This window comes from Microcebus murinus, chromosome 18 (genome assembly GCF_040939455.1).
Source record: "Microcebus murinus isolate Inina chromosome 18, M.murinus_Inina_mat1.0, whole genome shotgun sequence".
NCBI classification, from domain to species: Eukaryota; Metazoa; Chordata; class Mammalia; order Primates; family Cheirogaleidae; genus Microcebus; species Microcebus murinus.
In genome coordinates this window covers 9,265,034-9,553,391 of record NC_134121.1, presented here as the reverse complement: position 1 = coordinate 9,553,391, position 288,358 = coordinate 9,265,034, and the positions used below count along the sequence as shown (strand labels likewise).

Sequence of the window (288,358 nt, the reverse complement as noted above, 5' to 3'; positions counted from 1 at the left end):
AATTATGACCAATGAATAGTCTATGTTAAGGACGGCACAAATGCTATTGCTCTTTGCCCAGAACCAACCTGAACAGGCTCCAGATTTTAAGGTACATCTGTTATTAAGATGGTTATGCCATGGATCTGTTTCCTGTAATATTGTCTCAGCTAGACCAATCTAAAGTACTTGTGGCACCTTGAGAAAGGGCTTAGAGAATCCCTCTTCAGAGATAGTAAAACATCAAAACAAACTTTTACTTTCCCCTAAAATTATGACTAAAGCCATGAGTACTGCCGAAGCTGCCACCTTTATACTATACTCACTCCTCACACCCAAAATATCTCTAATTCCCATTCTTCATTATTTCTTGCATCCACAATAAATAATGCCCCTACCTTAAATTATCATCTAAACCCAACTACAGAGCCAAGTCTATGTTTGATACACATTTAGTGGTAGAGTATTAACAAGAAAATGTCTGGTGCTTCAGGAAAATACAGCCAATGTGATCATCACTTATACTGGAGCTTTCAGATTTTCTTTACCCATACAAATTTTCTTCAAAGGAAATATTTCATGGAAGAGTTGAGTATACAAAGTGGCAGTGTTCTGTTTACATGGGTATATGTGTGGTAAAATTGGGGAGGATGAAAGGCCCAACAAGCCCTAAGGATTGCAAAGCCCAGACTGAAACATACCAAGTTTATTACATTTTACCTTACTTACCATTTACAAATATATAAGAAAACAGTATTAAACGTCTATAATTTCTCTTTTGTAGACCGGGAGAATCAGTCGATCCTGATCACGTAAGTAGATTTTGTGCTTTCTTTCATGGCTATGATAGCTGCCAGCTCTGGGACCTCATCTGATTTCGTTTTCATTTGGCAGTGGAGAATCCGGGGCAGGGAAGACTGTGAACACCAAGCGTGTCATCCAGTACTTTGCAACAATTGCAGTTACTGGGGAGAAGAAGAAGGAGGAAGCTACTTCTGGCAAAATGCAGGTGAGTGAGATTGCCACGGTCAGGATCCGGGCTCTGCTGAGGCTCTCAGATAAGAAATTCCTGGGCCCCAGATATGAGGATTGCTCTCGCCTTTGCAGGGGACTCTGGAAGATCAAATCATCAGTGCCAACCCCCTACTGGAGGCCTTTGGCAATGCCAAGACCGTGAGGAATGACAACTCCTCTCGCTTCGTAAGTCTCTTAGACACTATGATACACACTATTCACTGGTCAAGATTTATGGGATGTTTGTAAATACCTTCCCTGAATATTTTCAGTCACATTACATTACATCATGGTTCTTTCCTTTTCCTAATAACATGGATCAAAGCCTTGTCTTAAAGGGCATATGACCCTTTCTCTGAATTCTTTGTTATCTGTCTTTATCTAGAAGTATTCAAAACTTTTAAATTTTATTTATTTTTAATTGACAAATCGTTGTATATATTTATGGGGTACAATATGATGTTTTGATAAATGTATATATTATGGAATGATTATATTAAGCTAATCAACATGTCCCTTACTTCACATACTTATCATATTCACAATTTTAAAATAAAAGAAAATTCTTTTTTTTTTTTTTTTTTTTGGACAGAGTCTCACTCTGTTGCCCAGGCGGAGTAGTGAGGACTACAGGCATGCGCCACCATGCCCGGTTAATTTTTCTCTATATTTTTGTTGGCCAATTAATTTCTTCCCATTTTTAGTAGAGACAGGGTCTCACTCTTGCTGGTCTCGAACTCCTGAGCTCAAACCATCTGCCCGCCTCGGCCTCCCAGAGTGCTAGGATTACAGGCGTGAGCCAGCGCGCCCGGCCAGATTCTTTTACTTATGAAGTAGGAGATACGACTTCTCCCACTGACACAAATAGTCTCTGAATTGATTTAATATTAAAGCATCAGCATCTCAAGTGTCTTGAGTTTCCCAAAGATTTGATATATGTAAAAACAAGGTAGTAATATTAGTTTTCCTTTCAAGGGAAAATTCATCAGAATCCACTTTGGCACGACAGGAAAACTGGCTTCTGCTGATATTGAAACATGTAAGTGATCAGATATCCTTTAAAACCATTTCTGTTTTTTATGACCCATAAAACTGACCAAAAATTAAATTTTCATGTCACATGAATTTTTACACTTTTCCTTCCAGATCTGTTAGAGAAGTCTAGAGTTACTTTCCAGCTTAAGGCTGAAAGAAGCTACCATATTTTTTATCAGATCACATCAAACAAGAAACCAGAACTAATTGGTAAGAAACATTATCATTATTTTTCAGAATTACTGCACCAACACCTATCAATGCATGGTCCAACATAGTATTCTATAACTAAACATTGTCAAGTTTATATGCTATTTTATCTTTAAAAATTGCTTTGTAAGTTTGGTAAAAATTTATATGTGCTCATTAGAAAAATTCAAAAGCAAGCAAAAAGAAAACTGAAAATAACATCTCCAATTGCTATCACTATGAAATAACAACTATGAACAACTGGAAGAATATCATTCTAGTCATTTCTATACACATATCTTTACATATAGATACATGCATATAATTTACACAACCAAAGTCATAGTTACATGCTCTTCTGTAACCTACTTTTTCACTGAGCAATAATATATCATAGCTTTTTCCATGTCACTAAATATAGTTCCATATTATATTTCTAATGGCTATATTGTGTTCCATTCTAGAGATAAGCATAATTTACTTATCTCTGGCAACCATATCCCCTTTAAGGATATTTTGATTGTTTCCAATTCTGGATTTTATATTGTCAACACTATAATGATTATCATTATAGATACAACTTTTCCCATTAAGTGATTATCTTCTTTGGAGTATAGTAGTTTTTCTAAAAATAGAGAATGATAAGAAACACCATGACACCAACTTCAAGGTGTCTGAGGTGAAGCCAGATATCCTTTAAATGGCCCTTCACTGCCCATCAATCACCTTTCAACTAAACATCATATAGTGCCTTAAAATTTGCCTAGAAATTTCTTGTTTTAATGAAGAGAATAATTATGCTTATCTTTGCTCTGGTCCATGTACTTAGAAATGCTTCTGATTACCACGAACCCATATGATTACCCATTTGTCAGTCAAGGGGAAATCAGTGTGCCCAGCATTGATGATCAGGAAGAACTGATGGCCACAGATGTAAGTAGAACACAAGAAAATGGAAATTATTATGGTGGGTTAGAGCGATGGTCATCCAGATAAACATTCAGTATCTCGTAGAAATAGCAAAGGAAGATGCAAGAATGAGCATGGATATGTCCCTTAGAGTCAAATGAAGAGTAGGACATGCCCCTACATTTTCCTTATCCTTAATAGCCTTCTAAAGATCTCTCATTTCTGAATGCACCTAATTTTTTTTGTAATCTACTTGCATTAGATCCATACCACCTCTCAAAACAACAAGTTCCTTAAGTTTATTATCTTTATTCTCTATTCTAAGTTTACTTTTCGAATCTTCAGAGGGTATGCACCTTTAATTCTAATGCTCTGTGATGGCCTTTGGTTGACCAAGTCTCTATACACCCAATCTAAGGAGGTCCCTGCCCGACATTAGTACTGGTAGTTTCCTCAGTTTGATCAAAAAGTCAGGAATGGAAGCATGAACTGTTAATAGTAAGTGTGTGGATCGCAACCTAACAACTATCCTATTGGTTATATTGACAGAGTGCTATTGATATATTGGGCTTTACTAATGACGAAAAGGTCTCCATTTACAAGCTCACGGGGGCCGTGATGCATTATGGGAACTTGAAATTTAAGCAAAAGCAGCGTGAGGAGCAAGCAGAGCCAGATGGCACTGAAGGTATCAACTGAATGATCCACATGATTTCATGTTTGTGTGAAAATTGCATTCTTAACTTGTAACCCATGAGTTTTCCTAAGGAAGATAAATTTGCTTTTAAGAATTGAATTTTAAAGTACCTGTATATCTAAATACCATGGGAAGCATGGGCATTAGATAGATGTTTCCTATAATTTCTGAAGTTCTTTAGGGCAAACTACCCATAATCAAGGGCTTGAATTTAGTGACAAAATGGACAAGAATACTCAAGAAGATACACTAAAATGCTGCACAAAATACTTGAGGCTTAAAAAATGTTTTTAAGTGAGTTTCTTTGGACCGTAATAATATTGTTCTATTCTTTCTTCCTTTTAGTTGCTGACAAGGCAGCCTATCTCCAGGGTCTGAACTCCGCTGACCTGCTCAAAGCCCTCTGCTACCCCAGGGTCAAGGTTGGCAATGAGTACGTCACCAAAGGCCAGACTGTAGAACAGGTAGGTGTATAATTCAAATTCACTGCCAGGGATGAAAGCATTTTGACAGTGCTCTAATAACTTAGATGTAACTCAAGAGTTACATCTTTGTCTTTCTAGGTGACCAACTCAGTGGGTGCTCTGGCCAAAGCCGTCTACGAGAAGATGTTCCTGTGGATGGTCACCCGCATCAACCAGCAGCTGGACACCAAGCAGCCCAGGCAGTACTTCATCGGGGTCTTGGATATTGCTGGTTTTGAGATCTTTGATGTGAGTTAGTAGCTGGTTGGTGAGAGGGTTTTATAATAAGGCAATGGAAATATCAATAAGAAGGAATTTGTGAACATTATGACCTTTTCTTACCACTGTCAAAATTATGTTAAGACTTAAAAGAGAATAACTGGGCAGCTACTAATTATTTATTGTAGTGCCAATCCCACTTCTATGAGAAACAATGCATATAATGAGGACTCTTCAATTTGGTATGTGATCCAAGGAGGGTTATGAATTAGTTTAGTGCAGTGGGGGTAGGGGAGGAGGCTCTAAAAATCCCACAAAATGAAGCTGATATAAAATATCAAGGCATATGCTTTGAATATATGGTGGATAAATCATTCAGAAATACTTAGAGATAATAAGAGCCAAGAGAAAGGTTCATAGTCTAGAGTCAGCATTATTAAATGCAATTAACTTTTAAGGCTCATTAGTGTGGTATCATGGAATAAAAATTCATATTTGATTAAGAAATACATTTTTCCTGCTCATAGTTTTTAAGAAGTTTATATTTTTCTTTATAATTATATAAGCAAAACTTGGGTATTGCAGAAGATATAGAAAAGCAAGAAAAAATTCCATTATTTAAACTTAGTTAATGTTAACATTTTGGTGGTTTTTTTAAAGCTATAAGCATGTATTATCATATTGTATGTAATATTTGGTGTCTTTTTATTTCATTTCACATTAAAGAATAACAAGGGTGGCAATTATTGCTCATTTGACATGCTATCCATGGTGACTTCCACGCAAGATAGACTGCTCCAAGCCAGTTTCTCATGGGTTGAAAGTTGGCTCCTGAATGAGTCAACAGAAAATTATCAACCATCTGGAAAATGTAGAAAATGGGAATTAAGACGGGATAATTAAGTAGGAAATCAGGAAAATACCTGAGTAAACTTAAGCAAATGCAGAAAAACAGTATTAATAATGACAGGATTTTTTGTAAAATAGCAGCATAAAAATAGTAGATTCAATGTTCTCTCAAACCTTCCATACTTTCCACTTTTTATTTCAAAGGAGTCTCTTCAGCACAATGACTTTGACATCTATAATCTAAAGGCTACTGGACATTTATTTATGTCTTTTTATGGCAAGCTTTAACAGCTGAAGGACACATATTTTTAAATTGAAAAGTCCTATAATTTAAAAATGCTCCATTTGCTAAACAGGGAAGTAAACACATCTATTTTTTTTAGTTCAACAGCCTGGAGCAGCTGTGCATCAACTTCACCAACGAGAAGCTGCAACAGTTTTTCAACCACCACATGTTCGTGCTGGAGCAGGAGGAGTACAAGAAGGAAGGCATCGAGTGGACATTCATCGACTTCGGGATGGACCTGGCTGCCTGCATCGAGCTCATCGAGAAGGTATCCTGTTCCATCCACTCAGTAAACACTTTTCATCTATTCTGCTGCTTGTCACCGCAGCTCATATTGACCTGTAAGGACTTTGTCTTGCCTTAAATCCAGCCGATGGGCATCTTCTCCATCCTGGAAGAGGAGTGCATGTTCCCCAAGGCAACGGACACCTCCTTCAAGAACAAGCTGTATGAACAGCATCTTGGAAAGTCTGCCAACTTCCAGAAGCCCAAGGTGGTCAAAGGGAAGACTGAGGCCCACTTTTCCCTGATTCACTACGCTGGGATTGTAGACTATAACATTAATGGCTGGCTTGACAAGAACAAGGACCCTCTGAATGAGACAGTGGTTGGGCTGTACCAGAAGTCTTCAGTGAAAACTCTGGCTCACCTCTTCTCTGGGGCTCAAACAGCTGAGGCAGGTAATGATCAAAAATCTAACGCTTTCTCTAGATATTACAAAATGTGATGTTAAATTGAGGCTGGTGATCTCATAGCCCTTGCAGAAGGGTTGCAGCCAAAACCCTGTTTTCTCCAAGTATAGAGTAGGTAGGCTGCCTTGTCATTATACACTTGTGGGTCACCCAACTACTGACAGAGACCCTACTTTAAAGGGTCAGAGAGGAACTACTAGGCTCTCATCTAAAGAAAAGCCTCAGCTTCTATGATTCTCTCTTCTTTCTTCCTCTACATCTGTGGGATATTGAATATCCAGGGATATTTAAGGCAACATAGTATCAATACTAGTTCTAGTGATGATTTTTGAAGTTAGCGTTTCCCCAAATGTCCTAATATTGGGGAATCCATCTCTACATAGTAGGATAAATACCCTTCACTTCATTTCCCAAAGGAGAAAGAATCCCAGAAAAGTGAATGTAAAGTTAGTTGAAAAATAACACGCATTCATGCTGAAACAGACAGACCAGTAGGGTGGACAAATGTCCCACTTGATGGGCACGGAAATCAGCAAATTCGCAAGAAGTAGCACTGTCATTTCAAAACTATATTTGAATGACATCTTTTCTTCTTTTTTCTCCAGAGGCGGGCGGTGCCAAGAAAGGTGGTAAGAAGAAGGGCTCCTCTTTCCAGACCGTGTCTGCCCTTTTCAGAGTAAGGAAGAAATTGTTTTTGACATTCTACGGTAGCTTTGGGAATTTGTTTTTAAACATACAAGATCTTTGCACAAGTCATTTAGTAAAGGACTGATATCAACTAATGACTCTGTCAATCTAACTTTGAAGAGAGGAATTTAAATTATTAAGAAGTTATTAGCTCACCTTTCATGCTAAGTCGAATAATGAACACTGTTTTAGAAGACATTTTGTAAAATGTAATTCTCTCCCACTTATAATAGCTGAGTCATGATAAAGAGCAATGACATGTACTCAGAGAGACTAAGAGACACCAGTTACACTGACGAACTCCAGCAGCTAGTCTGCAATGAGGCTAACATGGTACTCTTGCCCTTAATCCAGTCAATTCCTGATTATAACTGGTAGAACTGTTCCCTTATAGATAACTTTATGCCCTCAAGATTGATAGAACTAGAAAAGGTCAACTATATTTATGAGGAAAAAAAAGTTGAAGTATGGCAGAGGCATGTATTTCTTTATTAGAGAACTGTGGAGTTCAGTAGAAGAAAGAGTGACCATCTAGCATGGGAAGCCAATGGCCTAGTAAATGTATGTGTGTGGCCAGGGACCAGGGTAGGAAAAAGGATGGTGCTAGTATAAACTGAAAGGAAGTACATGTCAGGCTTCTTTCTGTGTGTAACTCTTGGCAACTCAAGTGCAGCAACATGTACTGAGGAGGAAACTGCGTCTCAGGAGAAACATTCAAGGTGTTACCTTAAATGAAAATGGTCATTTACTGCTCCATACTAGTCATTCAACTCAGCTATAGATATTGATTTTATAGACGTCACCAACTGCTCATAATAATGTCTAAAGTCTGAGATGATGGGGTTTTCCTGATTTTACAGGAGAATCTGAACAAGCTGATGACCAACCTCAGGAGTACCCATCCCCACTTTGTGAGGTGCATCATCCCCAATGAGACCAAAACCCCTGGTAAGAAGTTCTAAAACGAAGAGTGCAAAGCATAATTGCCACACCTCCTTTTTAAAACTCTGCGGTGAAATAAATATTTGTTTTAGGTGCCATGGAGCACGAACTTGTCCTGCACCAGCTGAGGTGTAACGGTGTGCTGGAAGGCATCCGCATCTGCAGGAAAGGATTCCCAAGCAGAATCCTTTACGCAGACTTCAAACAGAGGTCAGATTCTCCTAATTATGGCATATCTTGAAGTTTAATATGAACAAATTTAATGCAAACAAAACAATTTAGTGAAAAATGTGCCTCTACTTATTATTTTTAATGTCACAAAAAGGTGAAAATTTTAGGTCTCAAACACTTTTAAAAGTAGGTATAGTACACGTTAAGCACTGTACAGAATTTTCATTGGATTTACCAAGCTCCTGGCTTAGCTCATAGATATACACATTAACTTCAATAATTACAAGAACTATCTTTTTAAGTGCTTAATATGTTTGGATTACCTCATTTAATTCTCCCTAAAACCCAACAGAGGTAAGTATTATCAAGACCTCGTTTTATAGATGAGTAAGCTGAGACTCTGACAGATTAAGTTATTTGCCTAAAGTCACACAGTTAATAAGTGGCTGCGTTAGGACCTCTTCCATGCATGTATGGCTATAAGTCATTCTCTGTCTCTTCGTTTGGTACCATCTCTTGTCATCTTTTTCTCTCACATTAGTTTCCCAGTGTTTCTCAGAAACAGAGGGGACATGTCACAGTAGTAACAGTCCCTGAGATCCTTTTTCTTCTCCCTAGATAAGCCCATCTTGGGAATCAAAGAAGAGGGAGAGGGGACAAAGGGCTGGCTGAGTGTCAACTGCTGGGAGCTAGTCTCTCTCACTTCTGGGTCAGGTGGGGTTAACAGATAATTCCAGTGCTCAGGAACCAGAGCACCCCAAACTTTGATTTTAGATGATTAAGACGATTCCCCATAGCTAAAGTATATACCAGACTTCTCAATAAAAAGTAGCTTTCTTGGACTCACGATTTTAAAAAAGCAAATACCTCTAGTAAGGATAAGAACACATTACATTTTATTGGTTATCTACATCTTAGTGTGAACAAGATTATAGAGCCCTTTCCTGAGAATGGGGTCTGATGGGGCAAAAAGGAAAGTTGCAACCATGAGGGAAGGTAAAACAGTAAAAGTTGATAGCCAATAGTTTGACAATCCATGTAATCATTGTCCTCCCTATGAACAAAGAATAATACTATTTTTTTAAAAAACTTCATTTTTTAAATGGATCATTTAATGTTCAGCTACTATTTGTGTCATCAGTAAACCAAGTTTCCAAAAGCTGTACTTACTTTAACAGATACAAGGTATTAAATGCAAGTGCTATCCCTGAGGGACAATTCATCGATAGCAAGAAGGCTTCTGAGAAGCTCCTTGGGTCCATCGACATTGACCACACCCAGTATAAATTTGGTCACACCAAGGTAATATTCTCTAAATCTGACCTGAGGCTATTCCTGTCCCTTTGAACTTTATGTAAAGTTTCTGATCTACAACTCTGCCCATGCACAGGTGTTTTTCAAAGCTGGTCTTCTGGGGCTCCTAGAGGAGATGAGAGATGACAAGCTGGCCCAGCTGATGACTCGAACACAGGCCCGGTGCAGAGGGTTCTTGGCAAGAGTGGAGTACCAGAAGATGGTGGAGAGGAGGTATAAAAACATTATTTATTCACATCTTCCTTCTTCAAAAACACATTTGAGGTAGCTTACATTTAAGACTCAGCTATGATAAGAACATAAAAGTAAGAAGGAATGAATGAGAGTCTTATAATAAAGTGGAGATTTACATGTACCAGAAAACTTAAGGAAGGGATTGTCACCATGGAATACATTCTAAGCATATGGGTAAAAAAAGTGCATAAAGCATGCACAGTTTTCCTCTAACAAGAGAAAATACAACAGTTAGTAAGCAGAGACAAACTTTTACACTAGCACTTGGTTCTAATATGAATTTATTGGATAGGTCATTACATAAGGGACACTCAACTGCATGATGAACGGTATATGCAAGAGTGATTTTACACAGGATGTAGAAATAACTTCTTCCATTTGATCATTTCTATTATCAAACCACCATGATTTAAAATATTAAGGGCATTTATCTGTGAAAGATTTTTTGCAGCAAGTTAATACAGTGTCACGAAGGCATGTAGCTTTTGGATGATCTAATTTGATGCAGAGATAGTGTTTGAAAACTACAGAAAGAGGGGTCTCAAACTGCAGGATGCATATGACAAGGACCATTTCTCCACAGTGAGAAATGTATTTTATATTGCCCCTGTACATCTACACATACACATGTGTATGTAAATATATAAATAATTTACATGAAACAAATTTTACCATTTATAGTTGTGCTAATATCTTTATTATATTCTATTTCTTTAAAAATAATAAATTTTGGTCACGACCCACTATATATATTTGAGTGGTTGTCTATATATGAGGGTAATTAATGTTAAAAAACAATTTAAAGTACAGCAAATGCAATATTACAGAGTAGAATGAAAAATTCACACAATGTTAAAATACAAAGCCAGAGATTTTCAAAGAAATTCTGAGGCTTTTTAAACTCATGGTCCACATCTCCCTCAAGGGTCATGTTCCCCCTTTGCTGTTCCTACTAAAACACTTAATAGGAACATTTGAGAAGCACTAATATAGAGCAATTCTTATCAAGGGTGGCCCTTGGACTTACATCATCAGTGTTCTTGCAAACCTGTTAAAGATGCAAATTTTCAGGCTCCACCCCAGATCTGAATGTGACTCTCTGAAGGTGAGGTCCAGGAATCAGCATCTTAACAATCTCTCAGATGATTCTTTTGTCTGCCAAAGTTTGAGAAGAAATGAGTAGAGAAATGAGTGATTAGAAAGACCTTGACCATCATTTCCACATATAATTTCTTCCATCTACATGTCTGAAAGTGGGTGAGGAACAAGGTAGAACAGAACCTCTGACCCTCACTGCCAAGATTTCATCTCATTTCCTCATCCACACAATACCTAATTTGCATAAATTAAATTTCAGGGAGGCCATCTTCTGCATCCAGTACAACATCCGCTCTTTCATGAACGTCAAGCACTGGCCCTGGATGAAACTGTTCTTCAAGATCAAGCCTCTGCTGAAGAGTGCGGAAACTGAGAAGGAGATGGCCACCATGAAGGAAGAATTTGAGAAAACTAAAGAAGAACTTGCCAAGTCAGAGGCAAAAAGGAAGGAACTGGAAGAAAAGATGGTGTCACTGCTGAAAGAAAAAAATGACTTGCAGCTCCAGGTTCAGTCTGTAAGTTGGGTATCATCCTGGGATGACTAATCAGGATGCAAGTGCTAGAACTCTGGCCACTATCCATCAGCATGGGAGACACTCACTGGAAGGAGAAGGTTAAAGCACTCCAATGGTACTAATAAAGGTTCATATATTCCATCATTGTCCAACAAGCCCCTGCCCCCAAACCAACACAAGGGCAATGAAGAACTCTCATCTTCCATTCTACATAATTTCATCAAACTAAGGATTTATGACTTATTTTCCCTTTAAAATACAGTCCTTAAAAGTAATTTTAATGGGAAACAATCCCAGATAAAATATTAAGGGTAGGATAGCATGTAAAGAGTAATTTTTCTAAAACTTCCTTGAACTTCTTCTAGATGTCCATGGGTCTTACACAGCTGACAAATGCCAGTATTCTACATCAAATTTTATTGAGTTATGTTTTGTTATTAATCTCAAAAACTTAGATTCACTCTTTCCAACTCCACAGTCAGTGCTCCATCACACCACACCCCGACTGCTGTTGCTCTCCCTACCCTCAATTCTCTCTTCTTCTCTCAGCCTGCTCACTGCTCACTCCTGAACTAATCATTTTAAAACTGCTTCCATCAACTCAGAAATATAATTTATAAGACTGTGTTTCACTTGTGGTGAGTTGAAGTGCTCTGATATAATTTATTCTTCACAAAATCATATCTTCTTTTCTGTTAAGACTGGTCTCTGCTGTCAAGTTTGGGCAGTGTAGTAACTCCTTCTTCTAGATTACAGAAGGAAAAGGAGCCCTTTTCTACCCCACCACCTTCAAATCTATCCTGGAATCTCCCTCTTCTGTTGTCCGCAAAGATTCTGAGTAAATTTACTTAGAAATTACTTAATAGACTTACCCAGAATCTCTGGGGACAACAAAATATTGTGAATACCATAATATTCACTACATGGTTACATGCAGCACACTTTATTTTTTTATTTATTCAAAGGATGATATGAAGGATCACTGACAAATATATATTCCAATGTCTCTCTCATTTCCTGCCTGCCCTGACCCCCTTAATTTGAAACAGCAGGTTGCCAGGAATTTCTTGATTACCTTATGCCTCAACTTGAATTTAGGCCATCATAATCAGGATCATCCTGTAGTACTACAAAGAAAAATATTTCAGCAGGAGCTGTATCTTGAATTTGTCCTGCTGTAATGCTTTCCTACCCACCTCCTGCTCTTCTTCCCACTAGGATGTTCTGCAAAACCAAATCCTAGCCATCTCTTAAGCCCCAACTAAAATACCACTTCCTTCATGAAACCATGAAAGAACTGTTCCAACTTCTCTGATCTCTTGTGTCACTAATTGCCTTCTACATTAATGGTAGTTTTTGGAAGATAGGTGTTCTAATCTACTATAGAATACACTCTTCCAAAGGACCAGAACAACAACTGATATATTTTGTTTTCCCACATGTGAAAAATGTATAGCACACAGCAAATGGTTCGTGAAACAAAATTTTTTGAAAACACAAATAAATGAACATAGAAAATCCAAAGGACCATATGTAGAAATTTATACTCTTATCACTGTAAAAATATTTCATTCTTCCCGATTTTGATTTTGTTTCTAACTCAAGGAAGCCGAAGGCTTGGCTGATGCAGAGGAAAGGTGTGACCAGCTCATCAAAACCAAAATCCAACTTGAGGCCAAGATCAAGGAGGTGACTGAGAGAGCTGAGGATGAGGAAGAGATCAATGCTGAGCTGACGGCCAAGAAGAGGAAACTGGAGGATGAATGTTCAGAACTCAAGAAAGACATTGATGACCTTGAGCTGACACTGGCCAAGGTGGAAAAGGAGAAACATGCCACAGAGAACAAGGTATGAATCATATTTTACAATATTATATAGAGGTTTTGCCATGCAACTAAACTGCTGTACAGCAACTAAGCTGCCTATTAACCTTTGCAGGTGAAAAACCTCACAGAAGAGATGGCGGGCCTGGATGAAACCATTGCAAAGCTGACCAAGGAGAAGAAGGCCCTCCAAGAGGCCCACCAGCAGACCCTGGATGACCTGCAAGCAGAAGAGGACAAAGTCAACACCCTGACCAAAGCTAAAATCAAGCTTGAACAACAAGTGGATGATGTAAGTTTAGTATTATCAAGGAAATTCTTTTCTTCTAAAGGAAGCTAAGCATTCTTTCTGACCCAACATTATTCATATTTAGCTTGAAGGGTCCTTGGAGCAAGAAAAGAAACTTCGCATGGACCTAGAAAGGGCTAAGAGGAAACTTGAGGGTGACTTAAAGTTGGCCCAAGAGTCCATAATGGACATTGAAAATGAGAAACAGCAACTTGATGAAAAGCTCAAAAAGTAAGTACGAAAAATTGCTTATTAATTTGCTTCCAATGTTAGATATAGACTAAATTGTTGTCCTTTGCTACTTTTATAAAAGGAAAGAGTTTGAAATGAGCAATCTGCAAAGCAAGATTGAAGACGAACAGGCCCTTGGTATTCAATTGCAGAAGAAGATCAAGGAATTGCAAGTAAGTACATGATGTTCATCAGTCTGGCTCAAAGAGGCACAGTTATGACACAAAGAAGCTAAGTTTACATTTTTGACCATTTCCAGGCCCGCATCGAGGAGCTGGAGGAGGAAATTGAGGCAGAGCGGGCCTCCAGGGCCAAAGCAGAGAAGCAGCGCTCTGACCTCTCCCGGGAACTGGAGGAGATCAGTGAGCGGCTGGAAGAAGCTGGTGGAGCCACTTCAGCCCAGATTGAGATGAACAAGAAGCGAGAGGCCGAGTTCCAGAAAATGCGCAGGGACCTGGAGGAGGCCACCCTGCAGCATGAAGCCACGGCGGCCACCCTGAGGAAGAAGCACGCGGATAGTGTGGCCGAACTTGGGGAGCAGATCGACAACCTGCAGCGGGTCAAACAGAAACTGGAGAAGGAGAAGAGTGAGATGAAGATGGAGATCGATGACCTTGCTAGTAATGTAGAAACGGTCTCCAAAGCCAAGGTACGACAAATTCTGGGAAATTGTTATTAATTACAATAATCTGTGATGGACATTTCATAGCTTACACAGGGCACTTTATACACATTGTTATTTGCAGTAAACCAGGGAGGTAAGCAGGAAAAATGTTAGCAGTTTTATTATTTCCATTTAATATATAAAGAAACAAAAATTCAAAGAGGCTAAACTAAGCACATGAACTCCATCACGCCATTAATAAAAGACAGACAGTATCGGCTTTTGAACATAGGTCATCTGTGTTCTCCAGATCTCTGTTAGAGAACACAGGTCTCTAATATTTTCAATTATCCCATAAGGAATGTTTCATTATACATAAAGGCAATGCAGTATTTTTGGACATGCTTTTAGAAAATATACTGTATTAAATTTTACAAAATCTTAAGATTGGAACATAATCTTTACATTTTTATATTAAAATTGAAGAGGGCTTCATGATTAGCTTTCATAAAATATAAAGAAAAAAATTCTTACATATAACATTATATATTAGATAATTTGACTTCTTTTATATATCAAAATAAATATTGTACTTTTGGGGAGAAATTATAGCAACTGAAATGATTATTATTGTTAGCTTAAAAGGTATGTTTTCTTCTTTTACTTTTTCTCATGTAGGGAAACCTAGAGAAAATGTGTCGGACTCTAGAGGACCAGCTGAGTGAACTGAAATCAAAGGAAGAAGAGCAGCAGCGACAGATCAATGACCTAACAACCCAGAGGGGACGCCTGCAGACCGAGTCTGGTAATTCTCCCCTCTTCTACAGTGCCTCAAGTGCAGATGATGTGGCTAAGAACAAATGATTTGGTGATGTAGGAGCCTAATAAAAGCAACTGAGAACATGTGTGATTCACTGAGAGCTTAGATTCTCAACCTACTTGCAAGGTTATTTTGGGACAGTATTGGAGATAAAGATTTCAATAGGACTGGACCAAGCTTTGTTCCAGAAAGGCCTTGAATATTTGTTGAAAAAGGGGATGCTAGGATTGGGGGTCACTCCAGAATGAGTTTAGGGCTTCTGTTTCAGGCCAAGTTTCTTTTTATTTATATCAGCATAAACTAAATTCCTGAATGGGAAAATGGGCAGGCCAGTCTCCCAAAAGTCCTATGGAACTGGAAGTACGCGTACAGCCAGACATTTTAGCTCTGCTCTTTGACAGTCATCACCAGGTTTTGCACAATATCACATAACCTTGAAAGAATTTGTTATGGGAAGGACAACAAGAATTTAAGCTATATGTATTCATTCAAATTGAATGAAATTTGGCATTGAGTATGAAGGTGTCAATGGAAAATTAATTTGAGCACTCCATTTAGAAGCATAAGAGCTAAAGTTTATTTCTAACATGGGCTTGCAGATTTTTTTTTTCCACTTTAAAAACCAGTGCCACTTCTTTTGTCTGTCAGGTGAATTTTCACGCCAGCTTGATGAAAAAGAAGCTCTGGTGTCTCAGTTATCAAGGGGCAAACTAGCATTTACTCAACAGATTGAGGAATTAAAGAGGCAACTTGAAGAGGAGATAAAGGTACTATTATTCTAAATCTGATTTCTTTTTCCATGAGCTGATCCTAAATAGAGCTTGTGATACTAACTTTCATAGGGTTTTGAATATTTAAATATCCAGTAAAATGAAGGTGTAACTATCTCCATAGGCCAAGAACGCACTGGCCCACGCCCTGCAGTCCTCCCGCCACGACTGTGACCTGCTGCGGGAACAGTATGAGGAGGAGCAGGAATCCAAGGCTGAGCTGCAGAGGGCACTGTCCAAGGCCAATAGTGAGGTTGCGCAGTGGAGGACCAAATACGAGACGGACGCCATCCAGCGCACAGAGGAGCTGGAGGAGGCCAAGTATGTGCAGTGCTATGACAGAATGTGCAGAACACTTTGCACACCGAATGGGAAAGATACAACCTTTGACGATTCAGTGAATTAGTCCAAATTCATTAGTTGGCTTCTAATAGCCAGTCACCATCGGGCCCTGAGGATAAGATATGAATAAAGAAAACATAGTCCCTATCCTACTAACCTATAATCAAGTTAAGGAAACAAAGAAGAACAAATAGTTGTACAGATAATTAGAGGCCTTATTGCTGTTTGTCAAGCGTATCACACTCATCACTGCTTCAGGGGTTTGCATTTACTGTTCCCTCTTTCTAGAACACTCTCCTTCCAGAACTCCCTCTGGCTCACTCTCTTCTTTCAGATCTTGACTCAAATGTTACCTCTTCACGGAGGCCTTCACTGAATACCTAGAGTAGCTGCCCACCATTTGCCCTATTTTTTCTTCATTGCACTCACATCTGCAAGGTGTTATTATGCATTCTCTGACTTGCTTATTGTTTACCTCTCTCACTTGTTTGTAAACTTCATGAGGCAGGGACCTTTTTTGTCTTGTTCACTGCTGTGTACCCAGCATCTGGTTCATAAAAGGAGCTCATTGATATTTGTTGAATGAAAGAATGGAAGGATTGATGGATAGCATTAATATGAAGTTTCTCATACTCTTCAGTGTGGTGATAGTTCATAATTCTTATTATGGTTCACTTCTCCCTAACAACATATATAATCTTCAAGGAAGAAGCTGGCCCAGCGGCTGCAGGCTGCTGAGGAACACGTAGAAGCCGTGAATGCCAAATGTGCCTCCCTTGAGAAGACGAAGCAGCGGCTGCAGAATGAGGTCGAGGACCTCATGCTCGATGTGGAGAGAACAAATGCTGCCTGCGCAGCCCTGGACAAAAAGCAGAGGAACTTTGATAAGGTAATTCCTGCATCAGCCTCTGCTCTACATTATTTTCCTGTCTTTGCAGCAGGTAACCGCTCCTGGTTTTTCAGGTCCTGGCAGAATGGAAACAGAAATATGAGGAAACACATGCTGAGCTTGAGGCTTCGCAGAAGGAGTCCCGCTCCCTTGGCACTGAGCTGTTCAAGATGAAGAATGCCTATGAGGAATCCCTGGATCAGCTAGAAACCCTGAAGAGAGAGAACAAAAACTTACAGCGTAAGGCCCCTTCACTTTCAATAATATTCAAGACTTGGAGGAATCTTTCTCTTGTGTCATCTGTTTGACTAAATCCCTCCTTGTCTTTTACGCAAACAACAGAGGAGATTTCTGACCTTACGGAGCAGATTGCAGAAGGAGGAAAACGTATCCATGAACTGGAGAAAATAAAGAAACAAGTGGAACAAGAAAAGTCTGAACTTCAGGCTGCTTTAGAAGAAGCAGAGGTACTGGTCAAATTGTGCATTATAAACAAAAAAAAAAATCAGAAAATAATTAAGTCCATCTGTATAGGACTGAAAAATCAGAAAATAATTAAGTCCATCTGTATAGGACTGAATAAAAAGTTACATAGCACAAAATTATTGGTGTGCGTAAAAACCTCAGAATGCTTTCATTTCCCTGCTAATGTCACCTCCTGCTGTCATTAAGGCATCCCTTGAACATGAAGAGGGAAAGATCCTGCGCATCCAGCTTGAGTTGAACCAAGTCAAGTCTGAAATCGATAGGAAAATTGCTGAAAAGGATGAGGAAATCGACCAGCTGAAGAGAAACCACATCAGAGTCGTGGAGTCGATGCAGAGCACGCTGGATGCAGAGATCAGGAGCAGGAACGATGCCATCAGGCTCAAGAAGAAGATGGAGGGAGACCTCAATGAAATGGAAATCCAGCTGAACCACTCCAACCGCATGGCTGCCGAGGCCCTGAGGAACTACAGGAACACCCAAAGCATCCTCAAGGTAAATGGGTCCAAGAGATGGTCCCAGGACACTGGTCAGGGCTGCAGCCCTGAGAACACGGTGTCTCAATGATTGTTTGTTCCACAGGACACCCAGCTCCACCTGGACGACGCTCTGCGGGGCCAGGAGGACCTGAAGGAGCAGCTGGCCATGGTTGAGCGCAGAGCCAACCTGCTGCAGGCCGAGATCGAGGAGCTGCGGGCCACGCTGGAGCAGACGGAGAGGAGCAGGAAGATCGCAGAGCAGGAGCTCCTGGACGCCAGTGAGCGCGTCCAGCTCCTGCACACCCAGGTAGGATTCAGCACAAAGAACTCCCCTGCAGTAAATGTTTATGTGTCTCAGAATATAAGCCTGAATTTTTTATATGATAGCCAGGTTTTATGCTCCTACCAAATTTTCATTCTATTAAAAACTCTTTCACCGTTTTATTTTGAAAAATTACTGATTTACTTCCTACAATATTCTAAGGCTGCTCCATATTCCATTGTGTTACTGTTTTTATTGACCCTCATTATCAATATTGACATTTTTATTATGGAGAGATGATACAGCCACTATATTTTGTACCTCTGTGAATGGTCTTATTAGTAAATGGCAATTATGAAATTATAGAGAAATTTGGTCAACTAATGAACTATGCACTTGAAGATGCTGAATGCTGAATATTCTATAACATTTCAATTTTATTTAATTGTATCACATAACAAAATTCTTTAATATTAAAGGGCATATTTTTTTGACTTGCAAATTTTTATCTGAATTTTTTTTCAAAAAATGGCTACCACTAAGTACTTTGGTAAAACAATTTTAAAAAGTGTAACTTATTTTTAAACAGAACACCAGCCTGATCAACACCAAGAAGAAGCTGGAGACAGACATTTCCCAAATCCAGGGAGAGATGGAGGACATTGTCCAGGAAGCCCGCAATGCAGAAGAGAAGGCCAAGAAGGCCATCACTGATGTGAGTGACAGTCACATTTCTCCATTAATTTTGCAGTGAGATTTTCTGACATCTATAGCTTTCTTGATTTTCTTGATTTATTTGCTAATTAGGCCGCCATGATGGCCGAGGAGCTGAAGAAGGAGCAGGACACCAGCGCCCACCTGGAGCGGATGAAGAAGAACATGGAGCAGACGGTGAAGGACCTGCAGCACCGTCTGGACGAGGCCGAGCAGCTGGCGCTGAAGGGCGGGAAGAAGCAGATCCAGAAACTGGAGGCCAGGGTGGGTCTCCCAATATCTGCCTATTTTCATCAGCTTCCAATGCCTTATTGGATCAAAGTTCTTAAGAGCCCTCTTATTTGTAGGTGCGTGAGCTGGAAGGAGAGGTTGAGAGTGAGCAAAAGCGTAATGTTGAGGCTGTCAAAGGTCTGCGTAAACACGAGAGGCGAGTAAAGGAGCTCACTTACCAGGTACACTAGTTTTTAGCACCTAAACACTGTTTGAAATATACATTAAATAGTCTTATGCAATAATGCAGTAGTCATGTGCTTTAGTAAGTAAGGACCTGAAATTTTTATAATCTTTCAGACGGAAGAAGATCGAAAAAATATTCTCAGGCTTCAGGATTTGGTAGATAAACTGCAGGCTAAGGTGAAATCCTACAAGAGGCAAGCTGAGGAGGCTGTAAGTATTCTTTTTTTATTTTCTTTTTGTTCTTGCTTTGTTTTATAGCTGTATAATATTCCAGTGTTTACATAAACTATAGTTTCTTTACCCTGTTTCCTGTAGCTGGGTCTTTATGTGTTAAGCTAGAATGAAGCCATTGACATATCTTGGATCAAAAGTTAACTGCTTAATTATATATATTTGCATTGCAGTATTGTTTGTAACAGTAAAAACTGGAGGCTGTAAGTATTCTTAAGATAGAAGGACAGAGGGAAGCCCTCAGATTGAGAAAAGCTAACAAATAATTAGATTTACTACCCTTTATGGTAAACAAGCAGTTTGCCTTATAGAAGACTGTGTATTTAAAAAGTTTTATACATTTTTGTATTTATTATTTGTAATTTGTAATATCAATAGCTTGATTTTAAAAGTAAACTTTCAATCTACAAAGAAACCTCAAAAAATTTAAAAGCAGAAATAATACAGGCCATATTCTCTTGGCCACCAGTGTCATAAAATGGTAAAGTGATGACAAAATATAAACAAAAATTCCCAAGTATATACATATTAAAAAAACTAACTTTCCTAAATAATTCTTAGGTAATTGAAAATAAAAAGCATAATTACTGAATAATTATTAATTATAAATAAAATTTCAAAAAAGATGCTACTTTTATGAACATACAGAATGTAGTCAAAGCTGTGCTTGGAGGCTAATTCATTGCTTTAAATACTTACTTTATGAATCAAAAATAAAAATAAATGAATAAACTGACATTCCAATGAAGAAATTATAAATAATAATCATGAAACAATGGAAGTAAAAAGCACTTTTCAAATAAAGGTAGAAATTGATGAATTAGCATATATTCTTTTTTAATTTGATAATTTCCGTAATATTTGATAACTTCTGAAGGGTTAATAAAATATACTTATAACTAGTCTAATCAAGGAAAAAGAGAGAAAAAATACAAACAAAACTAGGAATGTGAAAGGTAATAAGCCATATATATAGATGATTTTTTAAAATACAAAGCATATCAATAAAGTTGAAAGTCTAAAGAAATTGATAATTTTTCTAGAAGAATATAAATTATCAAGTTAGCGAATAAGTTATTTCAGAATTACTTCTGTAAATGTACCCAGGTCCAGATAGATCTTTCAAAATTTCAAGGAACAGATAATCCCCCAGCTATGTAAGCTGTTCAAGAGCATGCAAAAGATGGAAAGCTGTCCAATTCATCTTAAGAAGCTCGTATAACCCTCATACCAAAACCTGTCCAAGAGAGAATGAAGGGGGGGCGAAGAGGGGGCAGAACCAAAGGCAGTTTTACTCATGAACACAGTTATAGCAGAGATAAATTACTAAACAGTAGACCCTTACTTTGTTAAAGGAATTGTCTGTCAGTGATTAAATAGTCTTAATTCTTACAACGTAAGGATTATTTCATATCAGGGAATCTGTCAATAAATTATTACATCCAATGTAGGAGGAAACAGTGATCATTTTGAAATGTGCCAAAATGATATCTGATAAAATTCAAATTTATTTCAATTTTTAAAAACTATTAATAAGTTCATCCTTAATATGATGAAGAATATCTGACTCAAATGAATGATCATCATCTTTCAGAGAGCATTAACAACCATGACTTTAATATTCTTGCTTTCTTCTCTGAGATTGTACTTTTTTTTCTTGTTCTATATGTGATACATATGTTTTAACATGTTTTGTTGCAAAAATAGAGAAGTGATTATTTATGAGATACCAAGCCCCCCAAAATCATAAAATTAATTTCAATGATAAGCAAAATCTAGGAGATGGTAAGATTTTGCTTATCTGTAGACACCAAGTCTATTTTTCCCTTTGGTCTAAAGAGTTTAGAAAGAGGCCCAGTATGGGTTCCTTACAATTCCATTTTTATTCTCAGGAGGAACAATCCAACACAAATCTATCTAAATTCCGCAAGCTCCAGCACGAGCTGGAGGAGGCCGAGGAGCGGGCCGACATCGCCGAGTCCCAGGTCAACAAACTGAGGGTGAAGAGCCGAGAGGTTCACACAAAAGTCATAAGTGAAGAGTGATCAAGTCCTGATGCCATGGAATGACAGAAGAGAGGCACAAAATGTGACATCTTTGGTCATTTCTCTCTGTATTTACTGTCTATTCTACCCTACTGCAAAGGAAATAAAAAGCATAGGGTACTTTGCAAAAAATATCCTTAGACTGTCTTGTCTTTTCTCTCTCCTGTCAATCACATTCAACCTACCACCAAAAAGTATTTATGTATTTGCTTTTATTTTAGGTCTATAGCAACACTTCAAGATCATAAAGGTGTCACTTATCAGGGAAGCTTGTTCTAGTGAACATAAATCTGGAAGTCATTTTTCTTTCTAACCTTTCCTGACATCTGGGAAATCTTAGAAAGATCCTGCTTCCCCTACCATGAACTTAATTGTCCAGTTTTATGCAAAGGATGGCACTAGCTATATTCTCACATACGGGATATAGACTGAACCATATCATTAAATCTTTTCGCTTAATAACTGTTACCAAGAATACAAATACAAAGTATTCTTAATTAGCCCATGAATATTTTCATTATTAATACCAATATATAACATGCCCATAGTATGTGTATTGGGTAATAGGTTTGACATAAGTGAGACGTGACTCTTCTCCCTGTAAAACTACAGGGTGGATATTGAGTCTGGAGACACAGAGAACATTATTTTATATATTATCAATAAGCTATTAGCCTATGTTTCTAGGCTTTGTGGCTTCCTGTATAATCGTATAAAGAGCCAAAATAAAAGACTAAAAGTATCAATAAAATACGTATCTCAAAGTAATTATTCAAATATATACTCAACACACATAATGATGGACATAAGTTTGGTACAAAAATTAGATGTAGCAGAAATCTGGATTATTCAGAGAAGTTTTGCTAGAAAATTAAGATTTTTAAAATGAGTACAGTTGAGATGCATAGCCAAAAATATAACCTTTCTGGACAGCGTAAAGGAAAAGCTAAATGGTAACTTCCCATGTGAACAGAAGGCAAGAGTATCTGGGTTTAAATGGCACCATGTGAGAATGATCTAAATTAGCCGTATGAAAGCAGTTTAAGAAGTAAGTTGGATTCACACTGTTGCACTGGCCTTAGGAAGCACGTGGAATCCCTCTTCTCCCTCACTGCCCCTCTTTCACTCTGTTCCCCTATCACTTGTTAATGCTTAAGTGCCTCATGACTTGGCAGTAATGATCAAAAACGATGTCTTACTTTCTACACATTGAAAAGTTTATCCAAAGTAGGAGAAAAGATTGTCTTAAAATTCCCATCAAATCCTACTGAGAGCATTATTAAAATGTTCTCTCTTCCTGAGAATCGTTACCCACATTTTGCTGATGCCTAATAAAGGAATGGGTGTGTAAGAAAGTGAAATGATGTACCTGTGGTAACACAGCGGGCTAACAGTGGACTAGGAAAGCCTGTCTCAGATGCAAATCCCCTGCAAGACCCTTCCTGATGGCGTTAATCTATTATAGGTAGAAGAGTGTCACCAGCAAGCACTCTGGACCGCAATTCAGGTGACCAGAGTCTAAGCCGCTGTGTGATTTGTGAAGATTCTCTTCTATTCTTTGGATCACAGTTGCTTTATTAGTAAAATGAGGAATATGGATTAGGTGATCCCTTAGGGTAATACAACCACATGACCATCACAAAAAGTATCTTCATATATCTGCTTTCCTAAAACAAGTTATTTCCATTAAATCAATTAAAATACACATACAATACTACAGAGGTGAGTGCAAAACAGGTTATGTTAAGGAAATTTCATCCCAGTTCCAGTCAGATAATGCTGACAGAGAGAGATGCAAGCTCACAGAGACAATAAATCAAACTTTTTAAAAGTTAAAAATTAGAACAGAAAACAATCTTCAGGTATTGTTGGTAAACAAAATGATAAATATATGCCATGGGTAGCTGATAGAGGAGAGGTCACACATGCTGAGTATTTTCTTATGTTGAGTTTCATAAGGAAACAGGATTTCACAAGCAACTTGCATTTTTTAAAAAATGAGAGAAGCAGGACATCTCCGCTTGGCAAGGCAATGCAATTTGGCAGCAAGTTTCAAGTGCAAGTGGAATGATTTGATAATGAATCAGAAGCAACTACTGAAGGAAACAAAAGAAGCTATCTTTAGCTGCTTGTCATGAAACAAGTTTCAAAATTAAATTTCCAAGCATCCTTGAAAAAGCACAATAAACCTCAAAAAAAGAAATCCTGCTTCCTTGGGAGGAACCAACAATCTTTTTATAATACTCTGCTAAAAAGCAGAAACTTTCCTCCCTAGTATACTGTCTGTAATTGTGCAGGCAACCGAAAAGACTTCACACAGGCGACTGAGTGAAACAGAAGAGCAGTAGGCAACAAAGTCCAGGGATTCCAGAACTTAGCTGTCTTTGAAACAACACCTTACATTATTCCACACACAGATCACTTTCACATTGCCAACAACTCAAATTATTTATAGGAGATTGATTCATATACTTAACCCAATGTGAGAGGAAATATTTCTAATTATATCCAAACATCTTTAATATGAAGGGAATTAGGCTTGGAGACCTTCAATGCCAAAAACATGTTTTGCCAAAAATGTTTTAAGAAAGAGGAGGAGGTTACGTGTTTTCCATATTTGATCCTATAAAAGTACCCTTGGAATGAGCATGACTTGTCTCTCCTCATAAAGGTTCAAGGTAAGTGTGTGTGAGGACAGGGCTCTGTCCGCAGGACGCTAAGGGATGCTGGCTGCCCGCGTGCATGCCACACATCCTGGCTCCCACTGCCCTGGCAGCCCTGCCTGTGAAGCACCAACCTACTCTGTGGCAATTGTAATTAGCTGTTGTAGTCTTCCCAGTCATTTCCTGGTTCTCAGTTAAGAATTATGCTGTAAGTGGTAAGTGTTAGAATTTGATCAGAAGAAATTTGCTCTTTTTCTTACAGTTCAGACCTTCTTCTTCAAAGTTGCATCTCTAAGGTAAGATCCTGATTTTTTTTTTTATCATTCCTCATAGAGTGCAAGGAATCTTCTGCAGTGGTTCAGAGAGTGGTCAGGGTGGTGGGAGTAAAAAAAATAAAAGCAGTTCAATTTCAAGACAAATCGTGCTTCTCTTAAAAAACTCTGTAGACAACTTTAGAAACTGGTTCTCATTAGCTCATATCCTTTGCAATATATGAAAATGACTTCTCAGAGTCTTCAGGAGTTTTATACACAATTTTTCTATGTCCAGCATTGTAGCTTGTTTTTTTAAATGATTGTATTACAATATGCAATACAACATTTCAAAGTGTCATTTAAAGAAAAAATACAAATTTTCTGAACTACAGCTTATTTATACTCAGCATTATACAATTTAAAAAACTTTGAGATGATGTCTAAATGGATATATACAATGGTATGAATCCTTGTCTTGGAAAACTTGCTTAAGTCTGCATGTTGTTTCAGAATCTGTAAAATGGAAATTAAATATATATATATATATGTGTGTGTGTGTGTGATGCAAAACATGATTGTGAGCATTTTCAGCAAGACAAAGCATCGTAATTGTTATCTGAGTCACTGTAGTTTAAATGGAAAAAAAGTGAAAAAGTTTACCCAAGTGAGCTTTCCTGGAAAAAGTATCTATTATCATAAAATAGATTATATATGATGATTATTGACAGCATTAAGGATGCTAGTTAAAGCAGCAAGAGATGGATCTTGAAAAGAAAAATTTTTGTAAAATTTTTATGAGAAAATAAAGCAAGAGAACATAGGTAATAATATGTTAAAATAAATCTTTGATAAATGCTAAAGACTGGTAAAGAAGCCAAGTTTATCAAAGTAATGATACAAGGACAAGAGAAATTGATACATAATAGAAAACAATGCAAAACAAAGCTCCCCACATTTCTGCTTTCCTTTATAGTTGGTAGTCTTTCTAACTCCCTAGTTTATAATGAGATTTTCACCATGTAAAAAATAGTTCCTAATACTGTAGCAACATATTCCTATTGTTCTTTTCATTCATCAAATCAGCTTTGAGCCCTTGCCTGTATCCAGCACGTGTTCTAAGAGGTGTGAAGGATACAAACCATCAGAAGAACAGTGCTCCCTGCCTGCAAGATGGTTATAATCCAGCTGGGAAGATAAAAACTAGAAGTGAAAGAACTAGAGAGCATCCTGCTATCATCTTAGCTCTGTGCTCTGTATAAGCCATTGATAGGCAGCTTTAAGTAAATAAAAATCAATATACATAACAAATGAAATGGAGAAAGCAGCCAAGAGATTGTAGTAGGTGAGCCAGAAACAACAGTCCCTTTCCAAATGCATGATTAAGTATCTGTCAGCACTGGCACAGAACAAGGAGACTGACATTTCATCCTCAACCAGCCGAGGGAGGGGGTCATACCAATGCAATGCTCAGTACTCAGTGAATTGAATTGAAAAAAACAATGTAATGTGAGTCTAATGGTCCAGTTTCTGAATTTCTGTAATTCCTTTTCTTCTTCTGCCAGGCAGGGTCCTTCACTGGGCTGCCATCAATAACCGGCAGTCATGAGTTCCGACGCTGAGATGGCCGTTTTTGGGGAGGCTGCTCCTTACCTCCGAAAGTCAGAAAAGGAGCGAATTGAAGCTCAGAACAAGCCTTTTGATGCCAAGACATCAGTCTTTGTGGCAGACCCTAAGGAGTCCTTTGTGAAAGCCACAGTGCAGAGCAGGGAAGGAGGGAAGGTGACAGCCAAGACTGAAGGCGGAACTGTGAGTAAAACATCTGCATCCGATTAGAGTGAGCCTCATTTTGGGTTTGTTAGCTGACACTCATGTTTTGACCTGGCCTCTATTGTTTGACTCACAGACAGTAACTGTGAAAGATGACCAAGTCTTCCCCATGAACCCTCCCAAATATGACAAGATCGAGGACATGGCCATGATGACTCACTTGCATGAGCCCGCTGTGCTGTACAACCTCAAAGAGCGTTATGCAGCCTGGATGATCTATGTGAGTTCTTACTTGTAGCCTTTCAACCCAAGGGACGAGTAAGTTAACATTTTTTTGAAAAATAGTAGGTGATTTAGGTCCCCATCAAATAATTATATTTCTTTTTGTATGTGTATGTAGACCTACTCAGGCCTGTTCTGTGTCACTGTCAACCCCTACAAGTGGTTGCCAGTGTACAATGCAGAGGTGGTGACGGCCTACCGAGGCAAAAAGCGCCAGGAGGCCCCGCCCCACATCTTCTCCATCTCTGACAACGCCTATCAGTTCATGCTGACTGGTGAGTGGTTCAACTGATTTTCACGTCGATTATTTTACCATCCATAACCCAAAATGTTAGAGCTAAAAAGACCTTTAGGAAAAATATAATTCAACTCCCTGGTTATTCAGAAGAGGTAATTAAAGCACAGAGAGGTTTATACTATAAAGCTGGGACTAAAACTCAGCTCTCCTGACCCCACTGCCTGGTCCCAGACCACACTGCTGCTCCATCCCATTATTTGTTCATAGTCTCCTTGCTTTCAAACACATGATTTATTTTATATATTTAAGTAATAAGAGTAAGATTAAGTAATAGCTAAATCATATATTGTCTAAATAGACATGAAAAATATATGTTCATTCCTTTTAGTGCCTCCGTTTCTTGTTGATTCTAAATTAGATGCGTTTAGAAGTAGTATTATCTCTTTAGAGTCATCAGACTACATCTCAGAGAGGATATCCTCTCCTTGAATGAAGGTGACGTTTTGGGGCTACATGCATATAAACAGAAATTGTTACTTTGCTCCCTTAAAGGATTTTATTTTGACTGAGGCACTCTCTCTCGTGTTATCTTTCTTTAACACATAGCACACTTTTGGGAAGGCTAATCATAGTTAGAGCTATAGTCTGTTGTCATAAGATCCAACTTTTTTTTCTTTGTGAAGCCGATCAACCCATTTAGAAACTAAATCTCAACCCTGGCTTGATCAACACTATTTAACCTACGAAACCACACCCCAAATCCTTATTATATCATGCATTTTTCAGTTATAAGCATTAATCAGCAGACAGCATGCCACTGAAATCTACAGGTCACAACTAGGGTATGTGTTAGGCTTTGGAGTATCCTGCTCTTTGTATTAAACCAAAAGGATTAATACAAGTATTAAACACTTTCTTTAATGACTTAAGGAATTTAAGACATGATATTTTGTCTCTTCTCCAATTTAAGAGGCTTAAGAATAGTTACCATGTACAACTTTCCACAAATATATTGAAAATATTATACTTATAGTCAAATACTCTATCTCCCTCTAGAAAGTTCTGCTTGTGTAACTGACACATATGCTAATCATCCACTGTTTTTCTTCTAGATCGGGAGAATCAGTCTATCTTGATCACGTATGTACTCCTATTCTGAGACTCACTGCTATTTTATTCTCACTGGGATAATGACAAACCAAAAGAAGACATTAGTTAATGCCTTCACACTAAAGCAATGGGATGATTCAGCCTGGAACTAAATATTGTTTCTGCTTTACTGTAGGGTTTAGATTGAGTCAGAATATAAAATAACAATGCTATAAACTACCTCATTTGCTAGTCCAGCCTTGAAAGTTCCACAGAACTATCCTTGGAGAAGGAAATGCAAAATGCCTTCTCTGAGCATGGCCAGACCCCAGCATAGGGTGGTGAGCAACACACAGTCTTCTGAAGGCAGAGCAGTTTGGGAATATCACAGTGGTTCCCTTTTAAGGCCTACTTAGGGAATGTCTATTCCTTCAAAGACCAAACTTCAGCCCTGTCTCTAGTCTAAGGAAGCTGAAGAACAAAAGTGCATTTTGTAGAGTTTCTTACTAAAAATGTTCCATTTACTACTTTATTTGTTATGTGGCTCACCTGGGGGCCCCTCAAGCCCATGCCTCTGCAGCTAAAGGAGAGCCTGACACATTTTAAGCACTCAGGAAATATGCGTTATATGAATAATGAATGAATTTCTCTACTTCTTGTCAATGCAAAGCAACAGAAGTAATATGAGCTATATGTAGGGTGAAGAGAAAGATCTAAAAGACTCTCTGACAGAAAGATATAAAGACAGATGCATGAGGTAGGAAATGCTGATGCAGAAGTAGTTTCCTTTGCCACAGAGCTTAATTTCTCATGGATGTTTGGTCTTTGGCAGTGGAGAATCCGGGGCAGGGAAGACTGTGAACACCAAGCGTGTCATCCAGTACTTTGCAACAATTGCAGTTACTGGGGAGAAGAAGAAGGAGGAATCTGGCAAAATGCAGGTGAGTGAGATTGCCACGGTCAGGATCCGGGCTCTGCTGAGGCTCTCAGATAAGAAATTCCTGGGCCCCAGATATGAGGATTGCTCTCGCCTTTGCAGGGGACTCTGGAAGATCAAATCATCAGTGCCAACCCCCTACTGGAGGCCTTTGGCAATGCCAAGACCGTGAGGAATGACAACTCCTCTCGCTTTGTAAGTCTCTTAGTCACAGATGCCAAAGAAAGCATGTCTGAAGTATTTCAACGCCATCTCTCTTGTGTGCTTCAAGTTTTGTATATCACATCTACTTTTTTACTTGCAAGGGTAAATTCATCAGGATCCACTTTGGTACCACAGGCAAACTGGCTTCTGCTGATATTGAAACATGTGAGTAATAAGACCTCCTAAATATAATCCATGAGTGACAAATGATGGCTTGGAGGAACACTCTGCAGCTCCTGCTGAATATGGAGCCAGTAAAGCACCAGTCTGCTGCCAAACAAGCCAATGGTTAATGCCAGCCTTATCCATAGCCCACAGTGTGCTTTACCCACTGTAGGCGTGGGCTAATGATTCTGTAGGAACTGCCAGGAACTGCTGGGCTTATCTGAAGTGTCTCATCTCAGAATGATTTTAAAGTTTTCTTAAAAAAAAAAACTAGAAGCAAATGAGTTGCCCATGGGTTGAGGATATGTGATTTCTTCCTGTCTAGCCCTTGATAACTGTTGCTTTTAGCAGCCCTCTGTTACAGGGTAACAGGAGACACTGGGGAGGGAGGAGTCTCAAGATTCAATTAAATTCCAAATGTTAAGGATCTTCTGTATGAGAAGTGAATATGTCTTGGACCAAGCATGTTTCACTTTTTTTCTAGAAGTGGTAAGAGGAACTGCAATGGTGTTTGTAGAGATGTAATACTGTGTTTCCCTGAAAATAAGACAGGGTCTTATATTTATTTTTCCTCAAGAAGACACCCTAGGGCTTATTTTAAGGGGATGTGGGTTTTTTTTAAGTATGGTACAACAATCTACATTTATTCAAATATAGTTAAGTCGTCTTCTTCTGGAACATCATGATAACTCTCCAAACCCCGAATTCCATCCTGAATTTCTTGCGACTCTATTTCCTTTAGAACCATTGGCCCCAATCTCTCATGTCCAGTAATAGAGCTCTCATGGGGCAGATGAGAAGGGCTGCTCATCTTATTTACTGCTCCAAGACAAAATGCATGGGTTGTGCAGATACGCGCATAGCCAACACCCATCACTAGGTTTTATTTTCGGGGTAGGGCTTCTATTGCGCAAATGCTTAGAAATCCTGCTAGGGCTTATTTTATGGGTAGGTCTTATTTTCAGGGAAACACGGTATGTGGTACCTCATGGGAATATTCAGCTGAAATCTCAAGGGGCCAATAACATTTAGCTAATGACCTCAAGTTCCAAAATCACTCCAGAGCACTTTGTACAATTTTTTTCTACCTAATTTGATGTCTACTGTCCATTGCAGATCTTCTGGAGAAGTCTAGAGTTACTTTCCAGCTAAAGGCTGAAAGAAGCTACCATATTTTTTATCAGATCATGTCTAACAAGAAGCCAGATCTAATTGGTAAGAAAGAACTTAAATTCACAGGCTAGAAGTTAATCACTCTTCTAACATCTTCTAATGTAAAACATATACCCTGAATTCTATGTTCCAGAAATGCTCCTGATCACCACCAACCCGTACGACTATGCCTTTGTCAGTCAGGGGGAGATCACAGTCCCCAGCATTGATGACCAAGAAGAGCTGATGGCCACAGATGTAAGTTACATATGTATTTTTCTGAAAAATCTATCATGTGTGGGAATGACAATAACATCCCACTGTAGATGTGGTTACAGGCATAGTATAAATTCTCCTAAATAAGCTAGTGTCTTCTCGCTAACTTTTGTGCTCTCATCTCTCCCGATAGAGTGCCATTGACATCCTGGGCTTCACTTCTGATGAAAGAGTGTCCATCTATAAGCTCACTGGGGCTGTGATGCATTACGGGAACATGAAATTTAAGCAAAAGCAACGTGAAGAGCAAGCTGAGCCAGATGGCACTGAAGGTACCAAACAAACCTCCATCTGGATTTAATAAGAGAATATAGGCAAAAAATGCCCATTCCAAACTCGTCCCCTTTACAGCTGAGCTTCTGATGGACATATGCACCCCCAGGCAGACTTTCTATAAAGTGATTCACTCAATACTGTGCCCCTATGAATTGTGCAGCCCAGAGTATGTCATGTTGGGTACTCGAATTATGTTTCTGCAGTTGCTGACAAGGCAGCCTATCTCCAGAGTCTGAACTCCGCTGACCTGCTCAAAGCCCTCTGCTACCCCAGGGTCAAGGTCGGCAATGAGTACGTCACCAAAGGCCAGACTGTGCAGCAGGTAGGTGCATGACTTCAGTGAATCACACACATCCCAGGCCTTCACGACACGTCTTTAATAACACCAACACTTCACTCATCTATGAAGGTGTACAACTCGGTGGGTGCTCTGGCCAAAGCTGTCTACGAGAAGATGTTCCTGTGGATGGTCACCCGCATCAACCAGCAGCTGGACACCAAGCAGCCCAGGCAGTACTTCATCGGGGTGTTGGACATTGCCGGTTTTGAGATCTTTGATGTGAGTTAGCAGAAAGTTTGAAGCAGAAAGGGTTACAAATCTTGCCATTGCAGTAATACAGCATGATTGTAGTCATGCATGGAAAGAGTCCATGAAAAATAGCTATACTATAAACTTAACTGACACATGAAAGAGAACCAAAATAAACGTGAACTGATGCATGATAGGGCATGAGCTTTGGAATGAGACAGACCTGGATTCAAACTCCAGCTCTGTCAATTCCTTGGTGTGTGATAATGGGAATGGTACCCGACTATGATGGGGCAGATTCAACTAGGACTAGGACTTGTAGGTACAGCACTTAGCACTCCAGATAACAGACTCACTTCTGAGATCCTTCTGCCAGTTTCAAGATTTTTTAATTTAAAGCCCTTAGCACAATCCCTAAGCACACATTTAGTAAATGATAAAGAAGATGACGAGGGTGACAATGGCATCAAAGACAGTGGTAGGAAAGACAACGACAAACTTAAAGACTTCAAGATTCCTATTTGTCTAATTAAGAGAAATGAAATGTGCTTAAATATTAGGGTAACCTCTGCAATATCCAGATATAGAGGATAGAAATGGCATTGTAAATAAACTCAAATTTGTCTGCCTGAGAAAGAACACCTGCTATGTAGTTTAAGAAATAAGGCCACTGAAGTCCTCTCTCTACTTGGCAGAAATATCTTGGGCGTGTCTCATCTAGAAGTCACATTTTTAAACCTTTTTCTATGTGTGGACTGACAGAAATTTGATACAATTTTCTCTGTTTTGGGGACAAGAGTACTTCTAGACATTCCCAAGCCAACACAGAGAGGAATAATCTGTCATCAGGCAGCAACAGAAAGAGCAATCCATTTTTTTCTAATAAGAAAACTAATACACATATAGGCTGGAATGAGGGCTTATTATAGGCAGAACAAAACCATACCATTCTAAGGGGAAGTTAGGATAACCAACTGAAAAAAAACCCCTTCACAGACAAGCTTTCATAATAAATTGAAAGTTAATTTGCATTTTCCACTTACATAGTTCAACAGCCTGGAGCAGCTGTGCATCAACTTCACCAACGAGAAGCTGCAACAGTTTTTCAACCACCACATGTTCGTGCTGGAGCAGGAGGAGTACAAGAAGGAAGGCATCGAGTGGGAGTTCATCGACTTCGGGATGGACCTGGCTGCCTGCATCGAGCTCATCGAGAAGGTCTGCTTGCTTTTTTTCAGGCCACAGATTATACTGCTATACAGTATTTAAAAGAAAACTCATAAAACCTTAGTATATGCTGTGGTTTCTACTGGTAAACAAAACTGGGAAATTCCTTCTTTTGCCAAATCTAAGATATGTATTCTGGTAAAAGGAGACTGAATATTTTCTATAGAGTCCAGAACTCAACACTTACCCACAGTTTGCAATGCAAAGCCTCACATTTAAAGCCATCTTTCCTTATAGAAAGAACATTGACTAGAATATCTTTTACTTATTATTTGTCATCCTTGGTATGAATTTCTAGTACTGTATTTTAAAGCAGAGGCTTTCAAAGTCCAGTTGTGCCAAAGACTCGCCAAGAGTACTTAACTACAATTGCAGGTTTCCCTCATCTCACCCCTAGAAATAGTTTTTGGTAAAGATGGGATGAAACCTTGGAATCACCATTTTTAACAAGTGATTCTGATGCAGATAATTTGTGAGTCACACTCGTAAAAACATTGCTCTAAGGCCTTGGGGGTAAAGACACAAACTCCATAAGAGCACAGCAGTTGCCTAGCCTCCTCCATCACACCCCAAAGCCTGACACAGCACTTGTTTCTTGGATCAGCAGTCAATAAATATTTGTTAAGTTAATGGCTTCTGACCAAAAGAATGAGTTTTCATTAACTCTATGGAATTAGACGATGCTTTTACTCAAATGGGATCGTTAATGTCACATATTGCTTCTAGAAGCAGTCAGAATTCAAATGGAATTTATTTCTTTTCATTCTCCTAGCCTATGGGCATCTTCTCCATCCTGGAAGAGGAGTGCATGTTTCCCAAGGCAACAGACACCTCCTTCAAGAACAAGCTGTATGAACAACATCTTGGGAAGTCCAACAACTTCCAGAAGCCCAAGCCTACCAAAGGCAAGGCTGAGGCTCACTTCTCCCTGGTTCACTACGCCGGCACCGTGGACTACAACATCAATGGCTGGCTTGACAAGAACAAGGACCCCCTGAATGAGACCGTGGTCGGGCTATACCAGAAGTCTTCAATGAAAACTCTGGCATATCTCTTTTCTGGGGCGGCAGCAGCTGAAGCAGGTGCTTTTCAATGGAATTAATATTTTCTTAATGTATACAACATAACCAGAGAAAGCCTATCCTATAATGGCCTGTGTGTTCTTTGCCCCCCTCAGAGGCTGGTGGTAAAAAAGGTGGCAAGAAGAAAGGTTCTTCTTTCCAGACCGTGTCTGCTCTCTTCAGGGTACAAACTTAATTTTCTCTCTTTAATTAGGTTTAGGGCATAAAATTTTACTCTATCGTGTGGGCAAAGGGAAATAATCTGGCAAGAATTCTAGAACTGGATGTGACTCAAGGAGACAGGACAGCTAACAGTGGTAGAACTGAGTTTTAGGGAGCTTGGGGATAGTTTGGAAGAGATACCTCAGTATCTAAAAGACACAGGAGTCAGGAGAGAGGACAATGGATTGCAGAAGTCAGTATCAGCTGGCAAAATTCAATTTTGGGGCCTGGGACTGAGGTCATTTGACACTTAAAAGAGTCTATTGAGATACGATTAAATATAACATGAGACCTGTTTGAGCCTTTTGGGGGCCTCCAAATGATTTTGGTGCTTATGTATATATCAGTATAGAACTGAACTTTGTAGATTTTGAAAGTTGAAGATAGAAGAAAAGTGGTGGGAACTGGAGGCTGAGTCAAAAGAAGGAACTAAGAAACCAGATGTGATAAGAAATAGCTCCTTAAGGAAAACTTTCTTTTGGCAATCCTATTTCTAATCCTATGTCTAATAACTGAAGCTTTAGTTATTCTGAAAAACCTGGATTTCTATAGGATGGGAAACTTTACATACTTGGTAACACAGCTGTCAGTTTTCTGCCAATTCCCAGAATGAGTCATTACAAAGTGAGGCCACTTTCTATGGTACCCCAGGAGGATACAGTTCTGTATTTATGACAAGGAATAAGCATATGATAGAGGCAGATGCAACCAAATGTCAGGTAAAGAAATAAATTTGTGATTTGGAGGAAGATATTGAATTAGCTTTAAAACCAGACCACCTATCTAGGCAAAAAAGTATGGGTAGAGTATTGCCATACGTTTAGAGTTCATAGTAAATTTACAACATATGCTAGAAAATTCAACAGCTGTGAACAACCCCTTTAACAGCTAATAGAAAAAACATGTTTATAATGCACAAAAATAGAAAATAGGAGGACATATTGGGAATGTGAAAGTTCCGGAGATAACTCTTTGAAAATTCAAATCTGGATATGATTCATGAGAATTGAACCAATGTTAGGGATCCCAATAATTATGTCTATAAATATGAATGTAAGAAAACAGTGCATTTTTTAAACTATAAATTTGCATGGTTTCATAGGAGAATCTGAACAAGCTGATGACCAACTTGAGGAGCACTCACCCCCACTTTGTACGGTGCATCATCCCCAATGAAACCAAAACTCCTGGTAAGACACTTCGAATGTCCAGACAAGCTCTGGCGTATTTGCTTTAAACCATGAAATATGGCATGTGTACTCTTTCTTTTAGGTGCCATGGAGCATGAACTTGTCCTGCACCAGCTGAGGTGTAACGGTGTGCTGGAAGGCATCCGCATCTGCAGGAAAGGATTCCCAAGCAGAATCATTTATGCAGACTTCAAACAGAGGTCAGACATTCTCACTACACATTATTTTAAGAAGTTCTTGTTACTTTCTTTAATTTTTCAATGAAAGAATCTTTATTCTTCTATTAAAATCGAGAGAAGGGAAACAAATTCAACAGACTCTGTACTGGCATACGGAAAGTCAGAGAATAGATAAAGGGGTAGATATGATTTCTTGTTTACGTTAGACTACCCAATGGCTATGTTATTTCAATGTCTTGTTAGTGACAAATAAAGGATACCATTTATTTGTTTGGCTTAAATAGATACAAGGTATTAAATGCAAGTGCTATCCCTGAGGGACAATTCATCGATAGCAAGAAGGCTTCTGAGAAGCTCCTTGGGTCCATCGACATTGACCACACCCAGTATAAATTTGGTCACACCAAGGTAATATTCTCTAAATCTGACCTGAGGCTATTCCTGTCCCTTTGAACTTTATGTAAAGTTTCTGATCTACAACTCTGCCCATGCACAGGTATTTTTCAAAGCTGGTCTTCTGGGGCTCCTAGAGGAGATGAGAGATGAAAAGCTGGCCCAGTTGATCACCCGAACACAGGCCCGGTGCAGAGGGTTCTTGGCAAGAGTGGAGTACCAGAAGATGGTGGAGAGGAGGTACGAATAAGGATACTTTACTTAACCCCATCAGCCTGGGCCTTTTAATTCTGTTTCCTGTTATAATCTGACTTTGGACGTTTCCGTTCCTATCACAGAGAGTCCATCTTCTGCATTCAGTACAATATCCGTGCCTTCATGAATGTGAAGCACTGGCCCTGGATGAAGCTATATTTCAAGATCAAGCCCCTCCTTAAGAGTGCAGAAACAGAAAAGGAGATGGCCAACATGAAGGAAGAATTTGAAAAAGCCAAAGAAAATCTTGCGAAAGCTGAGGCCAAAAGAAAAGAGCTGGAAGAAAAATTGGTTGCTCTGATGCAAGAGAAAAATGACCTGCAACTCCAGGTTCAATCTGTGAGTATTAGACCCTGTTTCTTATAATCTGATGCTAAACCTTTGGCTCAGTGATCACCATGGAAGGTCTAAGTTCTACCTAACTAAGGGACAGGTTATTAACCTTTCCTAACACACAACTCCTTAGAATGTTCTATAAATTTTCATATACAACGTTACTAAAAGTCACTGTGGTAGGATTCCTTGCATCAAGAAGAGAAAAATAAAAAACATTTTTCCTTTCCCCTATTGTTTCTCTCAACAGCATGTGAACAGGAAATAAAGTGAGTTTTGCTTCCTAACATTTTCACTACTGAACAAAATAAGAACAGTGAAAAAAGAACAATATTGTCAGTGAAGAGGGAGGAGAATTTGTGATCAAAATGCATCAACTTGAAACCAATATTTAGAATTTTTATGTCTACAGGCCCACAGCAACTTTTTGCTCAGCTTTATTGTTAGAAATTTTCTAGTACTTGCAAGAATAAGATCATGGCAAGGATAATGGCAATGATTTTGTAGATGTGTCAATTTTTTACAGAGCATGGGAGATAGGGATGATATTTTCACTCCGATGTCCCAATAAATATCCAGAGACTTGGGGAGAAAAATTTCATCAAGGGCCACTGTCTAACACATTTTTGTTAGAGTTTTGTTGCTACCACCAAAATCAACAACAGAAACATTAAAGGTTACTGTCTAGTTGTCTGAATTCAGAAAGGGAAAAGACTGGTCCCACTGGGCCTAGAGGATTCAGATACATAATAAGGAAGATGAATTGCAAATGCCTAGATTGGCATTGTGACTTTTCTGTTCTTTGTACAGATCAGGGTTTTCCCAAATTGAGGAGCAGTTGATCACACCTTCAAGAATCAAGAGATAACTGAAGGGAGTATCTAAACTTTGTCCAAGCATAGTCCTCTCCCTTAAATATACTATGACTTCTTTTCAACAGCATTCCATCAACTATCCATTTAATAAATATCTGATGAAATTCCAGACACTAGGGATACCACTTTGAGCCAGAGAAACTGTCCCTGTTCTCACAGAGTTTCTCTCAACACCATCTTTAACATGTTTCATTCACTCTTAGTTCTTCCAGGTGCTCCCTTTACTTCTAAACTACTCTGTCACTGGAGGGCACGTCTTTCCATTAAGGGACTTTTCTGCTATTACCCCTCCCTCTTAGCCACCTACTAAATATCCAATCCTTTTGCTTGTTGCTTTTTCATAACTAAATTTTTCTGAAAATAAATATTCAAGAAAGATGATCTGAAATTGTATACCAACAAATTACATACAGGTTATAGCAAATATAATTATGTCATAATTTCACCAGGAACCATGACTTAAATTCCTTTTATTATCTCCAGAGTCGTAAGTGCTGAATAAATTTTTGCTGAATAGTGGAAAGCTAATACAAACTAACCTGAGGCCTTAAAACATAATTTACTTGTTTGGTTTCAAAATATTAATAAAATCTGAAACTATCCAGGGAACTAAAATCTATTGACTCATCTCAGGAAGCAGATAGCTTGGCTGATGCAGAGGAACGGTGTGACCAGCTCATCAAAACCAAAATCCAACTTGAGGCCAAGATCAAGGAGGCGACTGAGAGAGCTGAGGATGAGGAAGAGATCAATGCTGAGCTGACAGCCAAGAAGAGGAAACTGGAGGATGAATGTTCAGAACTCAAGAAAGACATTGATGACCTTGAGCTGACACTGGCCAAGGTTGAGAAGGAGAAACATGCCACAGAGAACAAGGTATGAATCATATTTTACAATATTATATAGAGGTTTTGCCATGAAACTAAACTGCTGTACAGTACCTAAGCTGCCTTTTAACCTTTGTAGGTGAAAAACCTCACAGAAGAGATGGCAGGCCTGGATGAAACCATTGCAAAGCTGACCAAGGAGAAGAAGGCCCTCCAAGAGGCCCACCAGCAGACCCTGGATGACCTGCAAGCAGAAGAGGACAAAGTCAACACCCTGACCAAAGCTAAAATCAAACTTGAACAACAAGTAGACGATGTAAGCCTAACATGATATAAAATTTTTTTTTGTTTTGTAATAAATTAAGTATGCACGAGTTTGTATTCTTATGACATAATGAATACTTATTGAGTACCTCCTATGAATAAGGAGTATGGAACATCATCTCTGCTACAAGGGCTAAGATGTACACACAAGAAATTTCTTAAAAATCAAAGTTAGATGTGAGTAAAAGACAATATGGGTAAAAAGAACTGCAGGAAAGCATGTTCACAAAGAAAAGCTGTACAAACAAAACAGGACTTTAGGTGGGCTTGAAAGGAGAGTGGCTCTGGGAAGATACAGAGAAGAAGGAGGGCATTCTAAGCAGGAGTCTAGCACAACAAAGTAGTAGTATTAATCAATAATCTCACCAAAACAAAAGGGACTACAAATTAGGAATGTGGAAGGTAAATCTGGCTTTAAACATGATCTGCTATTTAATACACAGCTCACTAAAATGTCTGAGTAAGGAAGATATTAACAACAGTAATGGTCTGGAAATGTTACCACTGTGTCCAGACTATGTGGAGAAGTATTGATCATAATGATTCCAGTAGGGAGATATAGAAGGCATGATGTCTCACTAGTAGTTTATTGTAATAATGTGATAATGAAGCATATTTCACCATTTAAATGATGAATCCTTAGACTAGATAAATACTAATGAGAATGGAATCCATGAGGCAAATCTTTCTAATTCATAGAAAAATCAAATGCTTGCTAATTAGATATGAATTAATGTTTAAAAGTTCAACCTGGGACAAAAGGTAGTAGCATTCCAGGAACTATATTCATGGATTATTAACTTTTAGCTTGAAGGATCTTTGGAACAAGAAAAGAAAATCCGGATGGATCTAGAAAGAGCAAAGAGAAAACTGGAGGGAGACCTAAAATTGGCTCAAGAATCCACAATGGATATAGAAAATGACAAACTACAACTTGATGAAAAGCTTAAAAAGTAAGCAGTAAGGACAAAAGTTTCACGGGGAAATTATTATTATTAATATTTCTGTGACTTACATAAAGTTCTTTTCCATTAGGAAAGAATTTGAAATGAGCAATCTGCAAAGCAAGATTGAAGATGAACAGGCCCTTGGGATGCAGCTACAGAAGAAGATCAAGGAATTACAAGTAAGCACGTGATTGCCAACTGTCTAATTCAACAGCAAAAAACTACTGACACAAAGAAGCTGAGTTTATATTTTTGACCATTTCCAGGCCCGCATCGAGGAGCTGGAGGAGGAAATCGAGGCAGAGCGGGCCTCCAGGGCCAAAGCAGAGAAGCAGCGCTCTGACCTCTCCCGGGAACTGGAGGAGATCAGTGAGCGGCTGGAAGAAGCTGGCGGAGCCACTTCAGCCCAGATTGAGATGAACAAGAAGCGAGAGGCCGAGTTCCAGAAAATGCGCAGGGACCTGGAAGAGGCCACCCTGCAGCACGAAGCCACGGCGGCCACCCTGAGGAAGAAGCACGCGGACAGTGTGGCTGAGCTTGGGGAGCAGATTGACAACCTGCAGCGGGTCAAACAGAAGCTGGAGAAGGAGAAGAGTGAGATGAAGATGGAGATCGATGACCTTGCTAGTAACATGGAGACTGTCTCCAAAGCTAAGGTACAAATATGGCTTAAGTTTTAGAGAGACCTCTGTAGGACAGGTGGGAGGGAGCCTTTCAAGAATCATTAGTAACTGGCAGGAGCAGACTCAGACAATGCAAGGTAGGGCTTAGAGTAGAGGGAGTAACCTTTGTGTGCTCGCTCTTTATCTGAGAACAGCCACACCCAAATAATATGGAGAGTCGAAAGGTAAATGCTTTCAAATAAAAAAATACAATTCAAATATATATTTGGAGGTTTTTTAAGTGTTTCATGTTGATTATTGGGCTTTTTTTTCTATTTCTTTTTTTCCTTTTTTTTTCTTTGCTTTTTAGTACCCTCATCTATAAAGATTATTGGGCTTTTTGTTTTTCCTTTAAACATAAACTGATTCTCAAAAACATCTTATGAACTGAATCAAGTATCATTATTCTCATATCATATATAAGACAATTTAGTAAAGTAGTTAAATTAACAAAAAGCAGTATGTTTAGACTATCTTGTTACTCTTTCCATCACAATCTAAGACCTCCATTGTTTTTGTTTGTTTGCAAAGATGGTTTATTCTCAAAATAAGTAAGTACTGCATCTCCTATGGAACATTTGGATTATTGAAACTTTCCTTGGTCCAAATGCTTGCTTGAGGTGCCTTCTATCACTTTTTGAATGCAGGGAAACCTTGAAAAGATGTGTCGCACTCTAGAAGATCAAATGAGTGAACTTAAGACCAAGGAAGAAGAGCAGCAGCGGCTGATCAATGACCTCACGGCTCAGAGAGCACGCCTGCAGACAGAATCCGGTGGGCCATTTTCCAGTGTTTACCTTGAATGACAAATTTACCCTAGGTGTTCAGTTTGCCGAAAATCTCTACACTGAGTTACTTGAGATCATATATTACCTCCCTGGGAGGCACCTACTAACATGAACACATTATTAATCGCTGGCCTGGGGCTACTTTCTTTCATAGAAAAAATGATATAGATATATTTAGACAGATAAATAGATCACGCCATTGTATTTTTGAATATTTTAAAGCACATTTGGCTTTAATCAAAAAGTTATCAAATACGAAGTGTATTCTCACAGTATGTTTTTTCACTCTTCAAAATATTTTCACAAGCTATGTTTTTCTTTATTTTCCTCATTAAACCATAACATTACCCCCATTTTAAAGATGACAGATTGTGGTGGTGATGAAGTGATTTGTCCAAGAATGCTTACTCCAGTCTTTTTCCTGAAGTCTTGCCAATTGCTGGTAAATAACGTTAAGCAGAAAAATATTCAGGACCACAATCCAGCTGAGGAGCATTCAAGTGAGGTTTGTAGATTTTTGATTAGTGAAATTGGAATGCATCTGCATTTACTCTGCCTCCTGCTGACTCGTCCAATTCCTACCAAAGTTCTACCTCCCCAAGTAAGACGGAACAACAAAGAAATTGTTTTATGGGTCATTTGGGCTATTAAAGTAATAGGCAGGTGAAACTGTTGGAGAATCACTATACTCTTTCACATTCACTCATATATTGTTCTTTCTATGGCAAGGCTCAAAATAAGGATTTTATTATTATTATAAAGGTGGTCAGTATATTTCATGAAAAAGAAAAGCTATATTCTCAAGAAGTCAGATGCTCCTTGTAGTTTCTCTTTCTCAATACAGGTTTATTCCCAGTAATTCAGTGGTATTTAAAAAAAATGAAACTTGTGATTCTTATTAAATGTCAGAGATAAAGCTTTCAGGTAACTAGCTTAAAAATGGTGCTGAAAGGTTTTCCTTCCTTTCTAACATAATATGTTATGCATATTATGTATATTTTCTGAATTATGGTATGCAAAGAATTGAAGATAAATTTAAGTGCCATTTAGTTTGGGAACTGATTTGTTATCCAGAAGGTAGAAGGATACTCGATCACTTATTAAAATAAAATGCTTCCAGGATTTTCTTTGCAATATCACTTCTACTTACACAGGAAATTGCTCAAAGTCTACTCCTTTCCACAGAATAAATCCTTTCTTTTAACCAACTTTCAATGGAAGGTAAACCAGTACATTACTGCCTTAGATAAAAAGCACTGGAATATTTTGTTGGTTTGATTTACATTTCTTTTCACATGTTTCTTCATTAATTTCTACTGTGATTGAATAATCATAAATATCTCCCACAATATTTTGTGTTGTTCACAAGTATGTAATGTACCTCAAAATTCCCCATACTTCTCATTTTTACATAGATTTGCTCATAAGGGTTGAAGTGGATGTTGGTGGTTTGTTGTAATCCACACTCTCCATTATGTTTCAGACTGCTCCCTTTCCCTGCTCCAGTTTTTATTTTAGAGCTTTAATTTCCAAAGTAAGGTTGAGTTTTCTGGGTCTTGGTCTTTATAGGTGAATATGCACGCCAGCTAGATGAAAAGGACTCATTAGTTTCTCAGCTGTCAAGGGGTAAACAAGCTTTCACACAACAGATTGAGGAACTGAAAAGGCAGCTTGAAGAAGAGATAAAGGTAAGCCCTACTTCTTGTCGTTGTTGTCACGTCATCTGGTGGCCCACAGGAGCATAGAAAATAAACATCACTTTAAAGATAAAAAATTAAGTTGCCGATCTCTATGTTCTCAGGCCAAGAGTGCTCTGGCCCACGCCCTGCAGTCCTCCCGCCACGACTGTGACCTGCTGCGGGAACAGTATGAGGAGGAGCAGGAAGCCAAGGCCGAGCTGCAGAGGGCGATGTCCAAGGCCAACAGTGAGGTTGCACAGTGGAGGACCAAATATGAGACGGACGCCATCCAGCGCACAGAGGAGCTGGAGGAGGCCAAGTATGTTCCAGACTTAGTTTAAATGAAAATACCTCTGTTAACAATCAAAGTGCATCTGCTATAAGTACTATGTGGACAAACAGGGTCCTTGCTCTCAAAACATGAGAAAAGATATACATAAGCAAGAAAAACAAACACTCTAGGTTGTCTAGGGAAATAAATTATGCTAGAAGTAGAAAGAGAAAAGATGTCAGGCAAGAGGAAGCGGTATGATTTTTTTTTTTTCTTAAATGGGGAACTTCTGACGTCATTCTATCTACACAGGTACAAAAAGAATAATAAGAGTTCATTGTACTCTCCTGTGCCTCTTCTTCCTCTTAGCCACTAATGGTATAATCGGTCCAGGGTGATAGGTATGTAAGAGAAAAATAATCAGGCTTTAAAGCACAGATCTTTATTTTGAGATATGAAAATATGACTATTTGTGGGGGGAAACAGAAATAGGTTGTTAAAGACCAAAAAGTATAAAGTAAATTCTATAATAAGAAAGAAAATGTATTATTTTATAAACAACTAATGCAATTCAAAAGTTAAAACTTTTGATGCAATTCAAAAGTTAAAAAGTGAACTGTAAGAGGGAGAATCTGGGCAGGACCTATTTATTCACCAGGAAGTTTAAGACAAGATCTAGTCATTTACTCTGGGAATAATATACAGCCATATTGCTGGAATTAATATTTTGGAACTCTCAAAACAAAATTTATATCAATTTGTGAAAGCTTTCTTTTTATTAATGGATTAATGAAAAGCTAGCAAAAAAAAAGATACAATGATAATAACAAAATCAAGTATATTTCATTTGAATTTAATGTATCCAACATTTGAGTCCTTAATATGTATGACAGCCTACGAGAATATAAAGATCAGTAAGGTACAGACTCTACCCTCTCAGGATTAAAATTAAATGGAGACACAGACATAAATACTAGTAAGTCAAGGTAGATATTAATATTCTATAAAGAAGAAATAAGTTACATTAAAGGGCAAAATGTTGGCTTAGGAGTATCATGGGTGGCCTTAAAGCTGGACTATGAAGTATAGCAATAAAAAAATATGAACTGTTTTCAGTATTGGTGGTTGAAGCGTGGAAGTGAGTCTACGTAGAAGTCTGACTGTGGAATTATTCACATGTACCCACTTTGAAACACCAAATTCTGCTGATAGCCATTTATTTCCATTGTCCATATTTCACATTTTAGGAAGAAGCTGGCTCAGCGTCTGCAGGATGCTGAGGAACATGTAGAAGCTGTGAATGCCAAATGTGCCTCCCTTGAGAAGACAAAGCAGAGGCTCCAGAATGAAGTGGAGGACCTCATGATTGATGTGGAGAGAACAAATGCTGCCTGCGCCGCTCTGGACAAAAAGCAAAGGAACTTCGATAAGGTATCCTGTCTAGTTTCTGCTTTGACATTCAACATATGATTACGGATTGCCTGCTACCTTCAGTGTGCCTTATTCAAACTCCCTGAGAGGGGTATGGTGGCTCACACCTGTAGGCTGAAGCAGGAGGTCACTTGAGCCCAGGAATTTGAGGCTGCTATGATTGTGCCACTGCACTCCAGTCTGGGTGACAGAGCAAGCCCCCATCTTTGAAAAACAAAACAAAACCATCTGAGGGTTGTTCTCAGTAGCTCTTGACTCACTGGCAGGTGTGTGTCTTCCTGTGGTTTCTATTCTTTTCACTCATAAACATTTTTCAGTTCTAGATCACCTCAACTCTGTTTGAGAGTTGCCAGAATAGATGGCTTTTATCTCATCAAACTTCCTCCACTAAATTTCTTGACCATTCCTTGGCCTTCAGGTCCTGGCAGAATGGAAACAGAAGTATGAAGAAACTCACGCTGAACTTGAAGCTTCTCAAAAGGAATCCCGCTCCCTTAGCACAGAACTGTTCAAGATTAAGAATGCTTATGAGGAATCCTTAGACCAACTTGAAACCCTGAAGCGGGAAAATAAGAATTTGCAACGTGAGTACATTTCACCTTAACAACAAAAGATTTGAAAGAATGTTTTCCATCTCTGAACAAAAATGTCTGTATATTTGTTTACCAACAGAGGAGATTTCTGACCTTACGGAGCAGATTGCAGAAGGAGGAAAACGTATCCATGAACTGGAAAAAATAAAGAAGCAAATTGAGCAAGAAAAGAGTGAACTTCAGGCTGCTTTAGAGGAGGCAGAGGTAGATATTTTATTGTATGCGCTAAAGCAATTATGAGAGAAATTAAACTCTATTGATTGCAAGAATTAGTGAGTCAAGAGAAATTAAAAATAATTTTTACTTCGTGCACTAAGAATGAGGATGGAGAATTGACCATGCATACAATTAACATAACTATAAGTCAGGAACTGTGCTAGACACTGAGAAAACAAGGACAAGTAAGTTAATACTGCTTTTAAGTGCACAATCTACCTGGAAAGACAGAAGTATATAAAACTTACAATAATATACTGGAGAAATTTCTATAACAATGGAATAAAGATGTATGACAGCAGCACAAAGGCAAAAACTAATTTTATTTTCTATAATATTGCACATTTGCATTTCCCTGCTAATGTCACCTCCTGCTGTCATTAAGGCATCTCTTGAACATGAAGAGGGAAAGATCCTGCGCATCCAGCTTGAGTTGAACCAAGTCAAGTCTGAAATCGATAGGAAAATTGCTGAAAAGGATGAGGAAATCGACCAGCTGAAGAGAAACCACATTAGAGTCGTGGAGTCGATGCAGAGCACGCTGGATGCTGAGATCAGGAGCAGGAACGATGCCATCAGGCTCAAGAAGAAGATGGAGGGAGACCTCAATGAAATGGAAATCCAGCTGAACCACTCCAACCGCATGGCTGCCGAGGCCCTGAGGAACTACAGGAACACCCAAAGCATCCTCAAGGTAAATGGGTCCAAGAGATGGTCCCAGGACACTGGTCAGGGCTGCAGCCCTGAGAACACGGTGTCTCAATGATTGTTTGTTCCATAGGACACCCAGCTCCACCTGGACGACGCTCTGCGGGGCCAGGAGGACCTGAAGGAGCAGCTGGCCATGGTTGAGCGCAGAGCCAACCTGCTGCAGGCCGAGATCGAGGAGCTGCGGGCCACGCTGGAGCAGACGGAGAGGAGCAGGAAGATCGCAGAGCAGGAGCTCCTGGACGCCAGTGAGCGCGTCCAGCTCCTGCACACCCAGGTGAGCAGAATAATAGAATAGTAAGAAATACAAAGGCATGAAATGACATTCTTGCTCAAATCTTAGTACCAACTAGAAATTTATTTATAAGGTTTCATGGAGGATAAAGTTTAAAACATTTAATTTTTTATATTAACAATATTTTTGTTTATCTGAGCTGTGACATCCAAAGTTGATCATCTTTCAGAAATATATTATCAACTCAGATTATTTATGGAACAATGAGAGACACTAATTAGTTCATTCAATTGATTAGTTTATGAATTTATTAGAACATTAGGCTTTCTAATTTTGCTCTCATGTACTTAATATTTCTAAATTTCATATTTTAACCAGAACACCAGCCTGATCAACACCAAGAAGAAGCTGGAGACAGACATTTCCCAAATCCAGGGAGAGATGGAGGACATTGTCCAGGAAGCCCGCAATGCAGAAGAGAAGGCCAAGAAGGCCATCACTGATGTGAGTGGAGGGCAACACAGTGGTGGTCAAACTTGAATCTTGACAGGCTCTCTCAGCTCTCTTAACTGATTCTGTTTTACTGCTAATTAGGCCGCCATGATGGCTGAGGAGCTGAAGAAGGAGCAGGACACCAGCGCCCACCTGGAGCGGATGAAGAAGAACCTGGAGCAGACGGTGAAGGACCTGCAGCACCGTCTGGATGAGGCCGAGCAGCTGGCGCTGAAGGGCGGGAAGAAGCAGATCCAGAAACTGGAGGCCAGGGTGGGTGTCCTAATCAGTATGCATTCCTGTCTCATTCCAATCCAACATACAATTCTGAATACCTAGCAGTGCTCGATGATGTGGGGCATACAAGATGAAGGAGAGAGATTTTCTGCTGCCCAGGAGGTTGTAATTGGGGCAATTAGACTAAGGCATCAAAAACAATATATAAAACAGAGTATTTCTTTTGATGTATGTGGCTCATCTGAAGAAGGAGAAATTCATCAAGTGAATGGACTATAATAAATGTCTGTAAACTGTCCATCTTCTTGCAGGTTCGTGAACTGGAAGCAGAAGTTGAAAGTGAACAGAAGCGCAATGTTGAAGCTGTCAAAGGTCTGCGCAAACACGAGAGAAGAGTGAAGGAACTCACTTACCAAGTAAGGAAAATGACCTCACTAGATTTTCACTCCAGTCTGTACAGGATTGAAAACCACATGTGTAACAAAGGGTGATGATATTTGTACTTTCAAGAAACTCACTCTTTAAAATGTTGTTTCAGACTGAGGAAGACCGCAAGAATGTTCTCAGGCTCCAGGACCTGGTGGACAAACTACAAGCGAAGGTGAAATCTTACAAGAGACAAGCTGAGGAAGCGGTGAGTTCCGAACTTTTGGTAACTGGGCAGCCTCCAGCTCTCAGACACAACCAAGTCAATTTATTTAGAGGAATAAAAGAGAAGATGAGCAAAATTAGGAGGTATCAAAGGAAAATAAATGACTAAATGAAGTTCGGAGAATGAAATGAAACCAACCACTGGGCAAGCCAGGGGAAAATGTTCTAGTGAGAGGGTAGAGCAAATGCAAAACTCTTGAGTAGAAAAGAATGTGGTTCAAGAAGGAAAAAACAAAAACAAAAACAAAGGAAGAAAGCAGCATAGACAGGGCTAAAGAGGCAGTCAGGAGGCAGGTCACAGCATCTTCCAGACCATGGTAAGAAGTCTGGGTTTTATTCTAAGTACAGTAGTGTACTGGCAAGCCATGGGAGGGTTTTAATCTGGGTCAGACAGTTATATATTTTTAAAAGAGTAGTCTGGCTGCTATGTGGAGAATGGATTATTTTCAACACAAGCAGGTGCAGGTAGACATGTTGGGAAGCTTTCAAATTGGTTCTGTGGCTTGGATTAGGGCAGTAGTGGAACAGAGAGAAAGAAGTGGAGTGATTCAAGATGTATTTGGGAGGAAGAAAACTACAAGATATGCTAATAGGTTACACTAGGGAAGCGAAAGAAAGAAAATCAAGGGTAACTTATCAGGTTTATGGTTTGAGTAACCAGGTGGATGGTGTAAGACTTCCTAAAATGGGGAACGAAGGAAAGAACATAAAAAGAAGGAAACAGGAATTCTCTTTTGGAATCACTGAGTGTGAAACACCATTATAAACTCAATGTCAAGTAAATAGTTAAATATAAGAGCCTGGAGCTCAAAAGGTCTCAGTTACGTTCAAACCAGTAGATTCTTGGCACTCCACCTTCTCTCATTTCCCCATCCAGTGATTCATCTGGGATAATAATGAAATAACCGAATCAGTTTCCTAATGTAGTTATACCTACCAACATATCACAAATTAGTTTTTCTGTTCATTGATAGTTTTATTTTCCCCCAGACCTCTAAGGTCTGAGAGAGAAAGAGAAAGAGGGTGGGTGGGACAGGGGGAGGTCAGGAAGGGAGAGAAAACAAACACACAGCTGTGCACACAGGCACACATACATTCACACCCACACCTTGGACAAACCGCTTAATCTTTCTCTAGCTCCTACTTTCCTCATCTCTAAGAGGAAGATCTGAGGTTTTTTTTCCCAAGCTATGCTATTTAGTGATTCTAAGCTTTATGAATGTTCTAAATATGAATGCCATATTTTGGAGGGTTCTTAATGAGACTTTTAAGAAAGAATGTTTCTTGGAGACTAAACTAGAACTGACCTTCTCAAATCCCCTGCTGTATATTCAAGCATAATCAGACACAGCTCAGGCTATTTTAGGAAATAAATTTTAGGAAATAAATTTCTTGTTTAATTTCTAAACTTCACTAAGTGGCAAAGATTTATACTCATGTGGCAATAATTTATATTTAAGCCTAATAGTTTGGAATAATATAGATTGCATACCTGCATTTTTAAAAGATCTGGTTCCATTCTCAGGATTCTGAAAAAAACAAGGCTGGACACCTGGCATATTTAGTAGTAGCTTTAAGGTGTTCAACTGTTCTAAAAGTTCAAAGACAAATGTCACCTGTCCTTCCTTATTATCTATGAGTTCAAGAAGCATAAGATGAGCCAATGCAAAAAAAAAAAAAATCAAGAGCATTTCTCTAGGTTTCTTAAAAGATCTACTAGAGTGAATCATTTTTAAGTAAAATGCAATTCAGGACCCATTGACTTAATAATCTAAAAATTCTGAACTTTTTTTTCCTCATAAATGCATTTTCATTCACAGGAGGAACAATCCAATGTCAACCTTGCCAAGTTCCGCAAGATCCAGCACGAGCTGGAGGAGGCCGAGGAGCGGGCTGACATTGCTGAGTCCCAGGTCAACAAACTGCGGGTGAAGAGCCGGGAGGTTCACACAAAAATCATAAGTGAAGAGTAATTCATCCAAATGCTGAAAAGTGACCAAAGAAATGCACAAAATGTGAAAATCTTTGTCACTCTGTTTTGTACTTATGACTTTTGGAGATAAAAAATTTATCTGCCAAGAACTTGTCTCTTTTTTTTCCTCCATGTCAATTTATCTTTATAAGTGCCAAGAAAAGAAAAAACCCCAACATTTTGCTTATATGTTATGGAAAAGTATTTAGTCACCAAGATTAAAATAAGACAGGGAGCAGTTAGGCCGACCCCGCTAACTGCCACCATAGCATGTCCCTGAGGGAAGTAGGTGAAGCCAAGAGGTACACCATCAGGATACAGAACATAGAATATTTGGTAAACATTATTTGGCAAAACATCAGCTAGTTTCTGTTAATGAAGTTACTGATTTTCTTCATAAAGTAACAGGAAATCCTTCATCCTAAGACTGAGTAAAAATTAATAAATGCACTAATTATTGACATAAGAGAAAAAGTAAAAAAATAGGATTAAATACAGTAAAAAATATTTAAAATGCAAACTCTTCACTATAACTAGATGAACTGTTAAGTTGGGATTAGAATCCCTTGAGAGAGAAACACACTCTCAAGTTTTCTGATCCCTTTTAAATATAAGAGATTTTTAGCTTTTTGTTACCTACAAATCTTTGGTTGTTTAATTGTGAGCCCTCCCTGGTTATCACATTAGCATGGTAAGGAAGAATGAATACATTTCTATTATTTGTTCTATCTTTTTGGAAACTTCTGTATCTTAAGGCTTTCTCCCAGTACTTTTAATGGCAATAGGTCAATTAACACATATTTTAAAAGTTCCTTACTGTCATCATTTTAGATTTAGACTTCTATATTGCACCTTTCTACAGTGTTATGGCAATTATTATCATCATTATTGTAACTGGTATTACTACCATTTTTACATGTGCTGAGGGTAGCGTGGGCCTTCTATTTAAGTCAATTTTTAGTAGAACATGAGCAAGTAAAATAGCAAGTATCTTGTCTATTAGATTTATAACACAAGTCTTGTGAGACCTGTTTAAAAGGAATAATATACAATTAAATATCTTTAATCTCACCATCCAGTAGGTTTAATTATCCAGTCACACACTCTGGGCCCCAACTCCTAGGGAAGATTCTCTCTGGACTGTTATGTGTGTCTACTTATTTTCTATCAATATTGGAGATAACTGATTATTGTCACGCTACGTCTTGAGCTAGACATTAAAATAACTCATAGGAGAGTTTTTAACAGTCTTTAATATCCAATTTTCTGCCAAAGTTTACAACCTAAACTCCTAATACTACAATTTCACACTGCCATTTCATTTGCTTATTGACTTAATGACAAGAATGGATAAATAAATGCTGGAAAATATAAGATCTCTTATGTCCCTTGGAACACTGCCCCCATTGTTGACTTAATTTGAAATCTGTCTCCCCCTAATAAGATGGAAGCCCTTCTTAAGAGTTGACCATTATTTTTTCATGCTTTAAGATTTCCTTAGTCCTGAGCTAAAAATGACATCCCTCTCAATCCCCATTGCTGTTTATCCTCTTGCAGAAAGCTTTTCCTTCCTTGAGGCTTATACTATAGCTATTTCACAAATCTATGCTGTCATCTACTGATTTTTCACTCTTTAAAGATTTTGGCACCTAACTTGTATGGACCCTGAAACAGCCCTGTTAAGTCATATTTAGTGCCTCTCAGCTGTTGTCTAAGAGCAGTTTTGCCACCAGAGACACATAGGGAGACATGCCCATCTGTGCCCCAAGAGACTGACTTGCAGACTTTGGTCTCTGCTGTGAACCTCAAAGCAACCCTGGGACTCAGTTCTATAATAGTCCCTCTCAACTACTATCCATGGCCAGTTCTTCCTGTCTAGAGATCTACCAGTGACCCAGCATAAGCCTTCCTAGGGACCCAGAGGAAGCCATACCTGTCCATGTATCTATTAACAGGCACCCCATCTACAAACCCTTCAACAGACCAATATCCCAGCACTAGACCCACTGACCAAGGATCATGAAGGCAATATAGTCCACCCAAGGACCAGACAGGATCCATACCAGCTTGAGCCCCTAGTAACATGTCTTCCAACTGAAGACCCTACTGCAAACCCAGCAGTGCCCACGTGACCCAGTTCCATCTCCACTCAATTGCAAACTTAGAGGGAATCCCATATTCCCTGGGATTCAACAGAAGAAGATCTTTGCCTGCTGAAACCAGTCTATAAAGGCTGGAAGATTGTTTGCTCCTTGAAATGCACAGACACCAGGATTATATATATATATATATATATATATATATATATATATATATATATATATATAATGCAGGATTAATGCAGGATTATATAGATAACAAAGAATCAGGCAAAGTGACACAACCAAGTGAAACTAATCTATATAATGCAGCATTATATAGATAACAAAGAATCAGGCAAAGTGACACAACCAAGTGAAACTAATCTATATAATGCAGCATTATATAGATAACAAAGAATCAGGCAAAGTGACACAACCAAGAGAAACTAATAAAGCCCAATGTCCATGTATGAAGATCAATGAGTTGGAGATCAATGAATGGCATGAAAAAGAATTCAAAATAACCATCTTAAAGAACCTCAATGAGATAAGAAAACCAGAAATAGACAACTAAACAAAATTAGGAAACTAATGCAGGAACAAGATGAGTTTAATAAATAAATAGAAACCATAAGAAAAGAATAGGATAGAAATTATGGAGCTAAAGAAAACAATGACAGAACTGAAAAATTCGATAGAGTTTCAGCAGCAGACTAGTGAACTCAAGATAGGTCATTTGAAATTAGCCAATTATAAAAGCAAAAAAGGAAAAAGAGTAAAAAAAAAAAAAGCATAAAAACTATGGAAACCATGAAGCATACAAATATGTGAATTACATATAGAGAAAAGGATCAAAAGGCTTATTTAAAGAAATACTAGCTAAAAACCTTCCAAATCTTGGGAATGATATGGATATCCAGATTCATGATGCTCAAAATATCCCAGGAAAGATTAACCCAAAAAAAGAGCACTCTGAGACACATTGTTATCAAATTGCCTAAGGTTAAAAACACAGACTTTTGAAAGCAGCAAGAGAAAGCAGTTTATCACATACAAGGGAACCCACATGAGTACAGCAGATTTCTTAACAGAAACCTTGCAAGTCAGGAGGGAGTGGGATGATGTATTCAAAGTGCTCAAAAGAAAAAAAAAAAAAAAACTGTCAAGCAAGAATACTTTACTCAGCAAATCTGTCCTTAAAAAGTGAGCAAAGATAAAGACATTCCCAGACAAACAAGAGCTAAGAGAGTTCATCACTATAAGAACTGCTTTATAAAAAATGCTAAAGAGAATTCTTTAGGTTGAAATGAAAGGATGCTAGGTAACACGCCCATGAAAACATATGCAAATGTAAAATTCAATGGTAAAGTTATTAATAAATATATAGTCAAATTCAGAATGCTCTAATGCTGTAATAGTGGTGTGTAAATTACTTTTAATTCTAGTATAAAAGTTAAAATACAAAGGTATTCTAAAACCATAGCTATAATAATTTGTTAATATAAACTAAAAAATATAAATTTTTATATACAACATAAAATATGTAAAGTGTGGCATCACATAAAATGTGGAGGGGTAGAAATAGAAGTGCAGAGTTTTTGTATGCAATTAAAGTTATGAGCTCAAAATAGAAGGTTATAACTATAAGATGTTTTATGTAAGCCCCATGGTAACCACAAAGAAAAAAATTGGTAGTAGCTGCACAAAAGATAAATATAAAAGAAAAGTATACCACCGCAAAAAAACTAACAAATCACAAAGGAAGATAGCAAGAGTGGAGGAAAGAAACAAAGGATCAACAAAACAACCAGAAAACAATTAACAAAATGGCATAAGTCCTTATCTTTTGAAATTACATTAAATGTAAATGGATTAAATTCTCCAATCAAAAGAAACAGAGTGGCTGAATGGATTTAAAAAACAAGATCCAACAATATGCTATCTACAAGAGGCTCACTTTAGCCTTAAGGACACATATAGGCTGAAAGTAAAGGGATAGAAAAAGATATTCCATGCAAATGGTAACCAAAAGAGAGCATGAGTGGCTATACTTATATCAGACAAAACAGACTTTCAGTCAAAATCTGTCACAAGAGACAAAGAAGATCACTACATAATGAGAAAAGAGTCAATTCATCAAGAGACTATAACAACTGTAAATATATATGTACCCAATATTAGAGTACCTAAATATATAAAGCAAATATTAATAAAACTAAAGGAAGAAATAGATAACAATAAATAATAGTAGGAAACTTTAATACCTCAGTCTCAACAATGAATAGATTATCCAGACAGAAAATCAGAAAGGAAACAGCAGACTTGAATAACAATGTAGACCAACTAGATATAGCAAACACAAACAGAATATTCTATCCAATGCCAGCAGAAGACATATTCTTCTCAAGTACACATGAACATTCTCCAGGACAGATCATATGTTGGGCCACAAAATAAGTCTTAACAAATTTAAGAGTATTAAAACCATCTCAACTATCATTTCTAACCACAACATTATGAAAATAGAAACTAATAACAAGAGAATTTGGGAAAATTCACAAATACGTGAAAATTAAACAACACACTCCTGAAAAATTAAGAGGTCAAAAAAGAAATCAAAAGGGAAATCAAAAATTATCTTGAGACAAATAAAAATAGAACCATAGCATACTAAAATTTATGGGATGCAGCAAAAGTTGTTCTAAGAGGGAAGTTTACAGCGATAAATTCCAATTAAGAAAGAGAAAAATATTTCAAATAAACTCACCTATTGTCATACCCCAAGGAATTAGAAAAAGAACAAATTAAGATAAAAGTCAGAAGAAGAAAGAAAATAATAAAGATTAGAGCATAAACAAATAAAATAGAGACTAGAAAGATAATAGAAAAGATCAACAAAACTAAGAGTTGGTTTTTTGAAAAAAATTAAACCTTTGGGGAGACCTTCCAAGAAAAAAATAGGGCTCAAATACAGAAAATTATAAATGAAAGAGGAGACATTATGACTGATATTACAGAAATACAAAGGATCATAACAGACTACTATGAACAATTATATGACAATAAATTGGATAACTTAGAAGAAGTGCATAAATTCCTAGACATATAAAATTGAAACATAAAATCTATAAAGACTGAATCATAAAGAAATGTAAAATATGAACAGACCAATAATGAGTAAGGAGATTAAATCAGTAGTCAAAAACTCCTAACAAAGAAAAGCCCATGACCAGATGGCTTCCTAGGTGAATTCTACCACATACTTAAAGAATTAATGTCAATCCTTCTCAAACTATTCCAAAAATCTGAAGGGAGGGGAACCTTTCAAACTCATTTTTTTTTAGATGGACCTTACCCTCACACCAAAACCAGATAAGAACACTACAAGAAAAGAAAATTAGAGGCCAATATCCCTGATAAACATACACACAAAAATTCTCAACAAAATCCTAACAAATTGAATTCAACAACACATTAAAAGGATCATACACTATGATCACATAGGATTTATCCTTGTAATTCAAGGATAGTTCAACATATACATATTAATAAGTTTGGCATATTACATTAACAGAATGAAAGATTAAATCATATGATCATCTCAATATATGCAGAAACAGCATTTGACAAAATTCAATATCCTTTCATGATAAAAAGTCTCAACAAATTAGGTGAAGAAGGAATCTGAGTGAGTGAAAATCGACCCTTATCTCACACTTTTTATAAAAATCAACTCAAAATAAATTAAAGACTTAAATGTTTGGTCTGGACAGTGACTTCCTGAATATGACTCCAGGAGCACAGAAAACAAAAGCAAAAATAAACAAATGGGATTCCATCAAATTAAAAAGTTTCTGCACAGCAAGGAAATAGTTAAGAGTGAAAATCCAACTCACAGATCGGGAGAAAATATTTGTAAATCACACATTAGATAAGGGGCTAATACCCAAAATACACAAGGAACTCAAACTACTCAGTAACAATAAAACAAATAACCCTATTTAAAAATGGGCAAAATCCTGAATAGATATTTCTCAAAAGAAGGCATATAGATAGTCAACAGATATATTAAAAGTGTTAAAAAAAAAAAACTCTAATTGGAGCAATACAAACTAAAATGAGATATCACCTCATACCTGTTAGGAGGGTAACTATCAAGAAGATAAGAGATAGCAGGTATTGGCAAGGATATGGAGAAAAGGGAACCCCTGTACACTGTTAGTGGAATGTAAATTGTTACAGCCATTTTGGAAAACAGTATTGAAGTCCCTCAAAACACTTGCAAATAAAACAGCGATCCCACTTCTGGGTATATATACAAATGAGATGAAATCACTATCTTGAAGAAATATCTGCACCTCCATGTTTACTGTGGAATTATTCACAAGAGCCAAGATACAGAAACAATGTAAGTGTCCATTAATGGGTGATTGGATTAAAAAAAGTGGCATACACACCACACACACACACACACACACACACACACACAATGGAACATTATTGAGCCATAAAAAAGAAGATAATCCTGCCATTTACAACAATATGAATGAACCTGAAAAACATTATGCTAAGTGAAATAAACCAGACACAGAAAGACAAATATCACATTATCTCATCTATATGTGGAATCTAAAAAAGTCAAACTCATAGAAGCAGAGAGTAAAATGGTAGTTGCCAGGAGCTGAGAGCTGAAGTAAATGGGGAGATCTTGGTCAAAGGCCACACTTTCACCAATAAGATGAATAAGTTTAGGGATCTAATGCAGAGCATTGGTAGTGATGGATGAGTTAATCTTATTGAGGTAATCATTACACAATGTATATGTATAGCAAATCATCAAACTGTACATCTTGAAAAAATACAATTTTATATATTAAATGTTTTAAAATTTTAACAAAGAAAAAATAGATGCCATTGAAAGAGAACAGCCTCACTTTTCTACTGTTGAGCCATCTTCTTCCTTGCAATGAGGAGGTCTCTCCTCCAATATAAGGTTACCTCTTCTGCTTGACACTAAATCTCATCCCCTCCTTCCTTCCTGGAAAATTTATATAATTGACTGCCTTTTGCTTTCATTTTTATTCCTAATCTCACCCACTCTACTGGATCCTTTCTGAAACTCTCCCTTGATCCTACTTGTAAATTCTAAATGTAAATTTCATCAGAGCAAGGACTCAGAGCAAGGACTTCTTTTTTTAAACTGTTCTATGTTTGTTCAATCAATACCAATTAAACAAATGAATACTAATAAGGAAAGAAGATCAAAATAAATTATAATGAGAAATAAACCAAACTGAACACCATCACTACAGTATAATCCTATCTGTATAAATATATACACGATAATATATATATGTGCACAGAAATAGTTATGTATAGAAAATTACCTCTGGAGAGTAGTTTGTATTCAGCACATGTTCACCCTTGACCTAGTCATCATCACTATCTGTAATGTCTCAAAAACCTCAATTTCAAGCTTCCCATTCAGTCTCTGCAAAAATTACCAAAATTCACACAAGGAGAAATAGATAATCAAATAGACCTTATTAATGAAATTAAATCAATAATTAATCACCTTCCAAACAAAAACAGCACCTGGCCCAGATGGATTCACTGGGCCAGGATTCCTTAAATTCTACCAAACAATTCAAAAACACAGAAGCAAAGGGAATATTTTCTAACTCATTCTATAAAGCCAGCATGACCCCATACCAAAACCAGACATATAATGTGACATCTTTATATAATAAGCAAAACTACAGACCAATATCTCTCATGAACGTAGATGCCAAAATCCTCAACAAAATATTAGCAAATCAAATCCAACAGTGTATAGAAAGAATTACACATCACAACCAAGTGTGACTTATTTCAATCAATCTCTATCCAATACCTCCTCGTTTTCCAGCTCACCTACTCCAGATCTTCCATCTCTGCAATTCTTTGATATCATCAAGACCTCATATCCACTGAGCCCTGCCACCTTTTCTCATTGTTCTGGTACATCCTTTCATATGTCCTTTCCTTATCCAAAGCTTAAATTTCATGGCCCATTATTGCAATTACTCACTTGAAAAAATTCTTAGCTCCTTTGCACCTTTCTCCTTATATTGCACTTTCCTGACAAAGTCTCACCTTGGTTAAGCCCAACTACTCACCTTTTCTGTGGCCACATCCAAACAACTGAAGATGATGGAGAAAAGCATACAGCTCTGCTAAATTCATCTCACTTTAACTTCATGATGACAACGCAATATTCTAGGATACCTGTTGCTCTCCAAAATGAACACTTTACACCTTCTCTCTGTATACCCGCTATATTCCCTCCACTGCCCTCATTCTCAGCTGATGACCTTGCTTCATACTTCATTGAGAAAATGGAAGCCACCAAATAGGAACTCCCTCATCTTCCCACCATCAAATCTGCTAAACAACCTGAAACTAACCTTCAGTCTCAGGCTTTTTTCCTAATCCACAAAGTGGCTCTGCTCCCATCAGAGTCCAATTCTTCCATTTGGCCTCTGGATTCTAGCCCCCCTCTCTCTCTTGCATCATCAATTTGTTTAACTCTACAGGGTCCTTCTCATCAACACAAATATGCTTAATGTTGCCCACCTTTTAACAATATGTTTAGTCTCTCCTATCTTGACCCCATGTCTGCCTCCAGATACCACTTCATTTATTAGCTTTCTCAACAATTCTTTTTTTCTCTAACCATTATGATGAGGCAAAGTACTTTCCCCTAGGTATTAAGTTACCCCTAGGATTTGGGTTCTCAGGGGCCCAGATATTAAAAAACAAACTGTGGTGTCCTTTCCAAATTCCAAATTCCTGACCCACAGAATGCATGTGTATACTAAAATAGTTGTTTTCACCCACTCTGTTTGGGGTATTTTGTTATGCAGCTATAGTAACTGGAACATAATCCAAACCATCATTATATTCCATCTGCATTGTTGCAATGCCTATCTACCCTTGTCCCTCCTATAAACTTGGCCTACTCTTGCTGTCTACAGACTACACTCCACATAGAAACCAGAGTGGTTCTTTAAAACCTTCAGTCAGATTGATCCTCTTCCCAAAATTCTCACTGGCTCCCCATATCACTCAGATGAAAAGCCAAAGTCCCTACATTGTCCCACAAGGTCCTGTATTATCTGGACCTCCCTACTTTATCTCTTGCCACTCTCCTCTCTGCCCATTTTGCTCCTGCTATAGGTTTCTTTGCTACTTTTTTTTACTTGACAAATAAAAACTGTATATATTTACATATTTTTATATGTATCATTCTGTACAACATGATCTTTTAAAATATATATACATTCTGGAATGGCTAAATCAAGCTAATTAACACGAATTATCGCACATACTTTTTGTGACAAGAACACCTAAAATCTACTTTCTTAGCAATTTTCAAGTATATAACATATTGTTATTAATTATAGTCATCATGCTATGCAATAGATCTCTTGAACTTATTCCTCCTAACTGAAATTTTATATCCTTTGACAAACATTTCAATTCCTTCCCCCAATCCCCAGCCTCTGGTAACCACCATTCAACTTTCTGCTTCTATGAATTCAACCTGTTTAGATTCCACTTAGAAGTGAGATCATGGAGTATTTGTCTTTCTGTGCCTGGCTTATTTCACTTAATGAAGTCCTCCAGGTTCATCCATATTATCACAAATTAAACACTTTAGGTGTACGCCTGTCTGAGGGTCTTTGTACATTGTTTCCTCTGAAATATTCTCCTTCCAGATATCCATATGGCTTGCTCCTTCACTTCTGTCAAACTTCTACTCAAATGTCACCTCAATATAGAAGCCTTCTCAGATCACCTACCTTGGTGCAGTATTTCCTTTACTTCTTACTCTGCTTTATTATTCCTTTAAGCACTTAACACCATCTGACATACTACATATTTACTTGTTTTTTTTGTTTTGTATATCCACCCCTGTTGACTGAAACCGCCACAAGGGCATGGAGTGTGTCAGTTCCTACGCTAGAACAGTAGCTGACACACAGTGGACATTCCATAAGTATACTGAATAAGTAAGTCAGTGACTATCCACATGACAGGATAGTAACTATGTAAAGTGTAATAAACAGTTGATTTAAAAATGAACATATAACCTCTTTTTAGTAGTGATGACCCTTGGGAGTCTCAGAGAATGTTTTTCCCCTGCAGGGTGAGTCTCAAAAGAAATTTAAAAGAAGACAAACACCAATCTTATTTACTGAATTTTAAGGGGTTTTATTGATGTCATGTTGCCATAGTGAATACCACAAAAGCTAGGAAATGAGCATCTCCAACCTAAGTCCTGAGTATTTTTAAACAAAATTTATATGAGAAAAATATAATAAAAATAATCTTGTTCATTGGACATTTCCTAAACATCATCTAGCTTCAGCTCTTTACTACCACTTTAACTCCCTGGGTACATCTGGGAGAAGTGTCCGCAAGCCAGTGTGACCTTCATCTCTAATTAAAGAAATGTTTGCCTCAGTGGCCCCTGGTGACACTGTCCTAAGCACTGTACATATGAGTGTGTATGAATTAAAATAAGATTATATATAAGGTATATACAATCTCATAATATTTTCTACTCTGTGAAGAAAATAGAAGAGCAGCTTTTATCCACAGTGCTTAAATATAACATCCAAAATAACTGTCCTAATTTAGACTGAAGCCATTCTTCCCACTCATATCTAATCATAAAGAACCAAATAAATACAAGAAGGCTTAGTATTAATTTCCTGTATTTTCTATGCAGATAACCCTTGGAGAATCAAGTCTATGGAAAATGTTTCCTCCCTCATTCAATGTTCCTTATCTTCTGTCCTTGCCCAAGCTCTACAGAGTCCTCTGACCCACTCCTGGTAATCCATGGGAGGTGCCACTAGAATATCATTGCCTTGTTTCAGAGCTTTCCAGATCTGAGCGATCAATCTATATGTAATTGATCAAAGTTCTGACATTTAGGTAAAGAGTCCTCTTTAGCGAGAGTTCTACAACTATGTGTCTTGGTTTCATTTGTATTTTTTTCTTTCATCTTTCAGTTCCAAATGTAGTAAATATGTTTAATAATTTGTTATGTCTATAACTCAGATATTAAGTTCCAAATGAAGTAAAAATAAATGAGTTGTGAAAATCTTAGAGAAAATCAGAACTAGTTTCTTTCTGGTTTAGAGCCTAAAACTTTGAGTCAATCACTAGACTTCTGTAAGTCATTTCCATGGAGGTTTGTTGTTTTGTATTTTTTTTCTTTAAAAAAAAAAATGCTTAACAACCTATTTCATAGTATTTTATCAAAAAAAATTTAAAAAGTATAAAAGATTCAATCTCTCAATGTGTTAAAGAGAAATTCTAAGTCAATAGAATTATAAAAATAGTCATCTCATTAATTGGCAATTTAAACCAGCAGATGATTTTTGAAAATTATCACACCAGATCTTAGGGACACACTCAGAGTACACAGATTTCCTGTAATATTCAGGACACACTTAGAGTACATAGATTCCCTGTCATTTCTTGCATGTGGCAAAACGACCAAAACCCAATTTAGGAGTATTATGGGCATATATGTAATAGCCCACTTATCTTTTCAATCCACAGGGAGAATATTGTGGATACCATGTCTTTCCTCCCACCTTATATAAGAATATACAGTACCCACCTCATTAGAGCTATAGCTAGTCATGAGGGTTTGCCCACGACCTAGGAATGCATGTTTGTGCCTCCTTCCATTATGCAGTGGAAACATGCATGGAGCGTCACACAGCATCCTGTTGTTCCCTCAGTGAAAACACACGAGCTGGAGATATCCATGGCAAGTCCTCCAGAAAAGCAACAGAAGTGTTTATATCTATTCTAAACCTCTTATGCTTCCCCTGCTGGTCCATCACCACTGCCTAATCTGAGAATTCACTTTCGCCTTCATGTTTAGACTTTCAGACTTTAAAAGAATCTATCACCAGTCTTTCTCAAATCCAGACCATGGCTAGGAATTTTCCATCTTAATATCTGTCACTCACTGATTTCAGTCAGTGTTGGATCTAAAATTCATTCCAGACTCCTTAATGACTCTAAGCACTAACAAATCAATTAATCCTAAACTCATCATGTCAGGCTCATTCTGTGGGACCAATTTTATAGGCAAGAGAATAGTGAGAATCTAGCTTTGAATTCTGTGATGAATGATACAAGAGTCAAGCTGGAGAAACAGCCTTAGAAGCCCTGAATCCAATCCCCTATCAAATGCCTTCAGAGAGCCCCAGATTATCCTCTGTCAAATTATTTATAGGCGACAAGAAATATTTCTAATTATATCCATTCACAGCCACAGTCAGTAAATATCGTGTAAACAGATTGCCAAAAAAGGTTTTGCCAAGTAGGTTCCCAGCTAAGACAGCTGAGGTGGCTGCTGTGTTTGCAGAATGGTCTCTATAAAAGTGGAGCTGAGATGCCTCTGTCCTGTCCTTCCTCAAAATTCTTGCAGGTATGTATTCGTGGAAGAACACTTAGCTAGTTTTACATGCCCGATGATAATGATTTTTCATTTAAGAGAGATGGCTATTATCTCCCAAATTTTTATTTTTCTTTCCAATATTCCTAAGGATGACATGGACACAATATAGCTAACTAGTATTTTGTGATTAAATGGAGGGAAAAAAGAATCTTGCATTCTCTTTGTTTTTTCTTTCGACAGTAGTTGTCTGCTTTGAGCCTGCCACCTTCTTCATCTGGTAACACAAGAGGTAAGAGTGATTTATCATTACACTGTAAAGAATAAGGGATCTCTATATTGCCACATCTTATTAAGCTACCATTATTTTTCATATTTTAGTGTTGGGAATAGCATACAAGGAGTGGCTGTTCTTTAAAACGACTTCTCATAAAATAATGACTTTCAGGCCATTTAATCAAACAAAATTTAATGAAACTTCCTTTTCACATGTTGTTAGAACTTCAAAAAGAATGCAACCATCACATGTAATATTGAATATGAACTACTGACTCCAGTGTCACCAATAAGAATTTATCAGAGAGATCACATGTAAAATCAACAATGTATTGATCTGGAAGTCAAAATTCCTAGGTGCCAATCCCAGCTTCCCACTGATTCTAGTCGCCTGGGTGAAGCCAGTTAGCTTTTATGTACTTTGCAATAGTGTGTGTGTTGCAGTGGAATTAGCAATGAACCTAGATTTAGGAGAACAGAGTTCATGTCCCCGCACTGCCACTTACCAACTTTGTGACACTGAATGACCCTTCACCTTTCTGAGTCTTACTTTCCTCATCAGTAAAATGAGGAGGATGGTGACTAAGGTCTTTCCAGCTCTTGCCATCTATGATCAAAGTCAGTGGTTTCCAAGGAGTCCTCCACAGACTCAATGGACCTCCTCTAACTGTGCATGTTGAGACAGGTACTTTTAGCATTATGTTAAGACCATACATAATAATGAAAGTCTATTGTTTTTAAGAATTATTTTAAGTGTTTTATTTAATACAGTAGCTATATATATTCATTTAGAAAAGGACAGAAAACATAGTGTTTGTGTGGAAATGTTGCTTGTTGAAACTTGAGGCAATTATCACTGTGTGCATGGATTCAAGGACTCCTTCGAACAAACCTGAGGCTCCTTGGGGACTTGTGGCCCACAAGTTGGAAAACGACTGATCTAAGATATGAGATGAGAACAGCAGGAACAACCTTTCTGTGTTTCGTGAATACAGTGCATTATAGTAATCTCTCCGCGGCAGTATGTTGTTAATTCAGAATTGCCTAGTGTGAAAACAAACATAGAAACAACAAAAAAATGTGATAGAGTAACATTTCTCTTTCAAAGAAAAAAACCCTAAGATTCAATGTTCCAATATCTGTCCCCTGAAAATATGTCTAAATTTCACTGTATCAGGAGACTTTTACAGATAAGACTGATCTTAGAGATAGTGTATGTAGGAAATTCCATATCTAACATTTCAAGTTGAGAGGAAGTTTAATGCTGATGACAAAAGATCAAGACTTTTTCTGGAAAACTTATAAAAGATTTTGGCTGTTGTTATCGTCTTTGTTGTCATTCTCATTGGCAAATAAGACACTGCTTTCCACAACCATTCCCTCTCCTGCTCCACAGAAGTCACCTTCTTTTACTCTAGTCACTTATCCCGTCCTTGCCATTAGAGCAACAGGACTTATTTATCTTACAATTAATTTTTCAGTGGGAAAAATTATTTAAGTTTTGGCTTGAAATTTTATACTGGCTATCCATTTCAGAAAAGTTTTTAAAAGCCTGATATTTTTAAAAGATAAGGTGAGTGAAAGAGATATATAGACCTAAAGAAATAAGCATCAGATTTTAAGAAAAGCAACTGGTATGCTGAAATGCAACTAAAAACAAAGAGAAATAATTCTAATGTCCTTTTTTTCTCCAGAATCTTTTAAAGTTGTTTTTGGTTTAAGTAATGCTGCTGACTTTCACACAATTTAAAACCAATGAAAGAGAGTTAATTTTGACTCAGGACAGAATTATCTGTTGGATTTTCAACTTTCGTTGTACTTATTTTTCCCTATAGGTACCTAATACCTATGAGTGGATTTGTACTTATTAGATATTTTAAACTTAGCCTTATGTCCTGAAAGAAGAGATGTACCTTTTCACATCCAACTTTAATACTTTTTTAAATCAATTTTAATAATTTGATTTGCCTTAATACCTATATTTGAGTTTTTAAATAGGTTCATTTAGATTGTAAAGCCACTGGAAACAGTGATTTTCCATTTCTTTGTATCATCACAATGTGGGGAAAAAAAAGAGGAAGGGTGGCTGGAAACAGGAAAGGAAAGAAAAGCAAGCAGTAAAAGAAAAGATTCTGAGCATACTTGGAGCATCACAAATTTTGCTGATTGAATTTAATTCCTCCATATTTTTCAACTAAGGCTTACAATATAGAGGATGGAATAGAGGCTTAAAATGTCACAAAAATTAAGCATCCAACATAGGACTTTCAAATCAATGAGCTGATATGTCAGGGTCCACAGGAGTGGTCCCAAAAGACAGGAGTGAGGAAACAAGTATGACAAATAAAGCATGTTAAGGTGAAATCAACAGAACAATTATCCACCCCAATCCTCAGTCATCTGGCTCTGTTTCTTCCTCTAGGTACACCTAGTGCTGAGCTGCCATCAATAACCCGCAGCCATGAGTTCCGACTCTGAGATGGCCATTTTTGGGGAGGCTGCTCCTTACCTCCGAAAGTCAGAAAAGGAGCGAATTGAAGCTCAGAACAAGCCTTTTGATGCCAAGACATCAGCCTTTGTGGTGGATGCTAAGGAGTCCTATGTGAAAAGCGTAATTCAGAGCAGGGAGGGGGGAAAAGTGACAGCGAAGACAGAAGGTGGTGCTGTAAGTAAAAAAAAAAAAAAAAAAGTTGGGGGGAGGGAGGGAGGAGACATTATTGATCCTTTTCTACTACTTAGTTGACACCCACTGACACCTTCTTTTCTTAACAGACTGTCACAGTTAAGGAAGATCAAGTCTTCCCCATGAACCCTCCCAAATATGACAAGATCGAGGACATGGCCATGATGACTCACCTGCATGAGCCCGCTGTGCTGTACAACCTCAAAGAGCGTTATGCAGCCTGGATGATCTACGTGAGTGCCTTGCAACATTAATTCTCACTGACTCCATGTGCTGACTGTGTTAACTAAAACAAACTAAGGACTTCAAATAGATTTGGCTATTGCACTATTCTCTTAAGACCAATCATTTGGTTAGTGTTGCCAATTCTGATGAATTTGAAAATGTACATGTGGAAAGCCATCCACTTAACTGAATTAGTTGAAAAATTGAAAAATTTTGTGCAGCAACAGATGATAGAAGGAGACAACAAATGAAATGAAACCATGAAGCCTTGTGAAAACCAACACAGTACTTAGGTCTCTCTCCCCTTGCCTTTAAAGCAGTATTTCCAAGGCAGATTAATGAGGTGATTGCTGGTTAAACAACCCTGTCCTTTCCAACAGACCTACTCTGGCCTCTTCTGTGTCACCGTCAACCCCTACAAGTGGCTGCCGGTGTACAACCCCGAGGTGGTGACGGCTTACCGAGGCAAGAAGCGCCAGGAGGCCCCGCCCCACATCTTCTCCATCTCCGACAACGCCTATCAGTTCATGCTGACCGGTGAGTGAGTCTGTAATTACAATTTCTATAGCCATTTGTGAAATATTTGTATACTAATAACACAGAAAACAAAGGGCCAGTACTTTGAGAATCAAATGTTCTGCACAAACATGATAATAGAAATAATAAAATTGGGCAAATATATTTAGAATAAAATGTGCCAGTTCTAAAAATATAGGAAATTTTGCTAAGATTTCTATGCTAAAACCCTGTTAGTACTAATTCCAGCTCAAAATGAACCAAATTTAGGCATCAAATCTGCATTTTAATTATACCTAATATATCATCTCTCCTCAAAAGTAAGCTTTCAAATGTCATAACAAGTTATCACAAACACTATATAAAACTTTGGATTAGACATTAATAACATGACATAATTTTGAACTATGTACCAGGCGACTCAATGGGACACAAAATTGTTATTAATCTGACACTGATAGTTTATTCTCATGTATAAAATGGCAAAATAACAAATTACATATTCTATCATATTAAAAGTAACAAGAGTATAACACTAATCAATTAGCACATCTTTTGCTAATTGGCAACAAATTTTTTTTTAAATCTTGTGAAAAGCAAAGCACATATTTATGCAGTTATTATTTTTGCAAATGGGGAGTTTTAAAAAACAATTTTGAGTTTATAAGTGCTGTGTTAACCTATGCACATAATGTGTTTTGTTAACATTACCTCTGGTTTCTTTTTTCCAGATCGTGAGAATCAGTCAATTCTGATTACGTATGTAAATTTATGGCTTTCTTTCTGTTGAGTTTTGATCAGTATAGTGGTTACTACTGCCTTATATTCTGACTTTTTCTTCTGTTTTGGACTTGACAGTGGAGAATCTGGTGCAGGGAAGACTGTGAATACTAAGCGTGTCATCCAGTACTTTGCAACAATTGCAGTTACTGGAGAGAAGAAAAAAGAGGAACCTGCCCAGACTGGCAAAATGCAGGTGACTATGATATTCATCTGAGGAGGAAGAAATAGTGGGCTTTAACGTTTGACCATGGTACTTCAAAACCACAGCAACCAATGACACGTGATGCCAAAATTGGGAAAATCACTCTTGGAAGGGCTTATGAGAATGTGAAGGATAAGGCAGTGTATTAGCAGGCATAATAGGCAAAAGTTCTCATAACCATTTATTAGGAGCAAAAAAATATGCCTCAGAGATATAGAAATCAAGGTGTCATCACTGGAGTACCTCACTCCCCAATTTGTCCTCCCTTTCACTCACTTTAGAAAGCCTTACCCAAAGTTAGAGAATACTATGAAGGGGAAAAGGGGAAAGGAAGGAGGTCCATGGGAAATTACTTACTGCAAGTCACCTTTCTAGGGTTTCTTTATCTATCTTATTCATTTCTCTTAAGGGGACCCTGGAAGATCAAATCATCAGCGCCAACCCGCTATTGGAGGCCTTTGGCAATGCCAAGACCGTGAGGAATGACAACTCCTCTCGCTTTGTAAGTCAGCACTGGCACTTCTGTGCGTGTGGTGTCAATATCTTTCCATCTATTTGGTCCATAGCTAAAGAAATAGTTTCTGCTTTTTAATACCTACTATAAGCTCTCCTTTGCCTTTTTAAGGGTAAATTCATCAGGATCCATTTTGGTGCCACAGGCAAACTGGCTTCTGCAGATATTGAAACATGTAAGTTAATAAATATTAGTGATTGAGAATCTTCTCCTCTGTGAGTACATATGGGAAAAAATCTTGTTCCTATTTATGTTGTGTGAAATTTTCAAATGCTTAATTTTTCACTGTGATCTTTTCTTTTAAATGAGCGTATCTGACTTTCTAGATCTACTAGAGAAGTCCCGAGTTACTTTCCAGTTAAAGGCTGAAAGGAGCTACCACATATTTTATCAAATCATGTCCAATAAGAAACCAGAGCTTATAGGTAAAAAGCATCTTTGATTTATTTCTACCAAAGAAGAATAACAGCCCTTCTAAGAAGTCCCTCTGAAATGTTTTTGATGACCAAAGTAACTCTGTCTATATATTGCTCTTTTCCATGTGTTCAGAAATGCTTCTGATCACCACCAACCCATACGACTTTGCCTTTGTCAGTCAAGGTGAAATTACTGTGCCCAGCATCGATGACCAGGAAGAGCTGATGGCCACAGATGTAAGTAATAAGAACAAAGTAGTAAAAAGCAAATTCATCTTCCAGTATACAACACTCCTCTGTTAGAGTGGAAAGCAGTAGCAGAAACACTATATATAGATAGGTAATAGTACCTTTTGAGATGTCTTACTCCTGGGAGAAAATTACAGAATATGTCAAGTGACAAGTGTTAAAAAACTTTAGATGCCTGTAAGAAATGTTAGATCTTTGGCATTCCTTGGTTAATAGTTTCTTTTTATTCTATCTTACTGGTCATTTTTGGTCAATATTTATACTCCAATATTATTGTTTCTCTTCTATTTTATGCCATACTCTACACACACGAAATGGGGAAAGAGCCAGAATATTTTACATTTTTTTAAATTTTAGCGTATTATGGGGGCACAGTTCCTCTACAATCACATGTAAACACATGTAAACACTTAACCTGTTTTGAATGAATCTCTGCCGGCTAACGGTACATGCCTCTCTCCTTCCTATGCAGCATTAGAAGAAATGTGTTGTCTACCTCAAGAATATTCTTTTCTGGGACTCTGTGTGCCTTTATATTTATTTTTGAAACCACACATTCTTTCCCCACCACTAACTGTTTTTTTAAGGATTATTACTTTTTGGCATATTTTCTTTATACATAAACTTTATACATATTTCATGATCTCTTTTAAATTTCTGAATAATCTTCTCTCTTATTTTTAACTTTAATATCAGTGGCAATATCCCAATACTCCCAAGATAGGGTTGACAGGTGCTTGTAAATATAGTTTCTGTTTTAAAATATTATTTTCAAAGAGTGAATAATCTATTTACGTGTCTTTATCTTATAAATATAAGCTTTTACTCTCTATAACTTATTGCTTATATGTTCAAAAGTGATATGAAGTTAAGAAATAACCCCTAGTCTGGGAAGTTAAAAGAAAATGTAGCCATCTTTTCTAGGAGCTCTGTAATAAGGTCTAGGTTTCTGTGAATCAGTAGTTAGTGAGCTGGACCAGGAAAGCAATAATCGGGGAAAGAGTCTTAAGAGACAAGAGTGGTAAATAAACACACTTTCCTCTATCTTCTGTGATGTCTGCCCCCATTTATAAGCCTTTTCAAAGCCTACATGGGCAACTAAAAAGGTAATCAAAATCTGACAGAGAAGAAAGGCAGAAATATTTTGCTAAAAGGAGAAAGTTCTTTCCAGAAATGTCTCTTCCCTGCATGAAAAATGAAAAACCAGGTAAAGTTCACTCCCAGTCAGCTGAGCTGTGGCCTGATACCAAAGAGGCATGTGGAGAAATACTTGGGGCCAATGCTGTTCTCACATCTTTCCAACTGCATTCTTCATGCCCATTAGGGTGGGAAGGTAGACTAATTATGTAATAGGTTAGGACGACACAGGAGAAGAGCTTTGTGAGACTGGAGAAGAGAAGCAAGGATAGCCACGAAACCATAAGGAGCACATGCCTGAGGAAGAGGGCAAGCTGAAATGGAAAAATGGGGAAAGCTCTCCTCTTGCCAACAAAAGTCATGGCTCTAAGTCCTGGTTCAGTGAGTGTGGACAAGTCACATAACATCCTTCCTGTCTACATGACTCAAATGGAAAGACTGACACATACCGCTTGGTGTTGCTATGTGGATCGAAGAGGGGAAGAGTGCCTTTTGAAAATAGCAAAGTCCTAGTCAAATATAAGGCAAGGTGTGATGAGGAAAAAGTGGGAGGCAGGCCTGGTGTCCTGAGGGAGTCTGCATGGTGATAATTGGGGGGTGAGTAAATTCAACTCTTTCCACAGAGTGCTGTGGACATCCTGGGTTTCAGTGCTGACGAAAAGACAGCCATTTACAAGCTCACTGGGGCTGTGATGCATTACGGGAACATGAAATTCAAGCAAAAGCAAAGGGAAGAGCAGGCTGAGCCAGACGGCACTGAAGGTACCACACAGTGTTGAGATGAGCTTTTCAGAGGCAGGGACCATGTTTTTACTTTCTTTGATCTATCTCACAAGGGGCAAAAGTATTAGGGAAAGGAAATGACAATGTCTGATGTTTTACATTACTGAAATTTGTGAAGATTTGTTATTTCTTTTTTTTTTTCAGCTCCCTCCCGCTCCATGAGTTTGTGGTTTCTGATCATCCCATTCTTTATTGATTTTTTTTCTAAGCCAGTATTTGCTATTAGATTAAAACATGTTTATTTCAGTAAATAATTTGTGTGCCCACATGCACTGAAAAGACAGAGATCTGAATTTTCCTGTCACTAGCTCTCTAGATTAGGGTTTCTCAAATTGTTTTTTTTTAAACCTGTGCTCTGCTCAATTCTCTAAGCTCCAATTTATCACCACAAGAAATGACTAAAATTAGAGCCAAGAGTGGCAATACTTTTGAAGCAATATGAACAAATAAATAGGTTTCGTGACATTTGCTCATATTACTCTTCGAGCAAAATCTTTTTTCTTTGTCATCATCATTCACATCTTAAATTGTGTAAGCGATGGTCAGTTTTACCATTCTCACCTTATTCATGCAGTTGCTGATAAAGCTGCTTATCTGACAAGTCTGAACTCTGCTGACCTGCTCAAAGCCCTCTGCTACCCCAGGGTCAAGGTCGGCAACGAGTTCGTCACCAAAGGGCAAACTGTGCAGCAGGTACACATCACTTAAACTTCCTGATTTATTTGAACTGCAGGAGACTTAAGAGTTCATCATTGCTTTCAATTCAAAACACTAACCTACCATTCTTCTTGAAGGTGTACAACTCGGTGGGTGCTCTGGCCAAAGCCATCTACGAGAAGATGTTCCTGTGGATGGTCACCCGCATCAACCAGCAGCTGGACACCAAGCAGCCCAGGCAGTACTTCATCGGGGTCTTGGATATTGCTGGCTTTGAGATCTTTGATGTGAGTAGTGAACTGACAGAAAATTAGCAAGTGCAAATCAGTCATTTATCTATCTTGTTACAGTATTCGAAATTATTTTTATACAATGTACTTTACAGAAAGTATAAACATAATTCCTGCTGAAAAGAAATGAAAACAAGTAAACAGGTATAAAGAGAAAAAGACAGAGAATTCTATTCTTTCAAGTGTAGAAGTCTCAAAAAATAGTCCATGAGAGGTTAAAATATTCAAAATCTATCCTGGTTCCAAGTAGATGAGTATAGAAACACTTTCTTAAATTATGTGAAGGGAATATTTGAAAGAGCCCTCATTTAATAGTATTTTCCCTAATATAATTTTATGTAGTTATTTGGAAAGCAAAGTATTTGAGGAATTGATTTTCCTTTGTTTAGAATTATATATTAACAAAACAATCTGAAGGTTTATGATTTAATAAGCCAACATGCCTCACATTCAGAAGATATTAGTAGTTGCTCTGTAGAGATGAATACCTGAATTATAAGTAATTTCCTATGTTTATCCTTTCCTATAGTTCAACAGCCTGGAGCAGCTGTGCATCAACTTCACCAACGAGAAACTGCAACAGTTTTTCAACCACCACATGTTCGTGCTGGAGCAGGAGGAGTACAAGAAGGAAGGCATCGAGTGGGAGTTCATTGACTTTGGGATGGACCTGGCTGCCTGCATCGAGCTCATTGAGAAGGTTTGATGACTTTTTAAGCTTTCAAAACAGGAAAAACAAATTGCCCACCTCCCTATGCTTAACTGTAATCCCAGCTCTCAAAGAATAAGCATTGTTGTTTCATGATGCATTTATATACTCTGTTTGTGAGATGTGTCACAAGTGATCTGTTATTAATGAACATAGTACAGTAATTTGTAGAAAAATTATCACAGACATATACACATACACACAGATTCACATTTATCTGTTTAATAACTTCATCCTCCCTCACTTTTATTCCTACATGATTTCATGCATATGGGAGACAGGAATGAAATTATAGCAACTCCTATGAGTATTGTAATTAACCATGGTGTATCTATGACGGCATATTACGCATATATCATCCCTCACATGTAACAGGGCAGAGTTTGTCAAGATGTCTTAAAAGTTAGAAGGTTAGCCCTTCAATGGTTTCTGTTATTGTGTTTCTCTATTCATGATGACTACTGAATAAACTCCAAAGCTGTATATGACCTTACCTAGAAAATGAGCCCTGAATTTCCCATTGTCAAGGGGATGGAACAATAGGTACATCAGATCTGGATATATTTAAACTCATGAAGCAATTGTTAAACACTTCTAAAAGTAGTTTATGAATATATTGGGAGCTCATCATGTACCTATTGATACAAATAAAGTGTATGTATGAGTTCTTCCCTAAGCAATGGGAAGGGAGAAATAAATGCAATTGCCATTTAGAAAAACTTCAAATGCTCAGGTAAAAATTCACAAAAATATGAAAGATAAGAGTTTAAAAGTAGACTAAGTCTGTACAATTTGGGGAAAAGATATGTTAATTTGGTGATATAATATCTCTACTATTCATGAAAACTGTATGGTCCTTAGGAAAGGCATTTATTTTCTTCTCTAGTCTTTCAGTTTGTGGATAATGAAAATAGTTTTGGGGAGACAATTTGCGAATTTGTGAAATCATCAAAGTTGAATTTTCTTTCAGTCTTTCGTATCAAATTTGCCACTCAAAAGAGTCAAACTGCTTAGAAAGCAAAACCAAATTACCATCACTTAACTTTGCAGTGGTGGGGAACATAGCTTAAAGTACAAAGAGTTTTAATGATACAACATGAGATGCACTTTTTTATTTGGAATGGATCGTTTTTAGCCCTTATATATAATCTCTCTTCTCTTCATACTTCTGTCGTGCCTAGATTTGAGGTGAAGGAAATTACATTGTCAGTAAGAAAAAAAGTATTCAGATATATACATTTGAGGAATAGAGCACTCAGTTTCAAAATGGTGCTTTTGGAATTTAATTTTATACCCTGAACATAAAGTTTACCAAATGACAAAGATGTGCTTTTTTTAAAACTGAGTCTTTTTAGCAAACAGATTTCCCATATGTTCTTGGTACATAAAGATTGTTTCACATTTCAGTAGCAGAGGAGAGACAAGAAAGTAGGATCATGCCTATTTTCCATTCCAAATCTTCTTTCGAAACACTACTTTCAGGTTACTACACAAACTATTGGAACATAACTTTCTGAAGGCCTCATTATTATCATCCCTTTTTTCCCTATTCTTAGCCTATGGGCATCTTCTCCATCCTGGAAGAGGAGTGCATGTTCCCCAAGGCAACAGACACCTCCTTCAAGAACAAGCTGTATGAACAACATCTTGGGAAGTCCAACAACTTCCAGAAGCCCAAGCCTGCCAAAGGCAAGGCTGAGGCCCACTTCTCGCTGGTGCACTATGCTGGCACCGTGGACTACAACATCAATGGCTGGCTTGATAAGAACAAGGACCCCCTGAACGAGACCGTGGTTGGGCTGTACCAGAAGTCTTCAATGAAGACTCTGGCTTTCCTCTTCTCTGGGGCACAAGCTGGTGAAGCAGGTGATTTTTAACAGCATCAATATGTTCAAGAGTCACAAAATAGAAATAAACTGTTTATCAGAGACAAATATAGTTAGGGCAAAACCTAACATGAAAATATTGGCCAATATGGGTCTAAGGAAAGCAAGTATATTTAATAACTGTGGTGCAGTCTTACATTCATAGCCTTCTAAAGCCAAAATTGGCACTACGAATCATTTAGTCCACAGCCTTATTTAATCAATGAGAAAATAAGAATCTCAGAGAGGTTAAGTGACTGGCCTGATATCACACAATTCATTTCTACCATTTTAATAGTATTGGTTCCTTCAAGGATCCAACTAAGCTCGAGTTAAGGGAATCCTCTGTCAGGACCCTGGTGCTAGGGGAATTAAAGTTCGGTTCTCTTAACACCCTAAGACAAGATGTGAAAATAAAAACATAGAAGCACAGACAAATAGGAAATACGATTTCCCTGCCGGTACGCAGAGGTTTACCAACCTGGGACCAAGCATGCAACTCTGCCTATTCTCTGGGTGATGTGTGTACTCAGGGGTCCTTACTATTCTGTTTCCTTGGCCCTTCCTTCAGGGATCAGACATTGCTGATTCCAAATAGGGGAATCCCATCTAGTACCCACATCTACCCTTTACCCTTACAATTCTTTTGTTGTTGATTTTTTTCATGAGTGTCTATAAAATGAGCCAATGCTTATATTTTCTTAATTTACAATTGAAGGAGGAGAGATATGGAAAGATTAGGAATGATGCAAAGGGATGAGTGCAAATTTAAATTCCAAAAAAATAATTTTATCATTCCTGATGCTACAGATAGTACTTAAAGGACTGTTACGGCCGAGCACGGTGGCTCATGCCTATAATTCTAGCACTCCAGGAGGCTGAGGCAGAAGGATCACTTCAGGAATTCAAGACCAGCCTGAACAAGAGCGAGATCCCACCTCTACAAAAAATAAAAAAATTAGTTGTGCCTGGTGGCATGCGCCTATAGTTAGTTCTAGCTACTTAGGAGGTTGATGTAGGAGATTCACTTGAGCCCAGGAATTTGAGGTTGCAGTGAGCTTTGATGATGCCACTGCATTCTACCCAGGGCAACAGAGCAAGATTCGTCTCAAAAGAAAAAAAAGACTTGCAAATAATTTTAATTTTTCTATTTTATTTTTTAGAGGGTGGTGGTGGAAAGAAAGGTGGCAAGAAGAAGGGTTCTTCTTTCCAGACAGTGTCAGCTCTTTTCAGGGTAAAGTATATTCTTGAATTCCAGAGAAAGACTTTTATTAAAAATTAAATTATCATAACCAAAAAAATATTTTTTTAAAGATATCTATAGTGAGGCCGGGTACAGTGGCTCACGCCTGTAGTTCCAGCACTTTGGAAGGTTAAGGAAGGAGAATCATTTGAGCCCAGGATGTCCTGGCAACATAACAAGACCCTGTTTCTACAAAAAATTTTTAAAAATTAGTTGGGTGTGGTAGCACACACCTGTAGTCCCAGCGTGGGGGCTGAGGTGGAAGGATCGTTTGAGCCCAGAAGTTTGAGGTTGCAGTGAGCTGTAATCATGCCTCTGCACTCCAGCCTGGGCGAGAGAATGAGACCTTGTCGCCACAAAAAAGAAAAAACAAAAGATACCAATGGTGAAACTGAATAAAGTGGTAGTATTGTACTAAAAAATGTGGAAAATGTACTAAAAAAATTTAACAAAAAAAGACACATCACACAGTGTGTCTCTTCACATCAAGAGGTCTGATACTGAACAAGTTTCACATGAAATCAAACCTCTTTTAAAAGCAATCACTGTATTCAATTACAGCTCTCCATATGTCTAAAGTCACAGTACAAATTTTCTCTGGTGGCAGTGCTTGGGAATAACAAACTGAAATTGACTGATTTTTGTATAATCTGTACTCTCCTATCTATACTTCATATTTATGATTCTTCTTAGTCATAATGATTTGTTTTTCATTGAGACAGCTCATTAAAATGTAAAATGGGGGCACAATTGACTATGGACCATTGATAGGGACACTTACATAGTGTAGCTAGAAATTATTTTAAAACATTTCATATGGTTTTATAGGAGAATTTAAATAAGCTGATGACCAACTTGAGGAGCACCCACCCCCACTTTGTACGCTGTATCATTCCCAATGAAACCAAAACTCCTGGTAAGACACTTCTGATATCCAAATAAGACTACAGTGTGACTTCTCTTTAGACTAGTATATAGAAAACATACCTTTCTTTTAGGTGCCATGGAGCATGAACTTGTCCTGCACCAGCTGAGGTGTAATGGTGTGCTGGAAGGCATCCGCATCTGTAGGAAAGGATTCCCAAGCAGAATCATTTATGCAGACTTCAAACAGAGGTTTGTGTCTCATTATTTTCCCTCTCAATGTCTTAGTCTATGTCAAAATTGCTACATAATTCAAGCATTTTTAAACTTTTCCTTGAAAAATGAAATGCAATTACTTGAAATGTGATCGTAAAACAAAGAATGCTGGGCTTATATTATTATAAGTTTCTTTTTACTTTCCCAAGTTTTACATAAAGCACTTTGATTTTTTAATGGCATTTTGTTCTCCAAAATTTAATCTTTGTCATCTTTTCAATGCTAGCTACCAAGTGTTCTGCCTTTTTTTTTTTAGTGAAGAAAAATCACATTTTTACATTCTTTTTATTCTGACAGATATAAGGTTCTAAATGCAAGTGCTATCCCAGAGGGTCAGTTCATTGACAGCAAGAAGGCTTCTGAGAAGCTCCTTGGGTCCATTGACGTGGACCACACCCAGTATAAATTTGGTCATACCAAGGTACCACAAGCTCCAATTTTTATCTATCATAATGTCATCAATTTTATACTTTCTCATGAATGCAAATAACAGTTAACTTGGTCTTTGACAAGGTCTTCTTTAAAGCTGGCCTGTTGGGAACTCTAGAGGAGATGCGAGATGAAAAGCTGGCTCAACTCATCACACGCACTCAGGCTATCTGCAGAGGGTACCTAATGAGAGTAGAGTTCAGGAAGATGATGGAGAGGAGGTGAGGGACCAAGCACGAGTCTTCCTTCTGCACAATTTCATCATGAAATTCGATGCAGTCATTACTTTTGGTCAATTTCGACATTCTTCTCCATTTACATATTTTTTTCTTTTCTGACAGAGAGTCCATCTTCTGCATCCAGTATAATGTCCGTGCTTTCATGAATGTGAAGCACTGGCCCTGGATGAAGCTATATTTCAAGATCAAGCCGCTCCTTAAGAGTGCAGAAACAGAAAAGGAGATGGCCAACATAAAGGAAGATTTTGAGAAGGCCAAAGAAGAGCTGGCTAAGTCAGAGGCAAAAAGGAAAGAACTTGAAGAAAAGATGGTATCTCTGATGCAAGAGAAAAATGACTTGCAACTTCAAGTTCAATCTGTGAGTATTACACATTGCACAGTCCAGCCACATCTTATTCAATCACTGTCTGACTGGATATGAGAAATTTTTCTAGGTTTAAAATTAAACCATTTCCACTAAAACGTTTGTTGTAACTGTTTGCCTTTCAAAAATATTGACTCAGACCTAAAAAGAAGCAGTGATGCAGAGTCACATTTTATGTTGCATATGTTCATATGTGCATTCATACATAGTTGGTCATCAGTGAGCAAAGTCATAAAAATACCTCTACACATCTTCCTTTCTTTATGGAATTTTCTCTTAGTTTATTCTCTCTTTAGTGAATATTTTCGTGCATAAAATAGCGATTACGTTGTTTTTACCAGGGCAGAAAAAGGGCTAAATTAATCCCCCCTTATACGTGAGGAAACTAAGTCCTAGAATGAATAAGTGAATTTTATAAAGTTGCAAAGGGAAGTTGCAGATTTAGATTTTTGCCCACAATCTAGTTTTCCTGATTTGACCTTCCATACATGAATTTTTTTGGCGAAAATACATTATCATACTTAACCAGAAGATTGAAATTATAACACTTTGTCTATTTGATTTTTAAAACTTGGCAAGTTAATTGGCTTATGTGTTGACCAACCTAGTAGGGCCATAGAAGTCTCTTCCTTTCAATAAATTATTGTGTGTTTGTAGATGCACCTTAGACAAATGAAAATGCTTAATTTTTCCCTTTAGGAAGCAGATAGCTTGGCTGATGCAGAGGAAAGGTGTGACCAGCTCATCAAAACCAAAATCCAACTTGAGGCCAAGATCAAGGAGGCGACTGAAAGAGCTGAGGACGAGGAAGAGATCAATGCTGAGCTGACGGCCAAGAAGAGGAAACTGGAGGATGAATGTTCAGAACTCAAGAAAGACATTGATGACCTTGAGCTGACACTGGCCAAGGTTGAGAAGGAGAAGCATGCCACAGAGAACAAGGTACAAATCATGATCCATTTTAGAATATTTACAAGTACTAACTTATTACTGGAGTATTTTAATTTAAAATTTAATCTTAAAATCACTGAATATGAAAGAAAAACACTGTTATAATTATGTCATCTCTTTAGTCTCCACCACCTCCCCCTATTTACCTTAATCTTTACCTTCTATTTTGTTTAGCCACATAGATCTGGGTCAGCTTCTGGTTTCCACTTTCCAACTCACACTCACATTGCCCTGAGATATTACTATACCATGTTTTTCATCAAGATGATAGGTTGTCGTTAACATTCCTATGTTCTGTTCAAATCTAAAGGTGAAAAACCTAACAGAAGAGATGGCGGGCCTGGATGAAAACATCGCAAAGCTGACCAAGGAGAAGAAGGCCCTCCAAGAGGCCCACCAGCAGACCCTGGATGACCTGCAAGCAGAAGAGGACAAAGTCAACACCCTGACCAAAGCTAAAACCAAGCTAGAGCAGCAAGTGGATGATGTAAGTGTGAAAAACAAAATGTTTCTCTTTAAGATAAAGTAAATAATTGTGAAATGAAACCATCAATGATGCCCATAAGCCTTTAACTCCTGGTTTGTAAATAACAAAGTGCTAATGCTATTTGGAGTATCTGAGGCACCTTTAAAATTTTTTCTTGTGTATCTTTAAAGACTACCTACTGGCATAGGGTTCAGTGCTTAATAACTGAAATAAAATTCATTATAAATTTAGCTTGAAGGATCTCTGGAACAAGAAAAGAAACTTCGCATGGACTTAGAAAGGGCCAAGAGAAAACTAGAGGGTGACCTCAAATTGGCCCAAGAATCCACAATGGATATAGAAAATGACAAACAGCAACTTGATGAGAAACTCAAAAAGTAAGTATGGTATAATTCAGCTATTACCTGCTTGTTGTATGTCAATGCAGATTAAATATTTGTTAAAAATATCTCCAAAACATTATTTCATGACACACAGAAAAAAATGACATCTTTGACTTCTTTATGTAATAAAAATGGTACATTATTAACTTGTAAAACATGTACTTACTTCCTCAAAACTAGCAATATATATAAAAAATACTAGCAATATTAAGAAGTTGAATTATACAAAGAAAAGACTGGTAAGAGAAATTATACACAGAAAATAAGATTGGTAAGGGAATTGACTATAAGCTAATGTATTGTTTTTCCAATAGGAAAGAGTTTGAAATGAGCAATCTGCAAAGCAAGATTGAAGATGAACAGGCCCTTGGGATGCAGCTACAGAAGAAGATCAAGGAATTACAGGTAAGCACGTGATTGCCAACTGTCTAATTCAACAGCAAAAAATTACTGACACAAAGAAGCTGAGTTTACATTTTTGACCATTTCCAGGCCCGCATCGAGGAACTGGAGGAGGAAATCGAGGCAGAGCGGGCCTCCAGGGCCAAAGCAGAGAAGCAGCGCTCTGACCTCTCCCGGGAACTGGAGGAGATCAGTGAGCGGCTGGAAGAAGCTGGTGGAGCCACTTCAGCCCAGATTGAGATGAACAAGAAGCGAGAGGCCGAGTTCCAGAAAATGCGCAGGGACCTGGAGGAGGCCACCCTGCAGCACGAAGCCACATCGGCTGCTCTTCGCAAGAAGCACGCGGATAGTGTGGCTGAACTTGGGGAGCAGATTGACAACCTGCAGCGGGTCAAACAGAAACTGGAGAAGGAAAAGAGTGAGCTGAAGATGGAGATCGATGACCTTGCTAGTAACATGGAGACTGTTTCTAAAGCCAAGGTCTTTACTTTTCCCCCTTTCATCTTTATTTGCAATAATTCAAAATGACCGAGTTTATATAAGACTATCTAGCTGAATTGCACAAATATCAGATGTTATCTGAAACTTAAAAATTATTCCTAATAGGCATTATTGTATTGAATCACTTAAGTCTTCATATCTCATTTGTAGAAAACATTTTAAACTGTCACTTCTGCCATGAAAGAATGCAAATTATAAGAAAGACTTACCTAAAAACCATACTGTACATGATGCAGAATTTAGATGATGCTCATTCCTTCCAAAAGAAAATAATCTAATTCATGTGTTCATTAATTTAGCCAGAATCATATGCTTCTACTACTTTATAGGAACCATGCAGAACTTCGATAGAAAAGTAAATAAAACTCAGCCTCTTTCCACAAGCAGTTACAGATCTCAAAATCTCAGCCTTCCAAACAGAAATGTATACTCTGCCATTTCCTATTTCCCACTCCAGGGAAATTTCGAGAAAATGTGCCGCTCCCTAGAGGACCAGCTTAGTGAAGTGAAAACAAAGGAAGAGGAGCAACAACGCTTAATAAATGAGTTGTCAGCCCAGAAGGCACGTTTACATACAGAATCAGGTCAGTAAATGAACATCATCGGCCTTTAGAGAGGTGAAGAATAAAAGGCGAACTTCTACCACCAAATACAATCATTTCTCAGACTATGTACACCCATTTATCATATCTTAATTACTCCTTCATCTCTTTGTTATGAAAAAGTAAAAAGCAATAATTCTAAGCTATAATTGTGGGAAAAAATTAAGCTCCCTGAGCTCAGGAGATTGTTGTTGCCTCAGCATTACTCAGAAAGTCCCAAATCCTAAAATATAAAAGAAAGCTCATACATTCTCGAAAAAGCAAGAAATAACCTTCTTAAAAGCACTGAAGATCTTGAGTTATTCTTTGCATTATATGAAATAAGAGGGTTCTAACGTTATTCCATTCTTTAAATTATACTTTACCTAGAAAAGAGAACTAAATCACTGATGTTTTGTCTTCCACAGGTGAGTTTTCACGACAGCTAGATGAGAAGGAGGCTTTGGTTTCTCAGCTATCCCGAGGCAAACAAGCATTTACACAACAGATTGAGGAATTAAAGAGGCAGCTAGAAGAGGAGACTAAGGTGAGAATGCTCCAGCTGATACTTTAAATCACTTAACTGTGAAACATGACAACTATTGGACTTCACACAGAGAATATAAATGATCAGAAGGTAAACTTACACGCTTTTTGGTTGGTCTAGGCTAAGAACGCTCTGGCCCATGCTGTGCAGTCAGCCCGCCACGACTGTGACCTGCTGCGGGAACAGTATGAGGAGGAGCAGGAAGCCAAGGCCGAGCTGCAGAGGGCGATGTCCAAGGCCAACAGTGAGGTCGCGCAGTGGAGGACCAAATACGAGACGGACGCCATCCAGCGCACAGAGGAGCTGGAGGAGGCCAAGTGAGGGCTTTATGAGGGGGGTACAAAGAAATAAAAGTAAAAACAAAGAAATAAAAGTAAAAACAGTAAAAAAAAAAAAAAAAAAGAAAAAGAAAAAGAAAAACAGAAGAGAATATTCTAGGAATAGGGATAGATGAAGGATTTCAGCCTATTTTATTACAGGGTGGCAGATTCCACCATATTCTTCTGACAGCCCAGTGTATGTCCACTGGGAATAGGGTAAGAGGAGACCCCTCCTCCCCTTCTGGCAGAGGCATCTTAAATTACTTTCCATCAAAATGGATTATTAATTATCAACATACCCTGTATGAATTAAGGATAATTCATTTTCTTTAACAGAAGGAAAAATAAAGACATTGAGACTATATGGTATATTATTACTATTGCAATTACTAATAATCAGTTTTTCCTTACCTAGAATATTGAATGTTTAGAATAAAGCTATCATATCCTGTCATCATTTTAACTAACTACCAGTATCAATGGATTTATTCACTAATTACATATACTGTTTATGCATTAAAATTCATGGGAATTACATATGAAAGAAAAAAAAACTAAGTTTCTCATGAAGGAAGTCTTCCTAAATTTGATTTACCTCAGAATTAAGCAGAATGAGGTTTAGCAACCATTTGCAAAAAGAACATTCTAGATAAGAGTGTGGGCTGGGAGAGTTTGTGAATTATGTAGGTCGGTGAAGGGAATAATAAATAAGACTTCGATGGATGTTTGGGAAATGCAATAATGGAATATTTATTGTCTAGGGTCACCACATCCAGAAAGTTACCAATTAATCATATGACCTTGAACATGTCACTCTGGGCGAGGTTCCTCATTTGTAAAGTAACAAGGATCACACCAGAAAAGGATGTTATTCAATGCTAATATTCTTTGATGATATACCTCCTGTTTACGGTTGCCATTTCTTCCTCATCTTCATATTTTCATATTGCTCAGGCAGCTCAAATGTTACTCATACTCTCTTTCTCCCTCCCCCCCCCACACACTAACACAGACAAAATGGCTTCATAAATATGTTTGACATACTATATATGATCTGAGATAAAGATAAGAACTTACTTGGGAAAACAGAATTCTGGGAAAGATAAAATAAGTACTGAGAAGCTATTTTAGAAAAACTTAACTTGTGGACACTGGAGCACAAAATCTTGGAGACAATATGCTTTCCTAGCCAACAGTTTCATAAAGTTCAATGTGGTGACTTTGAATCTGCTGTTGGTCACTCACACTGACCCACTTTTCAGGAAGAAGCTGGCCCAGCGTCTGCAGGATGCTGAGGAACACGTAGAGGCTGTGAATTCCAAGTGTGCTTCTCTTGAGAAGACAAAGCAGAGGCTACAGAATGAAGTGGAGGACCTCATGATTGATGTGGAGAGATCTAATGCTGCCTGCGTAGCTCTCGATAAGAAGCAAAGGAACTTTGACAAGGTGACCCACGATATTGGCTCCCTAAGGGGAAACTGGCATCATCCATGGTTTCAGAAGCTTACTATCGATGTACTTCCAGGTTCTGGCAGAATGGAAACATAAGTATGAGGAAACTCAGGCTGAACTAGAAGCCTCCCAGAAGGAGTCCCGTTCTCTTAGCACTGAGCTGTTCAAAGTGAAGAATGCCTATGAGGAAACCCTGGATCAACTTGAAACTCTGAAGCGAGAGAATAAGAATTTACAGCGTGAGTCACTAACCTTTATATTTCAAAAATGGTAGGGAGACAGCTTTTCAATTTTTCATTCTCCTCAACTGAATTTTGGTATTTTATCATTAAACTATAGAGGAGATTTCTGACCTGACTGAGCAAATTGCAGAGAGTGGAAAGCATATCCATGAATTGGAGAAAGTAAAGAAACAAATTGAGCAAGAGAAGAGTGAACTACAGGCTTCCCTAGAGGAAGCAGAGGTACATGTGTCATTTGCTCAGCTATACATTATAAATAAATAGAAAAATTAATAGCAACTGAGATGTATGATGTTGCAAACCTTTAACAGATAACACATGTAATTCATTGAAAAATACTGAATTGTACCTTGGGAATGCAGAGTTAATCATATAAATTAAGATGTATGAAAGTCTGCGGTTTTTCCAATGCCTTCTTGGAGAAATCATCATAATGTGAAAGGGAAAAAAAGCTCTTTAGGTAACTAAATAAATGTTGCTTTCATTAAGGCATCTCTTGAGCATGAAGAAGGCAAAATTCTTCGCATCCAACTTGAGTTAAATCAGGTGAAATCAGAGATTGACCGAAAAATTGCTGAAAAAGATGAAGAAATTGATCAGCTAAAGAGGAACCATCTCAGAGTCATGGAGTCGATGCAGAGCACACTTGATGCTGAGATTAGGAGCAGAAATGATGCTCTGAGGATCAAAAAGAAGATGGAGGGAGACCTTAATGAAATGGAAATCCAGCTGAACCATGCCAACCGCCAGGCTTCTGAGGCAATAAGGAATCTTAGAAACACACAAGGAGTGCTAAAGGTACGTTAGGGTAAACACACATGGTGTCCTACAGTCTGGGTGCCATTGTATAACTCAAATTTTAATATTTAATGAGGCCCATAGGTCAGTAATCCATTGAAAAATACATGCACACAGCTGAAAAAGAGCTTAGTTCTAGAAGGCCCAGAGCAGAGTTTGCTTTGTCATCTGTAAAAAAAACACATGGAGATGGTGGAGAGACAGAGGAAGTGATGAGAGAGTTTGGCAACATGCCATTGCTTAAATCAATTCATTTATTTGGATTTCATTTATTTTTTTTTACTTTTTTTAATTTCAGCATATTAGGGGGGTACAAATGTTAAGATTACATATATTGCCCTTGCCTCCCCTCCCCCCTCGAGTCAGAGCTTCAAGCGTGTCCATCCCCCCATATACCCATTCCCTCCTCCCCCCTCCCACCTGCCCAACACCTGATAATTTTTTTCTTTAACATTTTGGTTACATTTTATAACTTTGCTTCTCCTTAGCAAGGGTGACAGGTATGCCCTTCCCCTCCACAATGCTCACTACATCCCTCAGATGTGGGTCTACACCCCCAACCCCCAAATCCCTGGTGAACACCACCACCATTTGAGCACCATAGTGTTAATCAGTCGGTACCAATTTGATGGCGAGTACATGTGAAGCCCGTTTTTCTGATCTGTGTCACCTCACTTTGGACACCATTGAACTAGCTGGTCTCTAAGGATGCTTTCCTGATCTGAAATTGTGTAGATTTAGCCATGGTACTCTTTTTATGATTCAGGATCTAAAATAATATAACATCGTGTTCTTTTGAGTAGAACTGCCACTCAAGCAACAAAGAATTCATTAATGGTACTCACAGATTGTTCCTAGCTAGTCCTACTCTGAATTATTAAGATCAAAGTGTGTACATGACTCTAAATTTGCATTTGCTTTAATTAAAGCATGAGTAAGAGTCTTTTTTCTCTTTCTGTGTAGGACACTCAGCTACATTTGGATGATGCCATCAGAAGCCAAGATGACCTGAAAGAACAGCTGGCAATGGTTGAGCGCAGAGCTAACCTGATGCAGGCTGAAGTGGAAGAGCTCAGGGCGTCCCTGGAACAGACTGAGAGGAGCAGGAAAATGGCAGAGCAAGAGCTTCTGGATGCCAGTGAGCGTGTGCAACTTCTGCACACTCAGGTGAGGTTCAGGATTATGGTTAGCAAATGTACTCCCTAAAGGGGAAGACAATTTGAGAAGATAAGCTTATTTGTAAAGTCAGGAGTAATCTTGGCAGGGGTCCCTTCCTATAATTCTGGAAAATGTACAAGGTGATATAAGTATGTACTGGGACCTAGCTGGTTCATAAGTATATTGATGAGCTGGCATAATCATGTTGATGTGAAATACTCAGGAGTTCTAGAAACTGTTACAAAGAGGCACAGAAGACCACCTACAAATAACCATATATACAACATTGGTAACCATCTTGTCTTTTGTAACTCTAAGGTGCAAATAGATAAGCAAATAAATAGAGGAGAAAGAAGGTAAGCCACTAAATAATATCTATGTATCACATATGCACATAAGGCTAACCACAGGGGATACAAAAATTAGCTCTTTAGTTCAAGTTCATGGAGGCCATCAATAGTACCAGTTAGCATTTGTTGTGTATAGTGGATTTGTTAAATAAATGGTCGTCTGTCCTCGCAATGGCTAATGTCCAGCCATTGTAGTATGCATTTACCACCATGGAAAGACATTCACATTATAATAAGTGAAAAAAAGCAACTTAAAAATAATATAGAATACATGATCTTTGTTCCTGTGTAAAAATATAAAGGAAACATCCAGAACTATAAACCAAAGTTTATTCTTTTATCTCTGGTTAGGGAGAGTATGATAATTACTTTTTGCCTCTTTTTTGCTAATTTGAATATTCTATTTTTACAATAAACATATATTATTCTATACTTTCAAAAGTCGCAATATATAAAAATAGCCAGTATAGAAGGGCTAAAATCACATGCTACATATAATTTTAAATCAAATTAATATGGAACATTTTTCTTACTCATTATGAGCATCGAGAATTGATCAGATGTTTCAAATACTGTCATCTTTCCAAAAACATGCAGTATTCTTGGCTCATTTTTGTACCAATGATGATGCTACTTATGTACTCTTATTAACAATATGGAGCCAACAAATATGAATGAACAGCTAAAAATTAATAATACATTTCAAATGAGCTGTGCATTACTACATGGCATAGCACTTTAAGTTTGGGGGGTTGTATTTTATGCTTGCAAACAGCCACTGAAAATAGTCAAATATGTTTGGTATCACAAATTAAATCTTACCTGGAATACTTTAGGAGAATGATTAACAGAGATATGAGTAGAAAGGGGAAAGCTGTAACCTTAGAATTGACTTATGATTTGGTTTTTATTCTAAACATTTCATACGATCAGCAATTTATGCCTTTGTACACTAGTTAAAATGATCATGTGAATGGTTATAATTTAATGTGCTTTTCTTCTTTTTTATTAATTTGAAACAGAACACCAGCCTGATCAACACCAAGAAGAAGCTGGAGACAGACATTTCCCATATCCAGGGAGAGATGGAAGACATTGTCCAGGAAGCCCGCAATGCAGAAGAGAAGGCCAAGAAGGCCATCACTGATGTGAGCAAGATGAGCATTTGTCTTACTGACACATGTGTGTTACCTGTTATCATCGAGGTTCATTATTTTCTTGGTTTATTTATTAACTAGGCCGCCATGATGGCCGAGGAGCTGAAGAAGGAGCAGGACACCAGCGCCCACCTGGAGCGGATGAAGAAGAACATGGAGCAGACGGTGAAGGACCTGCAGCACCGTCTGGACGAGGCCGAGCAGCTGGCGCTGAAGGGCGGGAAGAAGCAGATCCAGAAACTGGAGGCCAGGGTGGGTGTCCGCAACTTCAACCAATTCCTGGCTTGCTCCACGCAGCTACTTGCAGCCAAACTGTTAAACGCCTCTGTTCTCTTCCAGGTGAGGGAACTTGAAAATGAGGTGGAAAGTGAACAGAAGCGCAATGTTGAGGCTGTCAAGAGTCTTCGCAAACATGAGAGAAGAGTGAAGGAACTCACTTACCAGGTGACCAGAGTTTTCTAGGCCTACAGCATTCAAGAAAATAAAAAGAATGAGTTGTTCTCAAATAATGGCACTATCTATTTACTACCTCTTTCAGACTGATGAGGACCGCAAGAATGTTCTCAGGCTGCAGGATTTGGTGGACAAATTACAAACCAAAGTTAAAGCTTACAAGAGACAAGCTGAAGAGGCCGTGAGTATCTCCATAGTGAAAAAGCAGATGCAGGTTTTATGGAGTCTGAAGCTTATGGAATTTAAAGGGCTTTCTAAAGGCAAAGAACACAAAATTGGAAATATAGAATTAGGTATAAAAGTAAATATTTAAAATGAAGAAAAAGAACCACAAATTACCGGAGCCTTAGAAACTTGAGTTTATTTCTCCTGAAACCTCTTTAAGCAATTTTCCGTACATGTTAACAAAGAAATTCTTCTTGGTTGCAACCCATTTCCCTCTGTTATCCAGAACACTCTATAACTCCCAGTACTCATAAGCCCTGTACAAATGAGGGCCTGAATTCTAAGCCTTATTTAAATTTATGATAAATCCATCCTGGGACTGTTTTTTGTTTTTCAATTTGGCTGCAGTTATCTTTTCTCATCCTGTTAATTCTGAAAATTTCCTTAAGGTTTTCTCTACTCAATACCACCACTGCACCTATGTTTTAAAGTTTGTTCTAAGAAACAAGACTGCATCAGATCCCTGCTACTTTGATCTCCCTATTGTCATAGTAGCATCTTCAAGTGCCAAAGAGGCAAGTGAGAGAGACTGAAGAGGGGATTATAAGAATACTTATTCACATAGGCGAGTTTGTGGGATGCCATATGTCACTAAACAACAGAACTTTCTGCTTTCCCATTCATGAAGCAAATCCTGTAGTTGCTCTGAGTAACAAAGACATTAACAATCATAAAATATCAAACTTTCTCGTTCTCTCAAATGCATTTCTGTTCTCAGGAGGAACAATCCAATGTCAACCTTGCCAAGTTCCGCAAGATCCAGCACGAGCTGGAGGAGGCCGAGGAGCGGGCTGACATTGCTGAGTCCCAGGTCAACAAACTGCGGGTGAAGAGCCGAGAGGTTCACACAAAAATCATAAGTGAAGAGTAATTCATTCTAACAAAAGAAAATGTGACTGAAGAAATGCACAAAATGTGAAGTTCTTTGTCACTGTCCTATATATCAAGAAAATAAAATCTGCAGAGAATTTTGCAATCTAAAAATACATTTGTTTCTTATTATAAGATCTATGGTACTATTAGATCTATGGTATTATTAGATCTATAGACTATAAGATAGATGGTACTATTAGACTATAAGGTAGACTATAAGATCTATGGTACTATTAATATGGTACTATTCCTTCATTCAACATTTGTTGAGTTCCTACTATGTGCAATACAGATGATGACAAAAATGAATGTGGGCAGTGACTTTAACAGAAGGTGGATGAAATGAGGTGCTCTGAGGACGTGTAAAGGTGATAAATGAACTCTCAATTCCACTCAGCCAATTTTACTGAGTACCAAGTATGTGTCTGGTGCTGAAATGGGCTCCAATGACATGAAAGTCATCCCTGTCTCTGAGGAGCTCAATCTAGTGGGGGAGACAAAAGTTCACACAGATATGGAGCAAAATAATAATACATACCCTTGACAGAAGAATGATACCAAAGTGTGGCAATAACATCGAGTGAGCTGCTAACCAGGGGAGTCCAGCAAGGCTTCTCAAAGAATGAGCTAGTTCCTAAAATATGAGTAGACAGTTATTAGGTGAAAGAGAAAAGGATATGGTCATTCTAAGAAGACAAAACAGGCATGATTTTTCAGAGAAGTTTAAGCGTAGGCTTCATGAGCAAAGGGTAGCAGATGAGGCCAGATATGGAAGTTAAGGCCTGACTGTGAAGGGTATGGGCTCAGTATGCAATGCTGAGGAATTAGGACATACATCATACTGGTCAAATTTCTTGAGGAGGAGACTTGATACAATTCGGGCAGCAGTATGGGAAGATGAGTAAGATGGGAAAGACCAGAGCCTGCAAAGATAGTTTAGAAAGCTATTAAAGATGATGCACATGGAAATGAACAAGAATGCAAAATGAAAGCAAGATTCTAATATCAGTATAAAGAAAGGGTTGGGAAAGCACTAAACAAATTAAACAGTTCAAAGCATTCAAACCTTCCAGTTACTTTGTGGTTATAGATTTCATTTCCATTTGGAAGAAGAAATTCTATTCCTCTGAACCTCCTCCCTCTCCAAGAAAAATGGACATAACTATTTAGATAAATTTTCCTGTTCACCTTCTAATTTCTACATACAGTTCTGATTACCAAGGAACCTGACTTTTCTCTATATTTCCTCCTTACATATTTCAAGGAGGAAAGATACAGGGAATTTACTTCTAAATTTCAAAAACAATATGACTGAAATTTTATCATAGCCATTACCAGTGTGATTTTTGATACTTTCTTAAAACTTAAAATTTGGCTTCATTGTGTGGATATCCAAAAAATATGATAGTTAGAATATCAATTTATTCTTTTACAGTGGTGTAGTCTTTTCTAATGGGGAGGCTGCTTTGTGAAATCTCCTTCCCTGATGTGGGAATCCTAATTAGTAATGAAAAGCTTGCTTCATAAGAAGAGAATTTAAAAGGGGTAGAAAATAATTATAAGGAATATTTCACCTATGCCATGTTGAAGACTAATGAAATATCCTGCCTAAAGTAGGCATTTATTATTACATTTTAATTAAGCTCTGTAGAGTTAACCTATTGACCTCAAAAGCACTGGGCAATTGCTTTATTATTCCATCTCCTAACTCATTTAAATAACCGCTTATGTAGAGAGTTCAGAGTGGATTCCATTATACATAGGTCAATTATTCTGGGTTCCCTAATTAAAGTAGCAAGCATACAGAGTCACAGTTGTTCTGGTTAATATTCTTCCTCATCCTCCTCACAGATTACGTTACTTATAGACTTATCTCCTTATCTACTATAGCAAAGCCACACATGATAATTTTGGACTACTTATAATACTCTTTGCCTTTTCTTTAATTGATTCGAGGCATTACTGAGATATGGGAACTATTTCTAACCTATTGATGCTGGATATGAGAACTCAAACAGGATGCATGCAAGGAAAGCGTAGGAAGCTATCTCTAAGAATGAACAAATTTGAATAAAGAGCAACAGAGGTGGCTAAAGACTGATTCATACCTGGTTGTAGCACTAAGATTTACTGTCATAGAAAGAAATTGAGACTGAAGGAAGATTGTGAAATGTTATAAAAAGCAAGGGACTTTTTCTCTAACTTGTAGATAAAAGTATTTAAAATGTACACACAGGGAACTAAGCAGAGATGACCATGCCTTAGTGTTTTGGCAGCTAGTCAGGCATTATGACACTAATAAAACCTCCTAAAAATTTATAATAAGGCCAGTATATTTTCTTCTCTATGTTCTGAGGACTTAAAGATCATGGTTACTGGAAGCAAATTCTGGGATCACTGACATACTGACACTGGAAATATCACAAATCTTTTTCTTTCCACTCCATTCATGAGTGTTCAAATAACCAAACAGAAAGCAAGAACAGAAGAAATCTCAAGATCTCTCCATTTTAAAACATTACCTCTCCTTCTAACTATCTTACATCCAAATCTCCTATATTAGATACTGAATTCTTGGGATCCTGGAGGATGTTCACTTTATTTAATCTCTTATTAAATTGAAAATATACTAATTTCAACTAATACCTTAACTAGAGCTACTGACTAACCAACTAAGAAAGCATCTAAAGAAAGAGGTTCCTTGGATGTGCCTGAAGAAAAGGTAGCCCTAGGCAGGAAGAGAGGAAAGATTTACAAAGGATTCCACAAAGGTGATTTATTCACAATTTTGCTGAAGGCTGACCCTGGGCATTAAGTCTTCTTCCAGTATCATTCCTATGAGTCAATGGATTTATGAATCTCCACAGCAGTGGTTCTCAGATTTACCATGCATCAGAATCATCTGGAGGTCTTGTTAAAACACAGACTGTGGACCCCATCTCTAGATGTTCTGATTCAGTAGGTTTAAGTCAGGGCTGAAGAATTCACATTTCTAACAAGCTCCCAGGTGATGATCACGCTGCTAGTCCAGGGACTACACTGTGAAAGCCACAGGTTTATATTATCACCAAAGCTTTTGAAAAAAAATTTCACAAAAAATTAGATATTACATTCTGTAGCCCCCCCATTTATACACCTATAAAGTAAGCTACAACTGCTCTGGGCCTCAGTTTCTTCATCTATAAAATGAAGAGCTTGAGCTAAAAATAATCTATAAATTCAATCTAAATACTTTTGATTCCAAGTTGGACACCAATGTCAGTAATAATGATACAATTACAGTATCTTATATCTGTAGAAATCTGCTTTATTTGCAAAATGATTTTACATGCAATTTGTCAGTCATTGGATTCTCATAACCATGTGAGATAAACAGAATCCTTTTTGGAAACTGAGGTAGAAAACTTTTGACAAACCAAAGGTCGTATGACTAATAATGGCAGAGCCAGACCTAGAGCAAGATCTTCTAACTCTTCATCTTGGAAGCAATACACTGTTCTAAATTTCCACCCTACCCTGACCAGTGAAAGGTTCTGATGTCATTCTTCCCTTAGAAATAAGCTTAGTAATCTGTCATTTCACCAGAGCAGAGGAAGGGTCCCTTCTCTTCACTCAGAAATCCATACTGCTTGATCCTTAATGTCCGCAGGATTCTGGTCAAATTACACCTTATTAGAGAGGCCTTCTCTGGATACTCAGTATCAAAAGGCAACCATTTCTCCCTGCCCTGGCAATTATAACTTCTTATCTCCCTGATTCGCTTTATATCTAGCCATAGCACTTATTACCACTTAACTATTTATTTGTTTAATATCTGTCTCCCTCAGCTAATATATAAGCTCGAAAAGGGCAGAGACTTCTTGTTTTGTTCACTGTTAAATAACTGATGAGTTGAATATAGCCTAGCACATACTAGATGCTCAAGAAATATTTGTGGGATAAATAAATACATTTAATAAGAACTTAATCTGCAACATGCACAGTGATAGGTTTTACATGTATTATGCAAAAATAAATCCTAAAGCAAAAGATATTTGAACACTTTTTTCTCAGTAATTGATAAAACCATGAAAAAAAATCATCAAGGAGTCTTCCACTTCCAGGAAGATGGAGTAGTTGTACTTTTTTCTATTCTTACCACTAAGTGCAACTAAAAACCCTGGACATAATATATAAAATTCATATAAGAGACACTGAAAGACAGGAAAGAAGAAGATGGAAAAGCTAGGGACCTCAGGACCCAAGGGACAACATAGTGGTAAGTTCCCTGGGTTTTCTTTATGACTTTATATGCCCCAGACTTAGAAGTGAAGAAGCAGACAACACAGAAATGCAAATGAATGTAAATTTTAAAAAGCCTTTCTATTTAGCCAGAGCACAAAGAAATGGGCATCCTGGTAAGACAGAAAATGTTTAGACAATAACTGCTCTACTCAAACCAAACAACAGAGAAAAACTTGTAACCCCCACCCCACTCCTAGTAAAAGCTAGTGGAAAGCCTGTATTTCTACCTTTATGAGGCTGTAATGAGGTACCCCAACCCCCAAATGTGGTAGTGTCAAGGAAGGCCAAGTAGGAAGATGAGATTTTCATCCCTGCTGGCCAGTAATGATCCTCTACCAGTGGTATCAGTACTGATAACACTGGGACCCCTTGACTCCCACCCACTTGGGAATAAAAAGGCACCTCTTGTCCTTCCCACTGTCAGAGGAAGTCTAGAGGAAAATCAGCATGTTCACCCTTCCCAGTGGTAATGAGCTTAACACCATTCAGAAATAATGAGGAGATTCCCCTCAGGTGTCAACAGAAGGGAACCTGTACTTTCACCTCCACCTGAAAGTAATAAGGTGGAACCACCAGCTCCCACTTCCCTTACCAAAGTAGTGTCATAGAAAGCCAGCTAAAAGGTTTAAATAAGATCCAGAGTCCAATAACATAATACAAAAATGCCTAGGTTTCAAAGGAAAATCACTCAAGATACCAAGGAAATGTCACAACAAATTTTAAAAAGATAAATGAATGAAAAGAGCCCAAACTAAGATGATAGAGATACTAAATTATCTGACAAAGATTTTAAAACAGACATAATAAAAATGCTTCAAAGAACAACTATGAACATACTTTAAACAAAGGGAATAACAATCTCAGCAAAGAAATAGAGGATATAAAAAAGAACAAATGAAAATTTTAGAACTTAAAAATACAATAACTGAAATAAAAATTTAAAAGAATGGGGTCAACCAAAAAATGGAGATGACAGGACAGAGGAATCAGTTAACTGGAATACAGAATAATAGAAATAACCCAATCTAAACAACTAAAAGAAAATAGATGAAAAAAATGAACAGAGAGCCTCATAATAAAAGATCTAATATACATGTTATCAGAGAGCTGAAAAGAGGAAGAAGAGAGTAGGACTGAAAAAGTACTTAAAGAAATAATGGCTGAAAAACTTAAAAATTTGTCAAGAGACATAAACCTACAGATTCAGAAAGGAGTTTATCTACACAGGATAAACTCAAAGAAATCCACACCAAGAAATATCATTAACTTCTGACTATAAAAGGCAAAGAAAAATCTTGGAAGCAGCCAGAGAAAAATGACATCTTATCTACAGAAGAAAAACAATTCAGATGACAGAGGATTTTTCATTAGAAATCTTGGAGGCCAGAAAGAATACAATATTTTTCAGTTGTTGAAAGAAAACAACTGTCAACCCAGAATCTTAACAAAAATAAGCTTCATGAATAAAAGAGAAATCAAGACATTTTCAGGTTAAGGAAAACTAAGAATTTGTCACCACCAGACCTTCCGAAAGAGAATGGCTAAAGGAAGTTCTGTAAACAGAAAGGAAAAAATAAATGAAAAAACCTTAGAACATCAAAAAAGGAAGAAAAGGCACAAGAAACAAAAATAAGAATAGATCCAAAACGTTTTTTCTTATTGAGTTTTCTAAATCATGTTTAATGATTGAAACAAAAATCCCACTGTCCACTGTAGTTCTTGATGTATATAGAGGAAATATTTAAGGCAATTATAAACAGAGGTTAAAGGGACTTAAATGGGAGTAAGGTTTTTATGCTTCACTTGAACCTATACCATGACAACAGAAGACAGTGATGAGACACATATAAGGTAATACCTACAGCAACTACTAAAAATGACATAGAAAGAAATATATACACATACACAAACACACACACACACAAATATTAATACTATAAGGAGGACTGATTTCCAGCATGACAGTGTGAGGATCTCCACTGATCCTCTTCTCAGTAAAACTGGTAAAAATTATTTTTTTAAAAAAATTTAAAACCTCTGTAAATGGGCTTAAAGAAAACAGAAAATGAAGAAACATCTATCAAGAAAATCTATGAAAATTCAGTAAGAAAAGTAAGAGTCTGTGGTATTGAACCAAAATCACTTCCTCCCTCCCACCTTCATAGTTCAGAGAGGTGGGAACTCTGCTCCAAAATGCTACAGTCGACAACACAGGGTTTCCTCTCCCTCAAGCTCCCACTCAGAGGGCTTTCTTCCCAGGAAGAGAAGGACACAAATATTTTTCATCCTGCGTCCAGCTACGTGTTTCTGAAGCTAGGATCTAGGCTAGTGTGTTTGAGAGATAGGGGCTCTCTTTTCTGCCCAACTACCACTCAAGAGGCTTGAATAATGGGGCCTGACAATTCCCCTTGACCTGACTTGTAAGGTGGAGATTCCACACCAGGAGAGACAGACAAGCCAAGAGGACCTCCGACTGCTGCTCATCCCCACCAAGTGCTCAGCTCCCAGAGTAGGGCTATCAGTCAGCCAGAAACTTACAATAGTGCACACCACCAGCTCTAGAGCCTTGGCTCAGAGATTGTGCCTGGGGGGAGAAGCAGGCCATAAAACAGAGTTCCTAGTCTTTGCCCAAAGGAACTGATTTCATTTGCAACAGAAGGCAGAGAAGTTAAAACCTAAGTACACTTTCAAGAATAGGCATGTTTGTGGTAAAAAGAAATGGGAATGTAATTCAAGATACAGGCTAAACTGTAGTCCAGCAAGTTTTCAAGATATAACTAGGTAATAAAATAGCCAGGAGGCGCTCCCCCTGGGCTCAGAACAAATATCACTGACCCCAGAAACCATGTTTTCAAAGGAGACAAAATTTGATTTAATTAGTTCAAAGAACAATTTATGCCTAAAAGGATTATTCAAAACAATAAAGCAATCAGCCACCAATTAGGGAGTCTGACAGTTGGGTGTGGTCAGGGAAAGAGAAAAAGAGAGCCCTACCTAAACCACTGTTATCACAGGGTGGCTGTGGGCATACCAAAGCTGCACCTCCCTGAGGATCAATATCAGAGGCCTTAAGACTGTGGATGAGAAATACATTTCATTAAAATAAGCCAGCCAGTTAAAAACAAGTAAGCACAGTTAGATAGAAGAAAATAAGTTCTAGTGTTCAGTAACACATGTAGAGTGACTATAATTAACAACCATATATTGTATATTTCAAATTAGCTAGAAGAGAACATTTGAAATGTTCCCAACATAAAGAACTGATAAATGTTTGAGGTGATCAATATCCTAAATGCCCTGATTTGAGCATTATACATTGTATGCATGTATCAAAATGTCACATGTACCCCATAAATATATACAAATATTATATATTAATTTAAGAATAATTTAAAAATTAAAAATAAAGGTAATAAAGAAAGAAAAATTAGAGAATAAAACTAACAATCCATGGGGATGGCAACAGTACTCACAATTGCTATATTATCTAAAATGTCCAGTTTCTAACAAAAATTTATGACACATGCAAATAAACAAGAAATTATGACCCATACATTGAAAAAAGCAGGCAATGGAAACTGCTTGTGATAGTAGAACAAAGTTGAATTTAACATAAAAATACATCAAAGTAGTTATTATAAACATGTTCACAGAATTAAAGGAAATCATGATAAGAGATGTAAAGGAAGGCATGATAACAATGTCATATCAACTAGTGATTATCAATAAAAAGGTAGAATTTTTTTAAAAAAACAAAAAGAATTCAAGAGTTGAAAATATAATAACAGAAGTAAAAATTCACTAAAGGGGCTCAACAGTAGATTTGACCTGACAGAAAAAGAATAAGTGAACTTGAAGGGAGATTGATAGAAATTGTACAAGCCAAAGAACATAGAGAAAAAAGAATAATAAAAAATGAAGAGAGCCTCAGAGAAATGTAGGACACCATTAATCATACCAATATATGCATTATGGGAGTACCAGAAGAAGAGAAGAGAGAGAAAGGGTCAGAAAAAATAGAGAGAATGGCTGAAAACTCCCTGAATTTACTGAAAAACAATCTACACATCTAGGAAGCTCAATGAACTCCAAGAATAATATATGCAAATATATGTACAAACAGATACATTATAGTAAAAATGCCAGAAGTTAAAGACAAAAAAAATCTTGAAAGCATCAAGAGAAAAATGACTCATTACCTACTGGGAACAGTATGATTAAGAGCTGATTTCTAAGCAGAAACAACAGAGGGCAAAAGGCAGTGGAATAATATATTCAAAGTGCTCAAGGACCAAAAACAAAAACAAAAGCAAAAATAAATTTAACCAAAAATCCTATATCCAGCAAAGTTATCTTTTAAAAAGGAAGGTCAATAAAGACTTTGCCAGATAAACAAAATCTGAGAAGATGTGCTGCTAGTAGACATGCCTTATAAGACATGCCTTATTCAAGCGGAAAGCAAGTGATCCCATAAAGCAATTCATATCCACACACAAAAAAGAAAGAGCACAAGAAAGGTAATTATGCAATTACTAAATAGCATAAATGCATATTTTTCTCCTTCCTTCTCTTAACTGATTTAAAAAGAAATTGTATGAAATAATACATATACAATGTATGGTCAGGTCTATGCCATCAATAAATGTAATATATGTGCAATATACTTGTCAATATAGCACAAAGGAGGTGTGTGAGAGCAAAGCTGTATTGAGCTAAGGAAATGATCACAGATAGTAAAGTAATTTTAATAATGTATTGTTGGGTCTATAACATTAAGAGATATATATATAACAATAATATTACAAAAATGTAGAAAAGGGAATAGAGCTTTATAGGAATAACATTTCTATACATCACTGGAATTAAACTAGTATAAATCTAAAACTGATTCTGATAAGTTAAGGTTTATAGTATATGGTAAACCCTAGAGTAACCATTTTAAAATAGCTCAAAAAATAGTGAAAACATTATTAAATAAGTTAAACTGTTACATTCGAAAACACTCACTTAATGCAAAAGAAATCATTAACAAATAATAGAGAAACCAAAAGAGGCATGAGGCATATAGAAGATAACTACAACTATATCAATAACATTAAATGTGAATGGATTCAACAATCCAATCAAAAGGCAGAAATTGTCAGACTGGATAAAAAAATATGATTCAACTATATTTGTCTACAGAAGCCACACTTTAATTTCAAAGATACAAATTAATTAAAAATAAAATAGATTTAAAAAGATATATCTTGTAAACAGCAACCATAAGAAAGCTGGGAGAGTTATATTGACTACAAGACAAAATAGACTTTAAAACAAACAAAAAAATGCTACTAGAGATAAAGAGGGACATTTTATACTGATAGAAGAATAAATTCATCAGGAAGATATAACACTTATACACCTACACGCACCTAATAACAGAGGCACGAAACACATGAAGCAAACCTGACAGAAATAAAGAGAGAAACAGACAATTCAATAATAATGGTTGAAGACTTCAAAACTCCACTTTCAATAATGGATTGAACAACTAAACAGAAGATCAACAAGGAAAAAAGAAGATTTGAAAAACACTATAAACCAAGTAGACCTAAAAGATATATATAGAACAGACTGCCCAGCAACAATAGAATATATATTCTTCTCAAGAGCAAATGGTGCATTCTCTAGGTCAGACATATACTAGATTATAAAACAAACAGTAAATTTAAAAGGATAGAAATGACACAAAGTATGTTCTCTGAACACAATGGAATGAAATTAGAAATCAATAGTAGGAAAAAATTAGGAAAACTCACAGATATGTGGAAATTTAACAGCACAGCATGCTCTAAAATAATCAATGTGTCAAAGAAAAAAAAGAGAAATCAGAAAATACTCTGAAATGAATGAAAATGAAGATGTACCATATAAAAACATATGAAATACAGCTAAAGCAGTTTTTAGACAGAACTTTGTAATTGTAAATGCCTATATTAACAAAGAAAAAATATCTCAAATCAATAACCTAACCTTCTACCTTAAGGCACATGGAAAAAAAAGAGCAAACTAAATCCAAAGTTAGCAGAAGTAAGGAAATAATAAAGATTGGAGCAGAAACTAATGAAATAGAGAATAGAAAAACAATACAGAAAATTACCATCATAGATACAAAAGTCCTTAACAAAGTGTTGGCAAATTAAATCCAACAAATCTAACAATACACTCATATGTTGCTTAACAATGGTGATACATTCTGAGAAATGCATTGTTAGGTGATTTTGTCACTGTGCTAGCAACATAGAGTGTATTTACACAAACCTAGATGTTCTAGCCTACTATACACCTAGGCTATGTGGTACAGCCTACTGCTCCTAAGCTACAAACCTGTATGGCATGTTACTGTACTGAATACTGTAGGCAACTGTAACACAATGGTATTTCTGTATCTAAACATATCTAAACACAGAAAATGTACAGCAAAAATACAATATTATAATCTTATGAGGAAAGACCACTCTTATATATGTGATCCATCACTGGCCAAAATATCATTATGAAGCATATAACCATATATGAAAATAATATTAACAACAATAATAAATTACGACCAAGTGTAATTTATCACAGGAATATAAGGTAGGTTTACTATTAAAAATTCAAGTGATTCATACACTCACAGAATAAAAGAGAAAATCATACGATTATTTCAACAGATAAAAATATTTGACAATCAATATTCAACACCAATTCAAGGGAAAGAAAGCTCCCAGCAAACTAGCAATAAAAGAGAACCTTCTCAGTCAATAAGAGGCATCTATAAAAAATTACAGCTAAGATATCTTGCTTAATGATGAAATAGTAAACATTTTCTGCCTAAAACTGAGACTAAGCGAGAGACACCATGTTCTTGGACTGAAGACTCAATATTATTGTAAATCTGTCAATTCTTCACAAATTGATCTACAGATTTAATATAACCTCAACCAAAATCCCATCAGGCATTTTTTGGTTTGTTCATATTTTTTTTGGTAGAAACTGGCAGACTGATATTAAAATATATATGGGAATGTAAAGGACCTAGAGTACCCAAAGCAATCTTGAAAAAGAAGTAGTACAAAGGTGGAGAACTTACCCTGAAGACTTTAAAACTTAATATAAACCTACAGTAATTAAGATGGTGTGGAGTTAGGGTATGGGTAGAATGGAGTAGAACAGAGAAGAGTAGAGAGCTTGGAAATAGACTATATATGTGTGTGTGTGTATATATTTATATATATACACACATACACACAAACACACATATACACACATTCTTTTTTTCAAATGACTTCTTACTAAGCTGCCAATGTAATTCTACGTGGAAAGAAGTCTTTGCAATAAACAATGCTGCACTGATTAGATATATGTGGAAGAAATAATTCATATCATATACAATAATTAATTCAAGACAGATAACAGACCTAAATGTGAATCTTAAAATTATAAATCTCCTAGACAAAAACATAGGAGAATATCTTTGTTACCTTAGGCAAAAATTCTTTTTTTTTTTTTTTTTTTTTGAGACAGGGTCTCACTTTGATGCCCAGGCTGGAGTGTGCAATGGCATAATCATAATTCACTGCAGCCTCAAACTCCTGAGCTCAAGCAACCCTCCAGCCTCAGCCTGCTGAGGTAGCTGGGACTACAGGTATGTGCCACCATGTCCAGCTAATTAAAAAAATTTTTTTTGTACAAATGAGGTCTCACTACATTGCCCAGACTGGTCTTGAACTCCTGGCCTCAAGCGATCCTCTCAACTTGGCCTCCCAAAATGCTGAGTCACTATGTCCAGCCAATAATTCTTAAACAGAACACAGCAAACACTAAATATAAAAGAAAAAATGATAAATTAGACCTCTTCCAAATTAAAGCTGCTGCTCATCAAGGCACTATTAAGCACACAAAAAGGCTGGGAGAAAATATATGCAATATAGATATTCAACAGATGGTTTATATATAAAGAATACATACAAAATAATAATTAAAAGAAAACAATCCAATAAAAATGGGCAAAAGACTTAAATACTTCATAAAGACGATCCATGAAGGTCTAATAACCACAAGCTGCTCAATACCATTGGCCTAGAAAATACATATTAAAACCACAAAGGGATTCCAGTACAAACTAACAAGAATGGCTAACTTTATAGAGTAACAATGACAAATGTTGACAAGGATCCTGAGCCACTACATCACTCATACATTGCTAGTGAGGATGTGAAACAGTATAATTACTTTGAAAAAAATGTTTGGCTATTTCTTATAAATTAAATATACACCTACCTCTTGATCCAACAATTCCACTCCTTGTTATTTAACCAAAATAAATTAGAGTTATGTCCACAAAAACATAAGAAAAATATCTATCAACCAGAGAATACATGAATAAAATATGGTATATTCTTACAATGGAGGACTACTCACCAATAAAAAGAAATGAGCTATTAATACATGCAAGGACATATATAAATAATATTCTTTTTTGGCATAAATCATATGAAAGGCAAGCTGTTTCCTTTTGTTGAAGAGAAGATAATTACCATCTAGGTTGCAGAGTTTCGCATTAGAAAAAGTAGAGATGTCTTAAGTGGCTATAATTCACCTGCTTTTACTTGCTGAAGAGAGAAAATAGAGTAACTCTTAGGGCAAAGGGAATCTCAGGAATTATAAGCTAATTTCTGGCAAGGACTCTCAGAACAGAAGGACCATTGGTAACTTAATGCTTGCCCTGGGCTTAATTGTAAGTGGATACTAGCCAGAAGAACAAGGACAAGGGACATATGCCAGACCTTGGAAGAGCCTTTACTCTAAGTTAGAGGAAATGAGTTGTCACGCAAGAATTGTATAAGTGATACCTACGTATAAGAGAAGGGTTGGAATATACCAATAATTAGACTTTAGTAAAGTATATCTCACAGTTTAGTTTTCTCATATATATTACCCATTAAAACTCTTTATTTCATGGTTTATTGTTATTTTAAATAAAGTTTTCAGTTTTCAGTATTATATCTCCAAGTGAGCCAGTGGAAAATGCATTATGCTGATCCAAATCTCAGATTAAGGTGAGTGTCAAGTTTCAACCACTGATCACAGCATCAGGGCACCACCACTTAACAGGTGGTCCCTTAATTAAATTACAAAGTCATTGAATAGACAATCGTTTCCAAAGTTTTGCTATTAGAAGAAATGCTAAATGTACAGCCTTCGGAATAATTTCCTATTTCAAGGCGCTTCTGTAACAGAGTGAGAAGTGAAATTACTGCAATTTTAAATTTCAAAAGATCCAACAAATTGCCCTGGATATTTACACCCTTACTTGCAGCATATCAGAGTATCCACTTTCCCATGCCACCACCATTTGCTACTATCAATTTTTTTTATTTCTATACACTAGCTCTTTGTTATTTGATCTTGTACCTCCTGAGGTTGAAGCATGTTTTCAAGTTTATTGGCCATCTGTACTGCCTCTCCCATGAATTGTCTATTTATAGCTTTCAGCTATTTTTTCTATTTCTTTTTATCTCCCTTTCTTTTTGATTTGTAGGAGATATATTCTGAATATAACTTCTTTGTCTGTTATGTAAGTTGCTAATAGCTTTTCCTAGCCTGCCACTTATCTTTTAATTTATGGAGATTATTTTAATCACTGAGAAGTTTTAAATTTTGAAAATGTAGTCGGTTTTATAAATGTATGGTCTTTTTGTCTTGTGAAAGATCTCCCCTACTCCTGGGGCATAAACATATGGTATATGTTTATGTATCTTCTTCAATTATTTAATACTTTTATGGTTTTGTTTCATGTTCATGTCTAAGACATGAATTCATCTGGAACTTATTTTTATAAATGGTGTAAGGCAAAGAAGTAATTTAGTTTTTTTGTCAAATGGTTAAGTCTCAATTTTAATTCACTGAATTTTTCTTCCTTTCCCCTAAAGATTTGAAATGCCACTTTTTTTCTATACTAAGTTGCTATACATGCAAGTGTCCTTTTCTGGACTGTATTATCTTCTACTGAGCTACTTCTCTCCACCTATACTAATTTTACACTGTTTTAATCTCATATTTTTATAATATGTTTTGATGTCAGGTACAGTCGCTTGTTACTTCATTGTGTAGTAAAAGCATTTTATTCTTGGAAACTTGCTTTCTTTTACTAAAAACTCTACTATTGCAATTCTCCATTCTGAGAAATTTCTCTGTCTGTTTTCTACTACTTCCAAGTCTGTTTGACCACTTCTTATAATATCTGACACCCATTCATGAAAGAAAAACAATGAAAATAAATGTCCATCAAATAACTTATATAGAATATTAATAACTGTATTATTTCATAGTAACCAAGAAGTAGGAAGAATTCAAATGCTCATCAGCTGGTGAATGGATAAACAAAATGTTGCACTTCTATGCAATGGACTACTCCTCAGCAATAAAAAGGAATGAATTACTGATACATGCAACAACATGGGTGAAACTCAAAAACATAGTAAGGGAAAGAAACCAGACACAAAAGACTGCATATTGTACGATTTCATTTATATAAAATTTTTAGAAAGGCAAAACTATAAAGCAAATCAGTGGTTGCCTGGGGTTGGGGGTTGAATGGAAGTTGATTGCAAATGAGCATAAGGAAACTCTTTGGATTGATGACAGTATTCTAAAACAAGATTGTGGTGATGGTTGCACAACTATATAAGTTTACTAAAACTCATCGAATTGTATACTTAAAATGGATGACCTTTAAGGTATGTAAAATTCTACCTAAATACAGATTTTTTTTAAAAAAAGAACTGACCCATGTACAAAGCCACAGAAGAAATATCAATTAATTCTAGAATAAGATATCATAAACATGACAGTCATCATGGCAAAAAATGAATTAATTATATTTAATCAAAAACTGTAGCAAAAAAACTGAGAACAACCCAAAAATTTATCTTTAGTAGAATGAATAAACAAATTGTCATATTATCCTACAATGTAATGCTGTACAGCAATGAATATAAAATATAGCTACATGCAACTTTGTAGAAAAATCTCACAACAATAATTTCAGGCAAAAGAAGTGAGATGCTAAAGAATAAATAAAGTCATTCATATGAAGCTCAAAAATAAGCAAAATTAAACTACATTGTTTAGGGATGTATATACAAATGTTAAAACTACAAAGAAAAGCAGAGACATGATATAATAAAAGTAAAACTTGCAGTTACCTTTGGGAAAGGAAAGTAAGAGTTAAAGTTTGTGGGGTTGCTGATAATGTTCTTATCTGAATACTGTTTAAATTGTTTTATTACTTACATGCACACACACACACACACAAATCCAACCACATCTCTCATTCCTTTTGGGCCCCCTAGTCTATGAACTACACAACACATAACACACACACACATGCGATAAAAAGAATTAACAGCTAGAAAAAATCCTCCCCACCCCCACAACACAGAAATTTTAAACTAATTATAAATAATAAGTCTAAGGAAATAAAATTAAGGAATTAATAAAATTAAAAGCAGAAAATAAGAGTTATTCAATAAAACTAAATTAAAAAGATAAAATTTCGGGAAATATGATTTAAAATAAAAAGAACAAAATTAAACAAGGTAAAGAATAGAAAGAAACACACGACTACACAGGGATTTTTTTATTATGAAAAGATATGCACAAAAATATCAAAAAAACTAAAACATCACACGAAATGGATAATTTTCTAAGAAAATACAGATTATCTAAATGAGCCAAAAAAATAAGTAGAAACTCTAAACAAACTAATCAATAATCATAAAAAAACCTCAATACAAGTAAATAAAAAATTTATCTTCCAAAAAGGCTACAGTCCAAATGAGTTCTATCGAGAAACTCTACCAAACCTTCACAGAATAGGTTATTCACATCCCAAACATGATGCTGCAGAAAACAGAAACAAATGGGAAGCTACTCCATTTATTCTACAAGACTAATATGATTCTGGTATCAAAATCAGAAAACAATAGCACAAAAAAAAAAAAACACAATAGGTTTTACTTCATGAATTCCAGGATGGTAAAAATGAGAAAAAAAATCTACCATATAATTTACTACATTAACAGATTAGGGGAGAAAAATAGTAACCTTAATAGACATGGAAAAAACACTGATAAAATCCAATGCATTCTTTTTAGACATAATCCACCATAAAATTCACCATTAAAGTGTACAATTCAGTGGTTTTTAGTAAATTCACCAGGTTATGCAACCATCACCACTAAGTTCCAAACATTTTCAAGACCCGGAAAAGAAACTCCATGTCCATTTGTAGTCATTCCTCATTCTCTTCTCTCCTCAACCTCTGGCAATCATTAATCTATTTTCTTTCTCTATGGATTTACCTATTCTGGACATTTCATATAAAGAGAATCGTCAAATATGGGTCCTTTATGTCCAGCTTCTTTCACTTAGCATAGTATCTTTTGAGTTCATCTACATTGCAGCATTTATTAGTACTTCATTCCTTCTTATGGCTGAATAATATTCCATCATATGGATATATCAGATTTGTTTTTCCACCTGTCAGCTCATGAGCTTTTGATCATTTCTACCTCATGGTTATTATGGATAATGTTGCTATGAACTTAGGCACAAGTTTTTGTATAAACATGCTTTTAATTCTCTTGGGCATATACCTAGATTAACTAGTTTTTATGATCAAAATTATTGGCAAACTAGATATAAAGTATACAGTAAATATCATATTTGATGAAACATCAAATACAATCCAATAAAAGTCAAGAACAAGATAAGGATGCCCTTATATTACATAGGATATATACACAAGTATCCCAGTATTAACACTATTAATATATTAATACTATTCAATATTGTCTGCCATGGATAATGCAATAAAAGAAGAAAAAAACAGCATATAAATTACAAGAGAAAAAGACACAAAATTGTGATTATGTGTGCCTGCTATATCAAAAATTTAAAAGAATCAAATAAATTATTACAAGTAATAAGGGAGTTCAGCAAGGGGGGCCAGATAAAAGCAGAAAAATCAATAACTTTCTGCAATACCATGTATCTGTTAAGGACTGTGTTTGTAACAAAAAAATCTGAGTAAACAAAAAAAATTAGTGCTTAATTTTTTCTTCACACAATAAAATTCAGCTCACAGATGTCAAGGCTGAGGTCTATGAAACTCTCTTGACCTTTCTTTCAAGACTATAGCTCCAGCCATTACATCTGTGCTCTATGTAGGAAAAAGATAAGAGGGGAAAGGAAATGGTAAGAGTCTGCCCTCTTTTTATAAAAGAACTTTTCTGGAAGTCCCACCCAACAACTTCTGCTTGCATTTAATCAGCCAAAAACAGTGTTATATGGTTACCCTATGCTGCAAAGGAGTCTGGGAAATATAATTTAATTGAGTATAGTGTTTCCACAAACAAAACTGAAGCTCTGATTATGCAGACTTCTCCGCCACATGCCAGTAATAACCAAGTAGAAAGTGCAGTAGGAAAAATAATCCCACTCAACACAACAAAAAACTATAAAATACCTAGGAATAAACCTAACAAGAACCATATAAGACCTTTACAGAAAAAAATGGGGAAAAAATGACTGAAGAACATGTTTTTTAAAAAAAGGACTTGGAATAAACAGAAAAATTTATCATTATCATACTTGTGGACTGAAAGACTCACTATTGTCATGTATCAGTTTTTATCAAATTAACCCACAAAATCAATTTAATCCAAATCAAAAATCCCAATAAGATTTTCCATATAATCTGAAAAATTGATTCTATAACTCATATGGTAAACTGTAAGAATTATCAAGACAACTTTGAATAATGAGAGAAAATATACCCTACCAAACATCAAAACCTATGTGCTATTGGCACAGAAATATGCTACAAAATATGGAATCCAGAAACAGATTACACATACACACACACACAGAGCTAGATTATAAATCTCAATGTTTTTTAAAAAGCATTAGATTGAAAATATATAAGAACACATGTGTGACTCTGCTTGAGTTAGGGAAGGTCTTCTGTTACAATACATACAAAAAAGAAAAAATATAAAGAAAAAAATTTATAACTTTGACTACCTAAAAATTTAAAACTTCTAGCAAACTGAGATTCCATTGTAGAGTTAAGATCATAATTAGGCCAGGATAAACCTTTTACAACTTATATAAAAAAGAAATTATTACAATCTCTAACATGGAATTCTGCACAGAAATTTTAAAATGAGTGATGTCAAAATAATTCAGGGATGGAGGGAATGGGTCAGGATATATATGAAAGAAAATTGGCCATGAACTGATAATTATTAATGCTGGGTCATAAGTATACTGAGTTCATTATACTATTCTCTCTACTTTTTGTATACATTTGAAATGTTTCCAAATTATTATTGATATACTAACATGGAAATGATCCAAGAGTATAGAACAAAAAAAAGTTTATAAATATATTAATATAAACTATGACACTATTTAGAATACATTCTAAACATCTATACAATATATTAATATACATTTCTATGGGACAATTTTCTTATACCAGTTTGACTAATTTTATATTTTCCCAGAAAATAAATACATATGTAAATGTACAGAAGAGACCTGGAATATTACAAACCAAACTGGTATCGATGGTTACCACTAGAGAGAAGGGAGATACCAGCATTGTGAGTATTTATGAAAGGAGAATGTTAGCCTAATCTATAAAGCTTTAATTTTTATGTAATTAAAATATAAGAGGTTATACAACTGCATGTATTTATCAAACCCACAGAACTGTCCTGCATCCTGTCTGTAGTGGTGGTCACATGAATTGATGAATGTGTAAAAACTCAGAGAACCATACAACAACAGAAATGAAGTTTATTGTAAAGTTTAAAAATTAAAAACAAAAGCAAAAAAACCTCATATAACTAACACCTAAAGAGAGTAAATCTGGCTGTATGTAAATTATACCCCAATATACTCCATATTTTAAAAATAGAAAGAATCTAATTTTAAAAGAACAATCATAATATAATCTGTTTAAAGAATAAGGGTGTAAATTACATTCATGATATGAAAATTACCTATATTAATTTTTAAAACAGATTACAAGACATGTGTACTACATATGTCTATAACATGATCCCACTTACATGTGGCCCAAGGAAAAGCAGTGGGGCTCCCTGTGGTAACAAATATGGAAAAGTAGTTAAGGCCCTGACAGCAGTGTCACAGGATCTGATTGTTCAGTTAGCAGAGGCACGCATGAAAGAGTTTGCCAAACTGAATATAGCTCTTAAGAACTTACTTTGAGGCCCCACCAGGCACTGTCAAAGATTCCCTTCCCAGCACACTAGAAAGCATTCTCTACCAGCAGATTGGTCTCTGTCAAATTATTTATAGGAGATTGGTTCACATACTCAAAATGATATGAATATTTCTAATTATATCCAAACATGCCAAATGTCACTACAAACTATGCTGAGGGTTCATGTTGCCAAATGTCTTGCCCTAACAAAGAGGAGGTAGCTGCAGCATCAGCACATTAGTTCCTATATAAGCGGGGCTAACCCTTGTGCCTTATCTCTACCAAGAACCCAGAGGTAAGTGATGGGGGCCTTGGGGCTCAAAGGACCTGAGGGGGCAGAAAGAGCTGACCCCATGGCCATCTCTGAGCATGAGACAGTTGCTCTGAACTTTGACTTTTCTTTTCATAGAGCCAGGCTTTAGGGCAGGGAAATTTTAATTCTACAACTATATTACTGGAATTTCAAGTGCCACTAATAAGAAACTTGTTGTTTTACAGTGCGGGACAGTTTTGAACGTGCATTTTCATCTGGAACTCTAGAGGTAAGACTCGGCTTTATTCAGTTATTGATGACAAAGGGGATTTAGTCTAATGAAGCTGTGAACAATTCTTAATTCTGTACCACTTCCATGTTTTTGCAGTTATATCAGTAAAGAGCATTTCCAAATGACTGCTTATAAATGCTAGAAATTCATTTTCTCAGAATGTCTTGTTCTCAGAGACTACCCTTACTTGAGTTCCAGGATTAAAGGACCATTTAGGAAAGAATTAGCTTTGACAGTGAGTTCTCAGCTGTGCTTAGAGCTGTCCAGGGGCAATAGACTCCATGCCAACCTTCCTCTACTGCGGAACATTGAATACTTAGACATTTTACAATTTTTTTAAACCCCAGAAAAATTCTTATCTAAAACTATAAACACAAGCACCTTGTGAAAACCATAATATTTTAGCTACTTTTGATGATTCAATGTTATTTGTCATCGTTAGAAAGATTTATTATTCATTTTAAAAGTTGCAAGTATTACACCATTAGGATGCTAAATGCCATGACTAATTTAAGAGTGATCCTGCCCTTTCCAAACTTATTACCTGAAAGTAAAGGAAAAACTTAATCTAACACATCAACACTGCAGAGGCATATCTGTCAATCAGAAGACAATGGCTTACATGCATGTGATGTACTCTTAAACTTTTTGCTCTTTTCTTTTTATGGGTGGAAAGAAAAGAACAGTGTGGAATTCATGTGGGAAGATGGGCCTTCATGCTAGAGCTCTTTCTTTGTGGTTAGCTCTGTTAACTGACAGCTGAAATCCCTCATGTCAAAAGGAGACTGTCAAAAAAGATTTTGGAATTAAGGCAATGTTAAGTCTCTTGGTAACAAGTCAAATGACGAAAAATCCAGAATACTAGAATGTATTATGAGATTCTCTTAACAACTCACTGAGACACATAACACCTAATATCAAAATAACATCTACTGATGTTAACAATAATTATTTGATTTATGAGAGATAATGGCCATCTAAAAATCAAAGATATTCCTGGTAGTTTTGAAAATATTGACTTCATTTGCACAAAACAAACTTTCTTTCCTAACTATATCATTGTCTTAGCAGACGGCAGATGCAAACATTATGCAGAAGAAGTAAGGATTAAATAATGACAATTTCTATAAAACAATCCATCAAGAGTTTTAGCTATAGAGATTCTTAAGTTTAGAGATAAAAAAAAAAACAGGTAAGGATTCCATGCTAATTCAATTGTAGGTATCCTGGCCCTGAGGATCAAGATATTTGATCTGGAAAGGAAATTTGCAAAGTCCTAAAACTGAAGCCCCAATTACAGTCTCATTCCAAATTAGTCCTTCGGACAATATTAGAACACTGGGGATTTGCCAGACTAGAGGAATAGTTCCAGTGCAGGTTCCGCTCAACATTTCTTCCATTTCAAAACCTAACTCACATTTATAACTTCTGCTTTTTATTTCTCCTTCTCCCTTGTTTTTTTCCCCCAAGGCAATATACTTTGCTAAATAAATCGCAGCCATGAGTGCGAGTTCAGACGCTGAGATGGCCGTTTTTGGCGAAGCTGCTCCCTACCTTCGAAAATCGGAAAAGGAGCGGATTGAGGCCCAAAACAAGCCTTTTGATGCGAAAACATCTGTCTTTGTCGCGGAGCCCAAGGAATCCTACGTGAAGAGCACCATACAAAGCAAAGAAGGAGGAAAAGTAACTGTAAAGACTGAAGGTGGAGCAGTAAGTGAAAACATAAGGAGAAAATACTCCCATTTTATTTCTCTATCTCCTCAGTTCAAGAGCTGAAGCCTAGCTTACTGAGAATCTCTAAGCTATTGTCAATACAAACACCCTTCTAGTCAGGATATATACATAAGATTTGAAAGACAAAAGGAATTCACAGCAGTTCTCCTGTCTCCCCTTCCCAATTTCCCAGAGGACTTCACCCTACTAAAAGTAAAGGCCTTTACTATTTTCCTTCAATTCCCTACTTCCCAGTGTAAATCTCCAAACCTGGGAGAAATAAAAACTAGTTCCTCTTATCAAAAGTTAAAAATTTACTTAAATAACGTATTAATATCCCTACTACTTTCCCATTATAAAGTTTCTTGTAATGAATGAAAGGAAAATTAAAAATGTAACCTATTAAAATAATAAAAGGATATAAACTGATAAATCTGGAATGAGAAAAAGAATACGGGAGGAAAAAAATCTAGAAAAAAGTGTCCTAACTTGTCATAGGAAACAAATTTTCTTAACATCAAAATCTGAAATGAATATATTTTCTTGGCTTTTTTAAAAAGAACACTGAATGACATAATGAATGACTATAATGTACAATTATAGTCTCATACCAGAATAAATAGGCAAACATAAACTCAACCTCCAAACATTAAAACAAATTGGTCTCTTGCTTACTTACCAGACTCTGACTGTCAGGGAAGACCAAGTCTTCCCTATGAACCCTCCAAAATATGACAAAATTGAGGACATGGCTATGATGACCCATCTCCATGAACCTGGAGTGCTGTACAACCTCAAAGAGCGCTATGCAGCCTGGATGATCTATGTGAGTACCCTTAAACATCTCTTTTTATTTCATTTATTTCTCTGAATAAAAGCAACATCCGCATGTTGAATTTTCTGATTTCCCCAGACCTACTCAGGCCTCTTCTGTGTCACTGTCAACCCCTACAAGTGGCTGCCGGTGTACAACCCCGAGGTGGTGACGGCCTACCGAGGCAAGAAGCGCCAGGAGGCCCCGCCCCACATCTTCTCCATCTCCGACAACGCCTATCAGTTCATGCTGACTGGTGAGTGAGTGAGGCATCTACTGACAGAAACATGCAAGCAGAATCTTTGATGAACAAACAGACTTCTTTCAAGCCACATGGGGCTTCACTGCTTTCAAAAAAACTTTCACAGCCATGATGCCCTATGTTCTTCCCAGCAGCCATCTCTATTTTACAGATGAGTAAAGTGAAGCTCCCTGAAGTCATTGTCCTGCCCAAGCTACTCCAGTAGGAAGTAGAAGCCTAGGTGAAAAAATTAGCAGATCTCTGTAAATGTATTATTGCTTTCCATACTTTTTTAGTTCACAATTTGGATAGAAAACAAGTTGATTTTTTAAAAATATCCACATCCATGGTAATCAAAGAAAAGAGTTATCAGCCATAGCTAGAAAACTTCGTGAATTCTTATCTTTATTTTCAAATGTCACAGCTAATATTGCCAGCCTTTGGGGTAGAACATGAGTAAAGAAAGAGCTATGACTTTCCTCCAAAGATTTTGAAGCTCTGTCCCATTACAATGAAAGAAAAAAAATCTTTCTTTTTTATTTGAGAAAAAAAATCTCTTTTCTTAGAAAAAATTTTAAAAAGTTATATCACATTCTGTCATTCCTGCTTTAGGAAAGGACAAACAACCAGCTTTGATGTGCATTATAGGCCCACATACAGCATTTAAAACCCTTCTTCTTCACACATCAAATGCACTGCCTTTGGAAATATTCTAAATTCCCAAGTTCCCATTGTTCCATGGAATTTTGGAAACTGAGGGTTATTTTTCTTGTTTGTTTTATTGAACTTGTTTTTAAATTGTCTCCTAAAGGGGGAGAGAAAAGAGAAAGGAATAAAATAGGAATCTCCCATTACAAATTGGCCAGCAATTCTATTCTATGCCAGTAAATTGTTCTTTGGTTGTCAACAGAAGCTACTACCTCTCAGAAATTATCCAAACGCTGGCTCATTCGGAGGTTTTAATACTCAGCAGCTGCATTTACACAGCTATGTACACCACTACCCCTACTGACGTCCCCAGTCACCAGGCTTTACTGAGGCTGCTCCAAATTCAAGGTTATTTATGGCTCCCAAACATAATTTTCATATAAAATCAGGCATATATTTTAGCATTGCAAAAAGAGACTAGAACATTGTTTTCTTATCTATGTTCCCACTAGATGTGGTATGATCTTCCATGATTTTTTATTAAACTGGAAAAAAAAATCAAACTCAATGTGATCCAAAATCTGCATCTACTTTCCTGAGTAGAACTTTAAAGTTCTCTAAAGTCTATCTCCGCTTCTACATCTAAATAAAACCCAGATTTGTAACTATTGTCTCTGAATAGATTTTTAGAGTTTAGTATTCTCTAAAATCTATCAGTATAGAATCAGAGATTTAACAAACCGGCAAATGGATATAAATACAACATATGAGTCACATAACTTGGTGTTTATTCTTATTATTTAGAAATGTATATAGCATTAAAATGAAAATAGAAGTAAATAAACACGAACATTCACAATTCCAGACCTCTTCCTTATTTACTATTACCAGCATTCAAAATACGACATCAAAAGCTAAGAGGAGACCATGCAGCAGAAAAATATATAAACTGGAAGTCAAAAGATCTAAATATCTTTGAACTTAACTACCTAAGTAACTAATATTAGAAGTCAATTATTCTTCTCTGGGTCTCAGTTACTTTTTTCTTTTAAAAGAAAGCTTAAGTAGCAATTTCTAAGATCTCTTATGATTTTGAAATTCTATAATTCTTACTGAAGTATTTATAAATAAAATTATATGATGCCTGGGGTTTTCTTTTAAATAATCCAGGAGACTGGGATAAGGTATGCATGATGTAAAATTGGCCAAATGTTAATAACTGTGCAATGGGAGCTCATTATAATTATTGTCTCTACTTTCGTGTATGTTCGAAATTTTCCATAACAAAAGTTTTAAAAGTTAATAAAATATACACCTCACACCCATTAGGATGGATACTATCAAAAAAATACAGAAAATAACAAGTATTGGCAAGGATGTAGAGAAACTGGAACCCTTGTATACTGTTGGCAGGAATATAAAATGATACAGCTGCTGTGGAAAATAGTACGGCAGTTCCTCATCAAATGAAAAATAGAATTACATGATCCAGCAATCCCACTTCTGAGTATATATCCAAAAATATTGAAAGCAGGGTCTCGAAGAAACATTTGTACACCCATGTTCATAGCAGCATTATTCACAAAAGCTAAAACAGGGAGGCACAGCAAGTGCCTGTTGACAGATGAATGAATAAATAAAATGTGACATATACATACAATGTAGTCTGCCTTATAAAAGAAGGAAATTCTGACATATGCTACAACAGGGATGAACCTTAAGGACATATGTTGAGTGAAATAAGCCAATCACAAAAAAGAAAAGTGTTGTATGATTCCACTTATATAAGGTATTTAGAGTAGTCAGATTCACAAAAGAGAAAGTAGGATGGTAGTTTCTGGGGGCTGAGAGGACTGGGGAATGGGGAGTTAGTATTTAATGAACACAGAGTTTCAGTTTTACAAGATGAAAAGAGTTATGGAGATGGAGAGTGGTAATGGTTGCACAACATAATAAACGAACTTAATACCACTGACTTATATGTACACTTAAATATGGTTAAAGTGGTAAATTTTGTTATGTGTATTTTGCCACAACAACAAAATTAATAAGTACAAAAAAACCCCACCCAGATGATTCTTTTTCTCTTACTCCAAGAGGCAACTGGCTATTTTGGAGGCTAAACCCAAAACCAAAACCATAGATGACATATTCAAACAGTTAAAAAGAACAAACTGTTTGATCTGAACTCATTTTTTAACTGATTATCTTGATTTATTTCACAGATCGTGAGAACCAGTCCATCCTGATCACGTATGTGATATTTTTCCCTCTCTGATTTGCAGTGATTGCCTTACATGTTGACAATGTAGGCCATAGTTCTGATCTCTTCTCGGGTTTATGTTTGACAGTGGAGAATCCGGAGCAGGGAAGACTGTGAACACCAAGCGTGTCATCCAGTACTTTGCAACAATTGCAGTTACTGGAGAGAAGAAGAAGGAGGAATCTGGCAAAATGCAGGTGCGTCTGATAGTCAGTTAGAATCAAGACTGTCAGGGCTCTCAGATATATGGAGCCCCAGATGTGAGAACTGCTCTCGCCTTTGCAGGGGACTCTGGAAGATCAAATCATCAGTGCCAACCCCCTACTGGAGGCCTTTGGCAATGCCAAGACCGTGAGGAATGACAACTCCTCTCGCTTTGTAAGTCTCTTAATCACCAAGGGGTCTTAGCCCTTAGCTTCCAGAGTGGCCATGTCCGAATTATTATTTCAGTTGCATCTCTCTGTGTGCTTCAGTTTTCTAATACTAAATAATCTCTATCTTTTCAAGGGTAAATTCATTAGAATCCACTTCGGTACTACAGGGAAGCTGGCATCTGCTGATATCGAAACCTGTGAGTAACAGAACCACTGAAAATCAAACCAGAGAGACAAGTGATTTCATTTCTAGGAATATTTTGCAACATTGGCTACGCACAAAGCCTGTAAAAGAGTGATCTGCTGCCAGTGTTGCCTGTGAGCTAATGCTAGATTTATCCATAATCCACTAAGTGCACCATTTATTTCAATCTCAGACTGCTGGTTCTGTAGTATAGCCTAGAAAAAATCCTGCTCAGAAGAAACCATGACTTTTTTTTCCAGGGCAAATACTAGGGCTTCCTATGGATTCCTATGAGTTACCTATGGGTTCCCAATACATCTGCATGATTTGATTTTTTTTTCTTTTTTTCAGACAGAGTCTCACTCTGTTGCCTGGGCTAGAGTGCCGTGGCATCAGCGTAGCTCACAGCAACCTCAAACTCCTGGGCTCAAGCAATCCTTCTGCCTCAGCCTCCTGAGTAGCTGGGACTACAGGCATGTGCTACCATGCCCGGCTAATTTTTTCTACATATTTTTAGTTGGCCAATTAATTTCTTTCTATTTTTAGTAGAAACGGTGTCGCTCTTGCTCAGGCTGGTTTCGAACTCCTGACCTTGAGCAATCCACCTGCCTGGGCCTCCTAGAGTGTTAGGATTACAGGCATAAGCCACCACGCCAGGCCTATGATTTGCTCTTGATCTGAATTTTGGAAGATGCTTCCAAGGTGGCTCCTCACACCAAAGTAAATCTTAGGTGATCCACAGACGGAGGGTATATTAGGGATCAACTAAAATACAGAGGTCATGGATCCTCCACATAAGAAAAAACATTTGTTCTAGAGCAGGTATGCTTCAGTTGCTGCCCTTAGATGGTGAGAACCATGGGCAATTGCCATATTCATCTGCAAGTCTAATATGTACAACAACAGGATTGATCAAGTTGAAATCGCAGTGGAGTAAAACGTAATACCCCCAATTTTGGCCAGAGACACTAAGGTTCATTTAATATCTTAGAAGCACTGCTATTTTTTTCTAACTCAATCTCTCTCTCTCTCTCTCTCTCTCTCTCGCTCTCTCGCTCTCTCGCTTGCTCCCCCACCCCTCTTTCTTTCCAGATCTTCTGGAGAAGTCTAGAGTTACTTTCCAGCTAAAGGCGGAAAGAAGCTACCATATTTTTTATCAGATCACTTCCAACAAGAAGCCAGATCTAATTGGTAAGAAAGAACTTACATTCACAGGCTAGAAGTTAATCACTCTACTAACATCTTCTAATATTAAATGTATACCCTGAATTCTATGTACCCAGAAATGCTCCTGATCACCACCAACCCGTACGACTATGCCTTTGTCAGTCAGGGGGAGATCACAGTCCCCAGCATTGATGACCAAGAAGAGTTGATGGCCACAGATGTAAGTTACACACACTTTTTTAAAAATCCATCATGTATAGGAATAACAATGGCAACCCACTGTAGATGTGGTTACCTTAGAATATAGCATAAATTCTCCTCTAAGTTAGTCTCTTCTGCCCTAACTTTTGTCCTATCATTTCTTCTGGAAGAGTGCCATTGACATCCTGGGCTTCACTCCTGAAGAGAAAGTGTCCATCTACAAACTCACGGGGGCTGTGATGCATTACGGCAACATGAAGTTCAAGCAAAAGCAGCGCGAGGAACAAGCTGAGCCAGATGGCACTGAAGGTACCAAGTGAACCTCCATCTGGGTTTGAATGAGAGAATATAACCCCCCCAAAAAAACTCCTATTCTACACTTCACATCTCCTTTGTAGCTGTACTTCTGAAGGGTAAATACACATTCATACACACTGCATAATTTCATCATCCCCTCCCTTCCTTACATCTCTGTATCTCTATCATTCCTATCAAGCCCGAATAAGTTACAATGAACCCCAATGGCCAGCTATAAGCACAACCTATAAGACAGAATGAGATGGAATAGTGCTCTGCTTTGCCTTGGCAATCAGGGTGGGTATATAAGATAACTTTGCACACTGGTCTATTTTAGCACTAGCTAAGATAATCTAGTAACTAGCAATAGAGAATCTGCCCAAACACAGGGCTAGGAGTGAAAGATGCTCCTAGAGACATCTGCATGCATGTTTTGTCTATATATAAGCCTATAGACAACATAGGCAGCAAATCAAAAAGGACTTGAAAAAGAATGATCATATACTCTACATATGGAAAGAACACGCAATGTACAGGACCTACCATATAATGCTAGTCATCTGCCCTCAAAGCCTTTCCTGATCACTCAAACTTGATATTATCTCTCCTGCCTCTAAACTTTTCAGCAGTTACCTCTGTACCTGACATGTGGCATTTATTTACATTATAGTCATTGATAAAATTTTAGAAGGGAACTCTTATAGAGATTACCCAGTGAAATTTAATACCCATATTTTCAGATAAAGAAATTAATCCAGTAAGATTAAATTGGGAGGGGCAAAACTAAGATAAGAACTCAAATATTCTGACTTTTACCTCTCCCTAACAGTGAATATTTGTCTTATCCTTCCAACTAGACCAATGTGTCTTAAAAAACAGGGACTTTGGCTTTTACTTTGTATAAATATTACAATGAAAACTGATAAACTTATGTTTTTCATTGATGAAAAAATTCTCAAAAGCTTCCAGCAACACATCACTAAAGGCCAGTGTAACTGATCAAATATTTAGTTGCAAGCATATGCTCTAAGGTATAGGGAACTATATTTGATCTTCTATAGAATAATAAAAAAAGAAGTGGAGAGAAATGGAAAGATTAGGTTAAAGAAGATATCCACTACTCAACAACATTTCCTGAATTGTGCTTCTGCAGTTGCTGACAAGGCAGCCTATCTCCAGAGTCTGAACTCTGCTGACCTGCTCAAAGCCCTCTGCTACCCCAGGGTCAAGGTGGGCAATGAGTACGTCACCAAAGGCCAGACCGTGCAGCAGGTAAGTACATGACCTAAGTGAGTCACACACATCCCAAGCCTTCATGACACATCTTTAATAATGCCAATAAACATATATGTTCACATATAACATATATAACATAATAATGTCAACTTTATCTATGAAGGTATACAATGCAGTGGGTGCTCTGGCCAAAGCCGTCTACGAGAAGATGTTCCTGTGGATGGTCACCCGCATCAACCAGCAGCTGGACACCAGGCAGCCCAGGCAGTACTTCATTGGGGTCTTGGATATTGCTGGCTTTGAGATCTTTGATGTGAGTTATCTTCATATTAATAAAAACTGAGAGATAGGCAATTGTGATCTTTTATATACTTATTAACAGGTATTATCATTATTCATTTACATTTGTAGTATACACATTGCTTGCTCTAACATTGTACCTAGAACAAGTGCTATCTCCAAAATACCTAGGAGATAACAGAACGTAATAATAACAGCTAATACTTATTGAGTAGTCAGTGTATTTCTGGCACTATACTAGGGACTGAAAATGTTACCTTATTTGATCTTCAAAACAACCCAAGGACTAGCTAATATTATCCTTAATTACATACAGAGGAAACCAAGACACAGGGAAATCAAAACACCAGCCAAAGATCCCACAGCCATTTAAGACAAAGCCAGGAGAGGACCCCAGATCTGTAGCGTCTGGTCCATACACAAGATATCTTCCATGGAGAAAAAAAGGCTCAAAGGCAGAAGCCCAAAGACAAATGATAGTCTTTCCCCTTCCAGGTTCATCTTACACAAACTATTTTATCTCTAGGGCATCAGCTTCATCATCTATAAAATGAGGGAATAAATCATAATATTATAAAGACTTTTTGGATCTTCAATTGCTGTGATACATGAGGTCCCTACTTTCACACACCCTAAAAAGGGGGATTTGCCAAATGTTTGATATGGATAGAAGAGAAATTAGGCATATTCATTTCACTTTATAAAACAAGAGCTTTATATTGCAGTCTTAAGATAAGCTTTCCTGAATAATGGGACAGCCAAAGGTGAAAATAGGAACTTTCATCTTGAATTGGAGAGTGGGAATGGTAACAGAAGTGAGGCTTTCAATAACTTATATCCCCCCTTACCCTTAAATCTGAACCCTAACACACAGCACTATGGTTGTACTTTAATCTATATTTTTGCCCATGTAATCTTAGAGGTCAAAGGAGATGAATTCTACCAGAATGCTTGCTGTTTAATTGATACCTGGACCCCTATATAACGCCCAGAATTCATGAGAAAGGTTCATGTCAATAATAATCATTTTTTTCCTGGGAATTGTGAAGGAACAAAAATTAGTTTAAATTGTATGTCATTACTATCTTCCACATTTTTCCAATAAAAGAATTTTTAAGTAATGAATTTTACTACTATAAAAACTCATTCATTAATAATATTGGAAATCTCTACTATTTTGTGCAGTTTAACAGCCTGGAGCAGCTGTGCATCAATTTCACCAATGAGAAACTGCAACAGTTTTTCAACCACCACATGTTCGTGCTGGAGCAGGAGGAGTACAAGAAGGAAGGCATCGAGTGGACGTTCATCGACTTCGGGATGGACCTGGCTGCCTGCATCGAGCTCATAGAGAAGGTAGGTCTGTTTGACTTCTAAAGAAAGGTCAGGCTGTAACAATAACTTTCCCAGATGTCTTAATTCTAGAAAGTATTACTGTAACCTCAAATAGTTTGAGATCTGAACAAACTGGAAAATTACTATTTTGAAATTACTTCTTTAACTTTTACATAAGATGGATATGACAGTTTAGTTTTGTTATAACAAGTTTTATTGTGATATTGAGTCAAATCCAATTTTAAAACAGCACTGAAAACTCTATTTGAGATGGCCTGCTTCAATGGAAGCAATGCCTTCATTAGTATTTTATTTTATTTTATTTTTTTGAGACAAGAGTCTCACTTTGTTGCCCGGGCTAGAGTGCCATGGTGTCAGCTTGGGTCACAGCAACTTCGAACTCCTGGGCTCAAGCAATCCTCCTGCCTCCGCCTCTCAAGTAGCTGGGACTACAGGCATGTGCCACCATGCCCAGCTAATTTTTTCTATTTTTAGTTGTTTGGCTAATTTCTTTCTATTTATAGTAGAGATGGGGTCTTGCTCTTTCTCAGGCTAGTCTCGAACTCTTGAGCTCAAGCAATCCTCCCGCCTTCCAGAGTGCTGAGATTACAGGCATGAGCCACTGCGCCCAGCCTCTTCATTGCTTCTTAATCTATCTCCATTATGAGCCAAGATGTCAGTAATAAAAATATTTTTTCCAAATAAATATTAATATATAAATAATATAGCTAGTGCTTTGATGAAAGCTAATCTGCCTGAATTTAAGAAGTGAAACTGTACATGCTACTTTATAATCCATCTTTAAAGAGATTATGTACAGAAAATATCTTAAATAAGGTTATTTATATATACTGTTTAATTATTGCACATAGAGCCAATATCATTCTAAGCCCGTTAGCCTTTTCAAAGCGAAATAAAACTCTGATAAAGATTTATTCCTTTAATAGGGAAAAAATTGATAAATACATAACATTTTAACAAGTCACCTCCACATGCTGTGCTGACATTTGGAGTTTGTACCTAGCTACTCTTTTAATTAAAATCATGCTACAGATTGAATGTGAGAAGGAATGGTGGAAAAGTCATTCTAGTAATAACAAAGGAACTTCTATGAGCTAAGACCTTAGATTATTTCATTAATTGGGGGTATTAATAATTCAATCAAATGATAGCCACCATGTCTATATCTTTTGAGGGAAGTTAGGTTGACACAAATGTCTACTTTTCTGAATCCAGCCACTGGGCATCTTCTCCATCCTGGAAGAGGAGTGCATGTTCCCCAAGGCAACAGACACCTCCTTCAAGAACAAGCTGTATGACCAGCACCTGGGCAAGTCTGCCAACTTCCAGAAGCCCAGGGTGGTCAAAGGCAAGGCAGAAGCCCACTTCTCCCTGATTCACTACGCTGGCATTGTGGACTACAACATCACTGGTTGGCTTGACAAAAATAAGGACCCCCTGAATGACACTGTGGTTGGGCTGTACCAGAAGTCCGCAATGAAGACTCTGGCTAGTCTCTTCTCTACATATGCTAGTGCTGAAGCAGGTACTTTCTGCGCCCTTAATCTAAATTAAACCTATTCCCACAGAATGTTCATATAACATATGTTCATATAAACCTCTGGTATTCTACTCTAATTGAGGGGTTTTCTTTTCACTTCAGATAGCGGCACAAAGAAAGGTACTAAGAAGAAGGGATCATCTTTCCAGACTGTGTCTGCCCTTTTCAGGGTAAAGTACAAATTTAATTTGAAAAATCTATTCAGTTTCTATGAATTACCATAATTATAGGATTTAGAATAAATTATAAGGGAATGAAATGTTAACAGGAATCACTTCAAATATTCACTCTTGTCAGGGTAGAGCCAAAGAAATACTCCTCCTGTAGTGATGGATGCTTTTACCCATTTTTCCTCATTATGATTATCTAAAGTTTTCAGCAATGCCAAAATGTCCTTAGAAGCTGTCTTATTATATAATGAGGCTGATTTCTAAAGAAGCGTAATAGCTAAACTTCAAAGCTGTCCCCGTGGACGGTTGTATTCTTATTCTCCTAATGTTGCCCTTTGAGAATAAGCGTGAGATACACTCATTAGGACATCTTCCACCAAAACACATCTTTGTCCTCTGAGATGGATTTAATTTTTTATTATAGCTGAAAATCATCTAAAAAGCCAAGCCTAGTGATTTAAATGGATGATCAAGCTAGAAAACATCTCTCGGGATGATTAAAAGAACAATAATTTTACTATAAAATAATGTGACTTTCTTACATGGCTTATGAACTAGCTCTTCCAAAGGGGAATATACTAAATGTCCGGACTAATGGCTGCTTTATCAAAATTTGTATTGCTAAGTCTCATTCTTTTTAAAACTAAAATGCAGATATCACATAGACTTAAGCCCTAAACAAGAAAATGTGTTTGTTCTTTTTCTCTCTCACTACCCACTTGTAGTATTTTACCAAATAAATTCTTGTTTTATCAACTTGTTCTTATTCATGTCTTCAAGATTAGAAACTCACATTACTTATTTTCTTCATTTCCTAATGTTTAACCAAGATGTGAGGGAAAAAAAAGTGACTTCTTAAGAGCATACCTAAGAAATACTGGAAAATATTTGTATGTGAGTTTTCTATGACTGAGTAAAACATCATCCTCTGTCATAATCAATTATTCTATCTCTGGAATAACTCATCCCTATATGTTTCAGACTGTAGATATTTTCAGGTAACCAAGATCTATCCATGCAAGGTTATATAGTCTCAAAATTTTAGGCTCTTCAAAAAGCAAAGCAAAACAAGAAGTTCAGAGGTCCCAGGGAATAATAAACTCAAGGAAGGAATGGTAAAAGTTAGGACAATTGCTAACCTAGATTACCACTGTAAACTGCTACTGTAAAAATTATTAGCACTCAGAGAGAAGAAAGAGACCTCAGAGATAAGTTCAATTATTTTTAGATAAGACCCAGAAAGACAAAAGGAATTTTATAGAGTCAGGCAGCTCATTAGTGGCAGAGAGAGACCACAGTCTTTTGTCTTCTGATTCCCAACTGAGAAACACTTCCTGTGCATCAAGGCTACTGCATTTGTAGTATGTTTACAAGACATAACCTAGGTGTTATAAATGAATATCTTAGAAATATGTATTTCTTCCCAATACTTTAGCCTTTTGGTTATTTGGCAGGCTAGAACTCTTGAAACCTTCAAAATACAGAACAACTGAAGCCTCATAGACTTATGTCGTAGTTAAAAGACTGCCTAGGTTCATTCTATATAATTACAAAAAAAGCAATCTGAAATCTAACTTTCTCATCAAATCTCTTCTTTATGGTTTTCTAGGAAAATTTAAATAAACTGATGACCAATCTAAGAAGCACACACCCTCACTTTGTACGGTGTATCATTCCCAACGAAACCAAAACTCCTGGTGAGACACAAAGCATGAAATAATCAAACAGTCTTAGGTTTGCAAATTAAATGCCCAGCAGTAAGTATTATTCAATATTTTTAGGGGCAATGGAACATGAACTTGTCCTGCACCAGCTGAGGTGTAACGGTGTGCTGGAAGGCATCCGCATCTGTAGGAAAGGATTCCCAAGCAGAATCTTATATGGGGATTTTAAACAAAGGTCAGTCCTCTTTGTTATATTTCACTGAATGCTGAGAATATTTTACCACCTTAATCTTTGTCTTCTGTTCATTGTATTGCATATATCCTTCTTGGCATATTTTTTTTTAAGTTTTTTTGATTCAGCAGAGATGTCAGGCACCCTTCTTAGTATATATTATAAAATTAAGAAGTCCAATAGTTAGTCCTATGGTAGTAGGACAGAATAACAGGTTAAAAGATTAACAGGAAGGTGACATGCAACAGAAAGTCATTGTTTTACTATCTGACTTTATAGGACAGTTGGATTTTCTACTTTTACTTTTGCTCTCATATGTTTATTGATCTTTTGTTTTGGTGTCATTTGGTTTGCATGTGATTACATTTTCCTAACCATTCTTTCTTTGTTTAACTGAGCAGATACAAGGTTTTAAATGCAAGTGCTATTCCAGAAGGACAGTTCATTGACAGTAAGAAGGCTTCTGAGAAACTTCTTGCCTCTATTGATATTGATCATACCCAATATAAATTTGGACATACCAAGGTATAGCTGTTATTTGTTTATACCTGATCCAAGTATCTTCTGCCATTTCTGTGTCTCCTGTAGTATGGGGATGATATGTGACTCTTCCTTTTGCCAGGTTTTCTTCAAAGCTGGACTTTTGGGTCTTCTGGAAGAAATGAGAGATGAAAAGTTGGCCCAGATTATAACAAGAACGCAAGCAGTCTGCAGGGGTTTCCTAATGAGGGTAGAATATCAGAAGATGTTGCAAAGGAGGTAACAACCACACAGAATATCAGGATTATTAGATCCCTTAGGGACTATCTATTAGCCTTCCTTATTCATTAATTCTTTTATTTTGTGGGTAATGTGTCTCTCACCCAGTTCAGAACTCACCACCACAAGACATCAGCCCTTTGCTTCAGGCCACAAACTTGGATTCTCTCCAAAACTTCTCTCCTGCCTGCAATTTCTCCCTTTCCAACCATCTCCCATATAGCTGCAGTAACAGTCTGCCGTGAGCACTATTGTCATCATGCCAGTTGCCTTGCTTGGCTATCAAGGCCCTCTCTATTCCCCGCCTCATTTATCATTTCCAACCACACAGCCTTCTCCAGCCAGGATAAACAATTTGCTTATCTCCTATTCTCATGTTTGACAAGCCCCCTTCCTGCATCCTAATTTATCTATTTAACAATTTAAAACTTCCATTTCTCCTTTCTGTAATTAACCCCATCCAGCTTACCTCCCCAGCATTACTGCATTGCCTCTCCTTACACACACACTGCACATTCATTTTACATATCTGTACTAATTCAGGTCTACACTATAAGTGTTCCTGAGTCTCTTCCATTTGTCTGCATTATGGTTTGTGTCATGGTATCTGCCTTTGCAGTTACAGGTCGTAAAAACTGAACCGATAGAAACAGGATTTCTAGTTTAACAAGCTTGAAGAGACATATACATTACTATAAGGTAGTCAAACCTAGCCAGTCTATGGCTATAGTCTGCAGAAGGGGTATCTTTTATCACTATTTTTCAAGTTTATTTAAATAAAACAAATTTTGGAAGTTGGGAATGGTGGCTCACACCTGTAATCCTAGCACTCTGGAAGGCCAAGGCGGTGGATCATTTGAGCTCAGGAGTTCGAGACCAGCCTGAGCAAGAGCAAGACTCCGTCTCTACTAAAAAAATAGAAAGAAATTAGCTGGACAACTAAAAATATATAGAAAAAATTAGCCAGGCATGGTGGCACATGCCTATAATCCCAGGTACTTGGGAGGCTGAGGCAGTAGGATCGCTTGAGCCTAGGAGTTTGAGGTTGCTGTGAGTGCTGACACCACGGCACTCTAGCCCAGACAACAAAGTGAGACTCTATCTCAAAAAAAAACACAAATTTTGGAGATCAACCCATGCCAAATGACCTGTGAATATTAACAATCTAATTAAGCGAGTAAGACTCAGGCAACTGAAAGAATTTAAGACAACCCAGTATATTATTTGAAGAAGGTAACAAAAGAAGTTTATAGAGTGGATAATTCAGTGGTGTTCAGAATAAGAGGAGTGGCTTCAAGGAAGATATGAAGAGTCATAAACTCAGTTTGGGTGGGGCAATACAGAAAACAACTTATGCCATTTCACAGTTCATATCCATCTGCCAACAGCAAAGCAGCATAATCAGCTTACAATTGCCATGCTCACTCTCAAATCATCAATACTGTAATATGTCAAATGGTACATGTTGTTCATACAGTCACAGTATTTACCCTCTAACATCAGCTTCGTTGCTAGTTTGACAGAGATTGAGAACACATATTTGCTTGATATGAACGTTACTTACATTAGCAAAGTGGTTATATTGAGGACTACTGAGTATGTGAGACTGTGTATGTGTGCGTGTATGTAGATGTGGGTGTGTACATGTGCACGATACGTACAGAATTTGACATATCATTTATATGTGGGGAGCATTCATTAAAAGGGGAGTTTGTGTATAATAAATAATAATAGCATTGCCTCTAAGAGATCAATCTACACTGACATTTTTATGTCATTGCAGAGAAGCCCTTTTCTGCATCCAGTATAATGTCCGTGCCTTCATGAATGTCAAGCACTGGCCCTGGATGAAACTTTTCTTCAAGATCAAGCCTCTCCTTAAGAGTGCAGAGACAGAGAAAGAGATGGCCACCATGAAGGAGGAGTTCCAGAAAACCAAAGATGAACTTGCCAAGTCAGAGGCAAAAAGGAAGGAATTGGAGGAAAAAATGGTCTCTCTCTTAAAAGAGAAAAATGATCTGCAACTCCAGGTTCAATCTGTAAGTACTCTATATTCTGAATGCACCATGTTACTGAAGTTTTTCTGAATATGTACATACTTTGGATTTACAAATGGCCTTATCTTAAAAAAAAAACCAAAAAAACTCAAGTTGCCTTTTTTAGTATTTAATTATCTTTCAATATTCTGTGAGGAAGGCACAATTACTTCCAAGCTATGAAGGGAAAAGGAAAGACTGAATAATTTATTCAATGATATCACAAAATTTAACAGCTATGAAGAAGCAGTTTAAAGCCAAGCCTCCAAATCTCAGTCAGATATTTTACTCTTTTGCCTTGGCTGCTTCATTCCAGCTTTAAAAGTATAGTCCTCTCTTCTAAAAGCAAGTCTATGAGATTGTACTTAAATTCAAGAATGACAGTTACTCTTATTTCTCTCTGTATCTCCCTGCACCAACCTCCAAGATTGAGCTCAGTAAAATAACAACATGTGAGGTAGAACCATGTGTTCTCCCTGATTCTTCTTTTGACACAAATCTTGAGTTCTTCAGGCCTCTGTTTATAGCTCAGAAAGGAGTGGTAATCAGGGCAGGGAGTAAGTTTAGTGACAGCGTCCTGGCCCAACAGAACCTGCCACTTTCTTTGTTCAATAGGCTTAACAATATCATAAAGTAACCTGTTAAAAGGGACAGTTTTCCTAAATTTTTTAGCCATTTTCAATTTTTCCTTCTGATAGCTTCACTTATCTGAAGGTTACATTTTTCCAAAAGCATGGGACCACCTGTTTTCATAGTTATCATCAATGAGTGAATATGTATTAAGTGTATCACCATTAAAAATAAAAGCATTAAGCAGTAAAGCTGAAGAAGAAAAAAAAAAAAGAAAGAAAAGCAGAGGAAGCCTAGGAAGTCCCCATTATATTCCACTTAAACATTTTTAAACACTTAAAAACAAAACAAACACTGGGAAGTTAAAAAATTCCCCAGGCCAAAGTAATCTAATAAGTTAGACTGATTTTTATTTGAGTCCTTTAATTAGTCAACTATAAAAACTTTATTGTTTCTCAGAATTCTATGTTCTCATATAGTCTAAAATTTGTTTTGATAATTATGGGGGGAGAGGAGAAAGCCTGATAAAGCAAATATGGCAGAATATTAACAACTGGTGAATCTAGTTTCATGATTATCATTGTTCATTCTCTTTTTTTTCTAACTTGTTATATGGGTTTGAAATTTGTCAAACTTTATGAGGTTCAACATAGGTTTTCCATATCGACCAGGATTAGAAAGTGAACAGGAAAATAAAAGCAAAAGCAAACAAAAACATAAAAACAGGAAGGGCTAACTAAGAACAGCTCATCAACTTTTCCTTCAGTAGAACTGTTCTAAGCAAAAGAATCTCTAGCCTGGTCAACTCTACAACTTTCTGAGAATTATGATACAGTTTAGGCCTACTGCTTGTATTACATATAAAAATAAAACAAAACCAACAAAAGTTATACAGAACATTTTTGGGACACTAGAGAAATCTGTAGACTGTATATTAGAAAATATTATTGTATCAATGACAATATCTTTACTTGTAATGATGGTATTGTAGGAGAATGTTCACGTTCCTACCAGAGAAATGCTGAAATATCATATCTGCCATTTACTTTCAAATGATTGCGGGGGAAGTGTGTGTGTGTTTAGAGAGGAAAAAACAAGTAAGATAAAATGTCTACAACTTGAAGATTTAGGTAAATGGTATATGGCAATTTACTGTACTATTCATACAGCTATTCTGTAGGTTTAACACTTTTCAAAATAAAAAACTGGGGTAAAAGTTTCAAAAGATAAAGTTCATTTTGAGACTAATAGTTAATTATTTAAATGGAAATGTAAATTGTGGGAAATTATAGCACTATTATGGGCTATCAGGAAGGTTTTAGTGTAAAAGAATTCTGCATGGAAATGTATTTAAATTTTTCTTCTTTTTCTTTTTTTAACTCAATCTAGCAATTAGTTGCTTGAGGAGGATACAGAGTGGGGAAAAAAACTAACCAATTTAACTAAATCATGATCTTTAAATATTACAGTTGAAAAGCTCTCAGCAATCATCTATTCCAACCCTCTTATTTACAAATGAAAAAACTGAGAATAATAGGAATAAAGCAATTTGCCCAAGGCCATACAAATGGAGGCAATCCTGGGCAAGAACCCAGGCATCCCTTTGGTCTTTCCACACTTCTACACACTATTTTTTAAATAGTTCAATGACTCAAACTCAATCATTTTGCAAACTAGTTTGTTTCTAAAGTCACAGTCTCACTTCTAATTAGCTGCATTTCACCAGGCCATGTAACAATGTTCAGTTTAGTGGAACTTACATTCATACTGACAAATTTAACAGAATTCAGGAAAACACCATTATTTTTGCATGAAAATGATTTTCAAAATAAGAAACAAACTCTAAATATCTGAATAAATCTCTTCACAGGAAGCAGATAGCTTGGCTGATGCAGAGGAAAGGTGTGAGCAACTGATTAAAAACAAAATCCAGCTCGAGGCCAAAATCAAGGAGGCGACTGAGAGAGCTGAGGAAGAGGAAGAGATCAATGCTGAATTGACAGCCAAGAAGAGGAAACTGGAGGATGAATGTGCAGAACTCAAGAAAGACATTGATGACCTTGAGCTGACACTGGCCAAGGTTGAGAAGGAGAAACATGCCACAGAGAACAAGGTTTGAACCATATTCTACAATACTATATAGGGGTTCTGCCACCAAGTTGTTTTCTAGGAGAAATAATCTCTTTCTTAACTTCTGCAGGTGAAAAACCTCACAGAAGAGATGGCAGGCCTGGATGAAACCATTGCAAAGCTGACTAAGGAAAAGAAGGCCCTCCAAGAGGCCCACCAGCAGACCCTGGATGACCTGCAAGCAGAAGAGGACAAAGTCAACACCCTGACCAAAGCTAAAAGCAAGCTAGAGCAGCAAGTGGATGATGTAAACCCATTTTTTATATCCTTTTGAAAGACTGTTTTAAAATATACTTTCAATTTTTAACATATTTACTTTCTTATTAGCTTGAAGGAACTCTGGAGCAAGAAAAGAAACTTCGAATGGACCTAGAAAGAGCAAAGAGGAAACTGGAGGGTGACCTCAAATTGGCCCAAGAATCCACAATGGATATAGAAAACGACAAACAGCAACTTGATGAAAAGCTTAAAAAGTAGGAGCCTTTTAGGAAAAAAATCTATGTGATATCACCTTTTAATTCATATGAGTATTAATATGTCTTGTTCTTCTGTCTAAAGGAAAGAATTTGAAATTAGCAATTTGATAAGCAAAATTGAAGATGAGCAAGCAGTAGAAATTCAACTACAGAAGAAGATCAAAGAGTTGCAGGTTTGTTATCTCACCTCTATTTTTTCTGCACACACACACACACACACACACAAAACCTGAAGTTGTGATGAGTTTATGCTAATGTGCTCCCTTCACTCCCAGGCCCGCATTGAGGAGCTAGAGGAAGAAATTGAGGCAGAGCGGGCCTCCAGGGCCAAAGCAGAGAAGCAGCGCTCTGACCTCTCCCGGGAACTGGAGGAGATCAGTGAGCGGCTGGAAGAAGCTGGTGGGGCAACTTCTGCCCAGGTGGAGTTGAACAAGAAACGGGAGGCCGAGTTCCAGAAAATGCGCAGGGACCTGGAGGAGGCCACCCTGCAGCATGAAGCCACAGTGGCTGCTCTTCGGAAGAAGCATGCAGACAGTATGGCCGAGCTTGGGGAGCAGATTGACAACCTGCAGCGGGTCAAACAGAAACTGGAGAAGGAGAAGAGTGAGCTGAAGATGGAGATTGATGACCTTAGCAGTAATGCAGAGGCCATTTCCAAAGCCAAGGTACCCAATACTGTCTTTAAATGAAGGTGATAATTTACAAGAACACCCATTGTTCTCTGTCATTAAATATTGTTTGCAGGCATTTTATAGCAATACTCAAATATTCTCTATCCTAATAATATTCTATTCTACTTAGTTTTTTAAAAATGTTGTTTATGATCCATTAGGATGATTTCAAAATCCACTTTAAGCAAGTGTCAGTATCCTTGGGATAAATGAATAGTTCCCAACAATGACCAGTTTAAGGACACTACACACACTCACTATGCTTAAGTTCTGGCAGGGTCCTCAGAGTTGATGTCATAACTTTCTACTCACAACTGACATAAATTTATTCACTCTAAAACTATTTTAAGAATCAAGTTTTTTTACTTGATTCTTTTACTATATTCAATGTGTAATCTTTCATTGCCACACACCCTGTAGGGAAACCTTGAAAAGATATGCCGCACTCTAGAAGATCAGGTGAGTGAACTTAAGACCAGGGAAGAAGAGCAGCAGCGGCTGATAAACGACCTGACAGCGCAGAGAGCTCGCCTGCAGACTGAAGCAGGTAAAGACACCTCCTCTGGGTCCCCAAACCATGGACTAGATAGAAAAGGATTCCAGGTATTCCAATCAACAGCAACGCTCCCATGTTAGAGAGGAATAAACAATCAAAATTATCTGAGAAGTTCAAAAAGAAAAGCAAGACTGAGCAGACAAGTTTACCTGTTACACTCTTATGGCAATTTTATTTTTATATTTTTGTCACAAGTTAATAGAGGCAGCAATTTTATTTTTAAATCTCCAGTTCTAACCAGAAACAAAGTATCTCTTTATATTTACACACACACACACACACACACACACACACACACACACACAGGTTGAGTACCCCTAATCCAAAAATCCAAAATCTGAAATGCTCCAAAAACTAAAGCACCAACGTGAACCAAAGGTAATGCTTACTGGAGAATTTTGGATTTCAGATTTTTAGATTAGGGATGCTGAACCAATGAGTATAATGCAAATATTCCAAAATCTGAAAAAATCTGAAATCTGGAACATCTCTGGTCCCAAGCATTTTGGATAAGGGATGCTCAATCTGTGTACGTGTGTACACACACACACATTCACACATATGTGTGTATGTAACAACTTTAGGCTTATTTTTATGCCATTAAAAATGCCTTTATTTCTTATATTCTTAGGTGAATATTCCCGACAATTAGATGAGAGAGATGCTTTAGTCTCTCAGCTTTCAAGGAGCAAACAAGCATTTACTCAGCAGATTGAGGAGCTGAAACGTCAGCTAGAGGAAGAAACTAAAGTGAGTTTTGCCAAAGACAGTCTTGACTAATAACCTAAACATGCCCAGTTGGGTTCTACTTAAGGCATATAAATTAAATATCACTACTAAAGTCACTGAACTTTTACTTCTACAGGCCAAGAATGCGCTGGCCCACGCCCTGCAGTCCTCCCGCCACGACTGTGACCTGCTGCGGGAACAGTATGAGGAGGAGCAGGAAGCCAAGGCCGAGCTGCAGAGGGCGATGTCCAAGGCCAACAGTGAGGTCGCGCAGTGGAGGACCAAATACGAGACGGATGCCATCCAGCGCACAGAGGAGCTGGAGGAGGCCAAGTATGTTTTGTAAACTCTGGAGGAGGAAAAAGACAAGGTCTCTTAGCTGCCCAACTTAGCAACTCCCAGAAACAGCTATGATGTTGATGATAATGATAACATAACAACAGCAAAAGCTAACATTTAATGAGTACATACTATGTGTTGAGTATACGTATACATCAACTCATTTAGTTTTCATATTATGTTATCATTATTCTTATCCCCATTTTGCAGATGAGAAAATCAAGGCTATGAGATGTTAACCAACTAACCCAAGGTTATATGTTTAATGAATGGTATAGCTGGGATTGGAACCAGACATTCTGATTCCAAAGCCCACCTTCTTAATCATTGAATAGACAGATATCCATCTTAAAACTGATATTGGAGGCCACCAAACCACACATAATGTCTAGTTTTGGTCTAAATAAGGCAAAGCCTTAGTCTTTGCATAGACCAAAGGAGACTTTCAAGTAGATCTTCTTGGGCATCAGAGCTAAAGGCTTTTCTCTACCTTAAGGATGTATAGTTGGCACACAATTAATTGTAAATGAAGCAAGAACATAGACAATTTAGAGAAAAAAAATCTGCCTTTGCTTAAACTGCATGAATTGTCCTGATTTATCCATTAATTTCTTTCTCTGGTGAGACTGTCCAAATATATATGATTAGAAGAAACTGGCTATTCACTGGGGGGAAAGTACATATTAATAAAATGAAATGAAAAGTCTGAGAAAGCAAATGAATATGCTCAGTATATTTTTGCCAATCAAAATATCTAGTTACCCTCAAATCTTTTTTGAAATGAGAAGCAGGCTGAGTGTGGTGGCTCACACCTATAATCTCAGCACTTTGGGAGGGCAAGGCAGGAAGATTGCTTGAGGCCAGGATTTCAAGACCAGCCTGGGCAACATAGTGAGACCTCATCTCCACAAAAAAGATAAATAAATAATTTAAAAAATTAGCTGAGCATGGTGAAACATGTGTGTAGTCCCAGCTACTTGGGAGGCTGAGGCAGGAGGATCACTTGAGCCCAGGAGTTCAAGGTTGCAGTAAGCTGTGATCACACCACTGCACTCCAGCCTGGGTGACAAAGTGAGACCCTGTCTCTAAAACAAAAAAGAAATGAGAAGGGATATATAAATCAATCAGTAAAGTTATCCTGGCTAGTCATTTTCTACAACCATACTTAATCAGAAATCTTAAAAAATCCTGAATTACATATGTAGTAAGGCACATAAAATGGCAGCACCAACAGTGGCCTCTAAGATTTCAAAAACAAACCAAGGACTTGAATCCAACTGCTCTTCACTTTGGAACTTTTCATACATTCTATCAATCTAGAAAGAAGTTCTGGCTGCCAGAATTTTGAAAACATATGTTACTTGCCAATATAGAAATACGACTATGAAAAGGGACCAAGTTGATTATCGCTTTGTTCCTGGTCTTGGCCACTCTCCTTGACTGCCTGGCTAACTTTTCAGGAGGAAGCTGGCCCAGCGTCTGCAGGAAGCTGAGGAACATGTAGAAGCCGTGAATGCCAAATGTGCTTCCCTTGAAAAGACGAAGCAGCGGCTCCAGAATGAAGTTGAAGACCTCATGCTGGATGTGGAAAGATCTAATGCGGCCTGTGCAGCTCTGGATAAGAAGCAAAGGAACTTTGACAGGGTGGCCCAGCCTGCTCAGACTTTATCAATGTTGTATTGGTCTTCCTTTCTCTTTGCATCAGCTAATGACTTACTGCTTTTCAGGTCCTATCAGAATGGAGGCAGAAGTATGAGGAAACTCAGGCTGAGCTTGAAGCCTCCCAGAAGGAGTCTCGTTCTCTTGGCACTGAGCTCTTCAAGGTGAAGAATGCCTTTGAGGAATCCCTGGATCAACTTGAAACACTAAAGAGAGAAAATAAGAACTTGCAGCGTGAGTTCTCATAACCTCACCTACCCCATGTAGCCCATAAGGACCTTTCCATTTTGCCATTTTTCTGACCACTTCTCACTTCTCTCTTCACCCACAGAGGAGATTTCTGACCTCACTGAGCAGATTGCAGAGGGAGGAAAGCAAATTCACGAATTGGAGAAAATAAAGAAGCAAGTGGAACAAGAGAAATGTGAAATTCAGGCTGCCTTAGAGGAAGCAGAGGTACATATTACCTTGTGTTATGCTGTGGGTAAAAAAACTGAAGACAAACATCGGTTGAGTGAAAACACTCAAACTGGGCAGTGGTACTGTGAGATGCATACATTATCCTGAAGCGGGGACAATTTAAACTTGTAGACCTTTATGAAACACAACGTGGCAATAGCTATCTAAAGCCTTAAAAATGTAAATACACTGACCCATTAATTTTATTTCTAAGAATTTATTCCAAGAAAATAATCTTAAATTAAGCCAAATCTCTAAGACAAAGATGTCTAATCTAAGAGGAAAATTAAGCAAATTATTTTGAAGTTATTAGAACAGCCATGATAGAATTTTATATAGACATTAAATATGATTATTATGGGGAAATATTTATAGTAGACAGTAATTTTTAAAGATATAAATTTGTATAACAATATAATTTTGATTATATAAAATATATAGAAGTAGGAAAAAAGACTATAAAAAATACACCACATTAAAATGGCTATTTCTGAGTTGGGGCACAATTGGTAGTTTTTTCTCTGTCTTTATATATTGCCCCACATTCTACAGTGAGCATACATTATTTACTCAGAAAAAAATATCAACATATTTTAAAACTGATAGTTTCTAGACCAGGGATTAGTATATCACACATGAACATTTTAATTTATTAAACGGATTGAGAGTTCATGTTTACACATATGTTTAATCACATAATTTTGTTAGTACTAATATGAATTATATTTGTATAACATGAAGCACCTTTATTACAGAGCTGCCCTATATAGTCTGTGACTTAATAAACAAAAGAATAATTTACCTAACAAGTTTCTGGAACTACTGTATTATACTTTGTAAAATTAGACAAACTGATACTAATAAGAATTTGGCTCACAAGAGAATATTCAAGTTCTTTCCAAACTTGAAATATTCAAGTTCTTTCCATTATTAATTGTTGACTGTTTTGTTAAGGCATCCCTTGAACATGAAGAAGGGAAGATTCTGCGCATCCAGCTTGAGTTGAACCAAGTCAAGTCTGAAATAGATAGGAAAATTGCTGAAAAGGATGAGGAAATTGACCAGCTGAAGAGAAACCACATTAGAGTCGTGGAGTCAATGCAGAGCACGCTGGATGCAGAGATTAGAAGCAGAAATGATGCTCTGAGAGTCAAGAAGAAAATGGAAGGAGATCTGAATGAAATGGAAATCCAGCTGAACCATGCCAACCGCTTGGCTTCAGAGAGCTTAAGGAATTACAGGAACACCCAAGGGATTCTGAAGGTAAATGGGTCCACATCAGCCTCTCAGAAGAGCCAGGGAAGCTCCTACCTGTCTTCCATTCTCCAAAATACCTTGTTAAACCATCTTTTTTTTCATTTAACAAATTATACAGCTGATAGCACAGAGGTAGCTAAATTAAATACATATAGAACATATTTCTAAGGAACTTTTATGTAGAAAAACAAACAGAAGCCCTGAGATTAAGGTAAAATATGAGAGAAAGCACACAGACTTGGCCACCAGACAAGCCTGAGGTTGAATCCTAGTTTTGTCACTTACTAGGCTGCCCAATTTTAACCTCTCTGAACTCTGTTTCTTCTTCTTCAAAATAAAAATCAAACTATCCACCTCACAGGGTTACTGTGAGGATCAAACGAAATAACAGATGTAAAGTACTGGGTAGAACATATGGGAAATGCTCCATAAATGATAGACATTAGTGACTCACAAATGAAACAATAACTTAATGGCAGAAATAGAACAAGAATCTGTATCTCCTGATAATTCTCTCTCATCCTAAGAAAATGGCATCACCATTCTCAGGTACATTCAAATGTAAGCATATAATCTCCTGTTTCTGGCACAAATACATTCTTCCAGTTAATCTCCTGGGATATTCACATTTTCTTCAGAACAGCTAAGGCCTTTTTTTTTTTTTCAACTTAACAGGAAACTCAGCTCCACCTGGACGACGCTCTGCGGGGCCAGGAGGACCTGAAGGAGCAGCTGGCCATGGTTGAGCGCAGAGCCAACCTGCTGCAGACTGAGATCGAGGAGCTGCGGGCCACGCTGGAGCAGACGGAGAGGAGCAGGAAGATCGCAGAGCAGGAGCTCCTGGACGCCAGTGAGCGCGTCCAGCTCCTGCACACCCAGGTGAGACCCTCACACCAAACAAATGCCAGTACTGGTAAGTGATGAATCAGAACTATAATATGAAACTGCCCCATTTTTAAATATGTGTGTATAAACACGCATGGGGCATATGCTTTAAAGTATTCACTGCAGTTATCTTGTAGTGATGGGATTATGAGTGATGTTTTTGGTGTTTGTTCCTATTTGTCTTTTTGGATTTTCTACCCCCAAAAAGGCTACTATTTTTTTATTTAAAAATAGGTTTGACTTTTTAGATTATTTTGGAAACCATGAGGTGGAATAAACTTGAGTAAAGATGCCTGCTGACTCCAAAATCTGCAAATGTTCCACACAGTTGATTCTCATCAGGGGCACTTATGCTTTTAGCATTGTGTTCACCGTCCATGTACATTGCAGGACACTTAGCATCCCTGACTGCCCAGGCATTAAACGCAGTAGCACCTCCCTGGTCATTCTGATAACCAAAAATATCCACCCCCAAACATTTTCAAATGAGGCAGTAGTACTCCCCTTTGAGAACCACTGAGTTGAAATTTTAAGAATATGTCTTTGTAAGATATTACAAATTCGATATTCTCCAAGGGAACAAAGCATGAAAGTTCACCAAGAATAGATTCCTTCTAACTGAGAAATTGTCAGTGCCAGGTACTCACAAAAAGAAATCTCTTCTTTTCTACCATCTCCAGACTTTTAAAGATAGAATAACTAGTGATGTCTGGTTGAAATATCATTGAAAGAGCAATTAATTAATGTTCATTAGAGGCATTCCTTTTTTTTTTTTTTTTTTTTTTTTTGAGACACAGTCTCACTCTGTTGCCTGGGCTATAGGGCCATGGCGTCAGCCTAGCTCACAGCAACCTCAAACTCCTGGGCTCAAGTGATCCTTCTGCCTCAGCCTCCCAAGTAGCTGGGACTACAGGCATGCACCACCATGCCCAGCTAATTTTTTCTATATATTTTAGTTGGCCAATTAATTTCTTTCTATTTTTAGTAAAGATGGGGTCTTGCTCTTGCTCAGGCTGGTTTCGAACTCCTGAGCTCAAACAATCCACCCACCTGAGCCTCCCAGAGTACTAGGATTACAGGCGTGAGCCACGGCGCCCAGCCTAGAGGCATTCTTAAACCTCAGAAGTCCTTATGCATAAATTAAATGGACAGTGGGGATGAGGGTTTTAGCCTTGCAAATGATTAGTATTTTGCACTGAACAAATATTTAAAGTTCAGTGAAATGTTGCCAACATGTCCCTTATAAGAGCTAGCAAGTAAGACATTTGTAAAATCCCAAGAGGGCAAACTATAAATCTTGTAAATTTCCACTATTTTTAACAGAATACCAGCCTCATCAACACCAAGAAGAAATTGGAAAATGATGTTTCACAACTCCAGAGTGAAGTGGAAGAAGTAATCCAAGAATCACGCAATGCAGAAGAGAAAGCCAAGAAGGCCATCACTGATGTGAGCAAGATGAGCGTTTGTCTTACAGACACGTGTGTTACCTGCTATCATCAGGGTTCATTATTTTCTTGATTTATTTGCTAATTAGGCCGCCATGATGGCCGAGGAGCTGAAGAAGGAGCAGGACACCAGCGCCCACCTGGAACGGATGAAGAAGAACATGGAGCAGACAGTGAAGGACCTGCAGCACCGTCTGGACGAGGCTGAACAGCTGGCGCTGAAGGGCGGGAAGAAGCAGATCCAGAAACTGGAGGCCAGAGTGGGTGTCCCAATCTCTCTGAATCTGGGAAGGGAAAAAACAGCACTCCTTCCCTTCTCTCTTCCTAAAATGGACTCCTATTCTCATCCTAAGGCTGGAGACACTCACCCCATACCTTCAGTAGGTCCTAGGCTAATTAATATCCCCCAAGATTGACTGCATAAATAATTTTCTTGGTTGCAGGTACGTGAACTTGAAGGAGAGGTTGAAAATGAACAGAAACGTAATGCCGAGGCTGTTAAAGGTTTACGGAAACATGAGAGAAGAATAAAAGAACTCACTTACCAGGTAAACGGAATGGCTTTCTAGATTATCCAGTCTTCTTTTCCGAAGGGAAAATGGAAATCTGATGATGATTTATGTGGCACTTGAAAACAGATACACATTAACTCAGTGCATATAAGGGGTAAAAGACATAGTTGCCTATCACAGATCTATACTAAGCCAGGAAGATTAGGAGGGCCTTTAGAAAACAGCATGAGGGGAAAGAGCATGGCTTTTAAAACCAGATAAACTAGGCATCAGTCCTAGTTTGGCCTCTCTTGCTTTTGGAACTGGAGGAAGTTACTTAACACTAAACCTCAGTTTCTTCATCTGTAAAATAGGGATAATGGCATCTACTATTCAAGGTAAGGAGGTAAGACTTAGAGATGTGTGTAATTCCCTAATACAGCACCCGCACATTGTAAACATTTAACAAGAGTACCACTGTTAATTCTATAAAAGAAAGCCTTGGAGTAGATCAAGTTTATCCCAGATCAACCTGCCATCATACCAAATATTTGTTTTACCACCCACAGTAGGCTTGTTTTTCTGGGTTGAATTCAGATTGTTTTTTCAAACTTTCAGACTGAGGAAGACCGCAAGAATGTTCTCAGGCTGCAGGACTTGGTAGATAAATTACAGGCAAAGGTGAAATCATACAAGAGACAAGCTGAGGAGGCTGTAAGTATCTTCAAGCCCTTGAGGAAAGAAGCAAACTTCTTTTGGAATAGAAAGTGTGTTAAAAGAATGTGGTAAGAAGGAAGGAGACAAAGTAAAAATCTACCACTCATATTTTGAGACGGGTGATTTTATAAATATGAATTTATGCCCCAAATCCTAGTCATAGAATAAGACTGCAAGAGGAGGTATTTTTATTATTAAGCAGTTTGTAGGGATTGGGGAGAAAAAAGTTACAAATAAACCACCTTATGTGATAGCTACAATGAATATACAGAAGAAACTCTAACACCATGATAAATATTCCTGTCCCTCTAGACATAAACAAAATCAAGTATTCTCAAAAGCTAAACATTGATCTTTTGGCACTGACTTATTCACTCACTATCAGTGTCATCAGCAGGGACTATTATCCCTGCATTTGCTGTAGCTACTATAAGAACATGCTGAAAGATTCTCCACCTACGCTTTTCCTGCTTGTTCCTCCATTCTTCCAGACATATATAATAGGTAGGAGGCAGGAAAGAAGAAAGAGAAAAGCATAAATGGTAATATGCCAAACCAACAGAGGAAGACTTTCTTCCTAGCCCCACTCTTTCACTTTCTCTAAACACTGGAGTCAAAATATACTGCAGAAAAATATTTCCCCAAAGCTATAATGTGACCTTACATTTACTTACTGAACTCCATAAGGGTGCATGGGTCTCTTTCTCCTTTCCACTCATGACGTATATGAGGCTGTCCCCTCCACTTCAAAACTACTTCTCCTTTCATCCTTTAAAGTAAAATATGTAATTGAAGTTACAAATCCTGTCTAGATTTGAAGTCAGATATGGCCAACAGACCATAAGAAGGAAATATTTGATTTGAGGAAATAATCCTGCCTGGTGACAAGTGCAAATGAGAACCACAAAGTCTAATTCTCACAATTTTATCTCTATACTTAGGAGGAACAATCCAACGCTCATCTGTCTAAATTCCGCAAGCTCCAACATGAGCTGGAGGAGGCAGAGGAACGGGCTGACATCGCCGAATCCCAGGTCAACAAATTGCGAGTGAAGAGCAGGGAGGTTCACACAAAAATCAGTGCAGAGTAAGCACACCTGCCTGATGCTGCCAAGTGGCTGAAAAAATGCACAAAATGTGCTATTTTTGGTCATTTGCTTTATGATGTTTATTTTTCTCTTAATGCAGAATAAATAAAAACTATAATAAATGTATAAATTAAATCAGATTTTCATTTTTTATTTGCAAAATTATTTACTCTCACAGTTCTCATGTAGCTATTAATTTTTAGTATTACATATGGCTTTGCAGAGCATTCAACAGCTTGTACCTCCACTTTTCCCAGCTGCCCCTCCATTTTCCCATACACACGAATGTCTTTGCTGGGCTTGTTTTTATCAAATCTCTCTAGATTTTTACAAATTACAAAGAAAACACTCTGTGAGGCTGCCCCTCTAGACAGACTTATTCATTTACTTACTCCACAAACAGATACTGAGCCTCTACTATGTGCCAGACTCTGTTCTAAGTCCTCTGGGTGCAGCAGTGAACAAAACATAGTTCCTTCATTAAAAAAAAAAAAAAAAAAAAGGAAAAGGAAAATATATTTAATAAAACAAGAAAAAAAATGTAAAATAAAAAAAATTTTTTTTAGGTGCCACAGTAATAGAGTATTGGGCAGGTGGGAGGGGGAGGGGGGCAGGTGTATACATACATAATGAGTGAGATGTGCACTATCTGGGGGATGATCATGCGGAAACTCAGACTTGTGGGGGGAGGGGGGAAAGGGCATTTATTGAAAACTTAAAATCTGTACCCCCATAATATGCCGAAATAAAAAAAAAATTCAGACCACGGATGCTCATAAAAAAAAAGAAAGAAAGAAAAAGGAAAATATATTTAATAAAATAAGAAAAAAAAAAACAAAACATAGTTCCTGCTCTGGGGAGCTTATATTCCAAAAGGAGAGAAAGGCAATAAATAAACATATAACTATATAATGTGTCAGATGATAAGTGGTACTGGGAAATAAAGTAGGTGGGAAGCAGTTACTATTTTATAGAGAGTAGTCAGAGAAGCCCTCTCTAGTAAGAAGACATTTGAGCAGGGAGCCAAAGGAAGCAAGAGAGTAAGCCAAGTGGGCATATAAGTGCAGAGCATTTGGGGGCAAAAAATGCAAAGGCTTCAAGGCAGGGGCAGGTGAGCATGTTGTAGGAACATGGATGATGCCAGCAGGGCTGGAGGAGGATGAGCAAGATAGACACTTATGACAAAAGAAAGGAACCAGGGAACCAGACCATGTAGGGCCCCAGGGCCGCTCTAAGGATGCTTGCCATTTCTCAGAGTGAGGTGGGAAAGCCTTGGAGGGTTTTGGGCAGAGAAGTGATTTTACTCTGGCTGCTGTGTTGAGAATAGACTGAAGGGAGCAAAGGTAGAAACTGAGAAACTAGTTAGGAGCCTATTGCAAAATAAAATATAAAAGCTGACAGAAGCTTAGACCAGAAAAATAGCACTGGCAGATGATAAGTGGATGGATTCTAGGTTAACTGAAGGTAGCATACATGGGATTTTCAAATAGACTGGATGAGAGACAGAGATGGTGAGAAAGAATAAACTTATGAAAAGAGGGATGAGGGATAAGACAAGAAAGGCTCGGTGAAGTATAACATAAGTTTGTCCTCCAGAAAGAGGGGAAACAGCAGAACAAAAAATGCAATCTAGATAAAGATTGTACTTTATGCATTCCTTCTTCTACCTTCTAGCATATACTCTTCCCCAACCTATCAACCCCTATCAGCCTCTATCTTTCACAGTATCAATTGTGCAAGCTACAATCTCAAATATGTATAAAATAATTAAATTTCAAAACAAAAAAAAATTTCAAAATCCTCTCTCATACAAAATTTTGGATCAAAGAGAAAATCAAAATTATCAAAACATCGCTTGTTGGCTTTTTGGCTTAAATCAAGGGTAAAACTATAATCCTGAGAACTTCCAGAAGTAAACATAAATCTTTGTGACTTTGGCTTAGGCACAGGTTTCTTAGATATAATACCAAAAGCAAGAGCCATAAATGAAAAAACTGATAAATTGGACTTGATCAAACTTGAAAGTTTTTACTCTTTGAAAAATACTGATAAAGAGAATGAAAAGACAAGCCACAGACTGAAAGTATTTGAAATTTATATTTCTGATAAAATACTTGTACCTCAAATATATATACATATCTAAAAATTTAGCGAAAAGAAAACTCTATATTTTAAAGGGCAAAAGGTTTAAACAAACATTTCACTAAAGAAGATATACAGATGACAAACAGGCATCTGAAAAAACACTCAACAAAATGACCAATTAGGAAAATATCAATTAAAACACAATGAGATACCACTACACACCTATTACAATGGCCAAAAAACCCAAAGTGTTGACCAAGAGATGGAGGAACTGGACCTTTCATGCCCGCTAGTAATAAAGTAATATGTTACAACCACTTTGGAAAAGTTTGGTAACTTCTTTAAAAGTTAAGAAATTATCCATTAGATCCAGCCATTCCACTCTTTGGTATTTATCCAAGAGAAATGAAAGCATTTGTTCACACAAAGACTCATACACAAATATTCACAGCGTATTTGTCTTGTAATAGTTGAAAACTGGGAAGAACCCAAACGTCCATCAATAGATGAATAGGCAAACAAGTTGGGGTTAGCCATACAATGAAATATTACTCAGCAATAAAAGGAAATAAACTGTTAACAGGGGAAAAAACATGGATAAATCTCAAGATAATTATGCTGACTGAAAGCAGCCAGCTGCCCCACAAAAGTACATACTGTATGATTCCATTTATTTGAAATTCTAGAAAATGAAAACTAATCTATAGTGATAGAAAGTAGACCAGTGGTTGCCTAGGGATGGAGAGAAAGGGTTTACAGGAGGCATAAAAGCAGAGGAGGGAGGTTCACAAGGGAGCAGGAGGACATTTTAGGGGCTGATGAACATGTTCATTATCTTGATTAACATGTGGTTTCACAGGTCAAAATGTATCAAATTGTACATAGGTCAAAACAGATCAAGTTGTACACTCTAAATATGTGTAATATTGTATGTCAATTATACCTCCATAAAGCTATTTAAAAATTTTCACTGGGGAAAAGACAATAATTACAACACTTTGGAAAACTAATAATATTTAGAATATTGTATGGCAAACTTTAAAGCCACAATTATAATTTTTGACAGGAATTGCATCAAACCCGTTTACCAGTTTATTGACATCTTTATGTTGAACATCAACATCATCTATGTTGAATCTTCTAGTCTGTGATTACAGTCTGTTTCTTCATTAATTTAGATCTTCTTTGATCTTTAATCAGTGTTGTATAGTTTTCAGCATACAAGTCCTATACACATGTTGTTAAATTTACACCTAATTTTTTTCTTTTTTTAAATGATTGTAAATGTTATTGTATTTCTAATTTTGGTGTCCACATGATCATTGCTAGTATATTAAAAAAAACTATTTTTGTATGTTTATTCTGTATCTTGAAACTTTACTGAATTTGCTTGTTAGTTCTGAGATTTTTTTGTAGATTCTTTAGGGTTTTCTACATAGACAATCATGCCACCTGGAAAAACAACCATTTAAAGTGAATCTAAATAATGAGAGAGATGTGCACCATCTGGGGGATGGTCATGCTGGAAACTCAGACGTGTAGGGGGAGGGGGGGAAAGGGCATTTATTGAAACCTTAAAATTTGTACCCCCATAATATGCTGAAATAAAAATAATAATAATAATTAAATTAAAAAATAAAAAATAAAAATAAAACATCTCAAAAAATAAAAATAAAAAAAATAAAGCGAATCTAAATAAAGATGAGGTCCAAAATTTCATAGTAAATTGTAAACTAGGATTTGAACTTAAAAATAAAATCAAAAATATTATAAAATATGTTTATATTTCTATTTAAGAAATATATCTATTTCTTAAAATTTAGGTCATAATTGCAACTCTCTGCTAATTCTCAGAACAAAGAATGAATAATTGCTGCACTTGGAAGGAAAGGTACATAGATTTTTCTATTGCATCCTTTATGCTTAATTTTTATAATGCAATCACAAAGAATGTACTTTTTGCAAAAATACATGAAGGCTTCATCCATATTTTTAAGGGCCCTTTTAATCCTTTGATCCTGAATTCTTTCTCTTGAAGCAACTATTAGGTCATCATCTTTGTCCATTTTCAGTTCTTCGGTTATTAACTATTTCAACACCACTAATCCACATAGGTCAATGGCTTTGCAAAAGTTGAGAAGATTTCTAATACCATTTTCATTGACTTCATTAAATTCTGCAACTTTTGCAAGACTTCTTATTTTATTGCACAATTTGAATTGATTATTGTATGTTTACAACATCTGATGATCAACAAATCATTAGTGATTACTTTGTGTTTTCCCACACAATATTATTGTGAAGGCTCCAGTAACAGGGACTCTACCATAACAAACCATAAAACATCCTTAGGCCTTTGCCCAGAAAGTCCATTCTATGAATTTAATAATTAAAGAGATGCATAACGATTTATGCATTAGAATATTTAAAAGAACAAAAAATTAGAGTACCATAAATGCCCAACAATAGACATTTGGCTATATAAATTATGGTATATTCAAAGGATGGAACACTATGTAACTATTAAAAATCATGATGTAGGCCATGCATGGTGGCCCATGCCTGTAATCCCAGGCCAAGACAGAAGGATCATGTGAGGCCAGGAGTTCAAGACCAGCCTGGGCAACACAGTGAGATTATCTCTACAAAAAAATTTTTTTAATTAGCCAGGAGTGGTGGTGCACACCTGTAGTCCTGCCTACTTGGGAGGATGAGGTAGGAGGATCGCTTGAACCAAGGAGTTTGAGGTTACAGTGAACTATGATTGAGCCACTGCCCTCCAGCCTGGGTGACAGAGTGAGACGCTCTCTCTTTAAAATAAACAAAAACCAGCCGGGCGCGGTGGCTCACGCCTGTAATCCTAGCACTCTGGGAGGCTGAGGCGGGCGGATTGCTCGAGGTCAGGAGTTCGAAACCAGCCTGAGCAAGAGTGAGACCCCGTCTCTACTATAAATAGAAAGAAATTAATTGGCCAACTAATATATATATAAAATTAGCCGGGCATGGTGGCGCATGCCTGTAGTCCCAGCTACTCGGGAGGCTGAGGCAGCAGGATTGCTTGAGCCCAGGAGTTTGAGGTTGCTGTGAGCTAGGCTGACGCCACGGCACTCACTCTAGCCTGGGCAACAAGCGAGACTCTGTCTCAAAAAAAAAAAAAATAAACAAAAACCAAAAAATATACCATGATGTAGAAAAATAGTTAATACCATGAGAAAACTTTCAAAACATGTTCTAAAAGCAGAATACAAAGCAGTGCTTACAGACTGATATTCCAATAGTGTAAGTGTTTAAGAGCACATACAATCACGGGAAAAAAATGTGTGAAAAGATTTTAACCAAAGTTTAGGTAGAGATTATCTCTATGCTAAAATTTTAGGAGTGATTTAAAATTCTCCTTCAGTAGGTTTGGTTATATTTTCAATTTTTGTATCACTTTTGGAATTATTTTAGAGGCTCATATTTTTTAAATAATTAAAGATGCCTCTTAAGATTTTATATCCACTTCTCATCACAGACCTGGATATAAATGACAACATAAAAGAGAAGAGGAGAGGGTCATTTGATGGATGAGACCATTAGCGCAGCTACTAAAAACTGTTGTCTTTTGTCCAAGCTCTCGCTAAGGATTAACATTCCTGGGCTAACACACAGCAGCTGTCAGTGAGTAAACTTAAATTATGCCTGCTGGCTGTGGCAGAGGTTTGGGCACATGTTGCCCGTATCAGTGTCCCCAAGCATCTTCACCGCAGACTTCATCAGTCACATTTTCCAAAGCGAGAAGCTGAAGAATCAGTCATAGGCAGATGGAAAGCACCTTACTTAAGGATGGAATTTACTAGCCTGATTCCCCTCTCCCGGTTCCAAGGGCTACTTAGATGCTGCTTCCGGAGGCCGCGGGAGAAAGCAAGCCGTGTTTAGGGGAAAAAACATCCCCCTTAGAAAACGCACCCACAAGAGGGCCTTTATCGGACTACAGCACCCAGACCTTCACAAAACAACGGACTGTTTGCGCAGCTCCTCACAGAAACTACAGCTCGCGGCCTTTTCTTGGGAAAACTGAGGTTCTGCAGTGTTCGGGCTCAAACTACGAGAAATTCTGTTAAAAAGCATGGACGCGGAAGGCAGTACCTTCTGAGAAACAGAATCTTCATTTTTTCCACTATTGGGAAATATAATTCAATTGGTACCCACAGAGCTTAGTACCCGAGCTTGATTTTATCAATATTATATAGGAATATATACACACACATATATACACCATAATGGCGTGGCTATAGACACACTGAAAAACTTCAAATGGGATGCGGCGACTTAGGAATCTTCCCACATTTCACTTCTGGCGCGGTCAGTCACGGGCTCGGCCCTCACATTCCCGCTCCACACCCAGTGTCATACCGTCCCCGCTGCCCCTGGAGTCGCACAGCGCCAATAAACCGCGTGGGTGAACAAGGCCCTGCTCCCTGGCAAATCCTCAAATGAACACTTACCCGCCAAGCCCCGGTATCACCTGCAGGCCTTCCCCGGCCATGGCGGGGATCACTTCCGGTCTCTCTTTCCCATGCTCTGACCTCTCCCGTGAGCCCTTGGGGCACACCGGAAGTCCTGTCCTCCTCGGCCATTGAAACATGGTTTCAATCCTTTCCTCAAAGCTGCTGTCTTTTCTGCGTTATCAGTACTGTGATTCACCCGCCCACTCAGGCCAACGAGGTCATAAGTTGTTCGAGAGAACAAACATTTTTATTCCCAGTGCCTGGAACCGTGTCTTCCTTCCTAAGCCATTGGTTGAATGAAGAACAGACGTTCAATAAATTCCAGTTGTTTAAAAAGAATGAACCAATGTTGAGTAGCAAGAGTAGGTTATAGATCCAACACTCAGCACAGAATAAGGAAGAATAAAATTGCCTTTTTATTAATAATAACAGGTGATAGTTAAAACCCTAAGTCCTAACCTTATTTGCAAGACCAAACCATGTGGCTCCTGGCTATCTCTGCCTCTTCATTCCTGACTACTGGTTCATCCTGCCTCACTGACCTTTCTTTCTTCTCCACTGGCGAGTGTTCCTGTGCAGGCACACGGCCTCCCAGAGCCTTTGCATTTGTTTCCTCTGCCTGGAATACTTGTCCCACTTTCAAATTCCATGACTTTCTCTTTCACTTACTTCACAAGATGTTTGCTCAAGTATCACCTTTTCAGAGAAACTTTCCCTGATCAACATATTTAGACACTAGACAGCCACCATTTCCTTACCTCAGTTTTCTTCAGAACATTTGTCATTAATTGACATTACATATATGTGACTTTGTTTTGTTCCCTACAAACAATCCAGCATGTAGTAGGCCTTCAATGAATTTTTGATGAATGAACAATTGAATGAGTATATGCTCACTAGTTGTTGGCTCTCTGCTGAGCACTATATGTATTACAGATTTGAAATCAGCAGTTCCATGTGCAAATTTTATCATTCTAGCTTGGTGAGAGAGCTCAAACTGGTTCCATCTAACCCCATTTTGGTCAGACTTGAGAACTTGGCCATCACATATCCCCAGCAACTTTTCAGGCACAGTGATGAATTTATCTCCATTTGCCCAAGACTGTCCTGATTTTAAAACTGAAAGTCTGAAGAACTCCTTCAATCCCAACAAACCAGGATGGTTGAGCACCCTACTTTCAAGTACCTAAGCTCCACCTTCCCTTCTTTGTTTTATTGTTGTGTAGGGGTGGGAGAGGACTGGGAGGGGTGTTGACTTAAGGGTGTCCTGGGCCATTTGAACAGGAAATTGGCTGTATGCAGTGGGTAGCATGGGAGAACTGGATGGATAACAGACAGGCTGTGGTCAGCTAGTGGGCCTCACCAGACAGCAACATAGAAAACATGAGACAACAACATAGAGCATGTTGGCCTGGTTTCCAGAGCCCTCTGCCACTTGCAGTGGTTAGTGTGTTCTCCAGAGGAAATTCATATTTTCTAAATCTCAGGCTGCTCTGTTGATATGGCCCCAAGCACTCTCTCCTTTCCTAAACTATCATGTCACTTCCACAGAGTACTCTGCCATGCATTCATTAACTCATTTAATTGCCACAAGAACCCCATGAGTTAGGTATTGTTATCATTCCTATTTTACAGAAAAGGAACCTGAGGCTCAGAAAGTTTAAGTAACTTGCCCAAATTCAGGTAGCTTAGATGGTGAAGTCAGAATTTGAGCCCCAGAATTCTGACTTTCAAGGTCCCTTCTTATACTACATTATCATGCAAGTTGTAATGAGATAAATATATTTTTTTACTCTGTCCAGCAAAGGATATAGCTTTTTTGGTTTTTAGGATACATTGTTTAAGACCCCAATGATATAGTAGTTAAGAGTAATTGATGCTTTCTTAATTCTAATAAACCTTTAAGCAGTTGAAGTAACCAACCAAAACACAACTAATACACAAAAAGCGGGGGGGGGGGGGGGGGGGGGGTTGGGGGGGTGCAAACAGCAGGAGATCCTAACCCTCACAGGCCTCAGAGCATCAGTGAAGGTTACAAAGCCAAGCAGGAAGGTCTCCGGTTTACTGTACAGACATAGCTAGTAGGATTTCTTCTCTGAACAGAATGTTCCCAGGTCATTCACACAATCTCTCCATGTTGTTTTTGGAGAAGGATGCCCAGTTTGTGTGTAATTCTGAGAAGCATGTATAATTCTGAGAGCATTAGTGTCTTACAGGATCTTGCAAAGCCAGAAGCAGCTGTCTTGTAGTGAAAAGACAAACCGGACTTGGAGTGAAAAGATGTTTGTTTTAGCTCTCTCTCTGCCACTTACTAGCTGCATGACTGGCCACCTAACCTTCGCCAAGCCTCAGTTTTCCCACCTGGAAAACCATGATAAGTCTATCTCCTCCTTGACATTTAGTAAGAATGAATTTAAATAATGATTTTTATAACCCTCTATCAATTTTTTGCTTTGCAAAATTTCAGTATATAAATACGAGCAGTGAAGAAATTTATATATCGTGTTTGAAAGGAGTTCTTATGTATCACCTTGGAACAGAGAACTTGCTCTATTGAGTTCGAGAGTAGAACAGGGAGGGGTCTGTTTTTACCTTTAGCATGAATTAGATAACCTGCACAGAATCTCTATTTCTGATTCTGTTAGGAGGTGGAAATCAGATTAGATAATATTCAAGCCCCCCTTTAGTTCCATAATCTAATATTGTCATTCAAATCACTCGTTCGGCAATTCAAATATGAGTTAGTGTCATTCACTAATGTACCTGCCCTATGACTTTCACCCAGAAATTTCTATTGCTGGCTGGGAAACTTCCTGCTGCTTTTTGAAGTTTCATCTGTTACATAAGCTCGGAGATAGCCTGAGTTGTGAAGGGGTAAGGTATGATCCTGCTATTAGCACAATTAATTGCCCTTTCTTCTCAAGTAGCCTTCTGAGGAATGACCTCGATCACACGTTGTTCCTAGTCCTCCTCTCTGCTTGGCCACGCTGCTGCCTTCTCCTTCGCGCTGCACCATCCACAGGGACATTTCCTCTGAATGCATCTTCGGTAGCCATTGGTAAGGAGATTTGCTCCTAGGGAAATCAGAATAACTTCTTCCTCCTCCTGAACACCTGCTCACTCCTTAATCCTTTGCCTTCAAAGCTGCCACCCCCACCATCCTGCTGACGCTGCTGTCAAGATCCGCTCCCTGCCCAGCTCCTGGGCCTCTTTCTTCAGCTTCTCTGTAGTGCCTTTCAGGATATCCTTTCTTGAAACTTTCACCTCCTTTGACCTCTTTTGACACTAATGATAAAGTGACCTTCACTTTAGAGTTGACAAAATGAGTTTGTTACAGAAAATCCTGTCAGGGAACTCCTCTCAGGTTTGGGAGAGAAGGCTGATCACATGGGGCGGGAGCCATGGACTCGGGGCATAGTGGTCAAATTACGATGATGAGACGCCTGCACACGACACTCTTGGAGGTGATAGATAGAGTATTGCTTGATGTAGCGATGGTATCACTGGTGTACAAATACATCCAAATTCATCAAATTGTGTACATTAAATATGCACGGGATTTTGCATATCAATTATACTTCAATATAGCCATTAAAAATGAAAGAAAGGGGAAAAAAAGATGAGCCCCTTCCCCACCAAAAAGGCCTATGGGAGTAAAAATAGGTGGTTGCCAAATTTGCCTCCAAGGATGGAATTAGAGTTCTTTATGTGAGGACTCTGTGTTGCTGAGTAACCAGGTGAGTGGGAATGCAGGTCCTGGGGTTCCACATAATACAGGAACAACTGAGGACCACTCAGGGTGGGGAACACCTAAGGGGAAGAAAGGAAATGACCACCGGCATCGGTGTGAAGAAAAAAAGACTTTGCAGAACAGAAAAGTCTGTGTTGCTTATTTATATTTTTGGTGATGGTGGATTATATGCTGAGGCCTGTGTCGAGGTTGGCAGAGAGGAAAACATACTGCTTGGCATGGGCTGGAAACAGACTGCATGCAGAGACAGCCACGTAAACCTGCGGTTTCCAACCCCCAGCCCACGGACCGGTAACAGTCTGTGGCCTGTTAGAGACTGGGTAGCACAGCAGGAGGTGAGCAGTGGGCGATTGAGTGAAGCCTCCTCTGTATTTACAGCCGCTCCCCATCCCTCGCATCACCGCCTGAGCTCCGCCTCCTGTCAGATCAGCAGAGGCATTAGATTCTCATAGGAGCACGAACCCTACTGTAGACTGCACGTGCGAGGGATCTAGGCTGTGCGCTCCTTAGGAGAATTTAATGCCTGATGATCTCAGGTGGAGCTGGGGAGGCGGGGATGCTAACATTGGGAAGCAGCTGCAAATACAGATTATCATTAATAGAGAGGTTTGGCTGCACAATAAATGTAATGCACTTGAATCATCCTGAAGCCACTCCCCACTCCCCCGCCCATGAAAAACTTGTCTTCCATGAAACCAGTCCCTGGTTCCAAAAAGGTTGGGGACTTCTGGCGTAGACAGTATCTCATTTGGTCCCCACACCATCCTAGTGACTTGGACAGAAACAGAATAATTTTTTCTGATTTTGCAGCTGAGGGGAAAAGACTCCAGAGTTGCTGAGAGAGGTGAGGCGGTTCATCACAGTCAGCGGCAGGAGTAAGTGTGGGCCCACTCAGGTCTTCTGACTCCAACGAGAAGATCTTACTGCTTCTCACTGGGTATTTGCTTACTTATAGAATGACCTTCGCTTATTTTTTTTTTTCCCTCTTTTTTCTGTTTTGATTTGCTCTTCCCATGGCTTCAACACGCACCCTTCCTGGGAGAGTTCAGCCTCCCCAATGGTTTCGCTATCCTCTCTGTACAAATGCTTTCCCAACACACAGACCTACATCTTTAGCCTTGACTGTGTTAAACTTCGAGCCCCCATCTCTGACTGCCATACTATCTCAGCCTTAGTAAGTCTAAAATCTACACTCATCTTCTCCCCTTGCAGTGTCTCCCCTGGGCTGGTGCCCAGATTCCAGGCTGAAATGAGCGCTAGATGAAAGGCAGGATTCTTTGACTCCTCTTCCCCCTCCAGTTTGGTAGTCATCAAAGTCCTGTGGCCCCTGCCTTTAGGAAATCCCTTGAGTTTTCTCTTTCCTTTTGAATCTCATTTTTATTCTACTTCACCAAGGCCCTGTTCATTTTACACTGTGATTATTTTTTTTATATTCAATGTAAGTAGATGTTAAAAAATATTGAGTGGATTTAATATATGTATCTAATATAGGGTAGGACCTCAGAAAATAAGCCTAGAGCTCACAAAGGTCTTAAATGGGTCCTAAAACATACTCCTATTACCTCCTGGGGCTTCAAAGTTTTCTTTCCTTGCTGCGCCTCAATGGGAGAGTGTGGCAGAAAAACTATGAGTCCACACAGTGCTCTTCTCCTTGACTCTGCAGGACCGACTCAGAGCCAGCAAGGAACAACCACTGTGAAAGCCACCTTCTGGTGCTATGAAGAATTTTAACATAGATGTGAATCCTTAGGGACAGCCAAGCATAAATTCAAACCGTCTAAGTGGCCGCCGGCCCTCACAAGTCATCAGAGCCTGTCTCATCACCTCAGCAAGGTTTACACCAAGATTTTATTGTATAGATGCTAAGCGGTTCCGGGTTCTCCCCTCACCATTATTTCCTGTCACCAGTTCTAGATTCATGTCCAAATGTGTGTGTGTGTGTGTGTGTGTGTGTGTGTGTGTGTGTGTGATCTGCTCACTTTCCTGTTCACAAACCTCAGAAAGTTTCTCAGAAATCTCAGAATAATTCTCTGGGCATTGGAAATCCGTCACAAACAAGCCCAGCCCACTTCTCCTGCCTTTACCTCTGTGTTACCCCCGGCGGCATGTCCAGTCAGTCTTCCTGAAACACATCCTGGGGAGTCTTGTTTCCAAGCCATCAACCCTCAGTTCCCTAAGCCTAGGATCTCCTCTCTGTTCCCCTCACTGTTTTAGAAGTCTGAGACAGTAGGGGTGGAGGAAAGGGTGTGGCTTTAGAATCAGAAACCCTGAATTTCAATTCTGGCTCTTTTGTCTACTAGCCGTGGGGCCTTTTTGGCCAAGCATTTACCCCTTGAGGCCTCAGTTTCCCCATTTGGATGGTGGGAATATCAATAAAATGAATAGTATAAGTTCCTTGGGCTTGTACAGAGAATTAAACATAATACACAAAATTGCCAGGTAAACTAGAAAATACTACAAAAAGATCATTATCATCTACGTAATCACTATTCCCCTTTAGATCCTTCTCTCCTCCAAAACAAAATGTTATGAATAATCATTAATAACAATTCTGCTACTCTTTTATATTAACGTATAATACACTTTATGGTTTTCAAATACCTTGTGCATATACCTAATGTACTGTACATCCCACCCATTTTGGGAACTTGGGAGAGGGATTTATCCTTTTCATGTCCATGCATGCTCTTCCCATCTCTACTGTCAACTCCATTAGCACAGTGACCGTATCTCATATCCTATTCCCTGTTCCCAGCAGAGTCTTGTGCCAAGCAGACGTTCCAAAATGATGAACTTCCAAAAGTGAGAGGTTACAGGCATAGGCTCTACAGACAGAGAGGTTTTGAAGTTCTGGCACGGATTACTTGTATGGCTGTGAGTAGGTTATTTAAAATCTTGGGCTCTGTTTCCTTGACTGTAAAATGGGAATGATACTAGCACCTATCTCCTAGAATGATTATGAAGCTTCGAGGAGCCAATATGGATAAAGCCTGGCATATGGTGAGCCCTTAAGTCTTACCTATTAGTATCAAGTGAGACTGAGAGTCTGGTTCCATTCTTTCCCACCTTGTCACTTCAGGCCTTTTACAACACAGATTCCACCATGAGTCATCTTGATCATGTATTCGCTGGAGCAAACATTTACTGAGGATCTGCTACTTACAAAAGGTTGTACCTTGAGAAAAAGAGCTGTGCTAATGCCTAATTGCTCTCTGTTATTTTCTTCTGGGCCAAAATTTCTCTATAAATTATGTCCTTCAGCCTTCCTCTCTTATTTTCAGGAGCAGAGAAAAATATAAGATGGTTTTCCAGCCTGAAATCACTTTTTGTGGATATCCCAGGTGCTGGAAAAAAGTTATTCATATTTCTTTACTGAAAGACTGCTCAGATTCCCGAATATGCTTGTATTTGTGGTAAATCCTAACGGAGAGAATAAAGTTTGTTATATTTCTTAAGCTCATTCAACTACAGGACCATTTATTTCACAATTACCTTCAGAATCTGCATTACGTCAAATCTACTCTGGAAAACACTGTGTGGAAGTCCTATGTCTACCTCCTCCTCCTCTGCCCACAAATTCATTTTGACTAATGCAAACTGTGCTTTAGAAATGTTTCACCTACACGAGACTCTACTGACTGGAGAACTGAACAGAGAATCTTTGATTTAGCAAATATCAATTACGTAGACCTTAAGCAATCAGATTGTATTGCTGAAAATGGCTCTAACTTCTACATGTACAGTTGTTCCTACATATTCAAACATCACTTATATTTTAGCCAAAAAAAGAAATAAAATAAAATCCCCTAAGCAACCATAAGAGTTGTCACAAAGACCCAATATTTTCATTAAAATCCTCTAGAGCTTCACTCGAAACTTACTTTATAGCCTGACCTCAACTGTGTTATCTGGTTCCCAATCTATAACACAACATCAACATCAGGCTAGTGAAGACAAACTTACTGGCTGTAGAAAGAAGCTAATTACATCTAAAAGTCTGGCCATGAAGGTGAAGATATAAAATCTAAACAATAGACACAGAAATTCCCAGCACGAACAATTCATGCAGGGCATAACCCACTAAAACCTAATGTCTTTGATGACTTCATTACATTCTCTCCCAGCATCCCTGAGTGATCAAAAACAGTTAAATTGTATTCAAGACATTAGATTAAATATATCAAGATAATTTACAATACATTTTGGAAAGATTTCCTTCCAAAGGATTTTTTAACAAATAAATAACTAAGACCGGCTGTGTCAAGTGGTCAACAAGGGGCACACCATCCCATGTGAATGCTAGGCAAATGAGCTATAGTTACTGTCCATACTATCTATTGCCCTTGGCTTGATAAATCATCCCGTAGTTCTGCCCTTCACCGACCTTCTTAGTACACTCTGCCCCAGTTCCACCCAGTCCCTAGGACTCTCTAAGTCTCAAAGATCTGTGTCCAACGTCAAAATCCCTACACAGCTGACCTGGCATTATGCAGCCTCCGCTGGTCATTTATCCAAGTAATTTAACAAGAGTGAGAGATCAGGGCTACGACGCATTTACATCTAACAAGTAGATGGTGATCCCCCAAATATAGCCAAGTTAGAGTGCTGGGCTGGCAGATTTGGGACTATAAAGAGAGCTGAGGGGCACACTCCTGAGATTGCTCCAACTGCAGCATCTCTAGGTAAGTGCTCGCAAGTACCCGCTTCTTGTTCCAGGTAGCTATGATTGCACCAGATCAGGTTACCAGTGAAGGAGGGAAGGCAACACAGTAGCCCTTACTGAGGGCCTACTAAGTATATGGTCTTGTGATGAAGACACCTGCCTTTCAAGAAGCTTTTACAAAGGGTAAAAAGATAAGAATATAAGCAATTGTGAGATAAAAAAGAACTCACCTGAAGAACAAAACTGACTATAATACGTAGTTCCAGCTCTGATTATTTAGATCAATTTTTTGTACCGTTCAATTAGCAAGTTAACATGCTAACTTGTGATATGTCATCTGTAATTGCTTGAACTCTGATTTGACATTTTTTATGGTTATTTAAATTTTTTCTCATGTCAAGATTTCTGGGATCCACATGTTCTGGTTAATAAAAAAAAAAAAAAAAAAAAAAAAAAAAAAAAGATTTCTGGGAGATGATTGTGGGAAGAACTTATCCCAAGCATTTTATCCATCTTAGAATGTGCCATAGTCTGGTTGCTGTGGACTGGTTTGCAGACTGGTCTGGCATGGCGTGCCTTGTGGACTTTGGACTGGGCCATGTCCGACAGGGCGATAGGGCACCTCAGAGTGGCTCCAGCTTTTGGAGACTTGTAACACTTTGATTTCAGGCTCCCGTCTCCAGTGGAGGATTTTCTGTTATAGACTCATAGGGCTGAAAGGAATCTTGGAGATTTTGTGGTCCCTCTGTCTCATTTTACAGAAGAAAACAAAAGTGCGAAGGAATCACATCAGCTACTTAAGAGAACTGGTGTTAGAAATCTACAGCTCTGCCTCCGAGTTTTATTTCTTTTGAACTCAGGATTCATAATACAATATATAATCATTTACATTCTTTCTGAGAAATTTGTGAGAATTTTAGGATATAGGTGGAGATTATTAGACTCATAAAATAGAGGGAAGGAGGGAACTGGAAGAGCAAGCCAAATGCTTGACTAGTAAGCCGATGTTCCTGCCTAAATGGGATTTCACAACCTATTTCTGTGGTGCCATAAAAGTGTTGTGTGGTAAATGGGAAGTTTGTTTAAATTCGATATTGAAAAATTTTCAGACACTCATGACTCGTTAAGATAGCCATGTAGTTTATAAACACCTAGAGGTGAGATTCTCTCGTCTTAGATGAGTTTTCAGCTGCCCTGCTTTCATCGTCCCCAGGGAAATTTAGGGCATTTAAGAGAGTAAAGAAGTCTTTGCCCACAATGCACAACTTTTCTCCTACTCCCAAACGAATTTGATAACTGGCCCCTGAGCATCCGGGTTACAACCTGGGTCATTTCTCACTCTTTTTTCTTCCTTTCCTGACCCCCCACAGCCCCCCAAACAGAAGCAACATCTTGCTAAGTTCCCCTGACACTTCGTTTGGACTCTTGCAAAATTTGTGTTATTCTTTCTTGTTCAAAGATTTATTTGAGCATTAGTCTTAGCCCTTACTAAATTTCACATTCTTGTAAGGCGAAGACTGTACTTTCTTCTTCTTCACACCCCTTTAAGGAGCCAACATGGTACTTTGTACACACAAAAGGTTCTCAGAAAAGTGTTATTTAATTGTTGTGATTAACCAAATACTTAAACAATGATGATTTTAATCAAGAGTAAAAATGCAAGTGGCAAATTTATTTCATTTCACACTAGCCACTGTGTATCTATTTAAATGGAGATAAAAGAGAACAAACACAGTTTCTACATTTATTTGAACTCTTTGCAGCTCATTTGGGGTTTTTTTGTTTTGTTTTGTTATTACCTGAATCATCCCTAAGAAGACGCCTTATTCCTGAAGGACACTGCCCTTTCTTTGGGAACCAAAAAGGTAAGACTTACTTTCAGTTTGATCATGAATGCAATAATTGAAATTAGAAAATATTATTTTACACATCCTCATTCTTACCATACTCCTGGGGAGCTGAAATAGATGAATTTGAAACCAATTACTTAAGTGTCCTTAAAGGCAGAATACAAAATATCCAGCTTTTACCAAAGGAAGAATGGCTTCCCAAATTTGCTCATTAGACTAAAGTGTATAAACCACAGTGCGGAACTTTGACATGCAAGCTCAAGGTCAACGAACGATACTTAGTTGGCCCAGAACATGATGTCGATAGGGTCAAGATTCAGTCTTCACACACAGGCCAACTGTGCTGTTCCCTGAGCAGAGTCCACACCCCTGAATCCAAGCAGCTGTGCCTTCACTCACAAGCAATGCTAAGAGAATAAGAAGGATGGGTTCAAACCTACGCCTAGTGTGGTAATAAAAATCCTTTCTCTCTAAAATTTGTGTTTATGAGAGGTAATTCTAGATAAATTAAGAATTAAAAAGCCAAAGTGTAATTGAGTCATGACCACATAGCTGCTGATAAGAAACAGTGGCGGTGACATTCCCAGGAGAGGGAAGGAAGTCAAGAATAGTGTCGTGGTGCGCTGAAAGCGACAGAGAGGCTCTCAGAAGGTAATGTGGAGATTAGGGCTGCGGGGGTGGCCATCTCAATTAGAAGGCCTCTAAGGACAGGAACAGAGGAGGTGGCTGAAGGGACACAGCTATGCAACACTGGAGGCAGGTCATGCTGTTGGAACGGAGAAGGAGCTAAGTAAGGGAATTTCTGAGGGTAGAGTTCAGGAGGCAGCATGAGTCATGCCTCAAGAGTTGGGTCAGATCTAAGAAGGTAAAATGTATCAGTCAAGAATGAATGGTTTTAGGCCGAGTGCGGTGGCTCATGCCTTTAATCCTAGCACTCCGGGAGGCTGAGGCGGGCCTGTCGCTCAAGGTCAGGAGTTCGAAACCAGCCTGAGCAAGAGAAAGACCCTGTCTCTATTAAAAATAGAAAGAAATTAATTGACCAACTAAAAATATATTTTAAAAATTGGCCGGGCGTGGTGGCGCATGCCTGTAGTCCCAGCTACTCAGGAGGCTGAGGCAGGAGGATCGCTTGAGCTCAGGAGTTTGAGGTTGCTTTGTGCTAGGCTGACGCCATGGCACTCACTCTAGCCTGGGGAACAGAGTGAGACTCTGTGTCAAAAAAAAGAATGAATGGTTTTACCCCTGGTTCCCAACGCAGTTGCATAAATATAGGGAGAAGATCCGACTTAATGACCACAAGCAGCAAGCACGGAGAGGATTGAGGGGCTTTGCTCAACACTGAGCTGTGAGTTAGCAATGTGACGTGCGGCCAAAATGCAGTCACCCCCGCAGGCATTACACCTAGGTTAAGAGAGGTGAGGGCACACTCTGATGGAAGATGCCATGTGGTTTGGATATCACACTGCAAGAGATTAACAGGAGTAGGTTCAGGGTAGAGTGGCCGGACAGTAAAGGAGATTCAGAAGCATATCATGGAAGAAGCAAATAAACCTGGGGTGGTGGAGCTATTTAAGATGGAGATGATAAAGCCAAGGAGAACTCAGAACAGCCATCAAATGGCTGAAGAGCTGACTTATAGGAAGGTTTGAACTTGTTCTGCTGTTACAAAGAGGTGGAATGACAATCTACTGTCCCTGAAGTTACAGAGAGCCAGATTTTAGTTTAAAGCAAGAAGAATTTTTGGCCTGTCAAACCTGCCCAAAATGGAAAATAATTGTGCCTGAGAGTATTCAACTAGGCTGGACACATCTTTGCAAGAATATTGTTGGAACAACTGAACTATCATCTAGGTAATATTATACAATTAGGAGATACTAGGTTCTGAGCCACAGTTAGAATAGAGTCGGTGGAAGGAGAAAAATCTCTACCTGAAAACTGGCAGTGACTTGAAGCCCAGATGGAAAAGTGTTATTTTTCTAAAAGGACTAAAAATATGGCTCAACCATGAGTTATTGCAGTCTTCCCCCAACTTCAGACTTTATTCTTATATTACCATCACAAGTTTTACAATATTCATATATCACCAGTACTATTAATTTACTTAATTTTATTCATTTATTTATATATTATTTATTTTTATTTGATTCACTTTTTTCCCCTAGATTTGTTTTTAAAGGTTATCTTCCATCCTTGCTTTAAAAGTGTAAATCAGCAATATCAGCTGAGAAATTTGTAAGACATTTAAAAGCTCAAACCCCATTCCAGACTTACTGGAGATTCCCAGCTGGATTTTTATACTCATTAAATTTTGAGAAACACTCCTTTATATCACTAGTATAAATATATGGAGCACACTCCCTAAATATTACCCTCTTTTTACCAATCCTGATTTTTTTCACATTTTTTACAAAATGTTATCTCTGAGTTGGGATGCATATTCAATCCATGAAAGGATTGTAGTTTAAATTGTACTTTAAATTAGCTGCATTTTTTTCTTTGTTCATGGAATGCACAATTGATGGCATTTGGGATTTTGGTAAAATAAGGTTAGACTTTAAAATAAGCATATAATTATTCAATTAAGAAGTATTTGCCTAAAATCACTTTTTGTACAAGCAGCAGTAGGACTATGCTATGATTTTGGTTTTAGAAAAGCAAAGGAGTTTTGTGAAAGCAAAATAATACTTTCACACATTAACTGCCATGTGACTTATATTTAACTCACTAATGTGAGTTAAATATAACTAGCTCAGGGCCTGATGAAGCATATGTAACTCCCATCTCTTCACCTTGGGAGCCATGAGAACTGTGTTTCAAGGTGCATATAAGTCACCCACAGAAAACAATAACAAATAACAAATTTGTCATTAAATCGGAAAGGATCATTTGTTTTTGAAGTTTTTATTCTATTTTTGCAATAAAACACCATGGCTCCAAGCAAAAAAATATTTTTCTAGTGTGGTAGTCAATGTGTTTGTTAACCACTGGTTAGTGGTTCCCAAACATCACTCTGTGGCCCTTGTATAAAAAAAAGTCAGATTCCCTGGTCCCAACCACAGAGATTCTGTTGCAGATGTTTTGATGAGGAACACCTTCCAGCAACACTTTTGAGTATTATGCTTAACACTAAGTCAGGCTAAATAATATAAGACCATAAACCTCTCACCTGGCAGGACTTCCTCAGCAATACTGCAGCCATTTTCAAAGTGTGGCGGGGCCTTAGAGATGTCTCAAAAATTTTTCAGGAGATATGTGAAGTCAAAATAATTTCGTGATAATGCTCAGCTGTTACTTGCCATTTTTACTGTATGAATAATGCAAAAGCAAGGATGGATAAAACTTCTGGCGTCTCATTATAAATCAAGGCATGGCACCAAACTGTACTAGTAGTAGTCATTGTATTCTTCACTGCCATACACTTTCCCTACAATTTTTAAGTTTAAAAAGCCTATTTCACTTAAGAATGACTCAACATTTCAACAGCAAAAATTGTTAAATTTTTTTAAAATCTGAATTCTTGGGTGTGTATCTTTTTAATATTTTATGTGTTGAAGTGGAAGATCCACCAAAGTTTGTTGGTTGTCTTGTGGAAAAGTACATGTGCAGCTGTATGAGTTGCAAGCTGAACTAGCCACTTTATTCACAAAGCACCATTTTTACTCCAAAGACCAGCTAGCAGACAAACTATGGTTCTTCAGACTTGGATATCTGACAAACATGTTCTCAAAAAGGAACAGTTTGCTTGTCACTTTGAGGGCAAAAACTGACAATATTTGTTATAATGATAACTTTGAATCTTCAAGCAAAAATTAGGATACATGTAGGAAAATATCCATCTGCCACAACTAGCTTGACAGCTTCCTAGTACTTAAAAAATTTTCAATGATATCACAGTGGTTATATCAATGATTGTGATTTTTTAATACTGTACAATGAAATGTGTCAACATTTGGAAGTATTATATAATTCAGTGAACAAAAATTTTTGAAATGTATAATGTCCATATATGGGAAAAAGATCCAAAGTACAAGACAGACTCGTGGATTATAATATAACAGTGTACAAAACATCTGTTGATGTGGTTTTAGGTTCCACATTGCGACTAGCCTTTAAGAAACTACCACTTGTTGAGTTTTGGTATAGTATCTAAGAAGAATGTCCACAATTATTTGAAAAGGCAATTAAAGTACTCTTTTCTTTTCTAAATTACATAACTGTGTAAAGCCAAATTTTCTACATTTGCTTTAAGCAAATAAATATACAGAAACAGATTGAATATAGAAGCATACATGACAATCCAACTGTCTTCTGTTAAGCAGACATTAAAGAGATTTGCAAAAATAAGAAACAATACTACTATTCTCACTAATTCATTGTTTTGGAAAATGCAATCATTTTCATAAAAAATATGTTATTTACGTTAACATGGGATGGATTAGATAATAATTTTCATTTTTTTTTTGCTTCAGAATATTACAGATGTTTTGGTTACATGGATTGTTTTTGTGCTGCTTGAGACAAAGTTATAAGTGTGCCCAACACCCAGATAGCGTACATTATACTCGTTAGGTATGATTTCACCCATCCCCTCCTACCCACTCCTACCTGTTTGATTTGTATTGAGTTTTACTCTGTCTGTGCACATGAGTGCTGTTCAGTTAGTTTCAATTTCATAATGAGTACATGTGGTGTTTGTTTTTCCATTCTTGTAATACTTCACTTAGGAGAATGGTCTCTAGTTCCATCCAGATTGTTATAAAAGGTATTAATTCATTTGTTTTATGGCTGAGTAGTACTCCATGGTATACATATAACACAGTTTATTAATAATCTCATGAATTGATGGGCATTTGGCTGATTCCACATCTTTGTGATTATGAATTGTGCTACAGTAAACATTCAAGTGGAAGTAGGTTTTTTATAAAATGACTTTATTTCCTTTGAGCAAACATGCAGTAGTGGGATTGCTGGATAAAATGGTAGGTCTACTTTTAGTTCTTTCAGGAATCTCCATACTGTTTTCCATAGAGGTTGTACTAGTTTGCACTCCCACCAACAGTGTATAAGCGTTCCTTTCTCTCTGCATCTACGCAAACATCTGTCATTTTAGGACTTTTTGATAAAAGCTATTCTCACTGGGCTTAGGTGATATCTCATTGTGGTTTTGATTTGCATTTCCCTGATGATTAGAGATGTTGTGCATTTTTTCATATGTTTATTGGCCATTAGTCTATCTTCTTTTAAAAAGCTTCTGTTCATGTCTTTTGCCCACTTTTTAATGGAGCTGTTTGATTTTTTTTCTTCCTAATTTGCTTGAGTTCTTTGTAGATTCTGGTTTTTAGCCCTTTATTGGATGCATAGCATGTGAATATTTTCTCCCATTCTGTAGCTTATCTGTTTGCTCTGTTGATTGTTTTCTTGGCTGTGCAGAAGCCTTTTAATTTAATCAAGTCCCATTTTTTTATTTTTGTTGTTGCTGTGATTGCCATTGAGGTCTTCTTCATAAATTCTTTGCCTAGGTTGATATCTGGAAGAGTTTGTCCAACATTTTCTTCTAGAGTTCTTCTAGAGTTCTTATGGTTTCATGTCTTAGGTTTAACTCTGTTATCCATCTTGAATTAATTTTTGTGAGAGATATGGATCCTGTTTCAATATTCTACATGTGGCTATCCAATTTTCTCAGGACCATTTATGGAATAGGGATTCTTTTCCTCAGTGTATGTTGTTGTCTGCTGTGTCAAAGATCAGATGACAATATGTGGATGGTTTTATATCAGGGTTCTCTGTTCTGTTCCATTGGTCTACGTCTCTATTTTTGTGCCAGTCCCGTGCTTTTTTGGTTACTATAGCCTTGTAGTATACCTTAAAGTCTGGTAAAGTGATGCCTCCAGATTTGTTCCTTTTGCTTAAGGTTGCTTTGGTTATTTGAGCTCTTTTCTGGTTCCAAAGGAAGTATAGAATTAGTTTTTCTAGATCTGTGAAAAATGACATTGGTATTTAGATTCATTGAATCTGTAAATCACTTTGGGTAGTATGGACATTTTAACAGTTGATTCTGACAATCCATGACCCTGATATGTTTTTCCATTTGTTTACATCATCTGCAGTTTCCTTCCTCAGTGATTTGTAATTCTCTTTGTAGAAATCTTTTATTTCCTTTGTAAAATATATTCCTAGCTATTTTATCTTCTTTGTAGCTATTGTGAAAGATATTGAGTCTTTGATTTGCTTCTCAGCTTGACTGTTGTTGGTGCATAGGAATGCTACTGATTTGTACACATTGATTTTGTAACCTGAGACTTTGTGGGAATTTCCAGGAGTCTCTTGGAATCTTTGGGGTTTTCTAGATACAGGAACATTTCATCAGCATAGAGCAATAGTTTGACCTCCTCTTTCCCCATTTGAATACACTTTATTTCCTTCTCTTGTCTGATTGCTCTGGCTAGGACTTCCAACAATATGTTAAATAGAGGTGGTGACAGTGGGCATTCTTGTCTTCTTCCAGTTATAAGAAGAAATGCTTTCAACTTTTCCCCATTCAGTATGATGATGTTGTCTGGGGGTTTGTCATATATGGCTTTTATAATTTTGAGATATGTTTCAACTATGCCTACTTTGGTAAGAGTTTTTATCATCAAATGATGCTGAATTTTGTCAAATGCTTTTTCTGCATCTATTAAGATGATCACAGGATCTTTGTTTTTGCTTCTGTTTATGTAGTGAATCACATTTATGAATTTACATATGTTGACCCATACTTGAATTCCTGGGATGAAGCCCACTTGGTCATGGTGGGTTATTTTTTTTATATATGCTGCGGAATTTGGTTTGCTGGAGTTTCATTGAGAATTTTTGCATATATATTCATAAGGAATATTGGTCTATAGTTTTCTTTTTTTGTTGTATCATTTTTTGGTATCAAGGTGATACTGGCCTCATGAAATGAGTTAGGGAGGATTCCTTCCTTCTTAATGTTATAAAATAATTTCTACAGTATGGGTACAAATTCTCATTTGTAGGTCTAATAAAATTCAGCTGTGAAACCATCTGGTCCAGGACTTTTGTTTTTATTAGAAGATTTTTTTTATTGCTGCTTCAATTTCATTGCTCATTATTGGTCTGTTCAGGAGTTCTATTTATTCCTGATGGAGCCTTGGGAGGTTGTGTGTTTCCAGGAATTTGTCCACTTCTTCAACATTTTTTATTTTATGTGCATAGATATTTTTATAGTATTCACATATGATATTTTGTATTTCTGTGGTATCAGTTATAACATCTCCTATTTCCTTTTTGATTGAGCTTATTTGTGTCCTTTCTTTTCTATTTCTGGTTAATCTATTGAGAGGTCTATCAATTTTGTTTATGTTTTCAAAGAACCAAATCTTTGTTTCATTAATCTTCTGTATTTTTTAAAATTTTTTTATTTCATTTAGTTCTGCTCTGACCTTAGTTATTTCTTTTCTTTTTCTGGGTTTGGGTTTGTTTTTCTCTTCCTTTTCTAGTTCCTTAAGATAATTCATTAGATTGTTGATTTGTGATCTTTCTGTCTTTTTGATGTAGGCATTTAAGGCTATGAATTTTACCCTTAGGAATGCTATTGCTGAATCCCATAGATTTTGATAACGTTTGTCCCCTTTGTCATTTAGTTCGAGGAACCTTTTGATAGCCATCTTAATTTCCTCCTTGACCCATCAATCATTCAGCTGTAAGTTGTTTAATTTCCATAACTGTGTAGAATTGAGTGTTTCTGTTAGAGTTGGTTTCTAATTTTTCTCCACTGTGCTCTGAGAAGATCTGTGGCATAAATTCTATTTTTTTAAGTTGTTTGAGGTATGTTTTGTGGCCTAGAATGTGGTGAATCTTACAGAATGCCCTATGAGCTCATGAGAAGAATGTCTATTCAGTGGGTTTGGGGTAGAATGTTCTGTATCTGTTAGGCCTATTTGTTCTAGAGTTCTGTTTAAGTCCGTTGTTTCTTTGTTTATTTTCTGTTTGGAGGATCTGTCCTGTTCTGTCAAAGTGGTGTTGAAGTCCCTGATTATTATGGTGCTGCTGTTTATCATGTTGTTTAGATCAAGTAGGATTTAATTTATGTATCTGGCCCTGTGTTGGGTGCATAAATATCTAGAATTGTTATGCCTTCTTATTGAATTGTTCCCTTTACCAATATATAATGACCAACTTTGTCTTTCATTACTTTTGTTGATTTGAAGACTAAATTATCTGATATGAGAACTGTTACACCAGCTTTCTTTCAGTATCCATTTGCACGAGATATTGTTTTCCATCCCTTTACCTTGAGTCTGAATGAGTCCTTGTGGGTTATATGTGTTTCCTGAAGATATCAGATGCTTGGCTTGTGTATATTTATCCATTTGGCCAGCCTGTGTCTCTTGAGTGGGGAATTCAAGCCATTCACATTTATTGAAAGAATTGATAAGTGGGTGCATTTTTGTTCATTCTGTTGTGTAGAACCTTATTGCTTTGGTTTACCTCTTAAGCTATTATTTTATGTGGTCTCTGAGCTTTTAGCTTTTGGGTGATTTGACACTGGTGGATGACTACTGTGCCGATCAATGTATACTGTAGATCTGAGTTTTTCCTACAGGGCTGGTCTGATCTTGACAAATTCTCTCAGTGTTTCTTTGTCTGAAAAGGCTTTATTTCTCCCTCATATAAGAAACTTAGTTTTGCAGGATACAAAATTCTAGGCTGGCCATTATTCTGTTTAAGAAGACTGAGGATGGGGCCCCAGTAAGGCTTCTGGCTTTTAAGGTCTCAGTTGAGAAGTCTGCAGTTAATCTGATGAGTTTTCCTTTGTGAGTTACCTCATGTTTTGCCTTACAGCTTACAGGAATCCCTCCTTCATGTTAATTTTGGCCAGTGTGCTGACTATGTCTCATGGTGATTGCCTCTTTACAGTGAATCTCCCAGGTGTTCATTAAGCTTTTTGTACCTGGATATCTAAATTTCTAGCAAGACCAGGGAAGTTTTCCTCAACAATTCCCTCAAATAGATTTCCCAACCCTTGTCTGTTTTCTTCTTTACCCTTAGGGATGCCTATGATTCTTGTTTGGTCTCTTTACATAATCCCATATTTCTTATAGGCTTTGTTCATTCCTCTTATTTCTCTGTTCTTATCTTTGCTGACTCATTTAATTCAGAGGCGTTTTCTTTGAGCTCTGAGATTCTTTCTTCTGTCTAGTCTAGTCTATTCTTAAAACTTTCCACTGTCTTTTGTATTTCCTTGAATAATTTTTCATTTCTAAAAGTTCTATTTGATTTTTTTAATAATTCAATTTCTTTAGTGAATTTTTAATTCATGTCCTGTATTGTTTTTGCAGTTTCCTTATGTTGGTTTTCCATTTTCTCTTGTATTTTTTTGAGCTTCCTTATAATCCAAATTTGGAATTCTTTATCTGTCATTTCAATATTTTCATTTTAGTTAGTATCCTTTGGGAAAGAATTGTTATTTCCTTTTGGGGGTGTTTTTTTGCTCTGATTTTTTATGCTTCTAGAGTTCTTTTGCTGATTCCTTCTCATATAGCCTCTCAATAGAGTTTTGGGGGTGCTGGACCTGGCTTACAATCCTATCACAAGGACCCGGAAGATCAATCCCTCACTGTGCCAGGGAGAAGAGTGCTGGTCCCAATTTGCCTGTGGAGTGTTCAAACAGGTTTGATAATCTTCTCAAGTTGCATCTGTCCTGCTGTCTTCACCTCTTCCCAGCTTTGTGGATTATGTTGGGTTTCCCAGCTTAATCTCTGATATGGCAGGTGGCACTTGTGAGTACAAATCAGCCATGCCCTTTTTATTTGAGGTGGAAGATACTATGATGAGCTATAGACTTGTTCTCCCTCTCATTAGTTGATGTTTGTGTGAAAAAGCCAGCTACCGAGATGTTCTGTTGTGCCTGTGGTAGACTCTGGTCCCCCAAGTGGAGTACTTCAGTGCCTCAAGCTTTAAGGAGGGACCCTGTAGCTCCCAGAAGGTTTCTTTACTCCACCACCATTGAGGTGAGGGGTGGAGCAAGGTGGTTCGTGGCTAGGTTGTGGGACCCTGAAAGGCTTTGCAAAGGCTCCACGAGGCTCAGAAGTTGCTCTGGGGGAGCCCCTCATAGGAGGGTCATATCAAGCTCTCTGAATCAGGAGAGTTTTCTTGGGGGAGGTGCCTAATGCTTGAGTGCTAAGGTCCTGGGCTGAGATCTTGCTGCTCTTATCCAGTAGCACAATTTTTCTGCAGGGAGGGGTGGGCACTACCCCAAATCACCATTCCTTGGACCCCCACAACACACTCCCATCAGTTCAGTCCATGTGTGCTCCCTCACCACCTAAGTCCAGCTTTCAAACCATCTGTGTGTCTGACCCACTAGCATACCTCTCCACAAAAAGTCGACAGGCAGGGAGTTCCAAGACTGTGCACTGCTGTTGCACTACAATTCCTCTAAGGAGGAGGTGTGGGCCCCACTATCTGTGGAGATCTCGGCTTGAAGCATACTCCAACCAGAGAAAAATGGCCACTTGTGAACTTCTCGGCTCGAACTGCTCTCCCTGTTGTAATGGGTGGGGAGGGGCCACAGTGCCCAGTCAGCCCAAGCTTAGACTGATCTCTCAGTTGCAGTGGATGGGGAGGTGCAGGGGAGGAAGCATCTGGAAGTATCTGGAGAGAGCTGGCACTCCAACATCTCATGGCACTCTCCCGGGGGAGCACCTCATGGGCTGCCCAAACTACTGAGACGTGCTAGTTTACCCCACTATTCCTTATTTGTTGCTGTGGCTGGTCTCACAGAGCATGGAAGAGCCCTCAGTAAAGTTAGTGCCCCGCTGTCCACCAAAGGCACGCAGGAGAGGGAGGCAAATCCCCCCTCACCCTTTCACTGGGCTCCGACCTCCTCTGAGTTTGATCCTTCCTGATATTTTCTCTGCTTTATCTTCCTCCTTCTTGGCTTCACGGTTTTTCTCCATATGGTCCCCAGCCATCTATCGTCTCTCTGTCTCTGTGATCCACTCCTGAGCTGTGACTCTTCTCCCCTCTCCTCTATCTGACATCCTGCCTTCCCATCGGGACGGTCCGACAAGTGATGTCCCTTGTCTGCCATCTTGTTAATAGTAATTTTGAATGAATTAATGAATATGTTTTAATTTTCTAAGTTTTAATTTCTAATATGATAAATATTGATAGATACGACTTACATAAACCAAGGCTCATGGGATTCTCAGTAATTTACTTGAAGAGTGTGAAGGAGTCCTGAGACCACAAAGTTTAAGAACTGCTGCTGTAGTGAAATCTGCTTAAGCCACGCCTCTAGGAACTACCTTCAGAGAAATGAAAAGGAAAAACAACGCTGGTGAATTCTTCCTCATCCTCCAGGTTATAACTGAAAAAATCTAATGCAGCACAATGGCTGCAGGCCAGGAGCCCTCTTTGTGGGTGCTCTATTGGATTCCAGTCTCTCACTATGAAAACTTAACCGTGAGCCCACAGATGGTTCAGCAGAGCCACTGGCCAAAGTAAAGTGAAAATGCAACTTGTCTGAATAAGGCCCAGCAGGAAGCAGATGCCTCTCTTTCTGTATGCTAGAACTCTGCGGAATCACAGGAAGAGATATTTAAACAATGACCAGTTACCAGTGAAGAGCGATTTCATAAAGGGTAAGATGAAGGAGAGAGAACTATAACCTGCTCAACTTTCCCACTTTGTAAAGAGAACATAGAAGACCTTATTTTGAAAATATGAACTGTTTTCCCATTCTTGTGATACTTCACTTCAGAGGATGGGCTCCAGCTCTATCTAGGATAATACAAGAGGTGTTAGATCACCATCATTCTTTGTGGCTGAGCAGAACCCCATGGCATGCATATACCACATTTTATTAATCCACTCATGTATTGATGGGCCCCTACAATATTCTGAAATTTAAAAATATGGGGATAAATATGAACTGTTTCTTAGGAGAGCAAAGGAGAGGTGTGTGTGTGTGTGTAATTTAACTTTATTTTTCAGCTATGGGAGAATATGTGGGCAGCAAAAGAAAGGAAGAAAGGGAGCAGAGATGGGATGGAAACAAGGAGAGGAGTTGAGGGAAAAGAGGTCCAAAGAGGGAGCGGGAGAAGCAAACGCAGGGCAGGAAAATACGAATACACATGCAGAGGAGGGACACGGGATCACGCAGACCGCAGGAACCAGACAGGAGCTGGGCTGGCTGCTGCTTTATGAGTTGGCAGAGACTGGGGCCCAGAGAATTTACATGGTTTGACCAAGGTCAGTGCTCAGACTTTAAGATGGATTTCCTGGCTTCTAAGAAGGGAAAATAACATTACATAAGTAAGGGGAAAAAAGAAGAAGGTAAAATACATAAAAGGCCAAAAAAGGGAGATAGTTTAAGAGAGATGGACACAAAAGATATGAAAGAGAGAGAATTATTTTAATATAAGCCCTTTCCACACACACACACACATGCACACACACACACACATGCACACACACACCATGCAGGGAGTTTCAAGGCAAGTATTAATCCAATTAAACAGTGTTTGTCACACCCTGACACTGCCACACTCAATTAAAATTTGGAGACCGTGGCACTGAGCCAGTACTTCCCAGCTGTGCATGGAAATCACCTAGGGATCGTGTTAAAATGCAGGTTCTGATTCGACAACCTGGGGTGGGTCTCAGATCTGCACTTTCCAACAAACTCCTGCTGATGCTGATGCAACCGTTCAGGACCAGACTTGAGCCATTCTCGGGGTGTGGTTCCTGACCAGGAGCAGCACCTGGGAACTTGTTAAAAATGCCAATTTTCAGGACCCACCCCAGACCTACTGACTGTTTGGGGCCCATGGGGAGGGTTCACAAGCCCGGGCTTTCATGCCTCCATCACCTTGCTACCTAACAAGTGTGACAAATCCGTGTTCAGGTCATTTACTTTCCACTAGGCTGTCTGAAATATCCATTAGGAATTATCAGCATTTCAATAACTATGTTCAGATGCTCTTTACAATTTTCAGGTGACAGGGCACAAATAGGATGGACAATTTAGAAAGTGCTACCTGGAGCCTCTTCTACTGGGCTCATCTTGGCTTTAATTGATTCAGACTTGTACATGTGGGGTTGAACTAAGAGATAGTGCCCAAATTGACACTCAACCATCTTGGTTTTTTTCTTAGAATAAAATATCCCCTTTAGCTCATTCCCACTTACTCACTCCGAGCTCCTTGACCTGGCTGTAGATATCTCAGGGCCTAGGTTAATCCTGGGAGCCTGTGAATCTGGCCCCTGTCTGAATGGAAATAACAAGCAGGGGCCCTGCAGATTCAGTAGTTACCAAAGTGCAAGACTCAGCAGCCCGCCTCCCCACCCCTGTCTTCCCAGCCCCCTGCAGTCATGAGCTCCGATGCAGAGATGGCCATTTTTGGAGAAGCAGCTCCCTACCTCCGGAAACCAGAGAAGGAGAGAATCGAGGCTCAGAATCGCCCGTTCGATTCTAAGAAAGCCTGCTTTGCAGTGGATGATAAAGAAATGTACGTGAAAGGTATGATCGAGAGCAGGGAAAATGACAAAGTCACAGTCAAGACCCTGGATGACCGGGTAAGTGTTGATTTTGTCTTTGATAATATGGGCATCCTCGTTTACTTTTGGAGCAGATGATTAGAAATTGCATGCTGGTCTGTAGCAAATTGAAGTCTGAACAGAATGTATGAATAGTTTGTCCGCTGTGCAGTGAAGTAGCAGGTGGAAGCTGCTATGGCTTGCACCTTTGCTCCTGCCTCTTTCCTTCTCCTAGGACTTGGGCTTTCAGGGGTTTTGTGGTGTTTGATTTGGAGGAAAGTGGCAGGTGAGGGTAGGAGAGATTGGACTGTTTAAGGGAGGGGGTGATGCTGTTTCCTTCAGGATGGGCTGACCAAATATAGCTCTCTGGGCTGCAGAGTGATTCTTTCAGAGGAAGCTCAAAGGCATTGCCTCATTTAACACAGAGAATTACTGTGTGCTGTTCAGTGCTTACTGGACACCCACCAGGTGTAGGTCACAGTGTTGGCCACTTTGGAAATATAGGAAATCTCAACACCTGCTTTCCCTAATTTACCATCTAGTGTAAGCATCACAATGTGTATGGCAGGTACGTGTCTCAGTTCACAAACTCGGGCATGTGAGACAGATCTTGCTTTTATTTTTATTATTGAACTTAACCTCTGATTTCAGCCCCTTTACACTGGGCTGGAAATGATTTTTTCAGTTACTCTTGGGGTCCCCACAACCTCAGCATTGTGTCAGATTTTCAGAACCTTACACAGTACTGGGCACCCACTCCCCCCTGGATGATCTGTTAAGAAAAAAAGTCCCATTGCCTAAAGGTTCAGGATACATAGACTTTTCTACCTCCCCTTCTGCTACCCTGGCTGTCCCTGTCTAGTCTAGAGTGGTGGGACAAGAGGACCTCCCTTCCTCAAGACACTTGGTCTATACCAGAAAATCCCTTTCCTTTTACCTTTTCTGTAAAACCCTTACTAAGGACGTAGGCTCTTAGAAAACAAAATCCAGAAAGTCTTTAAGGCTCTTTCTCTTTTCTGTCCTATTTTCCACCTCTCCTGAGTGATGGAGCAGAGGGCCAGCTGTGTGCTTGTAAGGGAGATAGAGGCAGGAAAAACACCAAGGGGAGAAAAATTAAGTAACAGTCTCAAAATATTATTATCCATGAACCATGATGCAAATCCAGATGTTTTAACTATTAGAGCAGAAGTACAAAGAATTATAGGAGCCTTGAAGCAACCGGGGAGAGAGGAAACAGGGCATGGAAGAGCTGGCACCTGAGATGAGATTTAAAGTTTTCTAAACTTATGAAGATAAGCAGGAGTACTTAGGTGGAAACCCAAAGAACACATTGGAGCAGTTCTAACCTTCCAACCTTGGTTTCATCACAGTACTGACAGCAAATAGGGTGGACAGCCTGCCCTGGCCTCGGCTACCTAAGCCCCATCTGGCCACCCTGAGGGCCAAAAGGCTCTGAGGCTCTGCACACCTGTAACCCGGTCCTGGTGCCCATCCTGGTGCATACTGCTGCAGGGTGACTGGGGACAGCAGGCCAGAATGGGTTATGGAGTGTGACCAGATTTGTCAAAAACAATTATTTGTGGATCATCTCAGGGCACATGGAAATTGTCCATAAGGTTATCCATGGTAATGGGGTAATTGCTCCATGATATCTCACTACTCCCACCACTCCGGTACAGTAGGGTGTGGATCGCTGGCTCTCCCACTCAACTCCTGCTTCTCCTCCCACACCCAGACCCTCACTCTGAACAGTGACCAGGTGTTCCCCATGAACCCCCCCAAATTTGACAAGATCGAGGACATGGCCATGATGACTCACCTGCACGAGCCGGCCGTGCTGTACAACCTCAAAGAGCGCTACGCAGCCTGGATGATCTACGTGAGTGGCCTGCAACATCTCTTTTTATTTTGTTTATTTCTCTGAACAAAAAAGCAAGATCCACGTTGAATTTTCTGATTTCCCCAGACCTACTCAGGCCTCTTCTGTGTCACCGTCAACCCCTATAAGTGGCTGCCGGTGTACAACCCCGAGGTGGTGACGGCCTACCGAGGCAAGAAGCGCCAGGAGGCCCCGCCCCACATCTTCTCCATCTCCGACAACGCCTATCAGTTCATGCTGACCGGTCAGTCAGTTCTTTGATTCATATTGTTTGAAGTTGTTCTTTGTAAATTATTCAAGCCCTTGACAGGCTTTGTCACCTGAATGACCAATGATCAAAGCGATCTCAGGAGACTCAGGTGATTTGGAAACGGAAAACCTGGGGAACAGCATCTTCCACTACCAATCACAGTGCATGGCTCGGCCAAGGTCACACTTAGCTGGAGCCACACTTGGCTCATGCTTCTTTGGGGGAGTGTGGAAGACAAGGAGATACCCCGGCCCTACCTCCAAAGAACCCCTGATATGGACACACTCGGAAGAGAAACTATATTAGTAGCCACTTAGGGAACGCAAAGTTGGAGAAATGGGTACAGCAGTGTCCCTTCATCTGCCTTCTTTCCCACACTCGGACTCCGCTTTCCCTTCCTAAATTTCCAGAATGGCATTGGAAGTAGAGATATGGTAATAAAATTCTCATGCCGTTATGCCTATTATCAAGTCTGTCTGTTCAATTTTCGCCCGAATTGATTTGGCATAGACACTAGCATTTGAGATCTGCAGATGCTTTAAAAATCATCGAATACAATGGTGCCCACACTCCCGTCATTTCTGTCTTACAGTCACAATCCTTGCCATTTCTGCAAATTTAATATTAATATTTTTCATTAAATTTATTAAAGTTACATTAATTATAAAGGGAAGGTTAACATGATATCTCTATTTCCATTAGTTTGCTATGGCTGCTATAACAGAGTGTCACAGACTAGGTGGCTTAAAAAGCAGAACTTTGCCATCTCACAGTCCGAGAGACTAGAAGTCTGAGATCCGGGTGTTGCAGGGTCCGTTCCTTCTGAGGGCTGTGAGGGAGACTCTGTCCCCTGCCTCCCTCCTAACTCCCGTGGTTTGCTAGAGAAAGCTTCGGCATTCCTTGGTTTGCAGAAGCATCACCTGCTCCCTGCCTTCAGCTTCACGTGACATTCTCCCTGTGCGCATTGTCGCCACCTTTCCTCTGTTTATGAGGACACGAGTCATGCCGGCTTAGGCCCTCGTCTTGACTAATTACACCTGCATCTCATTTACACCACATTTTCAAATAAAGTCTTATTCTGAGATATTGGGCATTAGCACTTCAATATATGAATGTTAGGGGGATGCAATTCAATCCATGCAGTATTATAGATGGAAAACCATCGTCACTTTCCACATGAAGAAGGTAAACAAAAAAGGAAAATGCAATGACAATCCATCAGTGCCTATAAATTCTAATTAGAAGCTGTGGCCTCCCTCAGGCTCTGAACCTGAGACTGGCTTTCTTTGTTAAAAAGGGAGATGAGACAGTGCTGGCTGGCAAGCAATTACAGATCTACGAACATGGGTGACTTTTACACTGCAGGACCCACTGCTCCCTTCCCAGGCCGCTCGTGTTGCACATCCTACATTTGAGAAACCTGCACAAATTGTCCCAAAGGAGATTAGGCATGCCCAAATCATTAAAGCCATTAACTAGAGCCCATGTTTTCTAACCATCCCCGATGTTGCCCTATTACTATATTCTGTTCGTTGTTTATTTGATTTGTTTTGCTTTCTTCTGCATTTCTAGATCGAGACAACCAGTCCATCCTCATCACGTGAGTAACCCGTGTTTGCAGCACAATGACTTGGACACCAGTGCTGTCTCTTCCGCTCTCCTTTATCCCCTTCCTTTTAACTCCACAGTGGAGAGTCTGGGGCTGGGAAAACGGTGAACACCAAGCGTGTCATCCAGTACTTTGCAACAATTGCAGTCACTGGGGACAAGAAGAAAGAGTCGCAGCCCGGAAAAATGCAGGTGAGCAGCTGCCTGCCCCTGGGGGCTTGTTGGAATGAGTGTGATTGAAAGACTGATTGAGCACCAAGTGTATGTAAGGCATGTGCTCAGCAGAGATGGATAGGTAAGAAAAACTCTGTTTCTCCTCTCTAATGCCTTGCACAGAACACTTCTGACACCAAATGTACAGGGTTTTGCCACACCTCGCAATTCTCCAGTTCTCCGTGGACACCAACTGGGTGTCCTACAATTCAACTCAATTCTCACACTGACTACTTGGAGATAGAGAGTCACCTCCCACAAGTTAAGGGCTCAATCCCACAAGACTAACCCCACTTCAGATACCAGTCACAAGTCCAGGCCTCCTGAACTTGTAACCAACGGGCTGTTAATTGGGGGGTTCTCACTATAATTTACTAGAACGGCTCTTAGAAGTCAGGGAAACACTTTACTTACACTTACCAGTTTATTATAAAGGATACAACTTAGGAACAGTCAAATGGAAAAGATGTACAGGGCAAGGTATGGGGAGGGGGTGGAGCTTCCATGCCCTCTCCGGACACACCACCCTCCCAGCACCTCCATGTGCCCACCCACCTGGAAGCTCCCCAAAACCCCTTTGTGTAGGATTTTTATGGAGGCTGCGTTACATAGACATGATAGATTAAACCATTGACCATTGTTGATTGACTCAACTGTTAGCCCTCTTCCTCCCCCGAGGTAATGGGTGGGGCTGAAATTTCCAACCTTCTAACCATATGGTTGGTTCCACTGGCAACCTTCCCCACCTGAAGCTATCCAGGAGCCCCCACCTATAAAGTCTTCTCCTTGGCACAGAAAACGACACTTACCACTTCAGAGATTCCAAGGGTTTTAGGAGCTGCGTACCAGGAAACTAGACGAAGACCAAAATATATATTTCTTATAGTACATTATCTCTTGGGGCAAAGCAAGAAGTGGTTCCACCCGAGTGGACTTGGGTTCTTAGCAACAGCTAAGTGACCTTGACCAACTCCACATGCTCCTCTGGAGAAGGAATTGGTCACACCTGTGGCTCTCAAACTGGAGCACACATCAGGATCAACAAGAGGCCTTCTTCACAAGGGACAGTGGGGTCCCAGGCCCAGAGTTCTTGATTGTGTAGGTCTAAGGTGGGATCTCATATTTTACATTTCAACATGTTCCCAGGTAGTGTTCAGGCTGCTAGTCCAGGGGCCACAAGTTTCCAAATTGCTCTGGACCAGAAGGATAAGTAGTCATGGAGGTCAGGGTGAAAACCCTGCTTTCTGTGGTGGACCTCTGAATAGTAACTCTGATAAAATATTTTTTGCTACTTAAAAAACTTTTCTGAGAATGACTATTGCTGTCGTATCATCTCTTAGGTCACTTGCATTGCTCACATTCTAGTTCTCCTGAATACAAATGTCTGTGATGTTAGGTAGGTCACATGCATGAGGTAACAGAGGTACATGTTCCATGATTTATATGAAATGTTATCAGAAAGGCAGTCTGGATGTCATGACAGAGAGGGTGATGTTCCAGCCTGGAATCTGGCATGACCGGAAGTCACTTGAATGCTGTACTAACAAGAGCCCTTCTGGGATGGGACCTTGAAGACTCCTTTGGTGGGTGGGACGGGGACTGTGGGTTCTGCACTAGCCACCAGGGGAGGCTGGTCTACATCTGTCCCTGGGCCCTGCCCAGAGCACCCACACTTTTGAGTCACCAAGGGGCTACTTCAGAAAATGGTCCGAAGTTCTCTCCTTTCCTCTTCTTGTTTGTTGCTAGGGAACCCTGGAGGATCAGATCATTCAGGCCAACCCGCTGCTGGAAGCCTTTGGAAATGCCAAAACTGTGAGGAATGACAACTCCTCAAGATTTGTAAGATCCAGTCCAATTTTTAACTATCCCCAAAAAACCATACCTTCCCTTGAAATGCTGGATATGAAAAATTGCCACATAAATTAGAATATACCGGGCCAAATGATTCAGATCAATCTACCCACCTGGAATATTTTGATGCACTTTGAAGAACATTTGGAGTTCTTTCCATCAGAGGGATGATTCAGCTGCACTTCCCTAACTAGTCAATATCACCTCACAGAGCCCTGGAGCCACTCACAGAGATTCAAATTCCATAATTAGCAGTTCTTTTATGCCAAAATGGGTCTCTCTGTGTAGAAACATTTTAAAATGTAAAAGTCCATTGGACAATATCCGTTGACTTAGCTACAAAAACCTTAGTGTGCATAAAGCTAGCAAGTTTGACTTCCTCCAGTCTAGTAGGCGTTGGGAGCAGTGAAGGTAGGAGAAGAGCTCAAAAACTGGGACTGGATTGATACTGAAGGCTATGCCCCATCCTTCTACATTTCACTTAAGATTGGCTCAACAGAAGAGGTATTTACTTCCACACTGGCAAAGGAACATCCACCCCTCTGTTTCATTTCACTGGCCAGTGGAGCAAGTACTCAAGAGGTGAAGCTCTCATTTATGCCTATGGTTGCAAAAGTGCATCAGAGCTTCACACACGTCGTAGTTGCCTAATCTCAAGCTCACATTTTATTGTCACACCTCAAAGATGAAATGGTTATCAGTGAGAAAGTAGATGCATCTATCAAGGACTATGGCTCTGAGCCCTGACCTTTCTTTCCTTGATTACACACTTTGTACCTTTTGCATTGCCATTTGCACCTCTGTCTTTCTGGGTGCACAGCTAAACTCCTCTTCTTTGTGGGAGGTCTGGGGGCATGTTGCAGGGCCAAGGCATGTTACACATGCCTGAACCAAGTTGGTCATTGCACTAAGCTGACTGCGGCTTAAAGTGGAAGACATGCCTTCAGGCACTCCTGTTATCAGCCCCTCTCATTGAGTCCATAGACCTCTCCTCTGGGCCCTGACCCAGGAGTCACAGTCATTCTAGTTATTCTGTTCCTCCCTCTACCTTCCAAACATTTGTAGGCTAAGAGTGACTTCCATCGACTTCCATTAAGCAGCTAAAAATACTGAAGACCCAACACTTGCAATTCACGCAAATCTCCACTGACCCTTCACTAACTTTTCCTTTGCTTCCTTCAGAAAATATTGAGAAAATATTGAGAATATTGTTGAGTAAAGACCACATTTCAGACTCTGTGGGTAAACAAGCAAGGCAACATTTTTGTCCTCAAATTTGCTAACAGTGTGGTAGAGAACCAACTAAGCAGATAATATAAGAAGGGGGTACACACACACACACACATAAAATTTCACCTCCCAAAAAAATGTCAGATAGACAATACAACCAGGTTATCAACTCAAAGGCATTATGAAGAGTTTGGGAATCCAGATATAACAGAGCAAGATAAAAACCAAGGAATCAGTCAAGAATGACGTGGGCCCAGGAAGAGGGCCAGAGAGGGAAGCTACAGGCATCCCCTGAGCTGTAGGAACAGGACCAGGTGCTTGAGTAGAGCTACCTGAGTGGTGGCCGACCCAGCTTGGGGACTCCGGGTGCTGGCAAGCAGGGAGGAGGGAAGTACTCATGCTCTGTCTGGCATCACTTCCCACCCGTCCGAGCTAGTGCCCATGGAGGCCAGCCACAGAATCGTATAAGTCAAATAACTGTATTACTTTCCATCTACTATTGAACAGGGCAAGTTCATTCGGATTCATTTTGGAGCCACTGGAAAGCTAGCATCAGCGGATATTGAAACCTGTAAGTCCAGACACTCTACAAATAACCTTGGCATTTGGCCACACAGATGACAAAAAGAATCCCATTTTTTTTTTGTTACCTTAGATCTCTTAGAAAAATCCAGAGTGACGTTTCAGTTATCCAGTGAGAGAAGCTACCATATTTTTTACCAAATCATGTCAAACAAGAAGCCAGAACTAATTGGTAAGCCCTCCAGATACCGTTCCTATCTTCAAAATCAGCGACATTGGACAAAACCCCAGGGTGAGTTGTGCGTAAGATGTTAAGAAGATCTTGTGTTTCCCAGACCTGCTTCTGATTTCCACCAACCCCTTCGACTTCCCCTTCGTGAGCCAAGGCGAGGTCACAGTGGCCAGTATTGACGACAGCGAAGAACTGTTGGCAACTGACGTAAGCATGTTACTTCTTTCCGTGTTTACACGCAGAATTGTCGAGCTTGTGGACTGAGAGGCACTTAGCGGACCAGTGGGAAAACTGGGATCCAAGCATCATACGTGTTTAGACCCAGGAGCTCAGAGACCGAGAGCTCAGAGAATGTGTAAGATTGCCCCCCTCCCTGCTTAGCTCCTCTGCACAAGATTCCAAAATTGATATCCAGAAGGTTCCCCAAGCAGGCCTTCAGTTCTATTTCCCAGCATTTTAATTGGGATAAATTTTTGCATTTATAGGGTCTTTAACATTTGTTGGAAATTTTCAAGTTACAAAGCCATCTACGTGATTCTTCAAGAAAATTTAGAAAATACAAAAACCAAAATAAAACATAAAGCAGGGGGAAAAGCCAGTCTCTCCATTTTTCTTTCTACCTACCACCTAAGGCTCTCCTTGGGCACCCACTTCCTCAGTGCACCTGTCAGGCCTGTGGCCTTTATCTTTGGAGGGTAGCTGCAGGATTAATAATCATAATAACAATAACAATATCTGACTCTATTGAGCACTTACATGCGGCAGGCACCGAGATAGATGGCTTTACCTGCATTATCTCATTTTAGCCTCAAATGCTCCTCTGGCTCCTCTGGTACCACTCGTGTCCCCAGTTCACAAATGTGGAAGCTGAGTCTCAGAAAAGTACATGATTTTCCTGAAGCCACAGTTTGTAAATGACTGTGTGTTTAAGCCCAGGTCTGCCTAACCCCAGAACTTGCATTTTTAATTAAAATATGCAATCTCTGAGCAATTCATCTCCACCTGTGCTGTCCCTACCCTCATCGAAGCCGCAAGAGCTTGTGGAAAAGGGTCTTGCTCATCATCCTGGGGACAGTGCCCCATGACTAGCTTCTTAGCCTTCATCTGGTGACTTTTCCAGGTGATGCTAATCTTTTTAAGGCAAATAAAAAATGTTCATAATCAAAGTAACTTCAGTTATCTTAAAGTCTAGTTAGGTTAAAAGAAAAACTTCAGGCAAATTAAATTTAGCAGAGTTTATCTGAGCAAAGAATGATTCATGAATCAGACAGCGCTCAGAATAAGGAGAGGTTCGGAGAGCTCCGGCCAGCAAGCCAGGCAGGCAGGCAGCATTTATAGACAGAAAAAGGAATTGACGCACCGAACAGCTTGCTTGGTTGCAGCCCCACGTTCGCCTTACTTGAGCACGGTGCTTGAGGCCTTTGCCCTGTATGGGCATGGTCTGATCAGCTGGCAGCCAGTCATTGGCTGAGACTCAGCTAGTTGGTGCAAGCATATAGTCTCAGTTAGGTGACGGTTTGTTTATGTACTAAGTGAGGTTACAGTTCACCACACACAGAGGCAGACTGAGACCAAATTCAATTTAACAGTTTTTCGATATTTTTAAACATGTGTCTCCGGTCTTCACTGATTTGTGAGCACAGAAAGGGCCAGGCTAATGACTGATGCAAGGCCTCCAGCCCCCAAGACAGGTCCTTCTAAGGAATTCTAAGTCACCAGAGGTGTCTCATGTCCTCTCTGTGGATGCTTTGCTGCCAGGGGCTGCTGTTGCTCCTGCCTCTCACGGAGCTCCTCCTGAGTGATGGTTTGTGGCCAAGCACAGGGAGAACGCCCTCCTCCCCCAAAGATGACATTCTCCAAGAGCTCCCCAGGCAGTCATGCTCTCACCTGGCTCTCTCAGTGCTTAGCGAGAGTTCTTTCTCCTTTAACCTACAGCGACCTCTCCCTAGGGCAAAAATATGCCTTCCTGAGATGGGATTTGAATTTAAGGGATGGCCATGATGGGCTCAGAATCTCTGCCCCATCAGTCAGCTCTTCACACAGGCTCTTCCTCCCAAAGCGGGCGCTAGTCCAGGACTGCCTCACTCTTCCATACCGCCCCGCTGATGCACGAGGTCTATCCTACCGGCTCACCAGACATGTCCAGACATGTTTCAACAGACATGTCCAGACATGTTTCCAAACCCTGCTGTGTAATCAATACGTAATACCCCAGAGAAGAATGTTTGTAGTTGAAACTTTTATAGTAGAAGATGGGCAAAGTGGCTATAAAACCAAACCAGCAACTACTGTAGGGTTTGAAGTGACGCAGCCCTTTAAACCTCCAGTCCCCAGGCTTACCACATCCTCCCTGTATGACTTGGGGCAGGTTGCTTACCCACATAGAACCTCAGTTCCTCACCTGGAAATTTGGAAAAATCTCTACACCTAGAAGGTCCTAATGGAGATGTAATGAGATAGCATACAGATGGTGCCTACCCAGTGCCTAGCACATAGAAAGGGCTCTGCAAATGTGTACCCCTTTCTCATTTGAAAAGTGATGTTACTATCTTTGATGGTCTTCCGTTCCAGATCTAATGTTCGATTCTGCTTGTTGTCTTGAGTCTGAACAACACTGGAATTCCTGGACTGCAAAAGCAAACTCTCCAGCTGTTGGCCACTATTTCTCAGCCAATATCCATGACATTTCCTTCTCTCAGTATCATGCGATGGTTCCCAATTCCTCCAGAAAAGAGCTACCAAATCTATGCATAGTGGGGAAAGACTATAGTCAGTTCTTATTTTATGGAATAAGACCGATAATTCACATTTTCTTCCCATAATTTCCATCCAACCACACAAACGTGTTAAACAAATGATCTTCAACCCCTAACTTACCACACCCCACCTGTCATCCACTTATTCCAGCAAATGCTGTCTCATGTACTAAACAAAAGAAAAGGTAAGGCCAGGAACAAGCTGCACACGGATCCCTGAGCCCTACCGTGCTGGCTGTCCTTTCTCTCTCAGAGCGCCATTGACATCCTGGGCTTCAGCTCAGAGGAGAAAGTTGGCATCTACAAGCTGACGGGAGCCGTGATGCACTACGGGAACATGAAGTTCAAGCAGAAGCAGCGGGAGGAGCAGGCAGAGCCAGACGGCACCGAAGGTAAGCGCATCTGGGAAGGGGGCTGGGATTGGACTCTCTGCCCGAGTTCATCCGTGAACTGGGCCACGTGAGATAAACTGCGTTCAAGAGCTGCTCTTCCAAAATTATATAAATCAAATTTGTGTGGCCTGAAGCTCATCGTACATGCACTGGGGAAGTCTGCTCCCTCAGTCAAGGGCTCCTATAGTGGGGAATCCTCGAAAACTAAAAAGCATTATTCTCACAAATAAATAATCACCGGCCACTCCATCTTTCACCATCTCAGTTTACCTCTTTCTTTAAGGTGAACTTCTGTGAAAGAATATTGTCAAGTGAACTTCACTTTCTCTCTGCGCATATTATTGATAATGTCCAGAGTGCAGTCCTAATCCTTCAGGCCTAAATGAGGACTCTGGTAAAGTGGGGGCCAAGTTTTCTTCCTCTCATCGCTTCCACCCCTGACTTCTGTTGAACTTAACCCTGAACCAAGATCTAGTGAACACACTTGCTTCCTGTAACTCTTACCTGCTGATCCCACCATTGCCCTGGGCCTCCCTCCTAAGAGGCCTGGACATAGAGCAGAGGGGAACAGACACCCCCTCACCCCCATATGTCCTACTTGCTGGACTTATTGTCTCTCACAACGCATCTTACAAGTTCCTTGAATAAAAGGCTGGCAACATGGGTCGTTGCTGGTAGTTCTACCTTTTGATTACGTCCCCACAGTGTGTAAAGCAGGATGTTGTAAACCCTCAGGCAATAAAAGGGAACTACAGCCATGAATTAAAGGCCAGGAAAATCTACATGACCCGATCAGTATCCTATGAAGGCTCATCTGATTAGTTTAGATCTGCCTGGGATAATCTCCCTTCTCATTAATTCAGAGTCAACCGATCAGTAACCTCATTATGGGAGTGATATCCCATCACAGTCACGGCCCCCTCCCATGCTCCAGGGAAGGAGATTATACATGGCATGTACACCAGGGAGTGCTAACCAACAGGAGAGAAACTCAGGAAACACTTCTGACTGGGGTAATCAGGGAAGTCTTCCTAGAGGAAGGTGTACAGACTTGGACTTGGAAGCATGAGTAGGATTCTGAGTGTCAATGGGGAGAGGTCAGTCCAGGCAGAAGAAATGTCACGAGCAAGGGGACAGAGGAAGGAATATGATGGGGACTGAGGGACAGAGAGAGGTCTACTGTTACTATAAAACAAGATATGTGCAGTGGGTTGGTGTCCCAACCCGAGGGACCTTCTGTTACTCGCGGGGGTCGAGGGGGACGTGCCTGAAAGAGATGGGCGAGAGAAAGGAACAAGACTAAGCAAATGGTTGTCAAGGTCTACTTTACTTGGATTCTTAGTAGGTTTTATATACAGAAACAAGGAAGTAGAAACAGAAAAATAGAGTGGGGGGATGATGAGGCTTGGATGTGGGCCAATCAGCCCCAATCAGCGTCTTATTGGCATCGGAAGCTGTTTGTGATTGATCACTCAACCTCAACCTGGCAGGGGGTCAGGAACAATTGCAGGTAGCATGCCCTGGAGCAAGCACGTCATGGAATGCATTCTTCTCGGAACTATAGCTGGAGGGCTGGGTGCTATTTTCGTCTTAGGCTATTTTCCGGGGCGAGGCGGGTGGGTAGCACAAGTCGTCGGGATGTGGAGGGTCTTAGTCTCCAACAGGTTGGTAAGAGATGAGAATTAAAAAGTGACGATTTTGCCATCAGTTCAGGAAGGCCTTGAGTGCCAGGATAATGGTTAGAAGGTTGGAATGGTTAGAATGGTTTAGAAGGGATGTGGCAGGCCACAAAAGTCACTGATTCTCCAACTAGCAGGGAAAATAATGTGGACAACCCAAAATTAATCTGTCAGCAGCCAGGCTCACCAAGAATAGGGAACGTTGGGAAAAAGTGCCATCAGGCTCCTCAGCAAGGGTGGACCGTATTGACACACCTCCCCAAGGGGGTGGCGGTGAGGTATCCCAGACCTGGGGTGTCCAGCCCCAGCAGCTGTGGTTTCAGCGTTTAGGAGAGAAAGTGGAGGGCTCTAACAAGGGCCTGAGCTCGTGGCGTCAGCGATGACATCAACCCAAGTTAACATTTGCACCAGGCATGCTTCACGACAGCCCTGTAACATAGATACTGTCACGGTCCCCCATTTTATAGATGGCAAAACTGAGGCACAAAGAAGCAAAACCGAAATCTGAATCCAGGCAGCCTGACTTGAGAGCCCAGGCTCTTGGCAGTGATACTGTGTCGCAACTATCGGAAATGGTAGAGAGGCCAGCTATTTTGAGGATGAAATGAGCAGGACTTGGTGCCTGACTGATCACAGGCATGTTAGGGGGAGGAAAGGAGAATATATCACCCCAAGCTGTCAAGTTTAAGTGACTAGTAGAAGAATAATGGTACCATTCACCTAAACAGGCAAAGCAGGAAGAGGAGATAGTTTGAGCAAAGAGTAAAAAACACACATTCGACCTCTGCTTAAGTACTGAACAAATACCATGCTGGATTTTTATTAACTTATCTCCCCAAATAGCAATGTGGTGACAGTCCAAACCAAGGAGGATCTGTCCCTGGGGAGGAATATTTCTCTACCTTCTCGATGAGCTCGATGTGGGCAGCCAGGTCCATCCCAAAGTCAATGAATGTCCACTGAGATACACAAAATGATATAGCCTGTGAACTACATGCAACTGCCAGCAATCAACTGCTTTGACCATCACCAAACACCTGAAGGCAGGGTCAAGGTTTCATATTTCTCTCTCAGCTATTAGCACGGCACTTTGCATAAATTTGGAAGGTGCCCAATGTATATTGCCAGCTGCCCAAATGACGCCTCCTTTACTCATATACAATTTGAATGTATATGAGACTCCAATGTTGCTATGTAATTAATATCTTTTTTATGAAATTGAAATATCAGTAGATCAAGATCAACCTATCGTCGTTCAAGGTTGCATCTAGGAGGCTAATCAGAAGTTCTTAAGAACCACGGATCCCTGAACTATGGGACTGAAGCTTTGTTGGACAAGCCCAGGTCTGGTACACATAGGAGAACATGAAAACATCAAAAAGAATCATAGAAAATATTTCTGGGAGAAGCCAGGGCCTGAGTGGACACTTAGGCAGCTGCTACTTTTGCATGGTGCTGTTTCTCCTCTTCCTTCAGTGGCTGACAAAGCCGGATACCTCATGGGTCTGAATTCTGCGGAAATGCTGAAAGGCTTGTGCTGTCCTCGCGTGAAGGTTGGGAACGAATATGTCACTAAAGGGCAAAATGTCCAGCAGGTAATGGGGGTGCTCTCCATCCAGTTGCTTGAGGTATTTTGCAATTGTCATCATCTATCATCTTAAAGTTCTTTTGGTTGCAGGTATCAGAAATGCCTATGAAACCAGCTTCAGCATTAAGGGGGAATTCATTTTAGGCCTCAGGGGTAAATCAAGGCATGCAAATCAAAGAGCCCCCATTGGACAGCATAAAGGCCTGGAGTCAGGCAAAGCAGAACCCTCCAAGCCAGGCATCTTCCCTCCAGCCCCTCTCCGGGGCTCCTGGGCTGTCGTTTCCCTGCTGTGTTGTGCCCTTGCTGGGCAGATAAGCTTTCTCCACCTCTCCTGCCCATGGCCACCCCGTAGCTCCCAAGTTTACCTCTCTGTGTTTCCAGACTCACCCTGAGACTGAAACCAGTGTCCTTTGATCCCAATTCCAGATTCTCAGGAAAGATGCTCAAATTAACGTAGCCTGGATCAAGTTCACCTCTGGTCTGATTAAGTGTGGCCAGGGGCCCATGGATGTTAGAAAACTGTCTTTACAAATGAGATAGTTCTCAGAGAAAGGGGAAAATCATGAGCTGAGCACATACCTCAAGAAATATTTAGTATTATGTTGAACTATATGAAATTGCCAATTTATCGACTGCTTTTGACCTTCAAGATGTCAATTTCCTGTTTCAACTTCATGCAGCCGTAAAGACGCTAATTGGAGTGTTGAGTGGGTGATCTTTCTTTAAGGTGACCAACTCGGTGGGTGCTCTGGCCAAAGCCATCTACGAGAAGATGTTCCTGTGGATGGTCACCCGCATCAACCAGCAGCTGGACACCAAGCAGCCCAGGCAGTACTTCATCGGGGTCCTGGACATCGCTGGCTTTGAGATCTTTGATGTGAGTGGTTTGGGCAAAACAACTGGCCGGAAAAGACCCTTCTACTTTGTTGCCGGCTTTGCTGAATCCCCAATGTGGTTTCCAAACTCACTCAAACGCTTTGGTATTTGACATGCCCAGTTCAACAGCCTGGAGCAGCTGTGCATCAACTTCACCAACGAGAAACTGCAACAGTTTTTCAACCACCACATGTTCGTGCTGGAGCAGGAGGAGTACAAGAAGGAAGGCATCGAGTGGGAGTTCATCGACTTCGGCATGGACCTGGCTGCCTGCATCGAGCTCATCGAGAAGGTAGAGAAATGCTACTCCCCAGGGACAGCTGCAACTGGGTGGGGACCCTCATCTTGTTGCTGACTCTTCTCTGCTAAGATAAGAGCTCCTGATGCTCTTTCCCCAGGCTGTGAGCCTTCAGACTGATAACTGAATCCCCTTGTGCAGAGAGGGTGAGTGCCCCAGATCTCCTCTAACACCTAAAGAGGTGCATAAGTAATTAAAATCCAAGGGCTCAGTTATCCCCAAGTATGTGTGGAACCCCAGCAAGGACAGTGGCATTTCTTACCTATTTGACTTGTCCAAAGATCAAGGAGAAGGGATCATGGAACAGTGAGTGCAGTTCTCGGAAGGATGCTGCTATGAAAACAGGAGATAACATTAACTTTTTTAAAAAAGGAATTCCCATGGCCTTTTGAATACAGCTCATGTTGGAATGAGTCTAGCTTCCTAAGGTGGCTACTGAAAAACCCAGACATTATTGTTTAAAATATTACTCATGCTATTGTGTGGCTATGTATATAACTTTACTTTTTGGGTAAATCTAGTGCTAGAAGTGAGCTTCATTTATACCCAGATAATTTCATTCTATGTTCTTTTGCTCAAAAAATATTACTTAAGCACACACTGTATGTCTAGCACTGTTTGATCATCCACCAAAAGGAACGAGAGCCTTGCTCTCACAGAGCTTACATGCCGGTGTTGCCAATACCAGAGTGAGAGCCCCCAAGAAGTTCTCTTTCGGCTTCTCCAGACTGTGGAGCCCTTGATAGGTACAATTAAGTGTGGAGGCAGAGTCTCCGTTATCCTCTTTCCAGCCGATGGGCATCTTCTCCATCCTGGAAGAGGAGTGCATGTTCCCCAAGGCAACCGACACCTCCTTCAAGAACAAGCTGTATGACCAGCACCTGGGCAAGTCCAACAACTTCCAGAAGCCCAAGCCTGCCAAAGGCAAGGCTGAGGCCCACTTCTCGCTGGTGCACTACGCCGGCACCGTGGACTACAACATCACTGGCTGGCTTGACAAGAACAAGGACCCCCTGAACGAGACCGTGGTCGGGCTGTACCAGAAGTCTTCGCTGAAGCTGCTCTCCTTCCTTTTCTCTAACTACGCTGGTGCAGATGCAGGTAAAATGTCATCATTTTCCCTCCTGTGGAAAGCTCTGGGTAATTACTAGTAACCCAGAGCTGCCAGTGAAGAGCCATAGTCCACACAAGCTCCAGGTTGAGCTTGATGCATGTGTCTGTCTTTGATCTCCATTTTTCTTCTTCCTCCTCCTCCTCCTTAAGAGGTTGGGTTCTACAGTGGTACACAGGACCTCTCAGTGGACGAGATAGCCAACATCACGCTGTTGGATAGTGTTTTATTGAGATATAATTCACATATGGTAAAATTCACCCTTTAAAACCTTTAGTGGTTTTTAGTATATTCACAAGGTTGTGCAACCATCACCCACTATCTAATTCGAGAACATTCCCATCATCCCTGTGACCCACGAGTAGTCACTCTGCATTCCCATCCCCAGCCTCTACTTTCTGTCTCTATAGATGTGCCTACTCCGGACATTTCCTATAAATTGAATTATGCACGATGTGTTCTTGTATGTCTGGTTTCTTTTACTCGGGCTAAAGTTTTCAAGGTCTGCCCATGTTGTAGTAGGTATCGGGGCTTCGTTCTTTCTCTAGACAAATAACATTCCATGGTATGAATAAACCAGGTTTTGTTTAACCAATTACCAGTCGATGGGCATTTGGGTTGTCTCCACTTTTTGGCTATTGTGAACAATGAGACTATGAACATTTATATACAAGTTTTCATGTGGACATACGCTACCAGTTCTCTTGGGGATATATAGTACCTAGGAGTGGGATTACTAGCTCATATGATAATTATGTTTGACTTTTTGAGGAACTACTGAACTCTTTTCAAAAGTAGCTACACAAGCCACTAGCATTCATTAAGGATTCCAATATATACATTTTTCAAATAGTTGCCAAAATTGAGTTTTTTAATAGTGTGCTATTTTAAATGCATAAATTTAATAAATTAATGCTTTTAGTTTGAAAATATATGCAGTATAATCATTTGCTACATAATTAGATCATTTAAAAAATTGATGTCTAGTGTATTCAGGCAGAGGAATGCAATAAATGGGCATAAGTGTAAACTTAGGTAAAGAAAATCATTTTCTTTCAATCTGATCAGGGTGTGTCTGTCACTGTACTGCACAACCTCAGTTAGAGAGAACACCAAGACGCTAACATTACAGACCCGTGTGGACGTGGATCTGGGCAAGGGGCTTTCCAGCCTCTCCCTCCCACCCCAAGCACAGAGTCACGTGGAACCCCGGGAACAAGGAGGGTGAGGTGAAAGGAAGAGAAGGGAAAGTGAGACATTAACATTTTCCCCACGGCTGAATCTCGGTTAGGTATCGGAGTCTAAAGCTGAAAATGGAGCCATGCAGAAAAAGTAGACCAAATATCACCGACTCCAAATTAAGATGGCCAATCGGGTTGTTTCATTTAGAAAAGAGAGAAAAACAAATCGATGTGTGGGATATTCTTGAGAAAATTCCTTTTTATTACTTTCAGTTACTGCCTCATTAAGTGACAGACGGGGACTCAAGGATAAAAGGGCATAAACTCATGAAAGAAACCATGGTCATTAAGAGGGACATCTCAGTCTTACCGAGGTCTGATGTCTAAAGGGAAGGGCTCTCCTTTCCTGCAGAGAGTCTAAGTTATGCTCCCAGTGAAACGCCTCCCACACCCCCACGTCCCGTTCCCACTGGGATCAAGGGGAGGTGGTTAGAGGTGTGTTAAAACACACACACAAAACCTCAGGTCTCTTATGTGGAAAGGAAACCAGAACTCCCGTTTCAGGGCTTGGAAGCAGATGCGTAGGAAGCCCAAGCTGTGCGCCCTGGGCTGCATCTGACATGTGTCTGTCCTTGCACCCGCATCCAGGTGACACCGGGGGAACCAAGAAGGGCGGCAAGAAGAAGGGCTCCTCGTTCCAGACCGTGTCCGCCGTGTTCAGGGTGCGTGACTTGGCAGCCCCCACGCTCCGCTGTTTTTCTGCCCAATAAGATGACATTTGCTAAATGTGCTTGTTTTGGTTTGTGTCCCAGGAAAATCTAAACAAATTGATGACCAACCTCAGGAGCACGCACCCTCACTTTGTACGCTGTCTGATTCCCAACGAGACCAAGACTCCCGGTGAGCACCAATCCAATCTTGCCAATTACTCGAACAGAACAGGACGCCCTGAGACGAATGCAAAATTCTGTGGGCGTGCACGCGGAAAGGGTCGCCATCGGTTACCACTTCTCAGAGTTGTCTAGAAATAGAGCTGCCAGATTTAGCAACTAAAAATATTAGATGCACCCAGCACAAAGAAATGATAAATGTTTGTGGTGACAGATATCCTAATTATCCAGACATGACCATTACACATGGCATGCTTGTATCAAAATATCACATGGACACCAAAAATACATGCAATTATTGTGTCCATGAAAATTAAAAATAAGAAAAAAAACAGATGTCATGTTAAATTCCGCTTTCAGATAAACAATGAAAAATTTCTTAGTATAAGTATGACCCATGGGACATAATTACACTAAAAAATTATCCATTATTTATCTGAAATTCACATTCGACGTGGCATCCCATATTTTATCTGGCACCCCTACTATGAAACAATATCCAAAATATCACATGTACGTATGTAGGCACATCAGGTCCATAGCTTCGTAGGACTCTCAAAGCGCTCTGTTGGTCCCCTTCGCCCCAAAGTTACGAACTACTACATTTGGCAGATAATCATCTTGGGTATCCCATAATAAAACAGCATCAATAGCAACTGATTTTTTGAGTCCACACTCTATGTCGGTAACTTTCTAAAATTATCTCTAATCCTTGCAACAATTCTCTGCAAGATACGTGTAACGATCTCCATTTTGTAGATGAGAAAAATGAGAACCGGAGACCGTATTTATAGATACAGAACACCATGCACCGTGCAGTAGAGTAGACCTTTAGCTGCCACCTGATCCTGATGTGCAAATATTCTTGGAGTACAGCTGGTTTTCAGGGTCGTTTGTCACAAAGAGGAAAGTAAACTGTCACACAGAGCTGTGGCTTTGGGGTAGCTCACTTGCCAGCAGAGCTGTCCTCTGCCGAACATGGGCCTCCCGGCTCATGATTAAACACCCTGCCCCTGCAACTGTGCCACTGAACAGAGGTGTAGATTGCCGAGCAAAAAGTCCCAGCTCCACCCATTACTCACCTAAACCAAGCACTTGAACTCTTTCTGCCTCAGCTTTCTAGTCTATAAAACGAGGATAAAAATGGCATTTTCTTTTATTATTTATTTCTTTAACAAGTGCCTACAAAATGGTTGCTCACTTTGTAAATATTAACTCATTTAACCCACCTTGGCAGGTTGTTATGAGGATTCAATGGGCACAGGCAAGTAAAGCATGGGCACACTGCAGACACCCAGTCCCAGGAGACGTTGGACGTCAATTGTTATTGTTGTTATTGTCATTATTATCATTAATATTATTATGACTCAGAACCAGAAATTTTAACTCCCCCATAACCCGGTCCCTTATAGTTACTGAAATCGCACCTTCCGTGGAAGTTGGGTTCAAACATTTGAAGTCTAAGTCAGAGGCAAAAAGCCGCTGGGTCATTTCCGATACCCGCTGTCTGGGGCCTGCCGCGCTTCCTCCCAGTGAGCAGCCGGCTCCCCCCCTGGTGCTGGAACAGAGCTGCTTCTTTGGTTAAGCATCAAATGCAATTGTTGGCTTGCATGTAGGTGTGGGGAAAAAATCAGTTTCCATTGTTGTCTCTGAGCCCGTTGGCACAAACCACATGTGCACGTGGCCTGCTCCTGTCTAAGCAAATGGCTTGCAAGCCCCAGATGGTGGGGGGGTGGGCGGAGCCCCCGTGGGTTCACAGGGTGCCCCTGGGAGCCCCCAGGGCTTCTGCTCATCCACGGGTTTGCTTTTACTTATGGAGGGAAAATTTTGGTGAAACCTCAGTCCTTTCCTTTTTGTTTGGCTTCTCCTTTGCTCTGGCACCTACCTCTCTGTTTTCATCCCCGTTTCTGGGACTATATGATCACACAAACCCAGGTGACACCTTAGAAAGCACAGTTGTGTGACCTCTCCATTTTCTAGAAGACTGGAGACTGCAGAGACTTCAGCGCCTCACCCCAGGGCCCCCAGAGCTGGGACTGGAAGTCACAGTCCACCATCAAACCTCAAACCCCGTCCCCACCCTCCCCAGGCGCCACGGTGCTGGCTGGTGGCTCTCCCCAGCCTCCAGGGCTTCCCCAGCCCGGGGTCTCCGCTCTGCCACAGGGCTCCAGCCTCTACCCTGTCTGTCACTCTCCTCTTATGGCAAGCCCAGGGTCTGCTGACTGTGCCGCTGACTGTCCACAGGCTCACTCACTGCTGCTTGGAAATGTAGGTTTCATGATTGTTCAGATGCGACCGGGAGACGATGCCGTTGAGAAGACAGTCACTCACAGTGCCAACAGGAGGGTGCCTGCCAGGCAGGGCCACGTGGGGGAGCAGGAGGGCTGGGCCAGGGGCCGGGAGCACCAGAGATGACAGGCCACAGCCTTCCTTGCAGTTTTCACGGAAGGAACAGGCGAGGCGGGGTGGGGAGCAGGCCGGGCGGGGGCGGGACGGCAGGTCTGACTAGTTTCAGCAGGCTTCAAGGTGCAGGAGCTGCCCCGAGTTGCCTGGCACCTGGCCTGGGCCATCAGGGCAGGGGAATAGCGTCCCAGAGTGTGACAGGCTGTGAGAGCTGGCAAAGTGGGGGTGGGGGAGTAAGAGCTTTGGATTTGGTTTGCATGTGAGAGGAGAAGGGTGAGGACACAGCTCAGGGAACTTCTTAGAAGTTGTGCACATTGGTACCAAGGCAACGGAGGACCCTTCCCATGGACCTGCTAGAGAACATCCAAGCCTGGGTTGGGAGGAAGGACGGACACAGAGCGAGCCCTCAGAGAACTCAGCTCAGAATTCTGCAAAACCAAATGACAACAGTGACTATCCGTATCTAATGAGCCCCCTGCCACGGGTCAGGGCTATTTAACCCCATTCCCCATCCTAACTACTCACTCTTCACAGCAGCTTTGCAAAGTAGACACTGCAGGCTGAGTAGCCCTTATCCGAAATGCTTGGGATCAGAAGTGTTTTGGATTTTGGATTCCTTCAGATTTTGGAATATTTACATACACATAATATCTTGGGGTTGGGAACCAAGTCTAAACACCAAATTCATTTATGTTTCATATACCCCTTCTGCACATAGCCTGAAGGTGAATTCACACAATATTCTTAATAATTTTGTGCATGAAACAAAGTTTAGACTGCGTTTTGACTGCGACCCATCCCATGAGGTCAGGTGTGGAATTTTCCACTTGTGTCATCTGGCACTCAAAACGTTTCAGACTTTGAATGTTCAGATTGGGGATGCTCAGTCTGTGTTATTATCCTTACTTTACAAAGAACAAAAGCAGAGGCAGAGAAAGTCCAAGTTCACACAGCTGGTGCACAGCAGGGCTGGGATTCGAACCACTCAGAATCATCACCTGAGACATAACGAGGGTCAAACTAGATAACTGCTCAGGTTCTCTCCACATCGATCGGCCATTCTCTGAATTTCTGATGCCTTTTCTCCTTGGTCTTAACCGCTTTTTCTCTGCAGAATCACTGCCCAGTAGAGCTTTTGGTAATGAAAGAAATGACCTCTGTCTGCACCATCCAGTGTGGCAGCACCGGTTACACAAAATGTGGCCGATGCAACTAAGAAAATGCATTCTTAATTTCAATACATTTAAATATAAACAGCCACGGGTGGCCAAACGCTACTATGTCAGGTAGTGCAGCTCTAGCAAAGCCTTGGAAATTGTCTTACTGTACAGTGATCTCTTCTCACAGCAACCAGGGAAGCTTGGGAGCATTCCAGAAGTTTCCAAAAGGTTAAGTCAAAGCCAGCTTTAGCCTCAGCCCCCTCAGCCCCCCAGCAACTTAGCCCACTCTGGCATCACATCGCCAGAGTGCCTTTCCTCCAACCCCTCACTCAGCCCAAGACAGAACTGTCTCCGTCCCAGTGTGACTTGTGCCTGATTAGCAAGAGTGCCCTGCTATCTCCCACGAGGGCTCCTCCCCTTCCACCCAAGCTGTGTCCTCCTCCAACTGCCAGAGCAGGTGCCGAACAGCTATCAGATGACCACGCCCAGCCGTCCACCCTCCCCGTCCCCTGCCATGGCCCTCCCTTCTCTGCTGGGCCCCTCTGCCCCCACGGAGGGCACAGTGGGTTTTGCATCCTCGTCCTGAGTAGAGGCATGAGGGCTTCTCGAGCCCTCCCCCGGGAAGTGCGAGAGGCAGCCACACTCCTCCCGCCTCCCTCTCAGCCTCGAGACAGAGCCAAGGGCCACGGACGGGTCAAGAGCAGTATGCTGGCTTTCATTCCCACGGCCCTGGTGCGGTGGCATCTCCCCAAGAGGTCAGGCAGGGTCAGGTGCACTGCGGGACCTGTGGGCGGCCCCGCCCATGGAGCCCCCTTCACCGTGGGGCCGGCCCTGACCCCTCCCGCTCTAGTCTGGTGGGTTGGAGTGTGTCACGGTGCCTCAGGGCATCAAGGGCAACCGACGAAAAAGCCACAGACACACCCCGGGCATTCTCTCCGCAGGTGTCATGGATCACTACTTGGTGATGCACCAGCTGCGCTGCAACGGGGTCCTCGAGGGCATCCGGATCTGCAGGAAAGGATTCCCCAGCCGGATCCTCTACGCCGACTTCAAACAGCGGTGGGTCACCTCTGCCCTTTGCAACTCTCTCCTGCGAGGGCAGCCAAGGCGCGCCTTGGGCTGGGGGTGGGGAGCTCGCAAGGCCGCAGGGTTTCTGCAGACCTCATCTTTGCTGGGGGGATGACCTCGTGCCCAGAGCGAGTGCTGGGCAGCCCCACGTGGCCCCGAGGCCAGACTCTGCCTGACTGACTCTACGACAGGATGTCTCAACCTCCGCACTCTGGACATCCGGGGCTAACTCGTCCTTATTGATGAGCTAGCAGGGCTGTCCTGTGCACTGTAGGGCTTTAGCAGCATCCCTGGCCTCCACCCAGAGACATGGGCCGCAAACCACGCCCTTCCATGCCAAACTGTGACAATCAAAACCATCTCCGAATGTTGCCAAATCACCCCTAGTTGAGACCCACAGCTGTAGGCCAACTCTCCTCCCAGCCACCACCCGGGCCCACAAGTCCAGGCCTCGTCCAGGGTGGAGGAGAGGAGAGGACCCTCCAGAGGTAGAATAACCAAGGTCTCAGGTCACAGTTGATTTCAAGGCTCTTTTAAGTCAGATAAGCACCATTTTCTCTGAAAGCGAAATTCCAGTTGTGCACATGGCTGGGCTTCCTTCTTTCACGCTTCTGTCCCTTCTACCATGGTCTCCAGAGTCAAGCCCTAGCTGTCTGTGCCTGTCTCCCAGACCAGCTGTAGAATATCCTACTTCCACCACCGACCGACCAGGAGAACATTCTAGAAGGCCTGGTCTCAGGCACGGGGCCTTTTGGGGGGGTTGCATCCATTCAGGAAACTCTTCTCTCCTCAGGTACCGGATCCTCAATGCCAGTGCCATCCCAGAAGGGCAGTTCATCGACAGCAAAAACGCTTCCGAGAAGCTCCTGAACTCCATCGACGTGGACCGGGAACAGTTCAAGTTCGGCCACACCAAGGTGAGAACAGGTGCAGCTGGGACTCCCGCCTCCCACAGCCTGGGCTGCTTGTGGGCTGGTTGGAGGAAGGACCTCTTCCCTCTTCCCGTCAAGCTGGCCACCCGGGCCCCGTAGCCGGGGAAAGGGAGCTCTCTCCGTGCTGTGTGTATGTGGCTGGGAGCTCGACCCACGGAGCAGTAGAGGCACCAGTGGGGAAGGAGGGCGGGGCGGACACACCCGGGAACGTCTCCCGATCTGCTCGCAGCTGTGCTCTGTGGCTACTTTCTGGGCTCGTCTTTGCTGCACGTGCAGGAGCTCCGTCAGAGCCGTTCCACGTGGGGCGGTGGGGCTGCGCACAGACGTTAGGACAGGCCACCTCACCGCCCAGGGCGGCCCCGAGCGCCCAGGCGAACCCCTGCTGAGGATCCAGCAGGGCCGTCTCTCTTTCAATGCAGGTGTTCTTTAAAGCTGGGCTCCTGGGGCTGCTGGAGGAGATGAGAGACGAGAAGCTGGTGACGCTGATGACGCACACGCAGGCCTTGTGCAGGGGCTACCTGATGCGGGTGGAGTTCAGGAAGATGATGGAGAGGAGGTGAAGCAGACCCTCGCCTCACCTCATCCTGCCTGCCCCGCCCCCACTTAGTGGCCGGCGGTCACTCTCTGCTTGTAGTCTTGGGATAGCCGCGTACTCGTTCATTCTTTCGTTTATTCGTTCATTTAACCAACATCTGCTGAGCAGCATCCGGGCTGGGTGCTCAGCGTGACGCTGGGGACACAGGTGAACTCTGCCACCTGGGGCAGCTGGGGCCGTGGGAGCAGACAGGTGCATGGCTAGTTTGAATGCCTGTGCCAAGCGCAATGTCGGAGTTGTATTCAGGGGAGCGGGGGGCGGGCAAGAATAGGCCCCAGCCTGGTGGGGGGTCGTGGTTGGTAAGAAGGGGTCAGCAAGAAGAAGGCCCTGTCTGAAGGGAGCTTTGCGTGACCTGAGAAAGGATGGCCGGGGCTGCTGTCACCGGAGCGCAGGGCAAGAGGCAGGTGGGGAGGTCCCCAGGCGTCACGTTCAGAAGCCCAGACTGCATCCTCCGGTTGACGGGGGGCTGAGGAAGGCCAGAGCAGAGATGGGGGATGGGATCGGGTCACTCTGGCCCCCAGGAGGAGGATGAACTTAGGGGACAAGAGAGGGCAAGACCACGCTGTGGCTGGGGTCCAAGTAGGAGGTGACAAGGGCCTGAATTAGGACATGGGCCATGGGCAAGAGGACGGCTCAGACTGAGGAATGTTTAAGAGTCTTATGCCCTTAATAATGCAAGAGAAGCAAGAGCTGCTTTGACGACCGCTTATGGTGGGGATTTCGGGGAGTGGGGAGTTCCGGTGGGAGCCTCTGCTCCCCGACCCTGACCCGCTGTGCAGTCTCTCGTTGTCCGGGCCATCACGGGCAATCGTGCCTCAGGCGTCCAGCTTGGCTAAACGAATGGAGACCAGCAAACCAGAAATGTAAAACATCCCAACAAGGGAGAGAGAAGCGAGTTTTCAGGCACCTGCGAGCTCTGTGAACACAAAGCCGTGGAGGGCAAAGGGGAGGGGAGTGGCACGAGGGTGCAGGCGGCAGTTGGTATCAGGAAGATAGATTGACCTGCCAGAGCGAGAGACTGGGAGAAGACCAAGGGCACGTCCTGGGTTTGCACCAGCACCTCAGCACAAAGAGGGAGCCCCTTATGGCAAAACACAATGAAACAGGGAAAATGTTTTACCATAGAATCAAAGGCAGAGGGAGTTTCAAAAAGGCAAGAGTTGAGCCAGTCACAGTGGCTGGTGCCTGTAGTCCCAGCTACTGGGGAGACAGGAGGATCACTTGAGTCCAGGAGTTTGAGGCTGCAGTGAGCTATGATCATGCCTCTGCACTTCAGCCTGGGCAACAGAGCAAGACTCTATCTCTGGGGGAAAAAAAAAAAGCAAGGCGAGAGTTGATGAACAATTCAAATGTGGGAGGAAAACCCAGTAGGAACGAAAGATGCTCACTTCACTGAGCATTAGGAGGCCACCGGTGCCTCAGGCAGAGCATTCTCTGCAGGGTGGTGGAGGGGAAGTCAGGGGACAGGAGATCCACGCATGGCCCCACGCCCTCTCTTGCCCGCCGACCTCTGTGCGTGCTGATTCCTCCGCCCCTGGTTTGCAGACCTGCTCTAGAGCCACAGGGTCTGCAGCGCTTGGCCGAGCCTCCCTCCCCCAGCCGGGAAGGATGGAGCCTCTGGAGCCTGTGGGGGCCGGGGAGGGCTGGGAGGACAGAGACCAGAACTCGCTGCCCTTTGTTAACCTGAGTCTCCATGGCTGTGCAGGGACTCCATCTTCTGCATCCAGTACAACATCCGCTCTTTCATGAACGTCAAGCACTGGCCCTGGATGAACCTGTTCTTCAAGATCAAGCCCTTGCTGAAGAGCGCGGAGGCTGAGAAGGAGATGGCCACCATGAAGGAAGACTTCGAGAGAGCCAAGGAGGAGCTGGCCAGATCCGAGGCCCGCCGGAAGGAGCTGGAGGAGAAAATGGTCTCCCTGCTGCAGGAAAAGAATGACCTCCAGTTGCAGGTCCAGTCTGTAAGTACCTTCTACCTGAAAGTGCAAAACACACGCTCTGGAGGGTGACGGAAAAGGAGGAACACGGAGGCCCCCAGCAGGTGTCTATTCAAGAGACAGTGGTGCCACCCTGTGGTCCTGTCGGGTATTGCAGCATTGCTCCGCAAGCGAAGGCAGGACCTGCTCGGCCTTAGCCAGGGCGGCGGGCGCAGGAAGACACACCTGCAGTGAGTCCGCGCCATCCCTGAATCCTCCCCGCCTTCCCCAGCGCAGTGGGTACATTTTGCTGTGGGCATGAGGACGTGTGTGTGTCGTCCCAACTAAAATCTGTCAGGAATGTACCAGGTCTTCTAAAAGTCGTTATCAATAAAAATAAAAATAATTCATTCAAATTAAATAACCCAATTTGAAGTAGAGAGAGTAATTTCCCACAAACGATTTACAATAATATGGTTATAATAAAAAAATGCTTTAAAGATGTGCATTTTTATCAAAGAAATAGGACGCTATGTGCACAGTGTGCAACACTCTGGCACTGTAATTGTCTGATTTCACAGAGTTAAGGCATTTACAATTTTTCCTTTTTAATGAATTCCCAAATACTTTTACCTTTTGCTTTGTGCGCAAAGCATTTTCTACTTTCCTTCTCATTTTCCCAATCAGTGTAGGGCACGTTCCCGTTCATAGTGGGCAGGAGAATAAGCTTTGGATCCAGATGACTTGGTTTATTTATATCCCAGATCCTCCCCTTGGTAGCTGGACAAGTTTCTAGACCTCTTTGTGCCTCAGTTTTCTCATCTCTGAAATGGGCATAGTAATAGTACTCACCTCATATGGTGGTTGAGGAATCAGGGAGGTCAGTGCATGTGAAGTGTCTGGCACATAGCGCAGGTTTGTAGGTGCTCAGTTAACATTCGCACTTATTCTCGTCTCTGTGCCTCTGGTTCTTAAAACACTCTTATACAAGAAGACAGAGACAGATCTAGCTTCAAAACAGAATAAGCTGATCTCGGTCTGTTCCAGATACTCACTACAGTAGAGTCTTCTTTCTGGTATATGTACTTACTCAATCACTGATTCTTGTGTATTTTTAATTTTCTGTTTTGTGGCTCAAAGAGGCACAGCTAAGAAGACATGGGCAGCACTTTTCTGCTGCAAGTCAAAAGGTGGCCGTGTTTTGAAAATATTAGTCAGCTTGGGATCACAGAGAAGACGGATCGTTTTTTAGCTGGTGGTGGCAGGAAGAGCGATATGGCCAGATGTCCAAATCTGGCAAATTTTTAGAGGTTTTGTTCTTTAAAGTGAACTTGTAACTCCACGAGCTTCTTTGTATGAAATTATTTTAAGCAAATTCCTATTAGGTGAATGATGTCCTTGGTGGTTAAAAATAAAAGGGCATAAGGGTGATATGTAAATGTATGTGCAACGTGTGCATATGCGCACATGCATGCACCTGTGTGGGCTCATGAATCATTTCTCGGCTTAAGTCTAGAAAATGGGATTTTAGAGGGCAAGGCCCTTTCCTTCTAGGGATTCCCAAGAAGCTGATCCAACTTGCAATGACCTGGTTCTCGCAGGAAACAGAAAATCTCATGGACGCCGAGGAACGGTGCGAAGGGCTCATCAAAAGCAAGATCCTGCTAGAAGCAAAAGTCAAGGAGCTGACTGAGAGGCTGGAAGAAGAGGAAGAAACGAATTCTGATCTGGTTGCCAAAAAAAGGAATCTGGAAGACAAATGCTCCTCTCTCAAAAGAGACATTGACGACCTGGAGCTGACCCTGACCAAGGTTGAGAAGGAGAAGCATGCCACAGAGAACAAGGTGGGCAAAGCCAGGGTCCCCTGTCTCTGGGCCAGTCCTCACCGCTCTCGGTAAGGAGAGGAAAGGCCGAGGCAGCAGCCGCTCAGCCCAGCGCTGCCTGCAAGGTAGCGGCAGGAAGCAAGGAGAGGCAGAGTTTGGTCCCGCTGCACTCTACCCTCTGCCTTGGTTTCACTCCCACAGGCTCTTCTCCATCACCCCTGGTTGTACCACAAACTTCTAGCTTTTTTTCTTGAGAGGAAGGACTGTTTCATATTCATCTTTGTTTCTCATAGCACAGGGATAGCAAACAGAAATGCCTGCAGGGGCCGGGTAGATAAGGAAGCAGGGGCAGAAAATTGGATACCACCAAGGATTGCCAGGGAGGTGGGGGTGCAGGGACCCCCATGCACTTTCAGCAAGGTATAAACCAATGGAACAAAGTCATTTGGAATTACTTAGTGAAATTAAGAATCCACCAAATACTCTATGATCCTGCAGTTCTGCTCCTTGGTGTATAAACCGAGGAATTCTCCCACCAGACCATAAGGGGACATGCACACGGAGGTTTGCAGCAGCATTGCTTGTAGGGGAGGGCTGGAGGCAGTGTCTAGGGGCCACCGCTGGGGAAAGGGAGAGGTGAAATGTGCTAGTGCACACCATGGAATACCACGCAGCCATTAGGAGCCGCAGGTTGTGCACACTGAGCTACAAAGATGGATATCAAACACCTAGCACTGAGTGGGGGAGAAATACAATAAAACAAACTATACAGCAGGATAGCATTTATGTAGACAAAAACCACATGCACGCAACACAGTAACATACATTTAACAAAAATATGCAAAAACACAGGACATGATTCATGCTCTAGTGGTTGGTTGCCCATGAGGTAGGGTAAGGGATGAGGACTGCCTAGCATAAGGTGACAATGGCAGTTGATGATCAGAGGCAGTGTTGGATAGACAACTGGGAGTGATGGAAAGAGACCCCAGGGAGGGGTGGGGACTGTGGCAAATCTGGACAGGTCTTGCCCTGTCCACAGGTGGAACCAAGACTTGGCCCCCATGGACTGTTGTCACATGGGAATGTGATTCCAGCATTGCCGGAGTTCCAATTTCCCATGAGAAGCCAGAAATCCAGATTTTGTGAACTCTCATTTTTTCCCAACGTTGATAACGTTTTCAAAAACTGTAAACCACTACGTGGGACTGAAGAAAATATGTCTGTGGCCAGATTCAGCCCACAGGTCCAGAGTTATTATAGCAACCTCTGCTCTGTGCATGGAAGAAGCTTCCATTTAATGCCTTAAAGCTCCATGTTTGGTGCTGTCTTCCCGCGTCTTGACAACACAGAACGCTCATTCTGGATGTTCCCGTATAGCACCTCAGGCCTTCCCCTCCCCTCCCTGTCTCATTCTAAACCCCAATCGGCCAACCTAACAAACAACTTTCCACACGTGTATCACGAGTAAATATAGATGGATGTGTTACCCTCCAGAAGTAGCACATTTGCATTTTAACTGTATCCCTTCTTGCAAAATATAATGCCCTCTTTAAAGGAATGATCCTCACGGGAGAATTTGAGGCACCATGATAGACACTGAGGAACATAAAAAACCGAGAGGTTGTCCAGTCCAGGAAGTAGAAATGCAGTAGCCAACAAAAGAGAAAAGAAAAGGCAAGAAGAACGAAAAGAAGCAGTAGCTTTTGTTGTTGGAAACTTCTGGATTAACTGTTTCTGTATAAATTGGTGTTGATATTCTTCTAGGTAAAGAATCTTTCCGAAGAAATGACAGCACTTGAAGAGAACATTTCCAAATTGACCAAAGAAAAGAAATCTCTCCAGGAAGCCCACCAGCAAACACTGGATGATCTTCAGGTTGAAGAAGATAAAGTCAATGGTCTAATCAAAATCAATACCAAGCTGGAACAGCAAACAGATGATGTGAGCATATTTTATTACTGTGCTTCAGCGCGTGTTCCTGTGGAAGCTTGGGCAAGGCAGGGTCTAAATAGGACCTAGGGCCTGAGAGTTCAGAGTCAGGAGTCAGAATCCCAGAATTCAGTCCTCAGCCCCGCTCTGAACCTGGACAAGTCTAGGACGCTGAGCAAGCCTCGGGAAGCCTCAGTTTCTCCCTTGCGAAATGGGGCTATGAATAGCTCCATCTCGGGGGTTTTCCATGGAAAGCCCTGCATGTAGAAAGTTTTCAGTAAAACAGCGGCTGCTAATATTATCATTATGATCATTATTATTAGTGTCCACTTGAAGGTCATTCGAATTCCAAAACCTCTAATCCTGTTCTAACATTATTTTTAAAAGTTCTGTTTCTGGCCATGAAAATTACTGCTTCCCACCCCCCATTTGTTCTTGATGGAAGAGTGAGGTTTGAAGTTTTCGGGTTTTGCTCATGATCGTCAATAGAACTCTTCCAGATTGCGTGATTTTTCCCTGAGGCCAGGGTAGGCATGCCCATCCTCTACATGCCCTCCCCGTGCCCACGTGTGCATGCACACGCATGTGCACACACTCGAGAATTTCTTGCCTCAGTGTTCCCACGGTGGCATAGTGTAAGGAGGGGAAGAGTGATGGCGGGCAACCCAGCCCTGCACAGTGCCACACAGAGAAGCCACTTGTCCCTGCCTGTGCAAGGGCAGGCACCAGACTCCTACAGGGGACGTGATCGGGGCCAAGTGGGGATGGCTGAGATGGCTGAGAGAGGCACCAGCAGGTCCCCAGGGAACCCAGCCCCCAGGGGTATCCTTCTGTGGAGGAGAGAAGAGAGGGGTGGGAGGGACCGACTTGCTTCCTGCTAGAGCCAGAGGCAGCCAAGGAAGCCACCGGCATGGCTGCCCTGGCTGAAAGGGGCAAGCTCATTTTCCCAGCAGGGACTCACCTGTACACTTGTGCCTCCCCAGCTCGAGGGCTGCCTAGAGCAGGAGAAGAAACTCAGAGCAGACCTGGAAAGAGTGAAGAGGAAGCTGGAAGGAGACCTGAAAATGTCCCAGGAATCCATTATGGACCTAGAAAATGACAAGCAGCAAATGGAAGAGAAATTGAAGAAGTAGATATTTCATTTTCTGCCTCTGTGTGTAAGCCTGAAAGCTGACTTCCTCCCCAAACGTAGAAGGCTTATAATTCATGTTCTTTTTTTTTTTTCTTAATCTATTTGCAGGAAGGAGTTTGAAATCAGTCAATTGCAAGCCAAAATCGACGATGAACAAGTTCACAGTTTGCAGTTGCAAAAGAAGATTAAAGAACTGCAGGTAAAAGTGTCAAAACCTTCCCAACTGAGAGTCCCTTTGCAAGCGCCACTCCATGCACTTTCCCTCTTGTTTCTCAGGCTTCTTCGTTCCTAAATGTTCTGTCCTTGCTTTTATTTTTTTTGAAATTAATATTTCAATAATCTAAGTCACACATAAACATATCTTCTTAAAAGACGCAATATTACTGATGAGGGTGCTTTGACCACCTCCCCTGAGCCCAGTGCCCTCCCTGTCTGCTCAGAAGTGGCTGCCAGCGTCAGTCGGACATGCATCCTTCTGGATCTTTTACTACATGTTTGTGTGCACAGTTAAGATCCAAAGAAAATATATAATATGCAAAAAATTCTTCTTGCTTCTTCATACTTTTAGCATAAATATTATCATAGGGGGAGTATCAATCTGCAACTTGCTCCTTGCATTTAGCAACATGTTCTGGCACTATCCGTGGTAGATGTGGGTGGGTGTCTCACTGCTTCACAGACTTCTAGAGCATGTCTCCATCACAGCTGATTAGACCATTCCCCTATTAATGGGCCCTTAGGTTGTTTCCAAGTTTTCTTCACCGACTTAATGTTATAACATATTCTTTACTCCCTGCTGCCTACGCACTATTCCTCACCACCTATCCCCTCCCAAAGTGGGCTGTCCCTTCCCCCCTGCAACAACATTCCTAATACGATGACCGTTTTAGGCCCGCACGGAAGAGCTGGAGGAAGAAATTGAAGCAGAACACACATTCAGAGCCAAGGTTGAGAAGCAGCGCTCGGATCTGGCCAGGGAGCTGGAGGAGATCAGCGAGCGGCTGGAAGAAGCCAGTGGGGCCACGTCCGTGCAGATTGAGATGAACAAGAAGCGCGAGGCCGAGTTCCAGAAACTGCGCAGGGACCTGGAAGAGGCCACCCTGCAGCACGAAGCCACGGCAGCCACCCTGAGGAAGAAGCACGCGGACAGTGTGGCCGAGCTGGGGGAGCAGATCGACAACCTGCAGCGGGTCAAACAGAAGCTGGAGAAGGAGAAGAGTGAGCTGAAGATGGAGATCGATGACATGGCCAGCAACATTGAGACTGTCTCCAAGTCGAAGGTACCCCCCACCCCCCACCCCCGCTGGTCCTCCTGCTCTTGGCAAATCCAAGGCCGCTGTGGGGCAGGAGTGATTCGGTGCCCCAAAACCACTGCACGTGCTAAACTGAAACCCTTCTCCCCTCTTCTGCCAGCTTTCAATGTTTCAAATTCATCGAAGTCATGCATCTTATCCACTTGGGCTGCTGCAATAAAATGCCTTAGACTGGGTAATTTATAAACAACAGAAATTGTATCGCTCACAGTTCTGGAGGTTGGGAGTTCCAAGATCAAGGTGCCGGCAGATTTGAGGTCTGGTGAGGGCTGCTCTCTGCTTCCTAGGTGCCGCCTTCTTGCTGCACCCTCACAGGGCAGAAAGGGCAAACAAGCTCTCTCAGGCCTTTTACACAATGGCACTAATCCCATTCATGAGGGACCCACCCTCGTGACCTATTCACCTCCCAAAGACCCCAGCTCCCATTACCACTGCACTAGGCATTAAATTTCAACTTGTAAATTTTAGAGGGACATAAATATTCAGATCATAGCATCATTCAAGCATGATCAAATGAGCTGCCACCACTCAAGTTTGCATCGTCCCTCCAGAGTCTTACAGAAAGCTTCCAATCCATCCGGCATGTTCTAGAACTAAAGCTGTGGGCGGACTACATCAAAGGGCCTTCCGGGGTATGGTCTTCCTACCACCTTTTTGGCCCACAGTGTTAGTCCCCAGGAGGCAGGGCCAATGTGCAGTCATGCATGTCGGGGCCGGGGTGTGTCTGAAGGTGTTGCAGCATTTAAAGCATATACAACTTGGGAGGACTGGGCTCTTTAAGAAAAAGTATACAAACTTATGAAAATTAGGTATGAAAGTCAATATTTATTTAGAATGAGGAAAGTAAGTCAAGGTACTGGCACCTTAATGACTCGGATTCCTTTCTTCTGAGGCCTCTTTAGGCTGTTTGCCAGAAGAAGTTCCTGCAAAGAAATGATATTCTGCTTGCGATGGCTCCCCCTCCCCACCTGGAACCTCCACAGCTCCCCGAACTCCTTGGGGCGCGTGCAAATGAGGTCCCTGAAGCTTAAACTTCACCAGCTTCACAGCAAACCCGCCTCTGCACGCAGCCTCCAAGCAAAGCTCAGAGAGCGGCCGCGTGCTCCCAGATTGAGCAGCACCCTGTTGTGGGTGCTCTGAGCTGTGCTTGGAGCTGTCCCGCTGGGCTGGAAGAACCGCTGGTGACCCCAAGGTGGGGCTGGGGGCCTCCCATGGAGGGTTTCCCAGAAGGTCACGGAGTCTGTGGAGAACAGGGAGGAGAGATGTGGCTCTGAGAATTGGGGTGGCCTCTGTGGCACCTCTAGCTGTCCTTGTTTAGGGTCTGAGCTCGCACTGCCCTGTGCTGTCTCTTGATTTCTTCCTCACTCCCTGACCGTAGCCCTTGGCTCTGGCTGGCGACTCCTTTCTCTTTCTTTCCTGTTACCCCATTTTTCTTCCCATTCTCCCTTTCTTGGTTTTTTCTTCTTTTTCTCTAAGAAGCTGGATCTGCATGCAGTCTTTTTCTCTCCCCCCTCCCCCTCGCCCTCTCTCCCTTCCCCTACCTCCTCTCCCCTCCCCTCCCTCCCCCCTCTCTTCCAAGCCAGCCCAGGTCCCAGGCTTGGCTGGGCTAGGAGAACCCCCAGCGTCACCTAGAAGCTGCGCCTGTGACCAGCCCCACCTGACAACCTCGTTGTCCCCAGAATGGCTTCATGCTCTCTGCTCTCAATTTTAAACTCCAGGGGGAGAGAAGCACTTTATATCTCATTTCTTTATGCTTTGTCAGTTGCTGCTCCCTTTGATTTTTCTCCTAGTGAGTGGCCATCCCTTTTCAACAGCACCTGCTTTGATCCATCCTCTCCTGTTTGCATGTCATCTCCTCAAAGAGATCCTAAGCCCCTCCAGGACCTCCCTGGAATCAATGTCCCCCCTCCACCTCGCCTGCTGCCGTCTCACGCCTCCCAGTCTAAGCAGGAACATATGCCGGATACATTTCTTTTTCTGTTTTGGCGGTGGGAGGAGGAGGGAGAGGTCTACAGCACACGCAAGGTTTTTGAACAAACTTCACAAAAACACAGAGGCCACCTCGAGGCCGGGTGGGAAGGTGAGTCCCTCCACACCATCTCCGCCACCGGGAACCCTTTTTCTTATTGAACGAAATGCTCAACACTGTCATCTGAACACCCCGCCTGCAAATAGCAGTCACACAGCAACTGAAATGATTATATTACAGGAGGATCCCAGGGCTCCTTTGAGTGGCATCTTCTCAAAGGTTTGTTTACAAATCATTAAATACTTATCTACCAAAAGCTGATGTTCCAAGCTATCGGTGATTGAGCGGCAATCACAAATAAAAAAGAAAATCCGAAATGACTATGATTTTTTTAAACCAACCTCTGTATCTTCCATGTTTTTATTTTCTATTTTACCTGCCAAGAGGCTAAACTGTCTGGTTCAATACTGGACACTAGGAATTCATTTTTCTCCTATTCATGCTGAGTTTTTGTATTTTAAAGAGTAACATAGAGAGACTGTGCCGGACCGTGGAAGACCAATTTAACGAAATTAAAGCCAAGGATGACCAGCAGACGCAGTTAATCCACGATCTGAACATGCAGAAGGCAAGACTGCAGACCCACAATGGTGAGCGCGGCCGGGGCTCGGGGTCCGGACGGGGCTCGGGGTCCGGCCGGGGCTCAGGGTCCAGACGGGGCTCGGGGTCCAGACGGGGCTCGGGGTCCAGACGGGGCTTGGGGTCCGGCCGGGGCTCGGGGTCTGGCCGGGGCAAGGGCGAGGGCGGCGGGCAGCCCTGACGTGGGGCCACCTCTGCTTGCTAGGGGAGTTGAGCCACCAAGTCGAAGAGAAGGAGTCTCTGATTTCACAGCTCACCAAAAGCAAGCAGGCCCTCACCCAGCAGCTGGAGGAGGTTAAGAGGCAGCTGGAGGAAGAAACCAAGGTAAGGGTGCCTCTTTGGGGGATGGCAGAGTCGGCGGAACTTGAGCAGCCGCGGGGTGACGGCTTCTCCCGCAAAGCTGGAGGGAGGCAGCGCCGTCAAGTCTGATGCTTCTCTCTGCCCCGTCCATCGTAGGAACCTGTTTTCAAGGTTAAACGAGGCTGGCACTGGACCTCCCTCCTTAAGGCTAGAATGCCCTACCAGGGCGCTCCACCCCCTGGGCTCCTCTGACCCCCACAGGGTGGCCTGATGAACTCTGCAGCCAGGGGCAGCTCCTCCCCACCATGCACCGCCTGAACATTCTGCCCAGCGACCCCTCCCAGCCACCTGAGTGCCCTCTTCTTCCTTCTTCATTGCTCTCGAGTGTCACCTCCTCTAACACCTGATTTTAAGCTCCCCTCCTCCCAAAAGTCTGTATGGTTTTGGGGGTACCCTTGAGACATTTGCATAAACATGAGCATCATCTTGGCCAGGTGCGGTGGCTCATGCCTGTAATCCTAGCACTCTGGGAAGCCAAGGCGGGAGAGTCACTTGAGGACAGGAGTTAGAGACCAGTGTGAGCAAGAACAAGATCCCATCTCAACAATAACAACAAGAAAAAATAGAAAAATTAGCTGAGCATGGTGGCATGCACCTATAATCCCAGCTACTTGGGAGGCTGAGGCAGGAGGATTGCTTGAGCCCAGGGGTTTGAGGTTGCTGTGAGCTATGATCACACCACTGCACTCTAGCCCAGGTGACAAAGCAAGACCCTGTTTGAAAAAAAAAAAAAGAACATTATCTTTTCCTTGACTTCGGTATCTAGATATTTGTGTTTATAATACCTGTCTCCCCACTAATCTGTAAACTCCGGCAGGACAAGAATAATTTTCCCCACTGCACCCACTAGGTGTGTAGTAGCACACAGTAGGTACAGTGTCGTTTATCTCCTGTGTGTGTTCAAGAGTTAGAATAGGAATCTGGGGGTCCACAAAACTGCGTAAATGGAATTCTGGAATGGAATTCCGTGCACTGGCTAAGACTTACAGCGCAATCTTTTGAAATTTCCCCAAGCTCCACCTTTTCCCTTTCTCTTCTGAAAAATAACAAGTGCTGTAGTTGTCTCCCATCATTCCGTTCCATGCAAGGGTCTCTGGCAGACTAAGGGCAGGGGAGGGTGAGAACCAGGGCTGGAACAAGCCATGAGATCGCGCACTATAAGGAGCGAGGCTGTGCTTCGGCCAGGATGCAGCAGCAGCTGAGTTTTCCTTCTTGGGCAAAGTCTTGTTGTTTATTTGCATTATTAAAAGAATGAAGATGTGCAGATTACTGCACCGGGTCAACAGACCTCTGTCTTTGCTGGTGGCACCAGAGGGTGTTTTGTGACCATTCTCGTCAGAGCTAAACTGTTGCCCTGTCCAGATGGAAGTGAATGAGTGACAGAGGCCTCTAGGCATGTCCTCTCCAGCTTGGGGACAGGAGATGGAGCTGTAGAGACAATGCAGCTCCTATCGGCAGCCCCCAGTGTGGGGACACGGCCCACCAGTGACACCAAAAGATGGTTTTAGATTTTCCCTGGTCACAGCACTCCACAACATTGCATCGAGTAACGAGAAAATTATTCCTTTTTTAATTCTGTTTCAACCCTTCTGATTACATCAAGGGAGAGGTCTCCATTTGGATGACAGCTCCCTGACATTTGCTTCTTTATCTCGTTAGGAAATAGAGTGCTGGCCTCAGGCACAGAGCCACAGCGGGTCAGTGCCTAGTGAGGTGGTGATGACATTGCTTAATTTCTCTTGCATTTATTCTATGCTCACCTTCTGTTTATGGCCAATGTCAGTGGGCTTCTATTTACTGTCCTGTAACAGCTTATTTTTTAAAAAATATATTTCAATATAATTAAGGTGTCCACTTAAAAAAACTAAAACAGGTGATATATATACTGATATGGCCAAATGTGCAAAGGCAGCGTGAGAATGATTCAAGCTGGGGAAAAGCTATTTCATTAAAAATACCTGAGTGTGGAAAACAGTCAAATGTTCTTGCGGATTTGCCACCACTATAATTCCCAGGCCAAGAACGCGCTGGCCCACGCCCTGCAGTCCTCCCGCCACGACTGCGACCTGCTGCGGGAACAGTATGAGGAGGAGCAGGAAGCCAAGGCCGAGCTGCAGAGGGCGATGTCCAAGGCCAACAGTGAGGTCGCGCAGTGGAGGACCAAATACGAGACGGACGCCATCCAGCGCACAGAGGAGCTGGAGGAGGCCAAGTGAGGGCTCCAAGTGGTGGCCCAGGACACCAGCCAAGGGGAAGGAACATCCGCGTACCTGGAGAGAATCCCTCTTCCCACCCCCTGCCCAGGACTTCGTGGTTTCTTAAGCATCCAGATTGTGCCCCTCACCCTCTGGGGGTTTCCCTGTCCTTCCCTGGGGGAACTGTCCACTCCACCTGGCTCCTTTGGGGGCTTCCCAGGGACCTACTTTGTCACCAAGCATTTTGAGATCCTCTTCAGGTAATACTTGGATCCTCCCCACTTACCAAATTCTAGGTCCTTGTCGAATGAATCCCAGTGCCTTCTAGACTGTTTACTTCTCTTACCATCTGACAGTTACCTTCTGGAATACTCCACCTTTGCCAAGAAAAAAAAACAACAAAAATCTGGTTCTCTTAGGAAAAAACTGGCCCAGAGGCTCCAGGAAGCCGAGGAAAACACGGAGGCGGCCAACTCCAAGTGCGCCTCCCTGGAGAAAACCAAGCAGCGGCTGCAGGGGGAAGTGGACGACCTGATGCTGGACTTGGAGCGCTCCAACACAGCCTGCGCCGCCCTGGACAAGAAGCAGAGGAACTTCGACAAGGTCCTTCCCCACTGCCTGGCGGTGACGGTGACAAAAGCAACAGCCTTTCACATGCAGCTGTGTGAGATGCAGGCACATTCTAGAGGGTCCCCCGCCAGAGCATCAGTTCCCAGTTGGGGGGATTTGGGGCGTTTCTTTATTTTGGGGACCGTCCCTCCAAAGGGAATTTCATTTTCAGTTAAAGCTAATTCAAATTACGTTGGGATCGTAATACCTTTCAAAATCCAGCAGAGCACCTGTCGGGGTGTCAGAGTTTGGAGCCCCCGATCGAGGACGGGGCCCCTCCTCTGTCTTTGGTCCCTAAGGATGGGACATAAAGCCTTGGCGTTCCTGGGGACCCTGGTTTGGACTCTTCCAAGTCCCCCAGCCCTTTCTACCTGCCACCTGTCCCTTTGTCTTCCCCCAGGTCCTTGCAGAGTGGAAGCAGAAGCTGGATGAGAGTCAAGCTGAGCTGGAAGCGGCTCAGAAAGAGTCCAGGTCGCTCAGCACCGAGACCTTCAAGATGAGGAACGCCTACGAAGAGGTGGTGGATCAATTAGAGACGCTGAAGCGGGAGAATAAAAATCTGCAAGGTGAGCTCACTGCGCGGCACAGGTGTGTGACAGTCCCCACCCCCACCCCCCAACAGTGCCCTTCCCCTGTGGCCACAGCCATCTCCATACGCACCTCTTCCCGCTGCCGCACAAAACCCTCACTCACCCACCACACCTCACATTCACTCGGTCCTCCCCAGGGCCCAAACCTAAGGCGGAGCGCAGCGATAGCTGAGCCCTGTTGGCGAGAGACGAAGGCGCGTGGGTTGCTCAGCCCGCTGCTCTGTTAGGGAAGACCCTTCAGAAAGCCTGTCTCCACGTGGCTTTGTATTCTTGGGCATGTCACTAGATTCCTTAGGATCCCAGACTCCAGACCTACAAAATTAGATGACAAGACCCAATGCTTTCAATTTTTTTAATAAATTTTAGTTTTCATTATGATGGACAGATAATACTTGTACATATTTACGGGGCACATGTGATGTTTTGATACAGGCAGACAGTGTATACTGACCAAATCAGAGTCACTGGGGTATCCATCGACCTTAATAATTTACCATTTCTTTGTGTTAGGAGCATTCTAATTCCACTCTTTTAATTATTTTTAAATATTCAATAAATTGTTGTTAACTATAGTCCCAGGCCTGATACTTTCCATAAAGCCCCTTCTGGTTCTGAAAGACTATAATTCTGGGCATCTTCCCCACAATTGTTTTCTCTGGTCTTCTCTATGATTGCTGTGTGTGTAGGATTGCTGTGTGTGTAGGTTTTAGGTGTATAAAGTGCCCTTCACTTGTCGCTTCCGTCTCTGCAAAGCTCAAGTAAGGCAACACACCCATCCATGTCTTGCCAACACCTCATCCGAGCAGCTTCACTGCATTGTCTCCTATAAAAATGTCGTGAATGCGTCGCTCAGTCCCTACACTGCCTGGCAAACGCCTGTGCTGTCAACTGGAGCCTGTTGAAGGAACCTAAATCGAGCCTGTCCTTTGCAGAGGAGATTTCCGACTTCACCGAGCAGATTGCAGAAACTAGCAAGCATCTCCAGGAAGTGGAGAAGACCAAGAAGCAAGTGGAGCAAGAGAAGTCAGATCTCCAGGTGGCCTTAGAAGAAATAGAGGCAAGTGCCTGGGATGCGATATGGCATTTGGAAAGTTGGGAGGACGGAAAACTGAAAGAGGTTTCCTTGACCAGCCCAGAGGGCCCTTCCTGCTAGGAGACACCGAGTCTCCACCGGGAAGAGCACCTGGCCATCCTGAGGCTGAAACATCTACGCTCTGCTACTTTCTGTCCTGCGTGTCCTCTGGCACGCTTCCCTTTTAAAAAATAAGTGCATGTGTTCATTATGTCCTCGATGTTTCCCTCTCAGGAGGCAGAAAACCAATCACCTAATATTCTGAGAGCTATTATAGCTCAGAATCCCTCAGCGTATGTTTAACATAGAGTCGCACACAATCGTCTTTGGCTGCCAGGAATCCTGTGTAATCAAAACAATTGTAGGAGTCATCAGGATGACCGGTTGAGATGTTTCTAGAGAAATTCGAACAAACGCAGGATAACAGGAGAGCAACTGCCCTGTCGTTTAAGAGAGCAGGCTGACTCCTGATTTGTGGTCACTATTAAAATAGACACCCTCAATACAATTTTCCCTAATTCTAAAAGATGCTCTCTCTCAAGACATGATTATTTTGTTAATAGCAGATACAAAGTTTTAGTCCCAGTTTCACCACTGTCAGGGGTGTTTGGGAGCAAGTCAAATACTCAGTCCTCTCTGAGAATTGTTCTCTTCATCTGTAAAATGGGCGTAAGAATACCCGTGCACAAAGGCGGCCACCCATGGCATTCCCAATCGCTCCCTTGCTTTTGTCAGGGTACCCTGGAGCATGAGGAGAGCAAGATCTTGCGTGTCCAGCTGGAGCTGAGCCAGGTGAAATCTGAGCTTGACCACAAGGTCGCCGAGAAGGACGAAGAAATCGAGCAGCTGAAAAGGAACAGCCAGCGCGCGGCAGAGGCCATGCAGAGCGTGCTGGACGCAGAAATCCGCAGCCGCAACGATGCCCTGAGGCTGAAGAAGAAGATGGAGGGAGACCTCAATGAGCTGGAGATTCAGCTGGGCCATTCCAACCGCCAGGTGGCGGAGACCCAGAAGCACCTGCGCGCGGTCCAGGGCCAGCTCAAGGTGAGCGTGGCCACCTCCGCGCACCCGCACGCGCGCACCCGCCTGCCCGGTGGCTCTGGCCTCACCGCTGGTCTCCCCTGAAGGATTCCCAGCTGCACCTGGACGATGCCCTGAGGAGCAATGAGGACCTCAAGGAGCAGCTGGCCATCGTGGAGCGCAGGAACGGCCTCCTGCTGGAGGAGCTGGAGGAGATGAAGGCGGCGCTGGAGCAGACGGAGCGCACCCGCAGGCTGTCCGAGCAGGAGCTGCTGGACGCCAGCGACCGCGTGCAGCTCCTGCACTCCCAGGTGCGTCTGCCCGGGCTCCGCTCTGGGTCCACCCTGGAGGCAGGTGGGGCCTCCTGCACGCCCAGGTGCGTCTGTCTGCCCTGGCTCTGCTCTAGGTCTGCCCAGGAGGCAGGTGGGGCCTCCTGCACGCCCAGGTGCCTCAGCTTTCCCTCGCTCAGGGTCCCCTCCGTAGAGAGGACCACCCGGTTCCCCCCAGCCCAGCGGTCAAGACCAGCTTCCCTTAAGCTCGGTTCTTAGAATGACATTGACTCCTGATTGGCAGGCTTCTGCGCTCTCGTTTATCCAGAGATAAAAATAAAACATCTTGCATGTTGTGGGGAAAAGGTAGAGCAAAAAAAAAAAAAAGGATTAACTTGTGCATAAAGCACCTGGGGAAGCCTTCACAGAAAAAGCACCATCTAAACTGAAATCTTAGAACATCAGGTTTTTATTTCAAGATTATTATTTTTATAAAAGTTTTTAAAAGTCCCTTGTTTTAAAAAATAGAAAAGACAAGGAAACACATTTAAAAAAAAGTCAACCATATTATTAACATCTTAGGGCCTCTCATTCTTAGGCCCTTGTGAATTATATCAATTTTATACTTTCTGTAAAAATGCGATCAACATTTTGCAACCTATTGTTTTCATTTAACAATGTTGTCATGAATGTATTTCTACATCTTTAAATAGTCTTCCATGATGTAGTTTTTAATGGCAGAAAAGCAGTCTATTATAGTTGGACATTATGGCATTTTTATTTAATCCATCCTGTATGGTTGGTTATGTTAGATTGTTCCCAATAAAAATTTTTACTATTAGACCGTTGTGATGAACTTCCTCATAACTAAATTTTTACACACATCTATGATTACTATTATCGTAATATTTCTAGACATAAATAAATTTCTATAAGTAAAATTTCAGGGTCAAAACAGTAAAGACATCTGTAATATACTGTAAATTGTTCCTTAACAAGGTTGTCCCAATTTGTATTTCCATTAGGAAAATATGTGAGAGCTCTTTTCTATAAATTCTCAAATATCCTAGCTCTTATTTTTTTAAATCTTTGCCAATTTTATTGTTGAAGTCTACCTCGCTGAGTTTTTATTACTTTTTTTTATTACTAACGAGGCAGAACATTTTACCATGTCTGTTGGCCGTTTGTATTTTTTATTTTTTCTGGTGTGCTTTACTTACTTGTACTTTTTGCCCTCTTTTCCTGTTGATTTGCCTTACTGATACATTAAGGAAGGGAATTTTTTTTCTGTAATAGCCACTGCAAATGTTTTCCAGTTTGTTATCACCTTTATAATTCTATGGTATATTTGGATTATTAGAATTATTTTTCATTATATACAGCATACCTATCAGTCATTTCCTTGTTCCAACACCTTCTACTGAATGATCTATTCTTCCTTAAACATTTGAAATTCTACCTTTATCATTGAGTCAATTCTGTGATGTGCAACCCTTGGATCTGTTTGGGGACTTTCTATTCGGTCAAGACTAAGACGGTACAACTGTACCTAGCAGGTCACCCATGGGAAAGACAAGAAATGGAACATGACCATGATATATTGCCTCTTCCACCCAACCTCCTCCTTCCCAATTGTTTTAAGTGGCCCCAAAGAACCTGCCGCCCTGACACCTAATTTTTCTTGTAGAACACGAGTCTGATAAACACCAAGAAAAAGCTGGAGGCTGACATAGCTCAGTGCCAGGCGGAGGTGGAGAACTCCATCCAGGAGTCCAGGAACGCAGAGGAGAAGGCCAAGAAGGCCATCACGGATGTGAGCTCTGTTCTGCCTCTTCAGAGGTGGCGTTGGGAGCTGGAAAGGGGGCCTCTGAGCCAGGGTGTGGCAAGTAGCTTTCATGCCCTCGTGACTATGGTCAGTTAGTGGTGGCTTCTTGAATTGAATTGGGGTGCCGCCTCCGCAGAGGCAGAGTGGGAAGGGACGCTGTGAGTAATCGGCGATGACCAGCCCGGGGAAGGCAGGGAGGCTCAGGACACAAGGCACTGACCCTAGCATCCTCCGTGGGCACCGGGCAGGGACGGGCGGATGGCCCACTGAGCTGTCCTGTGAACTCCACCAGGCCGCCATGATGGCCGAGGAGCTGAAGAAGGAGCAGGACACCAGCGCCCACCTGGAGCGGATGAAGAAGAACCTGGAGCAGACGGTGAAGGACCTGCAGCACCGTCTGGACGAGGCCGAGCAGCTGGCGCTGAAGGGCGGGAAGAAGCAGATCCAGAAACTGGAGAACCGGGTAGAGTGATTTGAGAGAACGCTCACTTGTAAAGCGACCGTGGGCTCAGCCACCCCGGGGAAGAGGCACGATCCAGAAATTTAGGTGGTGGGAAAGCGGCCACTGATTGAGTAGCCTGCAGGTTTAGTGTCAGGACTACTTGCAAACCCCCCCGTGAGCCACACTGCCCCCTCTCTCTCTTACACCTGCCCGTGTGCGTCGGTGAGTGTAGTGTCATGATGCTGTCTAATGTTCACATTGTGTTTTCTATGCAGATTCACATCGACACACATAAATGGAAAAAGACATACCTTACAGTCATAAAATTACACGTTTCGGTTTAGTTTACAGTTTGGATCAAGCTTCGCATTGATCAACCATGGCCCATCCTATGCACACTCGGTCGTTTCCTTTTGTCTCCCACTCCCAGGTCTCAGTCCCTCCCGGGTTCTAATCTCAGCCCAGCCTGCAGTGCTGGGACAGGTGTCCTCCTCGCTGCATCCCCAAAGGTTGATGCACCAGAAAAGTTCAAGTTCAACTGGACAGTCCTGCCTTTTCTTTACCTGGAAGCATATTTTGTATTTGTTTTTCCCTCTGTTTCCTGTACCCCTTGCTTTTCCCTTTAGATCTGCGATGGTTTATTTCAATCATTTTTTAAATGGGCTGTGCTAGCGTTGACATTTTGGAGGGCTCTGCGGAGGCGGCTGTTACAGTGTCTCCGTTTTCCCAGCGAGTCAGGAAATGAAAGAGTAGGAGGGAAGGAAGATGAGGAGGAGGAAAGGCAATGGAAACAAGTTTTCCCAGCAGGAGTACCTCGAAATACAGTCATTCTTCATGCCAGCCTCCCTAGGATGTCAGTCACCAAGCACACGGGTCCCTTTAAATGTGAAAAGATTTTTTCCCCACTAAAAACAGCAAAGCCATAGACATGTGAATAGCAAAAGTAAACATTGAGGAAGTCAGAGCTTCCAAAAAAATGCTTTTAATGTTTATTTTCAATTATTTCCAGTCCTATTCCATTAAAATGAGCTTAGGTCTGTCCTTCTCTTGGGTCTCTGCCATGAGGGAAGCATTAGGTCTCATGCCACCCTCTGGATTCCTTGATTCCTGGCTTGGCGGGGAGCCCTCGGCTACCCTCCACCTCCCAGGGGGAGGCACTTTGTCCTTCAGTCCCCAGCTGTCTGGTGATATGACTTCCCTAGACCTTACAGAGGCTTAGAAAGCATCCCCAGGAAACCAAATGTTTTGCAGAACTGACAGAAGACAGTTTCCGGGGTCCAGGAGGAGGGGAGAAGGGGTGTTTTGGGAACAGTGCCCAGAGTAAACCTGTCCCACTAGTAGCTTTCAAGGTTGTTCTAGTGAGTTTTCAAGCCCAGAGTGACCCCCTCTGGGGCCACCAGGATTCCTGGTGGAATAGGCCTATGGCTAGGTGTCCCCAACCCCTGCCTGGATCCCTCTGGCTCATGGAGTGGGGACCACAGTTGGTGATCTGTGTCCTCGGTGACTACCCTCCCCCCTCAAGACTTCCAGAAAGGCAGGAGAAACTATGAAATTAACAGCACCTGGGTAGTGCTTTGCAGTTCTAAAAATACTTTCATGTACTTCATCTAATTTGATCTCCACATTGGAGGTAGGCTGGGCAGAAATCATCGTCTCCACCCTAAACAAACAGAAGCTCACACTCAGTGGTGGCAGCTGACTTGCCTGGAATCCATCAGTGGGGCCTGAGCTACTTTGACTGCTCCTGGCCCAGGTTCCCCCCACGAGCTCTGCTGCCTCGTGTTATCGGGAGTCAGGGCCACCACGGAGAACGGCCGTGCAGGTCTCACCTGCGAGGACAAGAAGGCGCCAAAGTCCAGCCTTTGCTGCCCTTGCCTGGCTCCACAGCAAGGGCCTCTTTGCGAAGCCTGAGCAGGTGGCCAAGCTCTGTGCACCTGGGCTGCCTCTGCCCAAAGAGAACAGCTTGTTCTAAATCTCGTAAAGCCATGCAGGGACCAGTGGTGGCCCTGGGAATAAAATGTGGCGCCTGAGCCGTAGGAGGAGACACCTGTGCAAATGCAATTAGGGGATCTTGTGTTCACCCTAAAATGACTGGCACGTGTGTCCGAGAGAGAAGCCCGGGGGAGCTGACTCGGCTTCTGCGCTCTCTTCGCCCCCCCGCCAACAGGTGCGGGAGTTGGAAAGTGAACTTGACGCTGAGCAGAAGAGGGGAGCTGAGGCTCTGAAGGGGGCCCACAAATACGAACGCAAGGTCAAGGAGATGACGTACCAGGTAGAGGTCTCAGGCGCCTCCACGCATGCGGTGTCGGCCAAGCCCCATCAAAAGCGGCAGTGAGCTTGCGGCCCCAGTCACAGACGCTCTGTTCGCAGGCCGAGGAGGACCGCAAGAACATCCTCCGGCTGCAGGACCTGGTGGACAAGCTGCAGGCCAAAGTGAAGGCTTACAAGAGGCAGGCGGAGGAGGCGGTGAGCACAGGGGCTTCCCCGGGAGCACCCACACCGGCCTGGTGTCCCCGCTGGCCCCCAGGGTGGGCGGGTTGCCGGTTAGTAGGGTCCACTGAGCCTCAGGCCTGAGCCTGCATTTGCGGGCTTTAGACACGGGGACACGGACACCTGCCCTCTTCTCTCCCGTAGTCTGTGCTAAACCTTCCCACCTCCACGGTGTCTGTGCCCTCTGGCCTCACCCCCTTCAGCCCAGCCACCCGCCTGCACTCTACCCCTACCCTAAATCTCGCGACCCACTCTGGAGCATCCTAGCCCACCCTGCTGGCCTCAGACCAGCTGACTGTCCCCAACCACCCAGCCTACGCACTCCATCCTCTTCCATCCATCCCTTGATCACACAAGTGAAATCAACAAGAAAGATGGGATGGGCGGAAACCAGGTTTCACAAAGCATCTCCTGGGTCTGAGGGACATTAATAACAGCAGGAAGCTGGTGCCAGAGTAGGGGAGAGCCTTTTCTTTCACAGAAAAGAAACAGTTTGGGAAACTCTAGGTTAAACTAAGTTAAACTGGTTGCTTTACTTCAAGGATCTCTCAGGTTTTTGTAGGTAACATGTAATTGACTCTCCACAGTGGAAGAAGCCTTCTAGAATGTAGCATTCCCCACACTTGATTGACTTTGGAACCTTCTTACTGTATGCAGAGCATCTCACAGGGCTAGTGTTCTGAGGAACAAAATTAGGGGGGCCCTGCCCTGGGCGAATGACTGGGCACATGGCTTCTCCCATTGCCCTTTCTCCTCCCTGCCCAGGAAGCTGGCTGGCTCTGTCCTCAGCTCAGGGAGGCAGATTTGAACAGGGTCGATGCAGGGAGCAATTCGTGCACATTGGATCAGTGCAGGCGGGCAGGACAGGCCAGGCTGGAGGGCACCCAGGAGGGCCCTTATCCAGGAACTCTTGGAATACCTCAAATGGACCAGCTCAGTGGCCTGGCCCCCAGCTGGTGGTGCTGGGCAGACGCACAGGACAGGCGGTCTTGGTCATTGGTCTCAGATACTGTCAGGGGCCTGGGAGAACGCTGGACTCGGGTCTCCTGCACAGAGCTCTAGGGGAGAGAGAGCACATGGCGGGGAGCAGGGGAACGTGAGGTGGTCCTGCAGGGGCAGCAGCACCTGCAAGGTGGTCCAGGCAGTATCAGTCAAGGGCTCGGAGCCTTGTCCCCACACTCTGGAGAACTCGGCCACCTCCCTCTCTGCCATCAGGGAATCCAGGGCCCACGCGGTCCTGGTTCCCCAACTCCCCGGAGGCCTTCAGGCACCAGCACCCCCAGGCACCGGCACCCCCACACACTGAGGGCTCCACAGGCTCACTCTCCTGTCTTCCTGGCAGGAGGAGCAGGCCAACACACAGCTGTCCCGGTGCCGCAGGGTCCAGCACGAGCTGGAGGAGGCCGCAGAGAGGGCGGACATCGCTGAGTCCCAAGTCAACAAGCTGAGGGCCAAGAGCAGAGACGTGGGGGGCCAGGTGAGAGCGGGTACCTGAGCATGGGGGCCAGGTGAGAGCGGGTACCTATACATGGGGAACCAGGTGAGATCAGGTACCTGAGTGTGAGGGGCCAGGTGAGGGCGGATAGCTGAGCTTGGGGGACCAATTGAGAGCAGATACCTGAGTGTAGGGGGCCAGACAAGGGTGGGCACCTGACTGTGGGGGGTCAGGTGAGAGGGGTTCCTGAGTGTGGGGGGCCAGGTAAGAGGGAGTTCCTGAGTGTGGGGGGTCAGGTGAGAGGGGGTACCTGAGTGTGGGGGGTCAGGTGAAAGGGGGTTCCTGAGTGTGGGGGGTCAGGTGAGAGGGGGTTCCTGAGTGTGGGGGTCAGGTGAGAGGGGGTTCCTGAGTGTGGGGGGTCAGGTGAGAGGGGGTTCCTGAGTGTGGGGGGTCAGGTGAGAGGGGGTTCCTGAGTGTGGGGGGTCAGGTGAGAGGGGGTTCCTGAGTGTGGGGGGCCAGGTGAGAGGGGGGTTCCTGAGTGTGGGGGGTCAGGTGAGAGGGGGTTCCTGAGTGTGGGGGGGTCAGGTGAGAGGGGGTTCCTGAGTGTGGGGGGTTGGTGAGAGGGGGTTCCTGAGTGTGGGGGGCCAGGTGAGAGGGGGGTTCCTGAGTGTGGGGGGTCAGGTGAGAGGGGGTTCCTGACTGGGGGGGTCAGGTGAGAGGGGGTTCCTGAGTGTGGGGGGTCAGCTGAGAGCAGGTACCTGAGTGTGGGGGCCAGGTAAGTGTGGGCACCTGAGTGTGGCTTCTCCTCAAGGAGCTCTGAGTCCCAGGAGGGGGGACAACGGGCCATCCTGGGAGGGCTTGCCGGGCGCCTGTCTGTCCTCTCTCTCTCCTGCTGCGGCTCGCACACTCAGACACACCACTCATTTAGCAAAGACTCCGTGGTGAGGCAGCAGGAGGCACAGGGGAACCGTTTTTGCAGTCCCTGTCTCTCCCTGTCCCTGGAGATGCTGCCCAGGAAGCCCCTGCCTCTCTGGCCATTTGTCCTCCCTTTCATATCTAGATCGGTTTGTTTTCACAACGTGCACAGGGCAGCGATGCCGGCCCTTGCTATTCTTAGGAAGTCCCGGGCTTTCCAGCCGCTCCACTCGCAGGCGATGCCCAGCCTCCCATTTGGTTTGACTCACCTGTGTGTACGGTTTCTTTCTCCCACAGAAGATGGAAGAATGAGGCCCTCCTGATGTTCGTCACCAAGGGAAACCTCCGGGAGAGTGGAGGGAAACATGTGAGAAATAAATTCTCCTAATACTCAGATTCCCGGCTCTGCTGTATTTATTAGCGTGGCACATTCCTCTTCCATGAAGCTGATGTTTAGGGTCTTGCCTGCTCTATTATAGGTATAAAGCAAGGAATGTGAACGTGGAGCCGCCTCACCCCAGGTAGAAAAGATGAAAATCTAACCCATTGCCAGCTAAATCACCAGCTTCCACAGATATTTAAAAATAGAGACCCAGTATCACCCACACCTGTCAGAATAGCTACTAGCAGAGACAAAGGTTAACAAGTGTTGGTGAGGACGTGGAGGAAAGGGAACCTTTGTGCACTGTTGGTGGGGATATAACTTGGTACGGCCATTATGGAAAACGGTACGGGGGTTCCCCCAAAATTAGAGCAACCGTCTATTATTTACCATCTACTAGCTATCAGCTACCATCTGATCCAGCAATCCTGCTACTGGGTACATATGTATAAAGGGAATGAAATCAGGATCTTGAGGCCTCTGCACTCCCCTGTTCATTGCAGCATTATTCACAATAGCCAAGATGTGGAACCAACCTAGATGCCCATCGACGGATAAATGGATAAAGAATACTCGGTGTATGTGCACAGTGGAATACTATTCAGCCTTTAGAGACAAGAAAACCCTGCCATTTGTGACAACAGGGATGAACCTGGAGGACATGATGCTAAGTGAAAAAAGCCAGGCACAGAAAGACAAGCACTGCATGAGCTCACTTACATGTGGAGCCTAAAATAGTCAAACCTTTAGAAGCGGAGAGTAGAATGGTGGTTGCCATGGACGGGGAGTTGGGGGAATTGGGGAGATGTTGCCAAAGGGTAAAAAGTTTCAGTTATACAAGATGAATAAGTTCTGGAGATCTGCTATACAGTACAGGGACTATAGTGAATAATATATACATATATTAAAACAAGCTGTATGCCTTAAATATATACAATTCCTATTTGTCAATTATACCTCAACGAAGCTGAAAAACACTCAGGCAAGAGAGAAAGGAAGCAAGGAAGTTGGGGGAAGGGTGGGCAAAGGAGAGGAGGAGGAGAAAAGAGAAGAGAAGGCCTTTTCAGATAACTGTACCACATTTTCTTCCTAGGAACTCATAATTCTTGCGAATTCAGTTCCCCATTTTCCCCTAAATTTACAGAGAGGGACAGTGGGGCCCAGAAAGGTTAAGCACTCTGACTGTAGTTGTCCAGAGCAGAGAGGAAACTATACCCTGGAGATCCCAGACTCTCGGGCCACTAAGTAGCTCTGCTTTCCCATCCCATCCCGTTTAGGGGCTGTGTCCTACAGTTCTCCAGTGCCCGCCCACAGTCCCCCACGGGGAACTTCCATCTGAGCAGGTGGAAGGTACTGTCAAACTCATTCACTCCCAGCAAGACAGATGCTGTGGAAAATACTGGAGAGGAGCCCAGGTACCACCTTGCTCCTCCTGCCAACTAGGGTAACCCCTGCACCTGCGTGGACCGTCCTCAGGGTGCAGAGCCAAAAGGAGAGCCCAGAGAGCCCCTAACAGTCCAAGCCAGGTGAGGCTAAGCCCAGGCACCACCCTCTCTCCCCACCAAAAAAAGAAGCTACTGCAAGTTTCAGGTCTTTCGGATCTCAGGGATCCCACTGATTCCGATATTGTTGATTTGCTTACCCCAAAGGGGCTCGGTGAGATGGAATAAGGACCATTAGGATTGAGTAGCAGCCAAGCTAAATGTGAGCCACACTGAGCACTTATTGGCTGTAGCTGTGTGGCCTTGGGCTGGTCACACATATTCTCTGAACCTGAGCTTCCTCAGTCAAACTGACCGGGGTGGTCAGGAGCACAGGCTTCGGATTCTGGCAAACCTGGATGGAATCTTGACGCTATCACATATCAACTGTGCGGCCTCGGGCAATTTATTCTCCTCTCTTAGCCGCAATTTCCTCATTCTGTAAGGTGGAGATAACGATAAAAGTCATAGCTTTGGTGGGAGGGATGGCGGGGTTGTGGTGAGGGTACAGCATTTCTTGTTGGGGTAATGAACATGTTCTACAATTTATTGTGGTGATGGATATAAAACTGTGAATATAATAAAAAAACATTGAATTTTACACTTTAAATGGATGAATTCTATGGTATATAAATGACATCTCAATAAAACTGTTTTAAAAATTCACATTTTCCATTGCCTGTTGGTAAGTATTGGCTTAATATATACCAGGCACTGAGATAAGTACTCTATTCTCTAATATTTTGGTCCATCCCTTCCCTCTGGCCTTCGAGATCCTCCTTCCCATCTTATTGCCAGCCCACCTCAATGCCTCTGACACAGTGGGATTGGAAGGTGAGGACTGGCAGCACTGGTGGCAAAAAATGATTCTGATATTACCTGCCTCTAACTGCACCACGACCTCCACAGCCATCATCAATATCTTCGCCATCATCGCCACCATATCACCATCAGCATCACCACCATCACCATCATCATAACCACCATCATCATCACCATCATTACCACCATCATCATCACCATCATCAGCACCACCACCATCAGCATCACCACCATCATCAGCACCATCACTGTCATCATCATCATCATCACCATCATCACCACCACCATCAGCATCATCATAATCACCATCATCACCATCATTACCACCATCACCATCATCACCATCATCATCATCACCATCATCTTCAGCACCATCACTATCACATCATCATCATCACCATCATCACCACCACCATCAGCATCACCACCTCACCATCATCACCATCATCATCACCATCATTACCACCATCGCCATCAGCAGCAGCACCATCATCTTCAGCACCATCACTATCATCATCATCATCATCATCACCATATCATAATCATCACCATCATCACCATCACCACCACCACCACCACCATCATCATCACCATTACACCATTATGATCATCATCATCATTGCTGAAAGAGTCCATTAGAAATGATCTTTTCAATCTCCTCATCATTACCGTCAAGGAATCTGGGGCCAGGAGGGAGAAACAACATTCTCAAAGTCCCCCAGATTCCAGTCCTAGTCAGGCACCCCCACCATCCCTGTCACCCTCCCAGTAAGAGCAATAATATTATTTCAAATACATAGAACAACTGTGTGTGATGCTAAGTGTTCATTTGCCAATTTTCCTATTTTCCATCCCAGCCTCCCAACAACCCAAGATCAGGCATGGATCAACACCCTCATTTTCTGGATGTGTTACAGACAAGTTATGATTTGTCTAATGTTTTGTGAAGGAGATGATGTTGCAGCTTTTCAGACTCCCCGTGTGGCACATAGAGCCACACAGTGGTGTGCTTTCTCTCTACATGGGCGTGTGCTGTAGTGAGCAGAGCCCTGGGTCCCACCCTCACAGGGTCCCAGTCCTGCCCTGCCACTCATAAGCTTTGTGACTTTGGACAAGTTACTCCATGTCTTTAAGCCTCAGTTTCTCAGATGTAAAATAGGGTGTTAACAATTTATAGGGTTGTTTGGGGAAGCAAATATGAATATGTAAGAAGCACACTTGGTCTAGAGCAGGGGTCTTCAAACTTTTTTTAACAGGGGGCCAGTTCACTGTCCCTCAGACCATTGGAGGGCTGGGCTGGACTATAGTTTTAAAAAACTATGAACAAATTCCTATGCACACTGCACATATCTTATTTTGAAGTAAAAAAACCAACAGGCAAAAACACCCACATGTGGCCCGAGGGCCGTAGTTTGAGGACGCCTGGTCGAGAGCCTGGCACATAGTGAGCACTCTGACAACCTGTTACCATGGTGGGGAGGGTTTAGGCATGGCCCCAGGAGAGCCACCTGGAGTACAAGACAGAGATCCTGATGGACAACAGTCTGGGGCTCTGGCTGTGTCTCTAAAGGGTTTCCTCTGGCTTGAAGAGTTAACACACCAGGCAGTTAGGGTTCATCAAAAAATCCTATAGAATCACTCCTCCCTGACACCCCAATAAACCAGATCTGGATTCTATCTTCTCAAGTACTTCCCAATTCAGCTGAGGTCCCTAAGAGGAAGCCACCCCCAAGTATCTCTGCACTTACCTGGCCCCTATACCCAGCTCTTGGCCCCCAGATCTCTGAGTTAGGAAATACAGAACATTCCTATATCCTTCACAGTGCATAGCAGTGTCTTATACCTCATCAGAATTCAGATTATTGAACAAAAGGATGAATGAATGAATGAATGAATGAATGTCTTTCATGCGTAGACACTAGGTACATCTTGATGAGAATTAAATGGCTAAAGACAAATAATTTTTTCTTTTCTGGAGACTGGAAGAAAGAGAAGGTCGTGAAGACGAGATTTTGTGTGCTGAGTTTTCTTCCCCAGCATCTACGTGTCCAATTCCAGCTAGCTGCTGGAAACCAGTCTGAAGCCTCTGGCTGAGTTGGCCACCTCTGCACCCTCTGCAAAATGAGGGGGAGGGCAGCGGAGGGGGCCTTGCCTTGGGTCTTCTGCACTGTGAGACAGGGAGCGCACGGGGCGAAAGCAAGGAAGCTCGGATCCCTGTCCCGGCACACCCATACTTGCCAGAGGGCCTCGGGCAAGTCAAGAAATGTTTCTGAGCCTCAAGATGGGGCTGAAAATCCTGGTGTGACCTACCTACACAGTGGGGTCATTCCCACGTGGTGCTGTGCACAAGTGTTTCCTCAGCTAAGCCGTGCTGCCCAGATTGCAGGTGGTGTTGCCAATAATAGTAATGCTGCTATTGCTGTTGTTATTATTGTTGTTGTTGTTGTTCATCAGTACAAACTTGCCTCCAAAGCTGGAGTTTGAGGTCTAGGGCTCCTGGAGAGCAGGACCCAGCCTGGCCAAAAGCCCCCTTCAAAACAGAGCTTTGCTGCCACCTCCTGGCAGTGGAAAGGCTGCCTTCCGTTATACAAATAACAGGGAGAGTAAACTCATAACATCTTGGATTATTAGATATTCAGAGTCAGAGGTTTCCTTGAGAATCATTACCATCCGGTCCAGGGCCCTGGTTTTGTAGATGAGAGAATTCAGATTGGTGATAGGATCTGGTAGCCCCTTAGGATATAGAGCCAGAGTCAGGCACCCCAGATGTCTTGGCTCCCAGACCAGGGCTTCCCCAGCTGAGTATCCATAGAAAGGACTGGAATCTCGAGATGGAGGTGTAGGACTGGCTGGGCAGAGAGAGAGTGGTCCCGGCAGCAGAGGGTGGGACCATGGCCAAGGCGCTGCTCCACAGACCTCGTGCTCCTCATCCCAGGAACCTCGGCCAGGCTGGAAGAGAAGTGTTGGTCCTGCGGGGTGAAGCAGTATACCTACACAAACCACCTCCTGCCCCTTGCAGGGGCGCCTGACCCAGCTCTGAACATTTCTGGGATGAAGGTGGCCTGTAGCAGTTCCAAAAGCAAGCTTCCTGGCCCTTTTCCTAGACCCAAGACAAAAGACCAGGGTATCTACTTCACAGCAAGATACTCAAGGTCAGGACTGTGCCATTTGGCCTTTGGGGCCCTTTCCACCTTTTTCCACCCTGCTCAGTGCCCCCAGGAGGTTGACATCAGTGTGTTGCCTTGCCCTTTGGGTTTTGGGTGAGTCTAGCCAACAGGGAGCTGGGATAGAAGATCAGAGGGAGGAATAAGAGTGAGATCAGTATTTATTTCCTGTGTCTCTTCCTGTAGTTAGAGGTCCCTCCAGTCAAAGGTCCCTATAGGGCATCCCAGCCCCCCAGCCCTTCTGAACCCAGGCTCTGGTAAATGGCCTCTGTTTGCACCACCTTCGGGCCTAGGGAGGGCAATAGAGCCCTGAACAGTCAGACCTGGAATTCCACTATATCCCTGTGGCTTCCTTCTCCCTGTCCACACCTTGGCAAACAGTCCCTTCCTCAAACACTCTTCACATTATGCTAATTTGGATGTGCTACCCATTTTCTGCAGACACCTTGACTGACACAGGACCCCTGCCCTGCATCTCTATTTTACTGGCTTAGGGCCCCTCCCACAGAGCAGGACCGGCTGCCCATGGGAAGTAAGAGTGTCACCTCTCAGCTGTTGGTGAATCTCTCCATTCATACTCAGACACACAATAACGCACTCAGTTTCACTGCACATGTCAACCTGCCACCAGACTTCACCAAACTCGAGCTTTTAGGACGGCTTTCAGGCTCCTTTTTGTAATTCAAACCAGAGCTTACACGCATTGCTTGCGAACCCATAAAGAAATAGTCATTTCCATCTGGGATCTAAGTGGGGTAAGTGGTGTCCTAGAACCAGCTCATACCAACTCACACGCGCCGATTATAGCATTTTCAGGAATTTTGAAAGTCAGCTGTCAAACACAGACAAAAAAAAAAAATTAAAGTATGTAAACATAATTAAATGAGTTTTATATTAAAAAGGTATTAAATATTCAAACATTTAATATTCAAATATTCAAAACGTATAACCTCTTAATTATTTACATTTCATTATTATCCACAATCTCTTGAGGTCACCTATAACTATTACACCTGTGCGGCGGAGACACTATCTAACGGTGTGCAAGGGCTTCTCTTCCCATCTCTGCATTCAGCGATGCTGTGTTGCTAGCTGGGAATTGGCTATGGTGGGAATATTTACACCACAGAAATTGGCAAACACTACAAAGCAGGGTGTTTTTGTTCCTTTGTTAAACATTTACCAGCACACCACTCAGTGGAACCAGTAAAATCCAAGTAAAAACAAAACCGCAAATCTGTATATAAAGGTATTGGAGTATGCGGGGTCACCACCCCACACACCCTCCCACCAGTCCTACTAAGTAAGCTCAAACAAGGCAGCAAATTGAGAAATCTTCTCAAGACTAGGCATTTACATCCTGTGCAGTGTGCAGCAGGGAGGGAAGGCAGAAAGCAAAGTATGGACTGTGCTGTCCCAGCCTCAACTCCACTGTACTCTAGTCGTAAGAACTCACTGGGCTGTAACAGAAAGTCAGCTACAAGTGTCTCAGCAGAACAAAGACAATGGATTGGTTCACCTAAATGAAAATTCCAACCGTAGTCAATCTTCAAGCTGACCTGATTCACAAATTCATGGTTGGATTTAGGTTTTCAGGTGATTTCTTATTTTTCTTTCCCTTTCCATCTCTCAGTTCTGCTTCCCTCTAAATTAACATTATTCCCAAGAAGGCTGCCCCTTTGTGATGACAAATTTGCCAAGCTTCTATCCTATACCTTAAAATCTTATGCTAGCAACCTAAAGAAAGTTCCGGCAAAAAACCCAGGACTGATCCTCATTGGCTCCGATTGCCCAGCCTGGCCATGCGCCCCTGGCCAGGAGGTGGTCGGAGGCTGTGGAGGTTTGCTCAGCCAGATCTGAGTCATGGGCACAGCCCTGAAGCTTTGGGTGGGCCCAGCCCCAGCCAGACTGCACAAACTGAGAGCCAGGAGGGGTGCTCCTAATCCCTCCTGCTGGGTCAAGTTCCTATTCCCACAAGAAACTGTGAGCAAAGAAACACTGATGTGCACTAGGAGGACTTGCTAGCATTGTGGCCGTGGACAACGCTGAGTCTGTTTCTCACTTTTAAACTCGAGCTGCCCATGCCTTCCCACATGGTCGTTGTGTGGGCAGCACTGCATGGTGGCACACAGTAGGCTACCTGGGAATGCCCCTCGGCATCTCCCTTTCTTCCTTCCTTATCCTCACTTGCCTCTTTCCCACGAAAGAGACAGTGCTGCTAGGATTCTGAGACACAGGTTCTAAGATTCTAACCAGCTGGCTCTCAGACCCGGCCGACGCCTCTCATCCCTCCTCCCCTGCTAAGAGTCCAACTTCTGGGAACAGAACATGATCCCCACCCCCCTCTCCATGACCTGAATTCCACGCGGGGCCTCTCACTGCTGACAGCAGGAGGAAGAGACCATTGCTCAGAGCTGCTGCCCCCGGCCAGGAGCTTCCTGTCCCCTGAGTCAGGAAGGAGAGATCTGGGTGGAGCCAGACAGAACATCTGGACCCAAATCAGGGCGTCACTGGGATTCTGACCCAGGGCCGCCCACGGCAGGCTGGTGGCCCGGCGGGCGCTCCTGCTGGAGAGCAAGCAGGCGGTCCCCCACTTACCGGCTAATTGAGCAAGGGCCCGCAACAGGCCAGGAGCTGTTCCGAGCACGGGGGCACAGTAGCGAAATAAGTGACAAAAGTCTGAAGTGCCTTCCTCTCAAAGATACCCCAAATTCATCACATGCGTCAATCAACCGTTCGGCTGAGTGCCTGAGGACTGTCACCTGCCTCGCCTGCTCTCCCACCCCCTCTGCAGACACTCGGCACCTCCTTCCAGGTCCCCAGAAAGAATGAACACTCATAACAGCATTTTTATAACAATGAAATGATTGCAAATAACCTAACATGCTCAGTAATAGACCACTGGCCGAATACACGATGGTAAGAATTGGTTTCCTAGCAGCTAAATATAACGGGGTGCTTGTTAAGTGCTAGGTGCTATTTTAGGGGCTTTGCCTGCGTCGTCTTATTTAATTCTCACAAAACCTCTATGCTGTGGGTTCTTATTTTATCCTCATTTTACAGGCATAGAAGGCCCAGAGACATTAAGAAATGTGCTCAGTGTCACACAGCTAGTAAGTGATAGGGCCTGAGCTTACGATGGCCACGCTACTCTAGGGTCACTTGAGGGCTCTGTGTGTTTTAAAGGGCAAAAGCACAAATAATATTTGGCCACATGGAGAGGTATATATTAGTGTACTTACTGAAAGAAGTAAAATGAAAGGAGTCTAAGTTCACACGCACATACTGATCCCAGCCATTGAAATGTATGGATGTGTCAGAAAAGCCCACATTCAGGGGAATGAAATGGAATTTCTAATCTAGTTGTCTTCATTTCTCTGTAAAGCTGCGAATAATTTTTTTTTAAGTTATCTACCTGTGAGTTTTATGGGCTTGGGGCGAGGCAAGTTATTCACTAATTTAATGAGCTCTTGCTGAGATGCTACGGAGTGAGACTGGCTCCGTCCCTCTGGTCCTTCCCAGAAAGTGCATCTCCTGGGAACTTCTGAGAAATGAAGCTTTGGCTCAAGCCCGGCTTTGGGGAGTGAGATTGCTCTGCACGGCTCCGAGAGAGGGAGGAGGGGACGTTGGCCTAGTGGGGATGGGTGACCCTCAGAAAGGATGTGACAAAAGGGTCTTGGTCTGGTCAGAAAGCCCCTCTCCTTGGCAAAGAAAGGACCCCTCTTGCCACTCTCTGCTATCCTGCCTGTCCCCAAGTGCCCCAGTGTGCATGATGGGGCGGGTGGAGGACGGAAAATCCTGGTAACTAGTGTGGAACTGAGGTGACTCTGGCTGGGGCAGGCAGGAGCCCCCGGAGAGGGGATGGGGAGCAGGAGGGGCGCCAGGGCGGGAGTCCGGGAGAGGCAGATGCGCAGTGCACTGTCTAGCTCTGGGGTGATTTCCTTCCTCCAGCAGCAAGAGCTTCCCAGAAACATGAGCCATCTGAAAACCCCCCAGGGCTGGCGCCAGCCCAGGAAATACTGAAGAAGTAGCTCCAAATGCTGGGGAGGATGGAGCAGGGGGCAGATCAGAACAGAGAGAAGAAGAGGCAGTGGAGTGCATAGCGTCACAGGGGCAGCCTGTCTTGGGGGGAAGCGGGGTGCTGCAGATCTGGCAACTGTGGGACGTGCAGCAGTTGAGGTAACTGGTCATGTTCAGCCCAGAGGAGAAGCCTGGGGGATGGTAACATGATGGCCTGCTTCAAATATTTAGGTAGACACTCGTGAGCAAAGAGAACAGGTTCTGCATTAGTCCAGCGCCTTGCTATTCTAAGTGTGGTCCACAGACCTGCAGCACCCATCTCCCCTGGATGCTTAAAAAACCAGAGTCTCAAGCCCCTCCCAGGTGTAGTGAATCGAAATGTGCAACTTAACAAGGTCCCCAGGTAACTAGGCTTGGGAAGCACAGATCTGGGGCAACTTCTACCCAAATTGCAGTCCAGGGACCAGTGCCCATCTCTGAACTGTTTGTTAATGGTCTCTTTGGGGATAAGTACGGAATTTGAGAGTGTTTGGAAGCTTTAAAACAATTTAATGCTGGGTTGACATCCGAGTTCGTGGTGAGCAGACTCATCCCACTTGGTAGAGGGCATCTTCAGTGTTGCAGAACTGGTTATTCCTGGTAGGGTCACGTGAGTGGGGGGGACAGATGCCCTTCACCCCTGACAGTTTGAGTAGCAGGGTTCAGGTCAGCGGTTCTGAAACTTCAGCACATCTCACGATCCCCAGGAGGACTTGCTAAACTGCAGACTGCTAAGCCCCACCCCAGAGTTTCTGATTCACTAGTTCTCATCAAGACCTGAGAATTTGCGTTTCTAACAAGCTCCCAGGTGGTGGTGATGCTGCTGGTGCTGTAACCACACAGTGGGAACCACTGCTCAAGGTAGAAGGCAGGTCCAGACCAGTGGGCAAGAGTTACGGGACCCAGATTCTAGCTTAACGTAAAGAATGTTCTGACAGTCAACTATGTAATTGCAATTAACATAGATAATTAGCTATGCAATTGGGTGAGCTCACTGTTTATAAAACGCTTTAACACTGCTTCGCTTCCTAACCCTGTGAGATAAGTTGTTATAATTCCTGTTTTAGAGATGAGCAAACTGACTTGCCTAAGGGCCAATGGTGAAGTCGGTTGCCTGGTGTTTCAGACAGAGCCCAGGGAGCCTCCCTTTGGGTGGTGCTGAAGGGATTCTGGCATTGGCTGGGACTTTGGTTCAGATGGTTTTAAGGCCCTTCCTCCCATTGAAGAATCTGGAGCCTCTTTCTCCAAGAATTCCATCCAGCTGTCCTCACTAGAGCTCATGCAGGTCCATTCATTGCACAGCGAAATGCCTCGACATTTGGAATCTGCCTAACTCAGAGAACCAATATTTTCCCAATAACCAATGCATGGTGCTACAAAACCACACATGGCTAAAAGAGCCATTCAAAGCGAGAGATAAACCAACGGATTTTAATGTAGCAGATTATGAAAAGTTTAGTGATATGGTTTTGGATTTCACATTGCTACTATCCTTTAAGAAACTACCAATTTTCAAATTTTGGAGTACAATCGAAGAATATCCATAATTATCTGAAAAGCCATTAAAATGGTTCTCCTTTTGTAACTACTTATGTATGTGAGACTCTACTTTAGCCAAAACAAACAACCAAACAAACAAAAAAACTTGTTGCACTAGATTCAATACAGAAGCAGACATGAGAACCAGCTACCTTCTATTCAGTCAGAAATTAAAATGATTTGCAAAACTGTAAGATAATGCCACTCTTCTCACTAATTTGAATAATTCTCACTGCTTGAGAAAAATTCTCACTTCTCACTGTTTTGAAAAATGCAATTATTTTGCACAAAATTAATTGTGTTAATTGTAATGCATTAATTATTGCTATTTTTAGTGAATTAATAATTTTTTTTTTAATTCTCAGTTTTATTTTCTAGTGCAGTACATTTCAGTAGGTAGGACCCACATGGACAAAATTTCTCTGGAGTCCTCAATACTTTTTAAGAGTGTGAAGGGCTGCAAAGAGCAAAACTGTTGAGAACCACTCATGTAGAACTTTAGCTGAACCTTGAAAAAGCCGGTTGTGGCCAGAGCCTTGGAAAGGAATGTGGATAGATACCTCCTTCACGTCTTCCCCAGTACAACGTCAACCCACCCCCAGTGAGGCAAAATCCCCAGGGTGCAGCGTAGGAAAAAGGAAAAGGAAACCCTCTCTCACTTCCTTTCCTGGAATGTGCCTGGGCAGCCTCGCTAAAGCTCAGAAGTGTCACTTCCTCTCCTCCCAGAGGCATGGCTATGGAGGTTTCCCGGTCACTGAAGGTGCTGAATGTCTGTCTGGGCCAGAGGGGAGAAGCATGGGGTTGGAGGGAGGCCCCTGAAATTAGAGAACCAGGAGAACTGCTCATTGTACCCGCACTACTATGCTGACCCTGCTCCCAGCCAGAGACAAACAGCTTGGAGCGAATGTGAATCAGCGGCACCACTAGGTTGCTGAGACTCTGTAACTTTGGCTTTTTATATAATTCCCCATGTTCTCCCTCCCCTCCAAAACCCAGGCACATGGGGGCACGCACCCCCCAATCACATCTCCTCCAAGTTTACAAAAACTCGTTATCTGCCCAACTTAGGGGAAGACTGGTGTAAATGATCTGCCGTGTCCCTGTTGCTCCCAGCAGGATGGAGCCCGAGAGGAGGAGCCCTGTCTGTCCTGCCCTCCTTAAGGACGCAGGGCCTCTGCCCAAGTGCAGGGCAGTGAACACGGCAGTGACAACCGCAAGCCAGGATTTCTGTATGTCTTGGCTTTAAACACTCATGAAAGTGAAATGTTTAAGGGAAAAATAATTCCAGTCTTACCCAAACTTATCCCGGAGGAGGGGGGGGAGTACTTGCCCCAGCTCATTTTATGGTCAGTATAATCTCCGTATCAAAACAAAGATTAAAGGTCCATTTCATGCATGAACATGGATACAAAAAAAGCCTAAAAAACTATTAGCAAACTGAATTCAACAATATACAAGAAAGCTAAAATATCCTGCTATAAGATTGGGTTTATTCCAGGATTACAAGTTCGATCTAACCTTAGAAAATCAGTTACTGCTAATACACCACATAAACGAATGAAAGGAGAAAATTTATATGATCGTTTCTATAGATACAGGAAAAAATGTTTAATAAAATTCAACAGCTATTGATGGTTTTTTACAATGTACCCTCTTACACTGGGAATAAAAGGGAAATTCCATGATCTGATAAAGAGTCTCTGCAAAAAAAGTCTTATAAAAACATCGGACTTAATGTGAGATGTTGAAAGTTTTTCCTTTGAGATCAGGAATAAGACATGAATGCAAATCATCATCATTTCTATCCATCAAGTACTGGAAGTCCCCCCTAAGACAGTATAGCAAGAAAAAGAAATACAAGGATTGGAAGGAAAAAGCAAATTCTTCATTATTTTCTAATCGTATAACTAGAAATTTCCAAAGAATCAACATATGAAATATTAGAATTAATAAAAGAGTTTAGCAAGGTAGCTGTTTTCCAAAGTCGAAATGCACTAAAATGCAAAGAGATATACTACATTGGTTCCCAGAACAACAAAAACAAAAAGTATTAGTGTAAAAACTGGTGAAATCCAAGTCAAGTCTGGAGTTTACTTGTTAGCAATGTACCAGTGTTGATTTCTCAGTTTTGACAAATAAGCCATGGTTACATAAGATGTTAACATTAGGGAATACTGGGTTAGGGGTATACAGAAACTCTCTGTACCATCTTTGCAACTTTTCTGTAAATATAAAATTATTCCCAAGCAAACAGTTTATTTATAAAAATTTTCAAGATCAGAATATGCAGCGGGGCACAGTGGCTCACATCTGTAATCCTAGCACTTTGGCAGGCCAAGGTGGGAGGATCGCTTGTGGGCAAGACTTCAAAACCAGCCTGAGCAAGAGCAAGACGCCATCTCTACAAAAAATAGGAAAATTAGCCTGGCATGGTGGTAGGCACCTGTAGCCCCAGCTACTCAGGAGGCTGAGGCAGGAGGATTCCTTGCGCTCAGAAGTTTGAGGTTGCTGTGAGCTATAATGACACAACTGTACCTTAGCCCTGGTGACAGAGCAAGACTTTGTTTCAAAAAAAATAATCAACATACAAAAGTAAATTGGACTTGTATTATATCAGCATCAAACAGGCTTAAAATGACTTTTTAAACTATGCTGTTTATAATGGAATGAAAAGAATCATGTTCCTAGCAGTAAATCAAACAAACATATATAAGACCTCGATGAGAAAATTATAAAACACCCTCAGTGAGAGCTATGTAATAAAAAGACCTAAGCTATACCACATCATTGATTAGAAGACTCAATAGTATAAATGTATCAGTTCCTTCCAAATTGATTTATAGATTCAGTGAAATACAAATAAAACATCTCTATAAACGTTTTGTTTTTCCTCTCTCTCTCACTCTTCTGCTCTGTTTCCATCTCTTACTCTGTCTCTTGCTATACCTGTCTGTGTCTCCTTTTCTATCTCTTTCTTTTGATAGAATTTAACAAGATAATTCCAGATTTTATAAGGAAATGCAAACAATCAAGAATAACTAAGACATTCTTAAAGAAGAAGGTAGAGATGTTTGCTGTACAAGGGACTCACAGGGCATTAGGAAGACCATCTCAAGAAAAAGCAGCTTAATTTCAGGAAACAGTAACTACAGTATGCTACAGAAAATAGTGAATGTTTATTGAGAGTGCCTATTATGTGTCAGGCACTGCCCTGAATCTTTTTGTATATATACTCATTCAATCCTCATAACATTCCAACGAGATAGAGATGTTCTTACCCCACTAACAACATGAGAAAACTGAAATATAGGAGAGTTTAAGTAACATGGCCAAATAGCTAGTGATAGACCCACAATTTGAACCTAGATTGTCGGGGTCCCGCATTTAACTACAATGGTATGATTAGGAACATAGATAAACTTAGTGGTAATGTGAAACATAATGGTTTTTCATTTATTCATCAAGAAAAAAGGAAATACAATTAGAAACTAAAATCTGAATGAGAAAATTTCTATTCAAATATGAAGCAAACTGGCTGGGCGCAGTGGGTCACTCACGCCTGTAATCCTAGCACTCTGAGAGGCTGAGGCGGGCTGATTGCTCCAGGTCAGGAGTTTGAAACCAGCCTGAGCAAAAGCAAGACCCCATCTCTACTATAAATAGAAAGAAATTAATTGGCCAACTAAAAATATATAGAAAAAATTAGCCAGGCATGGTGGCGCATGCCTGTAGTCACAGCTACTCGGGAGGCTGAGGCAGCAGGATTGCTCGAGCCCAGGAGTTTGAGGTTGCTGTGAGCTAGGCTGATGCCATGGCACTCACTTAGCCTGGGGAACAAAGTGAGACTCTGTCTCAAAAAAAAAACCAAAAAACAAATATGAAGCAAACTAAGACATGGCATGGCTTTGATGGCGTATAAGGGAAGGGCATCCATTTGACTTTGACACTTAGGAACTTGCCACCAAATGGCACAGACTTGGTGAGATAAGATTACATTTCCTCTTGTCATGGGTTGAATTGTGTTGCCCCAAAAAGATGTCCTGACGCCCAATACTTCAGAATATGACCTTATTTAGAGACAGTTTCTACAAGGGTAATTAAATTAATTTAATCAGAGTTATTAGGGTGGGCCCTAAATCCGATATGACTAGTGTCCTAATAAGAAGGGTTAAGTTGGACTCAGAGATGCACACAGGGAGAAGGTCTTGTTAAGACTGGACTCATGCTGCAGTAGCCTGAAGCCAGGGGAGAGGCCTGAACAGATCGTCCCTATTGCCTGCTCTAGGGAAGGAGGGCCCTGCCAGCACCTTGACTGTGGACTTCTCACCTCTAGAACTGTGAGATAATGCATTCCTGTTGTTTAGTCACTCCGTTTGTGGTACTTTGTGAGCACAGCTCTAACAAACTAGTATATTTCTCTACAGGTCTGATCACACTTCTTGGTTCAGCACTGACAAATAATTGGGTAATGCCTTTTGCTGGCTTTCACTTCTTAAAGTCAATCTATAGACAAGGCAGAGAAAACTTAATTTCATTCACATGGATTCTCAAGGGACCTCAAACAAGTAAAACAATCTGGAAAGAGAACAAAGTTGCAGGTCTTCTCAAACTTCCTGATTTCAAAACTTACCGAAAAGCCACAGTAATCAAAACAGTGTGGTACTGACATAAAGACAGACAAATGGACCAATGAAATAGAATAGAGAGCCTATAAATAGACTCTTGCATGTATGTCAATGATTTTCAACAAAGTTTCCAAGATCATTCAATGGGAAAATGATGAATTTTTCAACAAATGGGAAAACTAGATATCCACATGCAAAAGAATGAAGTTGTACCTTTACCTTATACCATACACAAAAATTAACTCAAAGTAGATCACAGAAAAAAATATAAGATCTAAAGCTAAAAATCTCTTAGAAGAACACACAGGGGAAAACCTTCATGACATTGGCTTTGGCAGTGATTTCTTGGATGTGATACCAAAAGCTCAGGCAACAAAAAGAAAAAAAGAAAAATTGGGCTACATAAAAATAAAAATGTTATTCATCCAAGAACACAATCAATAGTGTGAAAAAGCAACATACAGAAGGGGAGAAAATATTTTTAAATCATATATCTGATATGGAATTAATATCCAGAATATATAAATAACTCCTATAACTTGAAACAACAACAAATAACCTGAGTTTAAAATGGACAAAGGACTTGAATAGACATTTCTTCAAAGAATATACACAAATGGCCAATAAGCGCATGAAAAAATTCTCAACATCACTCATCATTAGGGAAATGCAAATGAAAACCACAATGATATACCATCTTAGACCCATCATGATGGCAACTACTAAAAAAAACCAGAAGAGAATAAGAATAGGCAAGAATGTGAGAAAATTGGGATCTTTGTGCATTGCTGGTGAGAATGTAAAACTGTGTAGCTTCTACAGAAAGCAGTATGGTGGTTCCTCAAAAAATTAAAAATAGAATTACCATATGATCCAGCAGTTTCACTTCTGGGTATATACACAAAAGAACTGAAAGCAGAGTCTTGAAGAGATACAAGGACACTCATATTCATAGCAGCATTATATTCATAGTAGTCAAGAGGTAAAAGCAACCTAAGTGTCCACTGAGGAATAAATGGATAAGCAAAACATGGTATGTCTATTCAACAAAATATTTTTCAACCTTTTAAAAAGGAAGGAAATTCTGCAATAGGCTACAACATGGATGAACATGGATGAACTTTGAGGGCATTTTGCTAAATGAAATAAGCCAGTCACAACACACACACACACACAAAAAAAACGATACGATTCCATTTTATATGAAGTCAAAAATCATAATTAGAGTAGTCAAAATCAGAGAGACAAAAAGTAGAATGCTGGTTGCCAGGGACTGGGAGGAGGAGGAGGACATGGGAAGTTGATGTTTAACAGGTACAGAGCTTCTGTTTTTCAAGATGATAGGAGCTCTGGAGATGGATGGTGGTGATGGCTGCACAACAATGAGAACCTTAACACTGAACTGTACACGTGAAAATGGTTAAGACAGAAAATCTTATGTTATGTGTATTGGAGCACAATTTTTTAAAAAAGAATTCTTAATTACAATTACAGAACATAAGTATTGCAAACTCAGACCAGCTGAAACTGACCAGCCAGTGGACAAATGTCAGGAGATGGGGTGGGAGGGTAGGGGAGGAGGTGAAGGAGAGGTGTCCACACTGGTTTTTTGTTGTTGTTTGAGACAGAGTCTCACTCTGTCACCTGGGCTAGAATGCAGGGGAATCATCATAGCTCACAGCAACCTCAAACTCCTGGGCTCAAGTGATCCTCCTGCCTCAGCCTCCCGAGTAGCTAAAGACTACAGGTGTGAGCCACCATGCCCCGCTAATGTTTTGTTTTGTTTTGTTTTGTTTTTTAGTAGAGATAGGATCTCACTCTTGCTCAGGCTGGTCTCAAACTCCTGACCTCAAGCAATCCTCCCACCTCGGCCTCCCACAGTGCTAGGTTTACAGAAGCGAGCCACTGAGCCCGGCCCGTACAGGTCTTCTCATTTCACACAATGGAAAGTCAACCGATGCCATCTAAAATTGGGTCAAACAAGCAACAGATGGTAGGTAAGTGCATTGTTTAGGATTGTAAAGGTAGCAAGAGAGGGCAAGCCAAATGCTTCCTCACTTACGGGGAAAAGTGATTTGATGCCATCTAAAGTAGATACATCCAGAAGTAGAAGCAATAAACATAAGACTGGGAATTATGGTGGTAAAAAAACATCTTCCAAGAGCTCATGGCTATTCCCTGGAGGGAGACTGGAGTCTCGGCTTCAGGCTGGGATGGGGCCACCACTCAGCGCGGTGCCTGTCCTGCCACTCAGCCCTGTACTTCAGCCGCATCTCAGTCACGCCCTCTTCCCCATGGCCAACTCGGTCGCTCTCCAAGACCTGCTGAAGGTACCTTCTCTGAGAGGTCCTTTCAAGACGCCCTCCTGTTCCTGTAGGCACCTCAGTCCTCTACTCCTCAGTCCCAGGACTCACCTCACCGGTGTAGGGCAAGAGGCTTGGCCCCTCAGCCTCACAGTCCTTTATGACTTGGGAATGGGAGCCATGTAGGGTAGTTGTAGAAAGAATGTAAAAGTGTCCAGTTTTATAGGAAGATGATTTTAAGATAACAGATCCACAATGGCTATTGAGCTCTCTGTACGGTTAGATTACAGATTAGTTTTTTTCTATATTATTCTCATTATTTTTCCAAATTTCCTACAATGATTTTTTGTTTTCCTTCATTTTAAAAATTTACACTACTCCCCCCAAAAAACAAAAAATTAGCATAGAATGGCCTCAAAAATGCTAATTCAATCTCCTCCATGCAAGCATTTTTTTACTTTGAGGGGTCAGGGGCACCTTTGTGAATCTAATGAAAGCTGTAGACACTTGCCCCATAAGCATTTGTGCACGCAAGCAAGCACACACAAAACATCATGCATGTAATTATTTTAGGGTAAAACAATGAATGAATGAATGAACTCACAAATGAATAAATGAAGAAACCTGCAAAGCCAAAACAATAGCATTCCTTTACCTCACTAGGTAGCAGAAGTCAAGGCCACGGAGTGCCAGTGAGAACAAGGCCAAGGCCAGAGCTATGTGAAATCCCTCCAGCCCTGGTCCCCAGAGGGCTCTAGCTGCCAACACACTCCAGAAAGGATTTGGACACATCTCGAGCTCACCTGCTCTGTTCTCTCTCCTGAGGTGGACCCAAGGGAACCACTGGGACCCATAATTTGGGCCTGTTTCCGAGGCTCAAATTAGCCCCAGGCTTTCACAAATCTCTGGAAGGTTTGGGGGAAAGGTGGGAGGCTGGGGCGAAGAGGATGGGAACGCAGAGAAAAATCTTCCCAGTGAATTAGAATCCGTGTCTGGTGCCAAGAACAAACTGGGAATTCCCAGAATATTTCCTTTTGTTTTTTCCTCTTTAGCAAGCACAAGGTACCCTTCCTAAGACCCCTGGCATCTCACAAAGCCTGCCAAGATTCTGTTTTCAAGTGTATGCAAATCATCTCCCCCCATTCCCGGAGGGAGAGACTGAGCAGGGGGCAGAGAAAGAGGGAGGGCAGGGGAGGCTTCCCCGGCTGAGCAGAATCTGGGGGGCTGTGAGCACGTCTCCGCAGCAAGAGTTCAATTAACTCGGACAAGGTGTCCCCGTAATAGCGTACAAGCTTGGGGAGGTGGGCAGCTGACGCCTGGATCACCCAGGTAATGTCACTCAAGTCTTTCAGGGGTTTCCGGAGAGGGGTATCTAGGTGGGCTGTTTGTCTTCAGGCGCTGCTCCTGGCAGGTGTTCACCCAGGTTACACCCCCCCCCCCAGCTTACCAGCACCCAGGACAAAGCAGGAAGGAAGCAGCAGCAAATAAGAGCTCCGGGACTTTAAGGTTTGTCCCTGGGCTTCATCCTGCACTAAAAAATTTTGGTTGCCCTTGAAACTAAAGGATAAGGGGAAACTACCTACTCCAAAGAATGTGTGCCCTTCCCTGGCCAAACAATCCCCAATGGCAAAAATAAAAATAACAACTGCTGCTATTTATATGTATTGAATGTTTACACGTTCTCCACACCGTTCCAAGCTTTTCTCTACCCCTACGACCCCACGAGGTAGATACTATCGTGCCCATTTTGCAGATGCAGAAACAGAGGTTAAAATGTGCCCAAAGCCGCACTGTGGAAAGGGGCCGAGCCTGGAGCTGACCCTGGGGATGGGGCTCAGGAGCACCTCGCCACGCTGCCATGCTGCAGAAACCCCAGCCTGCGGTTCTCTGCGGCCCCCCTGCCCCCAGCCCCGATCCAGGGGCCCTTGGTCACTCTCCAGAGTCCACCTGAGCCAGAGCTCAGGACCCACAAGGGACCCGCTCGGGCCAGCTGTGGCCGAGTCCACTGGGCTCTCACCCAGAGCCCCCTGGGGCGGGTTCTTGGGTCTCCCTGTCGCGTCCACACTCCCGCCTGGTGAGCTTGGGACCCCAAAGCAGGGGCGCTGGCTCACAGACAGTCCCGGGCTGTGACCGAGGCCCAGACAGACCCCAGGGCCTGGCTTCCTCACGCAGATGCCCCTGGGGGCAGCCCCGGCTCCTCCACTGAGACAGGCGCAAGGTGCAGGGGGACACTGCCCATCAGGGCGCCCCTCCTGCCTCAACCACACACACACACACGCACACGCGATTTCCTGCGGCCACAATGGCTCTCCTCCTCTGACAGAAGAACAAAGCCTTTCTAAGCCTCAGCCGGTGTGATCAGCGCCAGCCTATTTCCAGGCATTTGTAAGAATCCCTTTCATTACCTGCGGCTCCTCTTTCCGCCCTGACCTTGTCGCAGGGCTTTCCTTCGACACCGTGTTCTCCCCCTGCAGCTGGGACCTGTGCCCACCCCCACCCCGCCCCTGTCGCTCTTCTCTGCTGCCAGCTCTTGTCTCTCCGCCTTCCGTCCAGGGTAAGCTTGAGCCCTGCCCAGAGGGTTTTGTCAAACTTCCTGGCATGGGTCTTTCATCCTCAGCCTGCCTTGTCGGCTGTTTTAACAGATCTCCTGGGGAAGACCCGTCCCCTGCACGCCCAGGCCTGGGGAGCGCCTTCTGTGGCGTGCATCCCGCGTGCCCGGCTTCCACAAAGTTTGAGCCATCAATGGGTTTGCTTCTTTGTTGACTTTACCCTCCCTGGGACCGACTTGGCTCTGTGAGGACAGGCACCCTGCCTGTCACGCTGGAGATCACATCCCCAGTACCTGGCACAGTGCCACGCATCAAGTAGAGGTTCAGTAAAAACTTGCAGAATGTTTGAAATCCTCATCTGTAAAATGGGGCTGCCAGTGGTACCTGCCTCGGGGTTATTGGGAAAAGTCAATGAGTCAATTCGTGTAGAGCATCTAGAACTGTGTCTGGCATGAAGTGAGTGCTCTGTAAATGTTAGCTACAAGCATCATGATTCACGCTACAAATCCTGTGGGTACTAGGGGCAAAGAGACAGGAAGGATATGCTCCCGGCATGTGAGGCAGCGTGGCAAGCTGCCTCAGAGGAGCAGGAATGGGGGTTGCAGGGCTCATGGGATCAGAGCAACTATCTCCCCTTGGGGGAGTTGGGAAAGGCCAGGCTGGGCCCTGAGGGTTGACCAGGAGATAGTCCGATGGGGAGAAGGAAAGGGCATTTCAGACACCAGGCCGAGTGCAGAGAGGGAAATTGAGGAAAGCCTTGAAGGGTACTTTCTGACCAGATGGGTAAACCCTAAGCACATTGCACTGAGTGCATGATTAAAATAAAATAAAAGAAGCTATCCACATGGGCTATTTAGGACTCTGTCCTCAAAATATTCCTAAATTAGACTCTCCCTTCCCTGGACTGATCTCAAGGTCCAATAGAATTTCCTCTTTTCAAAAAACATGGCTGCAACAGTCACGACAAGGGAATGGTCACCTTTTCCAAGCCTGTTCTCCAAAACTGGTGCATTTTCAACTTTTTTAAAGGTATACATCAATGTGACAGAACTTAAGGCTATCATAGAAAAAGACCTTAGACAAAGAGGAGTCAAGTTCACAATCAAAGCAACATGACCAGATCCTAAGCCTCGCAGTTTTTAATTTGCCAAACCTTCTGCCTTTCAAACTAGCAACGGCCTCTTGAGACAAAGTCTCAATAATTCACTCATTCAACAAGTGTTTAATGGACACCCACTATGTGCTAAGCACGGTTCTGGGCTTTGGGACTAAAACACTGAACAAAACAACCAGAAATCCATGCCCTTGTAGAGCTTGATTACAGAGGCAAATAATTTTTAACTTACTACTGATATAAGCATATATGAGGGTTTTGCCACAATATCTTGGATTTCCTATGAAGGGATTTAATGCATTAAAACTTAAGCCAAGAGGCATTTGGGGTAGGAGAAATTAGGAAAACTTAAGCAGGAAGATGGCCAGACAAATCCGTTCATCAACCCACTTCTCCATTTCCGCCTTCCCAGACTCTTGGTCTACCCGAAGTCAGTCTCTAAGATCCATCTTGTCGCCTCCTTGCTCCTCACCAGCACCCTTCAGCCAAACACTGGCAGACCAAAGCAGTTAGGAATGTGTTCAGCCGCAAGTATCAGAGAACTCAAAAGCAAAGTTTGGAACGATGCAGACATTTGTTGGAAGCGACCTCAGTGTTTGTCAGGCAGTTTCACTGTGTCATCCTTGCTCTTTTTACTTTTCTACTTTTCCAGTCTTCATGTGTTGGCTTTTCTTCCACATACTATCAGCATCATGGCCCCAGGGTGGCTGCCACAGCTCCAGACATCACTTCCGTATTCAAGATGGGGAAAGGAGGGAAAGGTAGCATCTCAACTTATCTCTTATATAAGGAAGAACATTCTTCTCAGAAACCCCAAGTAGACGTCCTCCTCTCTCATTGGCCCAATCGGGTCACGTGACCACACCAAGCCCAGGGGTTTGGGGAATTCTGCATTTGGATTTCCAACTTCCATAGTCAGAGGCAGCAAGAGAAAGAAGGGGTCCAGAAATGGCTTGTGTAGGCAAACAACAGTGCCTGCCAGAAAAACCTTCACAGGGAAATCACAAGACATCAAGCTGGAGGTTGCTCAAGCCATCTTGTGTTTGGAAATCTTTTTTTAAAGGCATGTTTCAGACTAAGTCCAAACATTGTGAGTTAGACCAGAGCTAGGCTTATCTTTGGATAAACCCCAGGCTGGAAACCCCCTGCTGCAGGAAAAGACTATGTTCAGATGCACGGTTCCAGTCTCTGCAGCACAGCCAAAAAATTCAGTACCAGGAACCCAGATGTTATATTGTGGAGTAAGGCAGACATGGAGGGTATATGTTAATAAAGTGACTTTATCAGTTCTCAGGGATTAAAAGCCTAGAAGAGGCATCTGGGCATGGTGGCTCACACCAATAATCCCAGAACTTTGGGAGGCCGAGTCAGGAGGATCACTTGAGGCCAGAAGTTCAAGACAAGCCTGGGCAATATAGTGAGACCCTCATCTCTACAAAAAAATAGAAAAATTAGGCAGGTGTCATGGTGTGTACCTGTAGTCCCTGCTACTCGGGAGGTTGAGGCAGGAGGATTGCTTGGGCCCAGGAATTTGAGTGAGACCCTGTCAAGAAAGAAAGAAAGAGAGAGAGAGAGAGAGAGAGAGAGAGAGAGAGAGAGAGAGAGAGAGAGAGAGAGAGAAAGAAAGAAAGAAAGAAAGAAAGAAAGAAAGAAAGAAAGAAAGAAAGAAAGAAAGAAAGAAAGAAAGAAGAGGAGCAACTCCCCTCTCATGTTGATCACATAAGACCATCGATCTAGGACTCAATTTTTGTCGGAAATAAAGATGGGGCTGGGAAGCAAAGTCCACTTCCCATCAAGTATAACCTTTTCCCTAATCAGCTGAATGTATCCTCTACACAAGTTACATAAACACTCACCATTATAATGAGTCGAAGTGTTTAATTTGTGCCAACTTATGAGGCTTTGGGCTCCCACACATGGGAAAGTGACAACCCAGTCAAAACAGAAGTTTGGCATCACACAATAAAAAGGAAAAGAAAAACCCCAAAGTTTTGTGTATGTCTCTGCACATGTGTTTGGGAGAAAACACACCCACACATAATGTGAAAGGCCACACTGGCCTGAAGACATCCCAAGCCCAGGCCTGTTATTGTAGCTGTGACCACATCAAATGTTTTAGTTCAACAGGCAATTTTGGATTTCCACATTCCATTTCTTTCATCTGCACAAGTTAAACCAAGTTGTTCTGCAAAGAGAATACAATTCATCATCGGGCTTCTGTGTTTGAAGACAATCTTGGTAAAATGAGCCCCAGCATCTGCAAACTGTAGGTTTATCCATCTATTCCATCCATCCACCATCTATCTATTCATCCTCCTATGCACCTCTCTTTCCACCCATCCATCCATCCTTCCAATCATCATTTCATCCATCCGTCATCTAATCCTTCTTCCATCAAGCCATCGTCCTTCCACACATCCACTCATCTATCCATCTGTATATCATTCTATACATGCCACAAATGTCCATTCATTTCTTTGGGGTTTTCACCATCCTCTCTTCTTCCTTGAGTAGCAGAGATGCACTCTCACCCTGCTAAGGCTCCACTTTTCACATGGAATGACCTTCCCCCTTCTACATTTTGTGAAATTCCCCTGACCCTTAAAATACAGGCTCAAAACTCTTTTTGAAGGTCTTTCATGGACCCCCACTGTGAGATCACAGTGTTTTCTGTCATCTTCTTATGGTACCTGTGTCTTATATTCCTCTCTTACTATGTAGTAAATCACTGCCTTCAGCCTCCCTTCCCTGTTAGGTTGCATTGCTTTGGTCTCTAGTGATTGAAATATTCTGCATTACTGCTTACCTCCCCAAGTAAATTATCAACCCTGTGAGAAGGGAGACTATGGTTTTTACTCCTTTGCAACCTTCCTCCACAGTTGGCTTCTTGCCCAATGTTATGCAATTTATAGGCACTCAACAAATATGATGTATACTTTGATCGGATGCACAGTGTTCTTATCTGTGAAGTGGGGACAATGTTGGTGGTACGGAATATTGTGAAGATTAGTTGAGAGAATGTACATTAAGGAGTTTCATAAACTTCAAAATCCTGAAGACATTATTATTGACAATCATGTTGCTTTAACTTAATAAAAATAAATAGCAATCCAGTTGGTTCATCAGTCAAAAAATTTAAAAATAAATGGCAGCTAATAACCACATACCAGGTTATCTACAATCTGAATGAACAAGGATATATTCAATGAACATTTCATTCGTACGTACAGAATTATTATGTCCTATATGAGGCGCTGGAGCTGCACAGGTAGATAGAACATAGGCCTTGTCTTTAAGGATCTCATGTTCTAGCAAAGAGGCAGAAATGTAAGTGCCTGTGATTGTACATGAGGCCACAGAAAGCACCTTAACATAGACACAAAGTGCTCAGAGACACTTGGGATTAGGAAAGAATTCAAGGATTGTCACCTGATCTGAACTTGAAAGAAGAATAGAAGTATAGCAGATAGAAAAAGAGTAAAAAGAACATGCTAGGACAGGGGTGGGAAACCTATGGCCTTCTAGGTCCTTAAGTGCGGTCTTTGGACTGAATCCAAATTTTACAGAACAAATTCTGTTATTTTTATTAATACATTTCTGGTCATCTTTTATATTTTATTTTACTGTTAAAATGGTTGTATTTAAAATACCAAAGAATAAAATAAATTTCAACTCAATAATCATCCCAGATTGACTGGCACAATTAGGACGTCAGTAAGCCACAAATGCTAAATTGACGGCGGCTGTGCTCATGATTTACTTCTAACCTCCCCGCCTCACTGGCGCCACTACCGCATGAGGCTGGTTGGTGCGAGTTTATGGGGTCAAGTAAGCCAGTCCGTTATCAGCTTTTGACAACGGAGCACTGTTTGAAGTGGAATTCGTAAATAGTTGCACAGCTGGAAAGTATTTTTTTTAATGCTTTCTGTCTGCTTAACAGCCCATCATGTCAAAGAAGACCGAGAGAATGCTGAAGGAAGAAAACAGATTTTTTTAATGAGGATTGGGAATTGCAATATCATCTTGTTTCTGCTAAAGATGAGATGATTGGCTTGCTTTGTGATACTGCAATATCAGCAGTAAAGAAATTCAGTTATAACACTCATAAGGACTACAAAGATTTTAAATTAGAGGGAGAGGTGTGAAGGGTCGTATTGCAGACATTAAAAGGTGAAAAGCAAAAGCAAAGACAATTCTTTCAGGCAGCAATGAGAACTAGAAATAATGCCACTGAAGCAACTTATAAAGTAGCTTATATACTTGGGGAAAAAGGGAAGCCATTCAGTGATGTAGAAATTGTGAAAGAATGCGTCGTCAGAGTTGTGGGACGCTTAGACCCTGATAACGTTTCAAAGTACAAACAACTGCCTCTTTCAAGGAGAACCATAACTGGTCAGGAACATGAATTAGCCTTCAACTTGACAGAGCAACTTCATGCAATTCTTCAAAAGGAAAACATATATTATTCAACTGCTATAGGTGAATCAACTGACACTACTGACCCGGTGCAGGTTTTTTTTGTTGTTGTTGTTTTGTTGTTTTTTTTTTTTTTTTGAGACAGAGTCTCGCTTTGTTGTCCAGGCTAGAGTGAGTGCCGTGGCGTCAGCCTAGCTCACAGCAACCTCAAACTCCTAGGCTCGAGTGATCCTTCTGCCTCAGCCTCCCGAGTAGCTGGGACTACAGGCATGTGCCACCATGCCCGGCTAATTTTTTCTATATATATTAGTTGGCCAATTAATTTCTTTCTATTTATAGTAGAGACGGGGTCTCGCTCTTGCTCAGGCTGGTTTTGAACTCCTGACCTTGAGCAATCCGCCCGCCTCGGCCTCCCAAGAACTAGGATTACAGGCGTGAGCCACAGCGCCCGGCCTCCGGTGCAGGTTTTATACTTCATTTGGGTCATAACAGAAGATTTTCCTTGCTACAAACAGTTCCTTGCTTTGGGCACTCTTGCAAACAGAACACAGAGAATAGATATCTTCAACAACTTTCAAGATAAATGTCATGAAGTTGGGCTGAATTTGGTAAATTTAGTGAGTGTATGTACAGATGGTACACCTTCCGTGACAGGAAAATATGAAGGGTTTATTGCACAGATAAAAAAAAGGTATTAACAGATGCAGATGCTCTCATTTCTCTCCATTGTATCTTGCATCAACAAAATCTCTGCACTACAGCTACTTTTGTTTTTTTGTTTTGTTTTGTTTTGTTTCTTTTTGAGACAAAGTCTCTCTCTGTTGCCCCAAGTAGAATACAGTGGTGTCATCACAGCTCACTGCAACCTCAAACTCCTGGACTCAAGTGATCCTCCTGCCTCAGCCTCCCGAGTAGCTGGAACTACAGGTGTGCACCACAACACACCACTAATTTTTTCTATTTTTAGTAGAGTCAGGCTCTCCCTCTTGCTAAAGCTGATATAGAACTCCTGAGCTTAAGCAATCCTCCTGCTTCAACCTCCTTGCAACACGTTATAAATACTTTTAACTGTATTTGTGCAAATGCAACACGGCATCGTCAGTTTCCTAACATGCTAAAGCTGAGGCATTTGGTGTGTGTTTGCCATATCATTCTAAAGTGCGTGGGCAATCACAGGGACAGATGTTAGCCAAAATTTTCTCTCTGTGAGAACAGATAGTTAAATTTTATGAAAAACAGAATCAGCAGTGTGAATTATTGAAAAAAGATTTCTATAGGAATGCGGCATTTCTCTGTGCTATCATGTCACATCAAAAAGAATTGAATATTTCTTTACAAGATAAAACTAAGTCTACATATGATGTGCGGAAAAAAATCCAAGTATTTCCAAAAAACCTATCTTTTTTCTTTCTTTTCTTTCTTTCTTTTTTGTTAAGACTCTTCAGGCTGAAGGCTGTCTTTTTTCAAAACACTTCTTCTAAAGGAAATTTCAGATGAACATTTTCCCCAGTTGGCAAGGTCATGGATGAGCAGGATGGTACATATGAAACATTTGAAGAATATGCAGCTGTTACAGACCTATTAATTGGAGTATACAATGAAAGTTTCACTGACTTTGATAATCATGACATCACACTCAAATAGCATTTCAGCCTCACCTAGTTGATGTCACCAAGGTACCTAAAGAACTACAGATGGAATTGGTTGAGCTCTCAGTAGATGACATTTTAAAGTCATTGTTTGATGCTAAGAAAGATCCTATTGAAATATGGGAAAATGCAGTAGAATACCCATGCCTTCGGCAACATGCCCAAAAAATGCTTTCTTGCTTTTTGACTACTTATTGCTGCGAATCTACATTCTCCTACCTAATCCAAATCAAGATGCCCTTAAGGTCACAAATGACCGAGACCCATCTGGAGGATGAACTGAAACTACGGACCTCCACGCTGCAACCAAATATTCAAATGCTTTCCAACAAAAAGTAGACACAACATAGTCATTAAAAGATGTGTTAACTTTACAACTAACAAATAGTTTTCATTCTTTGAAATTTATTAAGTACATAGTAGATTTTTACAAAAGAATGTACATTTTTAAGTATATGTAATTGAAGTTTCCTGAATGCAGCCTTTTTTGATTATAGCTAAATTAGTGTGGCCTTCCAACATAAAAATGTTCCCCACCCCTGTCCTAGGAAATAAACAACAACAAAAAAATTCAGGGTGTTTGGAGGAAAGGAAGGCAGATTGTCGGATGGCAACCTAAGGTACTGAGGGAAAAGAGGTAGAAGGCAGATACTGAGAACCAGGGGTCGCCCAATAAACTGAGCATATCAGGAGTCTTGTGGGCCATTAAGGAATATGAGCTTGATTCTAAAGACAACACAAACCCACAGAGGAGGTAAATGATTAGATTTGTGTTTTAGCTAAATGACCATCAGTGACAACGCTTTCTTTCTGTTGTGAACAGCTAAAACCCGAGCAAACTGGTGCAAACATTAGGGATGTGTATTACTCACCTAACTGGAAGTTCAGGAGTGGGCATGCTGCAGGCACAGCGTAATCAACCCCTCAAAACCCATGATCTTTTCATGTCTCTGTTCTGTAAGCACTCGTCATCCGCTTTATTCATGGGTGGTTGCAAAATGGTAGTTCCAGTAACAGATCCCGGCACAACAAAGCTCCAAGGCATCCCTGCAGCAGATACCTGTCTCCTAGCCCCACCATGTCTCATTAGGCCATGTGGCCCTGGGACAAGATAGGGGCATTTGCTCTGGCGAATCTCCAAGAGGAGACAGGAGACAGGGAGACCAATTGAAGAGATAGTGCAGATTACCGGCATAAAGTAGTCAGACCTGGACCAGAGACGTGGCCGTGGGCATGAAGGAGGCAGAAGAACGTGCAGCTCGTCCTACATGGAAGAGAAGCCAGGAGCTGGGAATGCTTCAAGTTGCCAACCTTGGCTGACAGAATGACTAGTGTCCTGTTGCCTGAGATGGGTGTCTGGCCCTCAAGGCCTGCCCAGCAAAGACTGAGAAAGAGAATTCCCCCAACATCCCCCTTTCCCCGAGAGACAGGATGATGCAGTGGTTGAAGGGCTGACTCTGGTGTCCTGCCACCTGCCTCCCATCACTTAAACGCTGAGAATCTTGAGTCAATTTCTATTTCCTCATTTGTGAAATGGGTTTACCAATACCTAGCCCTTGTTGTTGTCAAGGGCTAAACATCTTGCCTAGCATAGAAGAGACACCATGGGGTGATAAGGGAAGAGACCAGGGCTCCAGCCATAGTTCGGTCCCTCACTATGTGGTCTCAATCCAGTTTTTCAACCCGCTGAGTCTCAATGTTCTCATCTGTAAAATGGGGGCAATGCCTACTCATGGGGTTGCTGAGAAAATTGGATTAGAAAAATATGGCAAGTGCTGATGTGGAACTTTGGTGTTTTCTGGCTGGCCACATGACAGAGGCAGAGCATTCCTCCAGAGAAGTAGAAAATCCTGGAAATTGTCTCTCAGCCTCACTTGAAACTGAGGCACGGCTGGCTGGTGACCTAGACTCAGCCAACAGAGGTTCGTGCTCCCAGCTTCGAATGAGCGTGGGGAGGGGAACTGGAGCAAGGAAAGAGGAGCAAGGTGGTGTTGGCAGTGATGGTAACGTGCAACCCCAGGGGCCAGAGTGGCGGTGGTGCCAGCCTCAGTGTCCAGGCCAGAGGGGTCAGCAGCACGCACTTTGGCCTCTGCAATTCAGCGGTGCTGGCAGCGAGTTTTTACTGAGCCAGTCGGTGGCGGGCGTTTTGCTTTTCTCTGACTCCCAAGTGCCACTTTGTTCCTCCCTTTTTGTTCCATCTGCTTGTCTGAACTTTCTGAGACTCTATGAACTACCCCAGTAGCCTTAAAATGGGGGTGGGGGGCAGGTTTCTCCTCTAATCAGCTTCAGTAATATTCTGAGCTTATTATAACGAGGCATGTTGACTACAAGTTCCTAGCATCATGCCTGCCACGTGCTGGGGATTTAATATTGGTTCCTTCTCCCTGTTGGCTCTTTGTTCTCGGTTTTCTTTCCTTCCACCCCAGTTTCATTCTAACGCCATGGCGCCGGTACGATGATCAGTGGAAGAAAAACCCCTCCCTTGTAAAGAAAACACGGAGTCACTCCACGCCATGGTCATTTGCACTTTCACTGTTTCCTGTGAAAGATCATTCCACAGGCTAATAAACCTGAGGTGGAGGCATTGAGCAACAAGATGATTTTTAAAAATTTTAAAGTTTTGAGGGCAAACATATACTTGTTCATCAGAGTCCCAGTGGTGACAACCATGGGACATCTGTGAAAGTTTAGAAGCAGATTTTGGGGTGGGGGAACTAAGAAACAGAGTGACTCATTTACATGGTAATGGGCTTTTAGATTTCATAAAGCAATGGACCTAATGAACTACCCAGAAGAGGTAGAGTATAAAAATACACATGGGTTCATGAAAAGTTTGTTTAATTCACAGGTAATGGAACCACTTCAGGAGGTAGAGAGGACACTGGGGAGTTTTACAAAGCATGCCCTTAATATACCTGGATGAAAATTGCCACTGGCTTTCACAAAACATCCTAAATATGACTCAGAGATAGGATATTGGGCCGACTGGGTTACTTTGGGACACAGAGCTCATTTGGTCCACAGCCCCCAACCCCTGCATCAGCGCAGGGATCTCTCCACGGCAGCCTGAGCGAAAGTTACCAGTCCTTGGCCATTCCGCCTTGGGTGAAGTCCGAGTGCGGAAGCAGGTGGCCGGCCCAGCAGAATGGCGGGGCGATGTGTTGGCACACGCCGTTTCTCTCCACAGAGTTCATGCTCCCTCCTATGGAAGCAGCTTTCTAACCAGCTCTTGCTCTTCCCCTGAAATGATCTCTTTCCCACTGTGTAGAATCGTAGGGGGACTGTCAGTGAAGTTGTCCTGACTTCCCTCGGTCAAGCCAGGTTCACCAAACTCTTACTCCATGAACTTGGGATCTTGGGTGCAGTGATGCCAAGACCTTTAAAGGGGAGGTGGGGCTAATATATAGCACCAGTAGCACCCCAATGAATTGTTCCTTCTGTCTAGCATCCTAGGCATCTTTTGCTTCCGCCATTTTCCAAACCTAAATTGCCTCTATGAACCGCTCTGAAGGCCTGAACCATTTTTTTCCTGTATACATTCACTGGAGTCTATTTGTATAGTTTGCAACCAAAGAGCCCCAACCGATTTAACTCACAATGGCAATAGTAACAGTGTCTAATTGATAGAAAGTTCTTCCTTATATCAAACCGAACTCTTCCTTCATATAATTTTCCCCACTTTATTCTGGGGCTGTTCACTGAAGCAACTCTTAGTCAATATTACCCCTATGACAGCTATGCAGACATTTCAAGAAAACATGTTTTTTTCTTAGTCACCTCTTTTTTTGAAATAAATAGCTATGATTTCTCAACAGTTACTTGTAGAACATAGTTTCCAAATCTAGCAACTTCCTGGTGTCCCTCCCTTGGATCCTTCTAATGTAACAATCAGGAGCACATGAACTGCATAAGGGGGTCATTATTTCTCCCAGTCTTCTAATTTCATAAATGATCACTCGTGTAGCATTGACATTACATTCCTGGATTATATTAAATGTGTTATCAACTGAAACTAATTTTGACAACATACTGCTTCCTCATATAAGCGACACATAATTTTTGTAGAAAAATTAGAAAATGCAAATAAACAAAATACAAATTAAAATCTCTTACAACCCACCTCCAGTGATAATTACTATTCTATATTATTTTCTGTGCCCATTATATTGTCATTTCTCTTCATAGCATAATATTCCAATTGTGAACAAAATTAAATCCTAAGCCCCAACCCCCTGCAAATGAACCACTCTCCTCTTGGCCAAGGGGACCCCAGAAAAACCTTAAAACCGAGTTCCCAGAGGTCAGAGCGGCTTCATGTAGCCCTTCCTTTGTTAAACCACTACTGGGCTTCTTCCCTTAGGGCTTCTTGCCTAAGGGTCAAACAGCACCAGCCTTGGAAGACTTGCCCCCCTGCTGATGTCAATCAACCACCTAATGCTGCTCCTCCTTTTTTGTGGTTTGGGCGCCACCACTGACCAGCATTCTTTCCTGATAAGGGGCCACCCAGCATGGAGTGGTTCTAACTAGACTATGGAGTATGCACGGTCAGGGTTCTCTGCTTCACCTTTTGACATCAGAGGGCCCCAACCCCACCTTCGGATCATGCTAATGCTGCCGTGTTTTGTACATGCCACCTATGAAGGGGCATAAAGCTCAACTGCACGGGCACATGTTTCTCCCTTCATAAATATTCATGACTCCTCCCATAGCTTGTTAAGTGTTTATTCAGCCTTCCTGCTCAGCATAAATTCCTATCCCCCTTGTCCCTCCCTAGAAGCACAAGCTCGGCTTCTGCCCTGAGGCTACGCTTCTCAGCCTGTCAGAATGGCCGCCCTGCAGGCTGTGACCCGGAGTGAGAAATAAAACTCTCCTTTCCAAATTTATGACCCTCATCATTTCTCCAGTTGACACAGTGCATGTCATATATTTAATTAGCACCCTCTGGATAGATATTTGAGTTATTTACAGTTTTTTGCATGTTTTATGTTGTTTTTGCTATTATGAGCAATGCTTTGATAAACATTTTATACATATGTCTTTGTATGTTTGTCTGATGATTTCTTAATAACCTAGAGATGGAATTATTGGGTCACAAGATATGTTGCCTTATGTAGCTTTTCATTATATATCACCAAATTAGCCCCAAGAAACCAATTTATGCTCCTATCACCAGGTCTAAGATTCCTTGACTCTTCACATAAGATCTTACCAAGCCAGGTGCTCACCATCCTATAGTAGTAATTGATTTTTAAGATAAGTAAAATATCGTGAATAATTTACTGATTCATATTGATTTCATCTTGTGAAAACAGATGACTTGCAGCCCCAGCCAACATCTTGGGGGCAACTTCATGAGAGACCCTAGAGCTACCCAGATAAGATACTGCCAAGTTCTGGACCCACTGTCAGATAACAAAACAAATATTAATTTTAAGCTGCTAAGTTTTGAGATAATTTTTTATGCAGCAACAAATAACTAAAACATCTTTGGATGTTTTTCTATGGCGTTGTTTTTCTCCTTCTTATAGTTACAGAATTTAAAAAAATTCTAGACACTAATATTTTGTTAGTTATAAGGGACACAAATATATTCTCCCAACCTTTGGCTTGTCTTTTTACTTTGTGCTGCTTTTTGATATAATGATTTAAGATTTAATATAATGAAATTCATCAGTTTTTTTCTTTATAGTTTATGCTCTTTGCATCTGATTTACAAAATCCTTCACTACCTCGATATAAAAAAAGATAGTCTTCTGTTTTCCCTTAAATTATTTCAAATATTATCTTTGTACTTTTAATTCTTTAACCAGGTTGGAAATAGCTGTTGAATTGACTTGATCAAAATCCTTACTCCTTTATTTGCTCAAAACACTGGAATATTCATTTCTACGATCCACTAGTCATGTTCTTTTTGCGGATCAGCATCTGGACTCATCCTCTGTGTCTTGAGAATCCCTTATCCTCGTAAGTCTCAGTACAAAGCAGAGCCTGCCGCTCACTTGCCCAGCCTCTCTTGCAGCCAGGATGTAGGCACGTGACCTGTGACCTGCCAATCAACACACACTCTTCTTGGACTTTGAATGATGCAAAGTGACACTTTCTGATGGAAAGAGTCATCGCAGTTATGGAGCAGTGCTTTCCAAACCCTAGAGCCCATAGGAATCACCTTACAGCGAAAGTGCACTTCTTGTTCAAGTGCAGATTGCTGGGTCCCACCACAGACAGTCTCATTCAGTAGGTCTGGGGTGGGGCGTGAGAATGTGCTGGTCTAACACATCCCCAGGTGATGCCAACGCTGCAAACTTTCTGGTGACGACTGTGGTAGGGGAGAGATTAGGTTCCCCAGACACAGAGTTGCTGCTGTATCCACTGCCAGCTGGGGAAGCTGGGCCAGTTCCGTGGTGGGATTTGGTGCATTATTTCTACCTGGGCAGCTGCTGACACTGGTCCTCCAGCCCTCCTGGCACTTCTGTGAGATACCCTCATTCTCTAAATAGATTCTCTTGCTGCTTAAAGCAGCCAGAGTTAGCTTCTGTTGCTTACAACTAAGGATGCAGGCTGATCCAGAACCCATTTTGTTGGCTTTTAAAACTTCCCTTCAGCCTGTAATCCTAGCACTCTGGGAGGCCGAGGCAGGCGGATTGCTTGAGGTCAGGAGTTCAAAACCAGCCTGAGCAAGAGCGAGACCCCGTCTCTACTATAAATAGAAAGAAATTAATTGGCCAACTAATATATATAGAAAAAAGTAGCCGGGCATGGTGGCGCACGCCTGTAGTCCCAGTTACTTGGGAGGCTGAGGCAGGAGGATCGCCTGAGCCCAGGAGTTTGAGGTCGCTGTGAGCTAGGCTGAAGTCACGGCACTCACTCTAGCCTGGGCAACAAAGCGAGACTGTCTCAAAAAAAAAAAAAAAAAAAAAACTTCCCTTCAGATCTAAACCATTGTAAACTTCAGTCTTCCTGACTTTACTCTTCCAGATTTGCACTGTTATTTTGCATGCCTAGGACTTATGCCAATTAATTCATCTTTGGTACATGTCCGTTAAAAACATGTATTATTTTTTCTTACTTCAAGAATAATATATGCTTACTATAAACATATTTGGAAAATACAGAGAAGCTCAAAGAAGCAAATTTAAAATCATGTTTAAACCCACCACCAGAGACAACCATTATGAATGTTTCATTACACGACTTTCAGTTTTTTCCTGTATGTACACATACGTTTTTTTATATATTTGGATCTTGCTGTACACGCTGTTTTATAACTCCCTTCACTTTTTTTCATTCCAACAATAGAAGTAAACATTTCCCCCTGTCAAAATATATTCCAAAATATGGTTTGCAATAGGGACATAGCTTCCAGCAAATGAAGTGCTGGAATTTATTCAACTAGCCCCTGATATTTGACATGCAGGTTGATTCAAATTACTCACTATTATAAATAACACCATCAACTTCTGATTCAAAATGGCACATTTTGAATTGGTTAGCAATTCCTACTATAGCCTCTCCAAATTCTCAAAAATTCCTTCATTCAACAAACATTTTCTTGAGTGTCTATCATGTGTCATGCACTGTTTTAATTGCTGAGGATAAAGAAATGAACAAAATAGATAAGAACAGCTACCTTCATTGTATCTGGGGTGAATAGTAATAACACTACATGTCAATAATATACACGCAGACATACCACATACTAATAATATACTACTAATAAAATAATAATGCTGGCAGCTGCCACTTACTAAATGGTTGCCATGAGCCAGACATATGCTAAGCCCTTTCTGTGCAGTTAATCCTCAGACCCTATTATCACCTCTGTTTTTCAGAAAAGGCCACTGACACTGTAACTTATCCCCACCCCAGCACTGGTGCAGGCAGACCTGGTGTGGAACCAATTAAATCTGACCCTTCCCCAAAGCCTGGGGTTTAACTGGTGGGTACAAGAGGAAGATGCCACCTCCAGAACAGTGGAATCCCAGGTGAGGGTCTGTGTTACAGAAGGAAGGGAAGCAGGATCTGTGGCTATCAAGCTTCGCCTTAGCTATAGACTGAGAAGGAATGGGGACCACTGCTCCAATGGGGCCACACACAATTTTCCTTCTACCTGTTGACAAATATCAGATCGTATTTTGTCCACAAGTGAATTAAGAGAAGAAAACCAGCATGAGGTCCATAAAAAAAAAATACAGAAGAAACAAAATGCATGATTGGGGAAGGGGAAGAGGAAGAGCAAACCAGTAAAAACCATCCACTGCCAGATCAGCAGGAAGATGTCAGGAAACTTTTTCGTATCCACCACAGGGTACAAGAAGCCATGGCCTTTCTGACACATGAAATCATTAGGAGAAAACAGACCAGAGAAAAAGGCATCAAACGGAGAGAAACAAAATTGCATTAAATGGGTGATGAAGAAGGATTGTAAGGAAACTAAAAACAAAAGCAGAGTAAAATTCATAATTCCCTCACAAAGGAAGGAACTGATGCTACCAAAAATAAAATAAAATCAGACAATATCACCTATCGGTGAAGACCTGGAACAACTGCAACTCTTGCACACTCCTTATGGGAAACAATTTGACAATATCCACCCCAACTGAAGATACACATACCCTATGACCAGGCAGTTCCACTCCCAGCCAGATACTCTAGGGCAATGATTTCAAACTTTATTTAACATTAGAATTGCATGCTTTTTCGAATCCAGATGCCCAAAGTGGACCCTGTACCAAGTAAATCAGAATGTCTTGGGGGGTGGGGGGGTATGAGCCATGTATCAAAGTTTCTAAAGATCCCAAAATGTGTAGCCAAGTTTGGGAATGGCTGCTCTAGAGAAATCTTTGCATATGTGCATTGCATAATGTCTATTAGAATGTTTACAGCAACGTTGTTTGTAATTGCAAGAAAGCAGAAAATTCCCAATGTCCATGGGCAGAATTGATACAGTGTGGTGCATTTATACAATGAGATATTAAACCACAGTGAAAAGGAATGAACTGCAGGCATACCAATCAACAAGGATGAATCTTATAAACATAAATGGGGTGGAGGCAATTCACAGGGAGCATGTACAATTTGATTTCATTCACATAAAGGGACATTTTGCATAACTAACCATCACTAATCATCAGGGAAATGCAAATCAAAACCACAATGAGATATCATCTTATCCCAGTTCAAATGGCTATTTTCAAAAAGACAAAAAAAAAACAAAAAAAAACCCGAACACAGAAAACCAGAAACCAAATGCTGGCAAAGATGCAGAGAAAGAGCAATGCTCATACACTGTTGGTTGGAAAGAAAAGTAGTACAGCCACCATGCAACACAGTATAGAGGTTTTTAAAAAAACTAAAAGTAGAAATACCATACAATCCAGCAATCCCACTGCTAGGTATATATCAAAAAGAAAGAAAGTTAGTACATTAAGGTGGTATCTGCACTCCCATGTTCATTGCAGTGCTATTCACAATAGCAAAGATATGGAATCAACCTAAGTGTCCACCCATGGAGAGTTGGATACAGAAAATGTGATATGTTTACACAATGGAATATTATTCAACCATAGAAAGAATGAAAGCCTGTCATTTGCAGCAGCAGGGATGGAACTGGAGAACATTATACTAGGTGAAATAAGCCAAGCACAGAAAGAGAAATATCGCATGTTCTCACCCGTGTGGGAGCTAAAAAAATGGATCTCATGGAGGTAGAGAGTAGAATGGTGGTTACCAGAGACTGGGAAGGGAAGGAAGAGAAGTTGGTTAAAGGATACAAACATAGAGTTAGACCGAAGGAATAAATTCTAGTATTCATCAGTACAGCAGGGAAATTATAGCTAACAATAACTTATTATATATTTTAAATTAGCTAGAAGAGAAGAATTATAATGTTTCTAACACAAAGAAAAGATAAATGTTTGAGGTAATGGATATTCTAATTACCCTGACTTGATCATTACACATTGTATACATATATCAAAATGTCAAATGTGTCCCCCAAATATGAACTATAATATATCAATTAAAAAGACAAAAACAGATAAAAAATAACAATTGCTGGCAAAGATATGGAGAAAAGGGAGCTCTTACACACTGTTGGTAGGAATGTAAAGTAGTAGAGCCATTATGGAAAACAGTATGGAGGTTCCTCAAAAAACTAAAAATAGAACTACTATATGATCAAGCAATCCTACTACTGGGTATTTATCCAGAGAAAAGGAAATTAGTATAGCAAAGATACCCCCATGTTTATAGCAGCACTATTCACAATAGGTAAAATATGGAATCAACCTAAGAGTCCACCAACAAATGAATGGATTGGGTGTGGTGGCTCATGCCTGTAGTCACAGCTACTCCAGAGGCTGAGGAAGGAGGATCCCTTGAGTCCAGGAGGCTGCAGTGAGCTATTCTAGCCTGGGCGACAGAGCAAGACCCTGTCTCTAAGAAAAAAGAAAAAAAAAAAAAACAGATGAATGGATAAATGTGGTATATATGTGCAATGGAATACTATACAAACTTAAAAACGAAGGAAATCCTGTCATTTGTGGCAACATGGATGAGCTTGGAGGACATTATGTTAAGCCAATCAATCGGGCACAGAAAGACAAATACCACATGTTGTCACTCATATGTGGGAGCTGAAAAACAATTGAGCTCATGGAAGTAAAGAGTAGAACCGTGAGCGTGAGAGGCTGGGAAGGATAGGGGTGAGGGGAGGCTAGGGAGAAGTTGGTTAATTGATACACAATGACAGCAAGATAGGAAGAATGAGGTCTGGTGTTCTGCAGCACTGTAGGATGACTATAGTTAACTATAATTTACTGAATGTTTTCAAAAAGCTAGAAGAGAAGACTTTCAATATTCACAACACAAAGAAATGATACAAATGTTTGAGGTAATGGATATGTGAATTACCCTAATTTGATCCTTACACATTGTATACCCTCTGTATCCCATAATATGTATAATTATTACATGTTAACTAAAACTAAAAGGAAAAAAATGGATAAAAATACATTGTATAATGGTACCTGTATCATATATTTGTTGGTACTCTAAAAAGAAATACAAAGGAATGATAACCACGAAACTCAAGATCATGACTACCATTGAGGAGAAGGGGGCTTCTAAGATGCCAGCATTGTTTGGTTTCTTAAATTGATGGTGGTAGCTTATACCATATATATATATATATAGTAAATATTATTTTGTCTACTTTAATTATTTAATTAAACATTGAAAAAAAGGATTTTAAAAGTTTAAAAAGGTGAAGATTCATGCAGAGAGACCTACTTGAAAAATTCTTCCAATATCCAAAGAAAAAGGAAAAAGAAAGAAAGAAAAGAATAGCTATGGAGAACAAAGAATGCCTACAATTATACATACTTTGATTATAATGGGGAAAAAAACCCCACATTTTAAAAATTCCCCCCTCTTAAAAATTAATGTATGTAATCTGAAATGTAGATAGAAACTTTGTGAGCCAGACATCCTAAAGAAATATACTCCTAAGGCTGAACTACAAACAAAGGTAAAACAACATCAAGGTTATTGGGTAAATGTGTTGGGGTAAAGTGGTTGTAGCTAACTCTTTGCTCATGGCCTTGAATATTTCCTTAAGTACATTCTTGGAAATAGAATTACTAACACATAATATATGTTCCATAAATAATTGCTAAGTGCATGAATGAACATAGAAAATTCTGTAAAAGTATACACTGCAGTGTTGTCAGAGTTCACCTTTGAATGTCAGACTAAACAAAAGATTAGCTTTTTCTGCTTTTTTTTTTTTACTTTTCTGTATTATTTTCCTTTTCTACAATTAATGCATGTTACTTATGTGATAGAAGAGACAAAATGTGATTTTATAAATTGCAATATCGTGAGTAATTGTAGCAAACCCTTACGACCCTCTCTGGGTCTTCCCTGGAAAAGCTCGTGCTCAGTGAAAACAGCTTGGCTAAATTCTAAAAGACGAAGCTGCAAAGGAGCTCTACACCCAGGCTAGAGTCTGGCAATCAGTAGCCGGCGTCTCCACCTCCGGTTATCCACGTCCTGTGTCATCCCCTTCCACACCATAACAGGGCGGGTCTGCGAGACCAAGAGAATATGGCAGAAGTGATGGCATGTCACTTCTGAGACTGAGTTATGAAAGACAAATCTTGATGACCTTCTGTTTCTCACATCGGCTGCCCTGGGGGAAGCCAGCTGCCCCTCCATGACAGGCCCACAGAGAGGGCAAGGAGCTGAAGCCTCCTGCCAACAGTCACTCGTGTGCACCATCTTGGAAGTGAGTCTCCCAGCCCCGGTCAAACCTTCAGGTGATGCAGCCTCAGCTCAGATCCTGACTGTGACCTTGAGCCAGAACCACCCTGTTTGGCCATACCTGGATTCCAGACCCTCAAAATCTGTGTGCCATAATAAAAATGTGTAGCTTTAGCTGCTAAGTCTCGGGATAATTTGATCTGCCAAAAACAGATAGGCATCTAAACTGAGTTAGTTGCTGTTTAGCACCAGGAAGAGGTAAGGAAAAAGAGGGGAGAACAAAAGGGATGAGGGGGTCATCTGAGAGGGAGCAGAGATCCTCATCAAGTGATTACTTCTTCAATCATCCCCTTAACCTCCACGCAATATGAGGACTCTTGGCCTGTGCCTCAAAATTGGGGGACCCCAAGGGAAGTGCCTGAAAAGTAGAAGAGTGACCATGGAACCTGGGGCACAGATCCTCTCCTGTTTGGGAATTAGGTAGTGACAGTTGTCCACTCACAAAGGGGCCCAGCATGAAGCTTGTGTAAGCGGTTGTGGGCTGGCCCCTCTGGGCACAATGAGCATTATAGTCCATCCTCTGGGATATCCTGGGTAAAGGTGGGCTGGCCCCGGAAAGCCATGCCTGTTGGAAAGGGAAGGGAGTCTCTTACTGCGAGTTAGAATGGCTGCAGCTCTGAAAACTTGGCTACCAGCCTTTGAGAGTCCATGGGCCTGGGACCTTGGACAGAGACACACCACCTGAGCCATCACCTATGCCAAGCACCAAATCACAGCAGAATCCTATGTGGCCATCAACCCAAGAATGGATTAATAAAATGTGGTATATGTATACCATGGAGTACTATTCAGCTCTAAGAAACAATGGTGATATAGCACATCTTATATTTTCCTGGTTAGAGCTGGAACCCATACTACTAAATGAAGTATCCCAAGAATGGAAAAACAAGCACCACATATACTCACCAGCAAACTGGTATTAACTGAGCAGCACCTAAGTGGACACATAGGTACTACAGTAATAAGGTATTGGGCAGGGGGGATAGGGGAGGGGGTGGGTATATACATACATAATGAGTGAGACGTGCACCATCTGGGGGATGGTCATACTGGAGACTCAGACGTGTGGGGGGAGGGGGGAAAGGGCATTTTTTTGAAACCTTAAAATTTGTACCCCCATAATATGCCGAAATAAAAAAAAAAAGAATCCTATGTGGGACATCACCCAGGTGGAGCCAGACAAGTGCAAAGCAACCGAATAACCTTGAGGACCTAGTCAGGCAGAGAAATGGCCTGACAAAAAAGGGAGAGGCCTTGCTTCTCCCCTTCCCACGGGGACCCTTGGAGCAGGCAGGAGGGGCTGCAAGGAGGAAGGGAAAGGGCCCCAAGGAACAAGGCTGTCCTCTGGTGCCCAAGCGCAGAGTAGGGGTTCCCAATTAGACAGAGATGGAGGATAAAAATATCTGAATGTGATGACATGTTTACCTGAAATAAATCTATTTTAAACTGGACGTGAATGGACAGGGCTGATATTTATAAGACTGGGCTTACTTTGTTTTTTCCGCTGCTCAGCACGAAGAGGGATTTTTTAGCGAAAAGGAAGTGAGTTACAAAAATCAAGCAACCTTCTTTGTGGCTCATGGCTAAATGGCACCAGTACAATTAAGGCTGCTAAATAAATAAGCAATGAGCCCTGAGCTGCAGACTCTACCTCGTCTTCAGTGGAAGCTGACCAGAGACCCCTGTATGGCCACTTACACTCTTCGAGACCTTTCCCAATTATAAAGGCAGATATTAATCTTTTTAATTGTTTAAGAATCTCCTACCCTTGCAAATACTATTCTTTCTTAGACTCTAGACCACCTATACCCAGTGGAACTTTCTGTGATGATGGAAATGTCCTATGTCTGTGCTGTCCAATACGATAGCCATTAGCCACATGTAGCTACTGAGAAACTGAGTTTGGGAGTTTGATTTTAATCAATCTACGGCATTGGACAATGCAATTCTGGAAGGAATTTTACATTGTTCTTTCTACTGCACTTTTGGAAATCAGGGCTCCTAATTGTGGCGTGCATCTTCTCTGTTTGTCTGTTATTGCAAACTCTGAAGTGACAGGATCTCTTTGGCTCAAGGTTTCTGGGACTCCACAGCACCCACCAATTCTTCCATCAGTGTCCTCAGGACCAAATTCAGACTAACATTTACAATATTGTTTACATCAGGAAAATTTGAGCACAGATTGGATATCTCGTAATACTAAGGAATTACTAAAATTACATACTGAAGTAGTTACAGATAAAATGATACAATGCTTGCAATTTGCCTTAGATAATGGAGTGGAGAATGGATAGAGGAAACAAGATTGTTTGATGTGGTGGAAGCTGTATGACGAGTTCATCGGCATCCCTTCGACCAGTCTACTTTATATGAATATAAATATTTTAATTTTAAAAAGTGGAGAGTTCTTAACAAAATGGGAAAGTGCTCATATTATAAAATTAAGTGAAAGGAGAAAATCTACAAAATAATAAATAGGCACTATACTGATGAATTCATACAAGTGGAAGGAAACAGTGTGGTATAGTGGTGAGAGCCCAGATGGCTGAGTTCAAATCCTGGCTCTCATACCAACTTGGCTATAGGATGTCAGGAATTTTTTTTAGCTACACTAAACTTGTCTTCTTATCCACAAAATAAGGATCTTACTGGAATACACCTCTTAAATTGCTGTAAAGATTAAATGAGCCTATTTATGAAATACTTAGCCAGCATCTGGCACACAGCACAAATTCAATCTCTTATCTTTGGAAAATAGATTTATGAGTGGTTGGTCTTGCACTACTCTATTCTCCAATTTTCCACCAAAAGTGTGTCTTCCTTTTATATTCGAAGGGGAAAATGACTTTAAAAATAAAGAAAAAGGAAAAAGAGTAGTTTACTCCATGGCTACTTCTGTGTTCTACGAAACTGTTAGCAAAGTAAGTTAATAATTTATCAGATGTTCTAAACTTTAGCACAACAAGAATTCCTGCTTAATTCTGGATACTTGGAATTCCCCATGAAACTGGTTCATGGCTTTTGGGACATGTATTAGGAAAGCATTGTCCGTACACTTCCTCGGGCACAGAACATGGACCAGGGTATTGTATCGTGGTTGTCCTCATTATTTCTGACCTAAAAGCTCTCCATTCTGATGGACAGACCACTTAGTGCCCTCTGTGCAGAGAATGCTACGCAATTTTGCTTTTCTGTTAGATTTGTATCTTTTAAATAAAATATATCCTTCCATTGTCACTTTCCATTTTTGATTCCCCTCCCAAATAGCAGTGATGCTTATGAAATAAATCATAGTTTTCCTCCTGCAGTAACACGACCATCTTGCCTTACCCATTCCCCCACAGCCTTTGCAGTGAGAGATGAACATGTCAAGCTGTAAATAAGGCTCTGGTCCAGTTGCCTCTATTTTTTCCTGAGAATAACTGGGCACTATCTCTATCATCCTGTTTCTACATCACAAAGAATTTTCTTCTCAACAACTAGTGTGCATGATATTAATCAAACTGAAACTATACTAAACAATATACACAATAGGTAGGTAGATAGACGGATAGACTCACATAACTAAAAAGTCTAAAAGGTAGGGTTAGCTTCAGACATGGTTAAATCCAAGTGCTCTAATGTTTTCAAGAATTTATCTCTCTCTCTCTCTTCTGAGTAGAAGATAGATGCTTTCCCTTCAAAAACAAAGAGGCTGTTAAAAGAAGATGACAAATGAATGCTAAGCAGACAAAAACAATAGCTGTCCACTATGTAACCCTTAAAAATCTTCTAAAATGTCCTCTGCTGCTATTAGGAAATCTCCTGCCTAACACATTCTTTTCTTCTCCGACTTGGTGGCACTCTCTGTCCTTTGTCAATAGCCTCATATTTCAGTATCTTGGGCTGTGGCCCAGGAAATGAAATCCTCTTCAACACCATCAACAGTGCCAGCTGCTCGCACCCAATATCCTCTTTTCTCCTCCAAAGTCAGAGCCATCATCTGGATGAAAAGATGGAACACCACCTGTGTCACCAAATCCTCCAGTGTGTTTCTCGGAACTTGAAAACTCCCAAAGACATATTTCAGATTTCTTTTGACTGCATCATTTACCTGCACAATACAGGAGAAGTGGGTAATGGCTGGAGACTCCATCCCATCCCATCCAGAAACACAGTGTCCCTCCAAGCATGCCACACCTGGCCTCAGGAAGGAGTCACCGCATTCTGGGAGTGCACAAGGTTTGGTTTTGTTTTTCCCACCTGGCTGTGGCTGCTTCTTCATTAAGTGTGCATTATAATGCCTAGCATGGTGCTGAAGACACACTAGATGTCCAATGATACATGTCCTGTTTCCACTTTGCCCTTTCCAAGTGCCCTTAAAAAACAAAACAGTCCCCAAATTTAAGAAAAAACAAAAAAACTAAGCTGAAGATGGGATCAGGAAGGGAACACTGGGGGCTTTTTCTGTAACATATTTTTTCAAACTCAGTGGTGGAAGCATGAGTGCTCATGGTATTATTAGCTAGCCTCTGAAATACTCTGTAAGTTTAAAAATTTTCAGGTTGTCTTAGTCCATTTTTTGTTGCTATACAAGAATACCTGAGGCTGGGTAATTTATAAAGAAAAGAGGTTAATTTGGCTCACAGTTCTGCAGGCTGTACAAGAAGCATGACGCCGGCATCTGCTCTCCTGGTGAGGGCTTCTGTGCTGCGTGAAAACATGGCAGACAAGGTCAAAGGGGAAACAGACACATAAGAAGAGGGCAAACCTGAGGGGCATCCTAGCTTTATAACAACTCACTCTCAAGACAACTAATCCTTTCTCGCAAACCAATCCAGTCTCATGAGAGCAAGAACTCACTCCCTACCTCCACACTAGCACCAAGCCATTCATGAGGGATCCATGATCCAAACACCTCCCATAAGGCCCCACCACCAACCCTGGGGATTAAATTTCAACATGATATTTGAAGGGGACAAATATCCAAACCATAGCACAGGACACAACCCAAGCTGGAAAACCAAAGAGCTAATCTGATTGTGTCAGTCCCCAGCTTGTTTTCCCATAGCCCAAATGATGACAATCCAAGCTCCTTGTTACACACAAAGTTCTTTGTGATGTGGCCAAGTCTTCCTTCTTCTCACATGGCATGGAATAAATGTCTGTGTCCTCCCAAAATTCATATGTTGAAGCCCTAACCCACAATGTGATGGTACTTGGAGGTGAGGCCTTTGGGAGATAATTTGGTTTAGATGAAGTCAGGAGGGTGGGGTCCTCATGATGGGATTAGTGCCCTTATAAGAGGAGGAGACAACAGAGTCCCCCTTCTCACTCTCCCTCTTTTCCTCCCTCCACCATGTGAAGAAGAATCAGCGAAAAGACAGCCATCTACAGGCCAAGAGGAGAACCCTCACCAGGAATGAAATCTGTCTGCACCTTGGTTTTGGACTTCCAGAAATAAATGTCTATTGTTTAAGCCACCCAGAATGTGGTGCTTTGCTATAGCAGCTATGACAGCCTAAGCTAAGACACCACTCTTTCCCACAGCCACCACTCAATGCCACCCTGAACCACTTTGCCAGTTTCCTGAACAAGCCATGTTCTCCTTGGTCTGGGTACTTTGGAGTCTGTCTTCCTTCCTCCCCTTTCACATAGCTAACTCCTCTTTACTCATTGTATTTGATCAAGCAGGTTAACAGAAAGATCCCATAATGCAGTGGCTTAAAGAATGTAAGTTTCTTTCTCTCTGATGTAGCAGTTCTGAGAGGTGCAGCCCAGGTGAGTCAGAAGCTCCTCATGGGAATACAGAAACCCAGGTTCCTTCCAGTCACTGCTGCCAACCTCTAGGTTCTCAGGGCCACTTGCATGATTGAAGCTGGCTCACCACCCCATGCGGATGGCAGCCTGCAGAAAGGAGGAAGAGAGGTTAGAGGAGGCATACTGGATGTTTTGAGGTCTAAACCCGGAAGAGGCCCACATGGTTTCCACTCATCCTATTGGTGAGAACTTAGTCATGTGATCATAACTGACTGCTGGAGATGCTGGGAAATGTAGTCCCTAGCTAGGCACCCATCTGCCTGCCTACAGTTCTATTACAATGGAAAAACGAATTTCAACAAACAATTGAAGCTCAAGCCTTGATTCCTTTGAACAGCCTTCTCTACCTCTGACCTCTATGTCTGGGTTAGATGTCCCATTTGCAAGCACTTAGTAGACTACATAGCCGCTGTCCCAGCAGTGGCTTATTTCCCAGCTTCACACGTTCCCTGCCCTGACAGGGTGGGAGCACATTGGCTGTAGCTCTGTATCCTCAATGCTTGGCAATTACCAGACATTGAATACATTTTGAGTAAAGTATGGAGGACTGGCCACGTACTAATTTGCAGAGCCCAGTGCAGACTGAAAATGCAGGGTCTCTTGTTGAAAAATGAGAATTTTAAGATGGCAAAAGCAGAGCATGAATCCGAGCATGGGGCCCTTCAGCATGCAGGGCCTCTGCACCTGCACAAGTCACATACCCGTGAACCAGCCCTGGAAGTATGAGTAAATAAATGAGTTGTATTTAATAACCTGAATTATCCCCCTTAAGAAAAACAACATATCTGTCGTGTATGCATGCAATGAGTGAAGATGAATCAAATCATGCTTGTAAATATTTGGGTAGTAAATCTTCACCGTCCCACAGGCTAAACTTAGCAGAGGGCATCTCAACAGTGAGGGCATTTCCCATTTCCCACTGCCTTGTCCTGGGCAGGGTGGGACACCAAAGCTGCTGGCTACTAGCTCCTTAATAATTCAGAAACATAGCGTCTTGCCTCCTACAGGGTCCTTCTTGCAGCGAGCCATCGAAGAAGCAGTCATCATCGTAGTGATTTTCCTACAGTCTCAGAGACTCTCAGGGTTGTGAAGACCTTAGGAATTGTCGCCAGGCAGTTCTCCAGCATCTGCTCAAACACCTCCAGCGACAAGGAGCTTCCTACCTCCCCAGGCAGCTCCTTCTGTTTCTGACAGCTCTGCGGATGGAGTTCTTCCTCGCGTTGAGCCAAAATCTACTTCCTCGTGACTTCCTCCCGCTGGCTGAGAGCCACACAGGGGAATTGCAATGCCGCTGCTGGGCCCTTCAGGCATCTACGGAGCACTAATGCTCACCAGAAAGCAGCGGACCCCAACGGAGCAGCAGAAGTGGAACTCGGGCCACAGATTTATTGTTCTTGGCTCAAAGTTAAATCTTTTTTTTTTTTTTTGGATTGGTTACCAATATTGGAAAATCTGGAGAGTTCATATAAATATAGAATTCGAGCCTCTAAAACTTGGAAGCTCTGGCAATACGGGCCTTATAATCCCACTGTCCTACTTGCCACTAACAACAGTAAAAAAAATGGATATTGGGTGTGCAACTGCCCTTTCCACTACAGCCTGCTGCTTCAGCCACTTGGTGTCCATGCGCACTCACTCAACTCAATGTCAGAACATATTCACTGGTGAATATGTTAATGTCCCCAGCTTTTAAATAGGCTTCAGGGACGGTTGTTTAATTAGGGACTCCCCTTTTTACCTTTTCTTCTTCCTGCTCAGAATGCAGAGGTGTTGGCTGGCACTCCCGCAACTACATTGAGACCATGACAACCTGTAGGATGGAAGCCATGTGTAGGAACGTTGAAACAGACAGTAGGATCCTGGGTCAATAGATTATAGAATTGCCATATCGGCTTAACCTACCTCTGAACTTCTTTTGCTTAAAATAAATAAGAAAAAGAAAGAAAGCCAAATATATCATCTTTAAGCCACTCTTATTTTAAATAGTTGTTATTAGCAACTAAAAGCAGTTTCTACCTGGTATACAACTCATTGCCTTTTCATAAATTAAATTTTTATTATGGAAAAGTCTCAACATGTACAAACACAGACAGACTATATCTGCATGCAAAATAATAATTTGGGGCCCTTACCTCATATCATACATAAAATGAACACAAACTAGATCATAGACCTCTATACAAGAGTGAAAACTATAAAATTCTTAGAAGAAAACATAAGAGTATATCTTCATGATGTTGGTGTAGAGAATGAATTCTTTGTTTCTATATTTTTTTCTTTTTTGAGACAGGACATCGCTCTATTGCCCAGGTTGGAGTGCAATGGCAAGATCATAGCTCACTGCAGCCTCAAATTCCTGAATTCAAGCCATCCTCCTGCCTCAGCCTCCTGAGTAGCTGAGACTGTGAGTGCGCACCACCACATCTGGCTAATTTTTCTATTTTTTGTAGAGATGGGGTCTTGCTAGGTTGCTCAGCGGGTCTCAAGCTTCTGACCTCAAAGGATCCCCCAGCCTCTGCCTCTCAATGTGCTAGGATTATAGGCATGACCCACCACATTGGGCCAATAATAATTTCTTAGATAGGACACCAAAAGCATAAGTGATAGAAGAAAAAGTAAATTTGCCTTCATCAATATTAAAAACTTTTGTGCTCCAAACAACACCATTAAGAAAGTAAGAAGACATTTCACAGAATGAGGACAATATTTGAAAATAATATACTGATAAGGGACTTGCATTGAAAACACATAAAGAAGTATCAGAACTCAATTAAAAAGATTTTTTAAAGCAATTTTAAAATGTGCTAAGGATTTGAGCAGACATTTCCCCAAAGAAGATCTACAAATGGCCGATGAGCACATGAAGAGATGCTCAACATCATCAGCCATCAGGGAAATGAAAATCCAAACCACAATGAGAGACCAATTCACACTCACTAGGTTGACTAGAGTCAAAAATAACAAGTGTTGGCGAAGATGTGGAGGAATTGGAACTCTTGTGCATTGCTGGTGGGAATGCAAAATGGTGTAGCAGCTGTGGAAAACAGTTTGGCAGTTCCTCAAAAAGTTAAATATAGAATTGCCATATGATCCAGCATTTCCACTTCTGGCTATATACTCCCCAAAAGAATGGGAAGCAGGGACTCAAATATATACTTTTACACCAGTGTTTACAACAACATTATTCAAAATAGCCAAAAGGTGAGGATTACCCAAGTATCCCTTAACAGATGAATGGATAAAATGTGGTATATTCTAGCATGGAATATTATTCAGTCATAAAAAGCATGAACTCCTGATACATGCTACAACATGGATGAGCCTTGAAAACATTGTGCTAAATGAAATAAGCCAGACACACAAAAAATAAAGATATGATTCCACTTATGTGAGGCACCTAGAATAGACAAATTCATAGACACAGAAAGTAGAGGGACTGAGAGAAGGCATGAGAAGGCATTGTTTAAAGGTACTGCATTTCTATTTGGGATCATGAAAAAGTTCTAAAAATAGACAGTGGTACTTGTTACACAATATTGTGAATGTACTTAATGCCACTGAATTGTGCACCTAAAATGGCTAAAGTGGGCCGGGTGCGGTGGCTCACGCCTGTAATCCTAGCACTCTGGGATGCCGAGGCGGGCAGATTGCTCAAGGTCAGGAGTTTGAAACCAGCCTGAGCAAGAGTGAGACCCTGTCTCTACTAAAAATAGAAGGAAATCAATTGGCCAGCTAAAAATATATAGAAAAAATTAGCCGGGCATGGTGGTGCATGCCTGTAGTCCCAGCTACTCGGGAGGCTGAGGCAAGAGGATCTCCTGAGCCCAGGAGTTGGAGGTTGCTGTGAGCTAGGCTGATGCCCGGCACTCTATCCCCAGCAACAGAGTGAGACTCTGTCTCAAAAAAAGAAAAAGAAAAAAATAAAATGGCTAAAGTGGTACGTGTTATGTTATGCATATTTTATCACAATATAAACAAATTTTAAAAGACAGATTACAGAAAGTGTTGGTAAAAATGTGGAGAAATTGGAATCCTCAATACATTACAGGTAGGAATATAAAATGGTGCAGCCACTTTGGAAAACAATCTGGTAGTTCCCCCAAATGTTAAACATACAGTTATTATATGACCCAGCAATTCCACTCTTAGGAATACCCAAGAAAAACAAAAACATATGTACACACAAAAATTTGCACATGACTGTTTAGAGCACCATCATTCATAATAGTCAAAAAGTGGAAACAACTTAAATGCCTACAACTAATGAGTGGATAAACAAGATGTGATATACATACAATTGAATATTATTCAACATTAAAAAAGAATGGAGTACTGATACATGCTATAACATGGATGCACCTAGAAAACATGCTAAGCAAAAGAAGCCAGTCATTAAAGACCACATAGTGTATGATTTCATTTATATGAAATGTCCAGAATAGACAAATCTACAGACAGAAACTAGATTACTAGTTGCCATTGCTATGAAGAGGAAGAACGAAGAGCTCTGCTAATGGGTATGAGATTTGTTTTTGGAGTGATGAAAATGTTCTAAGTTTAGATTGTGATGATGATTACTCAACCTTGTAAATACACTAAAAATCATTGAATTGTTTTATATGGGTGAATTTTATGATATGCAAATTATGTCTCAATAAATCTGTTTTAATAAAATTGACTAGTAAAATGAACACTCATGCACCTGTCCCAGCTTCAATAATTATTAACTTGTGAGCAACCTCTTTTAATCTATACCCCCACTCCCCACTCCCATATTATTTTGAAGCCAATATCAGACATCTTGCAACACAGAATTTAAAACCAGAAAAGTCCTACAGCGCAGTAGGCTGGCTGCATAGTTCCTGGCTGTGTGACATCCAAGCTTGGCCCCCCAGCCTTCATGGAAAATTGCAAATGATACAATACCTGGTAGTAAATCTTTCATTCTGCTTAAACTTTTCTGTAACTAAGAACCTTGATTGCTGTAGCCACAATTGACGTTGACCTTTAGTACACATTCATCCACAGAGGGTGTTTCGATGGCGCTGTGGTACCTAAAAAACAATGTTATCGTCCATCCATAATGAAACCTCCTTGGAAGCCCAGAAGCCTTCTGGGTACCACATGTAAAACTAGGTCTGTTCATGGGTGAGAATGGATTGCAGGAGGGATCATTCTTTCCCAGGAGAAACCCCAATAATAAAGAACTGATGCCTATGAATAAGGTCAAACATATTACTGCATTGGTTCTCTACCATCTTGGATTCTGATTCTGCTTCCATATGGAAAAATCTGCTTCCTTTCCTGAAAGGTGATGGATGAAAACGCTATTCCCCTGCCCTTGGTAGTTGGCATCATTGGCTCCTCTTGTCATACCCTCTACAACCTGGACTTCCCACTCAGCTCCTCCCCATATCATGAGTAAGCTAGGTAGGCTCTGGTTAACATCTCCACCCAACCACACTTTCAACGTAGAATAGAATGAATGGTCTTTTTTCTTCATTGTTTTTTTTTACTTCAATAGATTTAGGGGGCACAAGTGTTTTTTGTTACATGGATGAATTGTATAATGCTGAAGTCAGGGTTTTAGAGTACCTGTTACCAGAATAGTGTACATTGTACCCAACAGGTAGCTTTTTATCCCCCATCACCTTCCCACCTTCCCTGCTTCTTAATTGTCAATATCCATCACACCACTTTATGATTGTATATACTCCTCATTTAGCTCCCATTTATAAGTGAGAATACGTGGTATTAATATTTGTTTTTCCATTCCTGAGATACTTCACTTAAGATAATGGTCTCTAGTTCCACCCAAATTTCTGCAAAATACATTATTTTATTCCTTGTTATGGCTGAGTAGTACTTGGGTAGATATCCAATAGTACTTGGATAGAAGAGCTATGGATAGATACTCAATAGTGGGATTGCTGGATTGAATGGTAGGTCTACTTTTAGTTCTTGGAGGAATCTCATACTGTTTTACATAGAGGATGTACTAGTTTACATTCCTATTAGTGTATAAGCATTCCCTTTTCACTGCATCCAGGCCAACATCTATTGTTTTTTGAGTTTTTAACAATGACCATTCTCACAGATATAAGGTGGTATTTCATTGTGGTTTTAATTTGCATTTCTCTGATGATTAGTGATGTTGAGCATATTTTCAGATATTTGTTGTCCATTTGTCTACCTTCTTTAGAAAAAAAATCTGTTCATGTCTTTCACTCACTTTTATGGGGTTATTTGTTTTTTATTGCTGATTTGTTTGAGTTCTTTGTAGATTCTGTATATCAGTCCTTTATCAAATGTATAGTTTGTGAATATTTTTTCCTATTCTGTAGATTGTGTGTTTACTCTGTTGATTATTTCCTTTGCTATGCATAATTAAACTTTTTAGTTAATTATGGCTCATTTATTTATTTCTGTTGGTGCTATATTTGCTTTCAGGATCTTAGTCATAAATTCTTTGCCTAAGCCAATGTCCAGAAGAGTTTTTCCTACATATTAATCTAGAATTTTTATGATTTCAGATATTTCATTTAGGTCTTTAATCCATTTTGAGTTGATTTTTGTATACAGTGAGAGATATGGATCCAGTTTTATTCTTCTGCAAGTGGCTATCCAATTTTCCCACATCATTTATTGAATAGGGCATCGCTTCCCCAGAGTATGTTTTTGTCTGCTTTGTTGAAAATCAGTTGGTTATAGCTATATGGCTTCATTTCTGACTCCTCTATTCTGTTCCATTGGTCCATGTGTCTACCTTTATACCAGTACCATGCTGTTTTGGTTGTAATATAATTTCGAGTCAGGTAATGTGATGCATTCAGATTTGTTCTTTTTGCTTAAAATTGCTTTGGCTATTTGGTCCCATTTTTGGCTCCATATGAAGTTTAGAATTGTTTTTTCTAGGTCTTGAAAAATGACATTGATATTTCAATGAGGATTGTGTTGGATCTGTAAATCACTTCGGGCAGTATGGACATTTTGACAATGTTGATTCTTCTAATCTATGAACATGGGATGGTTTTTCATTTGTTTATGTCATCTATGATTTTTTTCATCAGTGTTTTATAATTCTCCTTATAAAGATCTTTTACCTTCTTGCTTAAGTGTATTCCTAGGCATTTTATTTTCTTTGCACCTATGTAAATGATACTGAGTCCTTGATTTCACTCTTAGCTTGACTGTTATTACTATATAGAAATGCTACTGTTTTGTGTACATTAATTTTGTAACCTGAGACTTTGTTGAATTTATTCATCAATTCTAGGAGTCTTTTGGTGGCGTCTTTAGGGTTTTCTAGATATGAGATCATGTCATCAGCAAACAACAATAGTTTGAACTCCTCTTTCCCAATTTACATGCCATGTATTTCTTTCTCTTGCTTCATTGCTCTGGCTAGGACTTCAAGTACTATGTTGAATAGAAGCGGTGATAGTGAGCATCCTTGTCTTTCTCCATTTCTTAGGGGGAATGCTTCTAACTTTTCACCATTCAGTATGATGTCATCTGTGGTTTGTCATATATGGCTCTTATTATTTTGTGGTATTTTTCCTCTATGCCTAGTTTATTGGGGCTATCATGAAGGGTGCTAGATTTTACTGAATGCTTTTTCTGTAACTATTGAGATGATCATATAGATTTTGTTTTTACTACTTCTATTTATGTAGTGTAACTTATGTGTGTTGAACCATTCTTGCATCCATGGGAAGAAATGCACATGATCATGGTGAATTATCCTTTTCATGTGCTGTTGGATTTGGTTTGCTAGTATTTTCTTGAAGATTTTTGCATCTATGTTCATGAGAGACATTGGTCTGTAGTTTTTTTAATTGTTGTGTCCTTTTCCGACTGTGGTATCATGGTGATACTGGCTTCATAGAATGAGTTAAGGGTGATTCCTTCCTTCTCAATGTTATGGAACAATTTCAATAGGATAAGTACCAGTTCTTCTTTGTAGGTCTGGTAGAATTGAGCTGTGAATCTATCTGGTCCTTTATTTATTGAGATATTTTTTTTACTATTTCAACATTGCTACTTGTTATTGGTCTATTCAGGTTTTCTATTTCTTCCTGATCCAAGCTTGGGAGGTTGTGCATTTCCAAAAATGTATTCATTTCCTATAGATTTTCTAGTTTATGTGCATAGAGGTTTTCATATTAATCTTGGATATTTTGTATTTCTGTGGTATCAGTTGTAATGTCTCCTTTTTCATTTCTGATTAAGCTTATTTGAATACTTCCTTTTCTGTTTTTGGATAATCTAGCTAGTGTTCTATAGATTTTATTTATCTTTTCAAAGAAACAACTTTTTGTGTTGTTGATCCGTTATATTGTTTATTTGTTTTTATTTCATTTAGTTCTGCTCTGATCTTTGTTATTTCTGTTCTTCTCCTAGCTTTGAGTTTGGTTTGTTCTTCTTTTTATAGTTTCTTTAGGTGTGACATTAGATTTTTAATTTATGATCTTTCTGTCTTTTTGATTAAGGCATTTAGTGCCATGAACTTCCCTCTTAGCACTACTTTAACTGTATCCCAGATATTTTGGAACCTTGTGTTGCCTTTCTCATTGAAGTTGAAATTTTTTAGAATTTCCATCTTGATTTTTGTCATTGACCCAAGGATCATTCAGCAACAGGTTGTTTAATTTCAATGTATGTGTGTAGTTTTGAGAGTTCCTCTTGTAATTGACTTTTAGTTTTATTCCACTGTGGTCTGAGAAGATACATGGTTGATTTTAATTTTTCTAAATTTGATGATATTTGTTTTGTGGCCTAAGACATGATCTTTCTTGGAAAATGTCCCATGTGATGATTAGGAGAATGTATATTTTGCAGTTTAGAGATAGAATGTCCTCTAAATGTCTGTTAGTTCCCTTAGTTCTAGAGTTCGGTTTAAGTCCTGTGTTCCTTTGTTAATTTTCTGCCTTGATGATCTGTCCAGTTCTGTCAGTGCAGTGTTGAAGTCTCTGGCTATTACGATGTTATTTTTTATTTCTTTTCATAGATCTAGCAGAATTTGTTTTATGAATCTGGGAGCTCCTATGTTAGGTGCATATATATTTAGGATTGCTACATCTTCTTGTTGAATTCATCCCTTTATCTTTATATAATTACCGTCTTTGGTTTTTTGTTTTTTTTTTTTTTTTTTTTACCATTGTTGATTTAAAGTCTATTTTATCTGATATGAGAATAGCTACTCCTGCTTACTTTTGGTTTCTATTTGTGTGGAATATTCATCTCACTCCATTATCTTGAGTTTATGAGAATCTTTGTGAATTAAATGGGTTTCTTAAAGACAGCATATATTTGGGGATAGGGTTTCTTTTATCCTTTCTGCCAATCTATGTCTTTTAAGTGGGGCAGTAAGACCATTTAAATTCAATGTTAGTATTGGCATGTGAGATACTGTTCTGTTCCTAATGTTCATTGTTACCTAGTTGCTCTGTTTTCTCCCTTCTGTTAGTGTCTTGTAAGAGCTGTGAGTTTTAACTTTTGAGTGCTTTTACACTGGGGGGTATCAATTGTTCTCTTTCATGCATAGAGCACTTTTAAGCATTTCTTGTAGGGCAGGTCCAGTGGTGACAAATTCCCTTAGTGTTTGCTTGTCTGGGAAAGACTATATTTCTCCTTCATTTATGAAACTTAGTTTTGCAGGACACAAAATTCTTGGCTGGCAGTTATTCTGTTTAAGTAGACTAAAAATGAGGCCGGGCGCTGTGGCTCACGCCTGTAATCCTAGCTCTTGGGAGGCCGAGGCGGGCGGATTGCTCGGGGTCAGGAGTTCAAAACCAGCCTGAGCAAGAGCGAGACCCCGTCTCTACTATAAATAGAAAGAAATTAATTGGCCAACTGATATATATATAAAAAAAAAAAAAATTAGCCGGGCATGGTGGCACATGCCTGTAGTCCCAGCTACTCGGGAGGCTGAGGCAGAAGGATCACTGGAGCCCAGGAGTTTGAGGTTGCTGTGAGCCAGGCTGACGCCACGGCACTCACTCTAGCCTGGACAACAAAGTGAGACTCTGTCTCAAAAAAAAAAAAAAAAAAAAAAAAAGTAGACTAAAAATGAGACCCAACCCCTTCTGGCTTGTAAGGTTTCTGCTGAAAAGTCTGCCCTTAGTCTGATGGGTTTTCCTTTGTGAATTTCTTGATGCTATCATCTAGCAGCTTGTAGAATTTTCTCCTTTACTTTGACTTTGGCCAGATTGATGACTGTGTGCCTTGGTGATGTCCTATTTGCCTGATTCTTCCAGGTCTTCAATGGCCTTCTTATGCCCGGATATCTAAATCTCTAGCAATACCACAGAAGTTTATTTCCATTATTCCCTCAAAGAGACTTTTCATGTTTTTTGGTTTTTCTTCTTCTCCCTCAGGGATACCTACAAGTCTTATATTTGGTTGCTTGGCATAATCCCATATTTCTCAGAGAAATTTATCATTCTTTTTCATTCTTCGTTCTTTATATTTGACTGACTGGGTTAATTTGAAAGCCTTGTCTTCAAACTCTGAAATTCTTTTTTCTGCTTGTTCTAGTCTGTTGTTAAAAGTTTCCACTATATTTTAAAATTCCCGAAATTACTTTTATTTCCAGAAGTTCTGTTATATTTTCTCTTAGGTTATCTATCTCTTTAGTGAATTTTTCATTCATGTCCTGAATTATATTTTTGATTTCCTGTGTTGGTTTTCAACTTTCTCATTGATTCCATTAACCTTACTTGTAAACTATATTCTGAATTCCATATCTGACATTTCAGTAACTTTCTTTTGGTTGGAGTCCATTGCTGGAAAGCTAGTGTGATCCTTTGTAGGTGTCAAAATTCCCTGTTTTTTTCATGTTGCCAGAGTTTTTATGCCAATTCCTTCTAATCTGGAACCTCTTGTCTCAGCTCAAAATAGATAGCTTTGCAGTACACCTGTTCTCCTCTGCTGGGAACTCTGTTGCTCACTGAAGAGAAGGAGAGGTCCCTGGGTGACATGCTTGAGTCATGCTCCAGAAGATTGACCAGGCGAGAGAGGGGTGAATGCATTGTGAGGCTATAACACTCTGCTGTCTGTGTCTCCCCATTCCCCTGTGGTTGTCATAGTCCAAGCAGGTGCTGAGGAATGTTTGTGTGGTGGGGTGGGCTGGTCCCTAGGCCACTGCTGAAAGCTCAGGTGGGGGCAGAGCAGGTCCCTCTCCATGGGACCATGTGGCTGTGAGTGTTTTCTCTGCCCAGGTTAAGTGGCAGCAGCAGTGGCAGCATGGACAATTGCCCTGCCCAGGTCATTGGTGGCAGCACTATCCAAGCAGTGGTGGCAGCAGCTGTGCTATCTAAATGGTGGTGGTGCACACTAAGGCTGTGGGTGCCTCTTCCACCCAGGTCCTGCAGCTGCTGTGGTTGGAGAGAGCTACCTAGACAGGAGCAGTGGGTTCTGAGTCCATGGGTACTTATTCTACTTAGATCCTCAGGTGGCAGTGGGGGTATGTGGCACCCACCCTCAGGATGTTGGAGAGCACCCTGACTCCCTGCTTCCTCCCCAGTCTGGCAGGAGCAATAAGGAGGTGGCAGCAACAGATCTGACCCAACATAGATGCAGCACTCAGGGGCTGGGACCTCAGAATGGCACCAGCTGTAATGTCCAGGGTGCAGAAGCCAGCAGGGCCCTGTTGTACCTTTTCTCCAGGGCAATGCCACTGCAGCCTCCAGTCAGCTCCCCATATCAGTTTGGAGGCCTGCAGCAGTAGGGATGGGGGGAACCCTCCTGCAGCTCCAATTGCAATGTCCATGTGGGGAGTGTGGAGCCCCTGGGTTCTCTCCTCTGTTCCTTCCCTGTGAGGGCACCTTCCCCAGGTACCTCCAATCCTGTGGAGCAGGTCACCCCACTTCCCTCTCCTTCACTACATTAGAAGCCTCCTATCTCCTCTGTGGATAGCAAATTTTCTCTCTTAGACGATCGATCCAAGGGTGAATATCTACTTTCCACTTCCGATCCTTTCTGTGAGAGCAGTGTGTGCAGGCTGCTCCTTGTCTGTCATCTGGCCCCCAACCCAGGATCAATGGTCTATGTGTGGAAGGGGCTTGGAATCCACTGGGTTCAATTCCTGGTTCTGTCTCTTATTAACTGTGTGATCTTCAGCAATGTACTCCACCTTTCTCACTCTCTGTTGCTCCATCTGTTGCTTCAACATGGGCATAACAACTCCTGTCTTATGTGTTGGTCGACAGAATGGCATGAAGTTGGCTTTGTAAGGCACCTAGCTCGATGCCTCACATGAAACAGCCTTTCAATAATTGTGGTTCCAGCCGGGCGTGGTGGCTCACACCTGTAATCCTAGCACTCTGGGAGGCTGAGGTGGGTGGATTGTTTGAGCTCAGGAGTTCAAGACCAGCCTGAGCAAGAGCGAGATCCAGTATCTACTAAAAATAGAAAACAATTAGCTGGACGACTAAACATAGAAACAAAAAATTAGCTGGGCGTGGTGGCTTGCACCTGTAGTCCCAGCTACTCGGGAGGCTGAGGCAGCAGGATCGCTTGAGCCCAGGAGTTTGAGGTTGCTGTGAGCTAGGCTGATGCCACAGCACTCGTCCCAGGCAACAGAATGAGACTCTGTCTCCAAAAAAAAAAACATAGTTATGGTTTCCACCAAGCCTGCCACTCTTTATTAGTACATGTGAAATTGCGTTAGATCTTGAATTGGCATCTTCTCAATCATAAAAGATTATGCTCTTGGTGTTGGTGTTCTTTTGATTTTAAGGAATGTACTCATTTCTTTCTAAATATGTCACTTTGATGTAATAAGAATCATAACAATAATAAACATTTATGGAGAGCTGCTCTGTAGCAGACACTGTTCTAAGAGATTTTAGTATCCTATTTCATCTTTCTCTGCCTCACTATGAATTGCGGATTATTCTAGGAGGAGAAAACTCAAATTTGAGATCAATTTACTCACACAACTAGCAAATAGCTGGGCTGGGATTCAAAGCCCACCTTCCTGTTTCTGGATCCTTCCTGAGCTACTTTCTCATCTGCTCTGAACTCTGCCTCAAATCCCACAGCCTCCTAAAGAGGCTTCCCCAGGGTCTGGGGGCAGTTTTTATCAGGGAGGTGGTGTGTAAGAGGCTTCCTGTCTGAGCAGCCATTGCCGAGTTTTGGAGCTTCCTGCTGCCCTGACTCATCTCTGTTGCCTGCACTGCTTGGCCAGGGGTGGCTCCCAGGGTCTGGGACATCCTTCTCCACCTGACCCAGCACCTTGCTTGGAATTCTGAGCCTGCAGATCTCTAATTCCACGCTGCCTTCCTGGTCCTGGCCCTTTGCTCTAATGACAGGTCCTTGCTGCTTGTCTGATTGTTGACCAGCCATCGCCCCCCACCCCGACCCCAGACCACTGATGGCTTGTCTTATGATCTGTATGTCCCTGATCTCAGCTTGCACCATGGAAGGCAGCTTCTGAAATGATCCCAATGGTCCTGCCTCCTGCGTTCATGCCTCTGTTAATCCCCTGCACCAAGGGTCTCGCTTCTGAAGTCTGCAACTTCTGACGTGCTCACATACTCTCTCACCTTCTCTCCCTCTGCTTCACTCCCCAGCCCCTTCCCCTCTCTTTCTCACTTGCACTGATGAAGGAAGCCACCGTGTTGCCAACTGCCCCATGGAGATGCCCACGTGGCAAGCACCCGAAGGTGGCACACAGACAACAGCTAGAGAGGAACTGAGGCCCCGTAGTCCACTCGCCTAAGCCCTGCCAACACCCACAGGGTGAGCTTGGAAGCAGACCCCCCTAGTTGAGCTGACTGCAGGCTGTGAGAGACCCAGAGCCTGAGACCCACCTAACCCTTACTGAGACCCCTGGCCCACAGAACTGCGAGATAATGTGTGTGCCACTAAGTTTCAGGGCAATTGCTATGGGGAAATAGGTAACTGATGCAAACAGTGACTTCCAGGGCTTCCCTAGCTGTGCCCTTCATCTGTCCTTGACCTTCAGCCAGCCACGTCACTGCTGCACCACCAGAGCCACCAGATTAGAGGGATCCACTAAACACTCACCAGAAATGACTTCAAGGCCTTACACAAAGATGCTAGAGCAAAGCTTCTATGGTCTGAATGTTGGTGCCCCCAGCAAAATTTATATGTTGGAACTTAACCCTGTAATGGTATGAAGAGGCCTGTGGGAGGTGATTGGGTCATTAGGTCTCCACCCTCCTGAGTGGGATTAGTGCCCTCATAAGAGGGTTTGAGAGAGCCCAACTACCCCCTTTTTGCCCTCCTGCCATATGAGGACACAGCAACAAGGCTGACTCGGGGGCAGAGAGCAGCCCTCCCCAGACCAAATCTGTGGGCACCGTTACCTTGGACTTCCCAGCCTCCAGAACTATGAGAAATCAAATTTCTGTTATATACAAATTACCCAGTCTGTGGGATTTTGTTATAGCAGCAGGAACAGACTAAGACAATAGCCAAGGACAATTAAATTGTCCATCAGTGGAAAATGGCCTTACTCTCTTACAAAGTACATTCTCAGTGGGGAGCGATATTGCCAACAAAGGGACAGGAACTGGTCCTTGGGAGGTGATAAATCCCACTCTTTTTGCGTGTAAAGCACAGATGTACGTACATTATGTAAACAATATCTGTGTGGTATTAAAATTTCACTGGTGTTGGGGGGCAGGTAGCAATCACAAAGAAAAGATTGGGGAACTCTGTTTCCAGGTGACGCAGCTCACTGCCCATGCAGGCGGGAGGCTGGAAGGGAGAATGAGGTAGCGGACAGAGCATCAGAGGAAGCTAGTGCAAGAGGTTAGGCGTGAGCTAACAAGAAGCTTCTGGAATCTTCCCCAAGCCCAGTTAAGGGTCCTTCCCCTCCTAGGGGTGCTCTTGGCATTATGGAGTTGAGCACACTTTCTAATTTCCTTCTCACTTGTCAGAAAATCTGTTGCGGGCCCGGGCCACCCCACACAGTGCCTGGCACACAACAGGAAGCAAGAAAAGACCTTTGTCCTTAGCTGGCCACGCACCTTGGGCTGTTTCTCCCTGGCTCCGGGAACTGGCAGAGGGCACCTGTGGCTGCCCCACTCCAGCATCATCCAGGTCTGTCCTGTGCTGCCCTGGAACGCCAGCGTTGCTTTGGTTCTCCAGAGCCGTCTGGAAAGGGCTTCCCTCCTCTGGGGCCACGCGGAGTCAGAGAGCTTCTGTTCCCCAGGGACGGGCTCAGGTGGGAGCCCATGAGCCGCACCCAAAACCTCTGGGCCCTGCGGCTGAGCCCAGCTCCTGTGCCAGGCTCAAACTCTCCCCCCGGGCACCTGGTCTGTGTTGGGGCCTTCCTTCCAGCAGTCTCCCGCTCAGTTAACAGGACACGCCTGGGCACAGCTAATCCCAGCTGTGACCACAGCTCGCCAGCTCCCTCCCGAGATGATCTCTGAGCCCGCGTGGATTGACGGGCGCAAATGGATCCTGGGAGGGGACAAGCTCGCTGCCCTCATGGCCCGGGTGAATCTGACCGCGAGGCCCCCACGCCCCAGTGGCACCACAGTTTAAACTTGTAAATTCTGGCACAATTTAAGACATCTCAGTACTTGAGGATAACGTCTCATGAACATACTCAGCACTAAGATAGATAAGGGGGAAGTCAAAGCCGCTCGAACTTGAGGTGGGAATCAGGATAAATAAGACCTTAGAAGTGGGATGACCATCCACCTTCATCCTAGTTTGAAGACTCAACGTGCTCTGACTCGAATTCAGATATCGTTGTCCCAACTCACTACTCATGCAGCCTTGGGCAAGTTCATTAACTTCTCTGTGCCTCAATTCCCTAATCTATAGAGCAGGGACAATAGTGACACCCGCTCATAGGATTGCTGACAGAATGAAATGAGATGACGCCTGTGAAGGACTAGGAGCAGTGCCTGCCACACAGCGAGTGCTCAAGGAATGTCACCTCCATGGACTCATGGGCACTTCCTGGTAGACACTCCCACGCACACTGCAGTCCCAGGCCCCAAAGGTCATTCTTCCCTTCCTCTTCCCTGCTGCTAGAGGCAGCTCTCCACATTAGCTTTTGGAGATGCTGGATATTCACTTCCCCAGGCTCCCTCCCAGCAAAAGACAGTCATGGTTCTGTGCTGGCCAATGAGATAAGAAGAGAAATCTGTGGGAGGTGTCTGAGAAATATTTTCTCCTTAATGAAGAGATGTGTGAAAAACAACTCTTCTCCTTTCATGCTTTGAGTACTCTGGTGTGAAGATGTGATGCCTGGAGCTGAAGCAGTCATCTTGCCACCACGAGGGAAGAGCCACATGGATTGCAGAGACTTTGGCTCAATGCTTTGTTACTTCTGATCACTGATATCATTGCTCCTACCCTGGAAACTCCTACCTCATGCCTTCTCATTAACTAGGATAATTCGATACCTTTCATTTTAAAGCTAATGTAAGTCTCCCTTTCTGTTACTTACAACCAAGAGTATCTTAAGTCATATCATAAGCTAAAGAATCTTTACAACGTAACCGTGTGACACAAGTATTGTTACCATTTCACGGGTGAAGAAGTCTAAAGCAACGTGGCAGGAGCTTTGAAGATATATTACCTAATTTAATCCTCATGAAAACTCTGTGAGGTGGGTTTGATCTCCATTCACAGATTGCTGCACAAGCATAGTAGATTAAATAATGCCCAGCCCCACACTATTCCTACATGGAAGAGACAGGACTTGAACCCAGGTCTCCCAACTCTAAAAACAGTATTCTCCCCAGTGTTCTTTGTTGCTATTTCTCAGCATCACGATCTTTTTGGACATTTTTCTGCCACTGCTGATGCTGAATAAATAAGAATTCAGCAACCCTAATTTGGGTCATGTCAACCTGAACATAATTATGTTCATTGCTTAGAAAGTGCATTTGCTAACTAAATATTAGTCATAATGAAAAAGGATGTGTCTACAGCTGGATGAAATTCACAGTCCTGAGACCCATGTGCCAATGTATATTTCTGTCTTTAGGCTCCCAGAGAATTTATATTCCTGATCGCACTTCAACTGGTAATTGCCCAGCGTCTGTTCTTTTTAAATCTTTATAATTTTTTATTGTCTCCCAGATGTTGAGTCGAGCTGTAGTGATTTGAGGATTTCAGTGAGAGGTCCAGCTGCCGGGTTTGGGAAGTATCCATGTTTTGTTTCTTTTCAGTCCTTCAGCTTGAATTTATGATGAGGTTTTGATGAATGGTTCCCTTCTTGCAGCCCTGCCCTCTTTGCATGTGTCTGAGCCCACGCTATCTGTGGTTTAATTATGTGGATGTGTCTCTTGTTAGAAAATTTATGGGATGACTGTTGCCAAGATCCAGGAGCTGGGACCAGGGATTTGTGGTCCTAAACACCCTTGACTCCACTCTCTGCAGTATATCCGAAGTGAAGTCGGGGAGACAAGGTAGCTTGTTAATTTAAGGCTCTACCAGGTTGAGAGTTTGAAAAATGTCAGCCTCGCCGTGAATTGCAGATATATGATGGGAACCAAGGATTTGAAGGGCCGTGGAAGGATTGGGGCAGAGGCAGGAAGGCAGGAATAGAGATGGATGGAAGGAGGAGGGCGGGGGAGCACAGGTAAGTGCATTTACTGTATTCATACCGGTGGGGCCTGGCAGCTCGGGTCTTTGCTGCCCAGAGACTGCTGATACTGTATGACACACTTGGTTAAGCTTGCTCACTTCTTGGCTTTCCAACTAGATTTTGAGTTCTTTGGATTAAAAAGCTATCCAAGTTATCTCTCACTGTGTAACAAAATCACCCCAAAATTCAGCGGCTTACAGCAACAAAAGTCCTTTTGTTATCTCTCATCATTTCTTTGGCTCAGTCTCAGCTGGACGGTTCTGGCCAGTTGTCTCCTGTCACGGCAATCGGACAGCGGCTGAAGCAGCTGGGGGTTGGCTGGGCATGTTTCTTCAAGTAGTTTCTGGGCCTCTCCATGCAGGGGAGTTTGGGCTTCCTGACGGCATGGCGGCCTCAGGGGCAGCCAGGCTGTTCCCAGGGCCGTAAACTTCAGAAGTGGGGTTTCCAGAGTCAGTGGCAGCTGTATTGTTACGACCATTCTGCTACGCTCTATTGGTCAAAGCAGGTGCAAATACTCGCCTAGTTTTAAAGGAAGGGGACATAGACTCCACCTCTGAACAGGAGGAATGTCAAAGTTACATGGTAACTAAAGCTCCAGGGATGGGAGAGCCTTTGGTGGCCATATTGGAATATGTGCCTTCACAATGCCTACCCTCCTCCCATCTGTTTATTGATTATTTGTTTTTTACCTCTCCCATTGTGCTATTACTGAGCCACCATTACCATATGTGCTCGAAGGGTGCTGACTGCTTGATGCAATTCAATGCAACAAATTTTTTATTGATTCATTTTGCAAAATGCTCATTGAGCACACACTGGGGCCAGGCACTGGGAGGATACCAGAGTGGACAAGTCTGTCTGCCCTCATCAATTCTATCATCTACTACAACAGAGGCCGGTGATTATTAATTAATCAAAATAAAGGAAATCCATCAGGACACATTGTATGAAGGAGAAAACCGTGGGGAGATGAGTTGAGTACTTAGCAGGGCAGAGAGCTGGTCCCGGTTAGAGGAGTGCAGGGCCAGAGATCGCTTTCCTGAGGAACCCACGTGAGGAGGGTGACTAAAAGCCATGCACCAGGCAGAGGCACCAAAGGGCGGCCAGGGAGGCCTGGGCACAGGTGGGCGGAGCACACGGGGGTGGCTGACGGGCGGATGTCGTGGGCTCGTGAAGATGCCGAAATCTTGACTCAGGGAGTTTTACTCTTTCTCATGGGGGACTGGGGGACTGTGTCGGTCGGGACTTAGCCTGGAAATCAAAAGCCACTAGGTACTTAGGGGACCCAAATGTTCATTAGAGGGAAATAGAGGCTTGGGGAGTGAAGGTCAGGAAGGCCACTTTGGGCAGTGGTGGCATGTGGCATCCTGGCACCACGGGGAACAGTCTCAACAGCATCGCTGGGAGCCGGCAGCCCCCGTGACGTGGGTGACACGTGGGTGAGCTCAGGAAGGGGACTCGGGAATGACGAATGTTGCCATTGGGGGAGTTCAGTGCCGCCCGGCAACGACAGCTGCTTCTGCGCTTCTCTCTCCCACATCTCACGCCAGTGCCCCTCCACGTGCGGTCTAGCCCAGCACCACCCTGGCAAGGGACATGAGGCCCCCGAGCTTGGTATTCCCACGTGTCTCAGACCAGGGCCAGGGCTGGGACCAGAGTGAGGTGAGGGACCCTCCTACGGTGCAGAATTTAAGGAGCCGCTCCCAGGCTGCCCCTGCACTTGCGTGACCCTGACAGTAAGTGCCTCCCGAAAGTTCGCACCCTCGTCCCAGACCCGTGTGTGGTGGGGCTGAAGCCGCCTCCGGTCTGGAATGGCAGCCCCCAGTGAAGGGCTCTGGGTTGAGGAAGGCTCTCTGGAGACATGGAGCCATGTCTTACCTGAGAACAGGCTTAGCCAGGCGGAGGGAAGAAGTCTTCCAAGGGAAGAGGACAGTGTACAGAAAATTCCAGAGACCTGCGAGAGCCTGGCCCATTAGCAGGACTGAATGAGAGAAGTCATTTTAGCAGGAGCATGAGCTCTTCCGTCAGTCGCACTGGGTCCAGCATGTGCTTGTGTGTTCTAAATATTGTGGGTACGGAGCTGGTATTCTTCGGGGTCCTGGTGAGTGACCCCTGGGCTAACCATGACCCTGCTGTGGAGAAGCTGAAAGGGACCATCAGTTCAGTGAACAACGGCTCAGGCTGCAGCCTCGGACTGCAGGGGCAGCAACCACAGACCCTCTGCCTGATTCCTGTCGGAGCAGGAATCAGGAGAAATGAGAAAGGAAGATGCCTTGTCCATACTAGAGACGGTTTAATTCTCTGCAGAACCAAACACTCCTAGTCATCTCCAATAACACACCGTCCTGGTCCAAAGTACTCCCATCTCTCACTTACATTAGAACAACGAACGGCCTCATGAATGGGCTCCCTGTGTCTGCCCTTGCCCTCTACCAGCTACACAGCAGGTAAGATTATGTCCCTAGTGTCCCCAGAACCCTGCAGTGGCTTCTCAGCCACTCAGAGTAAAGTGTGATCAACCAAGAGTAAGTGCCACCAGCTTCAATATGATTGCACCACACCAAGAAGACCACAGACAACAGAATAAACACTTCTTTTGGCATCTTTTATCCAAGCACCTAATAAATTTACTTCCTAACCCTTAAAAAAAAAAAAAGCCGATGTCCTTCCAGTCGCCTGTTAGCCCTGCGTGAGCTGACCTCCCCCGTGGAATCCGGCCTGCCCCAGCCTCCGCAGGCGCCGTCTTTCTGTGAGCGTCTGTTTCTTCTGTCAGACCACACGCGCCGCGAGCACGGGCCTTTCTGCTCAGTCTGCACACTGCGTTAGCCGACTGTTGCCACGCAGGAGCCCGAGCTCGGTGTTGCCAGAGCTTCTGATTTTTCAAGAGAAATCCCATATCTGGATTTTTCTGTCAAACCTGACGTTTAAGCATTGGCAAGCACTAAAGTTTTTTTTTTTTTTTTTTAACATCGAGCTGGTCAAATAAGTTAGTGGCCACAAATCTCTAATTTGGTGGGGGCAGCCACTGCCCTACTGGGCCATTTGTTTACAGGCTTGGCCACCACCATTAGGCGCAGCTCGAGGCTTCCTCCCCTCTGAGCACACCTGGGCACTCCACCCCACAGGGCCAAAGCCAGAAACGCTGTCCCCACACGGTGCCAAGGGGAGGCACATCTGTTGTGACAGGCAGGGTGGTTCAGGGCGCTCAAGTCCATGTGGCAGGGTCTCTTTGGCCTTCGCTTGGGATTTCTCTTGGGACCTCACTGGATTGGCATTGGTGCTGGGTCCTCCAGTTGGATTCCTACCTCTCAAACCCTTGGTGCCTGCATGCACCTGGGCAATGTCCACCTGCAAAAGCTAAGCAAGAATAGGGCAAGGCCAGGTGGGGAGGATGGGAGCAGGAAGTCCCAGCTGGAGCCATGACCAGAAGCTTGGGGCATGCACTGGGGGGGGGGGGGGGCTGGAATATCTTTTCCATGAACCAACATGGACGGACAGGCAGCTTGCTGAGAATAGGGGGGCTTGGGGCCTGGCCTGCTGTGGTCTGATGTCAGTGTCCCTGCTGGTGTTGACACTGAAACCCCAAATGTTGCTATTAAGAGGTGATTAGGCTATGAGGGCTATTCCCTCATGGATGGGATTAGTGGGATTATAAAAAAAGACTTGGCACCTTTCACCAAGACACGTAGAAGGTACCATTTATGGGGAACAGGCTCTCACCAGACTCTGAATCTGCTGGGGCCTTGATCTGGTACGTCCCAGCCTCCAGAACTGTGAGAAGAAAATTTCTCTTTTTTGTCCATTACTCAGTATTTTGTTACAGCTGCCCGAGCAGACTAAGACATGGCCCGGTTTCCCTCCATTTAACAAGCTCAGGAGGGAGGTGGCGTCTCCATTTTTGTAGATAAGGACAACAGACCTGGGGAAGTGACAGTTCCCAGGGCCACACAGCTGTGAGCGCAGGGGCTGATTGGAACCCAGGGCTGTCTGACAGGAGCCGTGACTGCCCGCTCCACAGCTCTGCCCAGAAGAGGGGGCCTGAGTGGACCGTGGAAGCACAGAGCCCCCGACGGAGCTGCGAGGGACGTTTAAAGCCGCTGAGTCCAGTTCCCCACTGGACTTGCTCCCAACTACTGGTCACCAGCAAAAGCTCTCGGGACTAAAAGCAGCAAGGCCTCCCTCCCCTCTTGTCTTCACCAACTCAGACTGGAGTCTTTGTCTCTCCCCAGCCCGTGGGCCCAACCTGGTGGCTTTGTCCTCTCTCCCTGAGGAGGTCTGTTGTGTTTGACTGAAGGCCCCATCACAGGAATGAAGCCCTCCTGGCTCCTCTGACAATGCGTCTTTTATTTAAAAAGGATCCCGTTTAGCAAAAAGGTCCTACACTGGGATTTGAATCAAGGATCTGTAGGAAGCAGGAGACAGGAGCAAAAATTATGAAAGTCCTTTGTTGTGGATCAGAGCCAGCGTCTCTCCAGGAAAAGCACGTCAAAGGAAGGTTGGCAGGCCGTACCTGTGGGGCACTTTGAACTTGCCTTCCTGCCAAGGTCCTGAGGACATGGCTCTGAGAAAGAGCAAGCCGCTCACTTGCCTGGCTTCCTCTCCCGGCCAGCTGCAGACTGGCGTGCCTCTCGTCTCTTGGTCTGCTCTTGTCTGCTTGGCCAAAGGAGACGTCACCCGCTGGTGCCACCGGAGCCAGAGCAACAACAGGCCCGTGCAGATGTGCAGAGGGCCGGCACTGCGCTCGGGTGTGGGAGCAGGCCTCATCAAAGCCGATCCAGCTGCGTGGTGCAGCTCCTCTCTCCCACTCGCTTCATTTGCACACGTTAACTCGGCTTGCTGAATTACACCAATTCACTTGATAAACCCTCCCTCCAGAAAGGCTTCCAAGAGAAAGCGCTCACTGCGAATGCACTCATCAGATCCAGCAAGAAGTCGAGAAGTCGTTGCAGCACCTTCCCCTAAAATGCGACAATCCCGTTTCTAATTTACTGATTATGCAATAAGAAAACGTCTTCGTTAATTTCATGTGCAAAGCACATTAACCTACTTACAGATCTCATGTTTCCTTGTGAAATCATGAATAATATCAGTCCCCTCTAATAAGTGGAACCCCTAAAGAAAATCAAGAATAATTACTTTGTTTATTAACATTCGGTGATTAACATTTCAAAAGCAATTTAAATAAACGCAGTGTGAATCTCAGGTGGGGCCCCAAGGCAGTGATCTGTATGGAGGAAAACAACATTCATCTGAACCTGGGCAATTTGAAATTCATGTTCTAAAAGGCGGCTGTCTTTCACCAACTTACATACCAGTGAATCAAATCATCTCCAGGAATCCGGGTTCTGGTGGATGGGTCCAGGGTCAAGCCCACAAGCGTTTCTCCTCCAAAGACAGCGGGAGGCTGGAGCACTTTGTCCTTGCCCCTCACATCCCAGCCCTCCAGCGTTTTCCGTGAGGTGGAAGCGGAAGCAGGGGGCAGCTCCAACCCACAGCAGTAGAGGTCACCCGCAGGGATGTGAATGCCGGCAGCAGAGTCTTATTTCTTCGCCTGCTCTGTGCTTTCCAAACTCCCTCTGCCACTGTGGTAGTCTGAGCAATGGCAGCCTAAAAGATGCTCACGTCCTAATCCCTGGAGCCTGTGAATACGTTACCTTGTTTAGCAAAAATAAAAAAAAAAAGGCTTTGCAGATATGATTAAGACTCTTGAGATGCGGAGAGTATCCTGAGTCATTTGGATTGGTCCTGATATCATCAAGGGTATCCTGATAAAAGGGAAACGGAGGGAGATTTTACTCCACGCAGAAGAAGAGGAGGAGGAAGGTGGCAATGTGACCCTGGAGGCAGTGATTGGGGTGATGGGGCCACAAACCAAGGCATGCTGGCAGCCTCCAGAGGAGCTAGAAGAGGCAAGGGCTGGATTCTCCCCTATGGCCACTGGACACAGCACAGACCTGCCCGCATCATTTCAGCCCAGTGAACCCGATTTTGGGTTTCTGGCCTCCAGAACTGTAAGAGAATAAATGCACGTTGTTTAGTAGTAATGACAGCAGCCACAGCAAAAAAGCCACCTTTCGTCATGATTTCTGCCATACGCGCATACCAATAGCATCCTTGTTTACCAACATGTTTCTTTCAGTCAGTTCTGAGCTGATAGCTGTTTACTTTCACTTTGTCCTAGCAATGCTACCCATGACATCACACAAGTCTGAAACACATAAAGCAAATATTCAATTTCACACCATTTTTAAACACTCAGGCTTACGTCCATTACTATTGTCTAATGAACCACCAGACCCCCAACAGACGTGGTGACCCACACTTTCTGAAACCCCGACCCAGCTCCACATAGCTTGGGAAGAATCCATGGTGCAGCTGAGGTTTCAAAACTGCTCCATTAAGTTCAAATCTCCCTTGAAAATGATCAGAAGAAAGAAAGAATCAGCCCCTTTAAAAATAGAACCCATTTCTCCTGCAAAATTTCACTGAGCCAGATTTTAAAATGCAGAAATGAGCAGAATCTTAAATCATTCTTGGTAGGGCTACTACCATGCAGTTAAGAACCCTTAAAGAGGAAGGAGGGAGCCATAGAGTGTGCTAGCAGGGGGCTGTATCTGGTGGCAGAATACAGCTAACGGGGGCCTTGTTTTCCCTGCCTGAAGCAGAATTTCAGGGCCCCACGTTTTTCTCTCTCTTCTTTGCCTCAAGACAGAGGGATTTAATTACTGGGCGAGGGAAGGTGCACAGATCTTTAACGCTGAAGGGTGATGAGGCGGTGGGACTGATGAGCCCCTCGGTGGAAGAAGACTATGCCGATTGTTCAAAAGTCTTCCAGGGCTGAAGCAGGGGGATAATTTTCACCCCAAGAATTGGGACTGCTGAAATAGGCAAAGCCAGGGAGGTCCTCAGCTCCGGGAAGAGTCAGACTAGTCCTGCTGGAGCCTGGGAGAGGATGCTGACGAGCAGTGGCTACTGGGAGCTAAATTCTGACGGAAGCCAGTCCTGGATTTGCACCGACGTTTCCCCATTTCTCTACACGCCGTTTCATCACGAGACATCGCAATGGCACACGCAAGTGCGCTAAACATATTCGATGGAACAGCTGGTAAGTGACTAGACTGCCTTGCTCAGTTTATACTAAAAGCATTTTGAAAACAAAATTCTGCTTTTTAAATCAAAAAGGCTGCGTATGAGTC

The 288,358-nt window shown here is 41.3% G+C and overlaps 5 protein-coding genes and 1 long non-coding RNA gene across 7 annotated transcripts in view; 5 read left to right on the top strand and 1 right to left on the bottom strand.

Annotated features, from left to right (window-relative positions):
• Window positions 1–21,869, top strand: part of LOC105878352 (myosin-2) — a 25,867-nt gene extending 3,998 nt beyond the window's left edge. For both annotated transcript variants that reach the window (XM_012777739.2, XM_012777730.2), the window contains exons 6-40: window positions 764–791; window positions 874–988; window positions 1,087–1,179; window positions 1,969–2,032; window positions 2,140–2,238; window positions 3,047–3,150; window positions 3,676–3,814; window positions 4,169–4,287; window positions 4,387–4,536; window positions 5,739–5,909; window positions 6,012–6,321; window positions 6,939–7,009; window positions 7,881–7,968; window positions 8,055–8,172; window positions 9,312–9,435; window positions 9,524–9,660; window positions 11,039–11,294; window positions 12,900–13,142; window positions 13,233–13,409; window positions 13,492–13,637; window positions 13,720–13,810; window positions 13,897–14,286; window positions 14,920–15,046; window positions 15,710–15,828; window positions 15,956–16,152; window positions 16,879–17,062; window positions 17,137–17,302; window positions 17,405–17,529; window positions 17,735–18,043; window positions 18,131–18,334; window positions 18,879–19,004; window positions 19,097–19,267; window positions 19,351–19,455; window positions 19,574–19,669; window positions 21,583–21,869. In XM_012777739.2, coding sequence (XP_012633193.1) covers window positions 764–791; window positions 874–988; window positions 1,087–1,179; window positions 1,969–2,032; window positions 2,140–2,238; window positions 3,047–3,150; window positions 3,676–3,814; window positions 4,169–4,287; window positions 4,387–4,536; window positions 5,739–5,909; window positions 6,012–6,321; window positions 6,939–7,009; window positions 7,881–7,968; window positions 8,055–8,172; window positions 9,312–9,435; window positions 9,524–9,660; window positions 11,039–11,294; window positions 12,900–13,142; window positions 13,233–13,409; window positions 13,492–13,637; window positions 13,720–13,810; window positions 13,897–14,286; window positions 14,920–15,046; window positions 15,710–15,828; window positions 15,956–16,152; window positions 16,879–17,062; window positions 17,137–17,302; window positions 17,405–17,529; window positions 17,735–18,043; window positions 18,131–18,334; window positions 18,879–19,004; window positions 19,097–19,267; window positions 19,351–19,455; window positions 19,574–19,669; window positions 21,583–21,735 — 5,315 coding nt within the window. In that variant the 3' untranslated portion in view covers window positions 21,736–21,869. The remainder of the gene's footprint in view (window positions 1–763; window positions 792–873; window positions 989–1,086; window positions 1,180–1,968; window positions 2,033–2,139; window positions 2,239–3,046; window positions 3,151–3,675; window positions 3,815–4,168; window positions 4,288–4,386; window positions 4,537–5,738; window positions 5,910–6,011; window positions 6,322–6,938; window positions 7,010–7,880; window positions 7,969–8,054; window positions 8,173–9,311; window positions 9,436–9,523; window positions 9,661–11,038; window positions 11,295–12,899; window positions 13,143–13,232; window positions 13,410–13,491; window positions 13,638–13,719; window positions 13,811–13,896; window positions 14,287–14,919; window positions 15,047–15,709; window positions 15,829–15,955; window positions 16,153–16,878; window positions 17,063–17,136; window positions 17,303–17,404; window positions 17,530–17,734; window positions 18,044–18,130; window positions 18,335–18,878; window positions 19,005–19,096; window positions 19,268–19,350; window positions 19,456–19,573; window positions 19,670–21,582) is intronic.
• A 2,521-nt stretch (window positions 21,870–24,390) lies between these two features.
• On the top strand, window positions 24,391–49,445 carry MYH1 (myosin heavy chain 1). Its single transcript, XM_012777751.3, has 40 exons — window positions 24,391–24,413; window positions 24,661–24,694; window positions 26,215–26,458; window positions 26,556–26,699; window positions 26,820–26,976; window positions 28,052–28,079; window positions 28,861–28,969; window positions 29,068–29,160; window positions 29,271–29,334; window positions 30,451–30,549; window positions 30,641–30,744; window positions 30,896–31,034; window positions 31,242–31,360; window positions 31,448–31,597; window positions 32,615–32,785; window positions 33,567–33,876; window positions 33,972–34,039; window positions 35,180–35,267; window positions 35,350–35,467; window positions 35,731–35,854; window positions 35,943–36,079; window positions 36,178–36,433; window positions 37,936–38,178; window positions 38,269–38,445; window positions 39,261–39,406; window positions 39,489–39,579; window positions 39,667–40,056; window positions 40,710–40,836; window positions 42,420–42,538; window positions 42,652–42,848; window positions 44,048–44,231; window positions 44,650–44,815; window positions 44,904–45,028; window positions 45,426–45,734; window positions 45,822–46,025; window positions 46,362–46,487; window positions 46,578–46,748; window positions 47,024–47,128; window positions 47,251–47,346; window positions 49,184–49,445. Exons 3-40 carry the CDS (start codon window positions 26,255–26,257, stop codon window positions 49,334–49,336), a joined length of 5,811 nt encoding a protein of 1,936 aa, XP_012633205.1. The 5' UTR covers window positions 24,391–24,413; window positions 24,661–24,694; window positions 26,215–26,254; the 3' UTR covers window positions 49,337–49,445.
• Window positions 49,446–61,869: 12,424 nt separating this feature from the next.
• On the top strand, window positions 61,870–87,597 carry MYH4 (myosin-4). Its single transcript, XM_075994094.1, has 40 exons — window positions 61,870–61,917; window positions 62,128–62,176; window positions 64,583–64,825; window positions 64,933–65,076; window positions 65,449–65,605; window positions 66,316–66,343; window positions 66,443–66,560; window positions 66,979–67,071; window positions 67,195–67,258; window positions 67,410–67,508; window positions 67,633–67,736; window positions 69,509–69,647; window positions 70,243–70,361; window positions 70,463–70,612; window positions 71,145–71,315; window positions 72,881–73,190; window positions 74,353–74,423; window positions 75,261–75,348; window positions 75,431–75,548; window positions 75,870–75,993; window positions 76,086–76,222; window positions 76,343–76,598; window positions 77,304–77,546; window positions 77,866–78,042; window positions 78,274–78,419; window positions 78,740–78,830; window positions 78,918–79,307; window positions 79,786–79,912; window positions 80,338–80,456; window positions 80,577–80,773; window positions 82,039–82,222; window positions 82,302–82,467; window positions 82,568–82,692; window positions 82,960–83,268; window positions 84,232–84,435; window positions 85,799–85,924; window positions 86,015–86,185; window positions 86,273–86,377; window positions 86,472–86,567; window positions 87,330–87,597. The coding sequence occupies exons 3-40, from the start codon at window positions 64,622–64,624 to the stop codon at window positions 87,480–87,482; spliced, it is 5,823 nt and encodes a 1,940-aa protein (XP_075850209.1). The 5' UTR covers window positions 61,870–61,917; window positions 62,128–62,176; window positions 64,583–64,621; the 3' UTR covers window positions 87,483–87,597.
• Window positions 87,598–107,591: 19,994 nt separating this feature from the next.
• On the top strand, window positions 107,592–138,443 carry LOC105878375 (myosin-8). Its single transcript, XM_012777766.3, has 39 exons — window positions 107,592–107,635; window positions 109,109–109,348; window positions 110,034–110,177; window positions 110,265–110,421; window positions 113,280–113,307; window positions 113,406–113,514; window positions 113,603–113,695; window positions 113,825–113,888; window positions 114,968–115,066; window positions 115,159–115,262; window positions 115,414–115,552; window positions 116,694–116,812; window positions 116,940–117,089; window positions 118,262–118,432; window positions 119,648–119,957; window positions 120,075–120,142; window positions 121,752–121,839; window positions 121,924–122,041; window positions 122,440–122,563; window positions 122,661–122,797; window positions 124,581–124,836; window positions 127,274–127,516; window positions 127,604–127,780; window positions 127,861–128,006; window positions 128,092–128,182; window positions 128,285–128,674; window positions 129,101–129,227; window positions 129,868–129,986; window positions 130,102–130,298; window positions 131,765–131,948; window positions 132,032–132,197; window positions 132,295–132,419; window positions 133,377–133,685; window positions 134,355–134,558; window positions 135,888–136,013; window positions 136,102–136,272; window positions 136,456–136,560; window positions 137,122–137,217; window positions 138,162–138,443. Exons 2-39 carry the CDS (start codon window positions 109,139–109,141, stop codon window positions 138,309–138,311), a joined length of 5,814 nt encoding a protein of 1,937 aa, XP_012633220.2. The 5' UTR covers window positions 107,592–107,635; window positions 109,109–109,138; the 3' UTR covers window positions 138,312–138,443.
• On the bottom strand, window positions 121,918–144,937 carry LOC105878384 (uncharacterized). The gene is made up of 4 exons (XR_012913013.1): window positions 144,881–144,937; window positions 137,895–137,989; window positions 122,587–122,690; window positions 121,918–121,990 (listed from the first exon to the last, which is right to left on the bottom strand). It is a non-coding gene; the product is annotated as an uncharacterized LOC105878384 (long non-coding RNA).
• A 23,593-nt stretch (window positions 144,938–168,530) lies between these two features.
• MYH13 (myosin heavy chain 13) lies at window positions 168,531–264,668 on the top strand. The gene is made up of 42 exons (XM_075993897.1): window positions 168,531–168,734; window positions 170,431–170,574; window positions 170,662–170,818; window positions 172,397–172,424; window positions 172,513–172,624; window positions 174,392–174,484; window positions 176,234–176,297; window positions 176,382–176,480; window positions 176,584–176,687; window positions 179,490–179,628; window positions 182,784–182,902; window positions 183,623–183,772; window positions 183,893–184,063; window positions 184,861–185,170; window positions 187,010–187,083; window positions 187,174–187,261; window positions 191,756–191,873; window positions 192,676–192,799; window positions 193,234–193,370; window positions 195,115–195,370; window positions 196,927–197,169; window positions 198,916–199,092; window positions 200,064–200,209; window positions 200,321–200,411; window positions 201,103–201,492; window positions 204,018–204,144; window positions 204,339–204,457; window positions 206,509–206,705; window positions 207,108–207,291; window positions 207,698–207,863; window positions 208,820–208,944; window positions 209,695–210,003; window positions 210,087–210,290; window positions 211,936–212,061; window positions 212,366–212,536; window positions 214,683–214,787; window positions 214,886–214,981; window positions 216,348–216,482; window positions 237,639–237,804; window positions 238,171–238,284; window positions 253,325–253,440; window positions 264,516–264,668. The coding sequence occupies exons 1-42, from the start codon at window positions 168,531–168,533 to the stop codon at window positions 264,666–264,668; spliced, it is 6,351 nt and encodes a 2,116-aa protein (XP_075850012.1).
• Window positions 264,669–288,358: the final 23,690 nt, after the last annotated feature.

Excerpts from the sequence above, each read along its gene's own strand:
- MYH1 (XM_012777751.3), top strand. The coding sequence starts at position 26,255 with ATGAGTTCCGACGCTGAGATGGCCGTTTTTGGGGAGGCTGCTCCTTAC. Across the intron at positions 32,786-33,566 it reads GCATCGAGCTCATCGAGAAG|CCTATGGGCATCTTCTCCAT; the intron begins GTCTGCTTGCTT and ends TCATTCTCCTAG. Across the intron at positions 38,179-38,268 it reads AACATGCCACAGAGAACAAG|GTGAAAAACCTCACAGAAGA; the intron begins GTATGAATCATA and ends TAACCTTTGTAG.
- MYH4 (XM_075994094.1), top strand. The coding sequence starts at position 64,622 with ATGAGTTCCGACTCTGAGATGGCCATTTTTGGGGAGGCTGCTCCTTAC. Across the intron at positions 67,259-67,409 it reads TTCTGCAGATATTGAAACAT|ATCTACTAGAGAAGTCCCGA; the intron begins GTAAGTTAATAA and ends CTGACTTTCTAG. Across the intron at positions 82,693-82,959 it reads CTTCCCTAGAGGAAGCAGAG|GCATCTCTTGAGCATGAAGA; the intron begins GTACATGTGTCA and ends GCTTTCATTAAG.
- LOC105878375 (XM_012777766.3), top strand. The coding sequence starts at position 109,139 with ATGAGTGCGAGTTCAGACGCTGAGATGGCCGTTTTTGGCGAAGCTGCT. Across the intron at positions 122,798-124,580 it reads CAGAAGATGTTGCAAAGGAG|AGAAGCCCTTTTCTGCATCC; the intron begins GTAACAACCACA and ends ATGTCATTGCAG. Across the intron at positions 129,228-129,867 it reads TCGCCTGCAGACTGAAGCAG|GTGAATATTCCCGACAATTA; the intron begins GTAAAGACACCT and ends TTATATTCTTAG.
- MYH13 (XM_075993897.1), top strand. The coding sequence starts at position 168,531 with ATGAGCTCCGATGCAGAGATGGCCATTTTTGGAGAAGCAGCTCCCTAC. Across the intron at positions 176,481-176,583 it reads CAAGAAGCCAGAACTAATTG|ACCTGCTTCTGATTTCCACC; the intron begins GTAAGCCCTCCA and ends TGTGTTTCCCAG. Across the intron at positions 201,493-204,017 it reads AGACTGTCTCCAAGTCGAAG|AGTAACATAGAGAGACTGTG; the intron begins GTACCCCCCACC and ends TGTATTTTAAAG.